Source organism: Ammospiza nelsoni, chromosome 18 (assembly GCF_027579445.1).
Source record: "Ammospiza nelsoni isolate bAmmNel1 chromosome 18, bAmmNel1.pri, whole genome shotgun sequence".
Lineage (NCBI taxonomy): Eukaryota > Metazoa > Chordata > Aves > Passeriformes > Passerellidae > Ammospiza > Ammospiza nelsoni.
Window position 1 is genome coordinate 340,001 of NC_080650.1, and position 268,158 is coordinate 608,158.

Consider the following 268,158-nt stretch of genomic DNA (forward strand, 5'->3'; position numbering starts at 1 on the left):
AACCGTGCCCACCTGCCATCGGCCCCTGGCACTGTCCTGGGCACATTTACATTCTCCAGCAGCCTCTTCTTCTCACCTTTGCATTTATTCCCTAGTTAATTTATGATTCTTTAGGCTGATATCTCATACGTCCTTTCTAGTTTTTGAAGATGACTTTATCTCTTGTCTCTGGAGGAATCTGACCCACAATGTAATTCAATATATTGCTTCAGAGCACCCAGAGTGCTGTGACCCTGCATCCCATGCCTTAATCTTAATTTCTGAATCTGTGTGAAATGAAGCCTGCATATAGATCGATTTGTCACGGAGACTTGAATTCTATTTTGTTTTTTTACCTTTCTGCCAGTCCATGTTTTCACACACTGAGCTATTCTTGTTTATTCTCAGATTTTCTTTATCTGAGAGAGGGAAAAAAAAAAGAGGTCTGTTCTGAATTCCCTGTCTGCCATCTAGCATGAATTTTTATACCAATAACACCAGCAGATTGCCGTATGTACTTTTAAGTCCTCTGTTTTGGAGATAAGATTGATATTAATCCCATCTTTCTCAGCAATCTCCTGAAGTATTTACCTGCCTTGAATGATCATATTTGCTTATTTTTGGATTCTAATTTCTTTTAGTTTTAATATCCCTTCAATATGCTTTTCATTACAAGTTGCTTGGATGACTCATTACTAGTCTCAGGTAGAGAATGTATTTTCTGTGCCAGCCACTGAATAACAACTTTAGATGGATTCTTCTCCATGGATGATTTTTATGATTATTATTTTTAATCTTAGATATGTCTCCTTTCATGATATGCTACTGGGTACTAGCAATAGATCTGGCTGTAGTTTGCACTGAAACTCTTTTCTGACCATTTAAAGGAGCATTAAAGTGGAAGTAAATTATTTGTTGCTTTTTCCTGATCCTCTTAAACTGCCAGCATAGTGAGAAAGGGATTTTGTATGAAAGACAGCTTTATTCCAAAGGTCTCTAAAGAAGCAATAGAGAGTTCAGCCCCCAATGGATAAAGGTGAGAAAATTGGCTGTAAGTTGGTAAATAAAGTTTAGTATGCCAGAAGACCTAATTTAGAGGGGAATTGTTGGAGTCCTGTTCTCCCAAGGTTAATGCAGGAGAGGCCAGTTCCCACCACTACAGACAGATGACCCTTATCCCAGGCATTTTGCTGCTTTTGTCATACAAAGCATGGAGCTCAAAATGCCAAGGTCGCCAGGCTTATAAAGATTAAACTGCACTTCAGAAGTTTAAGATACAGACAAAAATCTGAAAATAATTGAAGACAGTAATTAAACTGATTAAACAACCATCAAAACCAAATTAAATGCTTATGAAGTTGAATCAAGTACATGAGCAAGTATGCGAAATTAAGCCTGAGGAAACTTTCCATCCATTTCTCTCTACTGGAAGATACAAAATGCAGTTTCCTGGCTGTTTCTAATGTAACCACATTTTAGGAATACACCTGGGAGCCCACCAGATTAATGGGGGCTGCAAATAATCTTGAAACCAAAATGAAACATTCAAAATAAGGGAAGATTGCAAGTAAGTCTTAGAATTTTCTTTCCCTAAGGCTAAAGCTAGAGGGTAGTTGAAATTATATCTGAAACGGATTTTGTTTTTTTCCTTTATAATGCATTCCAATTACTCCCACAGTAAGTAGATCTGGTTTCCTCAGCCTGTTTTCAGAAGACATTACTTAGATTATAGATGGAGGCACAATTATATGGCCAGACATGCATTAGCAAAGAAAGAATTCCCTGCACCTGCAGGCTCAGCCGCCCGTGTGGCTCAGGGTGCCAGATTCAGACAGTGCTATTGGAGATGTGCACCAGCAAAAATCTCCTGTTCAAAACATCTTCTGGTTTCCTCAGGGTTTCCACCTCAGTTCTCATGAGCAGCATTTCCCACCAAGGAACTCAGAAATCATTTACACCAACCTGCTGTGTCCAGAGTCTGGGACCCCCAAACTTCCCACCCTGCAGATGAAAATCCCTTTCTTTCCCTGCGAGCCAAGGCAGCAGAACTGCAATGGTTTGAATGGGAACAAGTGGGGAAAGCCAGCCACAGAGGCAGTGCAATTTAACAATTTAACTTAAAAAACAGTAGACAAACCCGATGTTAAAACACAACTGACACAAACCCTTTATGGCTCCTTCTAAATCTGCTCTCAAAGCACCGGCTAGACTTTGAAGCACCCCTTGGTGAAGGCAGTTGGGATTTATGGTACCTAAAGAATCAAATTCCCTTTGTCTTTCAGTTAGTACATGACAGGAGCAAAGGAGTACAGAAATAAATAGCAGTTTGCTTCCTGGTTTTAATTAAGTTTGGCAAAATAAGGTCAGAAGAGGAGTGTTTGAAGTTGCCTTGGGGATTTTTCAGTCAAACTAATGCTAAAAAATGTAAAGAAAAATATGAGATACATTTGGTCCATCATTGTCAAGTCTATAATTGCTTTGGAATCAGCCTTGTACTCTACAAAAGAAATGTGAACAATTTCTGTTGGCATGTTTGGAAAATGGATTGACCTGGCGTTTACTCAGTAAAATAATTTGATGCAATTGTGAGCCACAGCTGGTTTTTAGCATTTGCAGAAGCCAAGAGTTGAAGGGGAAAAAAAAGAGCAAGCAAATGTTGGACATGTTGGAAGCGTTGGAAGCATTAAGGATATTAAATATTTATAGCAAATAATTGTTTTTGCATTTTGGTCTCCAAATGAGCGTAGCTCTTGTGTATTTGGCGTGTGGTTTATTTGTTCTTCTAAACTGTGCGAGTCTGGAAGCTTTCTGCACCGTTTGACACAGACATCTCTGGGGCCACGGATTGCTCATCCTGCTTGGAATTCCCTGCAAGAAGGGGCTCAGAGAGGTGGGAGTTGGTGTGGAAAGTTCATAGGAAAATCCAGCGAGGAGTTCAGCAGCGCAGAGCACGAGGCAGCTCCCGCTCTCCTCCCGCTGTACCCCGTTATCCTGCTCGGCGTCCCGGGGGCTCGCAGGCACTGAAGGGTTTTGCTCTGACCCCGCAGGGCCTGGAACCCTCCACGGGCAGGGGAAATCTCTCCCTGAGGTAAATGTGCTGGCAGACCCCTCCCTGCAGACGCATCCTGCACGGTGCCCCAGGGCTCAGGAGCGCAGGGGAACATTTTGGAGCACGCTGGAAAATCAGGGGAGAACACGCCCCATTGTTTTCAGAAACACACTGCTCTTGTTTCTCCAGATAACCTGCAGCTGTGATGTCAGGTGTCTGGGTTTTTAGTGTGCACACCCAGGGTAAGTCCATATTGTGAAGGGTTTCTTCTGACTGGCCTACAAAGAAATGATGGCATGAACTTGCAGTAACAAACTCATGCCTGTGTTCCAAGCTGAAGGAGAGGTTTTAAAAAACATCTGAGGAATATGCATGATTTTTTTTGGTTTAATCTTCAGCGCTGTTCTCTCTCTAATTGTTCAAAAGCATGTTGATATACAAAAGACACCCAATTCTTTGGGTTCAGCTACCTATAGGTGTTCTAGTCCATCATTCCAGCAGTATTTCAGCTTTATCATATAGTGTTCAGTATATTTTTATCTTTCCTCATTATACACCTTTATTTCATAGATAATTATTGTGTTAATCAAAGCCCATTTTAATGAGTAGTACCAGCAGTTTTATTCTTAACCTTTCAATCTTTTTTTTTTTTTTCCCTCAGACCATTTGTCAAATATATCTGTCAAAACCAGTTCTTGCCTACAACAAATATTATTTGAAGTCATACTCCAAATGTGAAAAGAACAATCTATTTGCTCGCAGCGAGAACAGTTGTGTGGCTGATCAGGAATGAGGGTGTCACTGTGAGATAATAGTTCTGGGAGGGATGATTGATGTCCCTTGCTGCAGCCTGTGCTTGGGGGCTACGCAGAGACACAAAGGCTAACTGGACTTGAAAGCTGAATCCCCACCTCACCCTTACAAATGAGCCATCTCAGCTGGGCTTGGAGCAGTTGTTTAATCAGCAAGGAGCAGCCTCTGCTGAGATCCCAGCGTTGTTCCTATTTGCCATTAAATGGGGGGCATCACTCTCCCTGACTCTCCCTACAACCTTTGTATTAAATTTGCTGTAAAGAAAACAAGAGCACTGATTAGTGAGGCCTGGAGATGTTTGTCAGAGCTACAGGTGCCTTTAGTGACAGGAGCCTGAGTGTAAAAACAAATCTCTGTAAATAAAAAGCTTCTGTTAATCTTGAAAGGTGGGAGGAGGATTATGGATAATTGAACGTGGGAGAACAAAACTGCTAGATCTGAAACATAAACACATTGTCTTTGTGTCCATCAGAAAATAGATTTTTGTTGCTCCTTTCCCTCAGCTGATTTGTCTTGGGGGAAGTTCATATTTTTGAGATAACAAACTTCATTTTACCTTGGCGAGCAGCTTGTAGAAATACAATTTTGCTTCTTTAACCACAATACAATGATGAGTGGCTAGTATCATGCTTCTCCCCACTGTCCTAGCTTGTGGAGAGCTGGGTTTGCTGCCAAACCCAAGATTCTGGTAATTCCCTGCCTTCCCACATCCAGCTCTGCATCTTCTCCGTCCTGTGCACATCCCAGATCCTTTGCTCTCCTCCATCAAAGTCCTTTCCTTCTCTGTTTAAAAACTCTTTGCTCGCTTGTGATCTCCTCCTGATTATTTAGGTTGAAATATTTATTTTGTTGCATTGCTGCCTATACATGTAAATAGTTCTGTTTTTAAACTAAGAAATGCAGAGATTTAGCTTTTTGAAAACTCACACACAAAATGGTTTAATGCTTTGCATTGGGTGTATTGCACTGGAAATAATATTCCTTCCCTGTTTGCAAGTACATAGAAAAGTGTGTTTCTTGATATTGATCAAATAAATACATTTTATTGCACTGTTATTACAGATGGAGAGACAGAGGGGAACTCTTATAACAGAGATAAATATATTTTGAAGAAAAATAGCTGTAGGATTGAAAACTAAAGAATATGGCTTAGATAGCATGATAATGTTCTTTGTAGAAAGCTCTGAACAGATCAGAACTTAGTGGATAACTGAGGATGTTGATTATAGGTAGCCCTTGGCTGTTTGTCTAAAGTAATCTTAGGATTGAGCATGGATTTATTTGGTAATCATAGCAGTTCAAGCAATTTATCTAATCAGGCACCCTGCAAGTCTTCATCCACCACCAGATTTTTATTTCTTGCTTGGATCTTTCTGCCTTATGTGACTTGAATAAAAATTTTCATGAAACCTCTAGATTTCTGTCCAAGAATGGATGTTCATCTGTGGGCAGGAGAAGAGAGTTCATTGAGGCAGCAGCAGCAGCACAGAATCCCCTGCAATCTGAACTGTGGCAGATTCTGTGCCTCTGAAAATCCAGTTCAAAACTTCAGGAAGTTTAAATGGGAATTAATCTGGCCACAAGTGTTGTGCCAGCCTTCTGCAGAGATCTGAAATCTTGCCAGAATTTATACCTTGAATGGGCTTGTTATAATAATTTAAATTAAGACAAGACAACGTTTTGTACTTGCAGGTGGCGCTGAGGGAAAAAGGGGCTGATCTTGTACCAAAGAAATGAAAATGCAATGTCAGTTAAATTAGTTAACGGCGCAGCCTGAGCCAATGTGAGACCTTGAGTTGTGAGGCAGAAGCAGGCTCAGGGATCCCAGTTTGTCTGCAGCTCTTGGCTCTCAGCAGCAGGCAGGATACGGCACCATCTACATTTAATCGGTCTGTTTTCTGACGGGAGTATTCCTCAGTATTTATAATTCCTTTGATTATATTTACAGCCAGAAATGCTCATTAAAAAGAGCAGGTAATTATGTAATTATTTTCTTATTTTCCTCTTGCTCTGCTATCTGAATTTAGCTACGACCCTGGATTTAGCTGCAGTCCTGAAGGTGAATGTATGCTGGGTGCAGGCAATAGGGGATCAGCTCAAGGGGCTTAAACTCCTGCTCCACTTTCTGTCAGCCCCAAACCTATTTCTGTGAGCAGCCTCCGTTTTGGTGGTGTTTGCAAACCTTCCTGTGTGACGCCACACTGGTTCCACGCTTTATTCTCAATGTGGAGCCATTTGGAATCTTCATTTTATGTGGAAATGGAGTTTGCTGCCTTGAACACAACTGAAATGTTTTTCATCCCATTTTTAACCCCTTTTGAGTGATCAGTTTGCAATGAATTGTGAATTCAAGTCATTCTGCCTGAGGTGTTCCCCAGTTCACGGGGTCTGCGCTCTGCCTCGTGACAATAGTTTTACACGTGCTGTTTAGCCCTTCCTTCGTGGCTCTCATCTGATCTCCCATCAGCTCCGGGGGGAATTGGTTTTATCGTGTTCCAAACCTTCACTTTCACACATCTAAAGCATGGCTCTGTTCTGTTCTGAAACGCAGCACCTGGTTATGCTCATGCTGAGCAGAATGAAGTACCAGAGGCAAGGGCAGAGCAATTAGAGCTCTGAAGGATCTGCAGCAGTTGCTGTTTCCAGGAACAGCACTTCTGCAAGATGATGCTGTGATTGCCTTGCCTTTGAAACTGCTGCAAACTCTTTCAGCATCTTCCATGGGCGTTTGCCTCCAACGGAATGACTCCAGTTTAATTTAAATGTAAATGAAAAGTACATAGTTTAAAATGTTTAACAGGCACAGGAGGATTTTGCACAGAGCACAATTGTTCACGTGCTGCGTTCTGCCGTGGTTATTATTCACTTATGGCACATCTAAAATCTTTAATCAGCTCCAGATGATTTTCTCCCTCCCTCCCTCCCTCTCCCATCCACATAGAGGGTCTTTAGAAAGACTTCCCAAGAGCTATTCCAGCTTGGCTTCTGCCAGATGCTCTGGTTTGCTAAATCCTGCTGCAAAGTGGCTTTCATCATTGCAGAGCAGAACTAATGCCTTCTGATACTTCCTTTGCAATGAGTAGAAAAACCCAGTGATTCTGGGTCCTGGCAGCTCTCCTCGGGAGTTCCTGCCTCTTTTCACCGCAGCAAACTGCAGGTTTGAAAAGAGGGACAACAGGGAGTCTCTAACTCCCAGCCTGCAGGCGTTTAGAGAGGCTGTTCTGAGGTTTGGAGCTCACAAGAAGAAGCCTTGTCCACACCTTCAAAGCCTTCAGGATGCTCTGCTTTCTGCAGAGAAATCCTTGCGAGTTCACTGTACTTGAACAGTCTTTCCTGCTGGTAATGTAGATATTATTCCAGGCATTCCATTAGTTTCACTGTGGATTTTGATCTACCTTATGTCTATGTAGTCTCCATTCTCTTCTTTTGTAATTAGAAAACATTATTTTTCTTAAAAAGGCACAAAAACGGTTTCAGGCCAATACTGGTGTGGCACACACCTGTGGTACAGCAAGGCTCCCTGCCCTGGGGCTGAGCTGTCCAGGAGTGTGAGCAGTAACAGCACAGGGGCAGTTCTGATATGATTTTATTTCCTGTGAAACAGCAACAATACTGATATTGCAAAAAAAGTTCTTCTTAACTGACTGAATTGTTGCAGGTTCTAGTTTCAGGATCTTCCTACAGGCTTTTAAATTCATCTGCCCCGCAAAATTCCATTTTTTTATCACCTTCAGGCTTTGCCAACCTGGAGTTTTCCTTATTACATACATCTGCTCAAAGTAATAACTGTAGAAATTGCTTTTAATGCCATAACATTAAAAATAGATACAGTGAACCCTGCTGAAAGTCACATTATTTTTAATTGTCTGACTTGCAGGGGATCAATAGCCTGGGAACCTGTGAGTAGTATGGACAATTCATTCTTCACACAGCTCAAGAGCTGTGGAGTTAATCCTGTATGCGGCACGTTTGTCAAACTAACAGATGCTTCAGTTCTGCTCTGGCTGCTGCTGGGGATGAGTAAGTAAAGATGGGAAACCCACCCATCTGCCCAGGAGCTGGCTCCAACGCTGGGCAGGCTGCAGGCACACAGGTCGGGGATGGTGGCTCTCACAGGGAGAGCTGTAAACCGCGTTTTGTGTTTGTTCGGTTCTGCTGAGTTCTGCGCAGAGGGGCTGAGCCCGCACTGACAGGGCCTGGCTGGCACAGCCTGGCACTGACCATCAGAGCCCGGGCACCACGCAGGAGCCCCCAAGCAAGTGCGCCCTCAGCCACCGTGCGCTAGCAAGAGGCAGGGCTGAATTCACTCTGCAGAGCAACTGCGTGATAAATAATTGCAATCCTTTAGTTAGTCACTGTAAAGAAGCTCCATAAATAATTACTGATTTACTGACAGCAATTTAGTTGGCCTAAGAACCCAAGATTAATAACACACTCTGCCTGTTCTCTGGAATAATAGCTTAGGTGCCATTTCTAAACATTATATATCTTTATCTTGGACTCTGATAACTGTCAGCTAATCCTGACCAGAGGAGCTAAGAAAGTGCAGCTAAAATGGAGATTTCTTTCATCTCAATAAATCTCTTTCCCTTACTGCCTTTTTTTTCGCCATAGTCAGGTTTCTAGTGAGGCAATCTTAATTTATTAGTTTAATCTGGGAAATTAGTTGCTGTAGGTTTTGGTTGTACAGATCAATGGACAATAAAAAACATTTTTACTTGAGTGAGATTTCTTTTCCTTTTGCAGGGATGCAAAGAGAATACTGAAATATTTTAGGCCATTATTGTTTCAGAGACTAAAATTCAAATACTAATGAAGTATTTCCCTGAAATCTCTGCAATAGCTGTCTGCAACTGTGTAAAGACAACACATTAAAAGTTTAAATGAGTAACAACTGTTAGAAGTTCCCCCTTCCCCCCAATATTATTACAAATTGTGTTTTAAAGAAAGAAAAATGGAAGCATTTTTGAAAGTTTCTAGCTGATTTGGGAATCCAAGTCACACTATTGGTGTCATGGGACTGAGGCCACATAGTTGTACCTTCAAAAACATTTGTTGAAAGTAATTGGACCGTAGCTGCTACTTGAACATTTTTCTAGGTCTCATTTGCATTTGAGGAGTTAAGGATGTTTTAATGTCTGTGCCACCATGATTTAGACTTTAAGACCTGTTCAATGCTTTTTACTGCTTGGCCTTGAAGCTGCCCAGTCACTTATGAGAGCAGGATTTAGCTGTTCAAGTCCTTTAGACCTTGTGGTGATTAGTGCAATGGCACGAGAAAAATTAGAGCTGGCTACTTAAACATGGAGCTAAGTACTCAGCAGCTTATTACAAAATGCTCCATAGGCTAGGCTTGAATTCAGGGTGAGCAAAAACCACAAAGGTGCTCAGGGTGTTATTGAACAGGGTCCAGTTGGTGTGCAGAGAAAGCGACCAAGTGCCCTCATCCTTGTGCAAATGAACAATGATTGTGCAAATGAACAATGATTGTGCAAATGGAGAATGATTGTGCAAATGGAGAATGACTGAGCAAATCATGATGCAAATCATGAAATCCCATCAGAATGGTGCTGTGCCCCCCCAGGTGCCCCTGGAGCCCTGGGAGAGCCAAAGCAGCCCAGCCACAGCCCAGGGATGCTCCTGCCTGCAGGGATGGCCCTGAGCAAACGAGCTGCTTGCTCTTTGCCTCCAGAACAGAGAGAGCTGAAATTGTTCCTTTAGCATCCGGATGTTTGCAGAGTTCTGCTTTTCCTCTGAAGGGCTCTGCGGGACTGGCAGGGCACCTTCACTTGGCTTTTTTAAAGCCCAGGCTGCATCTCAGTACACTTGTGTTTGCAGGGTAACACAGAGTATTTACCTCTTTTCCCATTCCTTTAGTTTAAAACAGAGATGAAAATCAGTGACTTGTTTAATGGGTTGAAAAATCTCCACTGCTACTCTGACACTGGACTGCTGTGTACCTTGTGTTGTTTTGCTTCAAGTCAGGGCATTTTCCCTAAGACATAATTTTCTTCATCATGGAATGCAGTATAAGGTAGAGTTGCACTTCAGAGATATATACCTGGTTACAAAACATTCGGTTTTTTCACCTCACTGTTTCCATTTCTCCTGGAAATGTCCCTTATGTATTCATTAGAGAGAGGAGGGATCAGTGTGGCACAGATTTGGAATAAGATTCACACCAGGAGATGTGAAAAGACAATATTGAGATACAGAATGGAATTATTTTCACACATTGTAGACAAATACTCTGAAGACACAGTATCTGTTTTTGATTTTCACAAATAGTTTTCTTCCTCTTACATTTCCATTCTGAAATTACATTTTGGTAAAAAAACCTTGTATTTTTTCTTTTCTGAAGTGAAATGGCATGTGCAGTAAACTGCTGTCTTAAACAGTAATGACTTGCTCAGGACTCCTTGCTGGTAGCTAGTGAACCACAAATATATCCCAAGAGGAACAATTTGAACAAACAGTAGCACAACATTTACTTGAACTCAGCAGCAAACTTTGATTGAAGAGGGTCTGCGTTTGCTCCCCAAGAACATTTGAGTGCTTGACCTAAGCACAGAAATAGGCAGGGAAGCGTGGGGGTGATTTATTCCAATATTTCTTCTGCCAGAAGCCAAGTTTGATGCACATATTTCTAGTTCATCATGAGTTCTATCAAGGGAGGAAGCAGACCCAACAAGTGACTAAATATTTTCTATCTGGCACTACGCATAACCTATTGCAGTATTCCATTTTTGTCAGTCTTCAATATTCTTGTGGTTAATTACAGTTACTTGACTCATACAACTAAAAATTACATGGGAATGGCAAGCTGTGAACATTTGTGACAAGATTTCAGCAGACAGTCTGAGTACCAGTAGTTACTCTGAAGGAGTAAATAAATGTCAATGTCTCAGTCAGCTCCAGAATAAGACCTGACAAAAACCCTACTGAAACGACTGGAAGTCTTCCAACAAATTGACTCCATTAGACTTCAAATTGGAGGGTTTGCCTACTAAAATGGGATGGTATTCACTTGTTTGTATTGATTGTGGCATACTATTAATTATAACATTTTTATCTTTGAATACTATCAATGATCATATTAATCCAAAATGTCTGTTGCCTTCTGGTGAGAGAGATCTTTCAATCCTGAAACTTCCTGTCCTGTAAACACGCAGTACCAAATTGTGACAGCCTGATGGCAACTTGTGTTTTTCTGCTTCACTCTGTTTAGCTGGAAGATAAGTGACACAAGAAAATTAAAAGTGATGAAGATGTGAGGCAGCCAAAACAGCTCAGATTTTCAGATCATAAATGTTAAGGTATATTGACATACTAATATATGCCTATATGCACACAGACATCTCTAGAGTGGCAGGCTTGCATCTGACCCAGAATTTGACTTATAGCTGGGAAACAGGAGTTCAACTGAAATAGACAACGGAGGTTACATTAACTCCATAAAAAATGGAGGGCCTGACTCAAAAATCCAGCATCTTTTAACAGAAGTCAAGTGGCTTTCTCATTTGTCTGGCCAGCTTCTATCAAGTTCATTACTCTCTCTTGATTAAATCTTTTCTAATGACTTCTGCCTGAATGAGAACGGAGATATGGTAGCCAGCAATCACTGCTCAGACAGACTCTGACAGCAGAGTATATGACTCATTTCTGTTCAGCTGGATCTATTTAATTCTTACTAACTGGGAGGAAAAGGGTTCCATCAGCAACAGATATCCTAAGGGTGTAAATTCTGGGGGAAACTTTTACTATGGTATAGCTGGCAGTAATTAGAAGACTGGAAAAATTGTTGCAGGTTTATCAGGAATACATAGAACAGTGAAAAAAGGGAACCAATGTAGTAATGTTAAATATTTAAGTTGTTACAGCCCATTTGTCTCACAGAATTTATTTATCTAGAGGAGAACAAAATGCAACTTTTGCCTCTTTGGTGTTTTTCTCTGATTGGAGTCTATGAACAGTTTGGTCTCACCTGAAAATGAGTGACGGGCACCTTTTGGCCAGAGCAGAGTGACTTACAGGACGAGTGCCCTGGTAGGAGCAATGGGTACACAGGCTTTTGTGGTGCAGTCAGACTTGCAGTCAAAGTTCTGGGCAAATGTTCATTGCATGCAGAGGGTTCTGCTGTGTTCCAGCCCAGCACTGGCATGGTGCTCGTGCCTGTACCCGGCCCTGCCCTGTGCTCACCTCTGCAGGTGCAGGTGCGCCTGCTCCAGGCTGGATGCTGCATTTGGGAGCTGTGAGTCTGTCCCAGCATCACAGGAGCCGAGGGGCTCGCCCTGCTGCAGGCAGCAATCCCTGGAGAGAGGGAAGGGAAGGGAAGGGAAGGGAAGGGAAGGGAAGGGAAGGGAAGGGAAGGGAAGGGAAGGGAAGGGAAGGGAAGGGAAGGGAAGGGAAGGGAAGGGAAGGGAAGGGAAGGGAAGGGAAGGGAAGGGAAGGGAAGGGAAGGGAAGGGAAGGGAAGGGAAGGGAAGGGAAGGGAAGGGAAGGGAAGGGAAGGGAAGGGAAGGGAAGGGAAGGGAAGGGAAGGGAAGGGAAGGGCAGCAGCTCCTGGAGTGAACCTGTGCTTACAGGAAACGGAACCTGCTGCCCTTCCGTCAGCCTGGCCTTCCAGGCAGGAGAGGGAAAATTATTCCTTTCTCCCCAGGCACCTTTCATTTCTTATTTTGCTCTTTTATCTACTTTTTCTCATGAGGCTGATCATAAATGTCTTTTCTGACAGAGAACTGGGCTGCTCTGGGCAAGATAACAAACATATGCTCTTTCTGCCACTTCCCTTGTATAAAATAACTTTTCTTATTCTATTTGCTTTGCTGCCAGTTCTTATCTGGAATTTGGATCATAAACCAGGACTGTCTTTCTCCAGGACCACTAAATGATATAATGTCTGGTAAATTGTGAGCATTTCTTTTTTATTTTGTTCTGAATTTTATGATGTTTTAAAATAAACTTGGTAACTATTCGTACCCTATAGAAAAGTCAGATACAGAAGCCCTTTATCTTCTTCATTCTGGCTGCTGTGTTGACTTGTTTTAAAGTGTTGTCTTTGCCTTCTTTATTGAAAATTGGCTTTGTCTGGTAATTCTGGCATGGGTCAAGTTCTGATCCGAAGTTTACTGCTGTTAGTACCTTTTGCTGTCATCAAGAGTGTTATTTGTATTTACAATAATAATGAATAGCATGTAAACACAGCACACAAAACTGCTCAGGAGAATACTCTTCACAGATTAGGGCAGGGTTTACTGTTCTGTCTTTAAATCTCCTGATATCTTCAATTGCTAAAGAGAAGTGGATTCGTTTTTTGACTGAGATGCATCAGGGTTTAGCGCACTTCTCATCCAGTGGATCCATCAGGACACTCCTGCCCTGTTGTTGCTGTGGGGCTTGGAGCCCTGGAACTGAAATCCTGGTTGGCTGAGGAGCACAGAGGACAGCGGGACATTTGGACATTGGGACATTGGGACAGCAGGACAGCAGGACACCAGGACAGTGGGACAGCAGGACAGCAGGACATTGGGACAGCAGGACATTGGGACAGCAGGACAGCGGGACAGCAGGACAGCAGGACATTGGGACAGCAGGACAGCAGGACAACAGGACAGTGGGACAGCAGGACAGTGGGACATTGGGACAGCAGGATACCAGGACAGCAGGACAGCAGGACATTGGGACATTGGGACAGCAGGACAGCAGGACAGCGGGACAGCAGGACAGCAGGACATTGGGACAGCAGGACACCAGGACAGTGGGAGAGCGGGACAGCAGGACAGCGGGACAGCAGGACAGCAGGACAGCGGGACAGCAGGACAGCAGGACAGTGGGACAGCAGGACATTGGGACAGCAGTACACCAGGACATTGGGACAGCAGGAGAGCAGGACATTGGGACATTGGGACAGCAGGACAGTGGGACAGCAGGAGAGCAGGACATTGGGACAGCAGGACACCAGGACAGCAGGACATTGAGAGAGCAGGACAGCAGGACATTGGGACAGCGGGACATTGGGACAGCGGGACAGCAGGACACCAGGACAGCAGGACACCAGGACAGGGGGTCTGGGGGCAGCCGATCCCAGCTGGGGCAGGAGGAGCTGGCTGGGGCCATTCCCAGCTGTTCTTGTGGAGCTGTGTCAGAGGAGCCCTGGCACAGCCCCCGGGAAGGGCCCTTCACTGCTCCAGAATGCCAATGGAATTATTCATCAGAAAATCCATTTTAAGTGCTGCCTCCAGTAGGGGTTTCCATGGAGACTGCTGACCTTGTAGGAACAGAAGCAGCCCCTGTCTGGGAATGGCTGTGCTGGGATGGGAACACAGCAGATCACAGCTGTGCCGGTCCCAGGCAGGCTTTATCCAGATGTGAGGGGTTTGGGATCAATTGTTTCCCTCTTCAGATAAATCCTTCATTTGCTGCACCCCTGAGGGTTGTGAGACAGCAGAGAAACTAAGGTGGGGAGCAGTGGCAAGAAGCATTGCAGCAAAGGGTGGGCAACAGGGCCTGGCCAGAACTCTCTGGCCTGGAGTGCTAAAGGGTGAAATAACCTCAATTATGGGAGTAGATTCACCTGCCCGTGCCTGTGCCCATTGCATGGAGCTGGGAGCAGAGAATGGGCTCCCTGGAGGGGCAAATAATAATAATAATAATAATAATAATAATAATAATAATAATAATAATAATAATAATAATAATAATAATAATAATAATAATAATAATAATAATAATAATAATAATAATAATTATTATTATTATTATTATTATTATTATTATTATTATTATTATTATTATTATTATTATTATTATTATTATTACTTATTCTTAGAAATTCAAACTTGTTCTGTGTGCAGAGGAGAAATACCTTCTGTAGGAACTGGCATCTAAGAGCCCCCAAATCCCTCCCCTGCCAAGCTGAGAGCACAAAAGTAAATAAAGCAGCCAGAGGTGGTGTTGAGCCAGCAGCTGCCATTCCAAACAGCCAGCCAGCCCAGGAGGGAGCTGGGGGCTCTCAGAACATGAGCCAGAAAGGGCCCGGCAGGGCAGGGCCAGGAGCAGAGCCTCAGGAGGGCTGGGGGCAGCTCCAGGGGCTGCAGAATTCAGCCACAACAGCCCTCAGGTGGCCCCAGCCTGTAATTCAATTGATGCCAATTCACAGCAGTTCAGGATCTGCTTCCCAGTGCCTGGAGAGGAGGTGCTGAGAAGAGCTCTTGGCCAAGGATGGATTTCTGTACATGAATGTTTACAAATGAGCTGCTGACCCCCCGGGCTTTAGAGATAGCCACAAATTCTGTTTCTCACAGAGCCTCAGTCCCCCAGCCAGGCACAGCAGCCCTGAGCCCATGTTACAGGAGAAAAGGAAAATGCAGATTGCAGAGAGGGACATTTACAGTGTCTGAGGTAAGTTCTGGCAAGACCAGGTAAGAAAGGCCTGAGGAGTTAAATGAACTGAAAAGGTATTTATGGGAATAAATGGCATTATTTATGGGAAGGGAAGTAATCAGCTTTACAGAATGTAGAGGGGAGCAAGACCTGTGAACATATTTGATTGCCAGGAACAGAGCCCAGCTGCCTTTCACATCCCAGACAAACACAATTTGAGTTGCAATTGCTTTCATTTTATAAAAGCCACCATCTGTAGGGAGAGAAAGCAGAAGGTCAAAGTGGAGGTAACATAACCTCTCCCCTGTGCCAGTCCCAAAAATTATTCCTGCAAAAGCAGCAACCTGTAGACCATGTGGGAGGCAATTGCCTGCATTTTGTGACATCTGTTCTAGCTTCACCTGAATAGATAATGCCAGATAGTGAAACAGAGAACTTAGGGGAATGACTGCACAAGTGATGAAAAAGAAAATTGTTCCTAAAGGATTGTGGGAGGCACCTAGTGGTGGTGATGCACTTAAAGAATGTTAATTGCCAAATAGATAACTGGAATTTGAGAGTTTGAAATGTGCTTGTTTTTAAAGGCCATGAAAGGTCAGCTCTGAGTTCTTCCTTTCTCCCTGGGAAGGTGCAATGTCTCACAAATTATAGTACACAGAAAGAAAGCAGATTTGAGCTGTTTTGTGCTTCCCAGTGTGCATTTCTTGTGGTGTCATTACCGAGGCTGTTATCTGAAAAAATAGCTCTATTAAATGAAAGGCTCTGATATGGAGAAGCAGATTATCTCTCTCTCCTTGTTAAATTACTGCACTGAAGCCCAGCCAGAAGGGACTGTGTTTTTCTTGCAGTTAGATGCTCACAGGACCAAACACTTTCCTAATGAGAAGGCATTATTCAGAGTTGCTGTGCGCAAGGCTTCGCTGCTGGCCATTACGAGCTGTGGACAAGGTGAGGCTGCAGGGAGGTGTCCAGGTGTTGCAGACACCTGTGAGCTCTGCAGGTGGGTCCCAGGGGGAGCCTCGCTGCGGCCTGAGAGCAGAGCTGCTGCAGGAAAATGCCTTGTTTGCATTTTGTCCCTGAGACCTCTCAGCTTCTCAGGAAGAAAAAATCTTAAGGGAAGGGTCTTACATGAAAAGATGTCTGCGACATACAGGTCGTGGCACAACTGTTTTTGTGTCATGGCATTTTTGAAGTCATGGCACAACTATTACCCTTTCCGTCCACTGAAATGCTCCTAAGTGCTCCCCTGATTATGGTTTTATTCTGCATTTTCTTCCAGAATATTATGAGCATGAACTAAAGCTAGGGTTTAGCAATGGCAGAGCTGCTAATTGTGCTGCAGTTCTGGTGTGGTTTTGTGTGTGGTTTGGTTTGGGTTTTTTTTTGTCTTGAACTGTTTTATGCTTTATTTTCTGTTTGTGAGCAGATATCAGCAGAACCTTAGCTTGGAGGATGCTTAAAGGGACACATTCAGTGGCCAATCAAGCCTGATTTTATTCAGTAACAACAGAACATAGCAGGGGTGAGAGAAAATTTCAGTTTTGCCTTTATGGTAGGTGAACGAGCAGCCCAGAGCAGCTCTGGGGAGCTCCCCTGGCCAGCAGAACTTCCATCAGAGCAGGGTGGGTGAGGAGCCAGGGCAGAGCCCAGACATCCCCTGGGACTCAGTGACTGTGCCCTGTGTCAGCACCCGGGGAGAATGCTGATGTCAGTGGTGCAGTTAGTGCTGTAATCAGCCTTGACAAGATGAAATATGGCCTCTGAATTCCAAGAACATATGGGATTATTGAGAAGGAAAATGGTGTGAACAAGGGCAATTATAGCAATAACTATCCATGACACACTACATGGAGCCAGCCAAGCATAACACAGATATAATGAAAATATTTTTAAAGGCAAACATGATGTAAACCAGTGCCAAAATGATCTAATTTATTATTCTGTCATGAATGATAAATGTTAATAACCTCTGTGTTTCACAAAATAGCAAGAAGGCTTTATGTATGACTTGCTACATCATTTTAAAGGAGACGAAGGGAAGAAAGAGGATGAAAAACCTTTCTCATCTAAATTCTAATCTTTAATTTTTCAGCATATAATTGCGCCAGTTATTTTTGCACCCCTCAGCACCCCTGCACGCCTGTGCAGCACGGAGGAGGCAGCTGGCAGCCTGCAAATCACCACAGAACCAGCCCTGGCCTTGGGAAGGAGCTGCACCCCGTGAGGGAGCCCAGGAGATGGAGACGGGACGGTTCTGGGCTTGCATTCTCATTTTCAGATAAATGTAAGAGTAACAGACCTTTCGTACAAGAAGTATTCTTTCAGAACCCATCCCTTCCGCCTGCTGTGGGCTGAACATCCCAGAGCCAGAACTCCAGGCCCTGCCCTGAATGCCAGAGGCTCTCTCTCTGCTCGGGAGGCTCAGTGCAGCTGTTCTCTATACAGAAATACCAGGTATAGAGTTTAACAGAAATATTGCCTGCACATCAGCAGGTCTCTCACAGGAGGTGTAATTGCTGTGATGGATAATTGCAACAATAGCACTGACAGGGAGCCTTCATTGTTATGGTGTTGTTTACAGCTCGTGTCAAAAGAATCATTTTAATAAATACAAAGTCATTTTAGGAAATTAAGATTTCTTCTTTATTTGAAGGAGAAAAAAACAACAAAACGAAATTATTTTACTAATTACTGGCAAATTCATTCTTGCTACATTACCTATTTTTAAAACTCACATTTCATTCAATTAAGATTTCATACTGTTGACAAAATGATGCTGTCCAAAAAAAAATATTGTAATAGCTACTATATACAAGCCCATAAATAAACTGCAAGATTTTCAAGCTTCAAGAGACTGAGGACAGAAAGAGATTGTTTAAAGATTCATTTGAGCATTTCTTATTCAGTACATTTGCTGCATTCAGTACCAAGAAAAACACTTTGAATCAAACAAAAAGAATGGATATCCATGGCAAGGGAACACATTTGTGCTTGCTGGGGATTTTCACCAGTTCATCAAAACCAGGAGAAGCCCCATCCCCGATGCTGTGTGAGAAATTCAGTGCTCCAAACCTCAGGGGCCAAGAACAAGGGAAAACTGCTCCATCCGCAGCCCCTGCAGCCAGGGAGGACCCAGGGACACAGGGGGTGACCGGGGCTGCCTCCCCACAACGCCCTGTCCCATTCTAGAGCATAAAACAAACAATTTTCATGTTTGTCTTAATGGAGACACTGGGGAGGGTGACCAGGGCTCCCTCATAACACGCCCTGCCCCATTCTAGAGTATAAAACAAACACATTTTCATGTTTGTCTTAATGGAGACGCCGGGGAGGGTGACCAGGGCTCCCTCACCACAGCGCCCTGTCCCATTCTAGAGTATAAAACAAACACATTTTCATGTTTGTCTTAATGGAGACGCCGGGGAGGGTGACCAGGGCTCCCTCATAACACGGCCTGCCCCATTCTAGAGCATAAAACAAACACCTTTTCATGCCTCTCTCAGTTTTGGTGAACAATTTTAAACCAGAGCACACCTGGATGAAAACCTGATGCAGCCTCTTGGTAGCAGTGTCACTGCTGTGTCTCCTGTTTGGGGATTTTTCCAAATGGACACAGGGCGGTCACAAAATGACCAGTACAGCACAGGAGGAAATGTAGGTCATAACAATTGTGCAGAGGGGAATACTCTTAAAAATTAGGCTTAAATTAAAAAAAAAAAAAAAAAAAAAAAAAAAAAAAAAAAAAAAAAAAAAAAAAAGCTTTTATATGTTGTCTGGTTCATTCACAGAACTTTGTGCTATAACACAATGATTGGAAAATGATCAAGGAGGGTTTCAATCTGCATTTGTGGTCACAGTGTAAAACAACCAAAAGAAAACCAAAGAAACAAATGAAAACCAAAAGAACTCATATGGTCCAGTATAAAAATATGCTTAAATACACTGTCTGCACACAACACAAACTGACCACTGTTATCACAGTACTCCTCTATTCCATCTCCTCTGTACATACCAAGGGCTCTGTCTACAGGGTCTTTTGGGGGAAAAAAAATCCTTTTCAGGCCAAGAAAAGCCCATATATTTGCACAGCTGTAAGACAGAGCACTGCAGAAAAGGCTAGGAGAAAACCATACAGAAAAGCCAAAATAAAGACACTGCCATCTGCATATTTAGCTTTTACTGAGCCTCTGTTTGGAGTTAGCTGTCAACCACTGGAGTTATTTAGCACTAGGAAACATGAGATTAAAGCCCATGGATTTAAATGTGTGATGTGCAGTTCTGCTGTGTTCCAGCTGCAGAAATCCAGCACAGACCTGGTGCAACTAAAATAATTTCTGTAGAATGTTCTGAGCTGTAAGCTTGGGTTCACTCTGGGCTTCCAGTTTGGGGGTCACACCAACAGGTCTTGGCTGGGAAGGGGAAAAGGCAGGAAAGATTGGACCAAACTGAAACAGATCATTTTTTGGTGCAGGAAGGAAACAGGGACAAAACTTGGTTTGGATCAAACAGAAATTAAATGCATTGAGTTTTTCTAAACTTTAAATTCCATGTCTTTTGGATTAAACACCTGGCTAAATTCAGCCATAATTGGTGGGTTAAAGATCAATTTACTTTCATTTAACTTTTAGACAAATTTACTACGCAATAGAAAATTTCCACTCTGCACATTAGAGTGTAAATACCTTTTCTCTTGGAAACAAACAGCACATTCACTGGGACCAGGAATGGTCTGAGCTGCTGAATACACAAACATTTAATTAAGGTTAAGAAACCCCAGCATGAAACATCTTAGCAAGAGGCGAGGTTGAAGAGTTGCATATTTTCTGCCTGTCTGGGGGTTTTTTTGCATATTTTCCGCAGCACTTTGGCAGCGCAGGGGCTCAGGACAGAGAATTCCCTGCTGATGTCTGCGAGCAGGGCTAAGGCACCGGGGACAGGGGCTGGGGCTGCAGAGCCACCCTGGGGAGGGAATCACCTGGGGAATCCCTCTGGGGACCCTGATGCTGAATAAACCCCAGAGAAGCCCCGGGGGCTGTGCCAGGGGTTAAATCTGGTGCACAGCTGGGGTGGCCCTGCCCCGTGCTCCAAACACCACAACCCACAAAACACTGCTCAGAATAAAAATTACAGCGTTCATTTCCTCCTTAAAGGTACTTCATAGCAGTACCAAAGCAGAAGCTACTGAATGGTGAGCAGAGTCCGAAAGCACAAAAGAGACTGCAGAGCCCTGTTGAAAAGCTGCCTGCAGGAAACAATACACAGAGCTATTTGCAGGCTGGCTGCCTTCACAGTGTGTTATATCAGTGTGTTATATCAGTGTGTTACATCCTCGTGGCAGGAGTTCAGTGCCTCAAAACGACCAGAAAAAGGAGCAAGGTAAGTCACAGTGCCAGCTCTTGGCTCCTAGAGGCCACAGTGAGTTTGCAAAATGCACTCGATGGAGAGCTGTGGATTGCAGCCCTGAACTGCAGGCAAAGCAGGGGAATAATTGATAATTTGTATGGCAATACAGACACAGAGCAGCAGCAGAGGTGCTGGGGGCTGCTCTAGGACCACCACAGCCAGCTTTGCCTCTGATAGCACGGCAACAGGAGGAGCTAAAATGCTAACAGGCCACATCCAGGAGATTCACACCTCACAGGTGATGTTCACGCGTTTATCAGCTTTGCTCATCCGCACCCACGTCGGGAGTGAGGAGCTGGAACCTGCTTCTCCCCCAAGGCCTGGCCTCCTTGTAGCATTTAGATAAACACCACAATATGTATTTGGAATCAACTTCACTCTGATAATTCTGCAAGGTAAAAAATGTAAACAGAGAGAGCGCAGCAAGTCTGGAATAGTCTCATTACAACATCACAATGGGAAGCATTTCATTTTGGAGCATAAAAACCCATCTTTTCAGAGGTATGTTGCTTTCCCTCAGTTCTGGGAGCTGGAATGATTCAGGGAGCAATAAGCCCTCCTTGCATACCTAGTGTTTTCATCATTGCTGACAAAACCATCCAGTGTATATTTGTGCTGGTCATTTTTACAGGTATTGCTAACGGCCAAGTGCTAGAACGTGTTACAGTTCTGAAGGCAAGCAACGAGGGCTATTTACTCAACAAAACAACATGGCAATTCCCAATTCATTAGGCAGTGATTTAAACCCCAGTTTTGTGCTGTCACTGGCAGTGAGGAACAGCTGGTGGACACGGTGTGGAGGTCCTGATGCACGGCTTGGTTTTCTCTGAGGAGCTGCTGCTCCTGTCACACTGCTGATAAATCAACGCGGTTTGCTGAATTGCTGCTTTTATCCCAGGTGTTCAGCTTGGTGGGGGTTGTGCCTGGCCTGTTCCCACTCATCTGGAAAATAAAATAGTATAGAAAATCTATTTATTTATTTTGCCAAGCAACTCTTGCCCGGATGAAATAAAAGCTTGAAAGCATCTATTTACATTACAGTGTTGTCACAGGGTCTGGAGAGCATATGGCATAAAGGATTCTTAAACAGTTATTGCCAGGATCTGGGGTGATTGGCAACAATCATTTAATAATACCTATCACTTCAGATGTCTGGTTCCTTATAAAAACAAATGTCTTCTGTCTCAAGACAATCTAAGGAGAGCTGGAAAATGACATTCATGTGTTGGTTTAACAGTAAGAAAGCCCTACCAGAGAGCCACCATCATCAGAGCAATACACTGCCAAAATGCTGCCAAAATGCAGAAGTCCATTGCAATTGGTGGGAATGGCCTTACTAACCATATCCAGAGCTCATAAAGCTGCTTGCTTTTATCTGATGGTTTCCCAGAAAGCAGAGTTTTGTCCTTTGCTTTCAAAACAGATATTAGAGCTGCAACTTCGTGCTTGCTGGTTCCACCTGTCTGCACCTTGCATTAGGCTGGTACTAAAAACACCCATGGGCCTGCTCTGTTCCTTCCAACAGAATTTAATGGGAAACACTCTCAAGTACAGTAGGGGAAAAAAGGAGCAATACTTACAATGTCTGAATTGAAGGGCTTCACATTGATGTTGCGTGTTGAACTACTGGTGAGGGACCAGACCTTGGTTTTGTGCTTAAAGGCAGCTCTAACCTTTGGCAAAAACAGTGAAAGCAACTGAAAAAGCTGTGTTTGTTTTCACAGGTGCAGCCTGCAATCATTTCCCCTTTTTCCTCCCTCCACACAAATGTCACTGTGCTATTAAGCAACAAACAATCCACCCCTACACTTTTCTTTGTCTTTATGGGCTTTTCCCTGGGGCAGTTTCACATTTCCTGACTGCACACAGAGCCCCAGGTGCCGCCAGGACAGAGAGCAGCTGCCAGCCTGCTGCAGAATTGGTCACTGAAAGGTGCTGGATGGAACTCCCTGGAGACGGAGCAATATTCTCCACCAAGTGAAAATCAACTGCAGAAAGCAGATGGTGAGACAAGGAGGTGAGACTGGTCAGGGACTGAGGCTGGAAGTGACTGGTGTGGAGATCAAGGGCACCTTGGCTCATTCTCCTGTAATTCTTTACAATACCAGTGCATTTCTGTCTGGAAATAAAGCCCTTTTTCACCCAGCCACTTCTGTACCCAGTCCATGGATGTTTCTTTACAATATCTGGGTTTTACTTCACAGAAAGAAATTCTCAAGAGTTCCTGCTGTTTAGCTAAAGGAGTATTTTAGATATGCACTGCCTGTGAAGGAGCCAGTAGGACCTGCTCTCCAAAAATTACAGCTCACATCAGCTGTGTGGTTTTCGAGGATAAAAATTCTGAAAAGTTTCTGAATTTAATTTCTCATGAGGTTCCAGAAAAAATAACAGCAATTCAAATATTTGTATTTGATCTAAAACATTTGAAACTTGAAGATTTCTAAGCCTGGGGGAAAATAGAATAAAGAAATATTTTTCCTCCCTACCTTTAACCTGCTTGCTTAATTTTACTTGATTTCAATAAAGACCAAGAGTTCCACAATCAGACCTGACTCTCCAAACTGATTTTGGCAGAGATCACATCAGTGAATGCTCTGGGCTGGAACAGGTTGGCAAGTATTAACAAATAATAATTTTTCTATAGAAGAGCACAGAAGCAGCAGCAGGTTATGGGGCAGAGCTCCTCATGAGCATCCAGCACAAAACCTGTGCAGAGCCAAAGCTGCCAGGGTCTCCACTGGGCACTGCCCTGGCAGCTCTGCAAATGGCTCTCACAAAAACCATTTCTTTCAGCAATACTTGTGGCTGGGCATTTTCTGCTATCTGCCACGGGAGGAGAGGATGCTGCAAGCCAAATTTACATCAGCCTTGTCTTGGCTTTATCCCAGCTGTTCTAATGAAGCCTTAATGCAAAAAATGCCTCGGTCCCCTGCGAACACCTGAACTTCCTGCCAAGAAAAATACCTGGAATATCTTCTGCCCAGTAGGGCTTCCCATTAAGGACTGCATGGGCAACATCCAGAAGTGTGTTTTGCTGAGAATGATATTTATTTTCCTCGCTGGGGCTGCAGCTGTACCAGAGCCCCCAGCAGGGACTGCCAGGGTGAGTCCAGCTCCCATTCTCCTGCTCCCATTCAATCCTCTCCGCACAGAGCAGTCCTGCTCTCATTCTCCTGCTCCCATTCTGCAGCATCCTCTCCCCACAGTGCTCGATTCTGGAGCATCCTCTCCCCACAGTGCAGTCCTGCCTTCTCCCATTCTCCTGCTCCCATTCTGGAGCATCCTCTCCCCACAGTGCAGTCCTGCCTGCTCAGCCCCATTCTGGAGCATCCTCTCCCCACAGTGCTCGATTCTGGAGCATCTTCTCCCCACAGTGCAGTCCTGCTCCCATTCTGCAGCATCCTCTCCCCACAGTGCAGTCCAGCTCCCATTCTCCTGCTCCCATTCAATCCTCTCCCCACAGAGCAGTCCTGCTCCCATTTTGCAGCATCCTCTCCCCACAGTGCTCAGTTCTGGAGCATCCTCTCCCCACAGTGCAGTCCTGCTCCCATTCTCCTGCTCCCATTCTCCTGATCCCATTCTGCAGCATCCTCTCCCCACAGAGCAGTCCAGCTCCCATTCTCCTGCTCCCATTCAATCCTCTCCCCACAGAGCAGTCCTGCCTGCTCCCATTCTCCTGCTCCCATTCTGCAGCATCCTCTCCCCACAGTGCTCGATTCTGGAGCATCCTCTCCCCACAAAGCAGTCCAGCTCCCATTCTCCCGCTCCCATTCAATCCTCTCCCCACAGAGCAGTCCTGCCTGCTCAGCCCCACAGCTCCAGCACAGCTTCCTCCTGACTCTTCAGCTTCTCCTCTTATCTTGGTTCTGTGCTTCAAACCCTCCTCTAATTAAATGCCAATTAAAACAAACGTCAAGCACGGGTAAAAATGCTGCAAGTCACGGAGCCAGAAGAGTCATGGACTAATTAAAAGAAAAAGGAAATCAGTGGCATAGCAGGCAATGATAATGCAGAAAGTCTGTTATTGCTTCACACTTATGTTCTTTGAATTTGGTAACACCAGATTCATTAACACCATTTGGTTACATACCTCTGAGTTCAGAAGACAGTGAAACAGGAACATGAAAAATCCCTGAAAACAGAAAAAAGGGACAAGGGTGAGGTCTGGCTGTGAAAAATCAAATGTTTCATACTGTGTTTCTCTCAGTGTGTACAGAACAGGCATCAGGAGCTGGAGCCCTGTAAATATCTGAGTGCACTAAACCAGAGTGTCCCAAGTGAAACTGGAGAAACCTGCAGCACTGGGTTACTGTGGGGCTTCTCAGGAACTATTCCTGCAAAAAAACACCTCCTAAACTTTGCTGTGCTAAAGGAAAAATCTGGCTGAAAATATGCAGAAATTCTTGTTTCATGACAACACGAGAACTTTTTGTTTGTGGTTGCAAAGACCAAGGAGAGGGAAATGCTCTCAGGGAAACACCAGATCAGGATTTTTCAGGTTAGAAAAGCAAGGTATTAGCACCAGGAGAATTTTCACAGCAGAATTTTGCTATCTTTGAGCTTTTAGTCCAATGCTAAGTTAAAAGCCCAATGCAAAGTGAAAATCCCTTTCCCTCACAAAGTAACTTTATTTTTCTGGCAGTAGTTTTCAGCACAAAGGGCCCTGTTTCACTATTTTTGTATCCACAGTGGTGTTTGTTTCCAATTAAAGAAAGGATTTACAGGAGATTGCTTTTCCCTCCTCTTTGTACCCACTGCTTGGGAATGCCCTGTAACGTGCCTATATACAGGTTGTGCCTGTGCTGAAATGTCTGCTCAAAGCCAAGCAGATAAACGTTTACATTCCTCCAGGACAGAGCTGCTTTTCTGGGTTGCTGTGCCAAGGAGATGAGGGCTGAGTTTCCTGCATGCAGGAGTTCTGTACAGCACAGGGAATAGCTCCACTTTTGATCTTTCCCATAAACTTCTGTTTGCTCTCATTTAGTCTCAGTAATGAAGCCTCAAATTGGCATTGAAAAATTGGCCTGGTATCTCTACAGAAGAATCCTGCCTGTGGTACACAGTGCTGCAAGAATGAATTTCATTTCATTTCTGAGGCTCAGTGCTGTCTCATTTATTTAATTATTGCTACTGGAAACTCTAAGGAGTGGGATACAAGTTCTGTTCAAACAAAGACAAGCAATTGCCAGCACTCCATGCTTAGCACAGACTTAAAAGACAGAGGAAGGAACACAGGAAAAAATGCAAAAAACATAAACATGTGAAGACATCAATAATGAGGCATTTAATTGGATCTCAGAAGCACTTCTGTAGCCATAGATTTCCCCACCAGGTACTTACCTGTAGTGAATTAAAAACAGCAAATATGTACTGAAATACTAAAGCGTGGGCATTGACAGCCAAAATGCCAAAGATCCACGAGCTGCCCAGGATTGGTAAGAGAACAGCCACGGCTTTAGCTGTTAGTCTGTGGGAGAAAATGAACACAGGAAATTGTGGTGAGACCATTAAAGAAATGTCAGCCTCCACACCAAGGAGTTTATCAATTATGTTCTGGCAGCAAGGCAGCAGGCAGAACTCTTCTTTACTATAAAATTCTTTTAATGGGAAAGATTTTAATTATTTTTTCATCTGTGGAAAGGGGGATAACAGAACATTGGTATCACATAGGATAAATACAGGCGGTGAGTCACGACCTGAGGGAGCAGGGAAAGAGATCTGAGAGATGGTCATAAAAACACATGAAAACAGGGCAGGCACGTCCTCAGTTCACAGAGAGGTTTGTAGTGGGCAGCCAAGGGCAGGAGTCAAAGGGCAGCGAGTGCTGCACATCCCAGCCCACACACAGACACAGCCTGTCCAGCTGGGATCAGCCACAACACCCACCAGGATAGGGGCAAAGCACCCTGCCATGGAGGCACAGCTGGGGAGACAGCAGAAACCCACCTGTGCACACCCAGAACACTCACCAGGGCAGGGGCAAACCAGCCTGCTATCATGGCATTGCCAAAGAGCCAGCAGCAACCCCACCTGTGCACACCCAGAACACTCACCAAGACAAGGGCAAACCAGCCTGCCATCATGGCATTGCCAAAGAGCCAGCAGCAACCCCACCTGTGCACACCCAGAACACTCACCAGGGCAGGGGAAAATCACCCTGCCATCATGGCATTGCTGAAGAGCAGCAGCAACCCCACCTGCAGGAGCAGCAGGTGAACCTGTGCACCCCCAGAACACTCACCAGGGCAGGGGAAAACCACCCTGCCATCATGGCATTGCCAAAGAGCCAGCAGCAATCCACCTGTGCACCCCCAGAACACTCACCAGGGCAGGGGAAAACCACCCTGCCATCATGGCATTGCCAAAGAGCCAGCAGCAATCCACCTGTGCACCCCCAGAACACTCACCAGGGCAGGGGAAAACCACCCTGCCATCATGGCATTGCCAAAGAGCCAGCAGCAATCCCACCTGCAGGAGCAGATGAACCTGTGCACACCAGGCACATTTCCAGTGCCAGCTCCTCCTGGCCAGCTGAGAACAATTCAGCAGCAAAAGCACAAAGAAGGGACCAGTCCCCATCTGGAACGTGTGCCAAGAAGTCAGATCTGATCCAGCTTCTACAAACACCTGGTGAGCTCCTGTTGTAGCCCATGGGATTAATGCAGATTGATCAAATTAAGTGTTTAAAAAATCGGTTAATTCAGTCCATAGTGCAGTTACAGACAGAGAAGCCATGGGGCAGAAAAGAAACAGGAGTAGTGAGGAACTAAAAGTCAGTCCCTGCTTGCTAAAACCATGTTTTTCAGAAATGACCAGATTTCTATTTAGATGGGAACCTATGCAAGAAAATAAAAGCTGTTTCAGGGAGATTAATGTCCTACTTGTGCCTTGTGCCCCCTTGCACAGATTAGAGCACACATTGAGAGAAATGCACAGAGCTGCCTGACAGGAGACCGCTTGTAATTACAGCAAACACAAAACAAATTATATTTTTGTACAGCACAATTCAATGAAGAAATCTTTTAATTAAACTAAAGACAAGATGCCTTGTTCATTTCAGTGACCTGAGCACACACTTCATTATATCCTCAACTAAAAGTGTGTCATGAAGTTTATAGGGAAATCTGGGACAGGGAAGCATCTAGATATTTTTTTTTCGGTTCTGGTTGGGGTTTTTTTCTGTATTGATTCATATCTCTGTATGCTCAGCCATGAATATTTCTGCACAATTCAATCTAATTCTTCAAGGAATTTTTTCAGTCAGAAAACGAAGGAATGTCTTAAAGCTTGAGGTCCTATTTAAATTTTAAAGTGCATTTTAAAAGATACAATTTTTAAACAACTTACAGAAGTTTATTTTTGTGAATCAAAGATGCTCTGGGTTGTGGGTTTTTTTTCTCTGATAGGATTAAAGATCCTCCCCAGACTCTAAGATGAAATATGCTGCACTGGGGAGCTGCCAGCAGAACAGCTCCTGCCATGGAGTTTGTGCAGGAAAAGCTCTGAAATGGCACTGAGCATCCAGGAAAATGCAGAGTGCAGGATCAGGGGCTGGGCAGGCCAGGAACACCTGGGGATGGATCAGGGACACCAAGACCTTGGAGGGTTCAAGGTTTGAACACCTGGGGATGGATCAGGGACACCCAGAACCAGGAGAGTTCAGGTGTCCCAACACCTGGGGATGGATCAGGGACACCCAGAGCCCAGGATGAGTTCAGGTGTTCAAACACCTGGGGATGGATCAGGGATACCCAGAGCCCAGGAGGGTTCAGGTGTCCCAACACCTGGGGATGGATCAGGGACATCCAGAGCCCAGGATGAGTTCAGGTGTTCAAACACCTGGGGATGGATCAGGGACACCCAGAACCAGGAGAGTTCAGGGTTTGAACACCTGGGGATGGATCAGTGACAGCCAGAGCCCAGGAGGGTTCAGAGTTTGAACACCTGGGGATGGATCAGGGACACCCAGAGCCCAGGAGGGTTCAGGTGTTCAAACACCTGGGGATGGATCAGGGACACCCAGAGCCCAGGAGGGTTCAGGTGTTCAAACACCTGGGGATGGATCAGGGACACCCAGAGCCCAGGATGAGTTCAGGTGTTCAAACACCTGGGGATGGATCAGGGATACCCAGAGCCCAGGAGGGTTCAGGTGTCCCAACACCTGGGGATGGATCAGGGACATCCAGAGCCCAGGAGGGTTCAGGGTTAACCCTCTGCATCCTGAACCATCAGGGATTGGCACACCCAGCACAGCTCCACCTGTAAAACTCCCTTTGCCACAAACCACCTTGTTTTCTTTTCCCCTTTTGTTCTCTGGTTTAATAAAATTTTCAGTTTGGAATATAATTTTCCCCAAGTGTTTTGTTGCCAAAAATGTTATCATGGTTTCCCTTTGAGTCAGAGCATAAAGGGCTTCATCTGATTTGTAGCTGGGGGCAGAACAGTCAGGCAGTCAATTTTCAATATTTTCAAAACCATTCTTACAGTTTGGATTTCCAGAAGCCTTTAATATTGCAAATTACTCATATAATTTTAAAAATCACGTTTAAATAAAGATGGGTCCTCATGAAGCCCAAAGTTCAGCACATGTGCAGCAGAATTCCATAGCTAAAATGAAAATACAATCCAGATGTGGAATTTTCCATGCTAGAGTATTAATATTTCATGCACACTCATTTAGAAAAGCAGCCATGCAAAGGTGAAATTTGTTCAAGACTGAGGGTCAGGTCTGCCTATGATTCTCTTAAATCTCAGTAAGAATTTTTTTTTGTTTTCCCCTAGTTATTGCACAGCCTTCTATGCTACTTGGCATTTCATCCTGCGTAGGAAATTATTAATTCAAGGTGTTTATGGGCTTTACCTACCAATCAAAGGACCCGGCTCTACGGTTCCTGGAGCTCTTTTGTCTTCTCCCACTTACCCCTCCCCTTCCTACCCTTATTCCTCTTTAATCTTTTAACTTTAAAAAAGAAAAATACCAACTGTAAAATGCTGCTTCAGAATGCCATTAAGGTAGCAAGGTTAAAAAAACCCGAGAAATACAAAAGTTAATGTTCCACTAGGTGCATTAATTCTGACACGCTGCACATACTTTATCTTTTCTTTTTATTCCAGTTTTCCTTTGGTACATGAATATTTTAGTAGATTAGTTCTAGTACACTAAGATATAGAGCACAATCAAATAGAAGCTTTTGGAGAAGGAATACTTCCCCTGCACGACTTATGCTGTGCAACCTAAAAGAAAACAGTCACTAGCATCAATGGAGCTTTATGTTGTCCATGAAAGCGTGACACGAAGCAATAATTTGGGGCAGGGCTGTGCTTACTCTGCAGGTACTGTGGTTCAGCCCCACCAGGAGCTCAGAAACCTTGCTAGAAGCTTCTTTCTTGTGCCCAAATGTGTCAGAAAACAGAACAGCCATCCACATTTCCCCTGAGTGCCCCTTCTCATGCCCTGGCAATTAACAGCCTCACAAAATTAACAGCCTCAGATCGACAGTTTCCCACATGCACTTTCAAAGCTCAGATACCATCATTTTCTGCAGTCCAATAGCACCGTTTGGTCAGATTTTGTCTCTCTGCATCTAAACACACTGAAGGATCAGTCCTGGAATGAATTCATGGGGAACAAAGCAAATCCAGCACAGAATCCCCTTTCTATCATCACATTTTGCCAAGTTGTTGTTTTTGGGGGTTTTTTGTAAAAAAAACCCACTGTCGTTACTGAGACAACTTCTGGAAAACACAAAAATACTCTGATTTGAGTTTTACATCTGGAGTAGCTGGAGAAGCCTTTGGGGTGCGAGTACCTGCACAGAGCCTACCTGTGCGTTCAGGCTGTGCTTTGGGGCTGCTACACCCTGCCCCAAAACCCCTCGGGCTGGCAGAGACTGATGGAGCTCTGCTCACCCAGAGCCAAACGGGCTGTGGCAGGGCTTGGGGAGCCCTGGGAGCCCAGGGAACGCCTGCAGCTGTGCCAGGCCCCAGCAGCTCAGGTAATGCCTGCAGGTGTGCCAGGCCCTGGCAGCTCAGGTAACGCCTGCAGCTGTGCCAGGTAACGCCTGCAGCTGTGCCAGGCCCCGGCAGCTCAGGTAACGCCTGCAGCTGTGCCAGGGAACGCCTGCAGGTGTGCCAGGCCCTGGCAGCTCAGGTAACGCCTGCAGGTGTGCCAGGTAATGCCTGCAGGTGTGCCAGGTAATGCCTGCAGGTGTGCCAGGTAACGCCTGCAGCTGTGCCAGGCCCCGGCAGCTCAGGTAACGCCTGCAGCTGTGCCAGGTAACGCCTGCAGCTGTGCCAGGCCCCGGCAGCTCAGGTAATGCCTGCAGCTGTGCCAGGGAACGCCTGCAGGTGTGCCAGGCCCTGGCAGCTCAGGTAACACCTGCAGGTGTGCCAGGTAATGCCTGCAGCTATGCCAGGCCCTGGCAGCTCAGGTAACGCCTGCAGGTGTGCCAGGTAACGCCTGCAGCTGTGCCAGGCCCCAGCAGCTCAGATGCTGTCCCACTCACTGAGCTCTCATGGCTGAGCCCCTCCGGCAGAGAGCCAGAGCCCAGCTCCTTTGAAAGGCCTCAATCAATTTTTCAGACACAGGAACAGCATTCTCCCCCTCCATTAATTGCTAAGCTGCCCATTTAACATCCACTCACCCTTTCAGTCTCCAGTTGGCAAAAAAGATGCTTTCCTTCCCTTTTCCTGTTCTTGGGGTTGAATTCTATTTCCTGAGAAGTAAAACCTTCTTGACAGAGCTCTCTTCCCATCCACACAGCCCCACTGAGCTTGACTGTCCCTGCCCCTCAGCTCATCCCTGCCCTGAGCACACTGCCCACACTTACACCAGTGCACAACGACCACACTGACACCTTACAAGAGAGAAATTTCTCTGCTTGCAGAAGGAAAACTTTATGACTTCTGTGAAGGGGGCCCTAATTCACAAATCAATTTTATTGGTTCTATATGGAGCACTAATCCTTTCAAGACTTCTGACACCCACTTTCCTGTCGTGATGCCTGCTGAAGCAAGAACTAAATTCAGACTCATAAGCCAAGATTACATAATCATTGGAGGAAATAGAGTCTAACAAAAGCAAAATTCCTTCACCACAATTCACAGAACAAGACAGGTCTTTTAACTAAAGTTTCTCTCTTGTTTCTTGAGCTCCTCTCTAGTCACCTCCAGCAGTACCCTTTGTGTTTTATATAAAAATAAATAAATCCCCAAACCTGCTGACTAACATTTCAGACTCGTGACTGAAAAAAGAATAATTTAATTGCAGTTTCCTGTTTGTTACAGCACGTGCTGCAGGTGCTGCGGGTGCTGCGGGTGCTGCAGGTGCTGCAGGTGCTGCGGGTGCTGCAGCGCTGAGCTGCCACCAACAGCAAAAGGACAAATGAGCAATAATGGTGACAGCTCATCTGTCTGATGGAAGGAGGCAGCAAAGGGCACAAAAACCACAGAGCAATCTCCAGGGCTGATGAGGAGCCACTGAGTCCATCTGGATCAGGGCAATGAGCTCCCTTGCACTCTAAGGGGTACAACTCCATCCTGAAGGACACACGTGGGGTTTGCCTCTGCTCCTGACTCCAACAGCAGCTCACGAATTCCTGCAAATACACAAATACACGTGTGCCTGTTCCGCCTCCTCCTCCTCCTCCTCCTCCTCTGCCCTGCCTGCACAGTCAGGCTGCTGGCACAAGCAATGCACTTCAATCAGCACATACACAGCTCCTTACCTAATCTGGGGTGATTTCTAGGCAGAACTACGGCAAATTAAAGGGGAAAAGAAGACAAAACTAATAACTGCAGAGGCCATTTCCCATTTCCCAAATGTTATTTGCACTTTCAAAATAATGGTGTGAATCTGACTAAGAACCATTTACAGTCACTTCAGATCATTGCTTTCTTGTGGGTGTCATTTATAGCCCAGGAAGAGGCTGCTAAACGAGAGCATTGTAGCTACAGAAAAAAACATTCTAGGCTGCAACAGCAAATAAATTCAGATTGATTTTTATCCCCTGAGTGGGAAGGGAGGTGGAATTGTTCCTTCTCTCAATGTTAACAGTCTGCCCTCTCCCCACAGACCCTCCCAGGAGGGCAGATGCTGCCACAGCAGCCTCACCTCTCACACACCTTCCCAAAAATCCTTCCCAAAAACCTTCCCAAAAACCTCCCCAAAAATCCTTCCCAAAAAACCTCCCCAAAAATCCTTCCCAAAAATCCTTCCCAAAAATCCTTCCCAAAAACCTTCCCAAAAACATTCCCAAAAACCTCCCCAAAAACCTCCCCAAAAATCTTCCCCAAAAATCCTTCCCAAAAATCCTTCCCAAAATCCTTCCCAAAAACCTCAGGCTGCCTTTGGGAGACGCAGCATTTGCCCAGGACACAGGAGCCTGGGCTCCAATCACGCTTTGCCCAAGGGATTGCCCTTTCCATTTCTGCAGAAAAGCATTCTGGCTCCCTGCTTGGTGCTCATTCTTGCCTGTTGAACCTGCCCCACAATCACATATTGAATAATTAAATATTGTCTGGCTCAGAGAGAGAAGGTGAGCTCCACAGATTAGTCACAAGGCACTCCCTGAGAGAGAGGAGTCCTACCTAATCCTTGCTTTATTAATATTGCTGAATTTATATTAAACATTCAGCAGAGCAGGGACTGGAACTCAAGTCTCACTTCAAATCCCCATCAAGCCAGACAAAATTAAGGCCATGACCAGAAATGGAGCTACCTTAGGAATTTTAATACTGAGAAGGCAATCCAGGGGCTGCAGCACTGACTTCAGCACCTAGCCAGGGATTTAGGAATCCCTGCCTTGCTGAGGCTTTCCACAGATCAAATCCCTTATCACCTCCATTGCTTCCAGATTCTAAAAATACAAAAGAAAAAAAAAATCCCAAAATTAAGTACTGAACCAAAACAGGTCCTTCTCCTTGTCTTTAGTGCAAGTTATTAAAAACAAATACAAAGAATTAAAACATGTGATCTTTCATGTCCTACAGTGACAGGACACCCTGGAGGACAAACTCACAGTCAGGGGTGCACTCATCAACAGCCAGGTACATAGCGTGGGCAGGTTCTTTGTTTCAGTCACAGGTTACACTTTTTGGAAATCCAAAAATGTGGCTGCTGAAAATGCATGAGGCTCCAGAAATGGATGGCAGAACGAATTTCCCAGGGGTGCTAGCTGATGGCCATGGCCAGAAGACAAAATAATTAAATTCTTAGAAAATCATGTGGAAAATGAAAGCAGTTTAAAAGGAAAAGAACTGGCCTGATGCTTACAATAGTGAAGATTTATTCCTTTCTTGAACACAAATGTTCACTTGCCTAATTGCCGCTGTGGGATGCAACAGGTGCATCTGTGATTGGTCTCTATGGTTGTTTCTAATTCATGGCCAATCACAGTCAGCTGGCTTGGGCTCTCTGTTTGAGCCACAAGCCTTTGTTATCATTCCTTTCTATTTTATCCTTAGCCAGCCTTCTGATGAAGCCTTTTCTTCTATTCTTTTAGTATAGTTTGAATGTAATATAGATAATAAAATAATAAATCAGCCTTGTGAAACATGGAGTCAGATCCTCATCTCTTCCCTCATCCAAGAACCCCTGTGAACACGGTCACAAGCTTATCCCAAAAACAGGAGAGGGCACTGCCTGTGGCAGCTGATCCCCCAAAGCCTCCTTACCTGTCTGTTCCAGGACCAGAAATGCAGATCTCAGAGAGTCAGATGCCGCCCATGGCTGGAGCAGGATGGATGTGATCCACTCTTCCCCCAGCATCTACCCCTGGCTGGATCATCCATTTCCCCATCGTTCCATCCTCTTTCCAAGCTCCCAGGCAGGATTTCCCATTTCCCACGGCAGCACCCTGCACCCTCAGGCCAGCTCCGTGTGAGGCATCAATCCGCATGGATCTGCACGGGTCTGCAGCAGCACAACCCCTGCCACTTTTAATTGGCTCCATCCCTGCAAGTCATCTCGAAACAATATTCTGAAAATCAGCCTTGTTGCTCTATTTACCGCCATCTCAATCTTCCTTTTGGCTGTTCCATCATGTGGGGAAGCTCTCGGGCAGCGAAGCGAGGTGGCAGAGCCAGGGTGACACGGAGGGATTGCCCACAGGGCCCCTGGTGCTCCCTTGTCCCTGCAGGGCAGAGCTGTGCAGGGAGCTCTGCCATGGAACCTGGTGGCAAAGGGCACACAGGGAAGGGAGAGGCTGCATCACAGACACAGAGCAGCCCAGAGAGAGGGAAAGCACCAGCAGGCAGAGCTGCCAGCAGCCCTGGGCCAGGAGACAGCAATGAAGCACAGAAGGTGGCACGGCATATCCCTGCTGCCTTGCCGGACCAGGAGGAGAGAGTGGATGGGGCCTTTCCTCCCTAAAAATGTCAGGACTTGTCCAAAGCACAGGACTGCATAGAGCTAGCTTCATTTAATTAATTACAACTACAATGAAACACAGTTTACAGACCTGTTTTTAAGACTTACAGAGCTAGCTTCCTTTAAATAGTTATAACTATAATGAAACACACTTTACAGAGCTGTTTTTAAGAGTTGTAAAGCTGCAGTCAGTGCTGAAAACCCACTATGATTAATTTTGTTTTCCCTGCTCTGGGATGTCAAACCAGGCACACCGTATGCTAAAATTAAGAAGCAGCCCCTACCCTGTGCTCCATGTTGGGGTTTGAGCTTTCAAGCAAAGTGTGGTTCTTTGGAAAAACTGGAGGGAAGCATCAAAAATTATTGGTAATCTAGAAAACATGGCCTGTCTAAAATGGCCGAGGCTCCAATTCCTCCTTTCTCAGACTTTCCTTGAAGAAACACCAACTCTTTAAGAGAAAAAAAGCTTCTGAACAAGTTACTCCCTGAAGAGACTCAAAATTCCATCACCAGAGGCTTTTACCAGTAAATGTGATTGTGTTCTACACACATTTCAAAATTGTCAGAGACAATTACACAGCCATTTGCCACTGCTCAGCTGACAAGTGGCAACAAACTGCACAGCTGGGACGTTCTGTAGCCCAGAAACACCCAGGAAAAACAGCTTTCTCTAGGAATCTGCGGTTTGGCAAAAATTTCTGCCTTTTAACCCAAAGTCAGCGGGACCCGTGTTTTAATTGAGGATGACAAAGTAACAACCACGTCAAATGATGAGGAAAGCGTGTGTGGAGCAGCATCCTGCCCCCGAGGAGCTGAATTCTGGAAGTGATCTCTTGGCCCCAGCAGCCCCAGTGACCCCCAATTACACAACGGTATCAACAGAGCAATCTCCTCCCGTTTCCATGGCAATGGCAGCAGCACCAGGCGGGATCAAGGTCAGCACACAGCCTGAGATGAGATGCCATGCTCTGTGCTTCATGTGAGCTGTAGCTGCAGCACCAGCCAGGATTGAGAAATCATGTTCTGTGCTTCATGGAGCTGGAACTGCAGCACCAGCCAGGATTGAGAAATCATGTTCTGTGCTTCATGGAGCTGTAGCTGCAGCACCAGCCAGGATTGAGAAATCATGTTCTGTGCTTCATGTGAGCTGTAGCTGCAGCACCAGCAGGGATCAAGGTCAGCACACAGCCTGAGATGAGATGTCATGTTCCGTGCTTCATGGAGCTGTAGCTGCAGCACCAGGCATGATTGAGAAATCATGTTCTGTGCTTCATGTGAGCTGTAGCTGCAGCAGTGGCAGAGAAACGCTGCATCCCTGCCTGCTCTCCTGCCTCAGATGCACACCCAGGGAAGGGAACCAGGGCTGCGAGGGCTGCTGGGGCCCAGTGCATTTCTATGCCTCTTATTGTGTGCTTCAAGAGAGCACCTCAGGGTTTAACACAATTTCCGATGCTAGGAGAGCAGCTCTTCTTCATTGCAATTACCTGTATTTCCCATTTATTCTATTTTATTCTCAGATTGCTTTATTGGGAAAATACATAAGCCGCACTTAGCTAGGGGCTGTGTCAGACTGGGCAGTGATTTACAGGCTGCCCAGAGCTCTGCACGAGGCACATGCTTAAATAACATTTGTATTCTGCAATGCCACAACTGTAATATTTGTTCTTATTATTCTGCATAGAGCTGACACAGAGTTCCAGGGTTATAAATTGGAGCCAAGGGTGCAAATGAAGCAGCTCAGGCAAACTCTTGAGGTTATTGCTGTTCACAGGGAATTGTCCCATTTGTGATGAACGAGCAGCAGTTAATTGTTGCTCTGGCACCAGGGACCAAGCTGTGACTCACAGCCCCGTCCTCCCACCAGCACTTTCATGGCTTCAAATCTGATATTAAAAGATGGAAAACTAAATCCAGTTAGGACGTTTAAAAAACAAATTAATGCCAACTTCAAAGCTATAGATTTTTAAAACCTGAAAGTTGCCATAATTGTAGAAGGGAAGGAGACAAGCTGTCCTTCAGAGAGCTTTGGCAGCAGGAGGGGACAGTGCGGTGACAGCCCCGTGTGCTGCTCTCAGATGTCTCAGTTCCATTCTGTTAGCAGCGCCCTTGCCCCGACTGCTCTGCCATGGTGTGCCATGGAGGGCTCACCAGGAGCCTCAGCCAAGGGCCAGCAGAGAGTTCTGTCCCATTAAACGCTGTGCAAACCCTGCTTGCCCCAAGGAGATGAGCGGTGAGCCCCCAGCTCTGCAGAGGACAGGTCACAGCTGCAGCCAGTACAGGCACTGTGGGCTGGGGTCAGGAACTGATCCACCACAGGTCAGCAAGAACAGCACATCTGGACAGATGGTAACAGCTGGAGGGGGGCTTGGTAGGGCCCCTTCACTCCCAGCACTGATTCTGTTCTGCTCACAGCAAGGTTTCATCACAGGGATTTAATGAGCAGGTTTTAATAAACCTCATTCTCTCCACATGTGAAAGCAAACATGACTAAGCACCTCCAATAAAAATTGGTTTATCTGTATACTCAGAAAACCCAGCACCTGTTAAAGATGAAGTTTTCCCTGCATATTTTGTACCCATCTGTTTTGTCCTGCTGCCCTTCCTACCACAGAGAGAAACAGGCACGAGCATCAGAGCTGTGTTCCTTTGGAGCCAGCACAACAAACCCTGCCTGAGGAGCAGTGACAGACACAAAGCTCTTCCCACAGAGGACAGTCTGGCTCTGAAAGACACAGCCAAGGAAAAATCCAGCTGTGGAAGGCTCCCCGTGTCACCCAGCTCAGACAGGGCTGTTGCTGCTCCTGGCAGCAGAATCAGCCCTGGCAGGCAGGGTCCCAGCACTTGTGAGAGCTGCTCAAAGGCTGCAGCTCTCCAGGTAACCAGACTGCTTTGCTGCTCCCTTCCCACTACGGGAAGCTTAAAGATATTTGATTTATTTCATCAGATTAAGCCTGTTTCTATTTGTCCCTGCTTGTCTCCTTTTTGCAGAGCAGCCTCCCCTCTGCAGCTATGCTTTACATCCTTTTAATCTTTTAATACTCCTCCCAAAAAGTGCCTGAAATGCTGCTGAACAATGGCAGCGTGGCCTGGAGCCTTTCTGCAGCCTGTGACTCTCAGCATCTGCAGTGGAGAAAGCACTCCCATTACTGTCATTGTGGTCTCTGAAAGATTAGCACCCCCTCATTAATACCCTCATTGGCAACACTCAAACCCATGTTATTTTTAGTCTAAAACCCTGAGTCTAATAAGGAGACACCCAAACTGCATTTGTATTTGTCATATTCAATGAGCCAAAAATTTAATTAGGTTGAAGCCATTATCATTGGCAGTAGCACTTCAGCTCACTAGTTGTTACTGCTTAATACTTTCATTTTAATTATTTCCTTTGTTGCCAGTCAACTTTTCTCCTTCCAACAGGGTCTAGGAGGCGCATCCCTCATGCTGTTTGAAGCCATGTTTAATGAGCATGATTCTCTCCCACAGTGAGAAATTGGGAAGAAAAGGAGCTGCTGAAAGCAGATTTGGCTTGTCACACTGCTCTGTCTAATGGATGGCTCTCCTTCAGCACATGGAAAAAGCTTTTTCCTTTTCATTAGAGCACACAAAAGCAGGTGCTCCCTGTCTCTGAGGGCTGCCTGCAAACATCTGCCACACAGACAGGCACAGAAAGGATTTCCTAGTGCTGTGGGTTTTGAATCCCTGAAGACTTTCAGGAGAGTTTACAGATTGCAACTTGCTCCTCACCTTCCTTGTGGAAAGAGATGGAAAATAAAAAAGCAGAAACATTCTCCAATGGCATCGCAAGGAGGTGGAATTTAGTTATGGAGGAGACAGTGGGATTGCTGTGGCAGGAGAGCTGTCGTGAGAGCTCCCAGCAATGCTGTGATTGACCAGAACATTCTGTGGAAATCCACAGCTGGGAGTGATCCTTACAACGAGGAGTCCTTGGACACCAGGTGCCACCAAACAGGGATGGAATCACAAGAACAAAGTGCAGCAAACGCTCAGGAGCTCTCAGAACAACAGCTGATGACAAAGCAGCAGAGTTATCAGTGCTGACTCCCAGATTTGTACCCCAGGCAGGAGGTGGAGGGGCTGGGGAGTGTTTACAAACAAAGGAAAACACTGAGGCAGAGTCCTGGGTTCATAAACAAAGGAAAACACCAGGCAGAGCCGTGGCACGGAATGGATCAGTGATTAAATAAATGCATGAACAATCTGCACACAGCCCATGCTGCAGGGGTGCAATCGATGGCCAGCTATTACTGCGAGAGCCCAGGTGTGTGCAGCACCTGAGCTGCTCGGGACAGCCCTCCTGGCCTGGGGGAACGCTTCTGTGCAGCTCTCAAACCAAGGAAGGACCAGGTCTGCACCAAAGCTACAGCTCTGTTCCAGTTTCCTGTGCAGGGGTTTGTGATCTATTAAAAATGCAGATGGAACTAGCACAGCAAGCTGACATGACTTACTCCCTGTGCTGAGATTTTCCTGCAGCCCTCTTTTGCTCCCATTCCCTACAGCTGCTGCCACTTTTTCCAATTTTCAGTCACTAATTTAACTAAAGAGAAAGCATATTTTTCTAATGGATAACTGTTTTACTATTTGACTGAGTTTGAGGGATGAAGAAAATAATGAATTAAGAGAAAGAATAGGGTGAATAGCAAAGAAATATTTCTGATTTTGCTGTAATTGCTTTCTCCATGGATGATTACGATAGCTATCACTTTTGGTTCACTGAGTAAAGCGTACAGTTTATAAAAAAGACAGAGATTTTTTCCAACTCATTGGACCATTTCAGAGTAAGCAGTGAGAATGCATTTAATAAGAGTTGGACTTGGCAGTTCATTCAAGAGAAGTTAATGGAAGTGTCTCTTCTGGACAGCAGCATGCAGAAGAGAGCTGGCTGGGGAATCACAGGGGGCTGGCTGGATGTGCTGTGTGTGTTCCAAACCAAAACCACTCCTGCCATGGAGACAGGCTGGGCCCTCCCTGCTCTGCTGCAGTTAATATCTGTCAGTGCCAAACAGATCCCTGGCAGCTCTTTGTGTTACACCCTAACCCTTGCAGCCAAGGGAACTCAGTCCAGTTATTGCCTGTGCTAAATGGGATCAGGCAAGAGCTGTCCCATGGGGAAGGAAACGTGCCCTTGTCCAACACTGCCACACTGGGGATCCCTCTCACTCTAACACAAAACTCACTTGCCATGCAAAAAGCAATGAGACTTTGAAAGGGCTGGGCAGTAAGCAAAAAAAATCTTATTTAGGCCCTTATACATCAATGAATGAGCTGAGTAAAGTCTTTGGATGCAGCAGAAGTAAGTCACAAAAAGAGTTCCAACGGTTCATAACTCAGAAATGTAATCATGTGCCTTTTCAAGCACATGAGCAATTCCATTAAACTAATCTGCTTTAATTGCATTAAGCTTAGAGAGGCCACTGCTTAAACTCAAACATATGATTAGTTATGTCCCTAAAAAAGGAATGGATAATTCAAACAAATGTGTATGTATGCATTTAAATATTTCAAGGTATTAGATTCAGCATTCTATAAACTAAAACAAATTAGCTTTTTGGCAGAAAATCTGTTCCCTGGATGCAAAACATTCTCATTAGGCCACAACTGAATTATTGCTCAAAATTATTTTGCTGAGAATCAATAGCTAACCCTCTGATAAAAGGTTCAAGTATAACCAATGACAACTAAAGGAAAATTTCATGTTCTATACGTGTTCAATATGCTTCAAAAACAACACAAAAACATGATCTTAAGTAGATTGAAGTAATAAAAGGAGATGATAATAATTCTTTGCTCAGCTCTTTCCAGTAAACCGGTCTTGCACAAATAAAATTTCAGACACTAAAAAAGTAGCTATTTTCACACATAAGAAAATTACTACTGACCAAATACTTACTATTCAGACTGTCACAGGAGTCTATCATGCTTCAATTAGTGTCTCTGATCATAAAGTGTTTAATTGTATTCATTTTGCCTTAAATTGCTGGGTATTTTGCAGTTTATGTATCGTTAAAGCTTAGTCTTTTATGTTGCATGTTAAATTCCTTTTAGGGGCACTATTTTTGTTTACTTTAAACGAGCAAAGGAGCACAGCAGTGGCAGTGAGAGCAGAACAGGATGTTCAGCAGGATGGTCTCTGATGTCTCCTCTGCGACAGCCTGAAGAGGCCAACAAGCCAGGAGCTGCACTTTGTTCTGGGGGAAATGGGAATGGGGAAGATGAATAATATATTCACTTTAGGACACTAAAAGGAATTTTGCTCACAACTTTCTTTTATGTTTTGGCTTTTTAAACCTGAGGTTTGCCAGCTGCTGCCTTCCAAGCAGAGCACTGGCTCACCCTGGTGCACACTCTGCAGTCACGTTTGAGTCAGCATTTGAGAGGACCTGCTGCCATATGGAAAATCAGGAACAATTTCTCTAAATAATTACATCAGTTTATTGCTGCTTGTTGCCAAGAGAAACAAGCCTTGTTGGTAATATCCACTCGCATTGCCAAGTAACTTAATTTTTCAGAAAGTAAACATGCTCCAGCAGCAGCAGCGGTTCTCCAGCAATAAACACCCTTTCTAACCGATCCCATCACAACCCAGAATGTCTCTGTTGTCAGGATTTCCTGAGGTGATCTCTGCTCAGGTGTGGCTGAGCCACCACACCTGGATTGAGACGTGCAGAGATGGTGTCTGAGCCCAGCCTGGGCTTTGCTCTGCCCCTGGGGGGAAATCAGAGCTTCTGGGGCAGGTGAGAGGAGCACTGAACAGAGGACATCAGCTGTGGCAGGAGCCAGCACAAGGAGCAGGAGCCCAGGGCTGGTGTCAGCCTGGCTGAGCCCAGAGCCTGGGGGCACAGAGCCAGGGCAGCTCCTCTGCCAGCACCAGGGAGTTTATCCTTGTCAGTGTGATTGCAGTTTGCCTTTGGCAGCAGAGCCTGGCCAGAGGCCAGCCTGAGGAGGAGCCTGCTCTGTGACACCTGCAGGCTGGGATTTCTGCTTTGGGAACATCCACAGGTGTGGGGCCACTCAGCCAGGTGCTCACAGACCGGAGCCACCAGGGAGAGAGGTGGCACTGGCACCTCCTGGTGCTCCTGTCACAGCCCCTTTGGCCAGTGCTGCCAGGCCCCCCAGCTCATGGTCACTGCAGGGGTGACCCTGCTGGGAAGGTGTCTGACCTGCTGTCCAACCTGCTGTCCCTGCTGGGAAGGTGTCTGTCCTGCTGTCTGTCCTGCTGTCCCTGCTGGGAAGGTGTCTGTCCTGCTGTCCAGCCTGCTGTCCCTGCTGGGAAGGTGTCTGTCCTGCTGTCTGTCCTGCTGTCCCTGCTGGGAAGGTGTCTGTCCTGCTGTCCAACCTGCTGTCCCTGCTGGGAAGGTGTCTGTCCTGCTGTCTGTCCTGCTGTCCCAGCAGCTCACGGTCTGTCCATACTGCCCGTGTACATCTCACCCCAGCTGGAAAGAACAGCACTGAAGTCCCTCTTCTTTTCTGCCCCAGGCTCACTGGGCTGAGCAGGTTCTCCCCCACAGCTCCTGGCCCTGCAGCTCCCGTTTGCTGCCTCTGGCAGTCTGAAAGCACAAGCCCAGCTCCGGAGGAGCCATTTCTCCTCACATCCCCCCAGGCTGCTGCGGATGGTGCCAAAGCGTTCCTGCCTCACCACACCCCACAGTGCCAGCTTCTCCAGCTGTGCCTTTGTGAGCAGGCCTGATAACCTGCTGCTGCCACAGCCCAGCCCTGCCCTCAGCGATGCCCATGGGGTGCAGCACCCAGGGGTGCCTGGCAGCCCCTTTATTCGGGGTACACAAAGCATTCTGCAGCCTTTGGGGACCCCTCCCTCAGCCTGCTCCGCTTGTTGATCCAAAACCTACCCTGCAGTCCTTCTCACAGGAGCTACAGACCTTTCTACTGTTCTGGTCCCCGTGTTTGTCACCGGTTTGTTGTGCTGTGCACGTCCTCCCCCGGGTTAACAGCCTGTAATCAGCTCCCAGGGGCTGTAATGCTGGAGCCACAGGGATTGCACACCATGAGAACACTTCCCCTGCACCTGTCAGAGCAGAGCCCTGCTCTGCTTTGTTCTCTTATTTCTTGGAAAATACGCACAAGGATTTCATACTAGCATATCAACTCTGTGCTATAAAGGCTTTATCATTATCTTTTTTTCAACAGACCAGTTATTTTCCCCATGACATCCTCTGTACATAAAACTCTACTTCATCATGCCTCACTGCTATGTTAAATCAGGGTATAAACACTTCCCAGGATCTGATTTGAACATGTATTTATGCACTTCTCTTTTCAAACTTCTTTTGAGGACCCATTTCTTTAAAGATATGAACAGAAGAACTATTCTCTAAGTTCTATTTACCGTCTATTGTATTTTGTTGACTTAATTTATTTCTGGGAGGAAAGCTGTTCTGTAAGAGCATATTTCCATTTAATAACTTAATGGTTCAAGTTTTCAGATGTATCAACCCTCTGATAATATTTTTTCTCCACTTTTCTCCCTGTAACTTTTGTTAGGTCAAATCCTGAAACTGTAATGTGGAAAAGCCTTGGCACAAGGAGCATCTCTCAGCCAGGGTACCTGGAGGAGTCTCATTTTCAGTACAGAGTTACCCCATTCCAAATCTACAGCTGATAATATTTGGGATAAGAACATGTGCTCCTCATTAAAGGCATTACATCTTGTTCCTCAACCAATCATTCATAAATCAATTTACTTATGTGCACACACACAGTTTAAATAAAATAAAGTATGTTAGTGTGCAGGGTACAGTGTGTATTGAATCCACTCCTTGCAATACAGTGAAATATCCAAGTACATGGAGCAACCTCTGTAGCTCCTCTGGTACTTTTGAGATGTGTCTTTGTCTTCATATTTCTAACAGCGCATAGAAATGGGCATTGACAGCATACAGTTATTTGCTTACTAAGTTTCTGTATTTCCTTCGTATTTCTGAAGGTCACAGGAGCTCAGCCAAACCTGAAACAGTCATTTTAATTCCCAGGCTTCTCATTTCACTACAGTGTAATTATCATATTGATTTTTGTGTAGACTTATTTACTGTTTTTCTCCTCCTGTTGGATAAGTGTGCAATAAGTAAACTAACTTCAATTAGGTAACTGTCACCAATATTTAAAACTTTATGACAATTTCAAAAGTACATAAGTAATCCAAGCATAAAAATTATTTTTTATGATACCATTTCAGAACAGTGGCACCAAATCCTTATCATACAATAACCTGTGCCTCAGAAACATTAAACACAAACCATCATCACATTTTTCTGCTACCTAAGTTCCATATTCTTTTATTTATATACAGTGTCATTTCTCTATTTGGACTAAAGCTTCTTTAGGAGATACAAAACGGAATATTCAACATCTTAATTTAGCCCTGATATATTAAATTATCTTCTTAGCTACACACATGTAATCTCTCTGTATATTTCAGAGATCAGAATTTGTCCTTGTAATTCAGAGCTATCTCTGTGTGTGCCTTACATTTCCCCTCCAGACTTGCTAGTGCTATTTCAAAGATGACTCACTCCCAGAGGCCACCACCCCAAGGGGCTCCAGGCACTATGAAATAAAGATCTGCTTGAATTCAGGCACACATTCAAATCCAGTGTAAGTCTGTGTGCTTTGCAATGTCAAGAGAGTCTTAAAGATAAGCATATGCCTAAATATCGTACTGAACTGGGGCTGGAAGCAAGGTCTGTCCTCGGAAGGAGCAGAAGAGTTGCAATAACCCAGTACAGATTGATGATGTGCTGTGAAATTCAGCTTTTGACCGCAGCAGGAAGAGGAAAGTCTCCATTTACAAAAGGGAAAACAATGAATCAGCAAATGCAATAGGCAGGGAAACACTTCAGCCCAGCTGAGCCACAGGTTCCACCCCGTGCAGCTTTAACAAACACGGGCTAACCGGCTGCATTCAAGGGGAGCACACCTTTAACGGTGTTTGCTCTCAGAGGAGGGATGGTGCCAGTGCTCTGGGAGCAGCCCATGGTGTAACAGTGCTCCTGGGAGACTGGCGTTGTCATTTCAATGAGAAGAACTTACTTGAAGGCATTAGCATCCCCATGGACCTTGTAGTTGTCTGCGCTGATCCTGGAGATGACCCTTGTGACAGCGATGAGGATGCCGATGTTGACCTGAGGAGGAGGAGGAGGAAGGAGCCTTGGTCAGGAGTGGAGGGGCAGGCTGCCCTGGGGCGTGGTACCAGCCCAGCAGCAACCAGAACCTTCTGTGCTGGGTTTATTGGCCAAGGGAGGCTGCCAGGGCTGGGCTGTGTCACCGATTCCCACCCCACAGCTCCTCTCCTTCCTTCAGCAGCTCCCCTGTCTGAGCAGGATAACCCCTGGATGGGTGCATTGCCCACGGCCAAGGTGCTCGGGATCCCCACACACAAATCAATACCCTGACGGTAAATCGATATCCTGACGGTAAATCGATACCCTGACGGTAAATCAATATCCTGACGGTAAATCAATATCCTGACTGTAAACCAGTACCCTGATTGTAAATCAATACTCTGTCAATCAATACCCTGAGTGTAAATCAGTAGCCTGACTGTAAATTTATACCCTGATTGTAAATCAATGCCCTGAGTGTAAATCAGTACCCTGACTTTAAATCAATAACCTGACTGTAAATCAATACCCTGCCTGTAAATCAATACTCTGTCAATCAGTACCCTGAGTGTAAATCGGTACCCTGATTGTAAATTGATACCCTGACTGTAAATCAATACCATGATTGTAAATCAGTACCCTGACTGTAAATCAATATCCTGACTGTAAATCAATAAATACCCTGCCTGAAAATCAATACCCTGATTGTAAATCTATAAATACCCTGATTTTAAATCAGTACCCTGACTGTAAATCAATATCCTGATCGTAAATCAGTAAATACCCTGACTGCAGATCAGTCAATCTTGGGTACAAGACCATTTTAAAGGAGCAGTGAGAAAAATATGATAAATCTGAACTGTGCTCTTCAAAGGCTCTGCTCTTTTTGATGTCAGGTCCAGCAGAAACATCAATAAAATGAAAAGAATTCCCAAGAGAAAAGCAGCAAATCTTGAAAAGACTAACACTGAAAATGTTCAACAAAGGAAAGTTTGTGCTGGAGTCACAGGTGAAGGAAGAAGGAAATCTTTATCTCTTAAAGGAAATGTGGCAAAGATTGTCTTGCTGGGCAAAGACCTTGGGTTTAAAGAAAAAAAGGTAGACAATGTGAAGGTGAAAGACATATTTCCCCCTTCCTGTCCAAAGTTGCCCATCAGCTACAAAGCATCAAGAACAAGGGTAGAACAAAACTATGCTGAACTACAGAACAAAAAGAAAGAGAAGACTTCAAAGAAAGCGCTGTTCCTCAGTTAAAACTCGATAATCATCCTCTACTTTGACATAAATATTCCAACTCTGAGGACGAGAGGGTGAATTAAAGGTATTTAAATTTGATTATAATGATTTTCTTGGGGTTTTTTTCCAAATCTTCTGACTCCTTTTTTATTTTAGGTTTCTGAGGGCAGATCATCACATGCTGTGGAATCAGAGCATATCTGTAATAGTTTATTTCTGCCACAGCTCTTGAGTTTATCCAAGGGCCATCCTGTGGAACTGCCAGCTCCTCAAGTGTGCCTGTTGCTCAATCAGCTTTAAGAGATAAGAGGTGAAATTCACTGGTCTTGGGACCATTTTTCTTATTGCTACCAGATCATATTTTGTAAATAACCTCTGTAAATCCTTTGAGGTGGTAGCGAGCACATTTGAGAAAGCCATTTCTGTGCTGGGCTCAGAGCCTTGCCAATGCTTACTCCAACTGCAGCACCAGGAAAATCCAATTTACAGGGACAGAAACAGAGAGGCTCTGCCCCTGCAGCACAGGTCTGCTCCAGGCACAGAACTCCCTGAACTCTGCCCCATCCATGGAAACACCCAGGCAGCACATGGCTGATAACAAGCAAACCTTCTGCCACAAGTTTAATGTCTTCTGTGAAAAATTCAGGTGCTTTGTCAGGTTGGGTTTCCCCCTCGACTGAAGACACGTCCCAGACACTTGGGCTGAGCTCAGTTTGGTTTGCAAATTAACTGCAAGGGCTTTTTGTGAAGCTGCTTTAGGAGGATGATGTAGAGCCTTGAGTGCTGTGTTTGGGGTGTGGGGGACAGTGATCTCAAGGCCTTAAGATGCAGGTAGAAGCCAAAAGACCTACATATAGAGGGAACTATTTCCTTCATCATATCCCTTGACGCAAACCCCAAAGAAGGAGCATATTTGGTGTGGGAATCTGTGTAGGGCTGGGAGGTTCTGTGAATTACTGCCTAGAAAAGAGTGTGAGAGTGTTCCTCCCCAGTCACAGTGCCTCCCCATCCCTCTGCTTTAGGCTCCGTGGTGTCTGGGGTGCCTGTGAGGCTGGGCAGGATAAATGTGGATGGGCTGTGTCTGCCTGGTCTCTGGGGACTGGGAGTTGAAAGGAGCAACCCCCTGTTTTCCTCACAGCATAATCCTCTTTCTTGGCAGAGACACTGCTGATTGAACTAGTCAAAAACTGCTTTTTGAGAAGTATTTTCAGACTTAAATGCTAGTTTATGCAGCTGGTGGTTAATTTGTTATTTAAAGAACACAGGCACACATGCATACACACCAGATAGTGTTTAGCCCTGTTATTTCCCTATAGGCACCAACACATTTTTCAGCTGGAATTTCCAATGCCCAGAGAGGTAATTTGTCAGCTCACTTGCTGCTATTTTGGGCAGAGCTGGGTTTAGACTATTTAACAAATTGCTCTACATGGATCAACCTTGTGAGCTCACTCTTTCTCTTTCTGAAAGTATTTGCATCCCTACAAGAACATAATTTGAGCTGCACAAATGTTATATATCATAAGTCAGAGCCAGCCAGTTAAACTCTCACTTTCTCTGCCAGGCAGCTGCGCATGCAGACTGCAGGAGGCTGTGCTGGCTCAGGTGAGGATTTCACTACCTGTGTGTTTTGGCGACCACCATGCTTGGGCAGCAGCCTGGGGAGGTTTGGTGCCACTGACAGCATCTCACTTCTTCCTTTGGTGCTGAGCAATGGCCAGAAAGCAACGCTAATGTGAGCGGGGGACATTTGAATATTAGATTATTTTAACTGCTCTCCAATCATCTATACCTACGTACCTTGGAATGCAAACTGAGGTGCTGACCTGGCACAGGCTCTCTGCAAACACTCCTGACCCTTGGGGTGAGCACAGCTACAACTCCCTGCAATTTAACAGGTGAGCACCATTCAGCACCTGCTGTGGAGGTGTGAGCACCATTCATTCAGCACCTGCTGCGGAGTGTTTGTGTGCCAGCCCTGCAGCTGTGACCCTGCACCCCTGGGAAGGGGCAGCTCATCAGAGCTGGACCCAGCAAACTCACCTGGACAGCCCTGCCCTGCCTGAACCCAGCAAACTCACCTGACAGCCCTACCTGAGCCAAACAAACTCACCTGGACAGCCCTGCCCTGCCTGAACCCAGCAAACTCACCTGACAGCCCTACCTGAGCCAAACAAACTCACCTGGACAGCCCTGCCCTGCCTGAACCCAGCAAACTCACCTGACAGCCCTACCTGAGCCAAACAAGCCCACCTGAGAGCCCTGCCCAGCCCTGCCTGTACCTACCAGAATGACAAACATGGCTGGTGCCACAAAAGCCCAGATTGCTCCGTCCTCCAGGGAGAGCCAGCAGCTGCAGGGAGAGCAGAGTTGTTCCAGAGGAAACACACACAGCATTTAATCAGTAATGTCATTAATTGAAAACAACCCCAACTTATAAAACAGACAAAAGAGAGTGCAAGAAGGTGATGAATTCTGAAAGCAAGAGAATGGTAGCCCGTCAGGACAAGGCTCCTTCTCCCCTGACACTGGGGACCCAAGGTGGGTCTCACCTGGGTTTGTCACACAGTCAGTGACCCCTCTCTGCCCCAGCCCACCCTCCCAGCAGTGCGAAGATGGGAAGAGAGGAAATGCTTTATTTGCAATTTGCTGCTCTGGTGTCCTCAGCTACAGGCTGTTTCAGGGCTGCAGCACTCTGAAATGTCTCACTGCAGTGGATTTCTCTCATTGCTTCCCCTGGCTGCTGGTGGGGAAGGGGCTGGCAAACATAACCAGGCCCTTCTTACAGCCCTGATTTCACTTTACCACCTGTGAAATTATTTTAGGATTAAATCATATGGTGTTTTTTCAGATAAATTTGCTCTTCTTTTCCTAAATCAGAAAGGAAATTAATTTTCAACGTTTTGGATATTATCCCTTCCAGATTTCAGGTGTGTAACTGCAGTTTTCTTTGGAAGATTGAATATCTTTAGTCAATGACTTCTCTCATCTTGGTGCAAGCTTTTCCCCCTGAGCAGGGAGCTCACTGAGGAGTGAAAAGCAGGGAAAGACCTCGGGAGCTTTCTGTGCATCATCTCTGCGAGAAGCAGACATGAGGCTTCTGTGTTTAACAACATCTCTACACAAGTCATCCTCTCTCTGCTGCTCCTCAGGGGGACGTGCAGCACCACAGCCCAGTTAACACATGTACAGGGTTCCAGCCCCATGGCACCTGCAGGAGGCGTTCCCATACTCACTTGCCACTTTCTCCATAGCTGTCCAGGGACGAGGAGGCAGAAATGACACAGATCACCAGTGGGCAGCCTGCAGCAGGGCAGGGAAAGGCAGATCCAGAGGCATTATTAGGAATAAAAGCACATCTTCCAGTGAGCCCTGCAGGGTCTGCTAAATTTTGTATGAACAGCTCAGAGCCATTTTCAAATTTAGTCTAACTTGACATCCTCCTGCAGCTGTTTAATCCAACATTAATTAACCGATGTCAGACAAAATGACTTTTTAATACAGAACTAGTTAAACTGTTAAACGGGATGAGTGCTAATTTCCCTGGGAACCACAGTCCTGTTCAAGCCTGGGTTTGGTTTATGGACGTTCTGCCTCCCGCTCTCCAAGCAGTGCTACACGTGAAGCAGCTTCAGCCTTATTTTAACCTCCTTTAACCACTGCCAGGTCCTGCTGTGCCACCTCATTCCAGGCCAGGAGCTGGAGAGGAGGCCAGAGATTTACTGCCAGCAGTTCTGAATGCAGTGAAAGCCATCCCTTCAAATATTAAATGATTGCCTGCTAATTCCTGTATGATTTAATAAAATGTGAAGGTTTGAGCTTTGATCATCTTACAGAATTTAATAAACAGGTCCCAGACAGAGTATTAGACATGATAGCTTAAAGTATCAATTTTCTTTTTTAATTCTTTTGGTTTTCTGCATGAGGGTTTTACAAAATTCTCTGACAGGCAATTTCTGCTTAATTTTACCACTATCATCCTCACAAATCATGTAAAGTTTTCCAGTACTGTCAGAAGCATCATTTTTGGAAGAAGTATTTTCATTCTTTAATAACTGCAGCTAGAAGCACATTTATAGATATTTATATGAAGATATATATTTATAAATATGGGGTATCCTTAGTAGTTAAGAAGCATTGTATTTTGAAAGCATCTGTGACTTCTTTACAAGGAAAAACCCCAAAGAATACAAAAAAACAGGCTGTAGAAACTCTGTGGCATATAATTCAAAATAATTTTAGGACATAAATTCTAAAAGGCTAAGTATGTCATTTATTGAGAAATATGATCATTTATTGAGAAAGATGAAGCATTAGACACAAAAGGAAGTGCATTTCCCTCCAATGATAAAAATATCTACTTTGCTTGGTGAGGATGAGTATATTCTCCCAATTTATATTGGGAAGTTCAGACTTCTGAGCTCTGATTGCAGTCAGAACAACTCTGCATTTTCTCATCCAACAGACCTGCTCTCAGTAAGGCAAACTGTGATCATAAGATGACAATTTCAAATGTGCTTCTGAACATAATCTCGTCCTATAGTGAGGAGACTTAAAGTAAGCAGCTACTAAATGCTTACCCCATCCAATTCCATAATAATATAAGTGCTTGCTTTCTTCTGACCCAAATACTTTGATCACCATGCTGTAAAGATGAAATCCTTCCACCAGCATCCAGGCAAATGCACTCAGGAAGAAAAAATGAAGGAGAATGGCCAATATCTTGCAAGGCAGCTAAATTGGGAGCAAAAATGAATACATTACTTCTTTGTGATACAGCCACATCAGTTTTCTTTTTTTTTAAACTTCTATAGACATTTACAGGCTAAATGCTAAATCACTGGAGTAAAACTGTCTTAGAAAGCAATATACAATTTCGTTTTTCTATTGCATTTGAAATGTTGGGACTTGGTAGTGCAATGAAAATGGAGGCTTTCCTGCCCAGACTAGAGCAAGGACATTCTAATGCAAATCCAATGCGACTACCTGTGTTCAAAAGCAATAAATTTGGGGTTAATTTGTGTAAGTGAGGTCTGTATGTGGTCTAGTATTTCACAAAGTTCAGTGACATATTATTAAACCAGATTAGCTTATTGACAAAAGCTGTAAGAGCCTTTCCAGTTAGTTTTATCATAAGGCTATAAAATCCATTTTAATGCCTTTTGATTTCTACCAGAAGATTAGCCCACAAAAATCTAAATGCAACATAAAGCTGACGTCCAGGCTAGTTCTGTCAAATGGATATTTTCCAACTTTAGAGTAGCCAAACAATATGAATCACAAAGCAGCAGAAAAATGGCACGCAGTGAATTAGCAGGAGGTTGGTCTGTATAGAATTTTGTGTAATACCTGCTTGCAGATTTTACATAAAACCCATAGCAAAGTTGCTGCTCATTCTGGTGAGGTTTTTTGCCCTAATTATTGCTCAGCAGTTACTGTTATATGGCAAAATTGCCTTCTGTAAAAGCACTGGGGAGCTGAGCCTTCACACACTGAACCCAGGCATGTCTCTCTTGCTGCACCTGTGAAACACCCACTTTTAGCAGAACACCTGTAAGAAGGCAGATCTTGCTCCTGCTACTCCTAGAGGGGACAGCTGGAGGGTCTGTGCAAATAGAAAACGCAGCCCAGCCAGCAGCAAGGTCTGTCCTGCTATTGCTGATGAGAAGGTGAAGCAGGCTTTCAGAAAGGCCAGACAATATTTGTCATTTCTTTCCTGAGGACAGTCTTAAAACAGATAGGTAATTTTACAGCTATATCACAAACAAAAGCAGCTTGTTTCACCTCTCCTTTTGGATGTTTCCAGCAATTCCAGGCAGGAGTATTGAGTGAGAAAGAGATAAATACCCCAATCCAGAACTGCAGATAGTAGAGACATTAGATTTTCCTGGTTGTGCTGGAAAAAACCCAGGGCTGGCTGACACCTTATACTTCAATTTTTATTTTCTTGTGTCTCAACAATATAAAGACACAAAAAGACATCCTGATTTTGGGACGAATTGCCTTCCTGGAATATGTCATGATCAGTTAACTATTGAAGATAGGTGTCAATGACCAGATTTTTATAAATAAATGAATAAATTAGGTGTACTTGAAAGTTTAAAGCCCTGTTTGTGAAGATAGAGCTTTATGGTTAAAAATCATTATTATCCTACAAAAGAAAAAAAAAATCCACTGTTATTCCACAAAAGAAAAATTGCTGCAGAATGAATTGTAAATCAATAAATAACGCATCTGAGAATAGCGGGGGATGCTGCGTGCCATATCTGCAATCAAAGCTGCACTATCCCCAAGCCAGAGAGGGGAAAGGATGGGCAGGCCCAGGGCGGGAGGCGATGCCAGCTCGGGCAGGGGGCACAGAGGGTCCTGCAGGGGACCCGAACAGCCCAGCCCCACACTGCAGCCCTGGCACAGGCACAGAGCACACACTGACACCTGCCAGGGCAAACGCTGCCTCCCTCTCTCTGTAAACCCGCTCGGCAGCCCAATTACAGTCCAATTAAGGGTATTTAGGCTGCTGTCAGAGCTAGTCAGGAGTGGGTAATGACAGGAGACCAATAAAGGATGAATCACAACCCCCCGGACTCCAAGAGGACAAAGCATAAAAATAAAAGCCCAGCAGACAGTATTTACATCAGGTCTGTCAACTTTCAGATCTTTGCAGAGTTATCCCAAACAATTACAGCTCTTATAGAAGAGGCAAGGCTAAAAAATCCTTGGTTTCTGTGAAGTATTTAATTTCCCAAAGCCTGGGGTGTAAAACAGCTCTCACTTCCTCGTGCTGCCATCCCAATTTCACCAAAGTAGGTTTGGGACAGGTGTAAGGGGAAATCTGCACCCACCAAACTGCAGCCTGAGCCTGTGTGAGAGCTTCACAAGCTGGAATAAGCAGGGCCTGAGTGTGACCAAGGCAGGTCATGAACGTGGGTGGCTCTGGGGCTGGTACCTGGAGAACGTGGGTCCTCCAGCCCACAGCAGGGCACACAGCTGGAGCTCCAGCCCACAGCAGGGCACACAGCTGGAGCTCCATCCCACAGCAGGGCACACAGCTGGAGCTCCATCCCACAGCAGGGCACACAGCTGGAGCTCCATCCCACCCCACAGCAGGACACACAGCTGGAGCTCCATCCCACAGCAGGGCACAAAGCTGGATCCCCACCCCACAGCAGGACACACAGCTGGAGCTCCACCCCACCCCACAGCAGGGCACACAGCTGGATCCCCACCCCACAGCAGGACACACAGCTGGAGCTCCATCCCACAGCAGGGCACACAGCTGGATCCCCACCCCACAGCAGGGCACACAGCTGGAGCTCCATCCCACAGCAGGACACACAGCTGGAGCTCCATCCCACCCCACAGCAGGACACAGCTGGAGCTCCACCCCACAGCAGGACACAGCTGGAGCTCCACCCCACAGCAGGACACAGCTGGAGCTCCATCCCACAGCAGGACACACAGCTGGAGCTCCACCCCACAGCAGGGCACACAGCTGGAGCTCCATCCCACCCCACAGCAGGACACAGCTGGAGCTCCATCCCACAGCAGGACACAGCTGGATCCCCACCCCACAGCAGGGCACACAGCTGGAGCTCCACCCCACAGCAGGACACAGCTGGAGCTCCACCCCACAGCAGGGCACACAGCTGGAGCTCCATCCCACCCCACAGCAGGGCACACAGCTGGATCCCCACCCCACAGCAGGGCACACAGCTGGATCCCCACCCCACAGCAGGGCACACAGCTGGAGCTCCATCCCACAGCAGGACACACAGCTGGAGCTCCACCCCACAGCAGGACACACAGCTGGAGCTCCACCCCACAGCAGGGCACACAGCTGGAGCTCCATCCCACCCCACAGCAGGACACACAGCTGGAGCTCCACCCCACGGCAGGGCACACAGCTGGAGCTCCATCCCACAGCAGGACACAGCTGGATCCCCACTCCACAGCAGGACACACAGCTGGAGCTCCACCCCACGGCAGGGCACACAGCTGGAGCTCCATCCCACAGCAGGACACACAGCTGGAGCTCCACCCCACAGCAGGGCACACAGCTGGAGCTCCATCCCACCCCACAGCAGGACACAGCTGGAGCTCCATCCCACAGCAGGACACAGCTGGAGCTCCATCCCACAGCAGGGCACACAGCTGGAGCTCCACCCCAGGAACAGACTGAGGCCCTGCTGGCCTTGCTCAGCTGTAAAGAGGCTTTCACACACCATCTGAAGTGACTCAGCCGAATTGTCTGACAATTTGGGATGGGTGAAAAAGAAAGCCCTGTGAGAATACCTGACACTGTCATGCTGGGTGAACTGTCCATTGCCCTCGAGCCCATGTCCTTTCAATGGGGTTTTAGCTCTCTACTTAAAGAGGATTATTTTCATGCCTGGTTTCTACTGTCTTCAGTTTCATCTTTTGCTGCTCTCCAATGTCTCAATTTCATTTTCCTTCTGAACCATCCCCTCTCATTTTCTCCCTTGCACATTGCATGATTCATTCAGGACCCACCCGAATGTTAAACAGCAAAAGAATATGAACTTAGTTTTCCACAGTGCTTTTAGGTCCTCAGGTAATGACTGCCTGTGCAAACCAGGCATTACAGTTATTTATAAACGTAGCAGAAATTCAAGGGATCCCATCTGAGCTGAATATAAATTTAGGTAGCTGTTGTATTGGCAAAATGAACAATGTGCAAACCTCATATTTACTTCTACTGAGAAAAAATACCACCACCACCCCCAATAACAGAAACCACTGGCTGCTTCTGATAAACAATGTGGAGCAGCAGCTGGTCACAAGGCTAGCCGAGTTTTTACCAGCACAAACACAGTGAAAGTTTATTGTAAAATCAGGTTTTGCTTCTGCTTTTCAGGTGGAACTTTCCATCAAAGACCTCATGTTACTTTAAACTGTGTTTTTAAAATTAACAGGGGAAAGAAACTGGGTGTAGTGGTATGTGATGCAGTTAACTTGGCCTATTTGTCTTGCTCTAACTGGGCTGTTTTGGGTGCCAGTTTAATGGTTTAGAGCTGGCGCCCTGCCCGAGGAGCTCCCCTGCAGCAGGATGGTTTTTGGCTAGGGCATGTTAGAGACAGATCTCCCCTGGCTGTGCCCGTGTCCCACCCTGCCTGGGGCTCCCCAGGACCCCCGAGACTCACGGTTGCGGGGCTGAACTGGAAGCTGGCCAGCAGCAGGGCCTGGGCCAGCAGCACGGCGCTCGACAGGTTGGCGTGGATGTGGTAGCGCTGGTTGCGGATGGTGCTGACAGACCTGCGGGCACAGAAACACTCAGCACGGCCCGGGGCACTGAACGGGCTCTTGCTCTGGCTGGGGTGACCCCGGGGCCTCTGCAGCCCTCCTGCCAGCAGCGTGGGCAGCACCTGGGCAGGGCATCCCTCCGTGGGCAGCGCCTGGGCAGGGCATCCCTCCGTGGGCAGCACCTGGGCAGGGCATCCCTCTGTGGGCAGCACCTGAGCAGGGCATCCCTCTGTGGGCAGGGCATCCCTCCGTGGGCAGCCCAGGGCAGAGCATCCCTCTGTCCCCTGCAGGCACACAACATCCACCTGCACATGGCAAAGCGATGGCCAGTGACAGAATATCAGCAAGGGCTTGGTCCTGGAGGGCGCTGGGCTGACAAGGAGCTCACACCTCACAGAAAGCACGTGGCACCTGTGCCAGAGCTCCTGGGTTTATTTTGTTGGTATTCACCTTTCTGGGAAATGACATTGGTTCCTACTCTGATTTGTACAAATATAACCTCTGAGAAAAATAGCTCCGTACACAGATGGGCAGTGCCTGCCTTGACAGGAACCTGACTGCGGTTTCAACATCATTTGAAAATATCTCCCTTGGCTTTTCAGAAACCAGCTGGAAATCTGACAAGAACAGGCTTTCCTGGAAGTCTGCTGACCTCGTGTTTCTGTTCTCATCCCAAAATAAGAAACAGAAAACAAAAACATTGATCTGAACATCTCAGGCTTGCCTTAAATTCTGTTCCCTTTGAAAAACAAACAGTGCTGGTGATAACAGGTTCCCATTCCAATGCCCCCTCCTGCTGCCCTGCACCGTGGAACGGGAATGAAGAGGGAGAGCACAGGAAGTACTGAGATCCCAAAAGTAACTCAAGGATGCTCTGCGTGGTGCCAGTGGCTCTGTTCCGAGTGGCTCCACGTGCCACAGGCTGGGCAGTGTCACCCAACTCACTGCCCCCGGGAAGGGGCTGCCCTTGCCAGGACATGGAGAAGCAAAGAACTTGCCAGATTCTTCTGCACTTATGTCACAGTCATCCAACACCACATTGCAAAATTCCACTTCAGCTGCTTAACGAGACCCTGCTCTCCAGTGAAAAGATAATCAAATTATGTTCAATTGGCAGTTTGAAGGATGCTGTATGTAGGTGGGGTGCTTAACCCTGTGACAGTCAGCTGGCTCCAAGCTCTCTTCCAAGTCTTGTTTGCCTCCAGCTGCTTGAGGAGTTTTCAGCCCTGCTGCAGCAACACCTCCTCCTTTTGCTCCCTTTTCCTTTCTAAACACTCCAACATCCAATTTTGCCCTCAGACTAAAGTGGAGCAGATCATTCCCCTTAGCCCAAACATGCCAACAGCACAATGTCAGATAGGCAGATGTTGGACTTATTTAGAGTGGATTTTGCCACACGTTATGCCCTTAATCCAAGTATGACCAACACAGATCTTGAAACTTGGAAATAATATGGGGTCTGGAAAAAAAAACAAGCATTGCAATCAGTTTACTGAGATTCAGCTAGTCCTTTTCCCTAGAAACTGGCCTCTTAACAGGATGTCCAAAATACAAGAAAACAAGAATCAAACCCTTAAGTGAGAACAATATGGTTTAGTGTGTGAAAGGAGAAAAGAATCCCACTCCTTGCTGTACTCCCAAAGTGCTGCACAGCCTTGGACAAGTTACTTCACCCTTAGTCAGGTTTTCTGTTTCTTATTTAGACACAAACCCTCATGAAGGCTTTTTTCCAGAAATGTTTGCATGAAGCCCAGCTGGGCCACAAACTCATTTGTCACCAGGGGAACATAAATAGGAATAAAGGTCCTGGGTGCCCTGGGGCAGAAACCTTGCCAGCACAGAGAGCCCTCACAGGGCTGCCCTGCTCTGGGCAGGAGGGGCAGAGGTTCCTAACCACGAGCCATGGAGAGAATTTCACACTGCTTACAGTGTCCTTCACCCCAGTAAAGCGCCACAGAAAAGCAGCCTGATGGAGAACAGCGAGGCACTTGAACATAAACGTGGGCTGCGTGAGATAATTGTGTACAAGCTGTGTGAAAATAAAGTCAGGCAGCCAGGGCTGACTGAGACTTCCTTACTGGGCATTCCTTTCTGCACACCCTGCCTCACAGACAGGGCAGTGGAACAGCAGAAAGGGCTGTCTGTGTGCCCTGAGCAACCCAGAGATGTGGGGGGCAGAGGGGGTGATCCTGCAGTCCCTGCTCACCTTGCACTGCAGTCCAGACCAAGGCCTCCTACAAGGCTCTTTGCAAGGTTCCTGAACTATAGCAAAGCCTGGACAGCTAAAAAAAATCAAAATCTCTCACGAGATTGAAATAGATGGCTATATAAAGACCATCCCATTTCAAGAAATGAAAGTAATTTAGAAATAATCAACCAAGTGTTACAAATACATGTGCAGGATCTAATTAAGGAAGGTTGTAGAATTAATAGCCTTTGTTTTATCCTGAGCAGCTGAAGGGGTCCTGCTTGCCCTGCTGAGTGCTGGCTGCCCAGCAGGGGTGAAGTTAAAATTACTCACGACAGCACGGCGAATGTGACCAGGGTGATCGTCAGGCAGAGGATGGACAGAGCACAGCCGATGTAAGTGATGGAGGAGAGGGCCACCTGGTGTTCTCTCGTCAGCTGCAGCGAGGAGAGAGAGCAGAGCTGTGAGCTGGTGTCACACTGAGCACAGGGAGAGCAGAACACAGCCGTGAGCTGGTATCACACAGAGAGACCAGGACACAGCTCTGAGATGGTGTCACACACAGAGAGACCAGGACACAGCTCTGAGATGGTGTCACACACAGAGAGACCAGGACACAGCTCTGAGATGGTGTCACACACAGAGAGACCAGGACACAGCTCTGAGATGGTGTCACACACAGAGAGACCAGGACACAGCTGTGAGATGGTGTCACACTCGGCACAACCAGCCCTGCCCACGGTGTCCCTGTCCTGTGTCCCAGCCCAGGTCCTCAGCAGCAGCAGTTCCTGCTGTGGCTGCAGGGCTTGGGCAGCCTTGGCAGCTCAGCCTGGGCAGCTCAGCCCAGCAACTGGCAGGGCCCTGAGATGCTCACAGGGATGCTCCCAGGGATGCAGCAGCAATGCTCTCAGTGATGCCTACAGTGATACTGCAGGGATGCTCACAGGGATACTGGCACTGATACTGCAGGGATGCTCTCTCCCAGGGATGCTCCCAGTGATTCCCACGCCTGTGCAAGCACGCCTGTGCAGGGAGCCCAGCAAACCAGAGAACCCAAACGAGGGAAGCCACCCACCAGAGCCGTTCACAGCCATTGAAATGACAGATCCATTGCTGGCTCTGTGCAATGGATGGAGCTGCAGTGCCTGCTGAGGGAGCTGGGCTGGCACTCCAGCATGGAAACCCCAGCACAGAGCCAGTGTGAGCAGCAGGAGGGCAAAGCTCTGCTCTCAGCCTCTGCCTGCTGGCATCTCTTGCGGACGTAATGCAATTGTTAGGAACATTTGAACTGTAACTTCACCAGGATCTGTGTTAGACCTGGACAGAGTCAATGCAGGCAGGACAGGGTGCTTTGGCCACTCATCCTAAATTAATCAGCATGTGTTTTAACTTTCCATGCAAGTTCTCATAAAAGAATGACAAAAGAGCCCCACCCAGCAAAGGGAGCCAGGCAGTATTAATATGTAATAAGTAGAACAGAGCTAGGCAGGAAAAAGCTTTCTCATCCTAGAAGAATTTTCAAACATTTTTCCTGACTCGATTTTGGATAGACTTGACATTTTCATAAACTGAAGGGAAAAAATTAATCAAAAAGTTTTGATTATGATGCTTGAGATACTGTGTTATTGTTTCAATCTCAATTTACTATTAATTAAATTCCAAGCTGAAAAAAATACTAAAAGGAATGATATCTTTCCAAAACTTTTCTACAACACATTTATCTAATAAAAATAAGTCTTTCACATATGTTTGGGATTTTCTGTTATTTTACACACACACACAATAAAACTTCCCACCCGAATGAAGTATTCCATCAGAGATTATCAAACCGAAGCAGCTCAACCAATAAACTCCCCATTAAAATTCCTTTTACAGGAGAGAAATAACATGCCATGTGGTCATGGGAAAACATAAACACAGACAAAAAGATGTGTTGTGTATGTGTGTTTTTAGCGTAATCATCTGCCAAGCTCACGTGTGCTGGGTTTCCAGCAGAAGAGCTCAGCAATCTGAGAGCCGTGAAGGGATGCACTGAAAGACAACTGTTGCTATGGTGTTCCTGTTCCTAGGAAATATGATGCAGCTCTTGAGTATTTTTTCTTTTCTAGCCAAAGACACATTTCTTTTCCCTGACTGGACAGCATCAATTACAGAAACAAAAGAGTTCTGTGTACTGGAACAGCTTTAAAGCTCCAGATAATTCCTACAAAAGAGATGCTGTCATCCCTCATCCCCCAAAGCAGGCATGCACAGGCATTCTGCACAGAATATTCCTGAAATAGGAATAATCTGTGTGGTAAATGGAGCAGTTTGGAAGTGATTTCCTCATCAGGTACATTCATGTCCAAAACGCATGGACCTCATTTCCTGGTGCCTCCACCCTTTTCCCTGGCTGCAGGTGGCTCACCATTCTGCAGGAGGAGGAGGGGAGCTGAGGAGGCTTTTCAGATGTAAAGTCACTCTGAAATCAGTATTTCTCAGCAGTCCTTAAGCCAGAAAATGTTCCCTGGAGAGTTTCTCTGCTCAGGGAGAATTCAGATTTGCAGTGCTCTGTCTTGGTGTTTGCCCTGGCAGAGATCTCAGAGCAGGGCTGTGCCCTTACTGTCACCGACAAATGCAGAGGGTCCAAGGAGCAAACCAGGGAAAATGGGCAAAAATCACAGAAAGACTGGGTTGGAAGGGACCTCAGAGCCCATCCAGGGCCACCCCTGCCATGGGCACTGCCAGGGGTGCAGGGCAGCCCCAGCTGCTCTGGGCACCTGTGCCAGGGCCTGCCCACCCTGCAGGGAACAATTCCCAATTCCCAATATCCCATCCAGCCCTGCCAGGGAACAATTCCCAATTCCCAATGTCTGCTCTAAACCTCCCCTCCTCCCCTTTGAAGCCATTCCCCCTTTCCTGCCACCGCCTGCTCCTTGAACTGCTCCTCTCCATCTTGCAGGACCTCCAGGTGCTGGAAGGGCACAGTGAGATCAGCCTGCAGCCCTCTCCTCTCCAGGCTGAACAAACCCAGTTCTTTCCATGTGGGAAAGGTGTTCCAGCCCCTCAAAAAACAAACTGTTTGGTTTTTCCCACAGTAATCCAAAAGAAGATAATGATCACATAGATATTTTTTCTCTCCAATTTCTTTGATGTCGTGTTTCTAAGAAACTCTGTCTCTGGGTTTTAGTTCAGTCTTTCTCCAGAAACCCCTGCAGGGCAAGACAAAATGTGAATCCTCTATGACTTAGAAATGAAAAAGGGAAAAAAAAATAATCTCTTCTACAACAAAAATGTACAAAGATTCACTGCAACTTGAAATAACCTGCATAGGTCCCTGCATCTGTGGGCTGGAAATTGCTCTTGCTCTGGTGAGCACAGCCAGAATCTGATGAGGCTCTGAGGAAAAAGAATTTGTATTTAAAGACATCAGAGCCCCACAAACCTCCCAACCCAGTATCTCTGAACATCTGGATGTGGTGTGTTCCCATCTGAGGGCATAACAAGGAGCAATTTGTTGGAAGTACCTGGGTTGTCAAAGCCTTGGGCCTCATTAATTAAGAAACTCTTTCAATTAATTCCAGTGCTCTGATAAGGGCTGATTTTACCTTACCTCAGTTTGTCTTTTTGAAAGTTTACAGACTTCCTGCATGATGTGGAATGTAAAACAGTGATTTGGGATGTTTTTGTAGTCAGCACAAAAACTCTAATCAAGCTGTAATGCTGTTATTAAGGAAAGTAGCATTTAAAAGTACGAAATAAAACATTGAGCAAGCTGTGAAGTCATCCCATGAGCCTGATTCTCACACTTGTCCCAATCTACATTAAATTATTCCTTTCTTCTAAAATGTTTAGCTTCCTTGCATTGGTATGGTCATTCTTTTACCCTGAAAAGCCAGGAAACAAGCTCACGCAGTCAGGAGTGTCAGCAATCACCAGCACTGAGAGACAGATGTTTCTGAGCTTCGGCTTTGACAAGGTAAAATCGAAAATTCCTCCCACCCTCTCAGCCTAGGCTGGACCATCCCTGGGTGCCAAAGCAGGGATGGAGCAGATCCTCCCTCCTGGGGCACTGCCCTCGCCCTGCTCTCCCTCCTGACAGCAGTTACTGCTGCTCAGCACTTCTGCTTTGGACACTCACAGGCAAGCAAAAACTGCCTCACAAGCAAGCTGAGAAATGCTCCTGGAAACACACCAGCTCAGACTGCAAGTACAAATCCTTCATTTATAATGCTGTTCACAGGAAAAAAAAAAAAAAAAAAAGAAAGTGATATCTAACCCCTCTGTTTATAAATAACTGCAAGGGAGATGAAAATATATTACAATAATGAGATGGTACTTTTTTATCTGGAGGAGCTGGGAAAGGTCATGCAGGCTGAAAGCCTTATTCAGTATGGTTTGTGTCTAGAGGAGAACAGCTCCTTATTTACATGTAGTTACTGAGTGACCACACAGAGGAGCAGAGCAGCCCCAGAGCACCTGCCTGGGCTCCCTTTTTCCAGGGCACATTGCCCTCCTGTCCCTGTCCCTTTCCAAATTACTCACCTCTCAGGCCACTGGCTGCACTCTTCGGCTTGGCAAAGAGTGAACTTCTGGCTTTCTCCAAAGGAAGGCACTTCTAACCTAAAATTTTCCCTTCACATACTGCAAATCATCTGTCTATTTCTGCCTTCAGAGGTCACACATCAGACAAAGCTCAAACACTTCAACCAGGCCTTGTCATAGCTGATCCTGACAGCTGTACCAAGTTACAGCTTCACTATTTAGACACAAAAAGCAGTAATTTCGCTGTCCAAACTGCTTTAGAAATCTCCTTTCTGAAAAACAATTCATCCTCCAGAAAAAGGCAAGTTCTTGAACCAAAGAAGGTTTCACAGCCTCAGAGATGAGTCCTGCAAGCTGAGGAGGAGATCCCTGCCCTGGTTGGTATTTCAGCCTCACTCCCTGGCACAGCCCAGGATATGTCTGCATGTGCCCATGAGTGGGTAAATTTCATTAAACCAGGTATTTTTCACTGCTGGAAATGCCATGACAACTGCATTCTGCTCTAAGTCCGAACAGAAAAATTAGTTGGATTTCCATCTCCCTTTTGGCCAGCTTTGCATCCCGCAGGAAATTCCCCACCAGGAAGCTCCTGCAGTGCAGATGGATCTCCCTGTTTATTATCTGACACATCTGCAGGGGCTGCCCAGCACCGAAATCCCCCCAAACCCTCTGCAAACCTCAACATCCTCCTGGGGAACAGTTACAGCCAAATCCACTGGAGTTGTACCTTTAAAATGTAATCTGAATCCAATTAAGAAAAGGATGAATAATTAACTTTGGCAGCCTGAGTGTCTCAGAGACATTAAAACGCTGGCCTTGGCTGATGAAGCTAATGGTTTTAATTGCCTCCAGAAAGGCTGCTGAAATTCAATCTCAGTCCAGAGAGGCCTTTATTTATATGTTAAATAATAATAACAACAATACAAATCTGTTTTCCTTCAGCTTGCCAAGCACTTTGTTAGGTACATAACATTCCATTTCTGAAATGAACATCTGTGGTGAGCTCAGGAGGCTCAGTCTGCTCCCTGAGAGCACAGGATGGGTTTTGGTGGGGCCATGCTGAGTGCCACTGTACAATCACCACCCACAGAAAAGCCCAGTTTGGTGCACAAACTTCTGTTCTCAAGCCACAATGCATCAGATACTGCAAATTTAAAGAAAAAAAGGCCTCTGAGAGTCACGCTTCACAGTGCAATCATCTTTATCTGCCATTTCCAGCAGAATTGTTTTTGAATTCCCTTTCTCTATAAACTCCACAGCTCCCAGCAATTTCCAACAAAGTGCTGCAGAGGGGGCATTTCAGGATTAAAGGCACATTTCCCTCCAGCCAGCCCAGCCTGGCATTGCTTATTTAAAACTTTTCACTGTGACACGAAAAATACAGGATTTTCCAAATATCTCTGCCAAGATATTAATTAGTATTTCTAAATGCCCACGTCACCTTTCAAAGTAGTTCTGGGCACTGTGTCATCAAACAGTAGGGGTTCTGCTCATTACAAATCTCAAAGTTCTTAGTTCAAATGAAGCTTGAAGGAAGCATGGCAGGGAGGAAGGACTCAAGTTGTGAGGTGGCACCAGATTATAATGAAGTTTGGGGATCAGAAAAGCTGACATTTCCAAGTTCTTCTAAAATCTGTTAGCACAGAGCAGGGTGGGTTTTTTTCTGCCTTTTCTGGTTCAGTGCTTTCATTTCCACCACAGAAAGGAAGTCTGTGTTCTTTTGGTGAGTTTTCTGATTAAAATAGATACTCTATCATGCTTCTCAAACAAAGCACTTATTTCGACAGTTATAGCACTCTTAAAGACTTGTGCTTTCCAAAATAAAAAGTCATTTTTGCTCTCCCCTGATGAGTGAAATTCAGTAACTGCCAAACAATTCTCTAAGGAATTCGAGGGTTTAGTGTCCTGCAGCACTGGCCCAACTCTTCCCGTGTAATTCTGTGGGATTGGGGACAACCAGAAATTCTCCAGTTTCCTCCCATGGAAATCAACAGAGCTGTGCTGGCAGAGGGGTGGAACAGCAAAGGAAGGAATAAATTCAAAATCAAGAAAATCAAGGGTTCAAAATCAAGGGCAGGTCTCAATTTTCAGGGAAGACAGCACGGGTGCCCTAAGGACAAAAGGAATCTGATCCCCAAACCCAGGGACAATACCCAGATGTGCTCCTCCACAGGGACAACGATCCCTGCCATGAAATGGAAGGGCAAGGGGAGAGAGCGAGAGAGAGCAAAGAAAGTTTACAAAGCAGCACTGGAATAAACAGCCAGGCTGATTTATCTTTGTTCATCTGATGGCTGAGGCTGTCTGAACTGTCCGTGGAGATCTTTTCAGTTACACAAAATGTCAGTGGTAATGAACAAGGACCAAAAAAAATCGCAGTGCCTACCCAATTTTTAAATATGCAACACAAAGAAAAATTACTGGACTTAGGCATTATTCTTTTCATGTTCCCAGCAATGAAAAGCATGCTGAGAAAAGTAATTATACAAAAATTACAAAACAGCAGAAATCGGAGAGTGTCACATTATTTCCATTTCATTGTCCCATTTGAGTGTGGAGCTGGCTGAAAATTTTAAGAAAAAAGCTTATGGTTTCAGACTGCTATTTTATTGCACACAGAGTGCAGTGTTTGATTAATAACTGCAATATTAGATTTAGGAAACAATGCTCCAAACTGATAAATTACCCATCTATCCCCCATATTTTGAAAGCATTTTGAAATACCAGGACTTTCTCAAAACAGCCTTTATGAACATGAATTGATGCACCTTTTTCTCAGTCAGCCATGCATTATCAAAACTCAGCTATAACAGTGAAAGCTAAAATAAAAACACAAATATTGCCACAAGAAAAGAAATTTGGGATGATTTTCTTTTTGTAAATAGAAGCTCACAGATGAATACCCAAACCTTTTCACAATCCTGGGCTCCCTAAAAATGCTAAGGGTTGTTTCTACAGCTCCACCATCAAGATCAGACAGTTTTAAGTATTTTCCCTTGTATAAACACTTGTCTGCTTACAAGCCTATTGGTGAGCTGCTTGAACTGTATTGATTGATGGTCTCTTCTGAATTGCGAACAGGCTACAAATGGCATAAAAACAAAGTCATTTCTAGCTTTAGAAATGCAGAAAATGTGTTCAAAACCCCAAACAATTTCTACTACAGATTGTATAACACTCCTGGCTTAGCTGGAAATGTCCATCCACATGTGAACTTTATAGGAGCCATTTTTATATTCTCACAGTTGGAAAAGACAGCAAGAGGAAAAGCAGGAAAAAAGAGCAATTTAGAGAATGGTTTAGGAGACATAAATATTTCAGCTGTGTCGTGCACTGCTGTTCTGGGGGAGGGGGACCCAAGGTTCAAACTCTATTTTTCTGTGGGTGAAAATGATTGCTCTTTAAAAGGATTTTTGAACCCTAGGTCCCCAGGTGTCCACCATCCTTTAGCTGAAGTGACATTTTCGTGGCAGATGGTACAAATAGCCTGGCACGCCTCGGAGCTGTTGGATCACTAGAGAAACAAATCTGCCAGATGGCTGGCATGTTCCTTGGCAGGAGCAGAGGGCCCCTGACGGATGGGGGGAGCAAAGCTGCCCAAAATGCAGCAACAGCATCTCAACGTTCTGTGGAGCCCTTTCTGGTGCAGCTCTGTGCCGGGCTCCCGCTGTCGAGGAAGGAGAGCTCCTGTCTGTGTGTGTGTGTGCCAGGGAATGCTGCTCTGCCTCTCCTGACACTGCCCCTGTATCTGCCACTGTCCCTGCCCGGAGCCCCCAGCACAGAGCTGGGCCCCCAGCCCAAGGGGATGTCTCATGCCCCCTGTCCCACCCAGCAGGACACTGCTGCAAACCCTGGGATGTCCATGTCCCCTGTCCCACCCAGCAGGACACCGCTGCAAACCCTCAGGCAGCTCCTGGCCCTGCCTCTGCTCCTCCCGGCCCTTCCCCGGAGGGAACAAACACATCCAGATAAACGGGCTCCTCCTTTCTCCCACCACAGCTGCACGGCGCACCAGCGGCTGCCCAGCTGTTTGTGCTGGATGGAGGAGAGCCTGGAACACTGCTCTGTGGACAGGAATTCCCAAAGTGCAGCTGCAGCAATGATCTGTTTGCTAGAGGGACTGCTCCCCCTGCCTCAGGCTCCCCATCAGAAGGAAAAGCTTGAGAGAAACCCTTCATGTGTGCTGGGAGGGGGCAGTGAGCAATGCTCCGCTCCTGGGAAGGTGGCACTGAGCAATGCTCACTCTCAGCCCCTGTGAACGTCCCACACCAGAGCGTGCTGGAAGGTGGCACTGAGCAATCCTCAGTCTCAGCCCCTGTGAACGTCCCACACCAGAGCGTGCTGGAAGGTGGCACTGAGCAATCCTCCACTCCTGGGAAGGTGGCACTGAGCAATGCTCACTCTCAGCCCCTGTGAACGTCCCACACCAGAGCGTGCTGGAAGGTGGCACTGAGCAATCCTCAGTCTCACTGACCTGGTCAGAGCTGTCCAAGAGCTCCCTGCAATCTCCACATCCTGATTTCCTGCTAACCCTAATGACCCCCCTGACACTTCTCAAAGGCAGTCAAGGGTTGAACACGTTCCTTCAGGAACATTCTGCTCATCTGCAGTCCCATCCTACCTTCAGTCAAGTCATTTATTTGTTTAAGCCAGTGGATGACCACTCATCTGCAGAATTCAAAATAAACGTTATCGTTCTCCGGTGAGGACCAGCAAGATAAACGAATGTCAGCAAGCAGGAACGCGGGCCAGGCTGACACAGACACAACCCAGAGTGATAAAACACAAACAGCTCCAGCCCTCTGCAGGGCACCAGGCAGTGCCAGGCTCGCAGCTGAGCACCACAGGGCTGGGGGTTTCCAAGGTGGGCATTCAATCCAGAATAAACTCATTACAGCTGCTAATCCCCGCACCTCTGACGGCTCTGAGCTGAGCTCAGCAGCAGCATTCTGTGTGTCCCTCTTTCACAATCACCCTGGCTGCAGTGCCTTAGGGCTCCTGCTGAAACCAGTGCAAAATCTGGAGTGCTGTGCAGCCACGTTTGTAATCCCAGCTCAGTTTTAACTAATTCACAGCATTCAAAGCTCTCCCCATCCTGGTGTAGAGCCCACAGACACCACAGTGAAGGTTCATTTTGTCACGTTTAAATTAATATCCCAGAATTTCAAACTTTCCTTTGTGACTAGTCCCTTTCAATTCCTTTCTCTGAGTATTGGAATAAAAATTATTTTTCATCTCAGCAGATTTCAGCCTTTGGAGATTACCTCCAGCTGGCAAACAGTAGAACAGCGACTGAATTAACCTAACCTGTTCTGAGCAAAGATCAAAAAGGAAAATGGAGAACTCACAGCTTGTTCTCAAAAACTTTCTGGCATTTCTGTGCTCCCCAGAAATTACACCCACCTGACAGTTCATCAGACCCCTCATCTCAGCATTTCCAGCGCTCAAGAGACAGCAGCAGCAAATGCAAGATGCCCTGCAGTTTCATTCCTATGAATGTCAGTGGAACAAAATGGAATCCACGTGGGACAGCGTAATTCCTCCCCAAGGCAGGTGCATAAATTAATAACAGTTCTGCAGTGCTACGGAATATGAGAACACAGCTGTCAGTATCCCCCTTTTTAGCTTTTTAAATTGTTTTCTGTGCAGCTGCCTGCCTTTCTGCCAGGGCTGGCAGAACTGTGCCCTCCTGGTTTTGCTGCATGGAAATCTCTGCTCCCCTGAGAGCTGATTTATCCGTACCCTGGGGAGAAAGGGAATGGCACTTTCCACAGGAGAAGGGAAGTGTAAAACACCCAGAGAGTTCCCATGAAAAGTTAATTCCCCCCTTTTTTTTGGTACCAAAATACAGCTTTTGATGAAAAAAATCTACAGTTTTCAGGCAGTTCATGTCCAATAACTTATTTCCAATTTTTATGAAAAGCAGAGCCTTTTGGGTAAGAATCTAATTTTTTCCAGAATCCAGAGAAAAATAAACATTCTGTCAAAAACAGTGTTCGTACAAAAAAAAAAAAAAACAAACGTGATCCATTTCAAATTGTCTGGCCACAGATGCATTGTAGCTGTGTAAACAGAACTGTTCAAATGTGGCAATTGCATACTCCCACCCTCTTTTACTTGCTTCATACTATCTGTGCAGTTCATTTATGAGCAGAAGATTAAAATACACAGAAGTTCAAGATCAGATCTAACATCACCGCAGCAATGTCTTGGAGCATTTGTTCCAAGGGGTGATTTAAAGGGGCCCTTTGGACCTTGGCTCACGAATTCCTGAGCATGGTGAGCAAACACAAGGATGTGCTCAAAACCCACAGCATTTTAACATTTGCTTAAGAGGGTTCCAAGGACACCTGGGAGAAGCTTCCAATTGTCAGGCTGGTTCAGCAGGGTTTACTCAGCAGGTGTTTTGGGAATTTGTGGCTGCTCAAAAGGCAGAAATTCTGTCTTGCCTGGCTCTCATCTTCATGCCAATCACACAATGAAGGTAACAGTTCTTTTCACTAGTTAAAAAAATTAGTACCACAAGAAAACCCTAAATGGTCCATTTAAAGGAAATGTCTTGGACAAAGGTTTGGGATGAGATTTTCCTTTTATCATAAAGGGGAAAACAAAGCTGTGGAAAGACATTCTGGTGGATGGAAATGCATCAGACCAAAAACTTAAGGAGAGAGAAACTATTGAAAATGGAGCTATTACAGGACTGTGAGGCACTGGAAGGTCCATTCACATCCAGCCTTTCCCAGTTATGTGTTTCAGACCTCTTCGGGAAAACCTCATTCCAAAGAATTCTGTATGAAATATCTTTGATCTCTAATTACTAATGTCACATGATACTAAAACTTATGGCAGCATCCCATTAATCATCACAATCCTAAATCTGTTTAGTTGAAAGCTGGGCCCTTCAGAACTATTCCCAGTGGAGAGCCAACCAGTCTTTCAGAGGCATTTAATTGGTGCTGTCCTGTTTAATCCTGGCTAATTCCCTGAATGCTGCTCCTTAAAACAGGGTTAATAATAGCACATTTCTCCCAAGACATTTCTGCCTTACAAGATGGGAGGTCTTGAGGCAAAGCTGCATTTTATTATCAGCCTGAAGAGTTCCTAGAAAAACTGTACTTGGAAACCAGATGGGGCCATTAGGTGCTTTACAAGCAATAAAGATAATAACGGCCAGATAAAAACAGGATGACCTGAGGAAGCCAGCCCCCCTGCAATTGGACAGACAGGCACAAAGGGCTGGGGTGTGAATTAAACTCTCTGGACAACACAACAGAAACAAGAAATAAATACAAGCGGGGTATAAGTGCACCCAGCCTCAGTCACTTAGGTGATGAGAGGGTGTAACTGATGTGTTTGTGGTCCATTTCTACCAGACAGAGTCCCTGCCCCGCTGAGCCTCACCTGCAGGGGCACCACTTGCATCAGGATGGCGAAGTTGGTGAGGTGGTTGCAGAGGCACACGGAGTAGTTGAGGTCCCCACTCTGCCTCACGCAGCCCTCGTCGGACCAGACGCCGCTTCCGTTGCTGGGGGCACAGAAACCAAACGTTATCCCTGCCAAAATGCACCTGCTGGAGGCGAACGCCACACGCTCCGTGCTGCACAGGACGGGGAAAGGCCTGGAGACATCTCGGGCTGGAGACGCCTGAACACCGAGTGTCCTCTCAGTTCCACCATGGAAACAGTAAAGGAAAATATTCACGGGACAAGGCACAGATCAGAGCCCGCCACGAACGTCTCTAGAGACCTGCTCCCAGTTTTATAATCAATGAATGATAACTACATTTACATTACATTTTGCATCTCATTTATGGCATTTCACCCAGACCCAGTTCTGAGAACTGTAGTACCAGACAAGTCAATATCTTGCAAAAGGCCCAGGATCAGAGTGTTCTCTGGTGCCTGACCTTGCCCAGTGTCACAGCAATTCAGGCTGACAGCACCAATTCCGGGTCAGTTCTGTCCCTGCACCCAAGGGGCAGCTCCTGCTGCAGGAATGGCTGGGCAGGCTGTGGGGCTGCTCTCAGCATCCTCAGCCGCTTTGCTTTGTTTTTGAGCAGTGATCCTCATGAGCTGGCTTTTCCTGGGACGAGCCAGAATTCCCTGTGCCCTGCCAGCCTTGGGGTGGGGCGGGAACCCAGAAGATCCATCAGGCACCGCAGGTCACCCACCCCCTGTTTGACAGGAAATATTCATCTCTTCTGGTATTTCTCCGAGTCCTGCCGTCTGACTGAGTGGTCTGTGCTCCCCTCTTAAAGAGAAGTATTACCTCATTCTCCTGCCCTTCAGGACCTCCTTGAGTTCTCAGAGAGACTCTGCTGTGGGTCAGAAACCAAATTAACTACGGTGCACAGGGAATAAACCCATCCTGGCTCATCTGCAAGGACAGATTTAATTTCTGGGTTTGTATCCTCACAAAGCCTCCAGGGCCCCAGCCCCAGTGGAGAGCAATGCCCCAGCCACCTTCATTTGCTTCATAAAACCTGCTTCTAATTTATCCTAATTTGTGAGTAACCATAACAACGAGGAACTGCCAACAGCTGGGGCAGCTCAGCACAGGTGAACAGAACTTCAGTGAAACAATTACTGTGACCTTCCCAAGTGCAGGTGCTCAGGAGGGATCAGAGCATCCCACACCATTGTGCATCAATTAGGCTTGCACTCAAAACCTGTTAATCCCCATGAAATTAAAAATTCACCATTTGTATTCCTTCTCAATGAGTTCACTAAGAGCAGTGTATTTCAAAAGGAAAAAAAATTAAATTTATTCAGTGCTAAAAAAAAAGAAATAAAGAATAAAAAGCTACTGCTTTTCCATAGCTCTTATTTTCTGAGTGAAATTCGAGGTGATATTTATTTCCCTTTAATTCTAATTTGCATTCAAGATGGGCCATTGCGTGATGCTATCCATTCCATGCATTGGCCAGAACTCCCAGCTCTGAAATACCGATTTCACAGGCTGCTGTGGCACAGGGCCAGTGAGAGCAGAGCTGTGCTGGAGCTTTGCCACCCTGGAGCACCCGAGCAGGTGCCCAAGCGGACTCACTCACAAAACAAGATAAGCAGGATTTGTATCAGGCTGCGACTTTGATCACAAAACGTTTCCAGCTCCCAATCACCGCCCAACCCAGGGGCTGGGAATACCAGCTCTCCTGTCTGTGACAAGGAGAAACAATCAGATTGTGGGTTTTGTAAGCCAGTGGTTCCATTTCTTTAACCATTTCCATGAATGAAGGGAAGCAAGAAGGATATAAATACACAGCATCACGAAGTAAGTGTAATGAAATAAAACCAAGCTAAAGAATGTGGAATTATGCAACGTACCTATAATCCAGGAATGCACAGTAAAGATGAACTCTGTTGCTTTTATTTAGTGCTTGGCTGTATTGTCTGGGCGTCTGCAAGAGAAAAACAGAAACCCTGAAGGAGCATTTAAAAAGGGCTAAATTCCACTATTAATCTACTTCACATTCTCATTGCTACAATGATTTCAAGAGACTACAATAGTTCTGAGATTAACACAGCAGAACTGGCAGCGAAATTGTTCAGTCCTCACATCTTCAACACAAGCTCCAAACATGCTGAGATGATATTCAGCCTTAATTTTCCGCACTGGGATTAAACTTTCCCTGCTCTGAATGAGGAATCTGTGGCTCCTTTAAGCAGCAAACCAGGATCACAATTGTACATAAGCACAAACACTGGTGTTCATTTCTGCAGGACTGGGACATCATTCCTCAGCTATACTTGGCTTCTTTGGGTTTTGTTCATCGTTTGTTCTCACTGTGCAATAAAAATGTCACATTTTACGATTAACAACTCTGAAATATGTGCACTACAATGACCAACTCCCAGACATTTTCTTTCCACAACAGCAATTATTTTAAAACATACATTCAAACTGAAAGAGCCATGCTGTAATTCAAGATTTTATTTTAGCACACCTCAGCATTATAATGACATAATTTCTATCTTCCATAAACAGGTTTAGCAACTAACTCAATCTCCTGTATTCCAGAAGCTTTGAGATCCCATTCTCCACTCCGTTACATGAGCTTGATGACAATATTATTCAAATTATATTGGAGTGAAGTAATATTTTGTTACAGACAAAATATGCAAACTAGAGAATTTCCAGTGTTTGTTCAACCCTTTCTAATACATAAATCCCTAAATCCCACATTATGTGGGCCCTGCCTTACGGCAATTTTTTAATTACAAGAGTCTTCAACATAAAAAAAAAAAAATCACTGGTGAATTAACAGCTCTTGGATTATTGCAACACAGTTCTGCTGTCAAGACCAAAGATAATCAAGTTCTGCTCTCCTTGTTTTAGGGAATGAAGGAAAAAACCCCACCACCTCACCCTGCTGAAACTCAACCAAGTACAAGAAGTTCCTGATGCAATTCTCCTTCTCCTCTCCCAGGAGCGTCAGGCACAAGGTGGCACAGCTCCCTCCTGCCTGGAGATAACTGAGAATTTCTGCCCAGCCAGGGCTTGCAGGGCTGCACACGCTTCCCAGCTGTGCTGCAGATAAGGGCATTCATTCCCTGCTCAGCCCACACCCCTGCACAGCATAAACGGAATTTTCTTATCTCCCTGAGCTCATTCCTGGCCCAGGTTTGCAGCTCCTGCCTCACCTTTCCCCCAGCCTTTATCCCAGGGTGGAGCTGCAGGTCAGGTGCTTTGTGAGGGAGGACTGTCACTGTCACACCAGGGCTGTTATCATATTTCAGACTATTATCACATCAGGGCTGTTATCATATTTCTCAAGTCCCATACCCCCTCAGTGTTTTCTTACGGCTGCAGATCTTCACAGCACAGACTCCCTCTTCTTCTGCATGTTGTTCCTGACTGGCCAGCCCACCCCTCTTATCCAGTTATCTTCACTGGCCACAGCTGCAGCCCAATGAAGGACATGGCAGCTGCAGCCCATCAAGAACTGGGACCTACCGGGGCAAGGCCGATGTGCAGATATTCAAGTGCAATACAGATATTTTACTGGGACTCAAAGGCCACCTATACTATGCAGGACTGTCACCCCAGCACTGTCCCCGAGCACCAGCTGTGCCCAGTGATGTGACATCCACCATCCCTCCTGAAGTGAACAACTGAGAGAACCTACAGCTGCCTTCTATTACAAATTATTTCACTTCTGTGACAGACAGCAGCTAAAAAACCACAGAAAGGGAGAGAGAGAAAGATCTGCTGTAATGACAGCAAAGATGGAGCAATAACTGCCATTTCTGATTTGTAAGATTTCTCTGGATAAGTCTGGATTCTAATACTCTAAATGGAAGGGGCATCTCAGGGTCAGGTTGGAAGGAGACATGGTACTGCAGTCGTGCATGTTTTACACAAATAAATCCCAGATGTATGCTTTACCCTCAATTACATCTCTCTGGCAAGAAACAAGTCCTTGTTTTTCTCCATCCTAACTCTAAACACAGATGTCACTCATTAGACAATGAACCACACCAAGTGAGGCTCTGACCTGTCCTGAGCTGTGTGTGCACTCAGATGCACAAAGGATAAGTAAATAATAATAATGAAAAATAGATAAACAGATTAAAGAATGGCAAAGAAAAGTCTATCCTAATTTTCCTTCTTATTTCTCTTAAAGAATCTGTCCCGTGTTTTATCACCCATTATATAATCTCCAAAAGGCTTTCGTGCCATTTATGATAACTGCATAAAACACTCATCTTCTGAGGCTTCACTGAAGTTCTGCAGCAGAACTGTCATTAGGATGGAGAGCCCCCAACACGTAAGAAACTGGCTGCAGAGGAATAAACTCCCTCTGATCTTCAACAGCTCTACTTCAAAGTACTCTCTAATCTATGAAAAAGGAACTGACTGTACCTCAATATTGCCCTTTTAAAGTTAAACTGTGTGTGACAGCTTGTATGTGGCTTGGATCCTGTAGAACTGGGGATATTGATTTAATGACATTGATAACAGAAAGCTTAAAATACAAGTAGGCCTTTACACTAAAAGATTAAGTCACTTGAGTGTTTATTAAAAGCCTGTGAAAGGACAGTTTATGAAGCTTTCAGGGGAGGGAAAGCAGCAGCACACTAAATAATCCAGGATCTGTGCATGTGCTCTCTGTAATCCAAATTATTCAAATCACTCCTTCTGCACGGAGGGGGCCACATGCAGCTTCTCATGCAAAAAGAATTGCACTGAGAGAGGAAAAATTACACTGAAAGAGGCACCAAAGCAGGGGCAGAGTCAGTGCCTGTGTGCTGAGCCTGTGCCCTGAGGAGGGACTGCTGGGACCCAGCTTAGGAGGGTTTTTCCAGCCTGAATAATTCTGTGCATGTCTGTCTGTGTGCACACTTGAGGCTCTGAGGGTCTTTTCCAGCCTGAATAATTCTGTGCATGTCTGTCTGTCTGTCTGTGCTCACACCCAAGGCTCTGAGAGTCCTTTCCAGCCTGAATAGCTCTGCATTGTCAGTCTGTCTGTCTGTCTGTCTGTCTGGCCCCACGGCTGTGAGACCCTGCCCCAGTGAGCCCAGCAAAGCCCAGAGCTGCTCACAGGGACGTGTGGGGGGACCCCAGCCCTCGTGGGAGCCAGGAAACCACAGGCCGTGCTGGGAGGAAGAGGAGGCCGGGAAACGGGGGCTGAGAGGGCTGCTGGAACCTGCAGGAAATGTCAGAACACAACTGCAGAGGAAAACAGGCAGCAGCTGCTTGGGCAAGGCTTGCCAAGGAGCAGCAGCCACAGCGGGTGGGGTGAACCTTTGTGAGATTGCTGGTCTCTCCTCTCCTCTCCTCTCCTCTCCTCTCCTCTCCTCTCCTCTCCTCTCCTCTCCTCTCCTCTCCTCTCCTCTCCTCTCCTCTCCTCTCCTCTCCTCTCCTCTCCTCTCCTCTCCTCTCCTCTCCTCTCCTCCCTGGATTCAGAACGCAAACATTTGGGCACACAGCGGTGCCACAGGAGCGGAGGGTGAGCGCCTTCCTTCTCCAGGGTGAAAGGAGGAGCCTTTGGGGCAGGGCTGCCGCTGACCTAAACTCAGCATCTCCCAGCCCAGGCAGCTGGCCTTCCTCTCGTCGGCTTCCTCTCATCCAAACAGCTGACAATTTACCCCACCAAGTTCAATTTGTCTCTGTTTCCTCACTTATGTGCGTACAGTTCAAAACAAATTTTGATTCTGTTCTATGGATTAAATTAGAGACTAAAATGATGCATCTAATGTAAGGATTTTCCGTCCTCACAGTGACATCCTGACTGTTAGCGTGACCTATTCAGGCTCACACGGTTTATTGACTTTCCTTTCCAGCTATTTCTCCTAATTAGCCAGAAGATTAAAGCTTTAGGGTACATTCGTCTGCTCAGTTACCTGGAAAAAGACAGACAGAAAGAATAATCACCCCTGTCTACGGTGGCTGTATTGGCTGTTTTCTTCCAAGCTCTGGAAATCTGCATTGCAACAGATCTGGGGCTCAGATCAGCCAACTATGTTAATTTAGAGTCCGTTTGACTGATTCACCCTAAGATGTAACTAGTTTATGTAATGAAAAAAAAATGACAAATTGCACAAAAAGGAATTTCAGTTATGAATAGGGAATTAGAGTGTGTTATGGATAAAAGCCAGACTTTCAGATGTTTCATTGTTGTGAACAGAGCCGTGCCAGCACACACTTTCTGAAGCAATGAGCACAACACTTTCCAACAGGAAAGTTTGCTGAATGTATTTCCTAATGGGACAATCACACAGTTAAAAAAACTGCATGAAATCACCAAGGGTGGGAGGCTGTGACAGACTGCAATATAAAAGAAAAAATGAGTGAAATATCAGAGGTTATAAAGTCATCTGAAATTGGAGAAGGTTGCCACATGGATTGGGTTTGATTATTCCTTTGCCTGAGGCTAAAAATAGTTGACATATCAATTTCCTGCAAAAATAGTATTAATCAAATATTTCACCAATATCCTTCCCCAGTTCTCAGAGTTGTCTATTTAACAGATGCTGTACTGGGCAAGCAGTGTGAGAACAGAAAAGTAATGAAAAGACCGATGAGCAGCAGACTGAAAAATATCTTGGCTGCTCTACCAGATATCATTTCTATAAGAGAGAGGGAAAAGGAGGAGGGAATGGACGAGGGAATTGTCCTGCTGCTTTCTTCTTTAATTATGGCACACAGCAAAAAAAAAAAAAAAAATTACTGCTTTCAAATGTGTAGAACATCAGAGGATCTTGTTGTTTTTCAAGCCCACATCCATTTGAATAAAAATGCCATTCTCTTATGAGAATCCCATCTTTTTTACAGCACCGCACAAGGGGCTGCATGCAGCAGCTGCCAAGGCAACGTGTGAGCACTTGCATGAGCCAGTGAGGGCTGTCAGCCCTGTCCTGTCACAGCCTCACCTGTGATCTGTCCCTGGCTGCTCCTGGGGTGCATTTCAGGTGCACTTAGCAGGAAATGTGGCGCATTTCCTGCTCAAGGAGCAGCAGCTCTGCTGCTCTCTGGGTTTGGGTGCTCCTGGGGTGCATTTCAGGTGCATGTAGCAGGAAATGTGGCGCATTTTGTGCTCAAGGAGCAGCAGCTCTGCTCTCTGGGTTTGGGTGCTCCTGGGGTGCATTTCAGGTGCCCTGCCTGCAGCTCAGACACTGATAAAGGAGCAGCAGCTCTGCTCTCTGTCCCTGGGTGCTCAGCAGCATCAACACCAGTTCTCTCCTCACTGCTCAAGGAATTCTGCCAGCAGAAACTGCAACCCCTGCGTTTAAATTATCAGCTCCCCAAACACACACACACAGAGCTCCAGGTGGCTTTTCTTTAATTTTCCAGCTGCAGAATTCCCACCACAGCAGAGAAATTCCACCCAAGAAACCCCTCTGGGTTTCACTGAGCGCAGCATCAGGGGCAGAGCTGGTGGGAGCCCCAGGACCCCTGAGCACAAACCTCACCTTGCTCAGCCCCAATCAGAGCCCTCTGGGGCTGTGCTTCCCCACCTTGCTCAGCCTCAAAGATCTCAAATGCTTTCCAGTGCATTTCCCTTTCCTGCTCTGTGGGCTGTGAGCACTGGGCGTGGTGAGGGGCTGCAAGCCAAAGCTGTTCCAGTCTGGACGCCAGAACCATTTAAGATGCAGCACTGCAGCGCAAACCCATGGCAAACACCCACTGACTGCAGCCTGGATTAAGAACACTCACAATATTGTTGTAAATCATGGTAATAAAGGAGAGCACAGAAAGGTTAAAAAACAGCTCCAGAAAGAAGCAGGTTCATTTTCATTAGAGATGCATTGAATGGGAGATGTGCACAAACAGAAACTGCAGGATAAGGACCTTTGAAATTCAATTTGGTGAGCAACTGGGTTACATCAGTAAATATTTGATGTTTAAAAAATTTAAATGCCAGTCAGGGAGAAGCAGAGCTCAGCGTGGCAGCTTTCCTTGTGTAAGCACCAATAGACAGAACTGAACTGATGATCTGTGTGAAAAGCTGCCTTAATGCTTAAGTGAAAGCATTTTTCATGTTCCTTAAAGCACAGCTCTATTCCAAAGAAAGAAGAGGTGAAAATATTAGTATTGTCTCTCAATAAGTAGTCTCATTTACATAATTAGCAACATAGCAGTGAGAGAGTTGTGCTATGTCCTTCCGGTTAAACAGTTACATCCATATGTAAAATTCTGTGTACAGAGCCATGTAAAGCTGCATGGAGGGATGGAGTGAGGGCAGAGCTGAGCCAGTGACACTGAGGCAAAGTCAGTCTACAAGCAGAATAATGCAATAGATGTTGTGATAATGCTGATACAAATCCAGGATAACTTTCCAAAACTGCTTAATGAAATAGACTGTGGTGCCTTTTGTTATGGTTGTTTTCTATTCTGTGCCTTTTTCTGCTACTCTGCATTATTACATTAAAAATGTGTTGCTTTTCTAAAACAAGAAGTAGACATGCCTCCTATGCACCCTTTGTTAATCTGCTCTGTTTTTTCTTTAAAAACTCATGTGAAAGCATTCCCAAAGGAAAACAACTGGTCTGACTGCTGCAGAAAAAGCCATTTATAAAAGGACACGTTCTCTAATCCAACAGAAGCATGATTAAAGAAGCAAACGAACCTTCCTCTCCCCCATTTACCTGTGTTTTGACAACGACAGAGATGTTTCCCCTTGCCACGCAGCCCTGCAGGCCCAGCAGAGAGCTCTGGGCAGGGAACACTGTCCAGGCAGTGGCAGCAGCTGTGACAGGGACCAGGAGGCAGGCATGGACCAGAATCCCTTAAAGGGATGCACACAGGAGAACCAGTTTTAAAAATACTTTTCCTATTAGGCAGAATTTCCACAATTCTTGCTTTCCAAAACAGTGCCTGGACTTTTCCTCCTGCTGGCTTTTTATAATTTTTTTTTATAAGAAAAGGAACATTTGCAGCAGACAGGAACTACTCAGGACAGTCAGCATCTCACTGTGATTCCCTGTCCCTGTCACTGAGGCAGGGAATTCAGGTGAGAAGGGAGAACCTGGGGCAGCTCAGCCCCAGCATCAGGAGTGGCAGCAGCCAGGGCCGAGCCCACCACTCCTGCATTTCTGCTTTCACCAAGCTCAGGTGCAATGAAACCCCCCGAATACACAGATTTTCTGCCTGCTGATAATGAGCTCCAGCGACAGCAAGAAGTTGTGCAGAACTCAAAAGCAGCACCAAGCTCAAAAAGCCAGCAGCAATGGCAATTCTCACTGGCCCTCATTGATTCCAGTTGTATGCACTTCTCTGCCAAGCCAGAAATGAAATCTGAGTTAGCCAACATCTGTTTCCTGCAAGAGTGAAAGTCATAATTAAGAAGAATCAATCCATATTCACTCATATTTAGTATGGAGAAGGCTTTAGAGACCTTTCAGGCAATTTTTCACACAGCAGGACATTGTGGTTATCCCGAGATACACTTCCAAGTGAAGAAGCAGTACGTATGACCTTTTCTAAACATATCTTTAAAAAGCACAAAGATGCCCTAATTTCCCTCCACAAAGACTGAACGGAATCCGAGCCCTCCTCTTTGAAGAGCACAAGGACTTTGACAGCCCGGAGCGGTGAAACATTAAAATTTCACTTACTCTGCATGATAATAAGAGGAATAATGAGCTGTTTATGGAATATTTGGGAACAGTGCGTTCATCTTCTCCACAAAAGCTGCAACCCCCTGCCCTTCACCCCCAGGGACAGAGCTGCCTGCTGGGGACAGGAGACCCTGGGAGCAGGAGGGGTCGGATGGGGCCAAACCCTGCAGGCAGCAGGGACAGGAACAGGGGCAGGAGTGTCCCAGGAGCATCCTCGGAGCATCCTCGGAGCATCCCCGGAGCATCCCCGGAGCAGCGGTGCCAGAGGGGCTGGGGGAGCTCTGGGAACACTCCAGGGATGCTCCAGGGATGCTCTGATTGAGAGGAACAGCAGATTTGTTTTTCCAAACAAGCTCTGGGTCTACTGGCAGACAAAACCAGCACTGGGTGGGAGATAAAAGAAACAACGAGAAGGATTCCACTGATAGATGAATGGAAAAAGATATTTTGCTTTTACAAATAAAGTTTAGGCTTGCTGGTAAATGAAATTGGACATTGAGAGAGGAAAGAAACAATGGGGAAGGAAAACTCCTAAATTCCGTAAGAATTAAAATGAAAAGGGAAGGTTAGACATTAGAGAGGAATTTTCGGTATCAGGCATATTGGGAAGTTTGAACCTTCCAAGTACCTCAGAAATGGGGGAAAACCCCTAAATGCAGTAAGAATTAAAAATTAAAAGGGAGGGTTATACATTAGAAGAAAATCTTTGGTATCAGGTATTTTGGGAGGTCTGTACCTCTCAGGTACCTCAGCCAATGGGGAAAGAGAGAAGGGAAATGCAGCTGGAAATTAGGATTAAAAGGAGGCTGCATCCTCCAAAAATCTGAGAGATGCTAGGGAATGCCCCATGGCCTCTCCCTTTATTGGAATAAAGCCAGAAAGGACTCCTCTGTCTCTTTTTTGGACATAAACCTCTGGTGTTTGTGGATTAATTTTCCTAACACAGGGATGCTCCAGGGATGCTCCAGGGCTGTTGGAACCCCCTTGGTCAGCTTTGGTCAGAGTTTGATCAGGTCTGAATTTCATGCCTTGGAAAAACCCAAGTTTTTGAGGATACTCAGCTGGTTTGTCCTCATCCCTCTGCGGGCTCATTCCCTTCCATACAGAGCAGCGTGTTTGAAAGGGAGTTTTGAAGGCCTGATTTATTGAAAGCTTTAGGAGGAGTTTTAATAGCTCACGTCAGGAACGGAGTGCCAGGCTTAATGGCGAAAATATTTACCACTCAGTGGTTTGTTGTGGATATATTTTTTAGGGCTGGATTTATATGCTGGCGTTTTCCATTCTCATTAAACCCCGGCTATGCGAATGTCGGCTGTGAAAGCAGCGCCTCACATTCCTTGTGAATCCCATGTGCAGCCTCTGTTCTGTACTGCCCCTCTCAGCCCTCCCATGCCCTGCTGATCTCCCGGGACAATGGGAACTCTGGGGTACAAATAATGACAGAGCACAATGAGCATTCCGAGCGGCGCCACCGCTCACCACAAGCCCCGCAGCACAGCCACGCGATAAGGCTGCTGCAAGCAGACTGGAAAATATTACAGAACCTTACGCCTGCTTAAGGACGAGATATTCGGGCCCGCTAGGTGAGATAGGGGAATGTTTACTTTGTGTGACCAAAAAGTCACTTGGATTCGGGACATTTGGTTTTATTCCCCAATTCGCTTTTCCCATGCGACTTTCCACAGGTTCTTTCCCGTCTCTCCGTCTCAGTCCCCATCATTATCCAGGAATTGACGGGGTAATGGAGTAAAGTAATGGGCACAGGCTGTGTGCCCTGCTGGGACAGGGGAGCCCAGCCCCAGCTCCCACCTGAGCCCCCACCTGGGGTCCCGCCTGAGCTCCCACCTGAGCCCTCACCTGAGCGCCCACCTGAGCCCTCACCTGAGCTCCCACCTGAGCCCCCACCTGAGCCCTCACCTGAGCGCCCACCTGAGCCCTCACCTGAGCTCCCACCTGAGCGCCCACCTGAGCTCCCACCTGAGCCCCCACCTGAGCCCTCACCTGAGCGCCCACCTGAGCCCTCACCTGAGCTCCCACCTGAGCGCCCACCTGAGCCCCCACCTGAGCTCCCACCTGGGGTCCCGCCTGAGCGCCCACCTGAGCCCTCACCTGAGCCCCCACCTGAGCGCCCACCTGAGCCCCCACCTGAGCTCCCACCTGAGCCCCCACCTGAGCCCCACCTGAGCTCGGCATTTCCCAGAGAGCAAATCCAGGAGCCTGCCCAGATCCAGGGCTGTCCCCGAGCCCCCTGCCCGGCTCTGGCCAGGGACACACACACACACACATACACACCCATCCCTCTGCTTCAGTTGACCATTTCTAGCCAACAAAGCAAAAATGAGCCAAAACCAGCCAGTTACCCCACAAACGTGCACGTTTCTTTGCTTTAATAAGTTACAGCTGCTGTGCTAAGTACAGTCAATAAATAAAGAGGAGCCACGCAAGGGGGACAGGAGTGGGGCTGAGCTGTCCAGACACAGCCCAGCTGGGGCTGCACTCCATCCTCATCCTCATCCAGACATAAAACCTCTCCTCTGTAATGCCCCAAGAGCTTCGAGGAGATGTAACACACCCTCTTGCAAGAATATTGCCTAGATCTTAGCACCTCATTAAGATATTACACTCTCCTGACCACATCTTTCAATGGTTTCCATTACTGCCTTTTTTTTAAATTTATTTTTCCTTTCCATTGTGGGAAAAACCCTCTCTTGAGAACATTTACATTTTTTTCCTCCGATTTGAATCTTTTCTCCCATTCCTGTGTATTTGCCAAACATGAGTTGTCTTTTAGTCTGCTGCATGAATGGGGATGAAATTCGCACAAACTATTCCGTGTCATTTTTCATTCACAGGAAGCACCGGGGCGCCAGAACTATTTGGTGTGTGCATCAACCGCATCCAGCAAATTGAGAACCAGCCTGGAATTAGGCCTGGAGCATTAACTCCAGCTAGGAGGCTGAGCAATGCGAGACTGAGCCACGGAGTTGATTTTTCAGATGAGGGAGCGGGAGTCAGGGAAGCAGTGTGCACGTCCCAGACAGAGCAGGGGCAGAGAGGTGAAAGAGAGGTGAATGTTGTGTTGGTGCAGCAGGGACAGAGAGGTGAGTGTTGGTGCAGCAGGGGCAGAGAGGTGAATGTTGTGTTGGTGCAGCAGGGGCAGAGAGGTGAGTGTTGGTGCAGCAGGGGCAGGAACACAGCCAGGCTGCTCCTCCTGCAGTGCCCAGGGACAGAGAGGTGAGTGTTGGTGCAGCAGGGACAGGGAGGTGAATGTTGTGTTGGTGCAGCAGGGACAGGGACGTGAATGTTGTGTTGGTGCAGCAGGGACAGAGAGGTGAGTGTGTGTTGGTGCAGCAGGGACAGAGAGGTGAGTGTGTGTTGGTGCAGCAGGGACAGAGAGGTGAGTGTGTGTTGGTGCAGCAGGGACAGGACCCGTGCCCATCCCTCCCAGCACAGAGGGCTGCAGAGCTGCCAGGGCAGGGTGGGCTCCCAGCAGCACAGCAAACCACTGCTCTGGCAGGCTGGGATTGCCATGTGCAGCACTGGGCTTTTCCTGGGATAACCAGGATGGAAGTTTCAAAGGAGGAGCACATTCAACCTCTCAATCTTTGGTCAGGTTGCAATAACATCAGGCTGTGCCCAGCTGAAGGCTTGCATGAACATCCACTGAAGGGGGAGTGGGCAGGGGGGCACAGCAACCCCACCGTGCCACAGGGGGTGCAGGGATGGGGCAAAACCCCAAAACTCCCCATAGGAATGGCAGGGACGGAGCAAACCCCAAACCCCTCCACAGGGATGGGCTGGTTCATCAGCCAGGTCTCAGGTGCCACACGAAGGCATCCCCTGCCATGAAATGTGAATATTCCTCCGTTTCCCAGCTCCCAGCCCTGCTGGCCCAGGGCTCAGTTTCTCCAAAATCCCTGAAACGAGCGTGGGTCCCTCTGGAAACTGATCTAATGGTCTGAGGAATGTGCACAGCAGAGCTTTGCAAAGCCTCCCAACTCCCTTGTCTGTTGGTGAGTGCAACAGCTTTAGATGGGCAGAGAATGAGAAATTATCTTCTCCCTTCAATGGCAGCACTGCTATGCTAGGCTCCTTTCCTGCCCTTCAGGGAAATGTCTCCTCATGGTAACCTGGGCTTTAGGGGAAATGTCTCCTTATGGTAACCTGGGTTTTAAGGGAAATGCCTCCTCATGGGTAACCTGGGTTTTAAGGGAAATGCCTCCTCATGGGTAACCTGGGTTTTAGGGGAAATGCCTCCTCATGGTAACCTGGGTTTTAAGGGAAATGCCTCCTCATGGGTAACCTGGGTTTTAAGGGAAATGCCTCCTCATGGGTAACCTGGGTTTTCAGCTCCTGGTCAGGCTTCAGTGGCCAGGAGTTTCATAAAATAAATGAGTGTGACATTCCTGTGAGCTCCTGGACACACCACCCTGTAAACCATCAGTGAATCTCCTTGTCTTGATTCTTCTTTGAGAAAAACATATTACACCAATAGTGGAAATGCTTTTAGATCTGATAGAACCATAACTGTGTGTGAACAGAAATGGCTGAGTGCACAATTCAGTTGACTGGGAAGATTCTGCAGACCACCAGAAAAGTTACAGACCAAAAACCCAAACCCTTCAGCAGAGTGCTGTGTGCCAGGGGCTCTGCAGGGCTCAGAGGAGCCCTGAGCCCAAGGAGCTGCCCTGACTCCCGTGGCACAAGGCACAGCCATCAGGGCTATCCACAGCAGGGCAGCCCAGGTTAGGAACATAAAACGTGTTCATTTTCAGGAGCACAGTGCCTCCCAGCATGGCAGAAACTCTTCAGCATCATCCGGGTGAGAGCTGAGGGTGTTTTATGCCACAGAGGTTGAAGATTTCTTTCTTTTGCTAAACAGGCTATTTTGGGAAACATCCTTGCTGGTGCTCATGGGAATATTTCCAATGGGACAGCACTTCCAATTAAGACCTCTTTATAAATAATAAGTGGCTGACAGCCCAGAAAATCAATGCGTTTTTTTAATAAAGAGATGATGGCTAGCTGGTCACAGAGTGATACACAATCCAAATAAGTCAAGAGATTCCTTCCAACCATGACTTACAGCTTAGGAACCTTTTTAGTGCCCTCCTAACCAAAAATGGCACGTGCTGAGCATACCTACCCTGTGCTCACACCGTCCCTGCTCACCCAGAGGGACACAAAAGGTGCTTCATTGGAAATGCCAGGTCCTTTCCTGCACACATCAGAGGCTCCTGCACAAACTCTTGTGGAAAATAATTCAAACTCAAGGATTTCTAGAACTGAAGGAAGGGGCAGAGCAGCGTTCCCCAGAGCAGTGTTTGGATTCTCTGCAGCACAGCCAAGCCCAGGGACACCAAGGCAGCCCCTGGGAGCTTTTCCCTTTGTCCTGGAGCCCTGCCCTGCACACAGAGGGCTCTGCTGCACTCACAGCACACAGAAAGAACCCCACAAATTCACTGCTGGGCTCACACCACTGCGGGACAGCCCAGGCATCCATCACCAGCTTAACCGAATGAAACTGCCCTGAGCATCAACACAAAGGCAAGAAATATCATTTAAAGGCAATCTTCTGCTTCATGGCCAGCCCCTCATGATGGCCTGCTCGTGCTGCAGGGACTCAGAAAGCAGCAGAGGGCACAGAGAGGGAAAGCAAAGCCATTCCTTGCTCTGGGACTGAAAATGCAGCAGAGGGGACAGAGGGGGAAAGCAAAGCCATTCCTTGCTCTGGGACTCACACAAGGAGTCTCCCTCCTGTCTCAGAGCACTACAGAGAGAATGCCCAGGAATGAAAGAAAATAAAACTTATGAAAGCTCCAATAAAACTTTCAAAAGTTTTATTTTCTTCCATTCCTTGCCAAAATCCTGTCTGAAATGTTATTTACCAATGAATTATCCCTGCTGCCCTTTCAAACCGTGCTGTGCTCCCCTCTGGTGGTGCCCAGCACGTGTTGGGTTCATTTCCAGCAGGATGCACGCTGCAGCTCAGGGAACCCTCCAAGCACTCCCACCAGAAGCACAGTCAGGCCTCTTATTTCTTTTTTACACACTAATGCTTCATTTTTGCTTATTTCCCACCAGCAAAATATTGATCCAACCCGTCTTTTTCTGGAGATTTGTTCCTGTGTCTCTTCCCGTTGTTTGCCCTGCCAAAATCCCCCGGTCCTTCCCACATGCAAGCCCAGCAGAGCAGGAGGAGCAGCAAACCCCAAGGGCCACACCTGGCGAGGTGAGTCAGCTGTTCCAGGGGGGTTTCACCTCTCATGTCTCTGCTGGAAAAGCTCCTATTGACAATGGGCTCACTAAGGCAGCTCAGTATGAACTCTGGCATCATCTTTAATCTCTTTATGTCCCACTGGAGCCACAGGGAGCTCCAGGGTGGGTTCGGCAGGGCTGAGCCTGGGCTGTGACACAAACCCTGTGTCTGCATGCATTTCCCTGCAGAAATCACCGAGTGATCAGAGAATTGTCCCCTAATTTTGAACAGAAGTACTGCGACATGTTCAAAACATTTTGATGTTCCTCCTCCCGGTCACACTCCCTGGGTTTTCAGGCTCTAATTTAATGAAGAAAACGTTAGTTAAATTGAGCCCTACCTGTCTGTTCCAAGGACAGAGAGGTGGCCCAGGTGGCTCAGGTGGCTCAGCACAGCACAGGTAATGCTGCAGGGGCATTTATCACCCACAGCTCCAAGGACACTCGTGGTGTTTGTTTTTTCCACATTTCCTGACCCAAACACAGCAGCCCCTCCTGCTCTGCCCAATTTTCCTCTCCCAGTGAAGGGGTTTGGTCTCTGATTCGGGTGCAGGAGGATCAGGTGCACCACATTCACCTGAGCCACAGATCAGCCCTGCTGGGGCAAAGCCTTCGCCAGGTTTGCATCAGGATAAAACACAAACAATGCTTTGGGGTTCCTTTGTTCTCTGATGTATCTGGGGCTCTGGGTTTGGCTTTTTTTTAATTTTAGCACTCAACAGAGCCTGAAGCCAGCAATGACATTTATTTATCTGTGTCCTAGTGATATAAAGTTCCTAAAGATCTTGTTTTTATTTTATGAGATAAAGAGAGGGAAGGGAAACAGCTTTGCTTTGAGATGGTTTTTAGTATTTCAGCTTTTAACTTTGAGAATAACTTCAAGGCCAAACTGAGACACCTAAAATAGAGGGCCTCTAAACAAAATGCTGACAGCCTATAAACTACAAAAGTTATGGAGAACCCCATAATAGTAATAATAATTTCTTTCATTTATATACAGTGATTTTTCTCCCAAAACATGCTTTAAACTGTAAGTCAAACAATCTCATCCGTGGCAGTAAAAAGGACTAAAATAACTTGTTCTGTAAACCCCAGTCCAGTTGCTCCCGGGGACTTTGAGGAAAATTGAGTTCAACCAAAGAGGAATTTTGTCCTGCTCACCTGGGCACTGCAGCATCTCCTGAGGGGGCACAGAGGGCTCCAGGTGAGATCAGGTGTCTGGGGGGAAGCCTCCTTAACTGCTTGGACTGGATGAGCTGGCCTGCTCTTTGCTCCCCCATGAACTGGGCCCTCAACACAGCCCTCAAAGCACAATCAAATTGACTTTCCCACTCCTGAGTTTTATTTCATTAGGAGCACACATGGTTTCATTTGGGCCCCTTGGGGTGCCCAGCATGCCTCGGATTCTTTGCCTCAAGCCACCCCCTGTGTCCATCACACAGACGGGCAAACTGAATTATCACTGACCATTTCCCTTCCTGAGATAATTCCCCACTCTGCTTTCTGCCTGATCCAAGTGCCCCAACTGCATTTAAACAGCTTGCCCCAAGTTACAGAAGTGGATTGTGCCGGGTCCAGGAATGGGGCTTGGATATCAAAGGCTTGGTCAGTGTAAAATTATCTTTTCCCTTTGCCTTTGTGATCACAAGCACTCACTTTACACAGCTCACAAGCACAGTGATCAAGGGAACCACAGAAGCCCTAATTGAGGGACCATGGGGCAGTAAAAGCATGGGGTAAATACATGAAAATCAGCTTCTTATGCAAAGAGATCCATCTTAATAGTCACCCTTTCAGAAAGCAGATTCACACATTCAGGACTGCTATTCTGAACAAAACCAACTTATACTTTAATTCAGCAACAGCCCTAAAAACTGCAGTTAAACGAATGGAAACAAGAGAATTGTGAGAGAGGAGCACCCACAGCTTTGTTGCAGAGCTAGAGCAAAAGCCAAGAGCCCGTGAGGAGCTGCATGCTGAGCATTTCCAAAGGGATGAGGCCCCTGGGGTGCAGCAGAACACCCAGGTTTGTGAACAAAATTCCCTGGTGGCTCAGCCTGGCCCTGCTTGGAACTGGAGCAGCAAAGGGAAAAAGGCAGCAAGATGGACTCTACCAAAACCAGATAATTCCAGTCTTTGTTCTTATTTTAGCCCCAGACAGCTCAGAAAGGGAGGCTCTCCTCCCAAATGCATGGTGTGCTCAGAGCCCTCTGGCTCCGGGCCCCATCCTGGCCCTTTCAGCTCCTGAAGGGGGTGATGGAGGGCTCAGATTCACCCAAACCTGCCCAGCCCAGCCAAAATGCCTCATGAAAAGCTCTCTGCACAGCTCTAATGCAGCTCGAGCACAGAGCCAGCTCTTTGCACTAACGATATCTTCTGAATTTCACAGAAACACAGCGACTGTTTGGTTCAGAGCTTGAGCAGAGGTTTACATTGTTTTCATTTTTAGTAATTTTATTCCAATTTCTTATGCTCTTGCAGTGTCAGGACTGAAGAAATTGCCTTATTCCACAAAACCTTCAGGGGTTTCTGGAAGAAATTGCTTTAAACTTTACCCTTATAATTTAACTTGCTGGCCACATCTTTTGCTTGCTTTAGAGTTTTCTCTACATACATTTCTCTGTACCTCTCCCAGCTTTCCATAAAACAGCCATTTGTCTGTCAGCCTTTTCCTGCGCTGAGTGTTCTGATCATACAACGTGATTGTCTCAGATTAAATACTTTGATTTAAACAGATACCTATTGAAGAGAGGTCTTGTACAGCATTGAGGTTTCATTAAAAGGATTAATCACAAATTTAAAGGCCAGATTAAAAGAAAAGGGAAAGACAGAAAAAGAATTATATTTCCAGGACTGAAAATAACCAATTGCTGTCAAGGCAGCGATTCCCTTGTCCGGTCATTTTCCTGTGTGCAAGGGCAGCCCCAAGTGCTGCCAGGCAGGAAAGGGGGAAGGTGGGGACCCTCAGAGGGTCAATAATTCCACACAGGCTGAGGACAAGACAAACCCCACTGTGAAAAGGCCTCAGTGCTGAGGTCAATTCACAAATACCCAGCTCTGACTCCCCCGGTGTCAGCCTGGAGGTACCAACCCATCCTGGGGTTTGTCTGAAGCCATTCCAGATTAGCCAAATGGCATCTCACCATTAATTATTTTTTTTAAATGTAGAATGTGAAATGAACATCTCTAATTTCCTATTTTTAAAAACAGCTCATTTTTCTCAATCAATCTGGATCATTCAGTCTCCTTGAAAAGGCAAATTACTGCTTGATTGTAGGGTAATTATTCTGGTGGAGATCACTTGAATGACTGCACTGTACTCTCTGACAGGCAGTCTCTGTTATTTGAACACTGATGTTATTTAATTAAAGGATGAAAAATATCTTGGGTGCTTCAGAACAAAAACTCACTGCCATGAATAAAAAATATGAGTGCAGAGTTTATATTTTGAAAAATAAATTCTCTCCTCCCAGAAATGCTACATCTAAGGAAAAGTAATACAGAACTCATTAGCAAGAGCTCATTATGGGGACTGTGACTGATGCTCTGGGTTATTATAATCAGATTAGTATAATAATCTATTTAATCCAGCTCCATGACAGTTCTGTACAGATTATTTTGAATACTTCAGCTGGCTGTGCTAAACCCACTGAAAAATTCTTCCAATTACACTGACTAGTGTTAACTTAAAAAGAAAATGTTTACTGTGTTAAAAATAACCCTTTCAGCATTTAGGGGAAAAAATCCCTTTATTTATATTTATGTTCTCACTCTTCACATTTTGAGTCATGTCTCAAGATCAACTAACGATGGCCTTATTTTGGTGCCAGTGATATAAATCCTGGGAGTTTATGCCAATACTTTTATTTGTCATAATTTATTGGAACTGACATTTTTTTGGACGCTGCTCTCACAATGACTTATGAGTTTAATTTGGTTTCATTTGTTTTGCTGTTTAAAATAAATTAAGACCAGGGCGTGGGGGATTTATTGTCCCTCACGAGGCTTATTTACGGGTGTTGTGCAATGTGAATTCACATGTAGTGAATCCAGCTGTGCCACCTGGCCTTGCCCAGTGCTGATCTCCCTGGGATGGGTCAGCTCTGCCCTGGCAGCTGCTCCAGGCTGTGGGTGCAGCACAGGAATAAAGCTGATCATACCCTGATGGGCTGGTGTGGCTGGGGGTGCCTGTGCAGGACAAGGGCTCCTCCAGCCCAGACACTGCAGAGGGGTGAATTCTTTTTGAAAAAAAATTCCTAAACGCCCTCAAAACTTGACTACTGTAAGTATAACATGACATGCTTTTGTTGTGTTTAGGTCTGGAACAGTTCAGTTCAGCCAAAATCCAGATGTTGGGGTGTCGCAGACATCTTCTATGGAAAATCCTTTCCTTAGGATTTTTCCTCCTGAGAAGCTGTGAAGCCTCAGGAACAAAATGCAAACAATGGTTATCTGCTGCTGTGGAATGCAACAGGTGCATCTGGGATTGGGCTCATGTGGTTGTTTCTAATTAATGGCCAATCACAGTCAGCTGGCTCAGACTCTTTGTCCGAGACACAAACCTTTGTTATCATTCTTTTTCTGTTCTTAGCTAGCCTTCTGATGAAATCCTTTCTTCTATTCTTTTAGCATCGTTTTAATGTAATATATATCATAAAACAATAAATCAAGCCTTCTGAAACATGAAGTCGGATCCTCGTCTCTTCCCTCAACACAAGGAACACGGTGACATTGGGGTTCAGGAGCCGCTGGAAGGAAGGGCTGCTGGCCCTTGGGGAGCTCGGGGTTAATTAATGCACAGAAAGCAGGAGCCTTGCTGGCAAGCACAGGTGCACTGCAATCACACAGCTGCCAGGGCACAGCTTGTTCTGAGGGCTCAGCAAAACAGGACAGGCATGAAAGAGAAGGCTAATTTAAAAAGTGAGTTCAGTTATCTCTTTTTCTGTGGATAAATAAGGCTGATGACCATCCAGACAGAGAGAACGTCACCTCAATTAAATGAGCAAATATTAACAACCAGAACTGTTTGGCGACAGCAGTGACCTCAGGTGCTCTGTTAACAACCCCAGGTCAGGCACTCAGCCCTCCCAGCCAGGAATGAACTCCTCAAAGAGAGCTGAGCTAAAGTTAAACCTCTGAATGATTGCCTGCAAAGCAGTGGCTGGCATGACAAGGCTCCAATGAAGCAAACACCGATGGCAGCAAGGAGATGCTGTTCTACAATAACACCCTGCCACTGGAGCAGAGCTGGCTATTGATTGAGGCTCTCACAGAGGAAACACAAAGCAATTGTGCTGCACAACAGCAGAGCACCCCAGGGCCAGGGATGCAGACAGAAAAGGCTGTGGGGCCCCAGCACATCACCAGCAGCTGCACTTTGTTCTTTTAAATCATGCTTCAAAGCACTTTATGAATCCATCTCCAATATGGATCAGATAAAATCAACCTTAGGATAATGCTTTAAAAGAAACTGAATTTATCCCTGGGAAGCAACAAGTCCAGTATAATTCCAGTATAACAAGGCTTCTTACCAGCTCTTCATTTCTAAAATAGCCTTCCAAGAAGGCTCACACACCTTTCCCTCGTCTGGGGGTCAGCCTGTACAGCAGCCTGCTGTTCTCAGTGCCTGACAGTGGCTGATTTACTGCCATCTCTGCCTGCTTTATCCCACCAAGTCCTGCATTACTTTACTCCTCCATAACCACTTCATCCTCACCCTTTTCTTCATGCATTTGGTAAACAGCAAACCTTGAACTTTCTCACAGGTGCCTTGGAACACCTTAGACCTGCCTGGCAGTGCTGAGGGGACACTAAATACCCTGATTGCCTCTGAAGGAAGGAAGGAAGGAAAGCAGGACCCAGCTGCTGGAGAGGCTGAGAAAGGAGAGGGCATTGGGAGCTGCTGACACCTGAAACTCCAGACAGAAATACGGGCACTGATCAGTGCTAATGCATTCAGCTGCTGGCCTCTGCATATATTTCTCTTTATTATGTTGCTTTTCACAGAGTTTTGGCCTTGTACAGTTGCTGCACGCTACTGGGTCATATTTTGCATTCTATTATTCCTCCAGTCCTATCCATCTCATAATTTCATACAGATGGCATTGAAGAGATTGATTCATCTTGCAGTTTATCAACCCAGCGCTCACCTAGCAGCAGGGATTGATTACAACATCCCATTTCTCCTAAATTACCTTGCTTACCCAGGTATTGCCCCGGCTCTGTCCCCACAGACCTGCCTGCTGTGTCTGCCAAGCACACAGACAACAAACACTCAGCTCCTTCCCTTTGCAGGTGTGGAAGGAACCTCCTGCTTGCTGTGCAATGTGGTGCCAAACAGAACAAAAAGGTGCTGGTGCTGCTGTGAGCAGGCACTGAGGGGTAAGCTCAGGCTGCAGGGTGGGCACTGTCCTGGGCAGAGCCAGCAGCAGAACCCAATGCATCCCCTCACCATTTCCCCCTGCAGACCGTGCCCTGTGCTCGGTGCTCTGTGCCACAGCCAAGTCTGGCTCACATTGATCCAGGCCAGATCTGGCACACAGCTCAGGAATGGAAATTGGCTTTCATGGACAGAGCAGCAGGAAGGAGAACGCAAATAATAACTGATTCTGACTTCTCAAACTGCACGCCAAACTCCATGGGCACGCTGTCCCAGGTGAGCTAAAATGTCATGAAAACACTTTGCTAAACTCCTGCAGAACAAAGGGAGCAGCCTGGGAGGAGCAGAGACTGACTCCTTCACCCAGAGCTGAGTGAGGAGCTGACACCTTCACCTGCACATATTCCCAATTCTGCCCCAATTCTCACAGCCCCACTCCCTCACCCAGGACTGAGTGAGGATCTGACACCTTCACCTGCACATATTCCCAATTCTGCGCCAATTCTCACAGCCCCACTCACCCCAGAGCTGAGTGAGGAGCTGACACCTTCACCTGCAGATATTCCCCATTCTGCCCCAGTTCTCACAGCCCCACTCCCTCTCCCAGGGCTGGGGGCTCCCCCAGAGCTGGTCCCCCCGCGATGGAGCCCTGCAGGTCTCCCCTGTTTGAACAGCTCCTGTTATCCCATGGAGCCAGGGCTGGTGCCTGGGCACTGTGCCACAGCCTGGGTTACTGCACCCTGTTAAATTCCAGGGCTTGGCCTGAAATGAGGGAAATGATGGATGCCCTGCTGTCTGCAGGTGAACAGAGCACTGTGGATATATCAGTATATTACACAAACTGCCACCTCTTTGGCAGCTGGGTTAAGGAAACCCAGGCAATAAAAAACGAGGTGGGAGCAGGGCCAGGGAGAAGTTCCTGAGGAGGTGCAGGGCTGCCTTTTGGTGACATCCCAGCTGCACTGCCTTCTCACGGGAAGTGAGGAGCCCTCTCTCATTACAAGGGCTGGAAAAGACAAAATTGGCCCAGAAGAGTTGCCCTGATTGTTTTTCTTCCCGGCCTGAAGGATGAACAATACAAGATGAACAAACAAAGAAGCAACAGATGTTTCAGTGCCCTCTTGGAAAGTCAGGACATTCACAAACCCTGAGAGACTAAATCAGAACTGCAGCACTGTGACTCATCTCCCACACCATAACCCAGGCTCATGCTCCCTCTCATTTCCCCAGCTTGGTGTTTAAGTGCTCACCTCCCCTGCCCTTCTTAAACCAATTAAAAAAACCTTACAGACTTCATTGCCATCCCACATTCAGCCAAGAGCCCCTGGGGACTGAACATCCTAGAAACAAACTGGGAATCTAAAATTCTCTGTACCTTGAGATTATCTCTCGGTACAATTCCAACCATTGGAAAACAAAGAACAATATGGAATGGCAATTATTTCAAATTCCTTCATTACCAAGGGCCCTTTTTTCCCCAGATGTTCCCGTCCACGCTGGCTGCATTTCCTGCACTCCGCTGGAGAATCTGGCTCTGGCCACCACGGGTGGTCTGAGACACTTGTAAAAAAGGCAGGATTGTGTCACCGGGAAAAGTGCTTTGTTTTACAGGCTGACCCCGAGCAACCTCTTTGCAGAACAAGCTGGGAATATCCAATTCTCATGCAACCCCTCCATGCTGAAGCCCACATAAGCTCAGGAGACACACATGCCGACAGGGGACAGAAAAGCTTTCACTCTCTGCTCACAAAGCAGAGCAGGCTCTGCAGCTCAGCTGTGCCCCTGCACTGTCCTGGGCTGATTTTCACTCCTGGCCCATCCAGAGCTGCACATTCAGCAGGTTCAGTGATGCTGGGCTGTGTTTAGTTTGTTTAACACCCATTTCAGCGATAACAGAGACCATCTCCCGGTGCTCCCACGCAGGCACAGCCCTGCTCAGGCACTGCCTCACTGCTCACATTGGCTCCAGGTTTGCAGTTTCCGTGGCTGGCACGAGCAGGACAGAATGAACGCTGGAAAATCCTTACACATACTGTACCAGAGGACTGAATCACAAACCAGAGCGGCTCTAAATGAAATAACACAGCAGGCTTGTTTGATATGGCTGCGCAGGGTCTGACTGCCACGGCTGGCACGGGGGCAGGAGGTTCCTGCCTTGCCTGGAGCTTTGCAGGGGTGTCCCAGGTGGGGACAGCATCCTCCTGCTCTCCCGGCTGCTCCTCCCTGCCTGGGGCCCAGCAGACCCGGCCACCTCCACCCAGGGCAGGCGAGGAACCCGCGTCCCCGTCCTCTGTGACATCTGACAGCGACCATTTCCCTGCCAGCCCTGCAGGAACGCTTCCCGCAGGAACAGGGAATGTTACGGGGGTTATAAACAGCTACTGGCACTACAACGTGCCATCACTGCGGTATAAATCACTGCTGCGCGTCAGCAGGGGCAGCCAGGGCAGCAGGCAGAGCATCCCTGCCCTGCAGGGCTCCCTGGGACCCCAGAGCCAGAGAGGGGCAGAGCGCCACGCTGCAGCCTCATCCTGCTCACAGCACAGCTGCACACGGGGCTTTGGGCACTTCTGTCCTTCTGCCAATGAGATTTGCAGTGTAACACCAATTTTCATCAATAGAGAACAGAGCTGCACTTCTGCCACACTCTCAAATTAAATAGAATACACTAGAATACACTCATCTATATTTAGTTCCCAAAATATAAGCTACTTACACTCTCATCAGACCATATGTTTAGGCTGCGCAGTTTTTTTCCCCATGTGCTCTGAAATTTACCCTTATTTTTAGCTTATGTTTTCTCGGGGTTGGCAGACGTTCTGTCACGGGAGATGTCGTGTACAAAACGTGAAATATTAAATATTGCTCTCTGTGTGCTGTCCTGCAGAGCCCTCAGCTGAACGTGGCTGAGCCACCTCCCAGCCAGCTCAGCAGGAGCACAGGGAGGGGACACTGGGACAGGGAGGTGGCACTGACACAGGGAGGGGACACAGGGAGGTGGCACTGACACAGGGAGGGGACACTGGCACAGAGAGGGGACACTGGGACAGGGAGGTGGCAGAGGGAGGGGACACTGGGAGCGCTTGGGATGCATCAGGGAGCCAGAGGTGCTCTTCGTGCCTGGTGTGGAGGCTGCCCAGATGAGATATGGAGATTGATATTTGCAGTGACAGGAGCTTGGATTAGCTGCTGAGGAAAAGTTGCCCCATTTTGGATTTTCTGCAGTGTGCAGTTTTCTAAGCCTAAGGAATGCATTTAGAAAGATAGAGAAAAAGTTAAAAGGGAATGATACTATAAAAGCCCTTTATTTTCCCCATATTCCTTCCTGCATGACTGAACTGGGTTTTATATGTTTTGATGATACCACAAATGTGACATTTCAGCCGAGAGCTATAGAGCCCTGAAAATAAAAATGTGTCCTGGAAGCGCTGATGGATCCCTGACAGGGCTGGAGCTCCCAAACTAATGGGAAATGATGACAAGCCCTGCACACAGAACGAATTGCAGCCTGTCTCATTGGCCTGGCACTGCTGTGGTCTGTGCAATGATTGTCCCAGAGCCCTGAAATTATGATTGTGTGTGCAATGATTGTCTGTGCTGAAATTATCTCAGAGCCCTGGGATGATGACTCTCTGTGCAATGATTGTGCAATTATTGTCTGCCTTTAAACGTTTGATCACTATATGTAATCCAGTAAATCTCCAAGTGTTTCAACATATCTGCAGTGAAGACAGAGTCAGGCAATTATGTATAAAACATCCAAAATATAGTAGATACCTAGGAAAAAAAGGTCACAGCTTCCTTTTTGGAGTCTGCCTTCCAGGAACAGTCTTCTGTAACCACTTAAAATTTGCTGCTCTGGTAAATATTCTTGCCAGTGCATTTGTTTTCTGCTGGCTAGTTGATAGTTGCAGGAAGAAAACTCAGAAACTTTTTTTTTTTTTCTGAAGTGGAAGAATATTTTTAAGTGTGGCTTTGGGATTTTTTTAGACAATATATACTGAGTTCTAACTTTCCTCAAGAGAAAGGCAGAGAATGAGCTCAAATATGTAAATCTTCTTCTGGGATATACAAAATAATCAAACAGAGAAGTGAGAAGCTAATCACTCTGCAGACTATGAAGAATCAAAATATACAATATAGAAATATACTACATACTGAACTTATGCTTTTGTTCCCTTGGGTAGAGAATTTACCACAATAAAGCACTAAGTCTCTGCAAATTCTTCATAAATTTTTTATGGGAAATTCTTCTATCATTCCTCAGGTTTCATGTTCACAGGACATATTTGGGTCTGATGTTTGTGTGGTTCACTGTGAAATACATTATTTAAAGTGACATCACGGACTTCAAGGTGGTTAGATAAGTGTAAGGTCACTTGTTCCTTAAAATAATGATCAGTGTTAATAATAACACATTTTGGAGGATCTTGTTCCCCCCACGCTGCCCTCAGAGGATTTTGTGGGGTTTGATTGTGAACTATTTGCACACAAATTCCCTTTCATTTCGTCCCCAGCTGCGTTTGCATCCCCGTGCATTTCAGCCCTAGAGAGAGCCCTAGCCCTCTAACACTCTGTGTTACACTCAGTGCAAATGTTCCTGCTGCTCAGAGGGGCTCACGTCCAGCCCAGCCAAACACGTGGAGCTCTCACAGCTCCTTGGTGACAGCTCAGGAGGACTCAGCACTGCAGGCAGCACCAAGAAAGGGAGCATTTCAGCCCCTCATCAAGCAACTGCACTCCAACAGTCAAAGCTTCAAGGCTTTTGTGTGTCCCTCTGGAATAGTGCCCCATGTGGTGCATTGTCCCTGCCCTGCTCTACAGGCTTGCAGCAAGCACATTTTGGGAAGTTTGGGCCATTTTGGAAGTGCAAAACCTGGGAATGGCCTGTTCATCCAAACTAGCACCATTTCACTCACCCCTGTGAGCTCTGCTGGCTGAGTCAACATGAGAACCTGGTCCCACAAAGCTTGAGCCATTTCTGTAATGATGGAGCCCATTTCTGTAATGATGGAGCCCATATTTATAATGATAGAGCCCATATTTATAATGATGGAGCCCATATTTATAATTCTGGGGCCCATTTCTATAACGATGGAGCCCATTTCTATAGTGATGGAGCCCATTTCTATAGTGATGGAGCCCATTTCCATAACCATGGAGCCCATTTCTGTAATGATGGAGCCCATTTCTATAACAATGGAGCCCATATTTATAATGATGGGGCCCATTTCTATAACGATGGAGCCCATTTCTGTAATGATGGAGCCCATTTCCATAACCATGGAGCCCATTTCTGTAATGATGGAGCCCATTTCTATAACCATGCAAGCCCATTTCTATAACGATGCTTTCTCCCAAGTTTGAGCAAGAACAAACAGAAGCCTTTGACTAGGAAACAGATCACGTCAATACTAATACAAAGAGTTTCATGTATCAAAACCAATGGAAATCAGGACTCCAACACTGAATAAATCTAGGGGAAAAGTTCTGTATGACTCACAAAACAACCATTGCACAGAAGGTGAAACTGAGAAATCAGAGGTTAGAAGAAAAGCTCAATACTGTTCTAGCTTTTTAATTACTTGGAGTGCAAATGAATAGCATTACACTGCAAAGCTGACTTTCTTGATAGAGAAAAATCAATCCAGTTCTGAGAGCCTTTAAGTAATACTCCTAAAAAATTACCATATGCCTGCCACATGCAGAAAAATCAAGAAGACTTATTTTTAGGTCAAGGTGGAAAAAACCACAAAGAAACAAACAAAAATCTTTCTCCCAAATCTGTCATTCCAAATCTTTTTGAGGGTAGAATTGGCATCCCTAAGGACAAATGGGAATCAGTAAGATTCCACCAGTGTGGCTGAATAATTGCAAAATCGCTCAGGAAAAGCAAATTCCCTGGTGTGTCTGGTGCTTCCTCCAAAGTTATTCTTTTGCTGGCTATGCAGGCTGTATTTGATGTCAATTATCATAGCAGACAGAAACAAGGAATGAGGAATACAGACAGCACTGGCTCCTGGAGCTCTCGCTATTGAAATTATTTAAAACATCCTCAGGCAAATAAGAATTCTGCTGCAGAAAGTGCTGACAAGGAGCAGCACAACCCACACGCAGTTCGCTGTGAGCCCATCTCAAGTGCCACGGGATATTTTTTCCTTGCAGGTTGATTAATTAGCTATCTCCTTGGGCAGTCAGTTCATGCATTGCCTGCCTAGAGAGCAGGGAGGAGTGGCTGCAGTGCCCTGTGGGCATGGAGAGCTCGGCCTGGGGCTGAGTGCCAGCCCTGTGGGCATGGAGAGCTGGCAGCAATGCAGCGCTGGCAGCAATGCAGCGCTGGCAGCAATGCAGAGAAAGGAGCAATGCAGTGCTGGCAGCAGTGCAGAGCTGGCAGCAGTGCAGAGGAGGGAGTAATGGAGTGCTGGCAGCAATGCAGAGGAGGGAGCAATGCAGAGGAGGGAGCAATGTGGGGCTGGCAGCAGTGCAGAGAAAGGAGCAATGCAGTGCGGGCAGCAATGCAGCGCTGGCAGCAATGCAGATGAGGGAGCAATGCAGAGGAGGGAGCAATGCAGCACTGGCAGCAATGCAGGGCTGGCAGCAGTGCAGAGGAGGGAGCAATGCAGCGCTGGCAGCAATGCAGCGCTGGCAGCAATGCAGAGGAGGGAGCAATGCAGGGCTGGCAGCAGTGCAGAGGAGGGAGCAATGCAGCACTGGCAGCAGTGCAGAGGAGGGAGCAATGCAGGGCTGGCAGCAGTGCAGAGGAGGGAGCAATGCAGGGCTGGCAGCAGTGCAGAGGAGGGAGCAATGCAGCGCTGGCAGCAATGCAGAGGAGGGAGCAATGCAGCGCTGGCAGCAATGCAGAGGAGGGAGCAATGCAGCGCTGGCAGCAGTGCAGAGGAGGGAGCAATGCAGCTCTGGCAGCAATGCAGGGCTGGCCCAGCCCCTCCAAGGCAGCTCCTCCCTGTCCGGCAGCAATGTGCTCTGAGCCAGCCCATGCTGCCCCTGCAGAACTCTACTCCTCTTTTGGTGTCAAAAAGGGAGAATCCCTCCTCAGCAGCTGCACATTTCCTGCCAGAACAACAACCCAACCCCTCCTGGCTGTAAATGTCATTATCCACCAGGAGAGCAGTTCCAGTGCCTGGGGAACGGGCAGTGGGGAGGGAGCAAACCCCAAACGTGGAGGGAGCAAACCCCAAATGTGCCATCTCCTCCTCTCTAAAGTGTGAGTGCTCTGCCCTCCTGACTCAATGGAGAATTCCTTATAGCAAGGATTTCACTTGTAATACGGTGCCAAACTTTGCATTGATTTTAAAATAATGACCTGGATTATTATTGGGTTTTTTTGCTTAATTGTGGTACATTCTGCAAGAGCCACAGTTTCGATTGTATTTTAGTACAGTTCTCTCTGTCAAAGTCCATCCACTGAAAAATTCTACCTGTGTTCTGCAGATGTGGGCAAGATTCATTGTTTTTCTTCAATCAATATATAAATTAGCCAACACTTAACTTGCCATAAAAATTAATTGGCTCCACATTGATTTGCCTCCCCCAGGGTAGCACCAGCATTTGTGTACCAACGGGAATTGCTTCTTCCCTTGTTTTATTTTCTTATCAGCAATGCTGTTAAACAAACCCCAGGTGTGGCCTGGCCAGGAGCAAGAGAGAGAAGAGGAGGAGATTGGGTGAGCTTTCAGGCAGAATCCCACTGCCTCATTCAGAGCTCAGAGAGAAGGGACAAGCGAGGAGAGGTTCGTGAACGAGGCTGAGCTTGAGGAGAGGGCCTGGGGTGCCTGCAGGGCAGCATCCCCAGTGCTGAGATGTTCCTGCAGCTCCTGCAGGACAGCCAGGGACAGCAGAGGGACTGGGAGAGACAGGAACAGGGCAGGGGAGGGAATGGGAACAGGAGAGGGAACGGGAGAGCCAGGGACAGAGTGGGAGAGGGCACCAGGAGCAGCAGCTGCTGAAGGAAGGAGCTGATCATAATCAAGAAGAGAAGATGCTAAAGGAAGGAAGGAGCTGGTAATCCAGAGGAGAAGCTGCTGAAGGAAGAAGCTGATGATAATGGGGAGGAGAAGATGCTAAAGGAAGGAGATATAATTGAGAGAAGCTACTGAAGGAAGGAAGGAGCTGGTAATCCAGAGGAGAAGCTGCTGAAGGAAGGAGCTGATATTGGAGAGCAGGGGCTGCTGAAGGGAAGGGGTTGATGATGATGGAGAGGAGAAGATGCTAAAGGAAGGAGATATAATTGAGAGAAGCTACTGAAGGAAGGAAGCAGCTGGTAATCCAGAGGAGAAGCTGCTGAAGGAAGGGGTTGATGGTAATGGAGAGAAGATGCTAAAGGAAGGAGCTGATATTGGAGAGCAGGGGCTGCTGAAGGGAAGGGGTTGATGGTAATGGAAAGGAGAGGGTGATAGAGGAAAAGCTGATAATGGAGAGCAGGGGCTGCTGAAGGGAAGGGGTTGATGATGATGAAGAGCAGAAGATGCTAAAGGAAGGAGCTGATAATGGAGAGGAGAAGCAGCTGAAGGAGGGAGCTGATATCAGAGAGCAGGGGCTGCTGAGGCCTCCCTGGTGGAGGGAAGGCCCTGCACAAAGGGACAGAGCAGAGGCAGCTCCTCACAGAGGAGAGGAGCAGCTGCTTGAGGATGCAGTGTGAGAGCATGGCAGCAAAGATGAGCACATCTCGGTTCCCCCAGCACTGTGTTTGTTAAAATGGACCAGCACTGACATGGAACAATGCTAAATCACTCCTGACTCACAGTATCTCAGTAAAACATGCCTTTTTTCCCAGAACCAAACAATTCCTCAAAGTGGCGCTGCCCCAAACTGTACTTGAGGGAAAAGCAGCTGCATTAAGAATTCCCAATATGCATCTAATCTTCACGAGAGGATTCTCACAGAGGGAGCAGCAGCCAGGATCTCGTAACTCTCCAAACTGCAGCTGCACGTGCTCCTGTTCTGCAAAGAGCAACGAGGAAACAAAGCCCTGGAGGGAGCTCCGGGTGCTCGAAACGAGCGTACGAGAGGTTTCCCTCCAGGTGTGAGGCAGCTTCCTCTGCACTCCAGCCTGGAGTGAGGGATCACAGAGCAGCCCCAGGCTGGGGCTGCTGCCCTCCTGTGCCACCTCCTCGTTGTCTCATTGTCCCTGCACTTCTGGGCCCTCTTTGTACCCGACGTGCCCGATTCACACCCCGCTGCTGCTCCTACAGCTGAAAGTAGCCTGGAACACAGGAATTCACAGCAGCAAAATGAGAGGAACAGCAGATTTGTCTTTCCAAACAAGCTGGTGGATGAAATCAGCACTGGGAGATAAAAGAAATAATGGGAGGGATTCCACTGATCGGCGAATGGAAAAAGATATTTGCTTTTACAAATAAACTTTAGGTTTGCCGATAAATGAAACTGGACATTGAAAGATGAAAGAAACAGTGGGGAAGAAAAACTCCTAAATTCCGTAAGAATTAAAAATTTAAAGGGAGGGTTGTACATTAGAGGGAAATCTTTGGGATCAGGCATATCGGGAAGTCTGAACCTCTCAGGTACCTCAGAAATGGGGAAAAACCCCTAAATTCCATAAGAATTAAAAACTAAAAGGGAGGGTTGTACATTGGAGGGGAATCTTCAGTATCAGGCACTTTGGGGAGTCTGAACCTCTCAGGTACCTCAGAAATGGGGAAAGAGAGAAGGGAAATGCAGCTGGGAAATTGGGATAAAAAGGAGGCTGCATCCTCCAAAAATGTGGGAGATGCCAGGGGAATGCCCCATGGCCTCTCCCTTTATTGGAATAAAGTTCCAGGACTCCTCTGTTTCCTTTTGGACATAAACCCTGGTGTTTGTGGGTTGATTTTCCTGACAAGCACGTGTGCCACATCAGGCACAGCTGTGTCAGACGGGAGCTGCAGCAGGGCAAACCCAGGGCTGCTGATGCTGTGCAGCCGTGTGGGCTCCACAAAACTCTGGTGCTGTTTGACACAATTTCCTCCTCTGCTGCCCCCCCTGACTTTTTCCAGAGCACATCGTGCTGATCATCAGCCCTGACACTCATCCCTTCTGAATTTCTACCCTGTGCTGTAATTCCTTGGATCACAGCAGAGAAATGTTAGTGCTTCTCCAGTTGTTCCTGCTATGAAAAACATCTTGCTGGAAACAGGATTGATTTTTTTTTTTTTTTTCCAGATAATCATTTTACAGAATGTGCTGTTGCCTCACTACAAACATCTGGGCAGGTCAGGGCTGAGCTGCCCGCGGCCCCTCAGTCTCCACATCCTCCCCAGGCCTGGAGGAGGTTCTGGGGGTTTCTGTGAATTTCTGTGCTCTGCTCAGGTAACTCACTGAGCTGGTGAAGAGCAGAGCAGCACCACTTTTTACATCTGTCAAAAAATGTCTCTCTGTCCCTGAAGCGTTCCTGAATAACAGACCATCGCAATTTAGTGTATATTTAAATTAAATTAAATTGTCCTCTTAGAGGACTTAATTCAGGCAAAATTTTGCTGATGAAGAAGAGCAATGAAATATATTCAGTGTTCACAGAGGCTGTGCTGCAATTACAGCCAATCCCCCTGGCAGAGCCCAGCCTGCTCCCCCTGGCCCACGAATTAACCTGAATTAACCTGAATTAACAGGTTTTTATTGGCTCTGAGGTGAGTTCTGAGCCCCACAGCCCAGCCCTGCCAAGGGAAGCACTGATACAGCACTGACAGATATTCCCTGTACCCTTCTCTAATTAATTAATTAGTCCCTGTTTGGAACACCTCGTGTTTTAAAATGTGGATGGGAAATTGGGCTAAAAAGGAGGCTGCATCCTCCAAAAATGTGAGAGACCCCAGGGGATGCCCCACGGCCTCCCCTCTATTCAAATAAAGCCAAAAGGACTCCTGTGTCTCCTTTTTGGACATACACCTGTGGTGTTTGTGGATGAATTTTCCTGACACATTCATCCTTCCCCTCCTTGGGGGCTCTGCTGCCTGGAGCAAAGAGAGATTCCTGACAAATGCAGCATTCCTGTCTGTGTCCCAGAAAAGGGAAAATCGCAGTTCCAAGAGCTGCCAGTGAATCATCGCCTCTGCAGCACGGGGAGAACCTGGGCAGGCACAGCAATGTGCATTTTGGAAATACCTATGCAAAACTCTCTCTTCACCAGTGCCCACCTCCGAGAGGCCTCTGGGGACATTTGGGGCTCTCAGTTTGGAAAATGTCAGCAAAACAGCACATTTCACTCCTGGGCCTCGGGGATCCTCCCTGCCGCTGCTGCTCCAGCCTCACCAAAAGCCCAACAGAAGGAAGATAAACAGCTTGGAAATAGCTTTAAAAGGAAAATATGATAAAATATTCAGGAGGACATCTAAGAGATGTATTCTAGGAAATGTTTAAGAATTTAAATCTTTCCTTGCTGCTCCCATTCACAGCTGTAAGTGGGCCAGAGATGCTGCACTGCCTCCCCTCAGCCCCTCAGAGCCTGAGCTCCTCCATTCTGATATCAAACCATCAGAAACTGAGCTCCCCCATGGCACTGGCCCCAAACCATCAGAAACTGAGCTCCTGCATTCCACTGACACCAAACCATCAGAAACTGAGCTCCCCTATTCCACTGGCACCAAACCATCAAACCCCTCAGTTATCTCTGTGTGGACCAGGATCAAAAAGCAAAAACCACAAGGGAATTGTTGTTACTGAGCACCCCAGTGGGAAATCAGCATTTCACCCCAGTGTGCTGCAGGCTGCACAAACACACCAGAGCTGAGACACACAGCAAAACGCACAGCAGAGCACACACACAGGGACTCGAGCTGCCTGGGCACCCGGCAGCCTTTGGCACTGAGGAGAAAGAAACCACAATGCTGGGGAAAACAGAAATGTGACAGCCACAAATGGCAACTGAACTGCTGCTAAAAACGCCCACAAAAATCACGGGAGAAGCACAAAGAAAGGATCCCAGGCACAGAAGTTCAGCAGAGCCCCCCATGTCACTCACCAGGGTGTGGCTGAGCTGGATGGTGATGAGGGGAGAGCCCGACAGGTTGTAGGACAGCTGGGGCAGGGGCTCCACCTTGATGGAGATGAGCAAACTGCTGGCTGAGATCAGGGAGCCCCGGTGGGCAGCAGCTCCAGCAATCCTTGGGAAGGAGCAAACGCGTTAGGGAACAGAATAACCACTGGGTTTCAGCTCATACATAACAGCAGAGGGGCACAGACCCTCCTTGTTCCCTGAGTCCCTACAGGGCAGCCAGGCCTGGCCCCAGAGGTCCCACAGGAGCAGAGGCCACGAACCTGTAAAGGATGGGGACACCTGTAAAGGATGGGGACAGTTCTGGGCACCTGTGAAGGATGGGAACAGCTCTGGACACCTGTACAGGATGGGGACACCTGTAAAGGATGGGGACACCTGTAAAGGATGGGGACAGCTCTGACACCTGTAAAGGATGGGAACAGCTCTGGACACCTGTACAGGATGGGGACACCTGTAAAGGATGGGGACACCTGTAAAGGATGGGGACAGCTCTGACACCTGTAAAGGATGGGGACAGCCCTGCACACCTGTAAAGGATGGGGACACCTGTAAAGGATGGGAACAGCTCTGGACACCTGTGAATAAAGGGGACAGCTCTGCACACCTGTAAATGATGGGGACACCTGTAAATGATGGGGACAGCCCCAGACAACCTGTACAGGATGGGAACAGCTCTGCACACCTGAAAAGGATGGGGACAGCTCTGCACACCTGTACAGGATTGGGGAACAGCTCTGGACACTTGGGGACTGACAGCAAAGCTCCTCCTTCACCCTGCTCCTCCTTGCAAAGGGTCTCAAGCCTTGCTGGAAGTGTTCCAGGGAATCAGGGAGAATCCCAAGGAGGGAATTAGGGAGAATCCCAAGGAGGGATCCAAACAATTCCCTGAAGGTGAGGAGGAAACTGGCAGGGGCTGGATGGTCAAACAGATAAATCAGTGTGTGAGACACAAAGACAAACTGCACAAAATAAACACAGGAATGTATTTAGAGGTGATTTATAGCTTTACCTTGAAAAATAGATTATGTCCAATTAGATTTGTTGGAGGGAAAGACAGGTCACAACACACACAGCTGAACTGGACTAAACAGCTGATTAGACTGGAAATGAATTTATTCTAGGGGGAAGTCATTTTGCAGTACATAAGAACCCTTATTTTAAGGTAAAACTTGTGAGTTTGGAATTTTCACACATTCAGGAGTAACTGAGATCCACTGGGTTTCAGGGTAGACTTTTTTACCCTCTCAGTACCAAAGTGCAGGATTAAATAAATGACTGCTGTCATCTGTGCCTTGAGCAGTGGATTAATGGGTTTCACCAGGGAAATGTGAGCCTGGGTGAATTAACGACCAGCCTGGGTTCCCAAACACAGCCCACCTGGAAAGGGCCAGCCTGAAACAAATGAAAAACCACCTTGGTTGCACCCACCACCTGTCTGCAGTGGTTTCTTGTTTTTATTTCAGAAAAACCCCAAAACCCTCACGTCAGAGCTGAAATAACTGCACTCAGCTCCTTGTCACAGAACAGAACTCATTTAGCACAACCCTTCAGTTCTGACCTTAAAAACCCATCAGCACCAGAGATTTCTTCTGCTCCCAGAAACCTGCATGGGAATGGGACTTGTTCATCTGAGGCAGAATTTGCTGCTCTGATACAGCAAATTTCAGTTTAGGTAAGGACTTGTGCAGTGAAACTCATTATCCCACAGTTTGGGGTTTCTCGTACCCAGATTAGGAACGTGGATGCTTTTCCCACACCCTTCCTCTGCTTGTTTTCCCTTCAGAGACCCTGGTGAATTTTGGAGTGTGACAAACCCTCAGCAGCAGCGGGGAATGGAGCTCCTGCAGAGCCAGAATTGGGGAATGGAGCTCCTGCAGAGCCAGAATCGGGGAATGGAGTTTCTGCAAAGCCAGAGCCAGGGAACGGAGTTCCTGCAGAGCCAGAATTGGGGAATGGAGTTCCTGCAGAGCCAGAATTGGGGAATGGAGGTCCTGCACAGCCAGAATTGGGGAATGGAGTTCCTGCAGAGCCAGAATTGGGGAATGGAGTTCCTGCAGAGCCAGAATTGGGGAATGGAGTTCCTGCAGAGCCACAATCAGTCAATGGAGTTCCTGCACAGCCAGAATTGGGGAATGGAGTTCCTGCAGAGCCAGAATTGGGGAATGGAGCTCCTGCAGAGCCAGAATTGGGGAATGGAGCTCCTGCAGAGCCAGAATTGGGGAATGGAGCTCCTGCAAAGCCAGAATTGGGGAATGGAGCTCCTGCACAGCCAGAATTGGGGAATGGAGCTCCTGCAGAGCCAGAATTGGGGAATGGAGCTCCTGCAGAGCCAGAATTGGGGAATGGAGCTCCTGCAGAGCCAGAATTGGGGAATGGAGCTCCTGCAGAGCCAGAATTGGGGAATGGAGCTCCTGCAGAGCCAGAGCCAGGGAATGGATCTCCTGCAGAGCCAGAGCCAGGGAGAATGGAGTTCCTGCAAAGCCAGAATTGGGGAATGGAGTTCCTGCAGAGCCAGAGCCAGGGAATGGAGTTCCTGCAGAGCCAAAATTGGGGAATGGAGCTCCTGCAAAGCCAGAATCAGGCAATGGAGTTCCTGCAAAGCCACAATCAGGCAATGGAGTTCCTGCACAGCCAGAGCCAGGCAATGGGGTTTCTGCAAAACCTTTCCTCACCCTGGCCCTGGTGCCAGCCCCACGTTTACACAAACTGCCCTGAGCAGCAGCAGGATGGGCTCAAACATTGCTGGGTTTCATCTTCTCTGGGTGAACAATCAAAAGCTGCTCCCCTCGGAAACTGGTATTTATGGAGCCTGAAAATAGCTCTGTGTCTGCACAGCACAAAAGCTCCAAGAGTGTTGGTTTTGGTTTTCCACCACAAGAAAAGAAGAAGGTTGGGTTTCAAATTACAGGTGTGGAAGTAGCCCAGTGGTAGAAGGAACACAAAAGAAATTCTCTAAAACAAACTACTCTGAAAGGAAAAAAATATTCTACTGAAAAGTATGCAAAAAAGTTATAACAGTAGGCACAAAAAAGAAAAGCAAGCAGAAAAGAAGTGCATACTTATTTTAAAACATCTTTGAGTACCTGGGGTTTGGCTCCACAGAGGAAGAATTGCTAAGGCAGCATTCCCTGAATTATTACCTTTTTGGATGCAGCATTCCCTGAATTATTACCTTTTTGGATGCTGGTTTGGGCAGACCTGCATCTACAGGTTGAAGGACAAGATCTCACAGTGCATGACATACTGCAGACATTACAGTTTGAGTTAATTGTAGAAATGTAGGAAACATTTCTTTGCCAGCAATTATGTGTTTTTTTACAATTGTGAACAGGGCAGACCCTTGATTCTGAAAATGAGTGCTGAAATCAAACCCAGCTCAGGGGAGCAGGAATGGATCTCCAGGCTGTCCTGACCCCAGATTTCAGGGAATGCACTCCAAAATTACAGATCCGTTCCTTTTGTGTACCAGAGCCCCAGGGTCTGACAGTGCTTTAAATACAGAGCTTTGACATGCAGCATCTTCAGTAAACTTTGACCTGAGCCAGGATCACTGTAATTCTCTTTGTCCCTTTGAAAAACTGAGATTACATCTTATTACCCTAACAAATTGCACTGATCCTCCTCTTTGGAAAACATAGGCTCTGCTTAGTTATGGCCCCAATTTCTTCACGTGAGCACAAAATATTGCAGAGCAGAGGCAGGGAACAGCACAGCCTGTAACCGCTGGGAAATGCCCTTTGGGAATGGCTGAGGGGTTACCTGAGTGTGCTCAGCCTGGATTGTCACCTGAGCAGCCAGGCACTCACCTGGTGTCCTCGGGGCTGATGTTGTTAAAGAAGTGATGCATGCTGTGGTAGAGCAGGCCCACGATGGTGATGCAGCCTGTGGAGAGGGAACAGGGTTAATTCCCCAGAGCAAGGAGAGAGAACAGAGCAGGGTTATTGCTCAGAGCAGGGTTATACCCTGTAACAGGGACAGGGAGCAGGGTTATTGCTCAGAGCAGGGTTATTGCTCAGAGCAGGGTTATTCCCTATAACAGGGACAGGGAGCAGGGTTATTGCTCAGAGCAGGGTTATTCCCTATAACAGGGACAGGGAACAGGGTTATTGCTCAGAGCAGGGTTATTGCTCAGAGCAGGGTTATTCCCTATAACAGGGACAGGGAGCAGGGTTATTGCTCAGAGCAGGGTTATTGCTCAGAGCAGGGTTATTCCCTATAACAGGGACAGGGAACAGGGTTATTGCTCAGAGCAGGGTTATTGCTCAGAGCAGGGTTATTGCTCAGAGCAGGGTTATACCCTATAACAGGGCTATCCTCAGGGCAGCAGTGCCAGGCAGGAGAACCCTTCCAGGGCTGCAGCCCCTGTTCACTGAGAGCTCTGCCTTGCCCATCCCTGCCCTGTGACCGTGCTCACAGGGGTCTGAGGGTGAGGGAAGAGACGAGGATCTGACTCCGTGTTTCAGAAGGTTTGATTTGTTATTTTACTATATATATTACATTAAAACAAAGCACGACAATGTTGTGGAAAATCAAAGAAAACCCGTATGGTGAGGAGCTGCAGAAGTGGGAAAGGGAAAAACTCCCCTCACATGATATTTTTGGCTTTACAAGTTGGCTTGCAATTACAGTTACTCAAACCTGGGAGGACCTGCAGCCTGCAGCCAGAGCCCCTGCCAGTGCAGAGAAACAAAGCTGCCACCCCCAATCAGGCAGACAGGTCAGTAATTAGCAGAGAATTCCTCAGTGCAGGTTATTTTCAGCTAACTTTGCACTTCATGGAGCAGGGACCGACCATCCCTCTCCAGAGGTGGCTGCAGAAAACCTCTGAGTGGGTGAATTCTGTGGGTTGGAATTTGGGGCACACGAGTCACATTTTCAAACATTTGAGAATGGAAGTGGATGCTTTTGTAAATGGGTTCCTTTGACTTCTGAGTAAAGCACAGATAATTAACATTGCTATTTTAGAGTCTTGACTAAAGGTGCAGATCTTAGCCATGCTTCTTTTAGGGATTTTTAAAACTTTTGCATAGGTATGGATTTCTGAGCTCTGCCTTTTTGCCATGAGTGTAGTCTGTATCTTCATTCTGTTCCTGTAGCTGCTATTGCTTAAACATGTAATTTTATGGTTTAATTTTAGACAAAAGACCAATTTTGCATGAAGGGATAGGTAATACCTGACCTGACATCCTAGAATTTCTTAGAAATAACCAGTTCAGATAATTAAAAAGAATAATTACGAAATTATGGCTTCTCTGATGTGAAAATGTGTCAGAATTAAATGGCTTTGGTCTCTGTAGCTCAGCCCCATTATTCAATATTAATCCAATTAGTATGAAAACTGCACCACATTAATTGCTCGTTAGCCTGACAGGGCTGCTGCTGCTTCCTCAGGCTCGGTGCAATCCACGGGGATCAAATCAGTTACCTGGGAAAACAGAGGGAACCAAAAGCTGTTCTACAGCGAAATCATTTTGGATACCCTGTGCACACGGGTCCAGTTCTGTCTTTAATCTCTTCCTTACCTTTTCCATGGAAAGCCTCACTGGGAATGGAGATGTAGCTCTGCCCCCGGGATGGGAACCGATAGTGGGACACGTTCAGGCTCTGAGGGAGCATTTTGACCACAGCATAATCTGTGGGACAGCCAGAGAGAAACATCAGCACACCCACAGCCCCTGGCTGCTTAACCTGCCCTCCCTGAGCCGCCGCAGCCATTCCAATATTCCTGCATTAACCCCCAGGCCAGGCAGAGCAGCCCTGCTGCAGGCACTGCGGGCACTGAGCCCTGCACCTGAGACCCCAGTGTGTGATGCAGTGATGGGTGCCCGGGGCTGTTCAGTTATTCACCCCTCAGAGGGGGCTCAAAAGGCAAAGCAGGCAGCCAGAGCAGATTAAACGCCTCTGACACTGCAGAGAAAACACCTCTGACACCTGCAGCATCCAAAGGTGCGGATCAAATTAAGGCGCCAAGATGCTAACCCGCAGTAAAATAAAATTCTCCAAAAAGGTCAAGACTATTCCTATCATTTTCAGTCTCTTGCAAAACCCTTGCAAAGATGAAGGTTTTGTAGCACCCAAACCTCCAGGGGCTGCACATGAGCTCCAGGCCCTTTAGCTCTATTTAACTCCATTAGCACAGCATTACTGAACCCTTCACACATAACCCTGATTCTGAATTCCTCCCCAGACAACCCCGAGGAAGCCCAGGCACAGCCAGAGCCCATCACCTCCAGTGACAAACGAAACTCCGTTTGGCATTGCTCAGAGGGATGAGCAGCTGTGTGTGTGCTGGCAAGGAGAGCTCAGGGCTTCAGGAGAAGAGGAGCAGCCCTGCCAGCTGTGCAGCCCTGCCAGCTGTGCAGCCCTGCCAGCTGTGCAGCCCCACCTGCCACGGGCGAGGAGCCCTCGAGGGTCAGAGGCAGCGAGTTCCCCTCCAGGTGCAGGGACAGGTGAGCCAGCACCGTGTCGATGGTGTGGATCAGGCTGCTGAGCACGGCGGGGCTCTGCGGAGGGACGGACACACAGACACGGCTGAGCAGGGACAGACAGACGGACACGAGCCCAGCCCAGGGGCTCCCGCGCTCCCTGGAGAAGGCGTCACCCAAACCAAGGCCACCCAGAGTGTAAGTCCCAAAATGTTTGTATGTCACAGACATCTTTTATGGAAAATCCTTTCCTTAGGATTTTCCCTCCTGAGAAGCTGTGAAGCCTCAGAGACCAAATGTAAACATTGATTATCTGCTGCTGTGGAATGCAACAGGTGCCTCTGGGATTGGTCTCATGTGGTTGTTTCTAATTAATGGCCAATCACAGCCCAGCTGGCTCGGACAGAGAGCTGAGACACAAACCTTTGTTATCATTCTTTCCTTCCCTGTTCTTAGCCAGCCTTCTGATGAAATCCTTTATTCTATTCTTTTAGTATAGTTTTAATGTACTATATATAATAAAATAATAAATCAGCCTTGTTAAACATGGAGTTTGCCCTCACCCTCAGACCCCTGTGAGCACCATCACATTTGCAGAGCAGCCAAAGGAGAGCTGCCCCACAGCCCCACAGCCAGCTGCAGTCAGCACTCAGCAGGATGAGGCCACAACTGGGCAGAAATGTTCCTGACAATATCCAAAGATTGGCACCGGGTCTTTCTCGGAGCACCAGCTGAGAACGCTGCAGCTCAGCCTTTCTTTCATCTTTATTCAAATGCTCCTCAGCATAAAGGCAACTTTAACCCTCCAGGCTGAAACTTGATTCATGAAATCTCAGAGTTAATGCATGTTCCAGTGAAAAGGAAACCTGTTTTATCTGAAATCCATTTACACCAGAGATGAGCAAGGATCTGACACTAAGAATTTAAATCAATTAGACATCCTTTGGTCTCAAAAGCATTTTAGGCTTCAATGAGACCTCCCTGAGCTTTAGCTTCTCCTTCTCTCAGTTTAAAAGCTCTCTGTCCTGAAATCTGTGGTTTTTTAACATTCAAGCAAAAAGCTCAGGAAATTTCTGGATTCACCCTGCAGGTCTTTCATCAGTGACAGATGATAAAATAAGTCATACTGCCAAAAAGTGAAGTAATAGTGACAACCATTTCTGTTACCATCATGTGGATTTGTGCAGCTGAGGGAAATCACCAATCTGAGCCCATTTCTCTTACCTCTGGTCCATCAATCCAGTCAGACAGCAACAGGAAGTCTTCAATAGCTTTCAAAAACGCCTGAAAGACGAATAAAACTCCATTACTTATTGATCAGCTACATCTCCTGGCAGGGCAGATCTCTGCCAGGATTTTCTCAGGTCCGTGTTAGGATGCCAAGCCCAATTCCATTGCAGCGTGGTTGGCCATTAATTAGAAACAAGCACATGAGGCCAATCACAGGTGCACCTGTTGCATTCCACAGCAGCAGATAATCAATGCTTACGCTTTGTTCCTGAGGCTTCACAGCTTCTCAGGAAGAAAAAATCCCAAGAAAAAGATTTTTCATGAAAAGATGTCTGCGACAGAGTCCTGCTGGCATGGAAGGGGAAAAGGGAGCACAGAAACTGCACTGAAAATTAAAAAAGAAAACCCACATTTCCAGCTCAAACTCATCCATTGAAAAGCCTTCAGAGAATGATTATAGTCATTCCACACAGTGAGATGTGGAAGACACCACAAAACAAACACAAGTCAGACTTGTCAGAAGCGATTCATTATAACGTGTGTCAGTAATCAGAGAGTTTATTGCACATCACTTAAATCAAATTTCCTGGCGCTGTGAGGCGTGCACGATCAGGCAGAGATAACTGCACAGAAAACCTCGGTGCCTGTCTCTCAGAATTAGCTGCAGACAATGCAGAGCCCCACATCAATCAGGCAAATGACAGGCTGCTGTGTATGATCAGACTCTCGTATTTGCGTCCCAAAATAGCTCTGCTAAGGATAATCACGGCCCAATTTCTGCCTGCAAACCGCTGTGGTGGCACCCAGAGCAGCCCCAGCAGGGACTGCAGTGATGTGGGAGCAGGTACGGGCAGGATGCTGCTCCCTCTGCAGCCAGAGCACAGGGAAATATCCCGGGAAAACAAAGGAAACAACGAATTAAAGCTTTTCAGAAGGGCTTTTGCTGCATATTACACTGTGATCCGTGAAATCCAAGCTTTAGAGTTTGCAAATGCTCAGCTTTTAGCGCAGTCTCTCAGTCGCTGTCGCTGTGGTTTGCAGAGGGTTTATTTGTATTTTTTGTCTGAGTAAAGCGCCCTTGTCACTCTGAAATTACCCTCGGGCTTAGGGGAACAATCAGCAGCGGGGCCAGAGCTGATTCCTGCAATAATGGCTTGGCAGTGCTGAAATCAGGGAATTAGATGCCCATGGCTTTCCAACACTGTTATAACTTTATGTTAGTCATGTTAGAACTTTAGGTCAGTGCCCATGGCTTTCCAGCACTGTTATAACTTTATGTTAGTGGCCCATGGCCCCTGTTCTCAGCTCACCCTACAGAAAACACCTGCTTGCTTTTTCCCATCTGTGCATTGGCTTGGACAAAACAAATTCCTTCAGCCCATTTCAGGGGGGACAGTGACTCCACCATCTCCCTGGGCAGGCTGTCCCAGTGCTTGAAACCCTTTCAGAAAAGGATTTTAGGGTAAAATCCAGCTGAAATCTCCCCTGGCACCACCTGAGGCCGTTTCCTCTTGTCTTTGATGTTTGGGAGAGCAGACCCAGCCCCTCAGCACCTTCCTTGCTCAGGATGGGTTCAGAGGCATAAAGTGACATCTCCAGGGAGATTTCAGCCATCCAGAGAGACATTTCAGCTCTGCTCAACTCCTGCTGCTCCCTAAAGAGCCACAGCTCTTTCCACAGGTGGTGTCTGCAGTGAGCAGAGGCTTTTCAAGCTGCCCTGGACGTACCTGGGCGCTCACCTGGGCCCCACTCACCTGTGCCAGGCTCAGGGCCGTGTGCTGCGCCAGGGCTTGGCTGGGCAGGCTGCGGGACACGTTCTGCAGGTGCCCCAGCAGGGACAGGGCCGAGGGGGAGCTGCCCCTGTGCTGGCTCAGCGCTGCCAGGACCGGCTGGTACGCGTCCGTGGGGAGCTGCAGCGGGACAGAAATCCGCACAGGAGAGACCAGGTTATTCATGGGTTATTCATACTGCATCCCAGCAGGACAGAGAACAGCACAGGAGAGACCAGGTTACTCATGGGATATTCATACTGCATCCCAGCAGGGCAGAGAACAACACAGGATAGCCCAGGTTATTCATGGGTTATTCATACTGCATCCCAGCAAGGCAGAGAACAGCACAGGAGAGCCCAGGTTATTCATACTGCATCCCAGCAGGGCAGAGAACAGCACAGGAGAGCCCAGGTTATTCATACTGCATCCCAGCAGGGCAGAGAACAGCACAGGATAGCCCAGATTGTCCATGCTGCTTCCCAGCAGGGACAGAAATCGGCACAGAATACCCCAAATTATTCACACTGCCTCCACCAGGGACAGAAAACAGCACAGGATATCCCAAATTGTCTGTGTGGGCCCAGGGAGAGAAGGAAGGGAAGGAAGGAGAGGAAGGGAAGGAAGGGAAGGAAAATTATCAGAATGGTTTTTAGCCTCCCATATTTTCAAAGTTAATAGCAAAACTTCAAAAAGTTGCTACCTTTTTTTTCATTATTTAACATAGTAAACATTTTATTTAACAGGGAATTTCCTTTGTGTTCCCACCTTCCCACAGTGGCTAAAACTTCTGCCCATGCATGTCCAAAAGCATTTATAATAGAGGTATGAAAGTAAGTGCCATTAACAGAAACCAGGCAGGGAGGAGGGTGTGTAACTCTGATTTATGCACGTTCTGCCTTTATGGAAAAGTCCTGAGCTCTGTCCTACCACAGGGCTTGTCGTGGTTGTCATCAGAGACCAGGGCAGTGTTGAGGAGAGCAGGACTTGCACACCTGGGGAAATGCAAACACAAACGAGGCTCTTACAAATCTGGACTTCTTGTATCAGATACATAATTTTATATATAAATTCCCACCTCATGCTGGATCAGTTCCAACTGAAAGCAACAGATTTGCTGTTCTGTGGATTTTATTTATTTCCAGTACTGTAGCCACGCAGCCTTGTGATAGAGAAATCAAATTTTCTTCTAATCTACATCTGTCCAGGAGTTATTATTTGCCAGGGGTGTGGAATCTCAGTGCAATCCAACACTGGCTGCATGCACAGGACCCATTTCTCTCTCAGATCCAAAAGGAACATGAACATTCACTCAATTAAAAACCAGGCTGTTCTATTTGCTTATGTCAAACCACATTACCCTGCTTCAACCCTGCTAGAAATCCCCCAAAATCAATAAATAGATATCATAACCTTTCTACTTATGTTCATTACTATTGTAATACCCATTGCTTCCTCTGAGATTCTAATTTCATACATTAGTGGGAAATTTTATAAAATCCAATCAGTCTATTATTTTAAAGAGAAAAGCCAAAAACTAAATGGCCACATTTCCCAGGTGCTCCAAAACACCTGATCACATTAAAGCAATGTTGGTTTGGAGTTCTTCTGTCTAATTAAAAAAAATATATACCTGGCATCCCTTTACATTTGAATTCCTAAGCCCCTGGAAAATACACATCCAGCTTCACTTTCAATTAAGAGGCATACATTTATTTTTCACAGCATTCTGATAGTTCCACATGACACTAAAAAACCTGGAGTGGAACCAGGAGTTTAGGAGAAAACCCCATCAACAGAGCAATTAATGCCATGGAAATTGCAGTAAAGTCACAGGTGCTCACGGCATGAGCATCTCAAGGCGCAAATCAAGGAGTTTGGGATGCAGCCTCCTGAAAACCAGCAGGGATTAAGGGTGGGATGCAGGCAGAATTCTGCACAGCTCCGGAAAAATCTGGAATTGGCAGAATGGGAGGGTCAGCAGGGTTTCAGAAGGGAGCTCCCAGCACTGATGTGCAGAATCAGATTTGGGGCCCAGAGATCCCCCAGCAGAGCCCAGAGGGAAGGAGAGGGAGCAGAGCCCTGCTCAGGATTTGATTCCCTGGAAGGACCTTCCCAGTCTGTCAGAGGACAGTGCTGGGCCCACAGGGGTTAAAAAGGGGTCTCCCTGCGTTTGTTTAAGCCATCCCTCCCTGGCAGTGGGACAGGGCACACATATTGATGAATGGGGGCAATTTGAAAAGCTGCTGCTCTGGGGTTTGGCAGCAGAACATTTCTGTGGAGCTGCATTAATCACAGAGGGTGAATAACGGCAGCTGGAGCTGGACAGTGTTATGGTAACCCTCCACTGTTGTCAAAGACACGGCAGCCAAACGCAAAAGCATTTTTTCCACCATGAGCACAGCATCATAAACCTTTTAAAGATTGAAAACTATGAAAAGTGAGCAGCCTTTTTTGACAGGTGCCCTGCCCCAGCTCCACTCACCCACGGCGGCAGTGAAGCACTGGCGCACCGCGTGCGATCTGATCTTGGCTTGTGCCCATTTTATGATCGTATTTTAATTGTGAATAAATTCTCCTTGTCAATCAAATTGGCTAATTCATTTATAACACAAACTATGGAAAGTGAGCAGCCGTTTCTCAGAGGTGTCAGGAGGCACAACCAGCCCCACTCACCCACGGCGGCAGTGAAGCACTGGCGCACCTCGCGCAATCTGATCTTTGCTTGTGGCCTTTTTACAATTGTATTTTAATTGTGGAATAAATCCTTATTAATCAAATTGGCTAATTAATTTATAACACAAACTGTGAAAAGCGAGCAGCCGTTTCCCACAGGTGCCCTGCCCCACTCACCTCACGGCAGCAGTGAAGCACTGGCGCACCTCGCGCAATCTGATCTTTGCTTGTGGCCTTTTTACGATTGTATTTTAATTGTGGAATAAATTCTCCTTTTCAATCAAACTGTTTAATTCATGTATAACACAAACTATGGAAAGTGAGCAGCCGTTTCTCACAGGTGCCCTGTCCAGCAGCCCCCAGCCCCACTCACCCACGGCGGCAGTGAAGTTCTGGCGCACCTCGCGCAGGCTCAGCGCCGGTCTGATCTTTGGCCATTTTACAACTGTATTTTAATTATGGAATAAATTCTCCCTATCAATCAAACTGGCTAATTCACGTATAACACAAACTGAAAAGCGAGCAGCCGTTTCTCAGAGGTGTCAGGAGGCACGCCCAGCCCCACTCACCCACGGCGGCAGTGAAGTACTGGCGCACCTCACGCAATCTGACCTTTGCTTGTGGCCTTTTTACAATTGTATTTTAATTGTGGAATAAATTCTCCCTATCAATCAAACTGGCTAATTCATGTATAACACAAACTGAAAAGCGAGCGGCCGTTTCTCACAGGTGTCAGGAGGCACGCCCAGCCCCACTCACCCACGGCGGCAGTGAAGTACTGGCGCACCTCACGCAATCTGATCTTTGCTTGTGGCCTTTTTACAACTGTATTTTAATTATGGAATAAATTCTCCCTATCAATCAAACTGGCTAATTCACATATAACACAAACTGAAAAGCGAGCAGCCGTTTCTCAGAGGTGTCAGGAGGCACGCCCAGCCCCACTCACCCACGGCGGCAGTGAAGTACTGGCGCACCTCACGCAATCTGATCTTTGCTTGTGGCCTTTTTACAATTGTATTTTAATTGTGGAATAAATTCTCCCTATCAATCAAACTGGCTAATTCATGTATAACACAAACTGAAAAGCGAGCGGCCGTTTCTCACAGGTGTCAGGAGGCACGCCCAACCCCACTCACCCACGGCGGCAGTGAAGTACTGGCGCACCTCGCGCGGGCTCAGCGCCCTCTCCCAGATCACAAACTCGTCGAAGGCGCCGCTGACCGAGCGCGGGGCCGCTCCCTCCGTGCCCAGCAGGTCAGGGCTGGCGTCCCCATAGTCGTAGAACACCTTCCCCTCGGGGTCCGTGGTGCTCAGCGTGCCGTTCACGTACACCTTCAGGCCTTCCCGCGACCGCCAGGTGAACAGCACATGCGTCCAGTAGGGACCTGCAGGGGAGAGGCACAGCAGGGATGGGGGCAGCTCCAGAGCCTCCAAAACGGGGTCCAGTGGGGACCTGCAAGGCAGCAGAGGCTCAGCAGGGCTGGGGGCAGCCCCATCCAGAGCTCCCTGTGGGACTCTCCCTGCCGTGGAGCTGCCAGGGAGGCCAAAGGTGAGCCGTGCAATGCTGGTGCTGTGCCCATGAATCCTCACCCCCCTGGGGAAGCCCATGCCTGGCAGGATGCCCCCAGCCCTGCCTGAACCTGGGCTCGCTGCAGCTCCATAAATTCCCCTGCTCGGTGCTGCTGGCCAAGATCACTCCTCACTCCTGCCTCAAACCCAGCCCAGAGAGAGCAGCACCAGGACTGCAGGAGCTGGACAGCAAGCACATAAACCACTCTAAAGTTCTCACAGTCCCCTTGTTATGCTTGAGAGCCAGAAAACACAATACTCATTTTCACTTGGACTGCATAATCCACAAACGTGTGAATTATTCTTGCCATTTGCGGCTTTTCTCTTAAAAGAAGATTTCTGAACTGATTCATTAAGGTTTATGAAACTGCTACCGTGAGTCCAATTTTAACAATGTACAGGCAGCCAAATTAGGGCCAGAAAATATTTATGGAATGCCATTAGCATTACTGGAAGACCAGCGTTTGTTCCAGTCAGGAGATATTAGTGCTCCCCAGCAAGGCACAGTTTAGACAGAAGCAGTGAGATATGTGATATACCAGAATGTTTATTAATGCTACGGCCTGGCACAGGAAACCTGGCACTCAACAGAAGCAGCATCATGAAGGCACCAAAGAGAGGTCAGAGAGTTTCCAAATAAAGGCTGAACTCAGCAGAGAGCAGCCCGGGGGTGCCATGGAGTGAACCTGCATTCTGTGCTCCTGCTCCCACCCAGACATGCAGGAAGCACGGGAGTCAATGAGGACTCACTCCAGACACCCCTGCAGGCTGGGCCAGGGCTGCTGGCCGTGGCAGTGTTGTACTGCACATCGGCAGTGTTGTACTGCACATCGGCAGTGTTGTATTGCACATCGGCAGTGTTGTATTGCACATCGGCAGTGTTGTACTGCACATCGCTGCTTTCCTGTGGCACCTTACCCCTCCCTCCCCACGCCAGGAGAGCTCTGCAGCACAGAGCAGAGGCGTCTGCAGCTGTTTTTGTATATCCCCTTCTCTTTCCTCGAGTCGTGCTCTTCTCACCACCTCTGTCCGCAGGAATAAAGCAAAACGCAGCAAAGAAATCTGTTTTTTTTTAAATATAGAAACATTACCTGGTGGGCTGAAGCTCGCTTTCCACCTCATCATGGCACTGCCCCGGGTGTAGAACTCCACGGAGCCCTCGCCCTCGCTGGAGCAGATTTTGAAGCCGCTGGAGATCACTCGGCCCCCAGAGGCAGGGAGAAGCTCGGCCTGCTGCTCCTGGGTCTTCCAGAAGAAGGAGAAGGTCACCCCTGAGGGGAGGGAGAGGAGAATGAATGAGGGAACCGAGTGCAATTGAAGGTTTCCAGTGTGCAGAGCACAGGCGGTGGCAATGCCTCTGAGCTCAGATCATCTGCTGGCACCAACCAGGACAGCCTTTTCAAAATCAACAGAGCTCCAGCTCTAATTTAACTTGCAGCTGGAAAAGACTAAATTTTCAGCAATCAACACTCAATTGTCTCAGAAATCAGCAAAGTGTCAAGCCTCATTTTTAGAGTTCACTCCAAGGAGGAAAGAAACAATGATTATTGAATAACATAGTTTGGCAGCAAAATCAATCACAATGAATGGGTTTCTCACCTTCAGGCCCACAAGCCTCTGGATTACTGATGCAGGAATTTCTGTAGCTCCCAAAGAAGAGAAAGGTGACTCCTTTCTTTTCAGTCACGTAAATCCCTTTGTTCACCATCCCTTCTACAATATCTAGAGCAAAACCAAATCCAGTTTAGCATTCACACAAAGGAAAGCTTCAAACTTCCTGTAAATGTGATTTTAGCAGCCTGCTACAGCTCAGATGTTTATCTAGGTCCAACTGTATGGATTTGTCACTTTCTGTGTTCGTTTTCCTTTTTGGTGTTTTGTGTTCCAGTTTTGTGTGTTCAGTTTCTTTGTTTGTTTCCATTGTTGTATTTTTAAAGACCGCACAGACATCTCTTTTATTTCAAGTTTGTAAAAATTGCACTCATACCCACTCAGCTCTGTGGTTAACTAAGACTGACAGAACCCATACACCCAAAAATAATTATTTTAGAGTAATCAGAGTAAACTTTATGCTTTAAAGAGTTTGGAATGCCAGACCCTTCCTAGAGGTGTCTTACCATGTTAGGCTGAGCCAGTAAAGAAATTCTTTCACCAATTAAAACGTAACAAAATAGTGTTTCCTTTTTCATTTTTGAAAGGGCAAGCTGGTGATCAAACTTGAATTTTCACTGAGAAATAACTCAATGAAATATCCCTGACAAGGTGCACACAAAACCAGAAACAGATCTCAGACACGCTCTGCTGGGGTGTGCTTGGCCCCTGGAAAGGCAATTGCTTCACCCAATGGGGATAATGAGTGATTTACCCAATGGGGATAATGAGTAATTTGTTTGTGATTTCCCTGTGTTCCCTCGCACAGAACAGCCCTGGTGAGCACAGGAATGCTCTCAGCACAGAGCCTGGGGTTGCTTTGCTGCATTGTGACCCCACCAGGGTCTGAGTGCAGCTGACAGAAAACGATGGGGAGTTCTCCTGTTTGTCCTGGCTGATTTTACAATGCGGACAATGGGAAACCACAACCAAAAACCCCGACCAAAAACCTCCTGCTGCGCCGAGATGCCTGCAGAGAGCAGAGAATGTTGGATTGCTGTTTCTGAGGAAGCTCCAGCAAGAGAAACATTTTCCTTTCCTCAATGAATGCAGTGAATGCATGTTTCAATGCACTGAATTTCATGTTTCACATTGAAACATAAATAAGGATAATAAATTACCCTTATTTAAATACCAGTTTTCAGGTATTTTCCCCTCTTCTTTGAGGAAGAACCCATCAAGCCCCACCTCTAACTGACAGATAAAATTTAGTTCCTTTTTAAAATGCGAGTGTGTACTATGGGGTAAATCAAGCATTCCCAAGCTCTTCTCAAGGCACCTGAATTATAAATTCCCTCTGCAGGAAGCTCCCATAAGGTGGCACATTCCTGTTCCCACAGCCCTTCCTTGCCATGGGTGTCTCTCTCTAATGCTCAAATTAAACACACTTTATTATGTGAGAACTGTGCAAATGGTCTATAAAGCAGGTAAGAGAGGGCTGGAAGGAATTAGGGTCATTTGGAGTGCACCATTAATAGAGTTCCCATTTGCCAGCACACTTTTACTGTTAGAGAGTGAAAAACAGTGGGTTTGGTATTGCAATGTAGAAGTGTCGCTATGTGAGCAGCCCAAGTGAGAGCTTTGCCATCTCCATCCTCGTCCCCAGGTCGGGCTTGTGACATTTTGATGTGAGTTATACCTGGGGCACAGCGGGCACCAGGCCACACCTCAATCGCAGCCACACAGCACAAATGCAATTACTGAAATTAAGGGACTTGCAGCAGCTGTAGCTGCTTCCCAGCCTGCCAGGATCCTGCCTGGACTTGGCAGTTTCTGTGCGTGGGTGTTAAAAAAATTGATATAATAATATAATTATATAATTATTTATTTATATATATATATTTTTTTTTATGTATATATATATATATGTGTGTGTGTGTGTATGCTTCTCGTTAAAAAAAAAAAAAAACAAAAAACCAAAATAAATTATCATGTTAACCAAAATTGTCACAACTGACAACACCTCACTCCCAGGCTTTGCAAACCTGCTTGCATTTGTCTTTCTTAACATGTCCTCTAAAACCATTATAAACCAGTGAAAACCAGAGGGCTTCTTTTCCATTTCAGCCTTGAAAGACAAGAAAAAAATTAACCTGCTTACTCTCACATGTTCCTCTGAAATGTCACCTCTGTTTCTTTTAAGCAATATTAATTTCTTTAGGTTTTGGAGGATCCCTGGGGTCCATCCTCCCATGGGATTCACGTGGGGATGCCTCTCCCAGAATCCCAGCAATGCAGGTAACACTGCAGGGCTGCTTTTCCAGCAGTGTGTGACAGCAAAATAGTAATAATAATAATAATAATAATAATAATAATAATAATAATAATAATAATAATATAATAGTACCCTTTCACCACACGAGCACTTGAACCCGAACCCAGAGTTCACTCTGAATCCAAGGTTACAAGAACCATCCACGCCTGAGAAATGCAGAACAAAAAACCAGAGATTCCTCACCTACAGCTGCAGAGGAGTTAGAGTAGGCAGAGTCATTGGTATTTACAAAGGTAGAGTTATGGGGAGGAAGCACAGTGAAGTTGTGGATTCTTAGAGCTGGGTGGAACAACAAAAGAAAACAGGCAAATGAGCAAACAATGAATAAACACCGTCAGCAATGAACTGGCCAGTTCATATCTCTCACACAGCACAAATCTCAGATCTGCTGATTGAAATCTGCCCCGGCTCCACCTGCTCAGAGCCTCTGCAGGAAGGTTCCCCTCAGGTGCTGAGCACAAAAATCTGTAAAATCCCAGCTGGAAATGGAAAAACGGGCCAGGCTCTGCTCATTTGTGCCCACAGAGCACATCAGAGCAACGGGCACAAATCTAAATACAAGAAACTCCAGCCAAATATCAGAAAACATCCAACTTTTTTATGTCTGACCATAAGGTTTTATGCTCTGTTTTTTTTCTCTGATTTTGAAAATTTAACAGTGTCTTGCACACTGTAATTGTTTACCCTGGGCAGGCAAATAAAGGCTGATGAAAAGCCCATGAAAGTGGATGGAGAGACATTGATTTGGCATTTAGACCAACTGAGCTCGCAGAACAAAAAGACAAATGCTCTTAGGAACAGAAAAACACACACAAAACCCTCCAGATAAAAATGCATTAATATCGAGGGGCCAGATGAAAAACCTGAGCGCGGCCACTTTCTTTTTATTTGCTATATTCTGAGCTGATTGTTTCCTTTCAATTGCTGCTAGTGCTGAGATTTCCAAAGCATTAATTTGCTGCCACACTCTCAGCACACAAATGCTCTGAGAGATATAAATCTGGCTTCACACACAATGACTTCAACAAATAAAATGGATTAACGTGACAGACAGATCATGGTGCTTCAAGGATTTAAGAGGAGAAACATGGAATGAAAATAATTGCATGATATGATGAGTGGAAAAACAAGGCAGACTCTGCAATAAACAGAAGAGCTGTGTAATCAGAATGGAGCCCACACCAAGCAAATTGTCACCTGGAGTAGATCACAGCAATAAAGAACACTTTTCTTGTATATCAAAGTGAAACATCAGATAGATAAAACCCCTGCTGGAGGCAGCTGAAACGATATCTGTGTGTGATAAGGCACAATGTAAACAAGTGGGAGGAACCTGAGCATCCAGGGCAGGGCTGCAGAGAATTCAGCACGGCAGAGACCAACACCTCTGGCTATGGGGTCCCCTGCAAGGAGCTGCAGGACAAAATCCACCCAATGTGTTCAGCAAAGTGCTGCAGCTGGCTCATTTATAAACCTCTTTATCACCATGTTGTAATAGGAGTCCAAAGAGATCGCTCCTGTGAGCACCAGGAACTTCATCTGTTCTGCTTTCTGTCTTCCAAGGCACTGAAATATTCCTGAATTTCACTGGAGTAAAATTAAACTAAATTCGAGAAACAATCTAACATCAATTGTCCTTTTGCAAGAGCTGTATTTTATATATATTTAATTTTCAAAACAGCTTGGCCGTAATGCGATTGCCAAGACAGTGTTAGATATGGAGCACCTCACTCTTTTTGAAACCACGTGGAGTCCAGGGTCAGAAAATTACTTTAACACACTTTTAGAGAACTTATGTGGCAACTTCTGTAAGCCAAATTATCATTCTCTTGCAGTCAGTAGGAATGCTGCCATCAGCTCCTAATGGAAGCAGAACATTGCCCACATCTATTTCTGGTCAGGCAATTCCATTCCTTCAGAAATGTTACGGAAAGAGGTCAAAGTTTGGGCTGAGAACACTTGAGCACCTCTCCAGTGAAGGGGTTTGGACATTCACAGATCAGAGATTGGCATTGCCGTTTGTGGTGGAAGGTCTGGGGGGCTCTGGGGATGCCCAGCAGCACATCTGGGGATGCCCAGCAGCACATCTGGGGCTGGCCAAGGTGTCAGTGGGGCAGAACCAGCTCTGGGGAGCTCTGGGGACCCTGAAACTCAGAGGGGAGAGCTCAGCTCAATTCACACCTGCAAGGGCACAGCTCTGGGGCCCTGAGCCTCGGAGGGGACAGAGCTCAGCTCATTCCTGGGGAGGGAGGGAGGGATGAGGGACCCCCCCACAGCTCTGGGGAGCCCCAGGGGCTGCACCTCCCATCCGGAGAGCAGAAGTGCCATTCCCTCTGGGCCCTCACCATCCCCACCCTGGCTCATCAGGGACGGCTTGGCCTCAGCAAATCTCTCCTGATTTCACCCAGCTGGGAAAAGAGTTTAAATTCCATCAGCTCACGCTGCAATAAGGAGACTCCCAAAGGCAGATAGAACAGTGTGGGCTCTCATCTGGACACCTCTCACTCATTTCTTTGTGTAGAGCTGCATGAAGGTTCATTGAACTGCCCCCAACCAAAGCAGAGCCCCCTCTGTGCCCTGCTGGCAGAGTCAGGGACCCCCGAGTGCCCTGGGCACGCTGGGCATGCACCAAACAGCCAATAACAGCATGATCCCAATGGCTCCGTGCATCATAAACCTCCCCTCTTTATTACCTCAGCCACGCACACCCAGCCCATAAAACCCCGGAGAACACTCCATAAAAACCAGAGATCACAAATACAACGTCATTTGGGCATCGGAGCCCTGCAAACACATTAACTGGGGAAAACCCAAGCTCTGAGCCACAGAGCTGATCCCCTGTGCCATCTCCTGCAGGCACAGAGCTGAGCCCCTGTGCCATCTCCTGCAGGCACACAGAGCTGATCCCCTGTGCCATCTCCCGCAGGCACAGAGCTGATCCCCTGTGCCATCTGTGCCATCTCCCACAGGCACACAGAGCTGAGCCCCTGTGCCATCTGTGCCATCTCCCGCAGGCACACAGAGCTGATCCCCTGTGCCATCTCCCGCAGGCACACAGAGCTGAGCCCCTGCCGTGCCAGGGAAGCCTCGGTACCTCCGTTGGTGTCGCGGAACTCCCGGATCCCATCCACATCTTCCAGGGGCCAGTAGTGGGAGGCTGATGCCAGCACTTTGAACCCTTCCAAGAAACACAGGTCAGGAGATTATTAAATTAAAAGAGCAGCGAGGTGCGTAACGAGTCTCCACAGAAAATAACCGTAAAAGAGGTCGGAAGGTTAAGTAAACCAAAATATTTTATGTAAATCAAGGGTGCCACACAAGCGAGGCCATAAATCAGAGCAGCAGAGTAGATTAAAGCCTTATCACTGATTAGCCACTGCAGAAAACCTGCTTCTGAATCCCAGCTGATTCTCCTTCTAATTGCACCTAAAAGGTGTCACAGTCTCTGACTGAACCCCTGCTGGTGAATGTGGCAGCGCCACTGAAGCTAAGGAGTCACTCCAGAGTAATTCCAGATTCTCCTGAGGTTTGGAGCAGTGGGGACAGCCCAGAGCCCTGGGAGCCGTGTCCTTGGCCTCTGTGGCTCATGCCACATCTTTCCTCACCTTGCAGACCAAACCCTTTTGCTTGTCTCATGTTTGCTCTGTCCTTGTCCTATCCTGCATACACCAGAGTTTGGTATCATGGATATTCATATTTCAATAAAGTGGCTGATGCCCCCCTGTAGAGCCCTTTGATGGTCTCCATCCTCATGGCACAGTTTCTGAGGTGACAAATCCTAAGATTTTTGTTTTTTTTTATTTTGAGTGCAAAGTTGATAAAATTGCTAAACTTCACAAGAGGCAATTGCAGGTCTGAGCAAACAGAACTCCGAGTTCTGCGTCTTGTGAGGGTACAAGAACTGCTCAGACTCGCTTCCAAAGTCAGCCACACCAGAGATATCTAACAAATGATTCATAACTGAGCCCATTAATCCGGGCTCTATTCTTAGCCCACCGAACTCAGTGTTTGCCGTTGCCATAGAGGCTTTCCCTCAGGAGGGGAGCAGAGCGCAGACGAGATGGGGATGTCCCATGGGATGGAAATAGGATGGAAATGGGGTTCTGCGGTTCTCCATCTCCTCTGGGGGCCTGGAGGGCAGAGAAGGGCACAGCTGGCACTGAGAGGAGAGGGCGCTGCAGCCTTGGAGCGGAACACACAACAAAATTGAAAATTCCAGGCAACCCCAGCTCAGCTGAGGCCTCTGGATCAAGCACCTGTTGGCCATGAATGTAAAATCCTTTCAGAGGCAGTGACACCGATCAGGAGAGACCCCAGGGCTGGTTCCAAACCAGCAGCATCCCTGCAGCAAAGCCTGCACCCATTCCGGCAGCAAAGCCTGCAGCAAAGCCTGCACCCATCCCTGCAGCAAAGCCTGCACCCATCCCTGCACCCCAAACCCAGCCCGCGGCGCTCCCCGCTCGGGGCAGCAGGGTTTCCCCTTTGTTCCACCAGCCAGAAGCCACAGACACTCGTTTTTAGGAAACGGGACTCTTTTTTCGGTGGAGCAGAAGCCATTAATTACTCCTCCAACAGACGTGGCCTCTCCCCATCGCTCTGCCTTTCACTCGAGAATAATTACATGTGGTTACGGCTGAAAAAGGCAACCCAGGGGCTGGCAAAGCAGTAAAGCTGTACTTGCACACCACCATGAGGCTTGAGGTTAAACTATTTATATAAACAGAGGAATTCTGCAGTTGCACACACAAACCCTTCTGAGCTCTCAGGGAGTTTTTTCACATTGGAAACAGATGAGAAATCCTTAATCTGCTCTGTGACTGATTTAAACCCAAGTGTGAGGCTGGGAGGAGGGGAGAGGAGCTGAAGCTGTGCCAGGGAACAGCAAAGTGAACAAACTGGCACAGCAAACTGTTCACTGCTGAACCAAAAATGCTGAATATGGGGGGGAGAGGGAAATATTCTGTGCAGAGATCTGATCCAGAAACTCACACGCAAGAAAAGTGAGGATAGGACTTTCCCACGTATCAAACACAAGGAATTTTTCTCCAAATGTGTTTGTGTCCAGAATATTCCGTGGGTGGGGTGTTGAATTCAAAACGGCTGGGACAGCCTGACACTTTGGATATCGCATTTTTAATACAAGCTGGCACTCAAACAAGGGCTCAGCTTCTTTGGGGTACTAAGGGAATAAAAAAACCCCACAAACTGCAAAAAAAGCCAATAAATACTCAAGCACGTTGCCAGAAAATGGAAGCAGAGCGTTCCTTACCTGGGTGTTTGGGGAGCTGGGAATGGTTCCCGAACACCTGCACAGAAAACATCACACAGTGAGACCCGGCCGGCAGAACCCGCTACGAAGAGTCCAAATACCCCTCAGCACTGCGGGGATTCAGAGCATTACCTGGTATTTCTGCTGAAATAAAATCAGCAAGGAATAATGGCAACAGAGCAGCGATAACAAACTCTCCATGGTCTACGCAAGGCTAAAAGCGCAGCTGAACTCAAACTCCTGTAAGGTTCCAATCATAAGTTTTCCTTTGCGACTTTTGGTATCAAAAGGGACATTTTCCATGCAGGTTCAAAAGGTCCATCCCTTCAGCGCTGGCAAAATATCCTCGCAGACCCTCCGAGCGCTGTTTTCTTGCTTCGCCCCTCGGTATCTTCATTTAACTCCGAATAAACTCCCGCGACCGGAGGAAAACGCGCGGCAAGCGCCGGAGTTGCGCTGTCCCGCGGCAGGAAGCCCAGCGCCTCTCTTGCAGCGTGTGCCAAAGAGAAAAGGTCTGGGTTGAACCTTCTGTCCGAGCCCAGCGCTTCTATTGCAGCGTGTGCCAAAGAGAAAAGGTCTGGGTTGAGCTTTCTGTCCGAGCCCAGCGCTTCTATTGCAGCGTGTGCCGAAGAGAAAAGGTCTGGGTTGAGCTTTCTGTCCGAGCCCAGCGCTTCTCTTGCAGCGAGTGCCAAAGAGAAAAGGTCTGGGTTGAGCTTTCTGTCCGAGCCCAGCGCTTCTCTTGCAGCGAGTGCCAAAGAGAAAAGGTCTGGGTTGAGCTTTCTGTCCGAGCCCAGCGCTTCTATTGCAGCGTGTGCCGAAGAGAAAAGGTCTGGGTTGAGCTTTCTGTCCGAGCCCAGCGCTTCTCTTGCAGCGAGTGCCAAAGAGAAAAGGTCTGGGTTGAGCTTTCTGTCCGCGGGCTGCGCTCCAGCTCCGCTCGCTGCGAGGGAGAGACCCCGGGCGGGGCAAAATGGGCTGAAACGGGCCGAAACGGTCCGAAACGGGCCGAAAAGATCTGGTTTGCAACTTTCTGTCCGTGATCTGTGCTCTCCGCGGCTCCGCTCGCTCCGAGGCGCTGCAGGGACAGGCGCTGCCTGTGACCCCGGGGGAAAACTCCCTGGTGGCTCCCAGGTGGGCTCAAATGAGCCGAAATGGGCTGAAATGAGCCGAAATGGTCCGAAACGAGCCGAAAAGATCTCGTTTGTAACTTTCTGTCCGCGCTCTCTGCTCCCCGCCGCTCCGCTCGCCCCTGAGCTCTGGAGGCGCTGCCTGTGACCGCGGGGAAAAACTCCCTGATGGCTCCAGGTGGGCTCAAACGGGCTGAAATGGGGCGAAATTATCCGAAATGAGCCGAAAGGAGCGGCGCAGTCCCGCTCACGCCGCTCCCCCAGCCCGCAGCCGGCGGTGATGTCAGCGCGGCCCTCCGGCCCCGTCCCGCCCTGCTCCTTCCCATTCCTGTCCGTTTCTGTCCATTCCTGTCCGTTCCTGTCCGTTTCTCTCCATTCCTGTCCGTTTCTCTCCATTCCTGTCCGTTCCTGTCCGTTTCTCTCCATTCCTGTCCGTTTCTGTCCATTCCTGTCCGTTCCTGTCCGTTTCTCTCCATTCCTGTCCCGGTCCCGCCGCTGGGAGCGGCCCCAGCCCCGGCACGGAGGGAGCTCCCCAAAATCCGCACCTGGGAGCGATCGCGGCCACACCCAGGCAGCACCTGCAACACCCCCGAAAACCGACACCTGCTGATTAAAAACACCTGACACCTGCTGATTAAAAACACCTGACACCTGCTGATTAAAAACACCTGACACCTGCTGATTAAAAACACCTGACACCTGCTGATTAAAAACAACACCTGACACCTGTTTATTAAAAACAACACACTCATGTTGCACTCTGTCCGAAGAAAGCTTTAAATCACTGATTGCAATCGCACGGCGCTCCCAGGGATTGGTTTTACTTTTTCTGTACCAAGCAGGGGAAACTGAGGCACTCCTCATCGCACCGGTGTCCTCACATCACAGCTGCACAAAGTTAGGAAAAATCTTCTGCTGTTGCTACTTTGCTTCGTGTTTTAATAAAAATAATTACATGTAAGTATTTTATGAGAGTCTCCCAATTACACTCCATGTCACAATTAACCGGCATTTTACATGTAAAGGAAAAATAGCAGCTAGAACTAGCTGATATTCTTAATTTTATCTGCTCTTCTGTGATAAAGCCTTGTTTTCAGTTCTCTCAAAGTTCTTTACTTTCAGCCAAATTAACTGAAAAACTAATATTTTGAACAAAATTTTATAAGCTTTCCATCCCTGTTAACTCCTTCCCTGCATTTCCCTATCAACAGTCTGTACCTGTAGCTATTCTGTACCTGCACCTGTTCTATTTTCCTGTATGGAGGTGTTCTGTACCTGTTCTATTCTCCTTTCTGGAGGTGTTCTGTACCTGTTCTATTCTCCTGTATGGAGATGTTCTGTACCTGTTCTATTCTCCTGTATGGAGATGTTCTGTACCTGTTCTGTTCTCCTGTATGGAGATGTTCTGTACCTGTTCTGTTTTCCTGTATGGAGGTGTTCTGTACCTGTTCGATTCTCCTGTATGGAGATGTTCTGTACCTGTTCTGTTCTCCTGTATGGAGATGTTCTGTACCTGTTCGATTCTCCTGTATGGAGATGTTCTGTACCTGTTCTGTTTTCCTGTATGGAGATGTTCTCTACCTGCAGCTGTTCTCCATCCACACCGTTTCTGTTCCCCTTCCTGCACATCCCACAGCCCCTCACACTGCATGGATGCTCCGAGGTTACCCAGGTTCAGTGCTGCAAAATTTCAGTGTTGAAATAAAACGTGAGTTTTGTGTGCAATCCTGATTTAGGGCCCCTAAAAGAAGAATTTTGAAAATTCTGAATTTCAGTTCCTACAAAAATGAGTGTATTTGCCTCTTTCTCTCCAGCTTTTTGAGACTTCCTCCCTCATTAATGTGAGCCAAATCTCCTGGATGTCCTGCAGGAAGAGGAGGAATTCTGTGCAAACCCTATAGTGACAATTAGAGCCATTCTTAGAAATAACAGAGATCTGCAGCTAAAAATCCCAAGAAGAAGCTAAAATGTAAAAAGAGAAAGGCAGGAATTTGAAATATTTGCCAAGAGGGGCCTGTCAGGGGACGGAACACACTTACCAAAACAAGTGTGAGGATCCAAGCAAACAAGCTCCCTGCCAGGAATTTCTGCAGAAACAGCAAACTGCTGCAGACACCGGGGACTGTCTGCAGAACAAACTCTGAATTTATCCCTGGGATGCTCTGAAACACGATCTGGGAAAGCCACAGGACAGACTGGGGCTGCATCGCGGGGCAAACTGGAGTCACTGTTAACCGTGTCAATATGTTGTATTTGCAGTTTAGTTTAATACATTTAATAATTTGGGGGCTGGGCACCAGGGAGGCTCCGGGGAGCCCAGCAGGGAACAGAGATCATTTACAGTCCTGGTGGGGCCCTTGCAGGTCCTTGCAGGTCCTTGCAGGTCCTTGCAGGCTCCTGGAAGCCCTTGCAGGTCCTTGCGGGTCCCTGGAAGCCCTAGCAGGTCCTTGCAGGTCCCTGGAAGCCCTTGCAGGTCCTTGCAGGCTCCTGGAAGCCCTTGCAGGTCCCTGTGGGTCCCTGGAAGCCCTTGCAGGTCCTTGCAGGTCCTTGCAGGCTCCTGGAAGCCCTTGCAGGTCCTTGCAGGTCCCTATGGGTCCCTGGAAGCCCTTGCAGGTCCCTGCGGGTCAGGCTGGAGCCAGGAGCGGCCGGGAGGCAGCAAAGGCTGCAGCTGACCCTGACCCCAGCCCAGGTGAGGAGCCTCTGTGGCTGAACCGCACCTGGTGCTGACACCTGAGCAAAGCACGGGAGCGGCCGCTGAGGATCCCCGACCCTGCAGAACGCAAACCCTTTGTGATTTCGCTGCTCTTGCCCTGGAATCACCCATTTATTCACCGTGTGAGAGCACGACCGGGACTGAACCGTCCCGGCAAACACCTGGGGAAGGGGTGGTTTAGGAACGGATGGGCTCTGTAAAGCTCTCACATCGCAGTCTCCGCTAACGCGGGTAAATACTGTGGGTTACAGCGGCTCTGGGCAGGCCGTCTGTCCGTCTGTCTGTCCGTCCGTGTGTCGGTACCAGGCTCTGTCAGACTACAGCTGATGGACAGATCAGCGCACATCCCCGCGCGTTTACCGCCGCTGCTCCCCCCAGCCCGGCGCCTCGCTCCTGGAGGGGATTTATTTCATTCACTCACACCGATCACCCGCACTGTGCAACCCGTCCGTCTGTGCTCGGCTCCCGCAGCCGCTCAGGTGCGCGCAGGTGCGATCTGGGGGGATTTGCACGTTAAACGGCCACTCGCCAGCCGCATCCCCTCCCCGGAGACCGAGGGATGTTCCCTCTGCTTTCCCTGGAGTGTCCCCATCGATCCCCGCTAATGGGTGCCACTAATTGCACTAATTGGCCGAACGCGGAGATTGGCTCGGGACGCAGCGGCCCCCTGGCTCCGGGGAGCCGGAAAACGCAAACCTCCCTCAAAGCCGGGGGATTTTTGCTTTAAAAAAAGGTGGGAAAATCGATTATTTCAGATATTTTCACCTTATCAATCTGCACCGATGTAGGGGATGGGGGTGAGCCAGAAAAGGCTGAGTTGTGCTTTTCCTTAAGGTTTGCAGCACACGAGTTCTGCTTTCCTTGTGAACCTGCAAAGAGCCCTGAAAGTGCTGAAAAAGCCCTGAGGGGCAGCAGGAACTGAGGGTTTACAGCTCTCACCTGCGCAACGCGCTCCGAAACACCAGCTAAATACCCTGTGAATACCCAAAACACCAGCTAAATACCCTCTGAATACCCAAAACACCTAAATACCCTCTGAATACCCAAAACACCAGCTAAATACCCTCTAAATATCCACAGCGCCTTCCAAAACACCCTAATCATCCTCTAAATACCCAAAATACCTAAACACCCTGTGAATATCCACAGCACCCTCCAAAATATCTGAAATACCCTCTGAATACCCAAAACAGCCTCCTAAATACCCTAAATACCCTCTGAATATCCTCTGAATACCCACAGCACCTCCAAACCCCCCTGAACTCCCTCCAAAACCCCCTAACAGAGGGCACCAAAGGGTGGCCACTGCGCAGCTCCACTGCCCAGGACAGACCAAGCCATTAACGATGCTTTGATCAAATCATTAGCGATGCTTTGATCAAGTCATTATCGATGTTTGGGTCAAACCGCAATTAACAATATTTCTGTCAAACTGTAATTGCCAACCTGACCTTTCGGCGGAATTCCCCAGCCCGTCCCAGCTCAGATGGGAAAAGGAAAACAAACACAAGCCCTGCAGTCAACTCAGCGAGGCCAACGCGAGCAGGGAAAAATGTTTTTCTAATTAAGAATACGAGGAGTTGCTGGTGGATGCCAGAAAACAAAATACAGCGTTTTGGCAATGCAATTTGGGCCTAATCAAATGAAAATGCTTTTGTTGCGCAACATATGTAATGTTAAGCTGATTTTATGTTTATATATATAGATAGATATTCCATATGAAAACATTAAGACACCGATGATTCAAAGACCAATTTAGCAGGTAGAGAAAACCATACAAGAAATTATACATTCAAAGGTTCCCTAAATGAGGTTGCAGCGCCTAACAGGGTTATTGGATTGGCCCTTTTATTGTCTATTTTCTGTTCATTGGACAGCCTTTGCATCTTGATAGTGCCTTGAGTATCTGACTCCATGCGCTGAAGGAAACATCAGATTTTTGCTAAGCAGTCTAGGATTTTGTGCCAATCTCAAAGATTTAATTTAATGAAATCTTTGATTATCTGAGTCTTAATACCAAGCTCACATAAAATTGGATAATTGTGTAAATACAATGTTTTACAAATCCTTTTTTTATGTGATTAAGCCAAATCCTTTTTGCCAGAAGCCTCTGTGTGTAACTGGGAACGTTCTGGGACCACTCAGGTACTCAGATCCTCCTAATTACACAAATAGTGTTTATAATATTAGATGATAATGATGAATAATCCCTAGAGGGTGACGAATGCCGCCTCTGGGATTTGTGCCAGCTTTTCTCCGGCAGTGTCACAGCTCGGCCTCCTCTCTTTGGGGCACCGCAGCTCCCTGAGCTTCCCGGGCCTGCAGAGCTCAGCCGAGAAGGCAGCAGCAGCCCTGGGACGGCTCCGAATGTTCTTCGTGTCCCTTCACGTGCAGAACCGGGGCTGTGCGTGTGCAGAGCTGGACAAAGGTCCAGCCCACGTGTCCCGATGGTGTCAGAGAAGTTCGGGGAATGCAGCATTCACACGGCGTCCATCATCGTGGGAGATGCAATCCTCGAGGCAATAATCACTCTAGAGTGGTCCCGGGACCTAATCCGGTGATTATCGCCCCGGAAACTTCTATTCTTGCGTTAAAAACCCCGATGTTTAAATGTAGTCCGGGAGCTACATGTATGTGAATAAGGCACTGCTCCCAGCCAGGGCGGCCAAAAGGCATCGTTTGGATTTTACGATGTTTTATACGTGAATAGCATGGATTATCGCTACCGTGTACTACCAAGGCACGGAAACAATTCCAGAACAAGCCCCGTCCCTTCAGGTGCCATCCCGGCTCCTGGGCCGGCACCCACAGCACAGCCAGCGCAGATTCCCCTCCGTGCCCATCCCCGAGCCCTGGGGCTCCTCTGGGTTTGATCCCCGCCTGCTCCAGAACCTGAATAATCATCACTTCTGCCCGTGGAACGGCCCTCCCAAACATCCTAAAATCACAGGGCACGCCCCGGAATCCTGGAACTGCCTAAAAACATCCTTCCAAAACAATAAATGCAAGAAAAGAAAAGAAAATCCCATTTGTACCTGCCATTGTTCTTCACACACACTGCAGGAAAGTAAACTGGAATAAAATCAACCATTCAAAATGTGATTTGGACTATGAAAATGGATAGGATATGGCGATCAAAGAAATCCCCCTTTCTTTTTCTGGAGGATTTGTCAATCCCCCAGTGATTTTCATAGGCTCCTTAGAGAAATGTCATTTTCAGATGTCATTGCAGCTAGAGAGGATTGATGCGACCTGATTCATATGCCTTTTAATTAGTTAGAAATTCAGATTTTTCAAGAGATTCAGTGTTTCCCTTCTGGACTCTAAGGCGTTTTAGCATATGCAAAGTCAGCTGGGGTGAAGAGCAGGCGATGGAAACACCAAGGAATGCCCAGCACACCAATCTGCAGAGTTAAATAGGGAGAAACAGCTCTGTGGGCAGGCCAGCACCTGTGGAAATGGCATTACAAACTCAGCACGTCAGATTTGCCACAGCCAGGGATATTTGCCATGTGTTTAGGAGCAGGATTTTTTGCTCAGAGAGAATAAAACCATTAATCCTCTGGTAGTAGTGAACCACTGGAGCCCCCATCCACTCCACAGGTGGAAATTAAAATACAGATCAGCCTGGAAAGTGCTTTAGTGATGAACTAAATCAGACAGCATTGTTTTCTCATCAAAAATATCTGCTACGTTCTGCTGGATGTGCTGCTGGATGGATGGATGAGTTTTTCCCCAGGTGAAGCTATACTTTATTTCAGTGTCAGTTATCAATATGCTGACTGTCTGCCTCTAACAAGCTCTGATTTTAACAGTTCTTCACATAAATGTGATGAATTGTGGGAAGGATGATGGTGCTGCTGTGCTGTGAGCATTAGGATGAAGGAATCCACCTGCAGAGCTCGGTCAGGGTGCGTTTCACGCTTCTGGCGGATTTCACCTGTAAAAAAATATAAAAATCAACGTAGAAATGCAAAAACTCAACGTGGAAATGTAAAAAAAAAAAAAAAACAAAGTAAAAATACAAAAATCAATGTAAAAATGAACGTTAATATCAATTTCCGACGGGACCGAGAGCCGCTGGGCGGGCGGCGGCCGCCACCGCGTGGCCGAAATGGGAACTGCAGCGGGGGCCGGGGCAGCCCTCGGAACGGCCCGGAACGGCCTCAAAGCAGCCCGGAACGGCCCGGAACGGCCCAAAATCGGCCCGGAACCGGCCAAAACCGGCCCTGAACGGCCCCAAACCATCCCGGAACGGCCCCCGTGTGCTCTGAGAATCCCCCCCTGCTGCACGGGAAAAGGGCATTAATAATTAATGAATTAATCGATAGATTAATTCTGCAGTGCCCGCCCGGTGTCCGGCACACGGCTGTTCCCAGCTCCATCGGAGCCGTTCACTGTTCCCTCCGAGAGCCGAGAGCTGCTCTGAGCCTGGCCAAGCCTGCAGGGACCGTCCCAGGCAGCTCCTCCACTCATAAACCGGGCACGATTCTCTCCTGCTGTGGTCTGAAATAAGCGTTAGACCTAGACCCCAACTTAGGTATTCCAATTAAACAAAACGTAAAATAAAAGTACCAGATCCAGAATCAAAAGACAATGAATAATACCACAATGTGCAGATTCCTTGATAATTATTACCCACATTTTAATTTATAAATGCAACAAAGCTCCCTGGCTTGAGCTCATTCCCTAAAACCTGCCCAGAGAACCCAGGAATCTTTCCTTTTTTTAATGTTGTTATCCATTGAAAAAGTCTGACAGGAAAACTAACCCTTGTATGCTCAGTCTAAACAAAACACACAGTGCTCCCCTCCAGTGCTATTTTTGAAAGGCACCAAGATGGAAAAAAAGCCATGAGCAAGATACCTCTGGTTTTGTGCAGTGGCAAGTTCATACAGCAGGAGCAACAGGAATTATTATCACTGATGGGAAATCAGACTGGGGCAGACTGTCCACTGAAAAAAGTTCAGCACAAAAAGCATTTATTATTTAATTAATCTGCTGTCTTTGGCTCAGCACCTTGTACAGTGACTTGAAAGGCTGCATTGGGAAAGGTAAAATCAGTGACTTTGTCACTTCAGCAATCACAGGAGGAGGGACACTGGGTAAAGTTTTCTTTTTTGATGTTACAGATCACCACAACCTTGAGGAGCTTCCTGTTTATGACTATTTTACAGTTGGTTTTCAGTCCTTGCTAATAACAAAGTGTCAACGCAGAAATAGGCAACTCCGAGCAACCCATAATTGTCTCCTAGAAACCTGAACTATATTAATGGCACTCAGTTATGAATGTTTGTACTAAATATATTAAACCCATGAATTTAGAGAGAAGTTTGATCCACTAAAAGTTCTGGTAATGTTAATATAAATATGAGGGTACTTGAATTATTTAAAACCAAGTATTCACAAGGACTAAACAAATGCTGCAAGTGGGCTTTGCCCCGCTCCCCAAACACTGCAAATGGAAGATTGCCTCACAGCAGGATGAGCACTCCTCTCTCTCAGAGCCTGGGAGCTGCACTGAGGATCAGAGCCAAGCTCCCAGGCAGGTTAGGGCAGCCTCCCAGCAGCTTCTTGTGCAGGAGCCACACCAAGGGCAGGTGAGCTGTGACATGACACCACTGACACCGTCAAACCACACCAACTCCAGGGCTGCTGCTGCCTGCTCCTCTCTAAGGGTTCCACAGTGAGAGCTTGAAGGCACAAAGCCACCACAGCACACCTAGCAGAGCAGCGGCCAAGGCAGCAGGATTAGCCACGACCTGCACAGGAATTAGTGACACTACAGGCAAAAGCCCACAACAGGAGTTAGAGCAGGATTATGCAGCAAGAAGAGTCAATGCAACATTCAGCGGGAATTTGTTCCTTTACAAACACCAAGTGTGCAACATCCCTCATTTTCATCCAGGAGCTTCAAGTCTTAAACACTTCTGAGTAGCCAAAAAAACAAACCAAAAACCCCAACCCCCCAAGAATTCCCAAACTGAACTAGCTTAAAAATGACTCAAGAGCAATCTTGGAATATAATCATAGGCCAAATTTTGCTACTAGGCAGCAAAAGTTGAATATTGAGGTAATTAATGTACACAAACATGCAAGTTAAAAGGAATAAATGAAATGCTCCACTTTATTAAGAAACCAAAAATACAAAACTGAAGAGTTCAAGACTTCATGTACTCAAACACTACTGAAAAAAAATTCCTAAACTTAAGTTTTGCTTACTAGCAGTACTAATATTGACCAAGATTCATCTCTACAAGGTAGTGTTAAAAGTTGACATTTTCCACCATTTGTGCTGTAATAAGCCAGTTTCAAATTAAGAACTTGGTGCAGTTACAGTAAAGTCTAGATGTTTAAATCACTGTGGCTCCAGCTAATATAGCACTGGGTAGGCAAGAGCGTTTCAGGCCAAACCACGGCTGTTCTCTGGTTAGTGAGTCTGAAGACGCCTAGGATTGGTTTAACCAGCTATAGCTCTACTGCTGTTCCATGCAAAGACACAGCTGAAGTCAGCTCACAGGCCTGGGTGCCGTTTGCTTCTGGCTGCTGAAACACAGAGCTGCAGGTACCAGTGAGGAGCTGGGGCTGGGTGCAGCTGCAGCACGTGGAGGCAGAAGTGCAGGCTGTGCTCTGCACCCCTGCAGCACCAACGCTCCCCTCACTGCTGGGGCTCTGCCTGGCAGTTCAGCTTGCCTCACACGCCTCAGCTCTGGCAGCCAACAAAAAAGGACAGGGTAACAGTTAGCTCAGAATTAGCAAGAGGAGCTTAATATGAGAAGCAGGAAGGAAAACAGAATGAGAAATGCAGTAGTAGACAATCAAGTATTACCCTCAAATGAAGAACAGAAGACACTTTGAACAGTTTTCCTAACAATGCATGAAAGTTCACTTGCTTGGAGATACTTGAAATACAACTTTATTACCTAAACAAAAGAATGGGAATGACAGAAACAAGATTTTCCACTTAACACTCTGATGTGACTGCAGCAGTCTTGTATTTGAAACTCAAAAGGGGAAGTAATTGCAGTCCAAAAAACAGCTAAATATGCAGGTCCAAAATATGAAGGTTTTTTGTTTTGGTTTTTTTTTTCATTTTGTTTTGTTTGTTTTTTTTAAACTGCCACATTCACTCTCCGAAGCCCATTCATCTCTTTCAGCATCCCAAAGATTAAGCACATGTTCTGTTCAGCTAGATAATAAAGTGGCAAACACGCTGCATCACCAACATCACAGGACAGTTGCCTATAAAACTAGACTTCTGACGCTGGGCTCCAGCTTCATCCCTCACAGGTCATCATCTTCATCTGGCAGTGCAGTGGTCTGAGCAATCTGCAACAAAGGAAGGCACACTTCAGAACTGCTCTGCTGTCTGCCCTGAGTGAGACAGCAGCTCCCCCATCACTGACCTGTAAGTCCTGCTCATACTGTGCTGCCAGTGCTGGGTCCATAACAACTTCAGGAGGTGCAAGCGCAGGCATGGCAACAAACTCCAAGTTGGGATCTCCAATTAGCTTCCTAGCAAGCCACAGGAAAGGCTTCTCAAAGTTGTAGTTACTCTTAGCTGAAATGTCATAATACTGAAAAAACAACACATTAGACATTATTTTAAAAACCCTCTTAATATTTAGAGCATTAAGATAATAAGCTCTTTTAGCTTCCTTTTTTTTTTTTGACTGCATGGCTTTTGTTTCCATACTCATAAGCAGTTACAATTTAAGTGTCCAGAAACAAGCAGTTTCTGGCAGAAACTATGAACTGAAAGGTTATCAAATCTCATCCAGGACAAAACCTTCAGGAGGCAATACTCCTGTAACACTATCTACTGTAGTCCCAGTCCTGCCATGGGGTGAGATTCTGAGCAGCTACAGCCAAATGCACACAAGTTGTTCAAGAACTTAGCACAGCTTCGGCTCCAGGCCAGTGATGAGCATCCTTATCATCACCTCCCCCTGCCCTGAATTTTGGTTTGAAGAGCCAACAGATGTGAGGCTGGCAGAGCACCCAATTCACCTTCCACAGCCCAGCTGCACTCCGAAGACAAAACCAACTGGATTCCTCCAGACTTACCTGGAGATTCTTCTTCCTATGGAACACAATGGATTTTGCCTTGACTTTTCTGTCCTTAATATCCACTTTGTTGCCACACAACACTATAGGGATATTTTCACATACTCGTACCAGATCTCTATGCCAATTAGGTACATTCTTGTAAGTAACTCTTGATGTTACATCAAACATGATGATGGCACACTGAGCTGCAAGAGAAGCAAAGTCAAGTTACACCTGGTGTAACCACTTGCTTTCAACACAGGATGGAGAAGAGGAACCCAGAGACATCCCACGTTAGGGTTAAGCACCTGCATTAACATTTCCCTCTCAGCATCACAGTTGTGACAGCTGCTGCTCTGTTCACCAGGTCAGTGCAGGAGTGCACAGAACCCAGCCATGCCGTGTCACCTCACAGCTGTGCTGCCTTTACTAGCTCAGCCGTATCACTGAGGAACATGGCATTGCATGTATGGGAATATACAAGACTATGGAAGCCAACTTGGCTTTACCCAAATACCTGGCAGAATCAGTTAACACCTATTCAACTCATCTCAGACATGCTAATAAGGCTTAAAGGTCGGCTGAGGGCCAGTGGTCCACATCTCAGGATGCTCTTGTCCAGAGCAGTTTCTTGAGGAACTCAAGAATATTATACAAAAAGAAGATATAATAAAGATATGCAGGTGAGTGTAGCAGGACAGGACAGATCTTTGCCAAGCAGAAATAAGGAACACTGCCCTTTTTCAGAAACACAGACTGTGGCATGAAGGTGTCCAGCTTCCTTGAAAACTTTGAGTTTGTGTTCCAAGGCCTTGCCTGAGCACAGCAACAGAGACAGAAACCTGCGCCCAGTGAAAAGGTTCCCCCTTAACCAGCGAAGGCTGCCAGTGGTACCTGGTCATTCCACCAATACCAGCACCCACAGAAACCCCTGAAACACAACCCTACCATGCTCCCACGTTGGCACATGTCGTCTGGCAAAGGACACTATCCTCTCTACAAAGCGTCTGAGGAGTTCTACACCAGCTCATCACTGCAGCCACACTGACAGCTTCCAGCAGGGCCAGCACGGGCAGAAGGAAGCACTGAGCCCTGAGAGGCACAGAGCTGTCCCCCCACAGCTCTTACCTTGGATATAGTAGCCATCACGCAGGCCACCAAACTTCTCCTGGCCAGCTGTGTCCCATACATTAAATTTAATAGGGCCTCTGTTGGTATGGAACACCAGAGGGTGAACTTCAACACCCAGCGTTGCTAGGGAGAGAACAAAAAGCATTTAGCAAGTCATGGATTGAACTTCCATTTGTGAGATATTGGAGCTCAATATTTCTTCAGACATACCTACATACTTCTTTTCAAATTCACCAGTCAAGTGACGCTTTACAAATGTTGTTTTACCAGTGCCACCATCACCAACCAGAACAAGCTGAGGAGAGATAAAGGACAAAAGTCAGAATAATGCATTTTGAGACATGTGTCAGTCATTCTAGCACAGATACTACTCACTGCTACAAAGAGCTTAGTTCCTACAAGGAGCTGTAAACAAAGACAGAACTCTCCATGAAGCATCTCCCTGTGGGAACCAATCTGTTAAGCCCATCCATCATGATGTAACTCTGGTCAGTCCTATCCAGTCCTTGTAGGTAAGAATTGCACTGAATTGTGAATATGGTTCTACTAAACTACAACAGACTGAATGGAATGCTTAGGGCTTTCAGCCTGAATGTGACCAGATTTAGAGAGGAAATTATCCAAATATCTGCTGGAGAAACCCATTATCTTACAATCAAAAACCCACCAACTAGAATATACTAGCCAAGAATTGCAGGAAACACAAGAAACAACCTTAAAGAAGCAGTCTTCAGGACTTTCTGGCTGTTAAGATAGCAAAAAAAAAAAAAAAAAAAACACCAACCCACCAGCCACTCAATACACCAGGAAATTCTCTTCTGAAACACTTGAAAAATGAGCACATAACATAAAAAATGCTATTCTAATTCATTCCGAGCAAGTCTAATTCTAATTCACTTTTACAGTGCACTTGAATTCTTAAATTTAAAAATCATTCTGTAGGCAAATATTTATTAAAATGTATTAGACAAAACGGCAAATAGAATATATTGGCACAGTTAACAGACTCTTTTTGTGTGTGCTGTATCCAACACTACAGTAAATCGCCCCATTAAGGGAAGACCAGCACCTCGAAACCAAACCCACCATCCACGTCGACACTCGAGAGTCCTTTATGCTACTTTTCTAGCGAAGGGGAAAAAAATCCCCAAAGCCACGCCGCGAGCCGCACGCTTACCTTAAACTGCACTTGCGGCTCTCCTTGGGCGGCCATGCTGGCTCTGCGGGGGAAATGGCAGCGTGAGAGCGAGCGCGGGGAGCGGCCCCGCCGGAAGGGGCCGTTTCCAGCTCCGGGCGCGCTCCGGCCGGCCCGGCCCGGGCGGCGCCTCCCGCCCGCGTGTGGCGGCACCGCGCGCGGCAATGGCGGCGCCGCCTCCGCCCGCCCCGCGCCCGCCGGGCCCGCCGCGCCAGGGCCGGGCCAAGGCCTCGGCAGGGCGGCTGAGCCGCGGCCGGCCCCGGCCCCTCTCCGGATCCGCGGAGAGTCCTCCCGGCCCGCCCAGACCCAGCATCCCGCCGCTCAATGGAGCTGCTGCCCCATCGGGAGAGGCCGCGGCCCGTCCCGCGGAGCTCCGAGCGGGGCCCGCCCGCCGGGCCTCCCCGCGCACCGGGCCGGGCGCGCTCCCCGCCATGAGCCACCATGACTGAGCAGCGCCGCCTCCTCCCGCCCGGGCCGCGGGGCCCCGCTCGCCGCCCCGCGCATGGCGCCCGCCCTTCCATCGCGGACTGAGCCGCGCACGGCCCCGGCCCTCCCAGCGCCCCGCTCCCGGGGCCGAAAAGTCGCCACGCGCCTCGGCTCCCGCAGCCGCAACGCTCCCTCAGGCGCAGCCTCCCGCCGCCCAGCCCAGCCCATCCCAGCCGCGAGCTAACGGCCACCGCCGCCCCCGCCGGTGGCGCTTTGCAGAGCGGCCACGCGTGTCCCGATGGCGGCGGGGCGCGGGGGGCCGAGCCCGGGCCGGTGCCGGGCCCGTACCTCTGCTGAGGCTCTCCCGCTCCTCGCTCCGTGCCGGGCGCAGGGAAAATGGCGGAAGCGCCGTTCAAATACCCGGACGGCGACGCCGCGCGGCCGCGGGCGGGGGCGGGGCCGCGCGTCACGTGGTGCGCGGCGCGCGGGAGGCGGCGGGAGGCGGGGCCGGGCCGCGGCCATGAGGGAGCGCGGCGGGCATGGCCCCGAGTGGGACGCCGAGCGGAGCACGGCACCGAGCGGGACACTGAGCGGGTCATGGCACCGAGCGAGGCACCGAGCAGAATAGTCAGCTTGTATAATTAAGCGTTCAGTTCAGAGGATGCACAAAACATCTGCTCCCCATTCAGCAAAGGCAGCAAAACACTTCATTGGTGTTAGATCACTGCCTAAAAGATTAGAGTCCGTGAGATCCGTAGGCAGCAGAATAATGACTTTTAAAAGGAATTTACATTTCCTGTATCAAAACTCAGGTCAATTGTGAGCAGACTTAGCGAGTGTGGCACAGATAAACACACAAAAGGTAGCAGGTACAAAGCGTTTGGAGATGTGAGAAGGAGCACTGCCTTCCACAGCCCGTGCACGCTCTGCCCTACAAACCCTCGGGCTTTTCACACAAGCCTGAACCTAAAAAATAACTAGACCACACTTTTTACAACTCCTTCTCTCATAACAATCTCCCACAGCTGAGTTATGGTTCTTCGTGGGCACCGGGCAGGGCCCTGTGAGGCCAGCCAGCCTGAATGTCTGCCCAGCACGGCCTCCCAAACAGCCCCTCATCCTGGCAGGCACCTCAGGGATGGTGGCTCCGTCACCCCCAGGGCATCCTCCTCCAGTACCGGAACAACCCAACAGCATTCCCAAATGCCCAAAGTGTATGTGGCCTCGAGGCCCTGTCCTGTGGGGGGCTCGCTGCAGGCAGGCACGAGGCACTGGCCTCAGCTGACGGTGCCCTGGTGCTAGCTGAGGGGAGCAGGAGGTGCCCCCTGAGCTCCCTCACGGCTCCGCAAGGACGCTCTCCACACCTCTGGTGGCCTTGTTGGGCACATCCAGCACCCCACGGCCCTCGCAGAGCAAGGGGCCAGCACTGCCCGCAGCACTCAGGGCTCCTCTCCTGGCTGGCCAGCGGTCACTGGGCAGGCCGGGCAGTTGGCCCTGGTGGCAGGAGCAGCTCCTGGGCACTGTGGCCGCTGTGGTCACTGCCGAGCTGTCCTGCTGTGGGTGACACAGCCGCTGCATCGATAGAATCCTGGGACATGCTGTCAGCTGGTGATGCTCTCTCCACAGACAAAGGGAGATGCTTTTTTTGCATGCAGTAACTTAGATAAATTGTTCAACAGCCTCCAGTGTGGCAGTGAGCCTCTTTAATAAAGAGGCTTTTACAGCAGGAGGGTTTAACGGAGCAGCTCTCAGGTACAACGGGCTGTGGTCTAAGGGGCTTTCCTTCACTGTGCCTCACGACCATGATTTTCCATTCCTCATCCAAACTGACCTGCATTCACTAGAGTGCAGTAATAAAAGCAAAAGTTGTTCTGGAAGCCTTGCATTTAGAATAGTTCTCCAAGATCTCAAAACTCTGTCCAAACATCAGTGAAAAAAACTTGTTTGAAAACTGACTTTCAAGGAACATACGAGTTTTGCGTGTGTCTATAAATACCAAGCTCATGGGTTCGCTCTGATTTTTAAGGCCTCTGGTATTTTTTTTTATCCAGTATACTTAAATTACTTTTATTATCTTTGCTGCCATCCCCATAATCTAGAATAAATAAATTGCATGTTTTTACATATATCTGAATGAATGGAATTGACAAGTAAAGTATTTCATGGCAGCTGATACATACAAATGCAGTTTATTTCTTGTAAATTTCCTCTGACATAGACACAAAATACACACAAGGCTTTACAAGAGCGGCTGGCGTGTGCTGTGATTTTTGGTTATTAGATAGTGTAATGTCAATTCAAATATTGCATGAGATTTGCTTGGAAAAATCACTGGCACGTTGAATTTGCCTTCCCTTTTTGAGAGAACTTGGGTTTATGTGGTTTCTAGCACTTTTGCTGAGCGCCTCTAGGTGTCAGGATTATTTTTTCAGAATATGCAACTCATCTTTTATATTTCTCAGCACAATGCTGTCCTGGTAAAACCCTTGTGAATTCCACCTCTCCTTTTGACAAATACGAATGTGTTTATAAATAGGAGGCCATAAAGCCACATAAGTGGAGTTTGGCAGTTTTAAAGGATATAAACATGGGGAGAAAAACAATCTGTAACTGTGTATGTAACACTGTGTATGTGCTTTAGTTATTTCTTAATATTGTAACAAATTTATTAGTGAACTACTTTTTCCCTGCAAGCTATCTAGTACTTTAATTTGGAATAATTAAAAATTCCATTATCATAGCATTTGAACTTTTGGCAAACACTTATTTCACTGTTAAAAAGATAAATTACCATGTGGAATCTAGTTTTTAGCAGCTGTTTTATCGGCATGTATAATTAAGCGTTCAGTTCAGAGGATGCACAAAACACCTGCTCCAGATAACCCATTCAGCAAAGGCAGCAGAACACTTCATTGGTGTTAGATCACTGCCTAGATTAGTCTGTGAGATCCGAAGGTAATCGGCAGAATAATTACGGACTGCCCGCCGTGCCCGCTCCATCGTGCCCGTTCTGTGGGGCTGGACTGCCCGCCGTGACCGGTCCATTATGCCCGCTCCATCGTGCCCGCTGCCGGCTCCCCGTGCCCATTTAGCTGGGCCCGCTCCCTGTGCTCATGTAGCCGTGCCCGCTGTCGGTGCCCGCTCCCCGCCCGCCGTGCCCATGTAGCCGTGCCGATGTAGCCGTGCCCGCTCCTTGTGCCCACGTAGCCGTTCCTCGCTCTCGGTGCCCGCTGCCCGCCCGCCGTGCCCATGTAGCCGTGCCCGCTCCTTGTGCCCACGTAGCCGTTCCTCGCTCTCGGTGCCCGCTGCCCGCCCCCGTTCCCTCACGTCACGGCGGCGGGCGGGGCGCGGGCCCGGGCCCGAGCGTGCGCGGTGGGCAGCCGGCCGGGCAGGCGGGCGGGCCCCGCGGAGGAAGCAGCGCGGAGGGCGGCAGCGCCGCGGGGCCGCCGCGGGGATGAAGGACCGGCTGGCCGACCTGGCCGAGGTGGGCGCGGGGCCGGGGCGGCGGGCGGGCGGGATGCATGGATGGATAGATGGATGGATGGATGGATGGATGGCGGCACCGCGGGCCGGGCGGGCCCCGCTCCCGCCGCGATCCCGGGCTCTGTGCCGCCCTCCGCGGTGTCTGAGCGAGCCCTGCTCCGCTGCTCGCCGGCCGCCGCGGAGCGCCTCGGGCGGCGCTGAATTGCGCTGAATTGCTCCGAATTCCGTTGAATTCCCCGGTGGTGCCGCCCCAGAGCCGTGGCGGGGCGGGTTGGCCCGCCCGGCGGCTCCCGGGCCGTGATGCGGCAGGAAAGCGCTCTGCAAGCCTCATTTTCCGCGTGTTTACAAAATGGTAGCTGCCTCTGTTTATACGCTCCTTTCCTTTCCCCTACTTGTGCTTTGGAAACAGTATCCTAAAAAAGAAGGGAGAGTCTGGGGACAGGCACCATCCGTCTGTCTGCGACAGGATATGACTTGGGTAGAATAAAAGGATATTGGAGGGTTTTTGTTTTGGGTTTGTTTTGTTTCTTTCCTGAAAAGGAATGGAAATGGAGAACGCTCAGGAGTTCCTGTGATAGTTCCAGTACTCCACGTATATGTGGAAGTTGGGCTGTGTTGAGCTGCATTCGGGTTTGGGGCTCTTTCATCTTCTGGATCATAAAACACATTTTGGAAGTTCCATCTCTAGTGATGGAATTACCAGTCTCTTTGTTTTCCTCTCTGAAAGGGTGAATAGGCATTGGAAAAGTTTTAGAATTATTAAATTACAGTTTCTCTACCAGGAATGATGTCTTGGAGTCATGCCAAAAAAACAGTGTCATTTCTTTCAGGTATAGTTATTCCCTTTCCAGGCTGTGGGAACGCGTGCCAGATTTCGGTGCTGGTGCACACTTCCCAGATAGATAGAGGCAGCCAGTAGTGATCTAAATTTCCTTTATATTTATAGTTCTGTACCCGCAGACTTAATCCTGTTCTGTGTTTCTGTAAATGGAAGAAACCAAGTCCACACCCTGCCACACCCCCTACTGACAGCGTTAAAAGTGTTTAATGCAGCTGAACAGAGGAATTTGTAACGCAGCTTTAGAATTTGACATCTGAAAACATTACTGTAGTGGGCTGCTTTTTAAATATGTATGGGCCAGTATTGCTGAAGTATTTCATGTGTTCATCAATGTCATTTTCACTGCAGAATTAATGGACAGCTTAAACATTTTGTTCTAATGAAGAAGACTGAAGATCTAGTCTATGTTTTGTCACAATTAGAAGTGTGTAGTTGACCTGAAGTTTTGTGAAGTTGCATATCCAAGGGAGATGGATATTCCCATTTCCACGGGCAGCTCATGGAAGTAGCAGCTTCCATCTTCTTTATCTGAAATAACAAAAATATAATGATTTTGTGAAGTGGTTTCTCTTCTATAGAATGAATGCTTTGAACAGAGGTGCTTGACACATGGATGAGATGCTCTGAAAAGGAATAGCGAATCCAAAGAAATAATGTGTTAACTCTTGCTTGCCTGTTTCCAAAGCGTTTAGGTTTATTAATGTAGTTTCACTGTATTGCATTTGGCTAATCATTAAGAGTGGAACATAGGCATTGTGGTTTTCCAGCAAGCCTAGGCCTGCAAAGTCTTTAGGAATGGCTGTGCCTCACCTCTTTCCCTTACCATGAGGGTTTCCCTGTTCCTTTGGGCACTCCTCGCCTGTGTCAGGTGGGTCAGCTCCCTCCTTTGGGCACTCCTCACCTGTGTCAGGTGGGTCAGCTCCCTCCAGCCCCCAGAACCTCGCTGGTGCACAAGGAGTCCCAAAGATCCCAGCCTGCACTGGCCTGCTCTAACTGAGCACACCATTGCCTTCAGAATGAGCAGAAATTCTCATTTCCCATCTCCTCGTTCGTGTGTTCCCGCATTTTACTGGGCAGCCAGCAAAACTTTTTGCTGTTAGTTTTTCCTAGATCATTATAAGGAAGAGGGAGAAATGCTGCCTATCAGTGTTTGTGGTTCCTTGACACAACATTAACATAACTGCCAGATATTTTTGTTAGGGCACTATGTTTAGGCTGTTAAACAGTGGCCAGAGAAAGAAGTGGTTGATGACATGCAGATTATATAGCCTTGAGATAATGCTGCTTCCTCTTGTTTTCTTGGCTCAGAGAAGTTTTGTAAACTATGTGCTTTTTGAGAAGACAGCCACCATAATTGTAATTGTTCAACTTTAGGGGGTTATTTTAATGTCATTTCTAAATTACTCTAAGCAGGCCCAAATGAACTTCTCTAAGCTGTTTGAATTGTCTTTTAGTGCAATTAATGGGACAATTGAGCAAATCTAGACTGGTTTCAGTTATTTTGAGCGCAATAAGTGTAAGATAAAAAGGTTCTCTGATCTAGTACACTGCTTTCAGCAGTGTTTTACAGTAGGTGTTTAGGGAAGAAGAAAATGAGTAGTGCATAGCTGTGATTGGAAGGTGTGCTCCCAGCCTTGGGTGGTTTGCTGTTCACAGACACAGGCCCATCTGAAAGGGCTCTAGAAGAGCTGTACAGTCCATGTTCAGACCTTCAGCTGGGCACGTTTAGCTAGCTTCAGGTATTGCAAACAGACTGCCTTTTAAAGTCCGGCAATAAAACTTATTCATACTTCCTTGTTGTTCTGTCATTTCAGAAGGTGGTTAGACATAAACCTCTGCTCAGGCAGAGTGATGGGTTAGGTCTCACCTTTGGGCTGCATTGTCCACATGGCTCCAAAATTTCCCCCTTGTGATGTGCTGAAGGGGAGGCAGAGCTGTCTGCTGGAATCCATTTCTCATGCTTGATAGGTGAATCATTTCAAGTACTTGATTTTTATATTTCTTTACTCATGAGTGTTAATGAAGATCTGTTACATGTAATGTTTGAAAAATGAGTCGTACACAGCAAGTTCCTATTTGAAAAATGAGTAGTACATAGCGAGTTCTACAAGTTCATATCTGACTGCAGCTTTTTTAAGCAGGACCTGTGACTGGAACAGAAGTACACTGATTTTTCCCAAACACTTTCTCGGCCGGTCTCTCGGTGCCCCCAGAGCCGTTCAGAGCAGGTGAAAGGGCTCGGTCACAGAGGCTGGGATTGCGGGAGCTGGGTGGTGCAGAAGCAGGCACAGAGTGAGGCTGGCAGCAGGAGGAGAGCACGGCTGTTGTTTCTGCCCGAGTCAGGCTGTGATGTGAGGGTTGCTGAGGATGAGCCCCGTGCCCTCCGTGCGGTGTGAGGGCTTTATTGGGGCTGGAGCTGGGTGGTGCAGAAGCAGGCACAGAGTGAGGCTGGCAGCAGGAGGAGAGCACGGCTGTTGTTTCTGCCTGAGTCAGGCTGTGACGTGAGGGTTGCTGAGGATGAGCCCCGTGCCCTCCGTGCGGTGTGAGGGCTTTATTGGGGCTGGAGCAGCCCTGCTGCTCAGCGCTGTTAATGATTGACCTGCCCCAGCCCTGCTGGCCCTCTGCAGGCCCTCCCTGGCTGCTGGGGCAGGAAGGTTTCTGGGCTCGCAGAGGCTTTGGGTCTGGGTGGGGTACTCCTGGGGGCCAGCGTGCTGTGGGGGAGGCTGTAACTGTGGATGGGGTACTCCTGTGGGCTGGCTCCCCGGGAGAATGGTCAGCAGCCTGCCACAGGAGGGATCTGCACGTGATCTGCTCTGAGAAACTGCCAACCTTGGACGCAACTTCAAGGGCAAGTAGGAGTCGCATTTTTCAGTCAAAAGCTGTTTCCAGTTCCAGAGGTCAGTCATTGCAAAGAGATCTTCAGCCTGAGTTATTTCTGCAGTTCTGTAAGGTAGTGGAAGTGACAGAAGCTTCATAAACCATCAGCATAGTTTCTGCTTGGAGCTGAAAAATGACATTGATGAGAATTCCATGACATTGGTGAGGATTTCTGTAGTTTAACCCTGCTGGCAGCCAGAGCAGCACACGGCTGCTTTCTCACTCTCACCCCGGTGGGATGGGGCAGAATTCCAGAAGGGAGAGAACTCATGGATTGTCAGTTAAGGCAGTTTAATTGGTAAAGCAAAAGCTGCACACAAGCAAAGCAGGAAAAGGAATTCCTTCCTACTTCCAATGGGCAGAAAAGCAGACATAAAAGTGGCATAACACTGTTACACATAACAGTGGCTTGGGAGGACAGTGCCCAAACCTTAGAGGTGGCCCCCTTCCTTCCTGCTGCAGCTTCGTGCACTGAGCATGATGCCCTGTGCTCTTCAGTGTCCCTTGGGTCACCTGGGGACAGCTGCTCCCACCTGTGCCCCCCAGTCCCTTGGAGGGGAGCAGGAAAGGCCCGGCCTCTGTAGGTGTACAACTGCAGCATCCCTGTGTCATCAGCCCTGCGCAAATCCCAAACCCAGCCCAAACCCAGCCCGTGCCAGCTGCTGGGGAGAGAGTTAACCCTGTCCCAGCCACAGCAGCACCAACCCCTGCTGGGGCTGGATGGATTTCTCAGTCTCTGAGTGTTTATGGAGCTGTGTGTCCCAGGCTTTGAGTCCCAAGGTCAAGGTATGAGCTGCAAACAGAGTTTATTAGATTGCTCTTGGCATTGACGTGAAACTTTTTATCAGCTTCTTGTGATACTGCTTATACTGGGGAGGTGAAGTCCAGGGAGAGCAGTGTGTTTCTGCTAAACTCTGATAAAAGTGAGTTCTTGGTCACTGGTGTGCTTGTCAGAAGAGGCACAAAAGCCCATCAGTTGAAGGGAGTCAGCAAATGAGCTGTATTTTAGGTAAGAGATGATTTAACAATACAGAAAACAGAGGTTGACAAATTCCTCAGGTGTCTCAAGTGCTGCTGACTGAGGTAGGCTGTCCATAAATCCTTGAACAAATTGATCTGTCAGTGGTGTCGCTGCCACCAAGTGGGACAGTGGAACACACACGGCACAGGCTGTGGGCTGGGAGTCATGGTCAGCTGCCTCCCAGCTGAGATCTCCAGACACATTTCTGAGTCACATTGCTGTCTTTCATTCAGTCAGGATTCGCTCAGGTGTTACATGGTTTACTAAAAGCTGACATTCGGAATCCCTTAGTAGGTGCTATTTTCATTATTTTTAGTCCAGATAGCTAAATATAGGATGCAGTTATGAACAAGCAGAAAAATTATCCTTTATCAGTAAATATAAACATAAATAGTTCTTTTGCATAGATAATGAAATGTCTTTAAAATGTAGCTCCTTTTTAAACATTAACTTGGAGCATGTGGCTTTCTAGCAGTGCCGTCTTGGAATGGTAAAGTTGTGGCTGACTTCCTTGGGGCACAGACTTCCTCCCTTACTTGTGTTGAGCAAGGCTGTTAATTGATGGCAATCTGGAAGGACAGATAATTTGAGTTGTGGCGTTATCTCCCCACCATGAGTGACTTGCCCAGTGCTCAGCGGCAGCCAGCCCTGGTGGTTGGTCCAGGAGGGCAGTGACATCTCCTCCCTGCATTTCTCCTGGGGCATCTTTGTTTCCCCAGCACAAACCCAGATGGGCTCTGCCCCAGGGCTTTATGCATTCCCTGAGTTTGTGGAAGAGGAGCTGGCACCGAGTCTGTAACTTCTCCCTGAGGGCTGGGCCACTCCTAGATTGTGTTAATTGACAGTAACTTCTTTATAAGATAATGGCAGTGTTTGACACGGGATTAGATTGCAGAATTGTCATGCAAACAATGCGTATCTCCTGTAATTTAAGAAAACCAGAACTAAACTTCTTGGGTAATAGGATCAGAGGTGAGGAGCAGAAAGTGGGTGTTAGGAGATCAGATGGCCTTGTAAGAAAAGAAAGGTGACTTGTAATGAAAGTCCCTTAATGACAATTATCTCGTAGTTTGTTTTTCCTAACAGATAACCTCTTGACTGTATGTTAAGGCTAATACTCTGTTCTAATTTTGACCCACTGCACTTCAAACAGTCTGTGCTCCAGGAGGGACTGGAAGGAGAGAAGCTTGAAGTCTTTCCCTGCTATGATGCACATGAATTGTGTCTTTTCCTGTGATAGAAGCTGAGATCCGTGGGTTGGGCTGGGGAATGGGGCAGAGCCTGGGTTCCTCAGCCAGGTCAGGGATTCATTTCTGGTGCAGTGCATTTCACTGGGGCTGCCCAGCACTCAGTCACTGCTCTCCAGCAGTCACTTGACTCCTGGGGCCTCTCTGCGTGTTTGTTTTTGGATTACAGCCCTCAGCAAAGGCAAAGCTCCCTGGCTTGGAGGACTGCTGGTGGAGATGTGTGTGAGCAGCAGAGTGGCACGGCTGTGGTTTCCTCAGAGCATGTCCTGGGGTCGGTGTCACACATTTGTGTTTGTTGTCTTTTACAGTATAAAGGAAATGAAGATGGGGAGACAGTTATCATCGAGAAAGACCATTTTATGGATGACTTCTTCCAACAGGTAAGGTTACAGTTTTCACTATGGATTGAAGACTGACTGTTCCCTCTCTGTACCTTTTAATTTCAGTAGATAAATTTCAGTTAATTTCAGGTTTACAATTCATCTACACATCCTCCCCAGTATGGTTGGTAATTGTATGCCAAAACAAACGTTGGTAATGCTTTGTTAGTTTATTTCAGGGTATTTTCTGTGTTTATTGCAGAGAAATGTTTTTAATTCCCTGTCAACAAGAAATTTGCTAACGAAATTTTAAAATTGTTGTTTATTAGGAATATTAGCACTTAAGTTTTTTGGCCATTCAGAATATATTTGCTATTACCAATACTGGGTTTTCATTTAAAAAAATTAATTACAGACTGTTTAAATGTTGACACTTCTGCTGGGATTTCTTTCTCTGCTACTTACAGATGAAATAGCTTGGGTTTTATTAGCAGGTTTTTTTTGTTTGTTTGTTTTTTAAAAAATATTTGCCCTAAATTTTTCTAATGTCTTCTTTGTCATATTTCCTTCCTCTAGGTTGAGGAAATCAGAAATAACATAGCAAAAATAGCACAAAATGTGGAAGAAGTGAAGAAGCAGCACAGCATTATCCTGTCAGCACCAAATCCTGAAGGAAGTGAGTAATAGTTTTAAAGATATCATATAAGTGTGGCTAGATATTCTGAAATATTGTTTGCTTATTTTAGCTGTCCATAGGAATAGCACTTCAGATGTTCAGGATGCAAAATGTAACACTAAGTAAACATTTTCATTTTTATATTTAATTAATACTTATATTTGTTTATTTTGACCTTTTTAAAGTCTCATTTGAAAAAATGTGTGTTCAGAATATTTCTTGCATCATCCAAACCTTTCCTAGACCAAAACTCAGTTTAATATGGCTGTTTTCCTTCTGAAGCAGAGAGGCTGCTTAGGTTTCTTCTAATCTGTGGAAATGCTGAAGTTGTCAGCTGCAGCTTGTGCTGTCAGATCTTTATTGCTGTGTGGCACCAGGGCCAGCTGCTGCTGCAGTGCTGGCAGTTCCACGTGCAGTTCCACTGCAGAACTTGCAGTTCCACGTGCAGCCCCATTTTTAGAGGCTTTACCCCAAAGCTGGAAGTGCAGTTGTGCTTTCCCAGCACAGACCTGGGAAGTTCAGGGCCCCTGCCCAGACTATGGCCCTGTCCCAGCCCTTGTCTGTGCTCCTGGGCAGGGCTCAGAGAAAAGGGAACAAAAGATGCTGAGATGGTGTTGTGTGAATGTTGCAATGCTGCCTTGCCATTTTTCTTGTGACTTCATCTCAGTGGTGGAAACTGAATTTGGGGTGTTATTTTATCCTGTTTTCCTTGGTGTTTGTTTTCATTCCCACAGCCGATTTTACAGCTGCTTTTTCAGGGTCTCAGGTTTAACCAGGGCCCACCTGACTGTTGCATGGCAGCACCTGTGAGCAGTGTGTGTTCCTGGGGATATGCACAGCTCTCTGTGTTCTTGAGGATGTGCACAGCTCCCTGAATGCTCTGGTGCAAGCCTCAGAATGTCCCAGGTGGTGCCTGGCACAGACATGTCACTGAGGGTTAAAGCAGTGCACACATGGTACCCAGCACGCGCAGAAAAGGGGAGAGAAATCCCTGCTCTCACCTGCACTTACAGCTCAGGAGCACTTAACTTTCAACTAGCAAATTGACATTACCCTGAAAGTGTTAACAAAACTGTTTGTCACCTGGTTTAGTTGAAGATTTGGTAATAATAATATTGCCCAGGTGTAAGCCTGTCATGAGAAGCGAGCCCCTGATGGCTGCTGTTACAAAAACAGTAAAGTACTTGGGAGTTGTACTGAATGAAATTCTGAGATTACAAGGTGGATTTGTAGACTTGCTGACTTACTATAATCAATCATTAACGGTTCAAAAATATATTTTTTAAAGGAACAAAGGAAGAACTCGAAGAACTAAATGAGGAAATCAAGAAAATTGCTAATAAAATCCGGGCCAGGTTAAAGGGTAAGTTGCGAGGACAAGTGAAACTCCTTTCTTTCAGAAATAACCTAGACAATGACAATACAAAGTAATTCCTCCATAGAGAAATGTCTTCTGCAGCTGAAGTGCTTTTTGGGGAGATGATATTTTGGAAGAAGATTAACTTTAACTGCAAAATGACACCTTTTAAAAATTTTCCAGTGTAATGTTAAGAGTATGATTGAAGCAGTTACTGTGTTTAAAGATCTCTACCAATTACCACAATTATTTTAAAATTTTACTTATATATGCCACCCCTCTCCCCTGAAATGTTACCCATGTCCCTGGGGAACTTGTACCTTTAAAAAGGAATAATAATATTTACAAAGTGATCGAGCTGTTAAATTGCTGACACTGACTCTGTACACTTGTCTTGTTCTCAGCTATTGAGCAGAGCTTTGATCAGGGTGAAAATGCCAATCGGACATCAGTGGACCTCAGGATCAGAAAAACACAGGTAGGCTCCCTTCAGCTTAAACAAAGTCAGGGTGTTCTGTGGAGAATGAGTTTAAGTGTTCTGAGCTCATTTCAGAGCTCCTGTGCTGCTTTTTGGGGCTGTGAGTGCCACTGGGAGTTGTCGTGTGGAGCTGGTATTGTGTGACAGAAATGGCCCTTTCTGACATCCCTGTCTGTCCCTGCTGTCCCTCCCTGATGCCCTGTCCCCATGTCTGTCCCCGTCTCACCGCTGTCCCCCTGTCTGTCCCCTCAGCACTCGGTGCTGGCACACAAGTTTGTGGAGGTGATGACTGAGTACAACGAGACGCAGACGCTGTTCCGGGAGCGCAGCAAGGGCCGCATCCAGAGGCAGCTGGAGATCAGTGAGTGACCCCAGTGCCCCAAAACCAACCAGTTACCTGTTGGTAGTGCCCCCTTGTTCAAACCAACCAGTTATTCGTTGTTAGTGCCCCCTTGTTCAAACCAGCCAGTTATTTATTGGTAGTGCCCCCTTGTTCAAACCAGCCAGTTACCTGTTGGTAGTGCCCCCTTGTTCAAACCAGCCAGTTATTTATTGGTAGTGCCCCCGTGTTCAAACCAACCAGTTACCTGTTGGTAGTGCCCCCTTGTTCAAACCAGCCAGTTATTCGTTGTTAGTGCCCCCTTGTTCAAACCAGCCAGTTACCTGTTGGTAGTGCCCCCCTTGTTCAAACCAACCAGTTATTCGTTGTTAGTGCCCCCTTGTTCAAACCAGCCAGTTACCTGTTGGTAGTGCCCCCTTGTTCAAACCAGCCTGTTATTTATTGGTAGTGCCCCCCTTGTTCAAACCAACCAGTTATTTATTGGTAGTGCCCCCTTGTTCCTTATTCATTGGTGTTCAAAGCATCAGAGATCTTGGACAGCATCTCACAGGGTGTGAGAGAAAAGTAACAGTTTTACTGCATGGCACAAACTCCTTGATATTACTCTTTTCAGAACAGCTGTAAAGAAAAGAGAGAAAATTCAATAATTTCCTTTAGATTGAAAATTATTAAAGAAATTATCTTTTTCCTTTGCTTCATTTACTTCCAATGTTGCAACTTTAAATGAGGCATCAAGAAAAGCTGCATTCTGAAACAGCAAGTGTTATTAAAAGCCATTCCAAAATTAACATGCCTAACAGGATAACAGCTCTTTTTATGTGGTTCCATTTTTGTGCACAAGGACACATCATCTGGCATGAAATCAGTGCTGCTGTTACATGTGCTTTAATCATTTGTTGACTGACTCACGTATGACTTACTTCCAATTCATTATTGGGAGTATTTAGAAAGGTTCCTGACTTTATTTTGAAGCACAGTGGAAAGTGTCTTGGAAAGTGTCTCTACCTTGGAAAGTGCCTAAAAAGTGCCTAAAATTAAGGGGTTTTTAAATGCGCTCTATAGAAACAAATATATACATTGCTGAAACAAGGAAGGCTAACAGGGGAACTGGCAAATTACAAGAAAATGTTACTTTTCAAAGTAAAAAGTGTGCTTTTCAAGTTTGCCATTAGCCTCTCCTGCTAATTGTTGTCTTTATCCTAGCTGGAAAGACCACCACTGACGAGGAGCTGGAGGAGATGCTAGAGAGCGGCAATCCTTCCATTTTCACTTCTGATGTATGTATTTCTGTGGCAGCCACCTCCCCTAGCCCTGCCGCCCTGCTCCTGGAGGGTGCTGGCGCTCAGCCTGTCCCTGTGTCCCTGTCGCAGATCATTTCAGACTCGCAGATCACCCGGCAGGCGCTGAACGAGATCGAGTCCCGGCACAAGGACATCATGAAGCTGGAGTCCAGCATCCGCGAGCTGCACGAGCTCTTCATGGACATGGCCATGTTTGTGGAGACACAGGTGCGTGGGGCTGCCCAGGAACCAGGGCTCTTCCCTTGCCATGGGCAGAGCAGCTGATCAGATTCGGATAGTGCAGGTCTAGAGTGACTCTGTGATTCTACACTGTGGTTAAAATACGTGGAAATCAATTACCGGAGGTGCCTTGTTTTGTTGTGGACAAATTGACCATCTCAGTGTCCTTATGCTTTCAGTAACTGACCACAGACTTGCCTTTCAGTCAGTATATTTAATATTTTTTTCGATTTGATTAATTGCAATATGCTGGAACATCTCTGGGCATGTTTAATTAAGAAAAACTATCTTGTGGAACATTGTTAATTCCTTGGGGATTTTGGATTTTCAGCCTCGGTGGAATGACACGTGTGTCAGCAAGGCTGTGTGCACCTTGCACCTCTTGCAGAAGTGCAGTTCTGTGTTCACCAATGTGAATGTAAAGGGCTTGACAAGTCCTTCAAGTAATCTCTTGTATTCATAGGCTTTGTCTTGACATGTACATAAATGTGTTCTACTTTTAGTCTTTAAATACCAGCTATCCACCAAAAGTATTCTTAACCTTGATCTTAAAATGGTTTGACTTCTGCAGGAAAGTGAAAAGAATAGTGTTAAAGAGAAACTTGCCTGAAAAGCAAGTTAGAGGAGCTTGCCTGTTTTTGGTAATTGGGTTTTGTTCTACAAGTCCTTTTTTGCTTTGATATTAAATGTACAACCAAGAGAAATTGGTAGCAGGTTTCTTTTGAATTACACACGAACAGAAGTTACTTGTGCATCATTCTGTAATGCTTTGCTGTTTATGCTGCTGATTATTTCTTCTGCTGGACAGAGACCCAGGTAACAGACTTACTGTCATCCCTCACCAGTCCTCCATTTCACTGCCAATCGCCATTGCTCATAATCAGTTTGAGTTTGTCATGCCCGGACACCCCAGTCCCTGAGCAGCTCACGTGTGCGTGCTCCCAGAGAGCTGTGGGAGCTCTGGAGGCAGGGAGTGTCCTCCTGTCCCTCTCAGGGCTCTCTGGTCCCAGTGTGCCACTCAGCTGTGGCTGCTGAACCTCCCCTGCCTCCCTCCCTGCACACCAGGGGTGTTTGCAGGTGCTCACTCTGTTCCTGCACAGGGAGAAACTCCCCTGCCCTGCCATGAGCATTCCTGGTTCCTCAGAGCTGGCAGCCCTTGCTTCTCATCCCCTTCTTCCTTCACATGCCACACAGAACAAATGCCATCCCCAGTATGTGCATCATTGATTGTGAAAGCAGTTCTTGATGTTCTAGAGCCTTTCCTTTAGATTGATTAAACAAAGATCTGTGCATTCCAATAACCTGGTTTTCCTTCAAAATCTCATTTTAAGGGAGAAATGATCAACAACATAGAGAAGAACGTGATGAATGCCACAGACTATGTGGAGCATGCAAAAGAAGAGACAAAGAAGGCAGTTAAATATCAAAGCAAAGCACGCAGGGTATGTTGTCTTTCTGTCATTGTGCTAGGCACTGTTTTAATTTAGCACAGCAGCATTTCCAGTGTGAATGACTGCTGTAGTTAATGCTGAAAATGTATAATACCAGCAGAGGACAGACACTTCTGGGACTGTGAGAGCACATCATGCACAGCTAAGGGCCTGTTCAGTTTCCCACTCAGAACTGCTATTACAGAGTGTAAAAACCCCAAAAGAAGAATTAATGTATTATTTCAGTGAATAAATTCCCATCTTTTTCTTATCAGCTTTCACAATACCTTAAGTTATTCAGATTCTAAATAACATTAAAAGTTTCTGGCTGTTTATCACAAGTGAATTTACCTGAATTTAAAGCTATAAAATCCATTCGCTAGCAGAAAAAATTAAAAGTGATTTTGCTGAATAGGCTTATTTTTAAAAAATTCTGCTTTGATTTTTAATGATTTCAGATAAATTAGGGGAATCTTCCCTGTGGAAGGGGTGTGGCATTGTGCCATAATACTGAATCTGTGGAGGACCTGAGTTCAAAGGAAGGTTCTGGCATTTTCCAGGGCACTTGCTTTGTTTCAGTATCTTTCTTCCCATCAGCCACCAATAATATATTCTGATATCAGACTACTAAGTAGTTTATTTTTGCATTCTAATTTCCCCTTTTGATGTGCTGTGCAGTTGGGTGAGGTTCGTTCTGGTGAGCTGGATTTGAGGGAATAATTCATTTTCTATAGATAGAGATCCACCCAGAGATAACACGCCTGATCCTTTATAAAAGATCTTTTCAGAAGTGTTCAAAGAGCCCACTTAATGTCTATGTAAATGGGGCTTGTGTCATCTCTGATAACTGTACAGGCATTAATCACACTAGTTTACCTGTTTAAAAACCTTAATTCTTACATTTGCAAGATTATACAAATAAATTTGTATAAGAAGAATACGGAAGGCTTTAATGAAAGTGCTTGTGAATCTAAAAACTACTTGAAAAATTGAACATAAATGCAAGTGTTAATGTGCCTAATATTTACACTGCCTTGTTTTTTTGACAGAAAATGGTGATAATTATCATTGTGTCAGTGGTGTTGATTGCCATAGTAGCTCTAATAATTGGTTTGTCTGTGGGTATTCGGTGATGCTTGGATAACCTCAGCATGCATGGCTTCCTGCCACTGTGGCAGTAAGTAACTAATCAACTAATTTCTAATTTGGCTCTTGTTTTCTCTGTCTCCTTCTGCTCACCCTTCCTGTGTGCCCAGTGCCCTGTGGCCCTGCTCTGTCACCCTGCAGGTCACTGGTGGTGACCCCAGTGGGCGTTTCTGTGGTTTTAAACAGAGTTTTTAAAAAGTAGATGTCTGCAGCCATGAAATTGGCTATTATGGCTTGGAGAGCATCTTCAGTTTCATCCTTTGAAACTGTTTATTAATGCTAGCCTGAATCAAGCAGTGGGACACGGGATTTGTCTCAGTGTCCCTGTTTCTCTGCAGTCAAGTCCCATTTCCCATCCAGACAGTGTTGCCAGGCTGAGCAGGCAGTAGCAGCTCCCTGCTGTGGGTGGGTGCAGCAAATGCAGCCTGCAGCATGCCCAGTCTCTGAGCTGCACCGGGGCAGGGCCCAGTTCAGACAGCTCACCAGAAATCCACATTTCTGTACTAACACCCTTTAACACCCAGGTTTGTGGGAGGGGGGCAGAATGCACTGTCATTGCCTGCAGTCAGGAACGCCTGCCCCAGTCACTCCCTGATTTGCACAGAAGCATGTCTCCTTTTTAACCCCTGCAGCTCCTCTGAGCTAAGCCTGCACAGTTTCAGTGACCTTCTGGTGAGTTCCACTCAGGGTGCAGCTGTCAGGGCCTGAGCAGGCTGCAAATATTTACCCAGGGAGGGTGGCAGTGAGCAGCTACTTAGAGCTGACCTACATCTGTTTGTAATGATGTTTACAGAAGTTGGGCATGAGTAATAGCCAGTATTCTGGAAAGGAAAATAGGGAAATGTTGCACAGATGCTCTGTCTTGTGACTGTGGTGACATGTGTGTTAGAAACAGGAAATCACAGCAGTGATTGCTCCTTAGAAAGAAAATCCCAGCACTCAGCCTGGCTGTCAGTCTTGCTGTGGCTCTGAATGGGTTTAATTCTGTTCTGACAAAGTATTTCAGTCTTAACTTTTCTCTCTTTTCCCTGCAGAAATTGATGTTCATAATAATATGTGTAACTGTACTGCTTCTGATACTTGGAATTATCCTAGCAACAACTCTGTCCTAGCAAGCACATTCCAAGAGTTAGCAGCCTTGAGGAACTCCAGAACATCTCCAGTGAAACCAAACCTTTTCCACAGATGATGCCTTACCACGATGACCTGTCACTAACGGCTAAAAGTGAAAGCAGAATCACTCTTAATGTTTACTCACAAATGAAGATCAGAATGTACCAGGGGGTGTATGGATTTTACAGCATAAACTAGACACTTGTGAGACTGAAACTTGGTTTTGAACTAAATAACTTTGGGTTTTTTCACATCTCAGTGTTACAGTTGCAGTAGGGAGTTGAGAGACTATTGAGTTTTGAGTGTTTGGCTTTTTTTCCTATTGCTAATCTAACTCTAATCATGACTTTAAGTACCTTGCCAGTGCTGCCTTTGTTAGCACTCTTGTGAATATTTTTATGAGATGTAGCCTTGTGTTTAAGTGTATTAATTATTTAGTCACCTTAACCTATTTAAACCTTATGCTTTTTCTCCGACAAGTGCTAAAATATCTTTTCCTGACAGGACTACTCCTTTAACTGCCTAGTGCATTACTTGAGAAGAAAAACGAAAAAAAGCCTTTTTACACTTGCCAGGTTTTTTATTTTTCTGTCAAGGTTAACTGCTTTAAATGCTTCCTTCATGGTTCATAAAAAGTTAGTTGCAGCATTTCTGGTAAAAGCTCACAGCTCTGAAATGCTGAATTTGCACTTGGGCAGGTAATTTTACAGGTAGTTCTTGTGCAAAGGAAACTGATGGATCAGTTTAGCCTTACTGCTTACATGAATATGACAAAAATGACTTTGTAAAGCCAAATCAAGTTTTCTTGTTCTGGAGTTTGCTAATGTTGATGTATGAATACAGCACAGGGGGATGAGCTCCCCCAGAAGATCTGAAACTTAACACAAACTAAGACACTGATTTGTTATGAAATGTGTGTGGCTATAACATGGATGAAGTGTTTTGGTGTACACATGCCTTTGTAATGCCAGCTTGCACCACTTGAAAGCTTCAAAGAATTCAAACGTACCCAAATAACTGCATTTAGTGTTACAGGTTATTTTTGTATTTTTGTGTGTAAGATATTTGTAACTTGGGTTTGTGACTCCTCGTTGTTTAAGCATATCCATGTAGATATGTAGATATATTTACACTCTGAGAGAAGGAGAGGAGAGGATGATTTGTGCCTTTTTAAACATAGTCTAAAACTGTGCTCATCAATGTGTTCAGATATTCAGCTCTCATGTTGACTGCAGTAACTCGGTCCTACCAGTTTAGAATCCTTAAACTTGGGTTTTGTTGAAAGTGTCTGAGATCAAAGTTACTCAGTAAGGGAGAATTCAGGCTTCATAAAATTCAGCAAAGTTTACAGTTCCTCTTGTATGTATGAATATTCCTGCTTTGCTGTCCAGGTATACTGTGAATATGCTGGAGCTATTCAGATGTCAAGCATGTTTGAAGAAGAAAACAAATATTGTTGTTGTTATTATTATTATTGGTCTCTTTACAAGTCAGCCATAAAGAAGTCGCTTGGAAAATTCGGCTTCAACAATGAACAAATTTCTTTTACCTCTGAGTCCAGAATGCTCACTGATGTTTGGGAGGAAGTTTACATGCAAAGTAAGGAAGGATTGGTTGCCTTAATGCTCATTCTAGGTAAATATCTTTTATTCTGTAGTTTTCTAGATTTTTATCAGTAAATATTATTTATACAGATATGCGAATTAGATGGGGGGAAATCACTCCTGCTGTTTTCCAGCTGGTTATGTAAACTGACCCTCAGAATCCTGTCCTGTTGAATTTTTCTCTCTGTAATGCAGTAATTGCCCATCAAGACCAGAAATTGGACTAGGCTACGCCACAGTTTTTACTTCTTGTTGAACAGCTGCCTCAATGAGTTTGTTTTAAAGCAAAACAGACCTTTTCACGTGGACCTCTTTGTTTGGAGGTCGGAGGGAGTAAATCTCTAACCTATGCACTAATAAACTCATCCACAGCCTGCTGTGTCTGCGTTGTGTCCCTGCTGTTCCTGGGGCCCAGGAACGTTCCAGAAGTGTTGAACTGGCTTACATCAAACACAGGGTGAGGTGGCATCTTCTCTGCAGCTTCTCACCAAGAAAGGTGTGGAGATAATTATGGGGAAAACAATGGGCTGTGTTAATTTAAGCTGTGCCCATGGGGGAGATTTTAAGAGAAATGTCAAGGTAAGAAACCCCGAGGTTGCAATGAGTGAGCGCTCTCTTCACACAGAAATAATCTGGGACAGCTCCAGGGACAGCCTGACAGCAGTGAGGGTTTTGGGGTTTTACACTGAGAAAGTGGAAAGCAAAGCCTGTGGCTGCTGCAGGGGGGCCGACGAAGCCGTTTCTCTGAGAGCTCCCTCCCAGCCCTGTGCACTGCCTGCTGCAGAATTCACTGCCATGGGAAGGCTCTCAGGAAACACAGTTAATTCTAATTGTGCTCTTCCAGGCCTTCCCTGGGGTTTCGGAGTTGAGCACAGCTCCAAAGCACAGCTCGGGGATCTGGGGTGTGTTTAGTGAGAGCGATCAAGCTCCATCCCCTCTGCAGCATCGGCTGAGAGCTGCAAGCAAGGCAGCCTGGCTGAGCAGCCAGCAGGCTGAAGGGAGAAATACACACGTTTAATATACCAACAAACTGCTTTTAATCTAAAAAGCTGCAAAAAACCCATTTCAAAACATCCTGGGTTTGAATCAGTTCCTACGAGCACACATTGCATTTCCAGCTCACACGCTTGCTCTGCTTTTGCTTTTCCCTTTTGGCAATTTATTCAGAGTAGAGTTAGTGGGTAGAATCTCAGAGGAGAATAAAAGCCAGTGTTTTGAGAACTAATGAAGTAATTATCTAAAGCATTATTTACAATGATTATTTAGAAGATAATGAGACCCTTTAATTATGTTTGTTCTGCATAGCTGGCCGTTCAATAATTCAGGGTGTTGCCATACAATTTTCTCTGTTTACTTTGCACATCTTTTGTTTGGGAAAACGCCACATTTTTGTGCTGTGTGTGAAGCACAGACTGGGCCCTCTTCTGGGCATTGTTTGTCACTTGGAGATCACTGCTCCCCTGGCTGCACAGGGGCTTTTGGGCTCAGAGGAAATGAAGGGGAAATGAAGCTGCACCTGTGAGAGGCTGCTCTGGCTTCATTCCTGCAAACTGGAATATTTCCACACATCAATTACTCCCCTGATGTTCCTGTCAGCATTTCTCTCACTGGAGCTGAAGCCTGACTTGCAGTTTTATTTTCATTTTGGGAGCCGTGATGGGGACGTTTCAAATGCGAGGCTTTTAAAAAGAGCTCGTTTGTGCAGGGGAAATTCAGAGCATCATTAACATTTCAGTAGCTGATAACAATTTCACCGCAGCTGTGAACAGGCTGCAAAATACACAATTCTCCTGAAGCACAGGCAGCAGGGCCCAAGGAGTGGAGGGAGATTCTGCTGTGAGCTGTCAGCTCCTTTGGGTGTCCTGTGGGACTGGGCTGGGCTGCACATGCAGGTTTTGGAAAGCAAGATGTTTATCCCCACAACAAATCATCCACAATAAGGATTTAGTCCAGGGTTTGTGTCTCTCTCCTAGGTTTCCCATGGGGCTTCCCTGGCCTGTTTTTATTCTTTATTCTATTATTATATCCATTTTTAATTACTAATAATATATTTTTTTATTATTATTCCCCACGCCTGACATCACCATTTGTGGGGAACTGATGTTACTGTCCCAGTGCAACCATCCTAAACATCCATTGCTTAAATAATCACAGCTTCTTTTCATGTCCCCACATTCCAAACCAGCCCCTGCCTCCTGAGCTGCCCACCAAGGGCTACACTGATTTTAAATAAATTCATTTGCATGTGTGGAGCGTGCATTTAGATACTCCTACAGTGCAGAGCTATTTCTCACCACGGATTCACACAGTGAATGAGGCTATTCCTCAGTAGCCACTGATGGCAGGATTTAAAATAAGTTCACCTGAAATTAGGTTCAGAACCACTGCAGGAACCACAGCAAGATCAGCAGTGGGGTTTGAAGGGCCCAGGAGAACAGGGAGAGCAGGGCAGGTGTGCCATGGGGAGAGGGGCACCTGTGCCATGGGGAGAGCAGGGCAGGTGTGCCATGGGGAGAAGGACAGGTGTGCCATGGGGAGAAGGACAGGTGTGCCATGGGGAGAGCAGGGCACCTGTGCCATGGGGAGAGGGGCACCTGTGCCATGGGGAGAGCAGGGCAGGTGTGCCATGGGGAGAAGGACAGGTGTGCCATGGGGAGAAGGACAGGTGTGCCATGGGGAGAGCAGGGCACCTGTGCCATGGGGAGAGGGGCACCTGTGCCATGGGGAGAGCAGGGCAGGTGTGCCATGGGGAGAAGGACAGGTGTGCCATGGGGAGAAGGACAGGTGTGCCATGGGGAGAGCAGGGCACCTGTGCCATGGGGAGAGAAGGGCACCTGTGCCATGGGGAGAGAAGGACAGGTGTGCCATGGGGAGGGAAGGGCACCTGTGCCATGGGGGGAGAGGGGCACCTGTGCCATGGGGAGAAGGACAGGTGTGCCATGGGGAGAGAAGGGCACCTGTGCCATGGGGAGAGCAGGGCACCTGTGCCATGGGGAGAGAGGGGCACCTGTGCCATGCAGAGCTGGGGGTTTGGGGGCAGTTTTGGGTTCAGAACCCCTGCAATCCTGCAATCCTGCTCCCCTCCAGCCCTGCAGCCCAGCAGCCTGGGCACAGCTCTGCCAGCCCGGGCTGACAGCTGGGCACTCTTGTGCTCCCTTGACTTTGCAGCTATTTATAGAGAGATTCTGTCAGAGTTCCCATTTCTGCAGTTCCCCCAATGGGGTTTTGGGCATGGTTTTCCTTCCAATGTGAGGCAAATAAAACCATGGAACAAACCAATCTTAGAAACAAAACATCAACTCACAGGACAATAAAATGCAGCAAGTGTTGATATGTATTTTTAATCACAGCTAATATATGTATGTTTTTAATCCCTAAAATCACAGAAATTACTATAAACTTCAGTTGAGATTTAAGAAAATAAAGGCAAAATCTCAGTCTCCCTGCAATCCAGCTGGGTGCCCAAACCCACGCTAGAGCTGGGCTTAGGTTCCATATCTGCTTTCTGTGTTTTGCCTCCTCAGAGCAGGTTCATTGCTAAGGCAAGCATGTGCTGACAGAGTGACTCAGCCCTGTGGGCCAGGATGCTTTTCTTGGGTTTCCATGAGCATTCTTTTCATCCCACACACACATAAATAAGTGCCCTTGATGGCTTCCCTACCATTTATACTAGAGAAGTGAATGTGGCGTTATTTTAATTGCATTAAAAACCTTTTCTGTGCTTAAAGGGGAACTGTTTCATTAACATCAAGCTCTGCCCTCACACCCAGCACCCCCAGTGCCTCAGCACAGTGCAGTAATGCACAGCAGAAAAAGGAAAGCTGAACTGAATTGCTGTAAATGGCCAGCAATTGGATAATTCTGAGATCTGACCAGAGCAAAGAACAAACTCCAAACTCCCCATCCCAAAGAGAATTTTTTGGTTGGTGCTGCAGGGTTCACCTTCCCTCCAATGTGAGCTCCACACTCAATGGGACTGAGCCCATCCTGCTGGCCAAGCAGAGCCAGCCTGACTCATAGACAGAGAGAAGCTGAAAACGAGGGTGGTGTGCCTGGAAAAAAGAGATCTCACTCTGTGTTTACCCTGTGGGAGCGGTCTTGGTTACACAAGATTAAATGTTATGTAAAGTGAGAGAGCAGCTGCTCCGCCAGCGCCTGCAGCCGGCTCGGAGTGAGGGGCAGGGGCATCTCACGGGGCAGCAGGGAGGAACCAGCCCTGCTCAGTGTCCCTGAGCCCAGCAGCGAGATCAGCATCCTGGGCAGGAGAGGGGAACCAGCCCTGCTCAGTGTCCCTGAGCCCAGCAGGGAGGATCAGCATCCTGGGCAGGAGAGGGGAACCAGCCCTGGGCAAGGAGAGGGGAACCAGCCCTGCTCAGTGTGTGTCTGGCCAGGAGAGAGGATCAGCATCCTGGCCAGGAGAGGGCAAGGATGGACCACCAGAGAGGAACCAGCCCTGCTCAGTGTCCCTGAATCCAGCAGGGAGATCAGCATCCTGGGCAGGAGAGGGGAACCAGCCCTGGGCCAGGAGAGAGGAACCAGCCCTGCTCAGTGTGTGTCTGGCCAGGAGAGAGGATCAGCATCCTGGGCAGGAGAAGGGAACCAGCCCTGGGCCAGGAGAGAGGAACCAGCCCTGCTCAGTGTCCCTGAGCCCAGCAGGGAGGATCAGCATCCTGGCAAGGAGAGGGGAACCAGCCCTGCTCAGTGTGTGTCTGGCCAGGAGAGAGGATCAGCATCCTGGGCCAGGAGAGAGGAACCAGCCCAGCTCAGTGTGTCCCTGAATCCAGCAGGGAGGATCAGCATCCTGGCAAGGAGAGAGGAACCAGCCCTGGGCAAGGAGAGAGGAACCAGCCCTGCTCAGTGTCCCTGAATCCAGGAGAGAGGCACAAATTACACCAGTAACCCTCTGCAGTTTTAGGAGTGACGTTGTGAGTGTTAACCAGTGACAGGACTACCCCATTATGACTTTTCTTCTTTACTCTTCTAATTGGAGTTATATACTGCTTGTATTGTAAGACACCTAATTTAAAATATTGGCCAGTTTGCAGTGATCCCCCAACAACCAAAAAAACCCCCAAAACCAAAAAAACCGCCGATGCTGATGTTGAATGCCTTCTGTGAAGATTCTGGACCATTTGTCTGCACGTGTGCCTAGTGAGAGGGGGGATCAGCTTCTTCCCAAAGCCCTGAGCCTGAGGCTGGCGGGGAGGAAGGCAGCCCTGAGGACCAGCCCAGGATGGCTGGAGATGGAGGCACAGCCCCATCTGCCTGCAGAGAAATTGCTTTTCCCGTGGCTTTGGGTGCCTCAGTGAGAGGAACTGTACCTGGTGTTTGCTGTGATTCATCTTTTCTGCTCACTAATGGAGCCCCTCTCCAGAGCTTCCAGTGCTTCTCCCTTTGGTGGGTACAAACACGATAAAAAATGCTTTACAAAAATCAATGAACACTTAAGTGTTTGGCAGCTCTCAGGATTTTACTGGATCCTTTACTCAACAGTTTAATGCCTGATAGGAGAAAGGCACCAGTTAAACATTCCTCTGCAGAGTTAGCAGCTATCACACACCTGGGGCTGGTTCTGCTTTTCTCACTCTGCATTCACAACAGAATCAGTTTTTCCCCTGCACTGAGCTGTGCTGGTGGAGCTCCCGAGGCAGGAGCAGCTTGTGCCCAAAGCCCGCTTTGGGACAGAAGTTTGTGTCACTGGGAATTTGGAGCTTTATTGCTTTAAAGATGGAGCGAGTGTGAGGTGGGGCAGCGGGCACAGCTGAAACCTGGGCACCTCAGGGACCCCTGGGCTGGGCCGGGCTGAGCCGAGCTGGGCCGGGCCGGGCCGGGCTGAACTGGGCTGGGCTGGGCTGGGGCGCACAGAAACATCCCAGCACACAGCCCGGGCACGGCTTGGTGCCCCAGCGCCCGGGGAACGCAGCACCGGAGAGCCCCGGGCAGGCACGGCTCGGCACGGATCGGTTCGGCACGGATCGGCTCGGCACGGATTGGTCCCGAACGGGCTGTGAGCTCGGCACGGGTCGGCTCGGCACGGATCGGTTCGGCACGGATTGGCCCCGAACGGACTGTGAGCTCGGCACGGGTCGGTTCAGCACGGATCAGTTCAGCATGGATTGGTTCAGCACGGATCGGCTGGGCACAGATCGGTTCTGAACAGGCTGTGAGCTTGGCTTGGCACAGATCGGTTCAGCACGGATTGGTTCAGCACAGATCGGTTCGGCACGGATCAGTTTGGCACGGATCAGTTCTGAACAGGCTGTGAGCTCAGCACGGATCGGTTCAGCACGGATCAACTCCAAATGGGCTGTGTGCTCGGCACGGATCGGTTCGGCCTGGATCGGTTGGGCACGGATTGGTTCGGCACGGATTGGTTCGGTTGGGCACGGATTGGTTCGGCACGGATTGGTTTGGCACGGATTGGTTCGGCGCGGATCGGTTCGGCACGGATCGGTTCGGCACGGATTGGTTTGGCACGGATTGGTTCGGCACGGATCGGTTCGGCACGGATCGGTTTGGCACGGATTGGTTCGGCACGGATCGGTTCGGCACGGATCGGTTCGGCACGGCTCAGCACGGGCTGGCGGAGGCGCAGCAGCAGCAGCGCTCTGTTGCCATCCAGTGGCAAACCCATCGGTGACCCCAGAGTCACCCAGCGTGGCTGGATGGAGGAAAGGAAAGGGAAAGAGAAAGGGAAAGAAAAGAAATTGTCTGCTTTTCCTTTCCTCGTGTCAGCCCCATCTCTGTACCGGTGATTGATCAGGCAGGATTGTCTCTTGTTCACTTACAGCTGGAATGAAATGTCTGAGGAAGAAATAAAGCACTTCAAATAAAGCACTTACGCTGTGATTTCTGATAGAATTTGAATTAAATTCTTCCCCTCAGACAAAGCTTTAGCAAGAATGACATGAAAAATGAGAAATGTATTTTCTCCTTACCGGGCTGTCAACCCTTCATCTCCATTGACACTGTGATCCAATAACACTGCTGCCATCACAAAACCATCTCCAGAACTCTGCCTCCACAGCAGAAAATGCTCCTTGTCAGTGCTGACTCTCAGCATCACCAAAACATCAACAAACAATCCAAAAGCATGAAAGATCTGGAGATCCAATGCTGCAAGGGGCGTGTGAAGAGCTCCAAAATCAGCTGGGAGACCTGAGGGTAGGCACAAATCCACACAAACTACCAAAATAATAATAAAATATTTATGATAATAAATCCTAACATCTTACAGTTCCAGTAAAATGTCAGTTCTCATCTGCTGTGGCATAACAAGTTGCATATGTCAAATTTTTATGACTCAAATTGCTAAACATGTTCTTGAGATAAAGAATATGTTTTAAAGCCTTCCTAGCAGTGAGTCTGTACTGGTAGCTTAAAAACTACTTGCTATTTTACTTTCAGAGTGGCTTAATCAAATTTACTCATATAATTTTGCATACGTTTAAAAGAAGGCTTTCAGAAAGTTTACGATGATTTACATATTTTATCCCTGCGTGTACCCACACCCCCCTGCACAGATATTCATGTTTGAAACCCACCGTGACAGGGAAGGAGCAGAGCTGGCTTGGCTCCGTTTAACACGTCAATAACTCCATTTTACAGTGACCCGAGAGACTTTCAGGGGTCAGGTTGGCCTGGTGCATTTTTGTTTTGTTTGTACAAATGCACGCAGAGGAGCAGCCACGTTCAAGCCCCGTCTGCAGAACGTGCCAGAATATTCTGGTGCAGCTGAGATCCCGAGCTGCAGATCTGAGCTGGGGCTGGAGCACAGCGAGCTCAGTGCTGGCGCTGTCAGAGGGAGCATTGCAGTTTGAAATGCAGCTCAGCTGAGGGGAAAATCTGACTAGCCAAAATTAGACTCAAAAAAACCCAAAAAAGCAAGGCATTTATGGCATGAAGTGGTTATAAAAAAGTAAGAGTGCCTTGCCTGATGATCAGAGCCATAATCTAATCTGGGAATGAGCACAGGAGCCTGGCTGGGAGCAGCTCTCCCTCAGAAAATGGCAGAGTTTTGTTGTTCTGCTGCAGTGATGGGGGATCTCAGGGAAGGTCCTTTGGGGCTGGGATCTGCACAACAGAGGGCCTGGGGACTTTGCTTTTAGGTTTTGGAGCTCTCACTCAGAATGTTCTGGTCTCTCTGGACGGCGCCAGTGCAGATCTGCAGGAAGGCAGCACAGACTGTCTGTGAACCTTCTCCTCATCTGCTCCTCTGCAGTGGCACCAAGCTCAGAGCTCAGATCTGGGCGTTTCACCCGCACAGTGAGGGCAGGATTGCAGCCTAGCCCTGCAGGTCACACCGTGCCCCCCATTGAACCCCAAACCCCTGAGCAGAAACGGGCTCCATGTAAATGGGGGTGGTCTGGGAGTTCTGGGGGCTCTGACGGGATGGGTGGGAGCAGAAATCCTGACAAGGCCAGGTGGGAGAGATTCCCCAGCTGCTCAGTGACCATCAGGGGTTCAATTGAGCTGGAAATGAAAAGGTGACACAGAACCTGGGACAGAGATCATCTGAGAGTTCCCAGAGATCCCCCAGCTGCTCAGTGACCATCAGGGGTTCACACTGGGCTGGAAATGCAGGTGACACAGAACCTGAGAAGAGATCATCTGAGAGTTCCCTCTTCCACGGCTCCTCATTCCCTCCAGGGCAGCATCAGGTGCTGCAGTTCTGGAGAGAAGGGTACTCCCCATGCACTCCAGCGTCAGAGAGAACCATTGGGCTCGGGGGGGAAATCTGCCTGCTTTTGTTAATGCCAAACTTCTCCGAAAATTCTCCTGCTCTTCCTCATTTTGTCTGTGGGTAAAACCATGGGAGGAAGGCTGGTGTCTGAGAAGGAACTGTAGGAAAGACAGCATTGGAGGGGTGTATTTCTTTAGACACTTTAGCAGAATTCAATAAAATAGTGCCTTGAGAGTGCAATATTTCCTTCCTCTGTAAAATACTAAAAGGGAAATACAGAAATACCACTCAATATAATTAATATATTTTCTCGATGATTTAACCTTCATCAGCCCGGGGAATTCAGTTGTGCTGTAGTGAATGCACTCCCAAAGTGATCAGATTCTGTCACTCAGATCACCTGTGCTCAGAGAAGCTAGGAGCAAGAAACAATGAGAAAAACGATTGAAGCGGGGTTTCTAAACTTTGATTTACTGACAATCTTTCCCCGCATCCCCTTAGAGCGTGTCCCCGTGCCTGCTGGGGAGGTGTCGCTGCCCCTCGGGAGCTCTGCGGGAACGCGGTGCCCCCCGTTATCCCGGCAAGAGCAGCGCAGGCGGAACGCTGGGATGCTCCAGGTAATCCGCCTTAATTCCCTTCCGCACCGGCGCCGCCGCGCCTCCGTCGGGCGGGCGGGGCGCGGCGAGCCCGGGGCCGGGCTGGCATGTTGGCTCCATCGCCCCGTGCCAGCAGGCCAGAGCCGAGCCCGCGGCGGCGGCCCCAGCGCCAGCGCAGCCCCGGCCCTGCCGCAGCGGCTCCGGGCGCGGCCCGGCCCGGCCCGGGCCATGTGAGCGCCGCGGGCCCGCCAGAGCCATCTTGGGCGGCTGCGGGAGCCTCCCCGTGCCGGGCTCCGGCGCCGGCACGGCCGTGATGCTCGCTCGGCTCCGCGCCCGCCCGCCCGCGGCGCGCCCGTGAAGCGCCGGCCCCGAGCGCCGAGCAGCGAGAACCGAGCGCCGCCGGAGCTGCGGCTGTTGCCGACACCGGAGCTACCGCCGGCCCCGGAGCCGCTTCGATACCGGGAGCTGCTGCTTCCACACCGGAGCTGCCGCCGGCCCCGAGCTGCTGCTACCGACACCGGAGCTGCGGCTGTACCGACGGCTCGAGCTCCTGCCCGGCCCCGGAGCTGCTCCGGCCCCGGGAGCTGCGGCTGCTGCGGACACCGGAGCTCCCCCGACACGGGAGCCGCTGTTACCGACACCGGAGCCGCTGCCGGCCCGGCCCGCTCGGCTCCCTCCGACACCGGATCTGCGGCTACCGACACCCGAGTTGCGGCTGCTGCCGACACCCGGATCTGCTGCTGCCGGCCCCGCTCCGCCCCGACACCCGGAGCCGCTGCTGCTGCTGACGCCGGAGCCGCTGCCGCCGGCCCCGCTCCGCCACCCGGAGCCGCTGCTGCCGGCCCCGCTCCGCTCCCGCAGGATCCCGCTCGCCCCCGGCCCCGCCTGAGCGCAGGTACGCGGGGAGCGCTCCGGGAACGGCCGCGGGGATGGGATTGGGATGGAGATGGCGATGGGATGGGGATGGTAATAGGGATGGGGATGCGGATGCGTGTGCGGGGGGACAGTCCCCTTCCGGCATCGGTAACTCGGATCGCAGGCAGGCAAACTTTATTATTCTGCAGCATTTTCGGCGATGCCCTTCACTGCATCGTCCCTGCTAGGTGCTGCTCTGAATAATAAAATGTGCATCGTGCACGAGCGCTAGGTAAAGGGATTAAACTCCTGCTAGATTATTCCATCCTCCCTGCGACTGATGTTTAATCTGATGTCATTTCCCAGTCGCTTTGAGGGTTTCCGATGGAACAAAAGCCATTTTGGCCGGTCTGATGGCCGTGTTTGTGTTCTGCTCCGTTGGTGCCCGTGGGCAGAGCTGGCGGTGGCTGTCCCTGTCCCCAGCCCGGGCACGGGGCTGCTCCCCAGTTTTTGTGTTTGCTTTGCCAATGTGGATTGTGGTGTCAGGGCAAAGTCATCGCGGCCGCTGCTCCGCACAGCCGCTGTCCCTGCGAATACGTGCGGTTCGTCTGGCATCTGGGGCTGAACCAGCCCGACTGCAAGGAAATAGCCCATCCTTTGGTGCTAAACCAGCCCGAGTGCAAGGAAATAGCCCATCCTTTGGTGCTAAACCAGCCCCACTGCAAGGAAATAGCCCATCCTTTGGTGCTAAACCAGCCCAAGTGCAAGGAAATAGCCCATCCTTTGGTGCTAAACCAGCCCGAGTGCAAGGAAATAGCCCATCCTTTGGTGCTAAACCAGGGAAATAGCTCATCCTTTGCCACCGAACGGCGGGATGTGCACACAGACACGGACAGACACACGGGCACTACGGACAGCAGGGCTGGGGCTGTCTGCTCTGCACACCAGCACCTACAACACAATAATACCATTTATTATTGCCCATTTCCATAAATGCCGGTGAATTAGTGTGCGGCGGTGTGCTGTGCTCAGCGTTACAGGGCACTGCAGGGATTATTATTATTATTATTATTATTATTATTACTATTACTATTACTATTATTACTATTATTGCCCTCTCCCCACACTGCCTGGGCTCGGGGGTGTGTCTCTGCCACCGCGATGTGATGGGCGACATTACAGCTGTGCTCGGCCTTGGTGCCGCTGTGGCTGAGCAGAACCTCAGGGCACGTTACAGCTTCCTTTTTTCCTTTTTAATCCACTGCTGCCTGGTTTTTTAGCGGTAAAACACTGCCTGGGCTGTTCTGTCCAGTGCAGGTCGTGATGCACGGTTTGTACACAAAATAACTCAGCAGAATAACTGATTAGTGAGCCTTGGCACTGCATCTGGTAAATACAGAGTCTGCTTCTTAAGGGATTGTAAATATTTTAAAGAAATGCCTTAGTTCAAACCCACTGGTTGTAACATTAGGAATTGCACCAAGTATTCTGTGACAGGGGATGAATACCATGATTGATATCATCCAAATAAAAATAAGGAATATGGCTTGGCAAGATAGAACAGGGCCTAAAGAAAACAGCATGAAATACTGAAGGCAGACCAATACTGTATTTCCGAAATACTGAAACACAGACCAAGCAGCAGAGGGGAGGATACAGCATCCCCATAAAGCCAATAGGAGAAAAAATAGCAGGATGTGGCACTGATAGGAAAGTTGCTGTAGTCACTTTGTATTTTGGTGTTTTTGATGGGGAGGTGTTACATTTTTATTAGAGGAGGGCTGTCTACCCAGCTGACAAATGAAGAAGGTAATTCAGATGAAATGTTCCAGATGTCAGCCAGGACTCAGCACTGTAGACAGCCTTTGAAAGACATTTGTGCTACTTCTAGTACCTTAAAGGAGGTTGGGGTTTCTTTTGGTGCCTCTTTGTTGTTCCTTTCTGATCTGATGGCCCTGGTCAGTGGCTCTGTGCAGACTGTTTTATTTTTAAAAGGGGAAAGACCGGCTCTAAATGAAACCAGTGGCGAGGCCCTGCTGTCTGCAGGCTGGAGAGCAGCCCTGATTTTCCCTGCTCAGGTACCTGAATGGGCTCCAGCCTGCCAAAATACAGCATGACTGCCTGCTGCAGGCACAGAACACAGGGGCTCTGCTATTACACCCAGCTTGATGTATTTGTCTCTGCCTGGGGCACCTTTCTGAGACAGGCAGCGAATTGAAATTTCTAGAATTAAAACCAAGTGACAGCTCTAAAACAGCACGTGGGGTTTAGGGGTAGGAAGAGTGAGGTGGGACAAAATACGGGGCAGGGCAGTGCCACAGATTTCTGCATGGAAATGGAGAAATTTCTGCATGGAAATGGAGAAATTTCTGCATGGAAATGGAGAAACTAAAGCAGCTAAATGCTACTTAATTAACTGACAACTGCAAGCTCAGAAACCTGAAGCATCTCTCCATTGATGTGAGCAGTCCCATGCCTGTACAAGCTGTGGATGTATTTCTGCATCTGTACATCCATACCTGTGCATCCTTACCTGTACAAACTGTGGATGTATTTCTGCATCTGCCCAAACAAATCTGTCCGTCCATACGTGTCCATCCATTGTGTGACACTGAGCCTGAAATCAATATTCCAGCACTCTTGTAACAAAACCCTGAGCCTTCCTGGGCTGCCACAAGAGGAATGAGCAGCCTGTGATCAGTGGGTAATTAACATCCTCAGGGGTTAGGGGTTTCCTTTCTGTGCAAACACCCTGGCACAGATCAGAGTTAAATATCCAAAATCACTCTGGCTGTGCTCTGTAAAGGGTAGCTGGCTGTGCATGTCCTTCCTCTCCATGTTCCTGTTGAATGCAGCGTGGTTTGACAGTCAAAGCTGTTTGTCATTTCACTGAAAGTGTTTCAGGCCCTCCTCACTGCTAGGAGATGTCACAGCAGCTGAAGTGCCTGTTAGTCACGACTTTCCTGGGACTTATTTTTGGGTTATTATTCAGCAAAAGGTTCTGACTAACTGGAATTTTGTGCAGATGCTTTGTTTCCCCCGTCACAGCCTGTGCATCCCATTCTGATAGCATGTCAGGCTGTGCAGACACCAGCTCCTCTCTGTGTTTGGAGAGCCTCTGTGCACAGGACCAAGGAGCTGAAATCTGTTCAGGTTTTGGCCAGCACCTGTGATTCCTGTGACTGTTGGTGCTCTGTGTTGATGCCTGCCCAGCACAGATGAGGATTGTGATGCTGACAGCAGCGTTTCCTCTGTTAGAGCAGCACTTGCTGCTAGAATTGTAGAACATATCCCAATATCAGGAATAAAAATAGAGCTGGAGTGTAGCCACAGCGCTGGGGAAATGCAGCTGCTCCCAAGCAGGGTGCCATGGACCCAGCTGGGCTCTGTGCTGGGGAGAAGCTCCAGCCAGGGGCTCTGGGCAGGGCAGGGGGCTCAGGGATGGAGAAAAGGGCTCAGCCAGGGTGTGAAGGGCTCTGGGCAGGGCAGGGGGCTCAGCTGTCACAGACATCTTTTATGGAAAATCCTTTCCTTAGGATTTTCCCTCCTGAGAAGCTGAGAGGCCTCAGGAACAAAATGTAAACAATGATTATCTGCTGCTGTGGGATGCAACAGGTGCATCTGGGATTGGGCTCATGTGGTTGTTTCTAATTAATGGCCAATCACACTCAGCTGGCTTGGACTCTCTGTCCGAGACAGAACCTTTGTTACCATTCTTTCTTTTTCTATTCCTTGCTAGCCTTCTGATGAAATCCTTTCTTCTATTCTTTTAGTATAGTTTAAATGTAATATATATTATAAAATGACAAATCAGCCTTCTGGAGCATGGAGTCAGATCCTCATCTCTCCCCTCAACCTGAGATCCCTGTGATCACTGTCACACTCAGTGATGGAGAAAAGAGCTTGAGCCAGGCTCTCAGGGGCTCTGGGCAGGGCAGGGATGCTCAGAGATGGAGAAAAGAGCTCCAGAAAAGCTTCTGTGAATGGCCCTGAGCAAAGCATTCAGCATCTCCTGGGCTCTGTTCTCCTCCTGTAAGTGGGAATAATACTGAACTCTTTACACTACATTCTGTTTATTTTATCTGCTCAGGAAATGAGATTTTCAGACCAAATACTGTTTTCTCCATCAGGATGCTGAATCCCAGCAGAGGCTTCTAGATGCTACTTATAAATCACTTGACAGCCTGCACTGTGTGCTGCTGATCTATAGAAGAATACTGCTGAGTGCCAGAAGAACCTGCATTTGTTCTGGGGTTTCTGGAGTACGCTGGTTAGCTCTGTGCTGCTGGTGGGGATGTCAGTGGGAGTGAGGAGCCTCATTCCCCTGCTGGTGGCAGTGGTTTGGGGGAGACATTTACAGTGCAGTGCCAGGGCACAGGGAATGGGACAGGGGGGCGGGTTTTTGCTTTTTTAGAATATATATAATTGTGATAAAGTTTATTTTCTGCCGCACACAGGGCTGGTTTGTAGAGCAGCAGGCATTGCTGTGCCCAGGGCTGATCAGCAGCAGGGCAGGCTGTTGCTGTGAACCAGAGGGAGGCACTGAGGGAATCACAGCCTGGCACAGATTGCCTGCTCCCATCTCAGGCAGTCAGAACCTTGTCCAGTTTTCCCTTGGGGACCACCCTGCACCAGCCCCTCTTCCTCAGGGTTGGGTGTGAACATGGGGAGCTGCTGGGCACCCATCAATGCACCCCTTGCCTCCCATAGAACTGGACTGATTTATTTTCTTTCACTGAGGAGCATCAATCATTTTTATAGATGGCCTCATCGAGTTTTTATTTTGGATATATGATGGAAAGATTACAATTATACCCCCAACTCTTTCCAGCTTCAAAAGGAAAATTAGCCTTTCTTGAGGCAGGTTAACTTATTTAGGGTTGGCTTAGAAAAATCCTACATCTAGGCTGAATTCCTCCAGAACAGGGCATTTATTCTGTGACTTCACCTTTCCAGCTCCTGCTGAGTATTTCTGCACCTCCTTCTCACAGAGCTGGAAAATGCTCTTGGTTATTCCTGTATGGGATACCACGGTGCCGTTTGGCCTGTATGGAAAACCATGGTTCCTCCTGTGTGGAAAACCATGGGAAATGCAGTGAGAGCCCTGCCCCTCACTGTGAGGGGTCTCTGGTGTCCATCAGGCAGGATTTGCACAGATCTGTGCCAGGGGGACACAGCGCAGGGACATCCCCACTGGGCATGGGCTGGGGCTGGCACTGCCCGGAGAGGGGTGGAGATGGGTTTGGGTCAGGGTTAGGGTCAGGGTTAGGGTTTAGGGTCAGGGTCAGGGTTTAGGGTTGATGCTGAATTTTGCCCCAAAAGGCGAAAATAACTGCTTAAGAGACTCAGCCTAAGTCTAATAAGCAGGAGGTATTTTATTGTGACGCGTCGGGGAAATCACAAAGTGGATTTCCAAGTTTCCCATACCAAAAGCAAGCTTTTTATACAGTTTTGAATATGGGATTACATCAGATCATATACGTAATCACATCTTTGCATGAATATTCATATGGGGCGTGGTGGAGCGTGGGCGTGGACATTTCTTTTGAGGATCATCTTGGTGGTCGTTCCGGTTGCCTTCACCATGGGCTGGGGTCTCCTGATGAGTCTTCCTCTTTAAACTTTTGAACTTCTTTCCTAATTTGGTCAATTCCCGGTGTACTTGGCTTGGTCTCTATGGCTTGGCAAAGTTCTTAGGGTCAGTTTGACATTGTTGGCTCTGAACATGCTTAGCCCATCAGTTCCCCCTATCCCTATCTCTTTCCTGTCATTGTGTTCCATGCTTTAGCTGATTAATTGCTCTATGTGTTTCCTAATACTATACCTTCTTCAAATGCCTCACATTCTATGTTTTAACTCATTATTTCTTGAAGGCTATCTGTTTTGGGGCTTCAGGGTTAGGGTCAGGGTTCAGGGTCAGGGTTAGGGTCAAGGTTAGGGTTAGGGTTTGGGGGCTGCTGGTGCTCAGAGTGCAGGGCAAGGCGCTCTCAGCCGTCCCTGTCACAGCACTGCAGGGCTGGTTCTGCCCCCTGTGCCCTGCATTTCCCTGTGGCACTCCCCATTGCCCCTCCTGGCACAGCCTCCTCGCTGCCCTCCCCACCTGCCTGCCCAGCCCTGGCGTCAGAGCCTCAGGAGCATTCCCTGCCAGCTGCAGGAGTGCCTTCCTTGCCCTCTCCCCCGTTTACTGCTGGCTAATTAAATTTGGTAGGTGGCAGTTTGGAATCTTAGCGGGGCCGTCATGTGACAGCTAATGCTCTGCAGATCTCCATTACATAACCTTTAAGTAGTTGTGGAAATGTGCTTGTGTCATCCTGGGCCTGACAGCAGGCTGTGTCTGGAGCCTGGGCAGGTTCTCTGTGTGGGCTGGCTGCAGGAATCTCGGGCAGGGTTTGTTCTGGCCCAGGCTGTGTGCCCTGGGCTGTCAGGCAGTGCTGCTGCCTGCCAGGGATGCTGTGCAGGCAGCTCTGGTGATCCCTGCAGGCAGGGCTGGCTGCGAGCTCTGCCCTGCCAGGAGGGGATGGAATCACGGTAAATGCAGCGTCCAGGTGGGGATGGAATCACGGTAAATGCAGCGTCCAGGTGGGGATGGAATCACGGTAAATGCAGCGTCCAGGTGGGGATGGAATCACGGTAAATGCAGCGTCCAGGTGGGGATGGAATCACGGTAAATGCAGCACCCAGGAGCCCCTGTGCCCTGCTGAGAGCTCTGCCCGTCCAGCCCTGAGCACAGGAATCCCCCAGATCCCAGCTGGGCCCCGGTGCTGTCTGCAGAATGAAAAGGTGAATCAATACAGCTTTCAGAAATGCTGTGCAGGGACCATCAATTTTTAATGCTTGCTAATTCATTAGGCCCCGCCTGGTTTGCTAAAGGAGCCTTCTGTAAACGGCAGCAGCGTGTGCGCTCACAGGGTGAGAGCTTTTCCTCCCTCCTGCAGCCAGAGCCAGCTCCTGGGCACACTGCACACACAGCTCCACGCTCCTGGGGCCCAAAACACCATTTGTACACACTTTGTGCAACCTTGAACACTCTTTATACACCCTTATATACCCTTATGTATCTTTAATACACCCTTGCACACCTTTATACAGCTTTATATGCCCTTGTACACTCTTGTACATCCTTACACGTCCTCACACACCCTTAATACACCTTTAATACATCCTTAATACACCCTTATATATCTTTAATAGACCCTTGTACACCTTTATACATCTTCAATAGACCCTTATACACCCTTAATGCAATTTTATAGACCCTTATCCATCTTTATCCCCTCTCCGATGCAGTTTGAGCCCTCCATGGAGGGACCAGCCTGAGCCCTGCAGGAATCAAATCCCATTGTGGTTTCCTGGCCAGGGCATGGCCTTGCAGGCTGGGTCCTGTCAGTTTGTCTGTCTGTGAGTCTGTCTGTCTGTCTGTGGCTCTGTGCTCCTGATCACCCACAGGAGCTCTCTGCCTCACTCTTTATCTGCTGGCAAGGCTCAGTTAATGAGCTGCTGTGGTCTGGAGTGAAAGTTGTAATTAGGAATGAGGAAGAAATGGATGAAATTTTGTTGGTTTTTTTTTGTTCGTTTTTGTTTTTTAATATTTTTTTGTTTGTTTTTAAAGAATATCAGGTTTACAAGTTTATAATCTCATATTGAAATCTAATTGTGTGAACCTGCATTTTGTCTAGAGAAGCCGTTATTCTGCAATGGCACTTTTCAGTGAGAAAACTCTTCACTGAGTGCTCAAGACTGATGGTTTGCTGTCATTCTGTCTGTTTTGCGGGTGGGAAATTTTCAGTGTGCCTCAGGTTTGTGTGCCCAGGGTCACTCAGCAGGGTCAATGGAAATCCATGGGTATTGTTTGCAGAACCTGCTCTAACATTTGTCCATTGTATTGCTTCTCTTAATTAAATGTTGTATGAGAAAGGAGGAGGGGAAGTATTGATCTTCTAAAACCAGACCTTTTCTTTGTTTCATTTTAAACTAACTGGCCATGTGCTACTCATAGCAATGAGCCTGCAAATCTATTAATCTTTAAAAAAATTACTACTCTCATAAATCAGTGTGGCTACAGCCAGTTTGTGCGCTCCAAGGGCTGCCTGTGCACCTGCTGGGTGTACAGAGCTAAAAATGTCTCTCTGGAAGGGTCTCTGCTCAGCAGCCTTAAATCTTGAGTATAAATGTATTTCCCATTTTGGTAGCTCTGGTGTATGTGAGGTGGAGCACAGTTCCTGCTGCTGTGTCACCATCACCATCCTTCCTGTAACCAGAATTTAGCCTGGCACACAAAAACCACCAGAACATTCGGTCAGAGCGCTGGTTGTTTAACATCCCTCTATTTAACGGCACTGAGGGCCCGTGCTGCTGTTGGGAAGGATGCTTCCTCTCCCTGATTTGCTCTAACTAAGGAACAGGAATTTCCCCCGGTGCAGCTGGGCTATGCACGGTGCTGTGAGGATGGAGCTGGCTGCAGTGAACTGGAAATTGGCGTTTGAAATGAGGACTTTTGCACCAGGAGAGGTGTCTGGGCAGAGCATCCACCTGCCCTGGTGTTCTCTGTGGGCTTTTACCAGCCTGGCTTGCCCAGTTCAGCTCTCAGTGCTGCCTTGCAGTGAGATCAGATCCTGCAGTGTTTCCCAGCCACTGAAGAGGGAGGAGGAGATGGAGAGGTTTAAAAACACCCAGTGAGAAGGTGGGGAGCAAAACAGAGAATTAAAAGGTGGAAATATGTTTATTTTCCATGTGTGTAAAGGCATTCCACTGTTGTCTGTCTGGACTTGCCTCTTAAAATCAGTGAGTTCAGAGGCGCTCTTTGCTAACCCCTGGTGAGTTTTACTAATTTATTAATTCCCTGTCATTGGTACTGGCTTTGTCCTCAGTAGTACATCACAATTCAGCTTTCCACAAGCTTGTCATCTGTGGAGCACTCCCATTCCAAGCTGAACTCAGGAGTAAGCAGAAAGGGACTGTCCTTGGCCCCACATTGCCTCAGGACAACAATGGGATTTGGTTTGTGCTGTGTAACAATTGCAAGAGAACAGCATTTCCATGGCAGTCGTGGCTGTGAGGAAAATGCAGATCTGAGGCATGTAGCACTGTTTAGTTTTTGTTCCCTGCAACATTCATTAAAAGTATAATTGCTGGCATTAACTAGGCAGAATAATGCATGCCTGTGAGCTGCAGTGCTTTAAAGGCCCATGGCACTGCTATTATCAGAATTTATAATTTATTGGGGTAACTTCAGGGCTGAAATGGGTTTCTTTATGATGGATTGGTGCAGTGTATTTACTTAGATCTGGGGTAAATCTCCTTGTGTGCACAGGTCCCACTGCTGCAATCCAGCACAAGTGTGCATGGCAAAACGCATTTGGGTTTTTATACTCCCATCAAACCTGCTTTAGGGATGAAATCCCACAGGAATGCTCACTATCACTATCCATCATTGCTGGATTGATAACAGACCACTGCTACATAAATAATAAAGCCAGCAAGTAAATACTTCAGGGGAAATATCACAATATCCCACTCTGAGAGGTGTGAGAAACAACTCCCATCATTTCCATCATCAATAATTAAAACCATTTACAAAGAGAGTGGAATTCTCAAAACACCCCTTAAAGCTCTCGCTTTTTGTGCCAGTGTAGGATTTGTGTTCAGGAAGGACGAGCTGGAACTGGAGCAAGAGAAGAAAGGGCTGTATGAACAAACCGGAGTTTGGGGAGCTTGTGTTATGAAACACTAAAAGAGCTTATTCTTTGTTGTCTGACAGTGACAAAGTGACAAGGTAGGTCTGATTCCATCGCTAATGGAATCTGAGCTGCCAGCAGAGCATGCAAGGCACACACCTGCAGGAGATGAGGGGGTTTTGGCGTTTGTTTTCAGTGGGAAAGATGAATTCCGGTATTTGTATACAATTCCAATATTTGTATACAATTCCAATGTTTGTATACAGATGTGCATTAACAGCTTACACTGGCACTGATAAAGGAGTGAGATATCCAGGAGAAACAGAATTTAGTGACGAGGGAAAGTACTGTGAGTAAGATATCCAGAATTTAGTGGCAAGGGAAAATACTGCAAGCTTCAAGGAATTTTCAAAGTGACCACATGCCTTCAGAGATGTGAGGCAGGAAATTGCAGGGAATCTCACTTTGATTGAGTGGATCAAAGAGGGAGGTGGATGTGACTTGCATATCAGCAATTCCACCCCTCTGCTGGTGCAGGATGCAGATGGAGAACAGAGAAAATCCTTTAAATAATCTTCATACAACTTGATAGGGAAGTCAGAGTGAATTGATTCTCAGTTCCTGGGCTGGTTCTGTGATTTCACCTGCCTTTATTCAGAGAGCTCCCTGCAGAAGGGCAGGAGGCAGCAGCAATTCCAGGCACAGTCCCACATGGAGTGAGGGTGTGAGCACAGGTGTGGGGTCCAGGTGAGCCTTAAGTGACTCTTCTTTATGTGAGAAAAGCAAGTGGGAAGCCAAGGTAAATGTGCTGTTAGCTGGCCAGAAAGGGGCAGCTTTAGCACCATCACATTCATGCTCAGGCAGTAATAACTCACAGAAATCAGATGGAAAAAGAAAAGTTTCTATTTTCAGTACCTGTCTTAGAGGGGATATAAATTACACCTCACAGTGCCCATTTCTTCACTGAGTGTCAGAGGGCCCAGACGACTGGAGTTTATACACCTCTAATGAGAAACAGAATAATCCCATGAAGATTTATATTGTCGATTTTGCATAATAAATGGATGCATTTTTAATTGTGAGCATCTTTAATCTCAGTAACTGCAGTGCATGTTGAAAAATGGTTGGTGCTGATAAAATGTTGAAGCATCATTTACAATTTCCATGTAGATGATCCCAGATCCTCAGTGCCTGAAGGGAGCTGTGTTTCTGTAGAGGAGCGGAGCTCAGCGTGGGCACACCTGGGTCTGGCTGCTCTGCAGGGGCTGGGCTGAGCTCTGATTAGTGCCATTAGTGCCATTAGTGCCTGCCAGGCTGCTCACCTGGCACGGGCAGGGCAGGGCAGCCTGCAGGGCCCTGGCACGGCCTGGCCTGGCACAGCACGGTCCCTCCCTGCAGGGCCCTGGCACGGCCTGGCCTGGCACAGCACAGTCCCTCCCTGCAGGGCCCTGGCATGGCATGGCCTGGCATGGCCTGCAGGGCCCTGGCACAGCACGCTCCCTCCCTGCAGGGCCCTGGCACGGCCTGGCCTGGCACGGCCTGGCACAGCACGGTCCCTCCCTACAGGGCCCTGGCACGGCCTGGCCTGGCACAGGCTGGCCTGGCACGGCCTGGCCTGGCGCAGCACGCTCTCTCCCTGCAGGTGCCATTCTGCCTTGGCAGGTCCATTAAACCTGGTGCTGGCATCATTTACAGCAATCAGCTCAGCCCCAGGCTGGCTGCTGGGGAGGCAGGCGAGCAGAATTGGTCCTTTTTGCCCAGAATGGTTCTGGCCTTTGCCCAGAATTGGTCCTTTTTGCCCAGAATGGTTCTGGCCTTTGCCCAGAATTGTTCTACTCCTTGCCCAAAGTGTTCTGCTCCTTGCCCAGAATGGTCCCGCTCTCTGCCCAGAACCGTTCCTTTTTGCCCATAATTGTCCCTTTTTGCCCTGAACTGTTCCCAGGGCTGCTCTGGGGCAGGGTGCACAGACCCTGGGCTGTGCAGGACAGGCTCAGGATGCTGTTTGATCCCCTCTGTTTTTGCCAAATGAGGGTTCTGTGCTGCCAGAAGGAGGATTTCAGGCTGGTTTGGCTATTGAGAGACAGCAGCTGCCATCAGATGAGTTCTGGCTCCATTTGGGTTTCACATTTCTTCACAGACATGAATCCTCAGCTCGTGTCCTGTTGTTTGTGTCAGAGGCAGTCAGACATTTTCCTCACCGTCATTTCCTCATAAAAAGCCACCTCAAATCCTTTTTAAAGGATTTGCATTTTGTGTTGATAATACTTAGGGCTTAAAGGCCTGATTCTCCTTAGACTTGTGGCAGTATCACTGCGGGATAATTCCAGTAAGAAATATATTAGTTACATGTGTGAAGTGGGAGAAAAACTGGTCTGGCCAATACACAATTCCTTTACATAAAAACCAGCAGCCCCATGGAAAAGAGAGGTATTGTATTTATGTATTTATTGTATGTACTATATGGAGCTCCTGCAGGGTGACACATGGCTTTTCTAATTTGTAAATGAGGTAAATTGTTTGATACTTCATGGAAGAAATCTCAGTAGTATGGACGTGTCTCTTGCCTCTTTACCGTACCTTATCCTTGTAAGTTTTATATCAGTGCTAAAGAGTAATAAATAAAACAGTTATTCCCTCTAATAGCCAGATTTGTATTTTCCCAAGAATGCCATTTCTTGCTCTGGCCACAGGATTTATTGGCACCTTCTGCCATGCTCTGCTTTCTGAGATTTCAGCCAGAAGTGGTGTTAGATTAGCACAGCACCATGAGTCACTTGCACCAGAGCTTCCTGCCCAGAAGGCACCAAAGTTGCTTTGAATTCATCATCAGAACTTTGACAGCAGGCTCTCACTTTGCATTCGGGATAGATTTCTGCAGATAGGTGTTTGACTAATTAGATTCAGAGCAATTTGGCACAGTAGCTAAAAATATGGGAGCCCTCCAGACTGCAGTGCTGAGCAGAATTGGTGTCAGCTCCAGCAGGAGCCTCTGTGAGAATCAGAGGGATGGAGAAGGCTTTAAAATGGCAGGGCAGGCCAATGGGATGCTGAGAGCATCAGGGAGGGGAATTCAGGGCAGGGTGGAGAAGGGACAAGAGGATTTGCAGGCTGGGGTTTGGTCAGTGCAGCTCCCAGCAGAGCTGGGTTTGTTAATGGAGGGAGGTTTGTGTGCCAAGGGGGCTCCAGAGGGTCTGCTTCACAAAGGGGAGCACAGAGCCACGGGGACCTTGGTGGGGAAAAGTGCGGAAAAGTAGTTTAATAGCTTGTAGTTATTATATATTTATATATATATAATACATAAAATATATTTTATATATATTTTATATATATTTTATATATACACAATATACAATATAATATAGAATATATTTTATATATTTATATATAAAATATATAATATAAAATTTATATATAATATATAATTTATATATTTTATATTGTGTATATATATATATATAAGGTATAATAGTATATAGTTAATATAATGTAGTTGCTGAAGATTTTATTGTTGCAATTAAAAAAAAAGAATAAAAGAAAAGCCCAGTCCTTAGCTGAGTTTTGAAGGAAGCAGTTCACTTTGCCACATAGTTCACTCACCAAATGAAAGTAAATCATACTTTCTCTGCAGTGTTCTCCATTGGTTGGTGGGAGCATTTTATTGCTTATCAGGGCTTTGTTCTTGTCAGCTGTCTGCATTCATTTTGTCATTCTGGGGATGCAGGCTCTGGGTGTTTCTGTTCCAGGGCTGGGATTGCATGCCTGGACAGCCTCCAGTGCTGCCCATTGTTCTTCCTTGCTTTGAGCTGCAAGTGACAAGCGAGCTCTAATTTTTAAATTTATTTATTAAAAAATCAAATCAACAATCTTCCCATTCACAATCAAGACCACCATTCACCCAAGCTGGCTGTGTATAATCAGCCACAAGCCAAACTCTGCATTTTCAGCAGTGTTTGCTCTCTGCTGTCGTGGTGGGAATTGTTCAGTCTGGCTGATGCTGCAGGGATGCTGGAGCAGAGACGCAAGGATGTTTTTGTCTGGTGACAAACACATCTCACTCATTTATTCTGGATGCTGTGAGAGAGCTGACAGCCACCAGGGTGGTTTTACTGGCAGCCCAGGCTGGGGGAAAACACCATTATTAAAGGCAGCAAGGTTCCAATGTCACGGGAAGTGTGTCAGGAAATTTCAGGGCAGAGATCCTGTCCATCCCCAGAGCTGGGGAAGCAGCAGGACAAAGGGTTTTTATATTTCAGCTGGAATCTGCAGGTTGGAGCTCCAGCTGCTGGAAAGGTCCAGGTCACTGTCTGTCTGTCCCAGCTGTCACTGAGCTCTGTCCTGCCCTGCTGCACTGCATGGAGGCTCTGGGATGGAATTTGGGGATGGAATTCAGATGGAATTCAGGGATAGAATTCAGATGGAATTCAGGGATAGAATTCAGATGGAATTTAGGAACGAAATTCAGATGGAATTCAGGAATGGAATTCAGGGATGGAATTCAGATGAAACTCAGGAATGACATTCAGATGGAATTCAGGAGTGAAATTCAGATGGAATTCAGGAGTGAAATTCAGATGGAATTCAGGAGTGAAATTCAGGTGGAATTCAGGGATGAAATTCAGGTGGAATTCAGGGATGAAATTCAGATGGAATTCAGGAACACCACCTTGGACAGAGCAGTGAGGGGTCTGGGTGGCAGGTTCTGCTAGCCCAGAGCCCCAGAGAGCACAGACATCTCTCTGTCTGTCTGTCTGTCTGTCTGTCCCCGTCCGGGACACCTCTCCTTCCATGGGCTCTGCTCAATGAGCTCTGAGAGTTCCCTTCAGCAGGGCAGAGCTGGAGAGGTCTGGGACCCCGAAGTCGTGTGAGTCTGGAACCCTGAGTTCTGTAAGCCTGAAGCCCCAAGTTCTGTGACTCTGGAACCCCAAAAATCTGCGACTGTGGAACCCTGGGTTCTGTGACTCTGGAACCCCGAGTTCTGTGAGTTTTGTGAGTCTGGAACCCAGAGTTTTGTGGCACTGGAACCCCAAACTCTGTGACTCTGGAACAGGGAGTTGTGTGAGTCTGAAACTCCGAGTTCTGTGAGACTGGAACCCCAAGTTCTGTGAGTTGTGTGACTCTGGAACCCCAATTTTGGGATGCACTGTGCAGCTGAAGGCTCAGTGTGCATGTGCTCTGAATGGATGCTGCACCAGGAACCTGCCAGGGCAATCTTTACCTGCTCCACAGCCCCAGCTGAAATGCTGGGTAATGGGTAATGGATGTTCAGAGCAGCCTGGGGTTACAGCTGGGCAGGGGCACAGCTGGCAGAGATGGCTGTTGGAATGGGAGGAACATGATATCATTTAAAAACATCCAGGTAATTCAGAGTGGAGCTCCACTGCCGTGACCGCTGTCCCACGGTTTGATCCCTGCAGTCTGCAGTGTGCTCAGGGAGCTGACGGAAAACCCCGTGCAACTCCACCAGGTGTCATCAGTGGAGTATTTTGGGATGTTGCCTTGGCTAACCAATGAGCATCTTTGTTATAAGCTTCCAAAAACTATTTAACAGGGAGCTGTGAATCTTTCTTTTGGAGCCCCCTTGCCATTTTCCAGTGGCAGCTTGCTTTCAAAACCTCAGCATCACTGGGCAGGGACCCTGCAAATTCCAGGTTAGGGCTCCCTCCTTCACCAGGATTCTCCTTTGGTGGAATATCTCCCATGTCATGAATATTTTCAGTTTCCTCTGCTGTGCACGCAGAGCTCTCAGCCTGCAATTACAGCTCTCCCTTATGAATATTTAAAAGGCAGTTCAGCTTTCAGACAGAGTACACCAGCGACAAAGATCAAGCTTTCTGACCTTTTGTTAATTTGCTCCCTGAAATAGGATTCCCATGGTCTCGTTTTTTGTATTTAAGAGAAGAAATTTGCATACAGAGAGGGTGTTGGCTTTTCTCATTTTTGTGGCTAATTGCCTTTTGGTACATTTTTTCTAGTAGATCTCAAAGAAAAAAAGTCACTGGATAGTTTTATCAGTTATGCATGAGAATATGAGAGATAGAATTGGAGAAAAAAAACCACTTGGGCTCTTTATCAGGAAATGATAAGAAGTTTTTTTTTACCACTGTGGGAAAAAAAAAAATCAGCAGAAAAAGCAAAAGTAGGAATGTTTTGAGGCCTGTAGAGAAACTTGTTACTCCCACACTGCATTGGAAGGAAATGCAAACTGTTTGTGATAATAGTGAAGAGTGAAGCTGGAAAATCTCAATTATTGCTTTGGAAATGAATTTGTCTATTCTGGAAAATACAGCAGATGCAGAGCCCCAGACACTGAGCTGACAGAGGAGTGAACAATGAAATGTGTCAGTGTAATCACAAATGCACTGGACTTTCAGGGACTGCAGAAGGGAAATTGAATCCTTGTAAACCTTAGCTAAAATGTGGGTTTATTTGTGTTTGTTTTGAGCTCAGAATGGAAATTGAGCCATGGTTTTGCAAACCTTAGCTAAAATGTGTGTTTCTGTGTGTTTGTTCTGAGCTCACTTGGGCATTTTAAAGGAAGGAATGGTGGCAGTTCCTGGAGCAGAGGTTGGGCCAGCCAAGTCCTGGTGTTGGACCCGTGGCTTTGTTATTTGCTCTTTGTTTTTTATTTTATGTGCTGCCATACATGAATGGACACAGCTATACAGTTGATTAAAGAAAGGACTTAATTAAGGGCCGTAATTAAACTAGTGTAGTAAATTACAACAGAACTGAAATTCAGAATGAGCCCGTGTGATGCAGAGGCTGGTGCTATTGAGGCAGTGTCTGTATGAAATAATTGATTCTGCAGCCATTAGTCTTTGCTAATGAGATTAAGGAGGAGGTGCCACAATCTCGGTAATTAATTTGGTTTTGTGACTTGGAAATGTGATGGAATGGGGCAAAAGTGGGGATTGTTCTGCACACCGAGAAGCTCTCAGGTTGGAAGACAAATGGCATCAAAGTCATCCCTGTTCTCAGCTGTGCCAGGATGATATTTGACTTTACAGAGACATCAACCCCTCATCCTGCATGGAGACCTTGCAGGACACAAAAAGAGGCTTTTCCTCTGTCCATGAGCTCCCTGAGAGCTGCTGGGACAGATCCCCCTGGGCAGGGCTCAGATCTGCACAATTTCTGTGCTCTGGGTACTGCCTGATACCGTTTATTTCCCTCCTCTGAATCTCTGCCCCATTGTCCTGCCCTGCCTCAGTGCAGCTGATGAGTCTGGAGTATCTTCAACCTAAAATTAGCAGTGATCTTTAACCTAAAAATTAACAGTGCCCCTAATCCAAGGCTTATCTTATTGGTACCTACTTACACTTACTGGGACAGAAATAAATTGTAATAAATTATTATAGACAGTAAATAAACTATACCAGGTTAGTATCTGTATTGAATAAATCTCTGCACACACCCACACAGTGCAGAGCTGCACAAGCACTGCACATTGTAATATTGCTGATTATTTCACTAATGCTGAACATTGATAGATGCAAAAGACGTGTTAAAAGCAGAGGCAGGGCAGGAAAATCCCTTCAGTTTAAGAGGAAAGACTGAAATGTGTTTTGTGCAGGATTTATTGAAGTGTCTTACATGACAAGCTCAACGTTCAAGCATTGCTTCAGCAGAGGGGTAACTTGCAGTTGTTGGCACTTTGAGTGTTGGATGTTTGTGTGCTCTGTAACCTGGCTGCTCACTGTGATCACCGGGCATTGCTCACTTACAGCAAAGTCAATGCTGAGTTATCTCTGATGTAGTTAGAGACCATACAAGATTCAAGTGCTGAGTTATCTCTGATTTATAGTTAGAGATCATACAGGGTTCAATTGCTGAGTTATTCCTGATGTTCAGTTAGAGATCGTACAGGATTCAATTGCAACGCCACCATTCAAACTGCTGGATATTAAAACCAACATGAGAGTGCCCTGCCAGGGACACAGAGCTGAGCCCAGCAGAGCCCGGCTCTGCAGGCATTTCCTAGAAAGCCTTTGCATTTCTGCAGCAAGCTCTGCTGCCTGTGTGTGAGTGCTGCCGGGGCTCCCTGGGCAGGTGCGCTCCTCCTGTGCCCTGTCACCGAGCCCTTCCCGTGGCAGCTCTGTCAGGGTGACAGCCATGGGCTTATGGACTTCGCCTGCATTCATGGGGCCCTGCAGGCACCAGGGCTGGGCGTTTGTGGAGCTGCTGCAGGGAACTCTTTCTGTTTTACACTCAGAGAGCCCCAGGGGAAGGCTGGAACTCCTCAGGAGTGGTCATAACTGCAAAACAGCACTTGGGTTGCAGATCCTGGGCTGGAACACAGGCTGCAGCTGTGAACATGCATTTTATTGCAGATCCTGGGCTGGAATGCAGCTGCAGCTGAGAACTTGCATTTGATTGGGATCCTGTGCTTGAACACAGGCTGCAGCTGTGAACTTGCATTTCCAGATCCTGTGTTTTATTTGAACACAGGCTGCAACGGTGATCTTGCATTTTTAGCCCCGTGCCCCTGCAGCAAACCCCCCTGTGTGTGGCTCTGCTTTTCTGCATTTGTTTGTGGCTTTGGGAAACGATGCCAGGCTCAAACCAGGCTGGGTAACTCGCCCTGCATGGAGTGGCTCCCCAAAATAGCCAAAGGCTGTGCCCAGAGTGCTCCAGCAGGCACCTCCGTGAGCCACCAGGCAGCTCAGGGCATTGAATTACCATCCCTGCAGCCCTGGATCTGCTCAGCAGCTCGTGAATAATGAAGGATGTGGGCTGCAGGTCCCAGATCTGGGTGCATCCCCTCCTCAGTGGCTCCCTGTCCCCCAGCACAGCCCCGGTGTGAGTTAGCTCTGTGCTGATGACGAAGACACAGCCATGATGTAAGTAAAGGCATTTATTTAGCAGAGCTGGCAGTGTGTGGGGATGGGTGGCAGAGCTGGCATTACTTACCCTGTGCAATCTGTCAGCCCCTGGTATTTAGCTCCTGGTGCACACAGGATGCAGTTCCTGTGCCTTGCCATTCTGGGTGTGGAGGGACACCATCCGAAGGTATTTTTAGAATTCCATGCCGGGGAAAAAATAAAGTCTTGGGAAGAAGAACTGATTCACGCTTCTCATCCTCTCCCTCCTCCGTTCCACTCTGGGTTTGAGCACAAATTTCAGGCTCATTTTGGAGCTTTTGTTGGACTTCAGCCTTGCGGCCTGCCATGACAGAAATGTTTATTCAGCAAGGCTGAATTAATTAATTCAGCTTGGCTATGCAATGGTGATTAACCCTGACAGTGCTGCAGCTCTGGGGCACAGGCAGTGAAACATGCTGGGTACTGGGAAGTTGTAAATGCAGCTCTAACAAACTGACTGCTTTCCTTTTGTCCCGCGCAGTCTGGAGATGCTCCATCATGCCTGCAGCCCTCAGCTCCACAGGAAACCTCTGATCAGAGCTGGCTTATAGGAGAGAGCCCGGCCTGCAGTCCCATGTCGGCGCCCTGACTCCAGAGCCACCCCTGGCAGCTCTCAGTAAGTCTGGCTCTGCTCCCCAGCCCTGCAGTGCTGCCCTGCAGGGTTTGCTCTGCAGCCCTGGGCTGCTCTGGGTGTGCTTGGGTGGGCACAGCTCCAAATTTGGGGTTTGGGAGGGTCTGGCTGCTGCGGTTTGCTCTGCACCCACGCTGAGCACCCACATTCCTGCACCCACACTGAGCACACCCAGCTGTGCCTGTGGGGCTGCCCCAGCCTGAAATGGGGCTGCAAAGGCCAAAAATGGGACAGAAATGACTCCTGGCTGCAGGAACGGCAAGGGCAGGAGCCTGGGCACAGCCTGTGGCTCTGACCAGTGTGGTGGTGTTTGAGGGTCCCAGGATGAGAGAAGAGAATCTTGACTCCATGTTTCACAAGGCTGGTTTGTTATTTTATTATATATATTATATTAAAAGAAAATGATATATTAAAACTCTACTAAAAGAATAGAAGAAAGGATTTCATCAGAAGGCTTGAAAGGAATAGAATGGAATTATAATAAAATCTTGTGACTGACCAGACGGTCCAAGACAGCCAGACTGTGATTGGCCATTAATTAGAAACAACCACATGAGCCCAATCCCAGATGCACCTGTTGCATCCCACAGCAGCAGATAACCATTGTTTACATTTTGTTCCTGAGGCCTCTCAGCTTCTCAGGAGGGAAAATCCTAAGGAAAGGATTTTCCCTAAAATATATCTGTGACATTCCAGCACATCCCAGTGTGGTTTGGGGCACCCGTCCTGACTCTGGATAGCAGCAGAGAATTTCTGTTTGCATCTCTGGGTGTTTGCACATGCTCTGATTTTCAGTTTAGAGAGGAACCTTCTGGAAGGCTTGGTCAGTTAGCTGGGTCCCATCTCCTGCTGCTGAGCTATCAGATGGAGTTCATGTCTCACCTTTGATCTTCAAAGCCCTTTGCCACCAGTAACTAACAGAATAATTTAAAGAAATTTCATTTAAAACCACCATTTTTGTACCTTATGTTCTCACTGTTCTCTGTACCTCACTGAGCTGAAAGTAAAGGCTTAAAGCTTTGCTTTAAGAGCCTGGTGTTTGAAGCTTGGGGTTCTAAATTTGGTGCTGGATTTATCTGTGTGAAGGGTATGAGTTTGATTGCATCAGAAGTAATTATATTTAATGTGACAAGGGAAAAGTGCACAAATGTGATATTTGGAACGGCTGTTAATGCCTCCTTTGCATCTCTGCTCCTGAGAGGAATAATTACCCAGCAGTGATGTGAGCTGAGTGCTGAGCTCTGGTGGAAAGGGGAGTCAGTGTTTCCTGCAGGGTCAGAATCCCTGAGCAGGAAGGGAAGGGAAGGGAGGGGCTGTTGGCAGACCCAGACCCACAAAAAACCACCTGGGCACACCTGGAGTCGCTGGGGATTCGCTGCTTATTGCTCCACACCCGGGACTTGTGCCTTCAGGAGGCAAAAAGTGTTTCTGTGGATCCCAGGGTTCCTCTGGAATCCCAGGTTTCCCCTGAAATCTCAGGTTTCTCTGAAATCCCAGCCTGGGGAGGGGGCATCCCACCCAGCCTGGGCACCCTGGGGTGACAGACACCCACCCTGGGTCACAGACACCCACCCTGGGGTGACAGACACCCACCCTGGGTCACAGACACCCGCCCTGGAGTCACAGACACCCGCCCTGGAGTCACAGACACCCGCCCTGGGTCACAGACACCCACCCCAGGGTGACAGACACCCACCCTGGGGTCACAGACACCCACCCTGGGCACCCTGGGTGACAGACACCCACCCTGGGGTGACAGACACCCGCCCTGGGGTGACAGACACCCGCCCTGGAGTCACAGACACCCGCCCTGGGTCACAGACACCCACCCCAGGGTGACAGACACCCGCCCTGGGTCACAGACACCCGCCCTGGGTCACAGACACCCACCCCGGGGTGACAGACACCCGCCCTGGGTCGCCCGTCCCCTTTGCACACATGTGCCCAGCAGGAGCAGGGCAGGTCCAGGGCTCTGCCCCTTCCATGGAGCTGTCCTGGAGCAGAGCTGGGGCTCTCTCAGGGCCAGCTGAGCAGCTTGGCACAGCCTGGATGGGTGGTGGGGGCTCAGCCCGGGTTTCACCACCCGGGGGTGTGCTGGGGGCTCTGTGGAGGCTCCGTCTCCATGAGCCAGGCTGGGATGGTCTCTGGTCTAACTGGAATATCTGCTGCCACTGATGCTCTCTGGAGGGCTCCGTCTCCACAATCCAGGCTCAGATATTCCCCCTCTCTCTAACTGGAATATCTGCTGCCACTGATGCTCTCTGGAAGGCTCCATCTCCACAATGCAGGCTCAGATATTCCCCCTCTCTCTAACTGGAATATCTGCTGCCACTGATGCTCTCTGTGGAAGGCTCCATTTCCACAATGCAGGCTCAGATATTCCCCCTCTCTCTAACTGGAATATCTGCTGCCACTGATGCTCTCTGTGGAAGGCTCCATTTCCACAATGCAGGCTCAGATATTCCCCCTCTCTCTAACTGGAATATCTGCTGCCACTGATGCTCTCTGTGGAAGGCTCCGTCTCCACAATGCAGGCTCAGATATTCCCTCTCTAACTGGAATATCTGCTGCCACTGATGCTCTCTAGAAGGCTCCATCTCCACAATCCAGGCTCAGATATTCCCTCTCCAGGTGCAATATCTGCTGCCACAGCCCCAGTTCCCTCCACGCTGCCCCACCAGTGGGATTTGGTATCAGACAGCAAGGTCAGGGCTCTGTGTGTTATCAGTTAGTGCCAAGCAAAGGCAGCAAGGTGATTTATTGCTCCATTTTCCTAAAGCACACGATAACATTAACGTTTTGGCTTATACTTTTTCCTGCCCTAATTACATTTGTCTCTTGTTTAATCATCTTTAAGATGGAATAGTATGTCTGAGGAGGGAATGTAATGTGATTTAATTAACTTTTGTGCTAATGAGTCAGGCTGCAGAACCTTGCAAGGCTTCTTGTCCAGTACAGTGCTTGGAGGCAGAGTATTCAGATGAAACTGAAAATTGTGAATCTCAAACCTCATACAAAATCCTTCAGGTGTGGCTGCTGAACTCAGAGCTGTGTTATGTGACAGGTTTGTGGTTTGGCTTGAGAGTTAATTTACAAATTACTGAGGAGACAGCTTGAGTCCTGTTTAAATCCCTGTCTGAAATGGATTTTAGGGGCTGTGGTGAGCCCATGGTGATGCTCATCAAGGATAAAAGCTGGGGAAAAGCATATTGGGTGTCAGAAAGATGTTTAAACCTGCATTTGTGAGCTGTCCCTTCTGATCAGATACAACCAGCAAATTCTGGTGTGTGAACAGAACACTGGAGTGTGCTGATGTTCACAAATTGCTGCCCCATCCCTGCTTAGCACTCATGCATGTTTTATACTTGCATCTCTGCCTGGGGATCCCAGCACACATTCCAAATGCTGGAGGTGCTCCACTGACAAATGTTGGGCTAAAAAAAATATAAACCAAGTCCTTTTGTGAGGAGTGTGAAGCTGACAGGGTAAGTCATGCAGAACGCTGGTGTTTAGATCAGCTGTAGCTACACAGCTACGCACACCAGGAACTCTCATCAGCTCCTCTGAAAGTTCCTGCACCGACTGCATTAATGGAAGGATGAGACCTACTTCATGATGTTCTGTGCTGACAAAAGCTAAAATTAGCTCAGTTAGAACTTTGGCTGCAGCTCTGCTAAATTTTAGCAGTTTGGGGGGGGAAGGAGAACGCTTTTGAAAGGTTATAATTAATGAGTTACGTGTTGTTGGGTTTTTTCCCGAAGCGTACCAAAATAACAGGAGGAAATTGGGACAGGCAGGCTTTTTTGGTGCCTTGGCATTTCGAGGGCTGCAGCCTGGCCTCCCACTGGAGCTGGGGGTGGCTCTGCTGCTGCTGCTGCTCCCCAGAGCCCACCCGGGCAGGGGAGAGCTGCTCTGGGTGCATGGAGGGGACAGCTGAGCCTGGCACTGTGTGGTGCTGAGGGGCATTCAGCCTGGCACTGTGTGGTGCTGAGGGGCATTCAGCCTGGCACTGTGTGGTGCTGAGGGGCATTCAGCCTGGCACTGTGTGATGCTGAGGGGCATTCAGCCTGGCACTGTGTGGTGCTGAGGGGCATTCAGCCTGGCACTGTGTGGTGCTGAGGGGAATTCAGCCTGGCACTGTGTGGTGCTGAGGGGCATTCAGCCTGGCACTGTGTGGTGCTGAGGGGAATTCAGCCTGGCACTGTGTGGTGCTGAGGGGCATTCAGCCTGGCACTGTGTGATGCTGAGGGGCATTCAGCCTGGCACTGTGTGGTGCTGAGGGGCATTCAGCCTGGCACTGTGTGATGCTGAGGGGCATTCAGCCTGGCACTGTGTGGTGCTGAGGGGCATTCAGCCTGGCACTGTGTGGTGCTGAGGGGAATTCAGCCTGGCACTGTGTGGTGCTGAGGGGCATTCAGCCTGGCACTGTGTGGTGCTGAGGGGCATTCAGCCTGGCACTGTGTGGTGCTGAGGGGAATTCAGCCTGGCACTGTGTGGTGCTGAGGGGCATTCAGCCTGGCACTGTGTGGTGCTGACAGGAGTCCAGCACGGAGTAACTCCATGGCACAGAGGTTTCCTGAGCAGCTCCTGTCACAGAGAGGGGCAGGGTTTGTGGGTGAGTTTGGATCCTGAGCCAGGCTCTGGTTTCTGGCTGAATTATGGATCCTGAGCAGCTCCTGGTCATGGGAGAGGCTCTGGTTTGCTGGCTGAGCTGGGGATGCTGACCTTGCCTGGTCACAGGAGGTGCTCTGGGTTTGCTGGATGAGCTGTGGATCCTGAGCCAGGCTCTGGTTTTGCTGGGTGAGTTTGTATCCTGAGCCAGGCTCTGGTTTGATGGTTTAGCTATAGGTCCTGAGCCAGGCTCTGTTTCCTGGCCGATTCATGGATGCTGACACTGCCTGGTCACAGGAGGTGCTCTGGGTTTGCTGTTTTACCTATAGATCCTGAGCCAGGCTCTGGTTTGATGGTTTAGCTATAGGTCCCGAGCCAGGCTCTGTTTCCTGGCCGATTCATGGATGCTGAGCCAGGTCTGGTTTAGCTGTGGATCCTGAGCCAGGCTCTGTTTCCTGGCTGATTGATGGATGCTGACCCTGCCTGGTCATAGGAGGTGCTCTGGGTTTGCTGTTTTACCTATAGATCCTGAGCCAGGCTCTGGTTTGATGGTTTAGCTATATATCCTGAGCCAAGCTCTGTTTCCTGGCCCATTCATGGATGCTGACCCTGCCTGGTCATAGGAGGTGCTCTGGGTTTGCTGTTTTACCTATAGGTCCTGAGCCAGGCTCTGTTTCCTGGCCGATTCATGGATGCTGACCCTGCCTGGCTGCAGCAGCTCTGGGGCAGCTCAGGCTCCAGAGCTCCTGACCAATTTCACAGCAAACTCGATTAAGCTGTTAAATTGCAGATCACTCCTGACAGTAAATTAATTCTTAATCCAAGTCCTGTTCTGCACTGCACTGGGAGGCTTTTGCCAGGAGGCCAGTGCCTTGGAAATGGGTAATTAAATTCTGCTGTAAATAGATTTCCATCCACCCTTCTGCTTGCAGGAGCTGGCAAACAAGCATCAGCCATTAATTAATACCTGTAATTTGGTTTAGCTGGAATCAGCCCTGCTCCTGTCCGACTCTGAGATGTCAACCGAGGTTGTGAAGCTGGGAGTAAGTCAGAGGTAAAGACTGACCAAAATGTATTCATGAGAGAATCTGCTCCTAGTTTTCTCCATAAAATGCTGTGTAGTTTGCAAATCCGGAGTTGTGTGGTTTGCAAATTTGGCAATAGTTTGATCTGAAGTCAATGTAGAAGAATTGTTAAAAGCCCTAGATATAAGAAAAGTAGCAATAATGAGAAGATGTATTTATTCTGGGCATTTTTCAATCCTGTAATGAACCCCTTCCGAGCCAGCTTTGCCGCTCAGCAGTGAGTTTTGGGGGACCGTGTCCTGTGCAGATGGAGCTGGGCATTTGCTGTCCCCCGAGGTTTCTCTGTTTGCGTTGGAGCAGGAGGGTGCAGGAGGTGCAGCTTTGCTTCCCAAGGGCCAGAGCGAGACTGGAACCTGCCTTGCTCATTCTCCAGCCACGGTTCTGAACCAAATTCCGTTTTCCCATCTCCCTTCCACACTTGTTCCATTTCCTTGAGGACCAGCGCGTTTGACAGCTGTGAGCCTGGCTCCCTTTTGAGGCTAAATGCTGCTAATTCTCGTTGCAGACAGAAGCAGGCGTCTCTGTGCTATTTCTGTGTGCAGAGCAGTTCCTGGTGCCTCCAGGGACACCCCAGCCCTGCAGAGCCCTCACAGGAGCCTGGCCCTCCTTCACAGGCTCTGGGCACACTCGCAGGTGATGCTGGGTGGCTTTGAGCTCCGCTCTGAGATTGCTGCTTTGCTTCCCAACGTTATTAAAAATTTATCCCTGACTCCAGCTGAGGCACTTTGTCATTTCCAGGGCAGCGTAAATGGTAATAATTAAAAGCAATTTAAAAGTGTGTTTAAAGTAATACAATTTTTATAGGCTGACTGCTGTATCAGTAGGAGGGTTTGGGAGGTTTTAGGGCTTTTTGAGTTCGATTTTGGATTTTAATTTCAGTTCTGTTTCTCAGATTCCTGCCCTGTGAGAGCATTTTCTTGCCACATGGGCCAGTTTGGATTGGCAGAGAGTTGGGCCATGCCCTGTGCAAGATCTCAGCTATTCAGATTCTGCAATAATTCCCCTGAAACGGGACTGTGTCCCTGCCTATAGAACAAAGAGGGCTGCACTCCTCCCCTGCAGCAGCATTTTTAGCAATTTCCATGTAATTAGCTTTAAAGCCAGGCAGCCCCTGGAGTGTGAGTGGGAAATCTCTGCCTGTGGGGAGGGCAACACCAGTGAGTGACTGGGGAGAATGGGCAGAGGCTCTGGAGAATCTGTGTTGGACAGGTTTGAGTGGCTGTGCTTCCTGCTGGGTGTGCTCATTCAGAAATTGTGCCTGAATTCACAGAGGTGCTGGGGCGCTCTGGGGCTGGGGACAGCCTCTGGCCTCCTTGATTTGCTCTGAGTCCCGTGCACAGCCTGCTCTGTGCAGCCTCACCCAGGGGTGCTGGGGCGCTCTGGGGCTGGGGGCAGCCTCTGGTCTCCCTTGATTTGCTCTGAGTCCCGTGCACAGCCTGCTCTGTGCAGCCTCACCCAGGGGTGCTGGGGCACTCTGGAACTCGGGGACAGCCTCTGGTCTCCCTTTATTTGCTCTGAGTCCCAGGCACAGCCTGCTCTGTGCAGCCTCACCCAGGGGTGCTGGGGCGCTCTGGGGCTGGGGGCAGCCTCTGGCCTCCTTTATTTGCTCTGTGATTGCCATGCACAGCCTGCTCTGTGCGGCCTCACCCTGGGCTCCCCCTGATCCTTTCTGAGCCCTGACAAATGCTGATGGCGAGTTTGGGATTCTGGTTTGCCCTTCCCTCCCCTGTCAGCATCGGGCTGAGCTGGGAGAGGTGTGAAATCCCAATTTGAACGTGTCTGGCACCGAATGTTTAATCCACAGCAACTCACGGGGTGTCAGACCTGTGAGAGGCTCAGAGCTGCTCATGGGGAGTGCCTGCAGGTGCCAATTACCTGGCTGGGGATCTGGGGCTCAGACCCACCTGTGGGGTGTCACAGGAGTCATTGCAGCTGGCACCAAACTGCTCTGGTGTCAGCTTGGCTGTTTGTGACCGTGTTCACAGGGTCTGAGGGTGAGGGATGAGGATCTGACTCCATGTTTCACAAGGCTTGATTTATTATTTTATGATATATATTACATTAAAACCATAATAAAATAATAGAAGAAAAAATTTCATCACAAGGCTAGCTAAGCTAAGAATAGAAAGGAATGATAAAAAACATTTGTGGCTTAGACAGAGTCTGAGCCAGCTGACTGTGACTGGCCATTAATTAGAAACAACCACATGAGCCCAATCACAGATGCACCTGTTGCATCCCACAGCAGCAGATAATCAATGTTTGCATTTTGTTCCTGAGGCCTCTCAGCTTCTCAGGAGGGAAAACCCTAAGGAAAGGATTTTTCATAGAAGATGTCTGCGATAGCTTTTCTCCCCAGCCTCTTTCAGGTTTCAGGGGCTGGGAATTCGTTCCTCTGACATTGCTGGAATCAAAGTCCTGGTGCCCCCAAGGTCCAGGCTGGCAGGAGCTGCTCCAGGGCATCAGTGCCAGGCAGGCTGTGCCTCCTGACGCCGGAACCTGTCCTTCCTTTCGTCTGCACAGAGGGTTGGAAATGTCAGCTTCTTGTTCAGAATTCCAACAAAACACAGCTGGGGGAGTCGGGATCCTCCGCTAAAGGAAACATTACCCAGGAGAACGGCGTGGTTTTATTTGTCAAGCACTTTGTAAGGGTGTGCTGGATGACATCTGAGCACTGCTGCTGTTGTTTGGATTGTGTTGTGGAACAGCCAGGGAACAGAAAACAGCAACAATGGAATTGCACAGCTTCCCTTTCCCAGGGCTTTAGTGCTTGTGTCGCTGCAGTCTGAGTTGGTGTTTGAAATGAGGACTTGCCTAGAGGAAATCATTTTTTTTAGTGTACGTTTCACTGGACAGCAAAGCAATTACCTCCTAAATTTAGAAATTATTCTCTACTACACTGTAGCAGGATCAGACAAGTTTTGGCATTTGAGCAACTTCAAGCACGCATTTTGCACATAAGAAGAAATGATGCCATTTGACAATCTGGCAGACAGAACGTGTTGAGGGCTTGGGTTTCCTTGCAGGCTGTGGGGGAGCAGGATGGGATTTCCAGGGCAGAGCTGAGGCACCAGATCCCTTTTCTGGGGCACTTTGGGGCAGCTGCTGTGCCCTGCCCCTGGGGCTCAGCCTGGGCCGAGGGACAGGGAGCCACACGGAGAAATAATGAAGGGAAGGAGCTCATTTGGGTAATTATGGGCTCCAAGCCCGTTCAGGGCAGCAGCAGCAGCACTGAGTCATGCTGAGCTGTGCTGGAAGCAGGAGGAAAGGCTCAGACTGAGCTCCTGAGCCAGGCACGAGCCCAAGAGGGGCTGGCAGGAGTTTTGTGTCTCTGGGCAGTGCAGCATCCTCTCATGCAGGGCCTGAGGCTCCTCAGCCAGGGCAGCTCCAGCTGGGCAGGGATGGAGCAGGACCTGAGCTGCAGGAAATGCACACGACAGGCTGCCCCCTGCAGGAAATGCACAGATCAGGCTTCTCTCTGCAGGAAATGCAGCTAACAGGCTTCCCCCTGCAGGAAATGCAGATAACAGGCTGCTCTCTGCAGGAAATGCACAGAACAGGCTGCCCTCTGCAGGAAATGCACAGAACAGGCTTCTCTCTGCAGGAAATGCAGCTAACAGGCTGCTCTCTGCACAGAACAGGCTGCCCTCTGCAGGAAATGCAGATAACAGCCTGCCCTCTGCAGGAAATGCAGATAACCAGTTCCCTCTGCAGGAAATGCAGCCCCTGCAGGCAGTGCCGCTCAGGAGGTTCCCTCTGCAGGAAATGCAGCTTAGAAGGTTCCCTGGGCTGCAGGAAATGCAGCCCCCAAGGCTCCCTGGGCTGCTCCCCCCAGCAGAAGGTGCAGGATGGAGCAGGGACCCTGCAGCAGTGCAGCGGCAGCAGTGAGAGCTGTGACTCAGCTGTAGCTCAGCTGTAACTCAGCATTTCTGCCCTGCAGCCCCGTTGCTCTGCACTTTCCCTTTTTAACCACCCTCAGGCTGTATATTTTATTTTCTCCTGACTCCTGTTCTGCTTGGTGAGGAGCCCCACAGGTCTGTCAGCAGAACTGACTGCACAGCTGCATGAAATCTGGAATGCCCAAGTGACAGAAATGGATTAGGCAGATAATCTCCCATCAGACTTCAAACAATTTCAACCATAGGGCTTTAAAAAGAGATAATTTTATATGGAGAATATTTTGTTAAAAACAGGTTATATTCATGGCACAGCACCAATAAATGATAATTTTATTTCCTTAAAAGAATTTCAGAGCAGTTGAAAACTGTAGAAGAATGTCTTTACTTGTAGGTTTGTCCATAAAGAAAATAATTTATTGTACATCTAATTATAATATATATTGTATTATTTTAATTTATATATGCTTATATAAATGCATATATATTTATTTATATATCATTATAAATTATATATAATTTATATATTATATATATCCTTTAAATATTAGAAATTATATATTATATATAATAATATTTAATAATATACATCTAATTATAATAATTATACATCTAAATGAATAATACTGTTTTGTTTCTCATTCTTCTGTCCATTCTCCCCCATTTGCTGGCATTATTTATGGCAGGAGGAAATAAGTGAGGCCTTTGTGTCTCCTGCCACAGGCTGGGTGTGCTGCTTTAAGGGGCAGGCAAAAGGGAAAAGAAGCTGTCTTTTGTTTAAATATCACTTTTGGCCTTCACAAGTTGTTCCAGAGCAAATATTTTCTTTGAGAATTGGCTAAAAATAGACAGGAAGAATAATCCTCTGAGCTGTGATAAGCATTATCATCAGAAATCAGTCTTAGGAATCATTTCCACCATTAAACGTGGCGCAAATTGAGGGAGAAGAAAATGGGATTAAATCAGGCGCAGGGGAGAGAGCCTGCGACAACTTTTCTGTGGAATTCAATTTGTGTTAATTTGCTGGGAGCTCGGAAAATAGAACACCAGCGCGGCCCTGATGGAGGGAGAGGATGGCTAATGAGGGATGCCCAGCTCTGGGAGGGAATCAAACCCTGCCCATGCTGCTGTGCTGGAGGAGATTCAGGGCTGGGGGCTCCCAGAGCACCCCGGGGAGGCACAGACAGGGTTTGGGTTTTGCTGTGACGTGTTTCACTGCACGATTGCTGCTGGCCGTGCTCGGCGCTCCAAGGGCAGCTGCCAGCAGGGTTGGCACATCTGCGGCAGGGTTGGCACACTTGCAGCAGCTTTTGCTCATTTACAGCAGGTTTTGCACACTTGCAGCAGGTTTGGCACATCTGCGGCAGGGTTGGCACACTTGCAGCAGCTTTTGCTCATTTACAGCAGGTTTTTTTGCAGACTTGCAGCAGGTTTGGTGCATTTACAGAGGGTTTTGCACACTTGCAGCAGGTTTGGCACATCTGCAGCAGGTTTGGCGCACTTGCAGCAGATCTGGCACATTTACAGAGGGTGTTGCGCATTTACATCAGATTTTGCACACTTACAGCAGGTTTGGCACACTTGCAGCAGGTTTGAGATATTTGCAGCAGGTTTTGCACGCTTGGAGCAAAGGGTTTTTGCACATTTACAGAGGGATTTTGCACATTTACTGCAGGTTTGGCACACTTGCAGCAGGTTTGGCACACTTGCAGCGGGTTTTGCACGTTTGCAGGAGATTTTGCACATTCACATCAGAACGCTTGGAGCAGCACCCCTGGCGCCGAATATGGGATATTCAGGAGCAATCCCAGCCTTTCCTGGGCTGTTTTCCCCATTTCATGGCACATTTGTCACTGGAGCAGGGCTCTGCTGGAGCCTCCTCTGCAGGCAGGGGTCGTTCTTCAGCTGATGGCTGGAGAAGAGAACCAGTGAGGAGAAATTTGTGTTCTAGAAAAGTTCATAAATGTGCGGCCATCTGGGGCCATCTCTAATTTCCTTCCCGTGCCTCCTTTTGCTGATGGGGGAGATTTGGGGAGCGCGGCTCCATTTCGGTGTCGGGCTGGGAGATTGCATCTCGTTCTCCAGAGGAGAAGGGTGTGCAGTAATTTCCTTGCCATCCTCCACTCCCAGACCCTGCAGATGCACACAGAGCCATTGCCAGGTTGTTTTTCCTGAGCTCCTCTGGTAGCCGTCCTATGAACACATAACTCAGGGATTTCTTCACGTAGATGTTGCCTAATTGCAAAATCTTTGTTCATAATGGGAGATAAACTGATAATCCCTTTGATTAACCTTCTGTCTCAGCTCACTGAGAACCAGAAGCATCTCTTAAACTTGTTATCTGTTAATTTTTAACCCACACTAATTTCTTCTGGCTTTATTAAAACTAATTAGTTTGCTTGAGGACTGAAGATCTCTCAGCATTCCTTGGAATAAATAAATATATCATGAGAAAACATAAGCACAATGGAAAGTTAGTTCAATAGGAATAGTTGAATAGTTCAAATCTATGTTAATGGAATTCATAATAAGTAGAAATACAGTTGGCAGTATCTGGACTCGAGTGTCTGAAGTGCTGGAAGTTTTTTGTGTAGTTTAAAACCTTCCCCAAGGTTTTGCTTTGCACAGAGAATTACAATTACCTTGCGAGGGATCCATTCTTTCTTCGTGGACAGATTTTCCACCGTGGGTTTGGGGTTACCTGGTGGCTGGGAGAGCCAGAGGTGGTGCTGGCTTGTCTGGGATGGCTCTGGGGGTTGCTGTGCAAAGGTGACACCTGAGCTTCATTTCAGTCAAGCACAGTGGGTTTTGTTCAGTTCTGATGAGCAGAATTTGGAATAGGGAATATAAGGGATTCTTTGTGCTTGGTGTTTTGCAGAGTCCAGAATACTGTGCTTTTCTCATAAATTTCTTCAGTGTTTCTGTGTACCCCCTTGGCTCAGCACAAGGTGAAAAATGGGTTGTGCAGTCTGACTTGAAGGCTGTAATGTTATCTGTTCTGAAAACAGAGTTTTTGGAGCATGAAGAGCTGTTTTTGAATGATGCTTCTGGCACCTAATCCTTAAAATTATTCAGCATATTTTTCTCGTGTCTGTCTTGAAATGAAAAATTATCTTCTGTTTTCAGGTCACTCGTAACTTCTAAAAATTAGGCTTAACTTTTCGTAGAGATTTCCAAACTTATGCAACATATTGATATAAATTTCTGCCTGATAAAATTACTCTGAGACAGCTGAGGAATTACCGATGTGCCAGAGTTCACAGGAGGGTTTTTAGCATTTGCATCTCTGCATTTCTCACTGAAGGATCTGCCCAGAGCTTGTTGAGCCGTGGCTGATGTTGTGCTCGGGTTGGGTGCATTCCATCCTTTTCCAGCGCCACGGGTGGATTTTTCACCTGCTGGGGCACGGTGCTCCCGTGGCGACAGCTGATCCCGTTTGCTGCTCTTTGTGCGCGGCTTTGCAGGGGCGTTTGTGGGAGCCAGCCTGGCTCATTGCATTGCAGGCATCAGCAGAACAGACCCAGCCTCTTTCTGGGCAAAATAAGCCCAAAAAGGACCCACGTTAACCGAGGATTAACCCTTAAAAGCAACAGCCTGTTGCATATTCATACACCTCATCCATGATGCACAAATTCCATCCAAACACAGGATTCTGTCTGGGCAGTGTCAGCTTCTTCCTCTGAATGCTGACTGTGTCTCAGGGCTGAGCCAGGTGGGATGAAGTTCATTACTTCTGATAAAAGAGCAATAAATTCTCTTTCTCTGAAAGATTCAGGTGTCCTGTGGCTGCTGCCTCACTGCGAGTCCTTTCTTTAGAAAAAGTATCCTGCATAGCATAGTTTCTATTTTAACATTATGTTATGATCTAAAACTATATTTAACACACTATTTAAGAGAATTAATACAGCATAACTTTCTAACATATAATATTCATTTTAATATTTGCAAAAAGCCAGTCATGAAATACGCATTTTTCACAATGGAATGGGCTGGTGTGCAAGGCAGGTCACCTGCAGGTTTTTTTTGGAATAAAAATGCAAGGCAGGTCACCTGCAGGTTTTTTTTGGAATAAAAATGCAGCAGGGAGGAATTGTTGTGTTTTCACATTTTTCACAATGGAACGGGCTGGTGTGCGGGGCTGGTCACTGCAGGGTTCTTTTGGAATAAAAATGCAGCAGGGAGGAATTGCTGTGTTTCCCCCCAGGATTCCTGCAGGACCCTGGTGCTTCCCAAGGCCAGGGCGCTGCTCAGTTCCTGATCCCTTTTTTAGCAGTGCTTTTTAAGAAGTGCTATTTTCGTGTGGTGTTTCTGGTGCTAAATGCAGCCTGCTGATTAGAGGGGTAAAGCTGCATTTGTTTTCCTTTGTTAGAACAGTATCATTTGCACGGAAAAGTTCCTATTTTTACAACGGAGCAAATCCAATTGGGGAGTGATTTCATTTGAAATGCAAGGGTTCCTGTGTAGCTTTCCTTTACCTTCAGGGTGGGAGTGGAAACACTCACGTTGTTAGTTTCTCTGCAGGAATTCATTAGTTTTTAACCTCAGAAAATGTCCAGCTGCTTTCCTGTGCTGCTTGCTAACATGTGCTTCACCATGGCAGTTGAGAGGAAGCATCAAATGGAAATAGTAAAACACCTAAAAACAGTAAGGCTATTTTGTTTATTTCTCATTGTATGCAATGGCTTTCCATGAAATGTCATTTATTGTGAGTGAACTTTGCTGCCTGTGGGAGCTGTGGCAGGCAGGGCTGTGCAGCTCTGTCCCCTGGCTGGGACAGGAGGGGACAGACAGACGGACAGACAGATGGACAGGGGGTGGCACAGCTGGGCAGGGACAGACAGACAGACAGGAGGGGACAGACAGACAGACGGACAGGAGTGTGGCACAGCCTGGGCAGCAGCAGCAGCTCTGCTTTTTCTCCTTTTTTCTCTGCTTTTTCTCCTTTGTTTCTCTGCTTTTTCTCCTTTTTTTCTCTGCTTTTTCTCCTTTTTTTTCTCCGCTTTTTCTCCTTTTTTTCTCTTCTTTCTCCTTTTTTTTTTCTTTGCTTCCCCCCGTTTTTTTCCTCTGCTTTTTCTTATTTTTTTTTCTCTGTTTTTTCCCCTTTTTTCTCTCCTTTTTCCTCCTTTTCTGCCTTTGCTCCCTGCCTGCCCCAAGGTTCCTCCCTGCCCAGTGCCCCGTGGGCGCAGCTGTGCAGGGCACGCTGCATTTATTGCACTGCGCAGAGCCTGCATCCATCCCTGCACGGCTGGGCTCAGAAAGGGTTAAAAGCAGGGTTTCAGTGCAGGCGGTGCCCCAGCCCAGCTGGGTTGAAGCAGTTTCTGTGCAGCTGTGGGACCGTGGCTGCAGTTGTGCCGCTGAGCCTGACTCAGCTTTGCCTTTCCAACCCAGCCCCTGGCAGAGGCAGAGGATGAGCTGGAGGTGCTGAGCCCGACCTTTGGAGCGAGTCATTTGCAGGGCCAGAATATGGGGGAAGATCAGAGGGTTCCTCATTGTCCCCTCGGGTCCCTGCAGGTTTCCCTTGGCTGGGTTCTGTCCTGCATCACCCTGACCAGGGCCGTCCCAGGGGATCAGAGCTCGGCGCAGCCCCCAGGCTCTGGCAGCAGCGATCCCAGGGAAGGGAGCTGCGGATAAATGAACAGGCTACAAGGGTTTTTAGAAACAAAAATAATTGGTGGCTGAGCAAGGCAGCGCACAGGGCAGCAGGTGCCTTTCTGCAGGCAGGGCAGAGCCTCCTTACCCAGACTGGGGTGTCAGATTGCATTAAATGCACCACAGCCATCCTCCTGCTGGGAATTCTGCAGTCAGCCCTCACATCCAGAGCAGGATTTTCACTTTTGTTCTGTTGTGAGCGCACATTTGTGCCTTCATTTCTGCACTTTGAGAGATGCAGCTTATACATGAGGTAGCACAGTTTATTTTTGATGTCTCTCATGTTTAATTTTCCATAGCTGTTTCTTTGTGAATTGTCTCATGCTCTCTGAAATATGTGCTGGTGTGTGAGCCCTTAAATCTGTGCAGGCTCTGGCACCCCAAAAACCAGCCCCAAAACCCCCGAAAACCCCAAAAACCAGCCCCCCAAACCAGCCCCAAAACCCCCAAAGCCAGCACTGTGCTGCCCTGCTGTGGTGAGCTCGGTGCTGCTGCCGGGCACAGGGAATGGGGAAATGCTTTATTTATTCATTCAATCTCCAGGAGGGAGCAGGGAGATATGGGGCTGCCAGGAGCCCTCTGTCCCCCTGGGAACGTGCTGGGGCTTTCAGAGCTTTTCCAGCTCCCACAGCTCCCACTGCCAGTGATGTTCTGTGCCGTGGAATATCCCTGTGCCCACCCTGGGTCTGGCACGGCCATTCCTGGGCCCCTCCTCGCTGGCAGAGCTTGGGAAAGTGGGAATTCCTTGGTTTGGAGAAAGCACTGCTCACTAACAGCTCAGCCATCAGCGGGTCCTGATCTCTGTGCCCATCCTAACCCCAAACACAGACGAACACAAACACCTGCTGGGCAGCAAACAGCCTCTCACAGGACATGGCATGATTTCACATCTCTGTTTCACGTGCAAACTGCTTGTTGAGGGCAGTGTAGCTCTGGGGCTGCTGGGATTAACTTCTGGCTTTTTTCATTGAAGGTTTATATTGAACTGATCTGGGAGGCATTGAGGCAGATACTGGTCAGGGAGGAGTCACTGGGTTGGGCAGAAAGTCACCAACTGTGGTGGTGGGAAAGCATCCTTGGCAAAATGCAGGGCAGTTTCACAGCCTGAAGTCAGGGGGTGTTTCACAGCCTGAAGTCAGGGGGTGTTTCACAGGGTGTTTCAGGGGCTGTTTCACAGCCTGAAATAAGGGTGTGTTTCACAGGGGCTGTTTCACAGCCTGAAATCTGGGGGTGTTTCACTGGGTGTTTCACAGGGGCTGTTTCACAGCCTGAAGTCAGGGGGTGTTTCACAGGTGTGTCGCAGACATTTCTTCACAGAAATCCTTTCTTTCAGATTTCTGTGTCTTCGGAAGGCCAGAGGCCCCCGAAGAGAAGGTAAACAATTATTATCAGCTGCTGTGGAATGCAATAGGATTCACCTTGATTGGCTCATTTTCTATGTTTATAATTAAGAGCCAATCATCAGTTCAAGCCAGGGGACTGAGTCCTTGGCCACAACTTTGTTGTGGGTTCTTTTCTATCTCTTCTTAGCTTAGCTAGCAGCTCTGCAAACCTCTCTCTATATTCTTTTTAGTATAACTATAATGTATTATATCATATATTAATAAATCAAGCCTTCTGATCAAGAAACAAGATTCACCGTCTCTCTCTCACCAGCAGCGACCCATGCAGGTCGCTGTAATACAGGTGTTTCAGGGCAGTTTCACAGCCTGAAATCAGGGGGTGTTTCACAGGTGTTTCAGGGCCGTTTCACAGCCTGCAGTCAGGAGCTGTTCCTCGGGGCTCCCCTGGGCAGGCTGTGCGTTCCCGCTCCTTGGGCGCAGGTGCCCAGGGCTGACCCCAGCCCCTGCAGGGCTCAGGGCTGACCCCAGCCCCTCCAGGCAGGTGCCCAGGGCTGACCCCAGCCCCTCCAGGCAGGTGCCCAGGGCTGACCCCAGCCCCTCCAGGCAGGTGCTCAGGGCCCATCCCCAGCCCCTGCAGGGCTCCCTGCTGCCCTCACACCCCTCGGGGAACACCCTGGCGCCCACACCGTGGAATTCCTGCCCTGACAGTGATTGTGACCTGGATCACCTCCAGAAGGCACGGCCCAGGGAGGGAACTTGGCTGGAATTTAAACACTTTGGCTCAGTTTCTGGCTTTTGCCACCTGTTATTGCTCCAGAGCCTTTGAGTCACTCATTCTTTGTCCTGTAATGGTTTTTTTTTTCTGAGCAAGCAATATAAATATTTCAAGCTGACATTTATCTGTCACTTCTAAACACACTGAGGGTACACAAATGCATCCTCTCCTTACTGCAGGGGTTTCAGTGGAAATCCTGGGGCTGTGACACGGACTGAGGGTGTGACACGAGGGTGTGACACGGAGCTGAGGGTGTGACACGCTTTGTTTCTGTTCCAGGAGCAGGAGCTGAAGGATGCTGGGCGGGAGGAGAACTGCCTGAGGCTGCAGCATGCCAGCGTGTGCCCCCGAGCGCTGCAGCACGGCCAGGTAACGCACAGCTGTGCCAGGTGTGCCCCCGAGCAATGCAGCATGGCCAGGTAACACACAGCTGTGCCCAGGTGTGCCAGGTGTGCCCCTGAGCAATGCAGCACGGCCAGGTAATGCACAGCTGTGCCCAGGTGTGCCAGGTGTGCCCCCGAGCGCTGCAGCACGGCCAGGTAACGCACAGCTGTGCCCAGGTGTGCCCCTGTGTGTCCCCGAGCAATGCAGCACGGCCAGGTAATGCACAGCTGTGCCCAGGTGTGCCCCTGTGTGCCCCCGAGCAATGCAGCACGGCCAGGTAACGCACAGCTGTGCCCAGGTGTGCCAGGTGTGCCCCTGGGCGCTGCAGCACGGCCAGGTAATGCACAGCTGTGCCCCTGTGTGCCCCCGAGCAATGCAGCACGGCCAGGTAACGCACAGCTGTGCCCAGGTGTGCCAGGTGTGCCCCCGAGCGCTGCAGCACGGCCAGGTAATGCACAGCTGTGCCCCTGTGTGCCCCCGAGCAATGCAGCATGGCCAGGTAACGCACAGCTGTGCCCAGGTGTGCCAGGTGTGCCCCCGAGCAATGCAGCATGGCCAGGTAACGCACAGCTGTGCCCAGGTGTGCCAGGTGTGCCCCCGAGCGCTGCAGCACGGCCAGGTAACGCACAGCTGTGCCCAGGTGTGCCCCTGTGTGCCCCTGGGCGCTGCAGCACGGCCAGGTAACGCACAGCTGTGCCCAGGTGTGCCCCTGTGTGCCCCCGAGCAATGCAGCACAGCCAGGTAATGCACAGCTGTGCCCCTGTGTGCCCCCGAGCAATGCAGCACGGCCAGGTAACGCACAGCTGTGCCCAGGTGTGCCCCTGTGTGCCCCCGAGCAATGCAGCACAGCCAGGTAACGCACAGCTGTGCCCAGGTGTGCCAGGTGTGCCCCTGGGCACTGCAGCACGGCCAGGTAATGCACAGCTGTGCCAGGTGTGCCCCTGTGTGCCCCTGGGCGCTGCAGCACGGCCAGGTAACGCACAGCTGTGCCCAGGTGTGCCAGGTGTGCCCCCGAGCAATGCAGCACAGCCAGGTAACGCACAGCTGTGCCCAGGTGTGCCAGGTGTGTCCCTGCAGTTTGGCAATGACCCTTTTTGTTCTGGCAATAATTCCCTGCAGTCTGGCAATAACCCTGGTTTTTTTGGCAATATCTCACTGCAGTTTGGCAATGACCCTGTTTGTTTTGGCAATAATTCCCTGCAGTCTGGCAATAACCCTGGTTTTTTTGGCAATAATTCCCTGCAGTCTGGCAATGACCCTGTTTGTTTTGGCAATGACCCTTTTTGTTCTGGCAGTAATTCCCTGCAGCCTGGCAGTAATTAACCCTGTTTTATTTCCCAGGTACAATCAGACTATGCCCGCCTTCGGGAAGCCCTGCTCAGAGTGACCAGAGGACGAGATTTGGCTGTGGGGGGAAAACACCAGCTCCAAGCCAAGCTGGAGAACCTAGAGCAGGTCCTGAAGGTGGGTATGGATCCCAATGCCATCGGTGCATCCTCCCCTGCTGCCCACGGTGCCTGGTGCTCAGCCCTGCCCACCCAGCACTGAAACCCCTCTCAGTTTGGGGCAGGGTGCCAATGGGAGCCCCAGGCGCTGGGAGGGTCTCAAACAAAATTCCTGTGTGGGAATCCACTAAATCAGAGGGTTTGGGAAAGCTGCAAAAGGCTTCAGAGACAGCAGAACTGGGATTGGAGCTAAGCAGCAGCCATGGGATAGGTCAGCGGAAAATTTATTTAAAAAGTAGAAAAGCAAGGACAAATAGAACAATGGTCTGTGTATTAACACTTGGCTAGAATAACTCCCTAAACTACAGAAAAGTTTATCTAGCGAGATATTAGGAAGTTTGAAGCTTAATAATGGAGCTCTGTGCATTGTGTTTAAGGCTCACAAGCAGGTATTGTATTTGAAATAAGCAAGCATTGTTTAACCAAAGGTGTGTGTGCTTATGGTGACTGGATAGAACTACTGTCAATATAGAATATATACTATACAGACATAAATACTGTCAATGTGCTTTTGCTTTGTGTGATTTGTCAAAAAACTTTTAAAGTGAGTTGTAGCTTGATAAAACTCTCTCCTGTAGACAATAAGAGATATTCTGGGCTGTTCTTGCCCATTTTCTCCATGCATTTGTTTTCCCAAGTGCTGATGTCTCCCAGGTTTGTGTGCAATAACTCAGTGCTGCAGATAAGGCATTGTGCCTCTGCTCAGACACTATTGTGGCAATAGCATGTAATTTGGAAAATAAAAATCTTTAATACCAGGTTCACCAGGGAAGAGATCAGAATCTAGAAAGAGATCTCTCTTAACTCCCATTTAATATGAGGGTGTTTGAAAGCTACAGGGATGCTGGGGAGCAATATTAACCTGTAATGAAAAGATTTCTATCTGCAGAGGATGTCCTGACACTGCAGTCTGTGCTCCTCCAGGAGCCTTGCTCACATTGCTGTGATTTGTTAGCATCCAGCACCCCTCACAGCTTCTGGGAGCTCTGTGTGGTGTTGGGAGGGATGAACGCTTGACAAGAAAGTCTCACAGATGCGGATGCTTAGCAGAGAGATTTTTAAATGTAGAGTCTGATGAAGGAATAGAGATGGCAGTGTCAGAGCATGGCAGTGTCGTGGATTTGGGTCCTGTCAGTGTCAGACCGTGGGTCCTGGCAGGGCTGATGTCCAGGTGCCTGAGCTCCCTTTGGCTGAAGCCCTGACCAAACCCCAGCCTCCCTGGTTTCCTGCTGCCTCTCAGGTGCCAGGCAGGTGTGTGGGCAGCAGGGCATCCCTGGCCTGGCAGGCGGCTGGGGCTGTCCCTGAAGGCTGTCAATGAGGGCTGTCCCTCAAGGCTGTCCCCGAGGGCTGTCCCCGAGGGCTGTCCCTGAAGGCTGTCCCCTCCTCCTCCTCCTCCCAGCACATGCGAGAGGCTGCGGAGCGGCGGCAACAGCTGGAGCTGGAGCATGAGCAAGCACTGGCTGTCCTCAACGCCAAACAGCAGGAGATCGAGCTGCTGCAGAAGGTACTGGGATGGGACAGGGATGGGATGGGGACAGGGATGGGATGGGACAGGGATGGGATGGGACAGGGATGGGATGGGACAGGGATGGGATGGGACAGGCAGGAGATCGAGCTGCTGCAGAAGGTACTGGGATGGGACAGGAGGGGATGGGGACAGGGATGGGATGGGACAGGGGTGGGATGGGATGGGACAGGAGGGGATGGGGACAGGGATGGAATGGGATGGGGATGGGACAGGGAGAGGCAGGAGGTCAAGCTGCTGCAGAAGGTACTGGGGACAGGGATGGGGATGGGATGGGATGGGGATGGGAGAGGGATAGACAGGAGATTGAGCTGCTGCAGAAGGTACTGGGGACAGGGAGGGGATGGGAGGAGACTGGGGTGAGACAGGGACAGGGATGGGACAGGCAGGAATGGAGCTCCTGCAGAAGGTACCTGGGGACAGAGACAGGGACAGGCAGGTGGGAGCAGGAGCTGCAGGGACAGAGGAGCAGGTGGGATCCCCTGGGCTGAAGGGATTCCTAGCTATGCTCCCTGCCCTGGGGGCTCCCGGCCCTGGAACAGGAGGGTGCCCTGTGCTCCAGGGCTGATAAATGCTCCTGTAGCCTGCCCCTCTGTGTCTGAGCTTTTCTGCCCTGGAACAGGAGGGTGCCCTGTGCTCCAGGGCTGACAGATGCTCCTGTAGCCTGCCCCTCTGTGGCTGAGCTTTTCTGTTCCCCATGGGGACAGGAGTGCCACAGTCCCCTGGGTTTCCTGTGCATTTCCATTGCTCCCCTCCGTGTTTGGCTGGGTAACACTTGTGCATGCCTTAAATGCCACCAAGGAGCCCAGTGCTCATTTCCTGGCACTCAGAACCCGAGGTCTGTGCCATTCCCAGCGTGCTGTGGGTGCTCTCACTGACACATCCATGGCTGGTGGGATTTCTTTGGCCTCCTCTCCCAGACATGCAGTTCTACCTTTCCCCAGTAAATTAGGAAAAGGAAGTCTTGTCAAGGTCCTGACACATCACAGTTACCTTCCCTTTCAGGAACGTGCCACGTTTGTGTGGCAGGGGTTTGGTGCCCTGCACAGAAACTGAACAGCTCCTTAAACACCTCACTTCAAGGGCATTCTCCAATTCACAAATCACTTCAAGACTTTTTTTTCCCCCACACTGCAATTTCTCAGTATTCATTATAATACAAAAACCATGATGCTGAGTTTCAGTCTTGCCAAAGTCACTTAAAGCAGCAATTGTCTCAGTGCTAATGTTGATTCTCCCAATTGCTGGACTAGATGAAAACACAAATAATGCTGCTAATGATAATTTGGTAGAGAATTGGCATGAGGGACCTTCTCAGCAGAATAAAAGATGTATCTAATATAGTGCTTGAAATAGAACGCTGTAGTTGACCAAATGAAATCTTCCAGTTAATTTTCTTTTAGTCTTTCTCAATAAGTGCACTTAGGCACACTGCAAAATGCCATTTCTAGCTATATTCAGCTGTTATTATTAGAACTGCCTCATACATTTGGACTTAAATTCCTTGGCAAAGGAAAGAAAGGAAGATAGAGCATTTCTTGGTGATTTTTGTTACATTCTCCTCATAAATCCTGCTTTGGGCTGGCAGCACAAATCTGAGTGCTGTGACAGGGACCAGGCACAGCCCAGATTGGGCTGGATCTGTGTTCCACACAGTGCAACAAGCTCAAGGTAAATATTTTAAATAAATCTGTTATCTAAGGAGCTAAAACACATCAGTGCCAGCTTTACCGGGGGCTGCTGGCTCACATTTCACCCAGGGCTGGCCTCCCAATGGACACAGTGTGTTAAATTCTTCCTTCCCTTTTAGTTTTGGTTTTTTTGTTTTGTTTTAATTTGTTTTTTTGGGTTTTTTTATTGGAGTTGTCTTTACTGTAAGAAGTGTTTCCAGAGGGCATTGGGAAGCTGGGCAGTGACAGGATGGCATTTCTCAGCACACCTGGGTACCTTGTAAAGGTTCATGAGCCACCCACCTGCACCTCAGAGCAGAGCCAGCCCTGCTGCAGCCTCTGCTGCCACATCCTGAATGGAAATAAAGCTCATTCTGTTTTTAATACCTGCACAGACTGATCAGATTCTCAGCCCAGAGGGAAGAACACAGTATTGTTTGTGTTGATGGGGACTCTGCCTTTTTCTTGAGGCAAACCTTAATAAAGGCAGTCTGATGTTGAGGAGAGATAGCCATTGATGGAGGCTGTGTCATCATTTACCAGAGCTCTGGGCAGGTTTGATTAAATGTGTCCTGAGGGATGCTCCAGGCTCGCTGGCACCGCTGGCACCGTGTCCTTGTCACCAGAGTCACTGCTGGCACTGCTGGCACCGCTGGCACTGCTGGCACTGTGTCCTTGTCACCAGGGTCACTGCTGGCACCGCTGGCACCGCTGGCACCGTGTCCTTGTCACCAGAGTCACTGCTGGCACTGCTGGCACCGCTGGCACTGCTGGCACTGTGTCCTTGTCACCAGAGTCACTGCTGGCACTGTTGGCGCTGCTGGCACTGCTGGCACTGTGTCCTTGTCACCAGAGTCACTGTTGGCACTGCTGGCACTGTTGGCACTGCTGGCACTGCTGGCACCGTGTCCTTGTCACCAGAGTCATTGCTGGGTGCACAGGGCACGGCAGGGGCCTGTGGGGTTGGGTTGTGGTTTGGGGCTGTGGATTTGGAGTTGTGGATTTGGGTTTGTGGGTTTTGGTCTGTAGTTTTGGCCTGTGGATTTGGGGTTGTGGATTTGGAGTTGTGGGTTTGGCTTTGTGGTTTGGTCTGTAGTTTTGGTCTGTGGATTTGGGGTTGTGGGTTTGGGTTTGTGGGTTTTGGTCTGTAGTTTTGGCCTGTGGATTTGGAGTTGTGGGTTTGGCTTTGTGGTTTGGTCTGTAGTTTCAGTCTGTGAGTTTGGGTTTGAGGGTTTTGGTCCATGGTTTTGGTCTGGGATTTTGGTCTGTGGTTCAATCTGTGGGTTTGGGTTTCTGGATTTGGGGGTGCCCAGCAGAGCGTGTGGTGCTGCTCCAGCGCTGCGGATCCCCTGCCCTGAGAGCCAGCCCCCCAAAGTGATCCCTGCCATCCGGGGTGCCCGTCAGGGCTGGCACAGCGCCCTGCTGCTGGGCACGGCTCCGGCTGGCGCTGCTGTGCCCCAGCACGCTGCGTGTGCCGCGACTCTCTGACTCTCCTCCTCCTCCTTGTCCCTCTCTGTTCCTTTTCCCACCACCCAGGCTCAGGTTGAAGCCAAGAAGGAGCATGAAGGAGCAGTTCAGTTGTTAGAGGTAAGATCCCCTGGGCTCCCCTGCCTTGCCCAGCTCCCTTCTGAGCAGGGCAATTTACAGAATCATCACTGTGAGCATTTCAGGGAATATGTAGGCAAAGAGGGAATTTTTTTTCTCTTCTGATATAATTGCATCCTTATAATTATCAGATTTATAATTCAGTTAGGAGGGCATTAAGCTGAGCTGTTGGAAGTGATGTATGTTTCTCTTTTGGTACCATTTTTTGTAAAATACTATTAAAGGGAGTGATGAATGATGAGAACTTTGATTTATTAGGCTGGAAGTACAGCAGCAAATACCAATCAGTTACCTAGGTTTCCTAATTAAATACTGTCTAATAAACATAAAGCAACGTGTCAAAGGAGCAGAAACTGCAAACCTGATGAAAGAATTGAGATACTTCAGAAACCTTCAAAGGGTGAGGTGGAGAGAGAGCACTTCATTTTCTGCCTGAGGAAAAGGCATGGAATGGTTCTAAGTGTTAGTGTACATATCTTAAAGAACGTGCAAAATATGATAGACAATAGCACGTGCATTGGCAATATTTCATTTAGAAATTTGCTGTTATCTCAAGGCAATTTCCAGTCTTACCGTCCCACAGAATTTCTGTATGTACTTGCTGGCCGTGCCTCAGTGAAAGGTGGATTTTTCCTGGTGCATTGATCAACTTTTAAAAAAAATAAATTAAAGCAATTGTTTATTATTGTCTATAAAAGTTGATATTCCCACAGGGTGTGTTTTACTCATAGGCTTTCGTTAGCTTCATTTAGATTAAGTTTGTTTTAGCTTCCAGACTATAAGCTGAAGTTTTTATTTCATGTCTGGTGCAAAGTGTTTGATACAGGAAAACAGAAACAAGACAAGCAGGAGATTATTTACCCCCTCAAGCTGAGCACAATTCTGATTCAGCTGATTTGTCTGCAACCTCTGATTTGCATAACCCCAACAAGATTTCCAAAGCTTTTGCTTTTTATTGCCACCAGCACGTTATTTGTTAGCATTTTGTTTTGTGTGCCTTTTGGAGTTTCAGATTATTTTGTTTTGTGTGCCTGTTGCAGTTTCAGATTATTTTATTTCGCGTGCAGTGTCAGATCAGCAGCAGTGTTGATTTCTGGAGTGCTGTTTGTGTTGATGCATGTTTTTACACGTGTAGCTGTTTGAGAGACTGCTTTGAAATGTGAGAAATTACCCAGAACTGTTTTTATTTCTTTGCTTATTTCACATCTCTTTGTTCACTGTGTCGTGTTTGGGATTTGTTGCTTTGCCCTTCACCCAGAGCACCCTGGACAGCATGCAGGTATTTCAGGGCCCCATTCTGCTCTCCCTGTCCCGAGCCCTGCGCTTGTCCCTGGGAATGGGACCAGAGCCCTGCCTGGCCCTGCATGGACCTGTGCATTCACTGCTATGCAAGCGTGCTTGGCACTATTGCCTGGCACCAAACCATCCAAATCAGGGTCCTGTTTGCACAGGGAATGAGCCTGGGCATGTTTAACCAGAGCTCAGCCTGGTTTGCAGCCAGTTCCTCACCAGCATGCCAGCAGCAGTGGCTTGGTGCTTTCCTCAGGGCTGTGACCTTGTGGAGTTTGTCTGAATTCAGATTGTTCCTTGCCTTGTGGAGTTTGCCTGAATTCAGATTGTTCTTTGCCTTGAGGAGTTAGAATTAAGTTAGAATTAAGAAGGAAATATTTCACAGAAAGAGTGGTCAGAAACTGGAATCATTTACCCAGTGAGGTGGTGGAGTCATCATCCCTTGAAGAATTCAAAAAAAGACTGGATGTGGCACTTGCTGCCATGATCTAGTGAACAGTTAGAACATAGTCTGGACTTGATGATCTTATAGGTCTCTTCCAGTCTTGAACTTCTGTGATTCTGTGATTCTGTGAGTTTGTCTGAATTCAGATTGTTCCTTGCCTTGTGGAATTCAATCTGTTCCTTGCCTTGGGGAGTTTGCCTGAACTCAGACTGTTCTTTGCCTTGTGGAGTTGGTCCGAATCCAGATTATTCCTTGCCTTGTGGAGTTTGTCTGAATTCAGGCTGTTCTTTGCTTTGTGGAATTCAGATTGTTCTTTGCTTTGTGGATTTTGCCTGAATTCAGACTGTTCCTTGCTAGTGCAGGGACAGTTTTAGGTGATATTTGCACCCAAGGCCGATGTGAATTCAGACTGTTCTTTGCCTTGTGGATTTTGCCTGAATTCAGACTGTTCTTTGCTAATGCAGGGACTGTTTTGTGTGAAATTTGCACCTGAGGCCGATGTGAATTCAGATTGTTTCAGACTGTTCTTTGCTAATACAGGGACTGTTTTAGGTGATATTTGCACCCAAGGCTGATCTGAATTCAGATTGTTCTTTGCCTTGTGGATTTTGTCTGAATTCAGACTGTTTTTTGCTCAAAACCACAGCACAAAAATGAAAGACAAAAACCCCAAGCATTTCATGTTTGTGTAAAACTCCCACAATGTCTGACTCTTGCTGTTCTTGGTTTCGTAATCAGTCAGATGGACACCCTGAGATTTATTTAGCAGAAGTAAATTAATTTGTGTGTTATGAATGCAAGGAAATGATATCTTTAAAATTGACTCTAAATTTTAAAAAGTGTTTGTTAGAAGAAAAAGAACAAACAGGGCCACCTTGTACAGTAGAACATTGGATTTTTGGGTTCTTCTGGGTGCTGTCAGCATTTTCCTTCAGCCAGGATCTCTTTAGAGGTGCAGGTTGTTTTTTTGATATATAAAATGTGCAGGTTTTTTACACGAACAGAGAATGTTTTTTCCTTTAGAAAGCCCAAGCTCTCAGTTCAGCTGAAGGAGTTTAATTGCTATCCAGACTTGCTGTGTTAGCACAGCTGCTGAGCTACGCACCAGAGGGGTTTAATGCAGGAAGGTGATGTTTGCTCACCACAGAGCACAGCCTGGCATGGACACATGATTATAGCTTTCATTTGGCTGGTGTGTGAGCGTGCAGGTCTGCAGAAAGGGGCTCCACGCTGCAGTGCCTGCGCTGCTCTTGGCGTGGTTGGAGTCAGACCTGGAGACTCCCCCAGAGCCCCCCACGCCCTTGGTCCCACAGGGAATCACCCCAGAGCCCCCCACGCCCTTGGTCCTGCCTTCAGCCAGGGAATCACCCCCAGAGCCGGGGGGCTGTGTGCCCCAAAATCCATCCCAAATCCCCATCTTGGGGGCTGTGTGTCCTGAATCCCCATCCTGAATTCTGAGTCTGGGGGCCTGTGTGTGCCAAATCCCCACCCTGGGGGGCTGTGTGTGCCAAATCCCCATTCCAAATCCCCATCCTGGGGGGCTGTATATCCCAAATCCTGAGGCTGGGGGGGGCTATTCATCCCAAATCCCCATCCTGGGTGGCTCTGTGCCCCAAATCCCCACACTAGGGGACTCTGTATCCCAAATCCCCATCCCAATCCCCATCCTTGAGGGCTGTTCATCCCAAATCCCCATCCTGGGGGGCTGTCTGTCCCGAATCCCCATCCCCAATCTCCACCCTGGGGGCCTGTGTGTCCCAAATCCCCATCCTGGCGGGCTCTGTATCCCAAATCCCCATCCCCAATTCCCACACAGGGGGGCTCTGTGTTGGCTGGGAGGCTGTGTGTCCTGGATCCCCATCCTGGGGGCTGTGTATCCCCAGTTCCCATCCTGGGGGGCTCTGTTTTGGCTGGGAGGCTGTGTGTCCTGAATCCCCATCCCCAGTCCCCATCCTGGGGGGCTCTATGCCCCAAATCCCCACCCTGGGGTGCTGCGTATCCCCAGTCCCCATCCTGGGGGACTCTGTATCCCCAATCCCCATCCCCAATCCCCACCCTGGGGTGCTGTGTATCCCCAGTCCCCATCCTGGGGGGCTCTGTATCCCCAATCCCCATCCCCAATCCCCACCCTGGGGGCTGCGTATCCCCAGTCCCCATCCTGGGGGGCTCTGTATCCCCAATCCCCATCCCCAATCCCCATCCTGGGGGCTGCGTATCCCCACTCCCGTGTCTCCCCTGTCCCCGTCCCGCCGTGTCCGCAGGCCAAGGTGCGGGAGCTGGAGCAGAAATGCCGGACGCAGAGCGAGCAGTTTAAGCTGCTGTCGCGGGAGCTGGAGCGGTTCCGGCAGCAGGCGGGCACCATCGAGCTCCTGGGCACCTCCTCCTCCTCCTCCTCCTCCTCGCTGGCCCCGCCGGGGCCACCCGGGAAAGCCCTGGCACAGCTGATGAACGGCATCGCCACCTCCATCGGAAAAGGTGAGGGCCTGGGAGGGACGGACGGACAGACAGACAGACAGAGCCCTGGGGTGGACAGACAGACAGACAGACAGAGCCCTGGCACGGGCAGACAGACAGACAGAGCCCTGGCACAGACAGACAGACAGACAGAGACAGAGCCCTGGCACAGCTGATGAACGGCATCGCCACCTCCATCGGAAAAGGTGAGGGCCTGGGAGGGACGGACGGACAGACAGACAGAGCCCTGGGGTGGACAGACAGACAGACAGACAGAGCCCTGGCATGGACAGACAGACAGACAGAGCCCTGGCACGGGCAGACAGACAGACAGAGACAGAGCCCTGGCACAGACAGACAGACAGACAGAGCCCTGGCACAGACAGACAGACAGACAGACAGAGCCCTGGCACAGCTGATGAACGGCATCACCACCTCCATCGGAAAAGGTGAGGGCCTGGGAGGGATGGACGGACAGACAGACGGACAGAGCCCTGGGATGGACAGACACACAGACAGAGCCATAAAAATTTGAAAGTAAAACTTCCCAAAAAGAAAAAATAGTCTCGAGAGAAATGGAGAACATAAAGTAATAATACAAAAATATATATATATATATATCTGTACTGATGTTGTTAGACTTGCAGTCCCCAGCAGAGCCCACAGTGAGTGTTTACCCAGGATCTGTGCTGAACTTTCACCAGGCCATCTCCTGTTGCCAGAGGCAGCAGCTCCAGGTGCAGAGCTTTGTAAACCATCCATTATTGATAGGAAAGGACAAAGGCCAGGCAGGAGTTACCTGAGGACACCTAAAAACAGCTTCCATGTCAATCACACGTTATATTGTGTTATTCCACGTGAATCACAGGTTAAACTGTGTGCTATTCCGTGTGAATCACAGGTTTAATCGTGTGTTATTCCATGTGAATGTCACATTGCATTGTGTGTTATTCCATGTGAATCAATCACACATTGGATTGTGTGCTATTCCATGTCAATTACATGTTATATTGTGTTATTGTGTGTTACTCCATGTCAGTCATGTTAGATTCTGTTATTCCAGGTCAGTTACAAGTTAAATTGTGTGTTATTCCAGGTCAGTCAGAGGTTAAATTGTGTGTTATTCCATGTGAATCACACAACAATTAATTTAAAAGGAGAGGTAATTAGGTATTGAGCTGTCCTTCAGGAAGCAGTAGAGGTCCAGCCTGCATCACTGAGATTGATTTAATGAAAAATGGAAATCAGCTGAACATCTTTTAGGGCTCAGTCAAACTCTCCAAGCTAATTTATTCTTATTCTTATGCTAATGGGAAAACCTTTTTAAAAGCTTCCAAAGGTGCCAACCTGGGCTCTGCCAGTAACCCCTGAGTGAAACCTCAGCAAGCACAGCCAGCTCTGCACCCAGGGCATTCCAGGGCCTTCCTCCCTGGACCCTCTCTCCAAACCCATTGATTTTTGTGGGATTTGGAATCCAGCCCTTGTGTCTGACCGTCAGAGCTGCCTGTGGATGCACTTTACTGATAACAATAAACTCGTGTTTGAGCCAGGGGCAGGATTTCTGATTGCTGGAATCAGCCCTCTCTCAGGAATGATGGCAGAGTACAGCAAGTCCTCCAAACCAGAAGTGGAATTATTTTTATTATGTGTGGGGAAGAAAGAACACGAGAGGGAACACAGGGAGAGCTTTAAAGCAAAGCAAATGATGGAAATGAGATCAGTTTATGACCAGCTGCTTTGCCTTAATTGGTGATGTCTGAATGTATCAGGAAATGAAATAAACCCAGCCAGGATGGATAAGAGCATAAAAAGTTCACTTTAAACCTACAATAATGTCACAATCAGATATAGAAGCCTTAAGATTTAGTATTCATCAGTTAAGAGTCTCGTTTAAATGGTCTTTCTAGATAATTTAGGTAGCCCATATGGAATCTGCAACTGCAATAAATAAAATGGAGAGTCTAACTGTAATGCAAGCATGGACAGATTTCATTCTCCTGAAACATTTAAATTAGATCTCCCTAGACCCTTCCTCCACGTTCTGTACCCAGTGCCAGCAATCTGCAAACAGAGCCTGCAGGGTGCAGGAGGTCTGAGGCCAGCCAGAGGCTCCCTGAGAGTGAATAATCACAGTTGGCCCAATTATTTATGGCTTGGCTTGGGCAGGCTGGGATGGCAAACACATTAACAGCAAACAGAAGGAGCTGAATTGGCTAAAGGCTCCTGAACAGGGAGGACTTCCCTGTTATAGACGTGAGGAAGGTTCCAAGAATAAAAAACGTGCCCTTTTCCAGCCTGGGGATTGCCATAAGTGGGGCTGCTTGTAATTAATCTTTTGTGTGGTGAGTTGTGTATTTCCCTGCTGTCAATGTGCTGAAGCTGGCCTGCTGTAAATTACAGTGATGCAGAGAAAATTAATCATATTGGGCTGATGAGCACAGCAGAAGCCCCTCTGATGGCATTCCTGGAGCTTTTTCTCCTCTGCAGTGAGAACAAAGAGGTTCCTCTGCTAATTCCTGCTGACCTGGACTGGGAATCTGGAAATGCAGCAGCAGAACGTGGCTGCCCAGACTTGTGGCAGAGCAGGAGAGGAGATGCTGACCCTACACATGCTCAGGGGCTGGGTAATTAGAGCACCGGCTCGTTATGTTAACGAGAGGCAGGATGCACATGTGAGCTGTCGGCAGCAGCTCCCTGTGCCGTGCTGCAGCTCCTGCTCAAACCCAGCTCAGTCGCAATTCCTGCTCTGGGGACTCAGCCAGCAAAGGGAAAATGTGCCAGTGGCTTTTATCAGCTTTACTGGCCTCTCTGCCAGCCTGGGCCACCTCGGTCCTTTGGCTTCTCTCACCTCTGGTTTCCACCTGAGGCAGGAGGAGAGAAGAGAGTTCAGCTTCTTGTGATGCTCTCAATGTGCAGTACAATCCCTATTTGCCTTTCCTCTTTTTAAAAAGCACAGTAAAATATTCCAGAAGGATTTCTGGGGATGTTTCCTTCTGCACAGTCTGAGTTTCCATGTTTTGGGAGCTGCAGGGATGGCCTGGGATCAGATCAGTGTGCTTTGGTGTCAGTGAGGAGCCCCCAGGAAACACCAGGCAGGTGCTGCTGGCACTCCCTGCCTGCCAAAACCCAAACAGCTCCACTGCAAAATGAAATCCTGCCAGCTGCATCCTCAGCATTCCAGTCTCTTTTTGAGAAGAGAAATGCGTGGCTGGCTTCTGATTGCCAGTGGAGGACAGAGTGCCCAGAGAAACACGGGAATTCTGCAGTGCTGGGTGTGTTAGAGCATCCCTCAGCCTCCCCAGGCACACCAGGGACAGAGGTGCATTATTGCACTGGGGAAACTTCGCTCTGGGCTCTTTGGATGCAGATGCCTCCGCTTTGTGTGTTGTTTTGTTCCACGGTGTTGGTTTCAGCAGGGTACCCCAGTCTGGGAGCTGCAGGCTGAGGGGCTGCCCTGCTCTGCAGTGTGCCCAGCCCAGCCTGCGCGGGTGATGCTGCCCGGAGGGGACGGTGCCCTGCTGCTGTGCTGGGCACCACCCTGACTGTGTGTGCTGCGTCCTGGCAGGCCACGAGAGCCCCTCTGGAAGTCGCTGTGTGATCTCGGAGTTCATCAGACCCCTGCAGGTCTCTGGGGACAAACCAGAGCAGCTGTCTGTCAAACCCACCTTCCTGTCCAAGTCCAGATCTGGCGCCCCAAGATGCAGATTTGATTCAGACGTGAGTCCTTTCGAATTTTTGCGTGGTGGGAATTCCATGGGCGTATCTGAGGATTATCCTGGGGGGATATTTGTGTATATTTGTGTAGCAGCATTATTGAAAAGTGGAAACACTCACTGCTTTTTGAAGAGGCCACAGAAAAAGCAGCTTAGCAAGGAGACTTAGGGAAGCAGAACTAACAGCCAGGAACAGGAGAAGCAAACGTCAAATTTAATTCCTCTTTTCTCTTATTTTGAGTTATCTCTGGCTGAGAATGTCAAGCCCTCTGTTGCAGAGCTGAACGTTTTGTGCCTTCTGCAGTGTAATTATGTGATCCACTCTCACTTTATGCAAGCTCACAGAAATTAAGCTCCATTCCCCTTAGAGATACCCAGACCCAAGGGAGGGTGTGTGAATTAAATCTAAAAAACGAAACATAATGCTGGGAAGTCTGAAATCAATCAGTCAATAAATAAATCAATAAATCGGTGATACTCTGCAATGGCACTGGTTGTTCCTGTTCTAAATTCAGCATTTGTTGTAAGTGGATTCTGCCCTTCTAGGTAAAATGAACCAGTTGTGCTCCATGTTAGAATTTAACTTTTTTCCTTGATATTGTATGTTCACTGATTCTATCACCTGTCAGGAACACTGTTCATTCTTCTTTTTTTGTAACCACATTATCTTTTTTCTCCTCCCCCCACAGATGGATAATGATCAGAATTCCAATACCTCAAAGCAGAGATATTCTGGGAAAGTCCATCTTTGCATTGCCCGTTACAGGTAAAGCCCCCTCTCCTCACAGACCCCACACTCAGCTGGAACATTCACCAGCAGCTTTGGCTCCCCCCCTTCATACACTGAATTATTGCATGGAATTATTACATGCACAGCAGAGCCTGCCCCAGCTTTGGCTCCCCTCATTCATACACTGAATTATTGCATGCATAGGGTGTCCTGGGGAGCCTGTTCAGAGCCTGTCCCAGCTTTGGCTCCCCCCATCCATACACTGAATTATTGCATGGAATTACTACATGCAGAGCAGAGCCTGTCCCTGTGCCCCAGCTGGCAGAGGGGGCTGAGCTCTCCCACTCCCCTGCATCCCTCCAGTGTCTAAATCAGATTAAATAAATGGGCACCTCCTGCTCTAGAGAGGAGTCACAATCTCTTCTTTTCAATTACTTCCTCAGGCAAGAGGAGATTTGGTGTCCGTGACTTTGCACATGAAAATTTCAGGCATGAGGGACTGTCATGATAAAAATTTCAGTGGCTAGCAGTTTCTTTCAGGATACATATGGATTTAAGTACTTCACAAGTACTTTTTGTCTCTCAGAAGCTTCTCTTAGATGTAGCTCACTGGTTTTGTCTTCTTTTACGTTGCCTCTGTAGAAGTTTAATGAAGTGGTGTAAAAAGAACATAAAATTGAATAGAGTAACTGGAAAAGAGTTTGCTTTAATTCGCAACTGAGTTTGCTTTAATTCACTCTAGAAAATAAAGATAATTTGGCCACTGTCTATCAAGAGCCCTGAGTGAGAAACGTCTAAGTGCATCTTGCAGGAACTGGTGTAAAAGGAACATAAAATTGAATACAGTGACTAGAAAAGACCCCCACAACTGAGTTTGCTTTAATTCACTCTAGAAAATAAAGAGAATTTGATCGGGGTTAATCAAGAGCCCTGAGTGATAAGTGTCTAAGTGCATCCTGCAGGAAGGGATGTGGGTTTAGGGGCAGAGGGGACCTCACAGGCACAGACAGCCCCAGGCCCATCAGGAGGAGCCTCAGGAGGGATGCAGAGGCTCTGCCTGGAGGAACAGCCCTTGGTGGAGCTGCATCCCTGTGCTGAGCATCCCTGTGCATCCCTGTGCTGAGCATCCCTGTGCATCCCTGTGCATCCCTGTGCTGAGCAGCACTGTCACCCTGTGCTGAGCATCCCTGTGCATCCCTGTGCTGAGCATCCCTGTGCATCCCTGTGCATCCCTGTGCATCCCTGTGCTGAGCAGCACTGTCACCCTGTGCTGAGCATCCCTGTGCATCCCTGTGCTGAGCATCCCTGTGCATCCCTGTGCTGAGCATCCCTGTGCATCCCTGTGCTGAGCAGCACTGTCACCCTGTGCTGAGCAGCACTGTCACCCTGTGCTGAGCATCCCTGTGCATCCCTGTGCTGAGCATCCCTGTGCATCCCTGTGCATCCCTGTGCATCCCTGTGCTGAGCATCCCTGTGCATCCCTGTGCATCCCTGTGCTGAGCAGCACTGTCACCCTGTGCTGAGCATCCCTGTGCCTTTCCCCACAGCTACAACCCCTTCGATGGACCCAACGAGAACCCCGAGGCCGAGCTGCCTCTCACGGCAGGGAAGTACCTCTATGTGTATGGGGACATGGACGAGGATGGCTTCTATGAAGGTACTTCTTATTGAACCTCTGAATTCCTAATAATTCATGCAGATTGAAATCAGCTCCTCTGTCAGGCACGCTCCGAATTCTCTCCTCCGTCTGCTCTAAAATCGGGTGCTAAATTTGGCTTTATCGCCGTGGTGTTAATTAAAAGAGTTTCTGCACCAGCAAAGCCGCTCCTTGCAGGCAGAGCTAATTATAAAATATTTTATAGTGTCAGCTTTTCCTGCTGGCGAGATTGAAGTTGACAAAAAAGCTTACTGGCAGTTCTGGTATTTCCCTTAATAAACCTTTCTGCTCCCAGGCCAGGATGTTGTTTATGCACTGTCACTCATCCCCTGCCCCTTATCCTGCCCACTCTCAGGGCACTGCCATGGACGAGCTGTTGTCCTGTTGGAATTCAGGACGTCCTGGATTGCTCAAACCCCTGCCAGGGGGCTCAGAGACTCTGGCACAGGGCCCAAGACCCCTGTGGTTTTGATTATCACCCATGGAGCAAATTACCAACCCTGTATGAAGATCTGCAAGCCACAGCAGTTTAAGTGGAATGATAGTGAATTTATCACGGGGTGAAAATATAGATTTTTGGGGTTTTTAGAATGGGGGGTTCGGGGGGCAAGGTGGAGGAATTTGGGCATGTCCAGCCTTTCTCCTCCTTCTTCTTGGCCTCCATCTTCTGCTGTGATGTTGGCACTTTTAGGTTGGTTTAGAGTAGAAGCTCACTGTCTAACATAGGTGATAGGTATTGAGAAGTAGTTGTAAATATTGTACAGGTAGTTTTTAGTATAAAAAGATAGCACCACCCTGAGGGAGGCAGAGTGCCTCTGATTGTCTTGCTGAGAGGACCTTGGCTGGACAGGAGAAAGAATTTTATAGATAAGGAACAATAAACAACCCTGAGACTGAGAAATGAAGAGCTCTGACTCCTTCGAGCACCTGGCTGGGGAAAGAGACTTTCTAACAGATCTCAGGGTCGCTGTGACCAGCAGAGACCCGAGATTCCCCTTCAGGGTTTCTAACGGCGCTGCTCTTTGTCTCCAGGAGAGCTTCTGGACGGGCAGCGGGGGCTGGTGCCCTCGAACTTTGTGGACTTTGTGCAGGACAGCGAGGCGCGGCTGTCGAGCGTGGAGGAGCAGAACGCGCTGAACCGCGCGGGCGCCGCGCTGGAGGCAGAGCTGGAGCTCAGCCCGCCCGCGCTCCCGGAGCCCGGCAGCGCGCTCAGCAACGGCGCGGGCACCCTGGACGTCAACATCGACGAGATCGGAGAAGACATTGTGCCTTACCCCCGCAGAATCACCCTCATCAAGCAGCTGGCCAAGAGCGTCATCGTGGGCTGGGAGCCGCCGCTGGTGCCGCCCGGCTGGGGCACCGTCAGCAGCTACAACGTGCTGGTGGACAAGGAGGTGCGGATGAACATCGCCCTGGGCGGCAGGACCAAAGCCCTGATAGAGAAGCTCAACACCTCCGCCTGCACCTACCGGATATCCATCCAGAGCATCACCAGCAAGGGCAGCTCCGACGAGCTGCAGTGCACCTTGCTGGTGGGCAAGGACGTCATCGTGGCCCCCTCCAACCTGCGCGTGGACAACATCACCCAGATCTCTGCCGAGCTCTCCTGGCTGCCCACCAACAGCAACTACAGCCACGTCATCTTCCTCAACGAGGAGGAGTTTGACATTGTCAAGGCTGCTAGCTACAAGTACCATTTTTTTAATTTGAAGCCCAATATGGCCTACAAGGTGAAGGTCATGGCAAAGCCCCACCAGATGCCCTGGCAGCTTCCCTTGGAGCAACGAGAGAAAAAGGAAGCCTTTGTGGAGTTTTCTACGTTGCCAGCAGGTTTGATATTTTCCTCCCTGCCCCAAAATTCTTCAGTTGAAATTCTCTGAAAATACTAGATAAAATAACCTACACAGCATTTAGGGGATGTAAGTGCATTTTGGTTGTGAAGGTGTAATCAACCTCATTTTACAGTTTGAATTTGTAAAGCCAGCAGGTTCGTTGTGTTTTGGAAAGTCTGAGGTCTTTTCCCACCTGGCTTTTGCATTAGGAGTGTTGGTAAGTGTTGTCAGTCATTTGCCATCATTCAAGAACATTGAAGCAGTGTTGAAAACTAGAGCAGAAAGAGAGCACTGAATTTGAAGCATAATCTCATCATTTTGGAGGTATGTGGCAGCACTTGAAATAATCTGAGTATCTTTCCTTATAGATTCCTTATAGGTGACCTACCCACGGGCATCTAACCATGGCCAAGTAGGAGCCCCCTCAGATATTCAGAATTTCAGACCCTGGGTGCCTCTGGAGGGACACTCAGGCACGAGTGCCCTGGCAGGTGAAGCATCAGCAGCATCCTGAGCTGGGTTTGCTCAGTCCCTGCAGGGGCAGGAATTCATCCACCCTGCTCCCTCCCTGGCCTGGGTGAGGAGAGGAGAGGACATTTCACACCTGGGAGCTGGGAGGCACTGCCCGGGTGCTGGCCTGAACCCATTTCAGCTTTGCTCTTTAGGAAAGGCCTTTGAGTGAGGTTTTTCCAGGCCAAGCACTTGCCGTGCTGTCCCTCCCTCTGGCTGTGGAGCCTGCTGAGCAGCACAGAGCTGCTCTCTCTGAGAGCTGAGGAGCAGTGAAGCTCCCAAACCTTCCCCACTGCTTCGTTCTGCTGGGAGCACCTCTAGAGAAACAGGCCAGCTCTTCACTGCTGTGTAGAGAGAACACAACAGCAGCTGGTGAAGTGGTTAGGGGCTGAAGCCTGATTGCAGAGTCACTGGAGCAGAGGAAAGGATGAATTTGGAGTCAGTGATGGGAGTTGCCATCACAGAGTGTCATGCAGTTGAACTCGTCTCGACTCATCAAAGCAGTGGAATTGCTCACATAAAAACACAAGTGTCTGTCTCTTGGGCACTCAGATCTAAAGATAGAAATAAGCACAGGATTGGGACCAATGGGGCTGCTGCAGCTTTTGGAGTAATTTATGTAAAAAACCCCATGAGGAGCAAAGTGTAGCAGAATTCCAAAGCAAACATTTATGCTGATGACCAAGGCCATAGAAAATCACCAGGAATCATTTCCCATGTAATGATGGGAGGGGAAATAGGAGCCGTGCTGAGCCTGGGGCGCTGCAGTTTATGAAACCTGTCTCTGCACAGCCTGGGAAGGTCGAGACAGACACCCTGGGGATTGTTTCCTTGAGGGAGGATGGAAGGAAGGTGACTTCTCCTGCAGGAGCAGATTAATCTCACTGTCATGGCAAGATGCTGGGTTAGATCAGACGCATTCTTTCTGTAAGCTGAGCAGCCTTGCTGAGTTGGGAGTGCTGGCTGGCACTAAAACAGGATGGCCAGGAAAGCTGAAACTCAATCCTGAACCAAAATCTCTCTTGGCCAAGAATAGCATTAGGTCAATTTGCATACTCTCAACTTGCAAGATAAAAATACCTTAGAGATGCAGGGGTGGTATGAGCAAAACCTTCCTGTTGTGCCTGTGCTGTCCTGAGCATGACCGTGGTTTCGTTTCCACTCCACTAGAGGACAAATTCAGTGGCAGCAAAGCAGTGAAATACACTGGCAGTTTCCCAGGGGTCTGGCGTGATATTTGCACCTGTATCAAGCACAGCTGAATTATTTGCAGCCTTTTTGGTGGATGAACAGATCTGGTTGTGTTTGGTTTGCTGGGAGAAGCAGTCTCAGCTGCAGGCTCTGTGCTGTGCCCTGCAGAGGTGGCTGCAGCCCAGCCCTGCTGCAGCAGCAGCCTCTGCTCAGGGCTGGCTGCTTCAATTAGCACAACAGGATGCTTGAAAAATTCATGAGCCAATAATCTCTGTGATATTTTTACTCTGGCTTTCTGGCCAAAGCAGGGCTATTTATAGCAGGGTACTGCCTGTTAATTAAGGAGGTATTTGGTGTGCTGTCACACTGACACACACTGAATGCCTTCAGAGGTGCTGGGTGTGTTTCTGACTCAGTGCAGAGGCAGGGCCGAGCTCAGCTGTGCTGTCCCAGCTGTGGAACGTGCTGCAGCCCCAGCTGTGCTGTATCCAGCTGTGGAACGTGCTGCATTCCCAGCTGTGGAACGTGCTGCAGCCCCAGCTGTGGAACGTGCAGCAGCCCCAGCTGTGCTGTATCCAGCTGTGGAACGTGCTGCGGCCCCAGCTGTGCTGTATCCAGCTGTGGAACGTGCTGCGGCCCCAGGTGCAGCCCGGCCGCTCTGCCCTGGGCTCCATGTGACCAGCCCCATCTCTCCTAGGTCCCCCAGCCCCACCTCAGGAGCTGTGTGTGCGGGCAGGGAGCGCCCCAGGGACACTCCAGGTGTGCTGGAAGCCCCCAGCGCTGTCAGCCACGGGGACGTCCCACGGTGCCACCGTCACAGGCTACGCCGTCTATGCCAAAGGGCAGCGGGTGAGTCCCCTCTGTCACCTTTGTCACCTCTGTCCCCCTGTCACCCCTGTCACTCTGCCACCCCTGTAACCTCTGTCCCCTCTGTCACCACTGTCACCTCTGTCACTCAGTCACCTCTGCCACTTCTGTCACCTCTGTCACCTCTGCTGGCATCCTGCTGCCAGGGACGTGGGGTGTTTCCTGGGTCCCCCTGTGTAGGGAGGAATGATGAGTCTGACTCCGTGTTCTGAGAAGGCGCTGACACTTGTCTGTGCTCACAGTGTCTGTCTGTCTGTCCGCAGGTGTGCGAGGTGTCCCTCCCCGCCGCAGAGGGCACAGCGCTGATGTGTAACCCCACTCTGTCTGTCTGTCTGTCTGTCCGCAGGTGTGCGAGGTGTCCCTCCCCGCTGCAGAGGGCACAGTGCTGATGTGTAACCCCACTCTGTCTGTCTGTCTGTCTGTCCGCAGGTGTGCGAGGTGTCCCTCCCCGCCGCAGAGGGCACAGTGCTGATGTGTAACCCCACTCTGTCTGTCTGTCTGTCTGTCCGCAGGTGTGCGAGGTGTCCCTCCCCGCCGCAGAGGGCACAGCGCTGGAGCTGCCGCGGCTGCGCGCCCTGGACGCCCGCGAGCTCACCGTGCGGACGCTCTCGGTGCAGGGCGAGTCCCTGGACTCTGCCCCTGCTGCCATTCCCCCCGAGCTCCTGGTGCCTCCGCCCCCCCAGCCCCGCACTGCTCCCAAAGCCAAGCCATTAGCAAGTGCCGGAGCCCCAGAAACCAAAGAAGAACATTTCGGGCCGCATTTCAAGCGGGATGAGTCCTGGGAGCAGACTCGCTCGGTGTCCCCCGGGCACGGACACATGCTGGAGCCACCCGCCTTCCACGGCCCCCTCCAGGGCAGGAGGTCTCCGTCCCCCAACAGGATCCTGCCCCAGCCTCAAGGCGCTCCGGTCCCCAACACCGTCGCTAAAGCCATGGCGAGGGAAGCTGCGCAGAGGGTGGCCGAGAGCAACAGGGTAAAGGCAAACCCGGCTGGGCTGGGCTCTGTGGCACTGACCACTGGGGCTTTTCTGGGCTGGTTTGTTCTCTGTGCACCTGCACTGGGGCTCTGCTGGGCTGGGCTGGGCTCTGGGGCATCGCTGGGGCTTTTCTGGTATCTTCACTGTGGCACCTGACATTAGGGCTGTTCTGGGCTGGTCTGTCCACTGTGGCACTTGCCACCAAAGATTGCTCATCAAGGGGTGAGTAATTATCCCTCAGCTCTGAAGGGCCACAGCTTGAGAAGCAGAGTGCTGGAATTCTGGGCTGATGGAGCCCTCCTGTGTCTGCTGTCGTGGATCCACAGGGAATTTTGTACACTTTCCCCTCTCAGTGCTGCCTTTCCACTCAGGTTTGCAGCTGCTTTTGCCTCCAGCTCCTCCTGGAGCTGCCAGCAGTGTCACTGCCCAGGGACACCCCTGCTTTGGGACCACCGTGACCCAAGGCTGTGCACTGGCTCGGGTCTTTGCCAGTTGATTTAAATCCCACACTTGGGGCTCTGGGCTCAGTGCAGCTGATGTGGATGTACCCCGACAACGTGCTGTGGGTGTTCCACACAAATATGCAATATTGAAATACCCCCAGGGCCCTGGGCAGTTACTTTCTCATCACGAGCTGCTCACAACTGTCTGTTAATTCTTGCAAGTGTCACCCACAGATTTTTGTGGTGCTTCATCCGGCAGTCATCAGTTATGTCCAGTTTTTAGTCTCCCATTGTATCTCCAAAATAGCTCCATTAATTTGGACAGTTCGCACATGTCTTAACAGCCATGGCTGATTGGCTGTTCCTGTTTTGGGATGCATTTGATCCAGTGGGTAAATCGGGCCAGCTTTTGAGAACCTGAATAATTCCGGATCAATAAGAATAGGTCTGATAAACACATATGTATGCATCTGTATGTGTCTTCCTTTTGTTTATAAATAACACTGGGATGGAATAGAGGGAGAAAAGGCAATTGGTTTCTTTGGCCCTGTGAGGTGAAAGTTGATTTAAGAACCACACAGGGAAAGAGAACAGAAATCCCTTTTCTGGTTTGGAGAATTGCTGACACGACATGTGCTCTGAACCACGTTTGGTTACATTAGTTTAAGTGATGCCTGAAATGATTTATTCAGGAATCTGGACAGCAGTTTACAGACAAATTGATTCTAAATTAAATCCAGTCCTGCCAGGGATGTTGGTCACGTTTGGTCCCCCGTGGTACGAGTCCTTCACTCGCGGTAAGTGCTGCAGGAGGAGCTGTGAGCCTGCCCTGCCCGCTGGTGCCCGGGGGGCTCTGTCACCAGAGCAGCGCGAGTGCCGAGCCCAGGGGCTCTCAGAGCACAGCACGGGCCACAGCCTCAGCTGGGGCATTTTAGTACTGGGGCCTCAAATGCTGCTGCGATTGAGCATCCACTGCTCTGCCAGGGAAAGGAGAGTGTCTGCTGGCAGCCTCTGGGTGCAGTACTGGGAATTTTGGGAAGTGGAACAGGCAGGAGAGCTGGCAGCTCAGCTGACAAACACATCAAGTCATTATTTAAGAGCGAGGGTAATAAAACAGGCAAAAACTTCTTGAAAACTCCTCAAGGGTTCCAGCCAGGGGGAATTGACAGTGCTTTAAACCGTGAGAGCTTTTAAATGTTGTGTGCTTGAGTCTTTGTATTGGTATTTGTGTCCCTGGTGCAGGGGCAGTGTCCCTGCTCTCTGTCCTCCCACAGATGGTGAGGAGGAGAGTTTATGTTGGTGTTTGTGTCCCTGAGTGCAGGGCAGTGTCCCTGGCAGTGTCCCTCTGCTGTCCCCCAGATGGAGAGGAGGGGCGTTTGTATTTGTGTTTGTGGGTGCAGGGTAGTGTCCCTGGGCACAGGGCAGTGTCCCCAGTGTCCCCAATGTCTCCAGTGTCCCTCTGCTGTCCCCCAGATGGAGAGGAGGAGCGTTTTCAGCGAGAGGAGCAGCGCAGCCCCGTACTCGGACGAGGAGGAGGAGGATGGCTACGACTCGCCCAGGGTGAAGCGGAGGGGAGCCTCGGTGGATGAGTTCCTGAAGGAGTCCGAGCTGGGCAAGCAGGTGAGGGGCAAGCAGGTGAGGGGCTGGCCTGGCTGTGCCGGGGGCTGAGCAGGAGCAGAGGGATTGCTGGAGGGCAGCTCTGGCACGGCACTCCAGGGCTGGGCTGGGGACACAGGCTGGGACACAGGTGACACAGTGACACAGTGACACAGGCGGTGACACAGGCTGGGACACAGATGTCACAGTGACACAGGTGGTGACACAGGCTGGGGACACAGGTGAGGCTGAGCCATGGGCAGGGATGCTCCTGTTCCTTGTGTTTTGCACAGCTTTTAGTCTGATCCCACTGAAAACAACTGTTAAATAATTTATTACATTACTTTCAAGAGAGATACAAAGTCTAGATAGGAGATGGGTTTTTTATGTCTTGGCATAGTTTAAAATACTTTAGCCAAACACCTGACTTCCTGTGTTGAGGGTCCACCATGGTGGCAATATGCTGCTAGAATTAAATGCTGACCACTTTGAAATTCTAATGTGATGTAACAAACAGCTGCAAAGAACAGATGATATGTGAATTATCCTCAGGCTTTTACAGTTTGGTCAGCAAGCCCATTGATGCATGAAGGACCTCTTTAATGAGGGGAATTTAATCAAGACTAAAACTGGATTTGGTGCTGTGAATGGAGAGGTCCTTTATTGTATCACCTGGGATTGAGACTGGATTTCTGGAATTAGGATGATAAATGGGCAAAACAGAATTTCCACAGAATTTCCACAGGGATTGAGACTGGATTTCTGGAATTATGATCATAAACGGGCAAACAGAATTTCCTTGGGATCGAGACTGGATTTCTTGCCTTACAATCATAACTGGGCAAACAGAATTTCCATGGGATTGAGACTGGATTTCTTGAATTACGATCAAAGTGGGCAAACAGAATTTCCTTGGGACGTGCCCAGCAGAGCAGCGCCCGCCGGGCTGTGGCCGTGGCGGCTCCTCTGTGCCGCTGGGGCTCAGCAGGATCAGCAGCCCGAGCAGAGCTTTCTGTGCCCTGCCAGGCTCACTACTGCCTGGGGGACGAGTACCACACGGAGAGCAGCCGCGGCTCGGACCTGTCCGACATCCTGGAGGAGGATGAGGAGGAGCTCTACTCCGAGATGCAGCTGGAGGAGGGCGGGCGGCGGCGCCTGAGCCTGGGCTCGCACGGCACGCTCAAGGTGAGCCTGGCACCCTGGGCACCCCTGGGTGCTGCCCTGGGGCTACTGCAGCCACCCCCAGTGAGCCTGGGCACCCTGGGCACCCCTGGGTGCAGCTGTAACCACCCCAGTGAGCCTGGCACCCTGGGCACCTCTGGGTGCTGCCTTGGGGCTACTGCAGCCACCCCCAGTGAGCCTGGGCACCCCTGGGTGCAGCTGTAACCACCCCAGTGAGCCTGGCACCCCTGAGGACTCCTGCAGCCACCCCCAGTGAGCCTGGCACCCTGGGCACCCCTGGGTGCTGCTGTAACCACCCCTGTGAGCCTGGGCACCCCTGGGTGCTGCCTTGGGGCTCCTGCAGCCACCCCAGAACCTGCAGACACTAAAGCCTGCTCTGCTAGAAGGTAGAGATGGGCTGCTTTAATGCATTTATTACCTTAGGGTTTTTTTTTTTTTTTTTCATTATTTGATAGATAAACTTTTAACAGACTGTTTTCCTGTATGTGATTGTTGCCCTTGCAATTTCTGTTCTGCATCTGGGGACTCCCCCTGTCTCTGTGAGGATATACTGCATGTGCCACCCCGAAAAATGAGTTGTTTCTGAGCAAGGAGATTTGTAAATACTTACAAAACAACTTCTGTTTTTCCTGTGTGAGTGATCTGTACATGTACCCAGTGCTGATCCCATCCCTTCCACAGGCTTAAAGCCTTCCTGTGGGAAAGGGAGTTGTTTCAGCTTTGTTTGATCAATGCTTTATCAGAACTCCTTGTGCTCTGAACTTTAGGGAATCACCAGAGAGAGTAGGAAATACATTCCAGAAATATTGCTTTAGTGCAGGAATATTCATCATGAAAGAAACTTCAATATAACAGCTAAAGCATATGCAGAACACCGAACACACTCAGTACTGAATATATATTTGCCGTATTATATTTGTACATGTGAATTGTATTTGCTTTGTGTGTGTAGTAATTGCACAAACTGGGTTTTCTTAGAAAGCACAAACTCACAGGTAAGACTTTCCTCAGTAGATTGTTATTTAACTAAAGTCAGTACTACTTTGTCATGCCTATAAGAATTCTGACCATTGCTACGACTGCTTTCATGTGCTGTGAGTTCAGTCCTTTTATTCTGGTACTGTCTGCAGTGAGACAGGTTCTTTTTCAAAGTAAGAAATTACCATTGTTTGTATTGCTGCACCAGCAGAAAGGCTGAAACCAAAATCCTTCTGCACGCCCATTGTGTCCCCTTCCCTGGCAAAAAGAATGATCCCCAGACTGTTCTTGTTCTGTATGCATCAGAAGGTGTATTTAACCCTTGGATTTAAATTAGTATTACCAGTGTGGATACTGAGAAAGTTCCAGAGCCTTAACTGGTGTGGGAGATCGTTTTTGACCTGCTAAGGTTTGCAGGCTTCTCTCGATGTGGTTCATGCTTACTGACCTTTTGTTCACTTCTGTGGTGCTTTATCTCAAGTTTCACAGGTGTTACACACATTTTAAAAACAAAGGAAATAGGTGAAACAGTCTAAAGTGACTTGGAAAGTTCCCTCTGCCTGGAAGGGACAAGGTCCAAACGGCACCTGAGCTCAGAGTGCTCGGAGGGAGATGCTGCTGACATCTCCAGCAGGATCTGTTGTTATTTCTGGGTGCTCCTGAGCCCAGAGGTGCCCCTGATCCGGGCATTAGGCACAAGGAGAGATGATCTCTGATGCAGGATCAGTAATCCTGGCAGCCAGAGCCAGCAGCTCCTGCCCTGTGCTCCCTTCCCTCTCCCAGAGCCCAGCCAGGACACTCCCAGTGCTTTGTGGAAATGGAATAGGAAAATTGCTGAATGTGTCTGCATGTCCAGAATGCTGCTTTTACCCAGGCTGGGATCGTTTTTACCTGCTTCTGGCACAAACAGAGACTTTTCCTTGGGCTCCCAGGCTGATGTTCAAGCACTGGTTTTATGGAGCAGGTACAAGACCATGATGAGGTTTGGTGGCAGCGCAGACCAGGTGACATCAGAGAGACATCAGCCTGTGTCCCTGGGGGCTTTCCCTGGGAGCCAAGCTTTAAAAATGCTGCAGGATTTTCAGAATTTTAGGGAGGAAACCAGAACTCCCTTAATGAGGGCTGTGGAATAGCTCTCCTCTGCCAGGAGACTGAAGGTATTTACTGCTTACATAGAACTATGCTTTAGGAGATGCAAAGCAAGGCAGCTTGCTGGGGCAGAGCTGTCATTCTCTGCTGTCGGTTCTGGTTACAGAGGGATCAGAGGGCAGCTTGGCACGGGGCAGGAAGGAGTTTTAGTGCCATTCTCATCCCCCATGCTGGACCCTGTACGTGGCTTCCATGACTCCGTTTCCAATGCATGAGTTTATTCCTGTTAAGAGCATCCCTCAGTTGTTTGCACTGCCCTCTCATGTTGTACCTGGCACCCAGCAACTTCTTAGCCACGTCTTTATTTTTCACAGATCCTCATTCAAAGCATGACATCCTTTTCATAATATAAGCTGCATGTCTTACGTTTGCCATTGCTCTAAAACTAATTCTGTCTTTATTTTTCTTTTCTCCCTTTTCCCTCCCATTTTATTTTTGTCACACACTCTTTGTTCCCTGTCTGGTTTTTGACATTACATAATCTTAAGGAGTACGATAAGAATAAGACCACTGAAGCCACTTTTGTGGAACAGCCTGGCTTTCCCCAGCAGACACGGCACAGTAAAAGGCTTTTCAGTATCCCAGAGGTGGCTGAAGAGGACGGTGAATACCCCGAAGTGCTGTACAAGCAGGGTTTAGGTATGCCCTATAGAAAGAACCCCAGAATAGCTAGAGGCCCCCGGGCTGGCAGGCCGTGCCGTCAGGAGCAGCAGCACAGCCCCAGGCGCCCGGGCAGGGCCAGGGCAGGGCAGGAGCTGCAGGACAGAGGAGGGAAGGGCAGCCAGGCCCTGTCCCGCAGCCCCGACAGCGGCCTGGACTGCGGCAGCGAGGAGGAGGAGCCCCGGCCGGGCCGGGCACCGTGGGGCAGCGATGAGGAGCAGCCCTGGTGGGGCGGCACGCACAGCAGGGACAGCGAGGAAGAGCGGTCCCGGTTTGGTGTCAGGGCTCAAAGGAGCAGTGATGAGGAGTGGTCCCGGGTCAGTGTCAGAGCCCCAAGGAGCAGCGATGAAGAGCGGTCCCAGCACAGTTTCAGACACCAGAGGAGCAGCGATGAGGAGCGGTCCCGGTTTGGTGGCAGACCCCAATGGGGCAGTGATGAAGAGTGGTCCAAGCACAATTTCAGACCCCAAAGGAGCAGTGATGAAGAGCAACCCTGGCTTGGTGGCAGACCCCAAAGGAGCAGTGCTGAAGAGCGGCCCCGGCGTGGTGTCAGAGCCCAGAGGAGCAGCGATGAAGAGCGGCCCTGGTTGGGTGTCAGACACAGGAGTGGCAGTGAGGAAGAGGAGCCCCGGCCCAGTTTCAGACACAGGAGTAGCAGTGAGGAAGAGCGGTCACAGCACAGGGTCAGAGCCCAGTGGGGCAGCGATGAAGAGCGGCCCCGGTTGGGTGTCAGACACAGGAGTGGCAGCAATGAAGAGCCGTTCCAGCCCAGTGTCAGAGCCCAATGGGGCAGTGATGAAGAGCGGCCCCGGTTGGGTGTCAGAGCCCAAAGGAGCAGCGATGAAGAGCGGTCACAGCCCAGTGTCAGACCCCAGAGGAGCAGCGATGAAGAGCCGTTCCAGCCCAGTGTCAGAGCCCAATGGGGCAGTGATGAAGAGCGGCCCCGGCTGAGTGTCCGACACAGGAGTGGCAGCGATGAAGAGCGGTGCCAGTCGCACGTCAGACCCCAATGGGGCGGCGATGAGGAGCAGCCCCAGCGCTCCGTGCGAGTCCCCCAGGAGCCCGGCCCGTGCCCGTGCCCGTGCCGGCGGGGCCCGCGGCCGCCGCTGTCGCGCAGGAGGACGCTGACCCGGCAGAGCAGCATCGAGGAGGATTTCGGGGAGCTGGAGCCGCCCGGGGCTCCGCGCAGAGCCGAGCGCGAGCGGGGCTGGAGGAGCCTCCCCCGAGCAGCCCAGCCCAGGGCGGCGGCTGCCCTGGCACAGCCACCCCTCAGAGAGGCACAAGACGCCCTGGTGTGTGAAGTATCTTCCTCTAACATCTGCTTGCCAAATCAGTCTGGTCTCTTTATTCTCTTTATTTCTTGTTCTTCAGTTTTTTTGTTCTTTTTCCATTTTTTTTTTCCCAAATTGATTTTTAAAGTCATCCTTTGGACCCATCTGCTACATTTTCTCCCCATTTTTTTTTTCTTCCCCATTCATTTTGGTTTGTTACTCTGCATTTTCATTTATGGTCGTCTTTTGAGTCATGCTGAAATCAGATTAATTTGCTTTGCAATGATTTTCCCCCCCAAACAAATTACAATAATGGCTGCTTTTATTAAAGGACAACTGAATCTAAATTTTAATTAAGGGTTAGCTGAACTATAATTTTTTCCAAAAGATTGCTTTTCTTTATTTTGCCCATCTGAATGTTGCTCTATAAAAACCCCAAAAAACAAGCTGCATTTTTAACTGGAGAAATGTTTCATCCATATTTTTAAATTTTTTAAAATTATTGTCAAGGAATTCATTTCATCGTGTTGTTTTAATTCATCTCATTCCCAGAATTTTCAGGATATGCTCTTTATCATGGAACATCTCAAGACAAGAATCAAGACTCTCCCCCAGTGTGCCAGTGACCCAGATTTATGGAGTCACAGCTTCATCATTTTCATTTTCTGCCTTATCTCCGCGCTGTCACCACGCTGCCGTCCTTGTCAGACCATCTCTTCTTGCCTTTGAAGTTGCAGACTGCATCTCTGCCGAGAATGCAGGCACAGAGCTGCTGCCAAGGGAGCCCAGGCCATGCACACCTGCCAGGGATGCTCTGCTCCGCACCTCCTTGTTTGCATTTCTGCCCACTCATGTCCAGAGGAGCCTCCAGGGGTGAGGGAGGGACCCGTGCCCAGGGAGCAGAGCCAGCTCTGCCTGCAGCACAGGGTAACACTGAGTTCTGACACATTCCACATGAGAGGAGAGCCAGCTGTGCACCCCAGGGTGCTCACTGCATCCTGACCTGTTCCACAGGGAGCAGAGGTCAGCTGCAGCTCCTGCAGCCTCCCAGCTCAGGCTGGAGTGCCCCCACAGCTGCTCCCAGCAGAGGTGACCGGGCTGTGCTGGTGCCAGCGACAGCAGGACGAGCTCAGGAGAGCTCCCACAGCCCCTGCAGTGCCCAGGCAGCAGAGCCAGCTGTGCCAGGGGGAGCCTGCAGCCCTCCTGCACTTGCCCAGGGCCAGGAGCAGTGCCCAGGGCTGCCAGGAGTGCCCAGGGTCATCAGGAGTGCCCAGGGCCCGGAGCCATCCTGGCTCCTGCTGCAGCTCCAGGGCTGGCACTCCAGGTGTGCCAGGGCAGCCCCACCTGCCCAGCCCTCAGCCTGCCCGTGCCACTCTTCCGGACACTCCAACGCCACCTTAGCCGCAACAACAAAGGCAAAAGAATATTTCAGAAATTATTCTTTTCTTTTCTTTTTGTTCTGACGTGCGACTGCTGGTTTACAAAGCTCTGCCATAAATCAGGGAACCATTTATTTTCTTTTGCAGGTTTGCCAGGCAGCAGTGCCCACTTTTCAGCTAACCTTTCAGTTAAAAGCTAAGTTTAGTTGCCTTTAGAGCTTGTGCTTCCAATTGTGATTGACCCGATCCGTGTCCAGCCGTGTAAGCACGATGTTGTCATGCATGAACTGACGAGCCTGTTCTTTCTGTTGTTGTTTTTAGCTTTTAGGTAACCCAGCCTCTGCAGGACGGCCTGACAGGGTGGAGCATGCGGGGCGAAGGTCCTCCCATGGCAGTGCAGTGCCACAAAGGTCTCGGCCCCTGCTGGTCCCCTCCATTGGTTAGTTGGACAGATGGTGCATTCCTGTTCTTTGCAGCCTCACACCTGGGGAGGAGAGCATTGAAAAGCAGCAGCAGGGTCTTTGTGGAGCCAGGCTGCCCCTGGTTTGGAGGGGTGAGATGGGCTGCACGCACTGAGCCCTGCTGCAATGGAGAGCTGGGGCTGCCCAGGCTGCGGGGGCAGTCTCTGGCACTGCTGCAGCCTTGCACTGCCCTCAGGGGCTGCTGAGATGGCTCCAGCTCACACACAGCTGGTCTCAGCTCAGGGAAACCCGCTGGCAGCTGCTCATGGTCAGTGAAATCAGTGTGGCCACCCAGGCCTGCCCCAGCCGCGCACCCTGCCATCCAGCAGCCATCATTCGTGCTCACCTGCCATTCTCCTGACTGCTTTTTCATTAATTCATGGCAAACTTGCAAACCTAACAAAAATGGCTTTCCTACGTGAGCTGTGCAAATGTCAGTCTGGTACAGGAAATCAGCCCAGCTTCCAGTGCAGGCTTTATAAGCTTTTTTAAAAAATAGCAACTTGCTGATAAAATAAAAAAAAACAACAAAATCCCACCAAGCTTTATAGGACACGCAGTGAGGTTTGGGTTTTTTTCACTGAAATGCCCAACATGTTTCAAGCATTAACTGGGAGAGGTGGCTGATGAGGCCAGCTTGTGTCGCTGAACTGTTCTCTCCTGAATTTGCTGTCACAGACGGCTACGGTGGCCACGACCGCCTCTCCCCAGACATGTATGAGGAGTCTGAGACAGACCCTGGCACAGAGGACCTTTCTACTCGAATTTTTGTTGCACTTTTTGACTACGACCCGCTGACCATGTCCCCGAACCCCGATGCTGCGGAGGAGGAGCTGCCCTTCAAGGAGGGACAGATCATTAAGGTGAGACCCGAGGCCACGGGACACCACAGCATTTTACAGACAGCTCTCCTTTGGGGGAACGCTGCCTGTGTCATCACAACCCTGGGCTTCTCCTTCAGAGGCTCAGGTGTAAATCTCACCAGACCTGGCAACTAATATCTAGTGCTAATGGCTTTTTGACCTTGTTTGAATATCAGGTTTATGGGGACAAAGATGCTGATGGGTTTTACCGTGGAGAAACCTGTGCAAGAGTTGGCCTTATCCCCTGTAACATGGTCTCTGAGATACAGGCAGATGATGAAGAGATGATGGATCAGCTCCTTAAACAAGGTTTCCTTCCCTTGAACACTCCAATTGAGAAAATAGGTAAGGGGAAATACAGACATTTCCCTCCAGACTCTGGGCTCCCTTAGCTTGGCTGCATTTACCTCTTGTTTTTGTGCAGGTGCATCTACATCTTGCAGTCATTTACTGCCCCAGGGGATGCATTCTGTGTCTGTGTCTGGATAATTTTATATAACTAATATTTAATCTTGGTGACAGCATTGGCTGCAAATGGGGACCTGCAGCTTCACCACTCCACTTGTTGCTTTCTTTTCTGATTAGACAAAAAAAAAAAGTGGATTTTGTGTCCTAAGTATTTACTGCAGTACCTTTATCAACAACTGCAGTGCCTTCATCAATACCTGAGTACCTTTATCAACACCTGCAGTACCTGTATCAATACCTGAGTACCTGTATCTGTACCTGCAGTACCCATGGCAGTAACTGGAGTGCATTTATCAAGAATTGAGTACCTTTATCAATACCTGAGTACCTGTATGCACACCTGCAGCACCTGTATCAATACCTGAGTACCTGTATCTGTGCCTGCAGTACCTGTGTCAGTAACTGCAGTACATTTATCAATAATTGAGTACCTTTATCAATACCTGAGTACCTGTATGAGCACCTGCAGTGCCCGTGACAGTACCTGCAGCACATTTATCATCACCTGCAGTACCCATGGCAGTAACTGCAGGACATTCATCAATAATAGAGTACCTGTATCAATCCCTGAGTACCTGTATGCACACCTGCAGCACCTGTATCAGTAACTGTAGTACTTTTATCAATACCTGAGGGCCTGTATGCACTGGTATCATACAGGTGCAGCACCTGTATCAGTAACTGCAGTACTTTTATCAATACCTGAGGGCCTGTATGCACACCTGCAGCACCTGTATCAGTAACTGCAGTACTTCTATCAATACCTGAGTGCCTGTGTGCACACCTACAGTGCCCATGACTGTACCTGCAGCACCTGTATCAGTAACTCCCTCTCTGTCCCCAGCAGAGCCCCGTGGCCGGCGCGGGGGCCGGCAGCAGCCGCTGAGCACCCGCAGGATGGTGGCTCTCTACGACTACGACCCCAGGGAGAGCTCCCCCAACGTGGATGTGGAGGTAGGGGCACAGCCTGGGGGCACACAGCCCGTGAGCTTCCTCACTCATCCTCTAAAATGTTCGGTTTTGGTTTTTACGGGGGAATTGTAGAAGGAGAAAGTGAATTTTGAAATATGTGGGAACTCGGTGCTTTAAAACACAGCCTGGGTTGTTCTCTGTTTCTTACTGAACCAAATCTTTTTCTAAATTATGGTGTTTCAAAGTAGTTTGGCCAACAAATCAAATAAATCGTGCTGATGCATTGCAAAGATTTTGTTTGTTCTCTCTCCCATGGCCACAGGAAATTAAACATAATTTAAAAGCCCCGCCCTAATTGCATTTAAGCCACAGACAATTAAAAGAGCCGGGTGCAGTGGGTGCTGATCAGAGAGGAGCTGCCCATTGTGAAGGTTTTGCTGAAGAGAACCCAGCACAGCTGCAGTGCAGGAGCCTTGTGCCTCAGGGCTTGGGCTGGGTGATGCCCTGAGCTCCCTGAGCTGCTCCCCCTCCACCAGGATGGATGTAGGGGCCCTTTGAAGCTGCAGTTCAAAGCTTGTGCAGGTTCTTCAAGGCCTGAATGTCTCAGCTGTTGGTCACAGGGAGCCCTGTGGGTGTCCACACACAGTGGGACAGGGGCTGGGCTTAGCAAGCTGAGGGAAAAACCCCAAGGGGAAAAACAAGAGGTTTGGCTGTCAAAGATCAGTTTGGTTTCATCAGTGTCTTAACATGAAGGAGTGGGGGGAAATCTGAATGCATTCCCTATTAATAAGGAAAGGCTGATCTTTGCCTGTCCCTGCTCCTACCCTGCAGGCTGAGCTGACCTTCTGCACTGGGGACATCATCACTGTCTTTGGTGAGATCGATGAAGATGGATTTTACTATGTAAGTTGTGTCTGCTGGCTCAGCCCAAACTGCTCCCAGCTCCAGCAAACACCAGCCTGGGGAGGGATGTGGAATTGTGTGAGCTCTCAGGGGCCATAGATGGGAATTCCCTCTTCCTCGCCAGCTCTGAAACAGGCAGCAATGCGTCCCTGCCTCCTTGGGAGTAGATGTGATGGGATGAAAGCACTCACTGCTCCTTCCCTTGCTGGCAGGGGGAGCTCAATGGACACAAGGGGCTGGTTCCTTCCAACTTCCTCGAAGAAGTGCCTGACGATGTGGAAGTGTTTCTCTCGGACGCGCCCGCGCGCTACGGCCACGACGCGCCCATGCGGGCCAAGGCCAAAAGGGTAAGCAGCCCCCTCAGGAGCACCTGAGCCCCCATCTGCCATTCCACTCTGTCTCACGTGTCATTCTGACATTACTTTTAACATTACATTTAAATTCATTTGCCCATTTAAAGTTATCTTTCAAATACATAAAATAAAACCTGAGGGAAAACGGCTTTAGCCTTTGCCAGCTCGTTACGTTTGTAGATGGAGAAACTGAATGGACTGTTTGGTTGCAGTCATTGCAGTTCTGCCCTTCAGAACCTGAATTTAAGCAGCTCTTTCCTGGTGACAGTTATTTCCCAAAGCTTCTAAATTGCTCTTTAAAAAAGGTTCTTGTGCACAAAAGCCTGGTACCAGTGTTCCTCTAAATACAAACTGTAACCGCAGCTGATGGACTGACAGTGGTCCTCTCTTAATCCTTACAACTTCCTGTTCCAACTGGCAATAATTAATTGCTCAGAGACTTCTCTTTCATGAAAGAATTAATCATGTTTAGAGTATCTCATTTTTGGTTTTGTTTCATCACTGCAATACTTTTATATATTATATATTTTATATATATTTTTATTTCTTTGCTCATCTGCTTGGAAACAGAAGAAGAGTGTTCATTTCACACCTTAATAAGGCAATGTAGCCTTCACGTAAGTGAGCAACTGAAGATACCAATAGAGATTTCAATTAAAGCTACCTGGCTATCTAATGCAAGTCTTGAAACTTAATTGTGGGGGAAAAGAAAAGAAATATGTCTCCAAACCCCTTGGCCACAGAAGACCAGGCTGCATGCCTTTGCTGTACCTAGTCGAGTCCACTCCTTTCTTGGGAGACAAATCCTTGAAAACAGGAGCCTCTGAAATCCATCGGCCCTCCCTGTACGAAGGTCGGCGTTTGGAACATATTTCTTCCCGAGCTCAATGTTTATGTTTACATAGAGAGGAGAGTTTTATGTCTCACTACCCTACAAACAAAGCTGCATATTGCATTGCTAGCCAAGCTGGGATGTAAAAATTCCAAGCTCCTGTGTCAAGAGAAAAGCACAAAGCTGCAGCCCCTGCAGAACCAGCAGTGCCGCTGGCACAGACGGTAGTTTACAAGGGGATAGTTGGTTCTGAAACTCACTACACTCAAACACAGCTACTTAAATTGTCTGCCTTAAAATGTGTTTTCCACAATCTATTTTACCCCAGTTTGCCTAAGACCAACTATTCAACGCTTCTGAAAAGAATCCCCTCCTGTGGTACAATTCACTGGATTTTCCTAGCAGTGTACGTTTGCAATATTAGCAACTGTTTGGTTTACCAATGCAATAAAGTCTCGACCTGAAACATGCAGCTCACTGAATGAATGCATTAGACTCCATATCTGGTATCTTCAGGTGTACGTTGGGGTGCTTTACCAAGTTGTTTTGGTTTGTTTTGGTTTTTTTTTTTTCATTAGAATTAGACCTTGATTTAAAATCAAAGTAGGCTTGAAGCCCCTTTGCTTAACTCACTGTTGCACAACGAGCCAGTAAATTGCTGACATTTTAACTTGAACTAAAGTTAGCAGGCCTCCCTGCAGCATGGACTCTACTGTGAAAAATATCATCTTAATTGATAGCAACCATTTTGCCAGCTGGGCACTGTAGTTAGGATAGGCTGACTATATGTAATTTTAGCATTTTCATCCAAGTGCTTTTGATGACTGAAAAAAAAAAAAAAGCTGTTCAAAATATTTAGGAATGCTGTCATCTAACAACCTCATAGCTGCAGCATACACATCAAGCACTCAGGGCCTTTAAGCTTTCTTTGATTGCAATTAAGGTTCATTTTAGCTTTTTCTTTTTCCTTTTTTTTTTTTTTTAAGCCAGTGTGCCATCTTCTCTAATCTGTACATAAAGTTTGCTAGCCAATTTTAAAGAAAAGGCATTTAAAGGACATTAAAAAGTAAGTGATCATGTAGCATTTTAAGTGTTTTCTTCTGAAAAGAGTTTGGCTTCTATAGATTGCTAATCTGTAGTAATTAACATGTTTATTTTTCTTAAATCTATAGCTGAAAGTATCCCTCTCCATTTTAGTACTATCAGAGTACTGAAATGAAAAGCCAAAGCCAATTTTGTGGCTTTTATGGCCAGAATTCTGGCAAAGTAAGCGTATCCAACATTTCCTTTAAAAAAGTATAACCAAAACTGGGCTTTATTGGTGGGTTTTCGATTTCTATATTTTTTTCCTCTAAATTGATGCATTTTCCATAAGCCCACGCAGTATTTTAAGCCAGAGAGAAGAAAGAAACCAGCCCTTTTGTTTAAGTGGGTAATGGGACAAGTGATGTTACCAAGTTTCTTGCTGCTGATGGCTTTAAGCTTTCAAAGATTGAATAAATGATAACAATGTACCTACTAGGTTCCTCCTGAGAATACAGGTACCTCCCGGAGAGCACCTTCCCCCACAGTTCATCTCCATTCCGGGTCTCCTCCGTCACCTGTGCTGGGCTCTGGGAGCCCCGGCAGAGGCAGGGATATGGCCTCGAAAAAGAAAAAGGGGCTGCTTTCCAAAGGCAAGAAACTGCTGAAAAGGCTTGGTGCAGTGAAATGAGTCATGTGCTCCTGGACAACTTGTAAAGCTTCCAGTCTGTGTACTTTTTTTTTTTTTAAAGTCAAAACTAGGGCTTTCATGACTATGCAGTACTTTACCAGACCGTTGCATTTTTAACTCTGACATCAACAGAGTCATGCCAATTGCTTAATCAAAACAGCAAGGAAAAAAGGGAAATGCATTTGTTGTTGCAAAAACATTTTTTAAAAAGTAAAAAAAAAAAAAGAAAAATAAAAAAGGTTATGGGCTTAAGACCAGAAGAACATGGTTTTATTTGAAGTCATCTCAACACCTGCAACTCCATTGGAAAAATCTCAGCCTTTATTCTCCTTTAACCATGAGTGGGGGGAGAAAACTCATTCACTGATTGCTAGTTCAGAGAGATCACCCCACTGGATCCACTCATTAACAAAAATGGTCTTGAAACTCCTAGTTGAATCAGCCTTGATGTTTTGCCTTATTACTGCACAATGATTTGTACTGTCTAATAAATATGCAGCGTATACTTTGTATGTACTATGTATGCAGCTGTGTCCATCCTCCCTCCACCAGTAGCTCCAGGTGAACACTGGTACTGCCCCAGCCCTGTCTGATGGACTCCTGGCAGTGTGCAAGTGCTGTGCTAAACCCTTCTCAGTTTTGGTTCCCCAGTAAAAACCACACCCTGTACTGGTTTGCCATTCTCACTCCAGGGGAACCAGGCAGTGCAAGTTACTCAGAACCTCACCCCATTTCAATCTCCAGTTCTGGGGTTCCTGGTTCCCTGTTCTAAGCTATGGGAAAAAACCAACTGCACACCAAAAGCCCTTTAGTCCCTGTTTTTTTCTGTGGAGGTTCAGTCCTAGGTTAAAAGGCATTTTCATTCTGCTGCTGTCAGATTGAGGCAAGTCCATCTGCAGTGAAAGGACAAAGTGTTCCAGCCACAGCCCCACGAGGCTGCACCAGGCTCTATCAACCCCAACTGCAACATTGGCATATCACAAAAACCAATCCTCCACACTGATGGCAGTCATTGGCTGTTACTATTTTGTAATTCTTGTCCATTTGTAAATTGTTTTTACTGTTTATACATACTTTTCAGACTGCCTTTCTTTTTGTAATTTATGGAAGGTTTATAAATGAATGATCAAAGCTTCCCCATTGTGTCTTCAGATAACAATGTAAATTACTGTAAAATACTGTGTGCTAGATTATAACATTTAATTAAAGAAAATAACTGGCCTACATTTGTGGTAAAGTACCGTGTGGGTGTGTGCATGTGTACAGTCGTTGTGTATTATATTTTATATAAATAAATAATTTGATATTTTGTAGAGTGCAGTATGTTTCATAAATCCCCTGTGTCAGCTGCTGCCTTCCTGTGTCAGCCTTTTTTCAGAACTGCCCATGGCCACTGAAGTTCACTGCAGAATAAAGAAAAGCTCGCCCATCTGCAAGGGCTTCCCAGAGGTAAAAAATGGTTGCAAAGTTACTCCAGCAATTGTCCCATCTGTGCCCAAAGCCCAGTGCTGAAGCACAAAATACAGAACAGGCTCAAACGGGCAAGGATTACAGCAACAACTTTATTTAAATCTCACAAAGAAAAGCAACAAGGTTCACAACAAGGTGGTTAAGAAAACCAGCACTAATCTGAATTTCTCCACGTGCAGTAGTTTGCTACTGCAAAAATCTGAAATCAACCTCCATGCCCCTACCTGCTGTTAGTTTCATAAATGGGCTGCAGAACAGTGACCAATGAAAACCTCAGACATGAACAAACCAGGGCTGCTTCCCAGTGCTTGGAACTACAAAACCAGAAACGCCAAGCGTGCCAGTGCACTGATGTTCCTTGATGGAAATGTATTTCTCAGTTAAGGAGCAGTGTTGAACAGGAGCAGCCCAGCAGTTTAGCTGTCTCCAGCTCTCTGCTCCCACCAGGCAGTGACCATGAAGTTGCAGCCCAAGCAGAAGCAGGGCCCAGGACAGTCCCTGTCCCCAGAGCTGCTCCAGCAGCACAGGCAGCCCAAGCCCTCCCTGCTGTGGAGAGGCTCTGCAGAGCTGAGCCCTCAGCGTGGAGCTGCACACAGCACTGCCCCTCACAGCTGGCAAAGCCCTCACTGGCCCCTGGCAGCACCAGAGCTTGGGGCTGCTCTGCAAATCCCTCACAACCACAGCTGCTCAAACCCTGCCATCGCTGTGCAGCCTGCAGACAAAGCCTTGGTAACCAAGAGCACCTGGTCACCTCCTCCTAAGGTATGAAACAGCTCAGGGGACAAAGCTGGCCCTCATCTTAACCAAGAAAAACAAGGAATCAACAATATTGAAGCCTTTTGAAAAGTAGAAGGGAAAATACCAGCTGGAAGAGTTGGGATTCTGGTCTGCATAACTCTCTATCTCCCATGCAAGAAGTAATTCTGTGTAAGACTTATCAAAACGTAAATAAGAACAACCAATAAACTTTTGGGAAGAACTTTAGAAAATAAGTATCAAATATCATAAAAATTTGTGTAGTTATTCTAGCAAGCAGACACCTGTTCAAAATGCAAATCTCAAGCTTTTCCTTGGTACAATGAAAATAAAATAATTTCCACAACTGCACATATCCTGTGCATGTCTCTTACGAAAAACCGAAACTAAACCAAAAGCCCAGACAATTGTACATTCCCTAGAGAGGAACTGCTCTCTTCTGTTTGGCTGGTAGCTGAGCTTCAAAGGTAGTACAGTCTGTCTGAAAGCGTCATGCTTGGCTCTCTGTGAATACTCTGACCCACAAGGAAAGCCAATTTGTGAGCGTACTGGCAAGGAGCAGGTACTCTGATAATACCCTGCAGAAAGGGGCAAAAAGAAAATGAAGGTAATTATTTCCAGGTAATTTAAATAAGCATGCAGTCGCTGCAACAGAGACCTCTGAAATCTGCATACTTGTAAAATTTGTATTGCCTGTTGTTTATGCTGATTTGTGAAAATAACTTTACATACCCCCAACTTCCCAACTCCAGTGCCCTCCTGCCACCTCATACACGGGTTTACATTCAGTGCTGGGCCTTGCAAAAGGTGAGACATGTCATATCTGGTATTTGTGGCTGCTGAACTGCCACAGCTAAAGCACGGCTCAGGCACGAGCTGAGCGTGTGCTGAGCTGGGTGTGCAGCAGAGGCCTCAAGGCAATGCAGCAGCACAGCTCCACCTCCACGAAGGAGCAGATAGATACTTGTGCAGGTAAGAAATTGTTTCAGTGTTGCATGCAGGCTGTCCCTGCAGGAGCACTCACCGACCAGTTGTAGTACATGTGGCACAGCTTGTAGGTGAGGCGCTGCACGTGGTCGGGTTTCAGCTGGCTGGTGTCGTAGATCACGTTGTAGTGGGTGGGTGCCACGCAGCCATTCTTCACCGTCTGGCTCACCACAAAGAAATCATACCTGCCCCAGGGAACACCCCCCCAGCCTGTTACTGACAGGGCTGCGTGCCTGGGAAAATGCCAGTCCCCATGTTATCTGTCCTGTTTTCTTCACTTCATGCTCATTGAGTGCACCCCAGAAGGATGCCTAGGCTGTGGCCACAAACGCTTCCTCTGTGTCTGAAAGGCCAGGAGGCCTGGAGGAACGTGAATAACATTATATGGACCAGGTCTTGAGGCCATAACAACCTCAACTATTTGTTCAATCCCATTTTCCTCCTGATAACCACCCTGCACGTGCCCTTAGCTTACACTGCTCATTTTCTGCAGCCCCTGAGCCACACAAGTGTGGGAAGTATTTTTACACCTGATCCTACAGTCCCTGTACTGTTGGATCTATCTCCTTTCTGCCCAGGCTGCTGGCAGCAGCAGGAAGTGCTGCCTCTGCAGGAACTCACCACTCTGGTCTGGTCACCACTGTATCAACAACAGTCCCTGGGGGTGGGTTTTTGAGTCCTCCCCCAATCTCTGCAAAGAACCTGGCACCCACTCGTTTCTTCACCACAATCACAGTGAGTCTTGGGCTAAAAGAAAGGAAAAAAAACCAATACTCTCCTAGAAAACTGCACTAGGACTATTTCAGGAGCAGATTCTCTGGAGTTCCAGGGCATTAATTCACATGTGTCTTTACTGATTCAGATTAAGTAAGACATTGTTCACAACTTTAGATACACAGTCTTCATCCATAGCCTCGTTTTGTATCCCAGTGTTTATTCCTCTGGCAGTGTAAAGAGAAGGGTTGGTAGAAACTGATTTACCTGTAGTCAGTACCAATACTCTTCAAGCAATCCAGAAATTGAGGCACTTCATAATTAACCAAAGTATTGAGTTGTCCATCTCCAACGCCATCACGATACACAAAAATACGAGAGGGCAAAGACTTATTCCACTTAGACCAGTTCCTCAGAGCACCTTAAAAAAACAAGAGTAATAGCCATTAGTTGTAATGGCAATTCATTCCAAAACAGAAATAGATTTTTATTCCTAGAAAACCAGCAAGTTCAAGAAGTAAGGTCCTCAATCCTTCAGTAACCTGAAATGGGTCAGCATCATGCTACACAAACATACCTGCAAGGAAGAGCTCTGGTTTGCCTGTGCACCCACAAACAGAAAGGGCCCAAGGATACACCTGCTCTGCTGGCCTCCTCATAGCAGGAGCTGCCCCCCTTGAAATCAGGCTCCCTTAAAGCATTCTTGGAAGTGCACTGCTCAGTAGTTTTTAATTATTGCAAAGGAATCTGGGAATCAGTGAAAGATTTACACAAGATGCTATTCATTTTCAGCAGTATTTATAAGGGAATGTTGAATCTGTTGTTATCCAAGTGCAGGCTGCTAAAGCCTCCTCTCAGGCCAGCAGGAGAGGAGGGTTTTGAGAAGCTGAATTGTCAGTTCTTAGATCTGGCTCTACAAGAGCAGAACTCCTTCCCTTTCCTTCCCTTACTTTGCAAGCAGGTTTTGATTCCATCCACAAGTTCTTGCCCACGACTTTGAACAACGCAGCGGGAGAACCACCTGTGAAGAACAAAATGACAGAGACCTTCAAAGCATTTCCCAGGCTTACTGCAATGAAGTTAATTTTAAAATGCTCATGACCACTTAGTCTTTACAGATGTTGTGGGTCAATGCAGCCAAGGAAGAGCTGGGGTTCTATGAGAATATTTCCCCTAAATAAAATAAAAACACGGTAAAAGTGCCATAGCGTGACTTAAAACTCTTCTCAACCAAGAAGAGAAGTCACCCTGTCACCCTGACGCTCTCTATTCATCCCAGCCATGTCTCCACCTTCTCTCAAGCAATGTGGGACAAGGCCACTCCTTCAAGGGATGCAGCGGGAAAAATTCACAATATATTTCACATTAACCATCACAGCAAACCAATTCCGTATTTTGCTGATGGACCACCCCACTGAAGCTGTTTTTCAGCCAAAGGAAAGGGGTTTTTACCTGTGGCAGCCTGCTCTTACCGTGTGACTGACTGATTGAGGCTGGCCACGAAGCCCGCGATGGACTGCTTCCCAGAGACGGTGTCATGGTAACAATCGATGCCCACAATCATCACCTGCTTCAGCTGCAAGGCAACCACACACAGCACGGACCTGCTGTACTGGCCTGGCTTTTGAAATAAAGCCTCATAAAGGGCAGTTACCATTCATAAGAAAATACTTACAGGGATCTCAACACTCCAGAGCTCTCCACCCATTTTACAGTTCATTTGCAAGGCAATTTTTGTTGCTACCGTCATGATAGTCTGCGGTTTACTCAAAGTGCGAGCCAGCACACACTGGCTGGGGATGGGGCAGTCTGTGCACAGGTACTTCTTGATGGCATCGTATTTATCCTTTCGGGAGCTGGACAAAATACAAACTACCTTTGAAGGAAAAAGAATCTTTGTAAGAAGCTGCATTCTCAGAGCTATACAGCACTTAAACAGTTCTTTAGGAAAAAGTTCTTAGGCGCAAGAGAAATATTCAGATGTTCACAGTGAAAGAAAGAACGGCAAAGTGTCAGTGTCTGTACTTCAGAACCAAGGCTCTTATCCAGAAGGATATCCATGGTCAGTGGTAGGTTTGCACAGGAGGATGAGCAGTAGTGGATTCTCAGGGGCCCAGAGCTGCAGTTCTGAGAGCAAACCCCACTAAACACCAGTTACAGAGAGAAACAGGATTTGAAATGATGGGTTCAAATACATACTATGTTTATGTCAGGGGTAATCCTTTGCTGTAAAACCCTTAAATATGCTTCTGTTCTATCATCTACTTCAATCCTGAAAAGAAAGAGAGAAAATGTTTGCAGAAAAAGAACAGCTAACAGCTATTGAAACTTCAGCAAAAGCATAAAAGCTCACTACGCATCCATAGTGTATGAAATGTCACATTTACAGCTATTAACAAACTACTTTCACACATCTGAAGATTAAAAGGAATCACCTCCAAACTTAGGCTTCCAAACACAATGAAATTCAAAATTAAAAGCAAGTACAGGTAGTCAAGGGAGGATATTTGCAAGGAGAACAGATCACAATCAGAATACATCCTAAGTCAGCAGAAAATACTCCTTAGAGAAGGGTTTGCACAATGACTGTCTGCTGACACTTCTTAGTTTAGGCATATGAAAAGCTCTCAGAAATAAAAGTATGAGTAAGGAAAGTCAATCACAAGAGGAAACAGAACAATCTGCATACTGAAAGCAACTCTGTTTTATTAAAAACCTCCCAGACATCGGCTGTGTGATACGCTACACCCTGCCCTCGCTGAACAGCCCCACGTGGTGACGGTTCTCCCTCAGCTCAGTGAGGACACTCACATGCTTGGCCTGTTCATGTGGATGCCCATGGAGGGGGTGACCTTGAAGAGGCTCTGCAGCAGGGTGTTGGCCACGTCGTAGTTGCGGCGGGTGTAGATGAGCAGCCAGCTGTCCATGGGCATGGAGCGGATCAGGGGCACGCCACGCGTCTCCTTGGTCCAGTCGGCAAACTGAGGGTTGTAGTCGAACTGCAGAGCAAAGAGCTCGTGTTTGTCAACAGCCTCTGACTGAATGCACATCTCCACTGCTCATCCTACCTGTGCTGAGCACACACTGCCTGTGTTCTAGCTACCCAGCTGAAATCCTTAGTGGCTTTTCACCGCAAAGCCTTGGCACCTCTTTATTAGATGGAAACGAATGGGAAACCTCTCTGCTCTCCTGGACTGTGTGCCTGACCAGAAGGACTGTTCTGCAAGGACAGCCCTATTGTGATGGACTGCCTTCAAGGGTTTCTAACCACGGCTCGGGAACAACTTAACCTGCAAATCTCCTGCTTGGACAAAGTATATAACATTTTCACTCTCTATCCTTCACTTATAAACCAAAAAGTACTATTTCCTTCCTTAAAAACTTGTTTCATCACTGAGACATCCAGAAGATTTTAGAAGCTGATTTTTCATTTACCATGGCTCCTGATTGAAAGATCTTTTCTCCTTGAACAATTCTTCCTGTAAAGGACACTGATTTATTATCAAAGCTTAGACCCCAGTTTCGGAGCTCCTTCTGAACATTGTCATCTCTGTTTAAAAACAAGATATGAATGAAAATCATGAGAAATTTGTTCCTGCTGACTTTTTAGAACTAGTAAGATGTCAGAAGTTTCACTGCGAGAAGTTTGTTGTACACATCTTTCATGACACAGAAACAGAGAGGACATTGGGTGCCATACTTTTGGATGTAGTTCAGAAGCCTGCCCAGCTCGCGCTGCCTCTGCTCAGGCGGCAGCCGTGTGTGGATGGCCAAGTCCTTCATCATGTTGAAATCGTTGCGCATCTTGTCAGTCAGTCCTGCCAACAACAAAGCCTTTTCTGAGTCCCAGTTAAGATGAAGGACTGTAAAAATTGAACCTGCAGCTCATGCAGATTAGTGCTACGTGTCCTGCAGACACAGGAAGTGGTGGCAGCAGTAGCCAAAGTTTTCACTTGCTTCCTGTACATACATCCCCATTGGCATGAAAAAAAATCCTGGATTTTTGCACTAGAGAGGAAACTACACAAGGCACTGCAGCTCTTCAGTTCTGTTTTCAAATCAAAACAAACAGTGCTGAGATGTTCAGGTACTGCTAGTGCAAAACAAATATTTATCTATCTTACAGAATTATTATTAATTTCTAGTAAATTGCTCTTTTTCAACAGAAGTTCTATCACCAAAACTCTACAAGTTATCAGAGTGCTGATGTTGAATACCATAGCTTAACACTATGCAACAACAAACCCCCTCAAGCTTTCCAGTTCCATTTAAATATCCAATCTTTTAGCTAAAAAATGTGTTCCTAAACTCACATTTATATAAACAAAACAGTTTGCTGAACTCTGCAGAAAGCTGCTGTCAGAATGCCTCTTTTAGTAGGCATTATGGTTTGACAGATGCTTTGATATGGAAAAATGCTATAGTACCTGTTAGGGAGCACAGCTCTGGAATCAGAGCCACAGTTCCTTGTATGTTCCCTCTCTTCCTCTTCATCTGACTGATCAGAACAGGCTGCATCCAATCACTAATTTCTATGTTATATTGCTGTATCAGAAATATAGACTGCATGTTAATTTATTCATAACAAACAAGTTACTCATAGCAAACATTATTATTGCTGAATAATAATGCTCACTTTAGAAAACAAGCATTGTTCCTAAAATAAACCCAAAAGCAACTAGTAACCTTTTTCAATTAGCACATCTCAGAAGCATTGGTTTTGCCAGAAAAGGCAAAGCAGGGAAGCACTGTTCTCTCAACTGATGCCATCAGACTACTGATGTGTAAGAGAAAACAGACACAAAGCCTGTGCCTTGCTTGAGGCATTATCATCTGGGGTATCTAACTCAATACTGGGATGCTCCTTCCACTTCAGCAATGGACAAAGTTCTGCCCTACAGAGCAACTGAATTTAAGAAATCCCAAGAATCAAACAAGACTGCCAAGTGAAGTTTCTGAAATTGAGCCTTCCCATACCCGTGTTTCTGCTGAAGCTGGTATGCATGAAGACCTGACAGTTACAGAGGGTGGTCCAGCTGTGACAGACACATTCAATCCAGAGGCACTCTGGCTTTCCCAACCTCAGTTCTGCACGCTGTGACAATGTATCTGTGTTCCTCCTACATTACCTGTCCCTGCCCCACCTTCCCAAAGCTTCCCTTCTGAGTTTTCCCAAGAGCTCCTTGCTCATCCGTGCTGCCCTCCTGGCTCTTCTGCCTGATCAACCACTCCCTGGGATGGACTACTGCCACCAAACCATGCTGTGCAGGTTAGTTACTGATCTCAGATTGCACAGTGGCCTTTAAACAAAATTCTGTTAAATTAAAATACTATGAATTAGAAACCCATGCATCCTAAGTAAACCTGTAACAATGACTGAAAATTCCAAGTTAAAGCATAAAATACACAGTTAAATTTTCATACCTTTTTGTAGTACTCCACAAAGCTCATCTCAGAACCATCTGATTTTCTGAAGGTACTCTTTGGATTGTTATCCCAGTCGATGTCATCAATTCTGTATGTTCTGTTATTGTACCTACATAAACATTTCATCACTTTTTGTTTTAATCTTACCTCAAATAGAAAAGAAATACACTAGGATGACAAAGTTACTGTCAGTACTCATGCAAGTTGGAAGTTTTGCTCCTTTCAGAAGTAATAACTTCAAGTTTTAAACTGTAATAGGCTCTCAATTCTACCCCAAGCTAAACTGTAATAAAATAAAAGAAAACCAGTGTGTACTTCCTGCTTTTGCAAATGCTGTCAACCTTGATCCGTTTGCTAGTTTGACAATGACAGCATTTTCTGACTTTCTGATGCTTTACTGCCTACTTCAGGACATGGAGCATAAAGAGCTCTCCAAGACAAGAGTCCAAGAAGACTTACTTTGTGAGAACAATTAAACCAATCAGCTCTTTAGCACAGGCATCTCTAAATCTCTCCTCTCCAACCTGGGAGTGAAGGCTGTGCATAGTATCCAGCACTGTCTCCCCACGGAGAACCTTATGGCTCACATCTGCACACAGCATGATGTTCTCCTCATACTGCAGGATGGAACTTGTGAAGCCCAGCCACACCATCAGCCTGGCAAAAGACAACACACAAAATCTTAGTGTGCTTTAGAGCATCTTTATTCTGACCCCTTATTCCTGCCCACCTTCACAGACACCAGAGAGCAGTGATGGCACAATGAAGCCATCATCCAAATATAAACAAGCTCTTGAAGGTTAACAAAATCAAAAATATTTTACAGGTAGCTATCTTAAGTCAGCTAAGAAATCCATTTCATGCTGTTAAGTATCTCACAAATTGTGTAGGCATTCAGGAGACTTTTAGAACAAAAAGCCCAGCAGTTTATCCAGCTGGACACTGCCCAGTTCCTTCCATCAGCCAGGCTGCACAGGTCAGATTGAAGGCAGGGAGTGCAGCACAGCCCCATGATGGGCCCCCAGGCCAACTCAGGCCCACCAACTTGCACAGCAGGCCCAGGGCAGACAGGAGCACCAGGCACCCTGCAGGGTTCCTGCAGGGAACAAGGACAGCCCTGGTAGCAGCAACCCCTGCACCCTCTGAAAACCGAGGGGTTCTGCCTAACCTGTGGTTAGGGATGCTGACTGGATCGCTGGGGTTGTAATAATTACGTCCAATCTGCTGCAAATTCAGCATCTTCAAAAGCCTAAAAACAGAAAAATGGATGTCCTTTAGCATTATTACTATTATTATCATCATCATCACATCATGCATGGTCCAATCCCTATGCACAAACTCATTGCTCATCTGGTTATGTAAAATATGAACTTCTCATTACACTCAATTTATAAAGGTCATTGACATTTATTAACAATAATCAGGTGAGAAGTTCAGGTCCAACTCCACCCTTCACCAACCAGCTGAAAGCAGCAGTCCCAACAGGCTATGTCTCAGGTGAACCACAAGGGCCAGGTACCAAGGTTAAGAAGAAAGACTAGAGTCACAAAGGAGGAAATTTCCAGTTCAATGTCCTGCTCTGTAATTTGCTTTAAGAGGCAAACCCACACAAAAAGGAGGGTGGGGTGTTGTAACTGCCTACAACAGCATGGACTGCTTTTACACTAACATGGCCCAGAAATACATACAACTGCACTTCACAGTACTGCCAGATGTGGTTGGCCCCACAATAACGGTAGCCAGAAAGGCTTAAAAATTTACTTTTATAATACTTATTTGTTGTAGCCAGTTCCTCAGATTGGAAAAACTTACTTCAGATATTTTTAGAGTAACTTCTTATAAAGACATAACTTGTACAGCAAACCTTCTAAAAATGATGTTGTAAAACTGCAGACAAGTAGGGGAAGTGGGTGGCAACTCATTAGTGAGCGTGACTGTTATCTTCACATCTTCCCCATTTCGAGTCCTACTGAACAGCTCAGTAACCTGAAAAAGTGAAATAAGGTTAACAAAACCAGAGCAAAGGGCGCTGTCTCTGCATTTTGCTCCAGTAATATCAAACTGGACTCAGCCATTTTTATTCCAAGCAATAATTCAAGACTAACTGAAATGTAGATTCAATCTCCCACTAGGACTGTGAACTACAGCCTGCAAGACTCTGCTCATCGGGGTGAAGACAGCTCGGGGGTAGAATGGGGCTCTCCCCAGAGCAGCTGAACTCAAGATGAAGGCAAGGACATCACTTACCCATTACCATGACAGGAAAAGGGCTCAGCTTGAGGAAATGAGCTAACATTGCCAACTAATATATATTTAATTACTGATTCAGATACTGGGAAGTAAAAAGACAAAGATTAGCACACATAGTGAAAACTTCTTCCCCTGTCCCTTTTCCACATTCAGCTTCACCCCAGACTCCTCTGTGAACAGCACTGGCTACACCTAGTCCCTGCAGTGAAGCAAGGAGTGGCACAAGGCACAGAGGGCAGGGATTACCACCAGTGCATGGGTGTTTTCCCCTTGGTGCTTGTTTCTTCTAAGATTTTTCGTTGCTCTGCAATTTTCCCCTGCTTTTTAAATACACAGAGGTGCCAACAACTTTGCTGATGGGCTCAGCTTTAGCCTGTGATGGGTCCATTCTGAATCTGGCTGGCAATGACTGTGCAACACAGGGCTGACCCTGACCCCTCCAGCTATCAAAACCTTGCCACATACACCCAACTCATCCACCCTTCCAATTATGTGGGGTGTTAAAATACAGAAGGTATGAAAGACGTAAGTAAAAAGGAAACAAAAGGAGAAGTACTGTCTGTACTATCACTTCTGTGCAGAGGATGATTCTAGAAATTAACCATTAGAACCCAAAGTTTATTACCAAATTTCTCTACAGAACAAATTAGCTTATATTGATATATTCAATACACTGCTTGTGGGACATCAATTCCCTAACCTCACCCAGCTAGTGAGAAACAAGAACAAACTGCAAGTCGTGACATTGTGGTGTCACACCTTGTTCTCGAGCTTCTTTGGCAGGAACAGTATGGAGCCATCAAAGGCATGGGTCTTGCCGATGGTCTCCTCGTGCTGGAAGAGCAGGGCGGAGCGCAGGCGCCGCGCCTCCATCTCGGGGCTGTAGCCCACGTGGTACTGGTACAGCGCCCACTGCGGGCGCGACGTCAGCCGGAAGTGGTTGGTGGTCAGCTTGATCATTTTTCCTGAAAAACCTGAAATGAGAGCCCGATGGTAACAGTTACAGAATGTTACCACTTCACAGCCATTCCGCAACAGCTGAGGCAGTTCTTTAAGCCGTGAAGGGCAGACAAAGATTAGAGGTCAGTGGTGTTCTGATCTGCTATGGCCCCATGAGCTACGGCTCACTGTTCCCAGACACTCATCCGCCCTCTGGAGCTTCCTGTACAGCCTTCAGCTGCCAGGACAACGTCTGTGCTGCTCTTCAGCTACCAGCAACAACTTCTTATCTTTTTCTAATGCACTCTGAAGATTTTTTTACTTGGATCTTTAGAGGAAACTAAGAGCAGAAATAAAGGAAACTGCTCCATTTCAAACTGCTTACCTGTCTAGAATCTAATTTAAACATACCAGTTTTGGATTCTTGAACGTGCACCATGGCTTGCCGAGTGTTTACCCCAAGGTCATGGAAATCTCTGCGACGTCCACCCCTATCTCTTAAAGACATATCCTGGAGTCCTGAGGAAACCTGTAACCCTATTGTTTAAAATTCAAGAATCACAACTAATTAATAAGTAACACATATACTATCGCATATTAACAAATAAAAATATATAATGCAATTAAATCTTGAAAGGCATTAAGACAAATTTAAGAGTAATCACAAAATGTTAAATTTCAGCTTTTACTATGTAGGAAACATCTTCCAAATCTCAGTAACAAAACTCATTTTGAAAAGCAAAAAAAAAAGATTAATACAGTGTAAAGGATGCCTTAGTTCTAAATACAGGCATTCTAAAGGATGCCTGTATTCTCTCCAGAACAGGTGCTCTTGTGGAGCACACTGGGTTTCCCAGCCCTTCTGACCTTCTGGCCTCCTCTCCTGCAGGGGGGTCTCACAGCCACGCAGGTGCCCGTGGCCCCCAGGATCTTCCAACTGTGCTGGAGGAACATGGAGCTGCTGGAGCTGCTGCTGGAGCTGCTGTGGGTGCTGCAGCTGCTGCTGCGGCTGCCGCCGGCCGCGCAGCGGGCCAGGCATGCCCTGCTGCATCTGCCACTGGGGGAACAAACAGCCTCTTCAGCAGAGTGCTCACTGAGGAGAGAACCCACACACTCCAGCACGAGGGATGCACATCCTAACCCTTTCAGGTACACTTATGTTATGGGCATTTAAACCCTTTTGTCCTATACTAAGTAGCAGAGTTACCATTCTATGCCTGAAACTCAAAATTACTGTAGTGTGGAAACTTTTAAAGTTATCATTCATTTAACTAATAGCTAATGCAAATCCCCTCTTTCCAAGCTCTAACTAAAATTTAAGGACTTCTCATTTTCTACAGTCCCTCTGATACCTCAAGTAACTGACTAGTTATTCTATAAAAATGTCTTTTGTAATTTTAGTGGCTAGTGAATAAGTTACATTAAAAAGTGTTGTGGCTGGAAGAACAGCAACCTTAAGCCACAAGCAATCCCACAATTCAGAGTTTCATGTTACTGGAAACTTAATAAAATGTCTTTAATAAAACAGAGCTGTATTAACTGTACACCCAGCAGAATATATGCATACACACATAAAACATAGAACACATCTGCCCGATATTAAAATCAGAAGTAGGTGAGGTATGAATCTCAAATCCTGGTGAAGAAAGAAGAAAACCAACTCACAGGTGCATCTCCTACCGCAGCAGGAGGAGGTATCTGTCTGGGAGGCCTTCCTCTGGCTCTAGCTCTTCCAGTCATCTTCTAAAACAAGCAACCTACAGCATTAGCATTCTACCTTCTCCTTCCCACCCTTATTCCAATAAATAGTATGAGCAGCACTAGAGCATCTGCCCTGCTTTAATCTCAACTGGCTCAGCAGAACACACCCATCCCTGCCGAACTGGCTGCTCGGGGATCTCCACACTGACAGAGCCATGAGGGGAGTGTGAGCAAGGCCTTCAGTCAGGTTTGCAGGGACGGGCACAGGCCGCCTCAAGGCTGAAGCTGTGAGTCAGCCAGAGCTGCGGCCTCAGCCGAGGTAACCCAGGGCCCTCGGACGTTTCCCCCAGGCTCCCCCGGAGGCTGGGCTCAGGCCGGTTCTTTCCCTTCCCCCCAGGGGCAGAGCTCCTTCTCCAGAGCACGTGCCTGGAGGCGCTGCGGCCTGCTCGGTCCCGCCCGGCCCAGCCCTGCCCATCGCCGGCACTCCCAGCCCCGGCCCCGGCCCCGGCCCCGGCCCCGGCCCCGGCCCGCCTCGCGCAGCCGGTGGGGCCAGAACCCCAGCAGGGCCGCACCAGGCCGCGGCCTTACCTCCGCCTGCCCTCGGGCCGCGCGGGGACACTGCTCCTAGCCGCCCGCAGACAGCCAGCCGCTCTCCCCGAGCCCCCGCACGATTCTGTCCCCGCTGGAGCCGCCGCCGCTGCCGCAGGCCGGGCCCGGGACAGTCCCGGGACAGCGCCGACCCGGCCGCGCCCTCAGGAACGGGCGCAGCAAGGCACGCGACAGAGGGGCGAGGCGGGAAGGCGCCCGCTGCGCCGATTGGCTGCCGAGCGCTGCCGGAGCGTGACGAAGGGAGCCGAAGGACGGCGCTTGCCCCGCCCTCACGGCACCGCCCCTTGCAGCCGTGCCCGCGGGGATCCCTCCCGGTTTGGCGGGGATCCGACCCGGGATGGCGGGGATCTAACCCGGGATGGCGGGGATCTAACCCGGGATGGCGGGGATCCGACCCGGGATAGCGGGGATCTAACCCGGGATGGCGGGGATCTAACCCGGGATGGCGGGGATCTAACCCGGGATAGCGAGGATCCGTCCCGGGATGGCGGGGATCCGTCCCGGGATGGCGGGATCTAACCCCGCATAGCGGGGCTCCCCCGGCCCCGGGGCGCTGTCCCTGGCCGTGCCCCCGCTGCGGGCGGGCTCCGAGTGTCCTGGGCACGGTGGGCACGGTGAGCGCGGTCCCCACGAGCGGTTCCCCCCTGTCCCGCCGGGGGGAAGGTGAATTTCGGCTCCCAGGAGATGGAGCAGCGCGGTGCCGCTAGCTGTGATTGATTTCCCCTGTCCCGCCGGGGATAAGGTGAATTTCGGCTCGCCAGGAGATGGAGCAGTCCAACAAGGAATGGAACTCGGCTGTCCAGAGAAGGGCGCTCGCTCGGCGCCCTGGGAGCGGGGCTGCGCTGCCTGCGGCTCACACACTCCCCAGTTACCTGCCGTCAGCCCTGAGTTTATTTGTGTTGGTGGCGTCTACATTTACCAAATTAATGTATTTTGGGAAATTTCATATCAATCAAATGCCGTACATGGAAACGTGTTGATACATTTAAAGTATTTAAAAGTGCTTTCAATTTACGCACGTAACACACGTGTTTAATGCTCTCTATCCCACAGCAATAAAATAAATATCAGTCCTTAGAAATTGTGACTTCTTAAGTGACTAACCCAACTGACATGGAACTATGAAACAATGAAACACAACCCTTACTGTAAGATCTATTAAAACACGTTTTTACTTTGACTACATTAAATGGCTTTATTAAATGATAGTTACAAATCAGCATAGGCTGTTCCTCGCTGCCACACAGGCACAGACCCTGTGTGAGTGGAGCTGAGCGTGGTGCAGGCTGTCACCAGCAGCGATGTGACACAGCCTGCTGCAGCACCACGGCTCAAACCCCGTGAGTGACCCTCCTGCCCAGAGGGACATCCAGCAGCCACACAGGGGGAAAAGCTCCTTTTGCTGAGTACTGAGGCTGACCCAATTGCCGTGCTGGGACAGAGAACCGTAACTTGTACTTTGGGCTTCACAACAGAACCAGAAAACCTTAGCGTTGGGGGGAAGCGGTCTGAAGGGGGAATTCACTCCCCAGCAAGCCTTTCCATGAGCAGCAGGATGTGTAGATGGCACCAGGGCTCACATGCACCATTTCTGTGCATGTGAGAAATGTGTGCCTTTGCTTAAAGATTAAATGGCCGTGGTGTGTTTGGAGACACTGACTTCTGGGGACAGAGAGAACATCCCCTAATAAAGAACGTTCCCTAATGAACACTCACCTTTGTGAAACACAGCTCTGACCTTGTGAGGTCATTTACAGTTTTGGAGGTTCCTGCAGTGAACAAGGCTCCTTTTCCTTGTTCTCTGCTATTCCAGGTAGAAGTGGGTGACACTGTTGACATCAATACTTAAATAACAGGAATATCTCTTTTTGTTCCATTTATATTGTCAGTCTGCCCTCAAAGCCAGTTTTCTTATGCTTACTATGACAGCACAGCAACCCGCTCAGGACGGCACAGCAAGCCACTCGGTTCTCCCAGAAGTTAAAAAGCAGAGCTTTCCAACTATGGAACTGTGGATGTTGCTGCTTAAAGACAGCTGAAGTACTTTTAGCACGTTATTTCCATTATTCACATATAAACTGGATAAACATTTAACAAACTCAATGCGTACACTTAGATGGGGCATGTTCAGTGCCTTTAAGAGCAGTGATTACTCCTTGCCATGGGCTCTTCACCCACAGTGGCAACTTTTATTGCTCTGTAGCCTGCAGAACTCTCCAGTGGGTCAGAGGTTTAGAGCTGCAGAAACACAATATGCAGATTTTTTTGGCTCAGCAGTATTTTAAGATAAACAGAATATAAAGATGTTGTCAAAGTCATTTGCGTTATGTAAATCATGAGAAAGCAGAATGTGTGTGTTGGAAAGAGTTATGTTTGTTTATTCATTTAAAATATCTGCCTTAATGGTTTTTTGATGCCAAATTCCTTACATTTCACTGCAGAACTTAATTACCTTCAGAAGGGAGTTGTTAAAATACTTAATCAGGCTGGCTACCTACAGCAACTCCTTATTAAAGTGAAAATAAACATCAACAATAAGCACTGTAATTTTTATACGTGGGCTGTCAGACAGGTAATTAGTGCTTGGTGAAAGGCAGGTTCCAGTTTGGTTCAGTCTTTCAGAGCTGCTTTTTTAAACAATTCCATCCAGTCCAGCCTGGCTGTGCAGTGGCCCTGGAGGGCTGTCACGGTCACAGGGATGTGGAAAGGCTGCAGGTCCATCGTGTCCTCAGCCCAGGCTGCTTCACACAAACACCAAGACAAACAAGGTTTGGGAAATGGCAACTGCTTGCTCTTCATTCTTGCGTTGCCAAAACCCTCCCAAGCTGGACTTCAACATGTCAGAGTGTCACATATGAATTTTTCCCCCAGCTCTTTGGCGTGGACTGTGCTTTGATGTTTGCTGTACCGTGATGCAATTGTTGTTGTCTCCTGTTGCTACAATGAGCCATTTCCCATCCATGTCATCTCCAAAGGGGAAAGGACTGCATGGAAACACAACAAAGAGCACAGAACAAAGGAAAATCAGGGATTTTTCCAGAGGCCCATTTGATGTACAAGTATAAACAGGAAAAAGATGCCTGAGGAGGTAGGAGGCAGGAACTGTACCAGCAGACAGCTGCGTGGTGAGCAGCACTTTGGGCTCCTGAATGGCAAATAAAGGAGAAACTCCAGTGCACACAGGGAGGAAAACACTTCACTGCCTTTAGTGGGATGTTGAAGTGTATTAAAATGCCTCACAAGGAAGGCTGAACTCTTACCTTCATGTATTTCTTGCAGCACCATGACCAAGTACCAACCAGCTCTTTCTGTTCCAACCCCAGAGAAGGCACCATCTGCAGACAGAAGAATGAACCCCATTATTTGCTGTGCTGAAGCCAGAGGAATCCCTCAGAGCAGCACTCAGTAACCGGCATGCATAGCCAGGTTCTCAGGAGCCCAACGTGGTGCACCTGAATCTCATTAAGCATTTGTTAAGAAATTTTCAAATGGGAGTTTCTCAAAATTAAGCATTGGAATTCATGTTGCTGTGATTGGTATTAACCAGTTGTGAGTCTGGACCACAGTGCTTTTACATTCTTCATTAGTTTTTCCTGAAGTGAGAGAGGCACAGTTTAAAGCCTGTGTGGTGTCTGAAATACTGACATGAGCTAGCAGCCTTGCTTCTTCCCAGTGCAGGCTCTGAGGGCCACATTTCCTTTCCTGGAGTGGAGCTGGGGACAGAGGAGCCAATGTCCCTGCCCTGGCTGGGTGTGGGGACACTGGCTGTGTTTGCATCCCAAAGCAGAGCAAAAGTGACAGAAAGGAGAAAAGATTGCCGCTGGGGAGATAATACACAGCTGCATAACAAATATCATGGAAGTACTTTCTCTCAAGAAGAGAGAAAATAAAGGTTTCAACTTTGTATTTCTCTGCTATATTAAAAATTCAGATCAGGCCTAGCTGACATTTATTTTGTGTGCAAATCCTGCATGAAGTGAGCAAGAAGTGATTTGGCATAAGTTCTCAATAACAGCTGTATTAGATGGAGAGGTCACAGTACACAGACAGGGACAAGGACTCCAGAAGTTATTACTGTAATTAGATTTGTGAACCATATTCAATAAGTAATATTAACTTCTGTAAGGTGTGTATTCTGTAAGATATCCTTTATTACCTGTATTTTTAACTAGCAAGAGGAGATGGAGAGTTGGTGTATGGAGTATGTTAGAATAGAACAGTGTTTTGATTCAGATATTATACAGTAAAATGGGAGTGTTTCAGGAGAGAGGCTAACAAGAATTTTCAAGTTTAGATAGATTGATTTCAGCTCATTTAGCAACTCAGTTTGATCTAATTGTCTTTTTATTGCTGAGAACATTCCTGAATTATGCAGAGAATTTGGGTTATGTGATTTAGTGTTGGATTAAAAAATGTCACAGCTTAACTTTCTTTAAAAGAGTGTAGAACTTTGTTCACAGTCAACGAAGTTCATTATTTTTTTGTTCAAAGCCCAGCTGCAGGCCTGGAGCATTTCTCATAAATATCAGGAAGTACCCGAAGCCACAGTCAGGATTAAAGAGTTGATCTGAACCTTAGATCTCAGCTTTAAAGCTGTAATGTACAGTGAATTTGGTTTCATGGTAAAGGAAATGGTAATTGCTGAAGTATGTTTTCTTAAGTTGCAAAATCATTTTTGAAATGTTTGCATGGAAACCTCTGCCATTGCCGTGCATGAGAATGAGTGGCCTGGTGGCACTGGGGCTGGGCATGGCACAGGGCAGGCTGGTGGCACTGCCATGGCCGGATGGTGGCACTGCCAGGGCAGGCTGGTGGCACTGGGGCTGGGCATGGCACAGGGCAGGCTGGTGGCACTGCCATGGCCGGATGGTGGCACTGCCAGGGCAGGCTGGTGGCACTGAAACTGGGCATGGCACAGGGCAGGCTGGTGGCACTGCCATGGCCGGATGGTGGCACTGCCAGGGCAGGCTGGTGGCACTGGGGCTGGGCATGGCACAGGGCAGGCTGGTGGCACTGCCAGGGCAGGCTGGTGCTCAGAGCCACACGAGCACTGCCTGAGCCAGGGAATCCATGGCACAGTTCAGGCTGGTGGCACTGCCAGGGCACAGCCAGAGCACTGCCTGAGCCAGGGAATCCTCAGCTCTGGCATTCCCAGAGCTGCTTCTGGGAGATGGCTCGGGTTCTGACAGGCACACAGCCATGACAAGGGCACGAATCAGGAGGGACAGCCGAGTTACAGAAGGCAGAGGGAGCTCCTCAGGGCAGCAGTGCAGTGTGAGCAGAAGCCCTTTGCTGCTGCTGAGGTGTGGGCTGTGGGGCTGGGGAGGGTGGGAGAGCTCAGCCCAGCCCAGCCCAGCTCAGCTCAGCTCAGCCAGACACGTTCCTGCACGCCCTGTGCACCTGGTTCCTGCCCCAGCCAAACCACACACCCTCTGCTCTGCTGCCATTATTTCAGCTCAGCATTTCGCTGCACCAAGGCAATGCTCTTGCATTTAGGAGGAAGATAAAATCCCAGCACTTGGTGCTCCCTGCCCTTTTCCAGAGGAATTTGCCTTTGAGCCTGTAGTCCTTCCACCGTGGCTGAACTGACAACGTGGCTGCTGCTCTGCTCACCAGGGGATGCAGAGACAATTCAGTGCCTGAACAGACTGCTGTACCCTGAAAACGTGGGGGACTCCTGCAGCAGGTGTGAGGTGGCACTTCCCAGAGCAGCTGCTGACAGGGGCAGGCGCAGGGGCTGTCACTGCACCAGCAGAGACCCTGTGTGCTGCGGGCACAGCCCGTGCCAGCTCCCTGTGTGCTGAGGGCACAGCCTGTGCCACAGACCCTGTGTGCTGAGGGCACAGCCCGTGCCAGCTCCCTGTGTGCTGAGGGCACAGCCCGTGCCAGCTCCCTGTGTGCTCAGGGCACAGCCTGTGCCACAGACCCTGTGTGCTGAGGGCACAGCCCGTGCCAGCTCCCTGTGTGCTCAGGGCACAGCCCGTGCCAGCTCCCTGTGTGCTGAGGGCACAGCCCGTGCCAGCTCCCTGTGTGCTCAGGGCACAGCCCGTGCCAGCTCCCTGTGTGCTGAGGGCACAGCCTGTGCCAGCTCCCTGTGTGCTCAGGGCACAGCCCGTGCCAGCTCCCTGTGTGCTCAGGGCACAGCCCGTGCCAGCTCCCTGTGTGCTCAGGGCACAGCCTGCCCCACAGACCCTGTGTGCTCAGGGCACAGCCCGTGCCAGCTCCTGTGAGGCCACTGGGTTCAGTTCAGGTTCCTGTGAATTAATTCCCTGCTGCAGTGACAACACACCAGAGTGAGCATTTAATGCCTTCCAGACCCACCCTCAGCTCTGTGCCGTTCCAGACTGAGGGATGCTCTCAGATCCTGGCAAGCAGTGTTGGCTTCCTCTGAGGGTTCATTGCTTGCAGAGACTTCACTGCAGTGTGTCCAAGACATTGCAGAGTTCCTGATTTCTCCCTCTTGTATTTGTCTGTCAACAGTTGAAGTCACATTTGTCATCTGAAGTGAGAACCAGGCTGATGCTGGAATCTCCTGCTCGTGTGCTCTCTATCCCAGAAGATGCCTCATTTCAAATGCACTCAACTTTTTGGTTATAGATTTCCTCAGGCACTCCAAGTTACTCTTCTGCACTTCTCCAGCACAAAAACTGGCTTGACAAAGCTCCTCAGGTTCTTTGCACCAGGGGCTGCTTAGGAGTCAGTGAGTCTCTCCAGGCTGGATGGATGTGGGCTGTGGGTACCTCCAGGACAATGGGGCAAGCTGTGGGAAGCCCCATAAAGAGAGAGAGCAACCAGGAATGAGTGGCAGCCAGAATAAGCTGTAGTCACAGTTAAAATATTTGCCCACTGACAAGCAAGTTTGGTATGCTCTCAAATTCAGCCCAAGCAAAAGATCCATGGGCTACATGAATTATTCCAATAGGGGCATCTGATCTCAGCTATTGCTCATCCTGGACATCTTTTGAGCATGCAGTGCCTTATTTGCATGAGTGGCTTGTGAGCTGAATGCACAGTGAGTCCAGTCAAGAAATCAGCAAGCAGGAGAGGAGAGGGGCCGTGAGCATCAGCTCTGCCTTTGAAAAATCTGCATGCCTGGGATGATCAAAAAGGATGGCCAGCCCTGTTTGAAGACAAGAGCTGCAGGGCATTCACTTGAGAGGGGGTTCAAGTGGAGTCCAAGTGGATGACAGGCGGCTCTTGGAGCCCTGAAGAAGGGCAGGAAATCATTTCTGAGAGGAGTGGCACAGCCCTGAGCCTCGTGCAGCCCCTGGTGCGGCTCTGCAGAGCTCCCTGGCAGTGCCAGCCTGGGTCCAGGACTGGGATGGGGACACAGGATGGGGACAAGATGTGAGGCTGGCCAGTCTGGGACTCCTCCTGAGCCTCACTTACTGTGCAGGGGAGCTCATTCCAGCACCCATCTTCATTCCAGCCAGACCCTAAACTGAGTGCAAAGTTTGTGATACTTGGTTGGTCCCTACTGCAGCTCTGAACTGCCGGCAGTGGGAACAAAGAGCTGCACAGCAGCCAGATCTGCAGGACCCTGTCTGGGACCATTGGAAGCTCTGTAAGCAGCTCTGGAGGGGGCTGGGGATGCGCAAATCCCTGCCCCAGCAGGGACAAGGAGAGCAGGGACAGTTTTGCCATGAGTTATGTGCACACACACAGGAATGCTCAGCTCCCAGTGTGGGTCAGGGATGCCCCTGCACTCAGAGCCCTGAGCTGCACAGGATGGGGGATGCTGAACTGCTCTCTGGGACCCTGAACAAACTGCACTGACAAAAAACCCAGAGACACAGGTGAAATTCCATTTTTCCTTTCTCCTTCATCCTGTGAGGGGCCTGGCTGGGCTGTGGCTTTTGGGCCTTCCTTGGTGCTCCCTGGCAATCCAAGCTGGAGCTGTTGGTTTCCTCAGAGCTGTTTGCCAGGCTCACTTTGGCTCTGTTGCTATTGCCCGTTTCACTGCAGCCTGGACAAATGCTGATGCTGTGTCTGATTGAGGAGATGGACAGATTAGGGCACACGCAATGTCTGTTTGTCACAAAGGGCCTGCCCTGTGTTTTTGGAAGAGCACGAGGAATAAGACATGTCACATTTCAGCCAAATAAAAAAATGCAAGTAGGGCACTAGTCCA

The 268,158-nt window shown here is 48.0% G+C and overlaps 5 protein-coding genes across 8 annotated transcripts; 2 read left to right on the plus strand and 3 right to left on the minus strand.

The window, feature by feature from the left end:
• Nucleotides 1-18,985: 18,985 nt before the first annotated feature.
• ADGRD1 (adhesion G protein-coupled receptor D1) lies at nt 18,986-127,121 on the minus strand. Of its 2 annotated transcripts, XM_059485349.1 has the most exons (26): nt 127,038-127,121; nt 126,906-126,942; nt 124,731-124,814; nt 121,820-121,915; nt 119,311-119,433; nt 118,803-118,982; nt 117,279-117,527; nt 114,394-114,458; nt 113,449-113,604; nt 111,689-111,748; nt 110,425-110,542; nt 109,562-109,672; nt 107,846-107,921; nt 104,004-104,145; nt 71,659-71,732; nt 69,737-69,860; nt 58,145-58,248; nt 55,524-55,635; nt 50,943-51,096; nt 49,599-49,665; nt 48,649-48,715; nt 45,056-45,147; nt 25,966-26,092; nt 24,716-24,757; nt 22,206-22,298; nt 18,986-21,567 (listed from the first exon to the last, which is right to left on the minus strand). In XM_059485349.1, the coding sequence occupies exons 1-26, from the start codon at nt 127,104-127,106 to the stop codon at nt 21,472-21,474; spliced, it is 2,718 nt and encodes a 905-aa protein (XP_059341332.1). In that variant the 5' UTR covers nt 127,107-127,121; the 3' UTR covers nt 18,986-21,471. The 2 variants fall into 2 exon arrangements, with proteins under 2 accessions (XP_059341332.1, XP_059341333.1); XM_059485350.1 differs by lacking the exon at nt 121,820-121,915.
• A 9,720-nt stretch (nt 127,122-136,841) lies between these two features.
• On the minus strand, nt 136,842-141,992 carry RAN (RAN, member RAS oncogene family). The gene is made up of 7 exons (XM_059485171.1): nt 141,892-141,992; nt 141,100-141,142; nt 140,133-140,217; nt 139,920-140,045; nt 138,810-138,997; nt 138,149-138,319; nt 136,842-138,071 (listed from the first exon to the last, which is right to left on the minus strand). Exons 2-7 carry the CDS (start codon nt 141,133-141,135, stop codon nt 138,027-138,029), a joined length of 651 nt encoding a protein of 216 aa, XP_059341154.1. The 5' UTR covers nt 141,136-141,142; nt 141,892-141,992; the 3' UTR covers nt 136,842-138,026.
• A 2,929-nt stretch (nt 141,993-144,921) lies between these two features.
• Nucleotides 144,922-161,370, plus strand: STX2 (syntaxin 2). Of its 2 annotated transcripts, XM_059484950.1 has the most exons (11): nt 144,922-145,027; nt 151,321-151,392; nt 151,909-152,008; nt 153,297-153,371; nt 153,770-153,843; nt 154,096-154,204; nt 155,387-155,460; nt 155,554-155,691; nt 157,035-157,145; nt 158,183-158,310; nt 159,314-161,370. In XM_059484950.1, exons 1-10 carry the CDS (start codon nt 144,998-145,000, stop codon nt 158,264-158,266), a joined length of 867 nt encoding a protein of 288 aa, XP_059340933.1. In that variant the 5' UTR covers nt 144,922-144,997; the 3' UTR covers nt 158,267-158,310; nt 159,314-161,370. The 2 variants fall into 2 exon arrangements, with proteins under 2 accessions (XP_059340933.1, XP_059340934.1); XM_059484951.1 differs by lacking the exon at nt 158,183-158,310 and having other exon boundaries at nt 144,925-145,027.
• Nucleotides 161,371-190,179: 28,809 nt separating this feature from the next.
• RIMBP2 (RIMS binding protein 2) lies at nt 190,180-246,487 on the plus strand. Of its 2 annotated transcripts, none has more exons than XM_059485149.1 (21): nt 190,180-190,281; nt 207,935-208,024; nt 209,381-209,503; nt 210,944-211,048; nt 214,276-214,326; nt 218,341-218,554; nt 222,099-222,250; nt 222,936-223,012; nt 224,524-224,633; nt 225,666-226,463; nt 228,864-229,015; nt 229,546-230,007; nt 231,927-232,073; nt 233,076-233,234; nt 238,990-239,107; nt 239,808-239,992; nt 240,169-240,337; nt 241,305-241,414; nt 242,204-242,275; nt 242,488-242,622; nt 244,983-246,487. In XM_059485149.1, exons 4-21 carry the CDS (start codon nt 210,947-210,949, stop codon nt 245,172-245,174), a joined length of 3,405 nt encoding a protein of 1,134 aa, XP_059341132.1. In that variant the 5' UTR covers nt 190,180-190,281; nt 207,935-208,024; nt 209,381-209,503; nt 210,944-210,946; the 3' UTR covers nt 245,175-246,487. The 2 variants fall into 2 exon arrangements, with proteins under 2 accessions (XP_059341132.1, XP_059341131.1); XM_059485148.1 differs by lacking the exon at nt 190,180-190,281 and adding an exon at nt 204,489-204,532.
• A 649-nt stretch (nt 246,488-247,136) lies between these two features.
• On the minus strand, nt 247,137-258,628 carry PIWIL1 (piwi like RNA-mediated gene silencing 1). Its single transcript, XM_059485220.1, has 19 exons — nt 258,585-258,628; nt 258,129-258,254; nt 257,538-257,752; nt 256,393-256,514; nt 255,697-255,777; nt 254,988-255,185; nt 254,526-254,637; nt 253,529-253,646; nt 252,802-252,919; nt 252,537-252,651; nt 251,913-252,100; nt 251,301-251,373; nt 250,777-250,977; nt 250,574-250,677; nt 250,052-250,122; nt 249,369-249,522; nt 249,009-249,134; nt 248,425-248,572; nt 247,137-247,978 (listed from the first exon to the last, which is right to left on the minus strand). The coding sequence occupies exons 2-19, from the start codon at nt 258,223-258,225 to the stop codon at nt 247,862-247,864; spliced, it is 2,358 nt and encodes a 785-aa protein (XP_059341203.1). The 5' UTR covers nt 258,226-258,254; nt 258,585-258,628; the 3' UTR covers nt 247,137-247,861.
• Nucleotides 258,629-268,158: the final 9,530 nt, after the last annotated feature.

Coding starts and splice junctions, on each gene's coding strand:
- ADGRD1 (XM_059485349.1), bottom strand. CDS start 127,106: ATGGAGAGTTTGTTATCGCTGCTCTGTTGCCATTATTCCTTGCTGATT. Junction 45,148..48,648: donor CAGCCATGTTTGTCATTCTG/GTAGGTACAGGC, acceptor CCTCCTCCTCAG/GTCAACATCGGCATCCTCAT. Junction 22,299..24,715: donor ACTGTCTTCTGAACTCAGAG/GTATGTAACCAA, acceptor TTTTTGCCAAAG/GTTAGAGCTGCCTTTAAGCA.
- RAN (XM_059485171.1), bottom strand. CDS start 141,135: ATGGCCGCCCAAGGAGAGCCGCAAGTGCAGTTTAAG. Junction 140,218..141,099: donor AGCCGCAAGTGCAGTTTAAG/GTAAGCGTGCGG, acceptor ATCTCTCCTCAG/CTTGTTCTGGTTGGTGATGG. Junction 138,998..139,919: donor TGATGGCTACTATATCCAAG/GTAAGAGCTGTG, acceptor CTTCTCTTGCAG/CTCAGTGTGCCATCATCATG.
- STX2 (XM_059484950.1), top strand. CDS start 144,998: ATGAAGGACCGGCTGGCCGACCTGGCCGAG. Junction 145,028..151,320: donor GGCTGGCCGACCTGGCCGAG/GTGGGCGCGGGG, acceptor TGTCTTTTACAG/TATAAAGGAAATGAAGATGG. Junction 153,372..153,769: donor AATCCGGGCCAGGTTAAAGG/GTAAGTTGCGAG, acceptor TCTTGTTCTCAG/CTATTGAGCAGAGCTTTGAT.
- RIMBP2 (XM_059485148.1), top strand. CDS start 204,506: ATGGAAATAGTAAAACACCTAAAAACA. Junction 204,533..207,934: donor TAGTAAAACACCTAAAAACA/GTAAGGCTATTT, acceptor TTTCTGTTCCAG/GAGCAGGAGCTGAAGGATGC. Junction 242,276..242,487: donor ATGAAGATGGATTTTACTAT/GTAAGTTGTGTC, acceptor CCTTGCTGGCAG/GGGGAGCTCAATGGACACAA.
- PIWIL1 (XM_059485220.1), bottom strand. CDS start 258,225: ATGTCTTTAAGAGATAGGGGTGGACGTCGCAGAGATTTCCATGACCTT. Junction 250,978..251,300: donor TTACCCCTGACATAAACATA/GTATGTATTTGA, acceptor TTTCCTTCAAAG/GTAGTTTGTATTTTGTCCAG. Junction 249,523..250,051: donor AATCAAAACCTGCTTGCAAA/GTAAGGGAAGGA, acceptor TGTTTTTTTAAG/GTGCTCTGAGGAACTGGTCT.